The sequence below is a fragment of the Chrysemys picta genome, chromosome 2 (assembly GCF_011386835.1).
Source record: "Chrysemys picta bellii isolate R12L10 chromosome 2, ASM1138683v2, whole genome shotgun sequence".
Taxonomy (NCBI): domain Eukaryota; kingdom Metazoa; phylum Chordata; order Testudines; family Emydidae; genus Chrysemys; species Chrysemys picta.
This window is the reverse complement of record NC_088792.1, coordinates 150,854,287-151,085,581: the sequence shown is the minus strand read 5'-3', so window position 1 is coordinate 151,085,581 and position 231,295 is coordinate 150,854,287. Positions and strand designations below refer to the sequence as shown.

Genomic DNA, 231,295 nt, shown 5'->3' with positions numbered 1-231,295 from the left:
AGAGGGGGGAAATTATACAAAATAAAATTATCAGCATAAATTTACTGTACTAATAATATCTACAGTTTAATACACATTAATCCTATTGCCTTGAGACATTGTAAAATCTACCATTCGTCAATCAACCCCAGATAAAACTTCATTTCAAGTAGCCACAGTCACAAGTCAACAAAGAAATCTTCAAGTGTGATTCACAAGGATGCCTCCACTGGAGGCCTTGTCACCAAATATGAATTCAAAGAGACAAGAAATCAAATACATCGAGAAGTTACGGCTTTAAAATTAACTAAACTGAATTAGTCTGTCACAATCCAACCTGTTTCCTCATTTCTCTTAAATTAAAAATGCATTTTTTTGTTTAAAAAAAAAAAAAGACAGCATCACACCTATACTTAATCTGTTTTTGTTTTGTTACATACAAAAAAAAGTATTAAAAATAAAGACTTGGAGGTTGAAAACCAGCTAAACAGTAAAATGTTTTCAAAGTGTGACCAGCGGTGAGTAATCCCTGAAAAATGGATGCTAAAATGAGGAAAAGATGGGAATAAAAATCACTACAAAAAGGATCCCTGATATTGGAACAGAAGAAGAATTAGGCCAGTATGCTCTGCTATTCTTAGGCAAAAACAGCAACATAAAATCTAGGCCTTGAACCTGCACATCCTTTATAAAGGCAAAGCTCCCATGGGGCCTGGTTCTCATTGACATTAAAGCCCATTTTACCACTTTGGCTGAGTAAAGGGACCTTAATATAAATGAGCACTAGGCCCTGTTGAGTTTAATGGGATACTTGTCTTCGTTAAGAAAGCAGGGGCGGTCCCCATTGCTAACGGATATATGATTTAGCATTGGCACCTGGAAAGCAATCCAGGTGCGAGCTGAAGAGTACAGTTACAAAACATAATCCAGTGAGACCATTATTAGTCAAAGGACTAAACAGAACAGACTTTGTGATCGGTTTTGGGTGCTCAACACTGCCCACAATCAGATCCTCACGGCCAGATCCTCAGGTATATGTGCCATGAGTGATGCTGCTTAACACCAGCTGAGAATCTGGCACTAAATGTCACTGTCCAGTCTCACCAGATTATGTCTCGTGACTGTACTCTTCAGCTGGCACCCGGATTAACACGCCCAGCACCTTCAATCCTTGCTCAAGCAAAAATCCCATTGAAGCTCACGGAAGTTTTGCAGGAGAAATGGATTGGAAGCATCAAGCCCTAATATTTCCAGGAGTATTCTCCCCCAGAATATGTAGAAAGAAGCAAATATAGTTGTTTGTTATAATTTTGTTTAAAAGACTAGTAAGGTATGCGGGTTAAACTCTGCTCTGAAAGACACTGGTGTAAATCCAGAATAAACGCCACTGATTTCAACCAGTGCACAATACTTCAGATTTACCCCAGTGCGACCGAGGACCTGATTTTTGATACCATTAGTGGATAGCTCTTTATTTCACAAGCAATGTCACTGAGCCAGATCTTCAGCTAATGTAAATCAGTGCAGCTCCACTGAAGTCAGTGAAACTATGCCAATTTATACCAGCTGAGACTTCAATGAGATTCTACATGGAATTAGGTCCTATTCAAAATGAACAAGGGTATTGAGTAAGATGAATGAGAAATCACCTAAGAATAGAGCTAGAACAGGCCAAAAAGTTCTAAAATGTCAAGTACAGTGTAAAATTAACCAAATGCATACCCTAGTTTTTAATATTTTTATCTATCTTTATTCCATTATCTATAGTTGAATCATAAATTGCCACGACAGTCTATTTTTGAGGTATTTTTCTTATGTATCGTGACAACAGCAAGCTTACACAACAAAACTCAGGTATCTGTACAGTTTATAACATCAAATCACGTGAACCCAAAAGAAAAGAAAGAGTAGCACAAGTGGGGGGAAGGGAGAAGGAAATGTAAAAGTATTTGTATAAGTTTTAGGCATCTCTATGTTTCTAGCCACAAATAGTGATATACAAAGAAAAGTCAGACTAAGCTGTAGAAATGAAGCAGGTATTCCTAAAAGAAGCAGCTATATGGTCTATCCTGCAAAAAACAAAGAACTCTCACTGGGCTATATTCAGCTGTCATTTACATCAATGTCACCTGACTTTCAGTCATGTGATAGCAGTGTCAGCGCCTGGTCCAAAGACCACTGAAGTCAACGAAAAGCTTCCCATTGACTTCACTGGACTTTGGGTCAGGCCCTAACTGAATGCAAAAGGAAGAGTTTGCTCTCAGTTACACTGGTGAAAACATGGGACATCTGCATTGATTTCAATGGACTTTCTTCAGATTTACACCAGCAAACAGAATCTGGCCCAGGAGGAGATTTTCGTGAGTAAAGAGAGCAGGATCAGGGCCCCACAGGACTAAATCCTTACTTTTTGTTTTGAAACAAAGTGAGTTGAAGAAGTAGAATGTTACATTAACTTTTAGAATAACTGCTCTGGGTCCACAGAAACACGGTTCCTTTCTTTTCCTCCCTTCACATAGATGGAATTTGCCACCCACTCATGGGGAAAAAAAAAATTCCATTCTGTGCTCGGACGACTCTAAAACATCAATTCTGCACCAATTTTATTTTTGCATAATAACTATAAATTCAGGGCACCAGTTCTACCCTCGTTGCATTGTGCATCTTGGGTAAGATTTCACGAGAGTAACTAAGAGCACAGTTGGGACCATGAAGTGCATTTGTTTTCCCTGCAAGAAGAAAGCCAACGAAGAAAACCACTTTCATTTTTTACCCACGGTAATAAGATTTACAGTTATTTGCTTGGGTTCTGATTCTGCCACCCCTTCCAATTTATAGAACTTTTCCAGGAGCTGGCAGGAATTAACCCTTAATTAGCTGAGCAAATACCAACTATAGGGACCAGATTCTCAGCGGATCTAAACCATCACAGCTTCATGTAAGTCATATGGAGCTACATTCATTCACACTAGCTGAGGATCTGGCCCTAGGAGGCAAATTCAGATCTCACACCAGTCTAAACCCAGAGTAATCCCCGTAAAATTATGCTGGGTTTCCAGCAGCGTGAATTAGATCAGAATCTGGCTCTATATTTAGATCCAGAGCAGAGATGCTAAAAGCTATCACTGAAGAAAAATAAACTTTATTCTCAGCTAATTTTTTTTCTTGGTTCTCTGGTTTTACATATACATAAGTAGCACCTCAGCAAGATGGAATCAGGCAAAACATGATACAATTTGTTAAAACACCATAGCACCGTTTTATTAGAAGATTTCATTTCATAAAAATATGCCTTATATAGCCCACAAAGCATACTCCAATATTAAAAGGAAAAGTTGAGGCACCTCAGGAATTCTTTTTTCTCTCTCTTTACTATGCCTTATTACAGGACACAGCTACGGTTTTGGTACATGAGGAATGGTCCCATCTGGTTTCCCAATGAGACTTTAGGGCCATAGAATTTTGCCTTTGACCTCATCAGGAGCACGAAGAAGCTTCCTCCCCCAACCTGTCTGCTAATCACTCTGAGCGAAATTTGTCCCCGCAAAAGGCCTATGTGCCATGTCAGATCTATGGGATTTGAGTGGTGTGTACTCATGCTGGTCCTCTGTACAAGGGTGAATTTCACTCTGCATAAGTAATATTTAGCAGTACATCAAATGCAATCCTGGATTCCTTGCACAATCTGAATTCAGTGATAGGTGAGGGAGGCTGGGAATGCAGGATCAGGGCCAATATTTGGTTCCTGTACATTCCCTTCATTTCCCTTTTGCTGTGAGCCCTGGATTTTATCAGAAGCAAGAAATAAGTGCCAAAAGCGAGAGACTTCAGTCCACTCCGCTGTGTCTGGGTAACAAGGCAAAGCATTACAGATGACGAGACTGATGTCCTGAAAGAAAAACATTAAAACAACCTCTGGGCTCAAAACCTCTTCCCATGGAAGTCAATGGAAGCTTTGCTGATGACTTTAATGGGAGCAGGAGCAGGCCCTTTTGTCAAGATTTTCCCAGGGTTATAGACTTGTTTGTTGTCCTAGCACCGTTTGTTGGTTATACCTGCTGCAAATCATTACACCAAAAGTAAATAAAAATCCCTTAGCACTATTCTGAGCTTGTCATTTCACCTGTGTTATGACATTAAAGACAAATCAATGTGGTGGGACGCTGGGCTGGATTCTGCTCTGAGTGGGTAAAATTCACCCTTGCGCAGAACGCCTGTGCACCACTTATGTTCCCCTTAAAGCCAACATGAGCTGAAGTGGTGCGTCGGCCTTTAGCTGTTTCTCTGCACATGGCTGGCTGTCCCCCAGTGACAATGGTGGAGTCAACGGGTCTGGATTCTCACCTCACTGCTCAGTGGACATCAGAAGTAATTCCACTGAAGTCGCCTGGCCTGGTGTAAATCAGCGCAGCGCCATTGTCAGCAATGGAGCTACACTGAGTTACGCCAGCGGAGGATCAATGGAATTGCTCAGGCGAAATTAGAGCAAACATCAAGCCTGTTTCTTCAAGTGGCTTCAAATTTACTCTGGTGTAACGAGAGCAGAATCCAGTGTATCCTTCATAACAGACTCCTAGGGCCAGATCCTCAGCAGGTGTATATTGGCATGGCTCCACTGACTTAATCTTTTGCAGCCATCCTAAGACTACAGCTGTATATAGGGTCCATTTCTGCTTCATGCTATTGGATTCTTTTAATGCTTTGAATCACAATGGCTTTTTCATGGTTAAAAACAACTGTGATCGCCACGCCATTAGATACAAACGATAGTGCCAATAGAAAATAAAGAAAAATATTTTAAACAGATTTTCAGCAGCAAGGGGTTAATAGCTGTGCATAGTTTTATATTTTTAATAGACGTCTGAAGCATGCTAATTTTTAATGACTGAGATTTGAGGTAGGTTATATATGTAGTGTAAAACAATGTGAGACTGCAACAGTATTCCTCATCAATTAAAACACCATTTTAGCTGTGCTGGCTGGAATTGGGAGGTTTGCTTTTACTTGGAACAGCCTTATTTTTTTAACCAAAACTATCTATTTTAAAGCTGTTTGGGAAAATGATAGGCCAGATTCTGACCTCATTTACTCTGGTGTAATTCCACTCCAGATTTATACCAACATAGATAAAATCAGAATATGAGGTCATGACCCTGACTCTGCGCCCCGTTATGCTGGTGTAAAACTGGCATGATGGAGCAAGTGGAGAGTCAGGCTCTATATTCTTAGTTTAAAGGCCAAAACTACGGGCCAAGACTCTGATCTCAGTTACGCCAGTGTAATTCTACCAACTGCAGTGAAATGACTCTGGTTTTACAAGGGGGTCACAGAGATCAGAATCTGGCCCTCAAGGATTATTTGCGTGAGTGAGGCAAACAAGGTTTGGCCCTTCTGTCATTTTCTCCCCCTCCGTCTAATAATATCACCGCTATTACCAATAGGCTATGACCGGACATACATTGAACATGAGTATATTCACAAATGTTATAATATATCACAATCAGATCAGTCTAAAAATTCCTAAACAGAAACCTACAAAGAAGTGCGACTCTGACAGGTCAGATGGACTCCGTCACATTCTTAAAATGCATTCCCCTTCCCCCCCACCCCAAATATTACAATTTCTCGCTCTCCAAAGTCATCTAAAAGAAGCTTTCAAGGCACCCATGCAACAACCTAAAATATGGAAGTTGAATGAGACCTGGTGAAAAGTACGGATGCTGGAAAGAAATCAAAACCACAACAACAACAAAAAGAAGCCATTTTTAAGAAGTTCAGGTCCAACGTTTCCTCAAAGCTAGAAAATTAGCATGCTCACTAAGGGCCTAATCCTGCAACTATCGGGGTCAATGGCAAAACTCCCATTGCCTTCAATAGTGCACGACAGGACCATAAGGACTGAGGGCCAGAGACACAGCTGGCATAGTTCCACTGAAGACAATGGCCGCTCTACACCAGCTGAGGATCTACCCCCTTGAGTGCTTTAGTTTGTTATACTGTGAAGTTCAGAGGGTTTCCTATAAATCTGACTTGGAATAATTCTACAGCCTTGATATGATCTTGGGTATTTATAACAAAGCAATAATAGCTCATTGATTTTCCTTGTCAAATATATGCAACTATACAGAATACAGAAAAAAAAAATTATGAAGGACGGACAAAGCATGTTAAATATTTTGCCACTATTTACAGTTCTCCCACGATAATCTGTTTAAAACATACTGCTTTCAAGTTGTTGGGGTTGGGTTTTTTTTGTTTTGTTTTGTTTTTAAATCTAGGTGAAAGTGCTTTTAAAAAAATCTTTCCCTATTTACAGTTTAAAATCAGACCACACAAACGTTCAGGATGTTTTACAGCGATCCTGTGATTTTCTGTGCCAGTGCACGAGGAACAAGGTTTACAGTAAACAAAACGTTATGTACGGTTAAGTTCTCAGCTCTCTCTCTCTCTGACTCTCCAAAAGGCACCTGAAAGTGCAGAATTATGACTGAGTATTGTTATCCAGTTTTAAATGTCTACCAGGCCTGATCTTTCAGAATCTTATGCAGGGGAGCAGCCCCGCCATCCCCGAGAAGTAATGGGACTACTCAGCTGAAGAACCAGGCTTCTACGTTTGGAATTTCCCACAGAATGTCCTGTAGGAACAGCAGGCAATGGACTTACTCTGACTCCCGCTGAAGTCAGTGGGAATTTTGCCAGTGATTTCAACGGGAGCAGGATAGCACCTGTTATCCATTAAGTACTTTATCATTTATCTCAGGGCTCAGTTCCCATGAAGGAAGAAATTCACCTCTGTAGAGAACATGCTCAAGGGCCCAGGCATCACTTAAATACCATTTAAACCCTCAGGGCCAGATCCTCAGCTGGGGTAAATGATTGTAACTCTAGTGAAATCAATGGTCTTTTTACACCAGGCGAGACCTAAGCAGTGAGGACTCAGGGCTTAAGTTGGGCACAGAAATTGTGCAGGGCCTCTGCACATGGGTGAATTTCACCCTACATTTTTTTTTGGGATCGCTCCATATAATTTCTGCTAACATCACAGAAATCCAGCCCTCCCATGGAGAACGTCTCTCTAGCTTCAGAGAATTTCCTCCCACCCGTCACTCCTATTTAGCAAGTTATTTGAATCAATCGTTCCCAACAGCTTTGTAGAGGGGAAAAAGAAGTCATGATTCAGATTGTTAATAAGCACCACTTAGTTTTGCTGTAATCATCATCGTTGTTATAAAAAATGGCACCAGGAAAATAATTAGCTTGCAGAAAACGGTCGTCAATTTCATTTTTGTGTTTGAAAACGTCGACTTGTCATAGGGGAGTTTTTACAGTACGGAAGCATGCACCATTGGAAAATGTAGAAGGCGGCTTGCAAGTCATTTTCGGTATTCACTCCTCCCAGAGCTGATCAAACAGAGAACGTCCCCTTGAGACTGAAAGCACCAAACTTAGCAACAGTGAGTACACAGAGCAACACTAACTATTCACAGTTTTTGTTGGGTTCTTGAAGATACAGTAACCCCCTCTTTCCCCCTCCAGATTTTTTTTTTTTACTGCTATAAGGTGACAGAGTATGATCGGTACAAAAATAGCATGGAAAGTAGTCCAGATGTCCCAGGCTCCTGTCTCTTGTATAAGAAACCTACTTTCCTCTCTAATGTCACCTTGTAGCTGAATACATAACAATGTGAGTTTGGTGAGAATATCAAAATAGCTGATAAACTATTCAGCATGAAGACAAATCATCCTGGATAATTTGGTCTTGCTTTCAACCTGGTTTATAATGTATTCATCTAAAGTGTCTGGTGTTAGCTCACATTCTGAACTCACAGCACTTTAAAGCCATCAGACCTGACTGTCCTCCCACTTAGGAAATTACCCCTTTGCAGAGTGGCCAGGATGAGGCATAGCACCACTTAAGTCAGACTTAGAGACTTCTGCTGCCTGTTTACACAGGCTCTGGTTTTCCACTGGTGTAACTCCATCAATTTCAATGGATTTAATCCTGAGGTAAGTAGGAGGCAAATCAAACCCTTTACCTATAAACAGGAGCTGTTAGGAGAAAACACCTCCATTAAACAAACCATCTTCAAAACCCCAGCATCTGCCTAGAAGTGGGAATCCATTACTCTATCTGCAACTGATTTCCACATAATTCTCTGTATATTTCCCAGCCCCAGAGGGTTACTGTATCTATAAGAAACGATCAGTCAAGCTGCAAAATATGCACTTTAGTTCATTTGAAAAACCGGATGTTCAAACCATTTTCGATTGACTTTGAAGCACACGTTTCCAGATGGTTTCCAAGCTGAAATTCCCTACCAGCGTTAACACGAGTGAGCTGTACAGATTTTTTTTTTCAAGCTGGTTTGGTGTTTTTTTTTTTTTTTTTAAGATCTGCTTCATTGTTGTAATAATAAAAAAAAAATCCAATAAATACATATTTTAAATGGAATTAAAAACCTCTCCTTTGTGAAAGGACACTATAAATTTTTCTTTTCCATTCTTGTGATGTACAAGGATAGATTAAAAAAATGCGGAGATATAAATATTAGATTACTGAAAAATGTTAACAGCAATAAGTGTTCGTTTGTTTGTTTTTTTAACTCCTCTCAAAGTGCAGATTTTAGAAGGTTTGCACTTGAGTAGATTTTTTTCCCCTACATGCATTAGGAGAAAGCACCACAAAGCAACACTGTGGTCCAGTGTCGCAGACGTTGAGGTAAGATGGCCATATTAGCTGTATTAATCTCATATCCAGCGACTGTATGGTCCAGTTACCTTGGTATAGGCATATGAGGACACAGTGATAGCAGAGTTTGTTGGAATAGCCACTGCTTGCCGTGTTGGGACAGAATCTTTCTTTTCTTTGTGTTGGGGTTCGGGGGCCACGGCGCCTCCCCACTTGCGCTTTTTGCTGAATGGCTTGGTATCCTGCTGGAGCCCGAGCCTAGCTGCTTCTTCCTGCCTCGCTCTTGCCCTCTCCGCCAGCTGCTTCATCTTGGCTTCCCAAAGGGCAAGGCCGTGATTGGGCTGGTTCAAGTTCTTGTGTTGGTAAAACACCAGTGAGATGCGGGTGGGGTGGCACCGGTTGGGTTTCTTGAGCGGGGTGGTAGCGTGCAGCTCCCGCCTGGCGCATTCAATCAGGATGGAGCCATGGGCCGGGGCCACCGCCACCCCACCTATGTTTTCATCCAGAAAATTGTGTTCGCTGTCTGACCACTCCTCTTCCTCCTCATCATCTTCCTCCTCCTCCTTGAGGGTCTTATCGGGCAACTCTTCCATGCTGTCATCCAAGCTGAAGGGGTCCCACAGTTTCTCCTGATGACGGATACTGGGCAAGAACGCGTTACTGTCTGCTTTCAAGGTGCCGAATGGCTTCTCGCTACACACGCTTGACCCTATGGTGGCCGACGAGCCAAAGGAATCCCATGGCTTCTCAAGCAGCCCCGAGCTAGGTGTCGGAGTCCTCCTCTCGTCCACCTTGACCGAGTTCCACAGCTCATCTTGAAACCCAGGGTTCCCCTTGAGGGTGGAACTGAAGTTCAGCTGGCTGAGGTTCCAGGGTTTTTCCTGCAGGTTCGAATTTGCAGAACTAGGCAAGACTGAAGGGCTTTCGTTGAGTCTGCAAGGGCTCCATGATTTCCCAAGCAGGCTAGAACTATGTTGCGTTGCCTGCCCATCTCCAGAAAATACATTCCATTGTTTCTCCTGGAGGTGAGACTGGGGTAACTGGGTAGCGTTTGAGTGTCCATTGAATGAATTCAACTTATCCTGCATGCTCGTGTTGGGTAAGTTGGTATTGTCATTGGGCGTAAACATATTCCAAGAACGCTCTGCATTACTAGTCCTGTCAGAGGGAGACACATTCCTGTTGATTTTGTAGGGGCTCCACCGTTGTTCCTGATCGCCGTTCTGAGATGACACGGGCACAGCGGACAGGTTGAGACTCGAGTTTTGTACATTCATGGCAGCCCTTTGAATGGACTCGATGTGTGACAAGGCGTCTACGGGCTCTTGTTTGATTGCTCGGTTGCTGAAACAGTTTGTGTTTTGTGCAAACGATGGGGTTTCCATTGGGACCGAGTTAGTCCTATGGGACATGGCCATGGACTTCTGGCTGGCATACCTGTTGGCTCTCTCATAGGTCCGCTGGTGGTGGTTTTTGTTTCGTACAGAGTGTGGGAGTTGCTCTGAGAACTCTGAATTTCTGTAAGTGTGGTTAAGGTTATCTTGCAATGCTTGGAGGTCGGGTTTCTTCTCATAGCTGCTACTTACCCAATCCCCGCTCCTCGGCTCAGTGGCACCGTAATTCAGAAACTGCGAAGGGAACATGTGGTTGCTGGAGAATCCATAATATCCAAAGGAGGGAAAAGTGAACTTTGAATGAAACCCATTCATGGAAGGCAGATTAGGCTGTGCATAGTAGGAATGGTAAGAGTAAACGCTGTTCATGCTGTACGGGTCTGAGGGGCGGCAGCTCCCCAGCACGGAGTAGCTTTCCACCACTGCATTGCCGTTGTATTTGAAAGAGTTGTAATGGTTCTGAGGTTCAACTTTGATGGAAGGTTTGACTGAGTGCTGGGGGAGTCCATTTTTCAATGCCATACCTGTGGGCAAAACACAAAGCGCAACGGTGACTGGCCATACAGCCTCGGGGAATCTCCTTCGTAAGCCAAAGATTAAGTCATGGGCCAGTGCTTTGGCTGATGTAAATCAGCAGAGTCCCACTGGAGTCCATGGAACGCTGTTGATCTGCACCAGCCGAGGATCTTCTCCCCAGAACCAATCACTGCCAAAGCTTCACCAAGGGTCACACGCCGCTTATTATGTGATTGGAGATGTCAAGAGAATGCTGGTTCTAAACTAGTGGCCTGTACAACACGACTTACATAGAAGAGCTATGCCATCCAAATGCTGCTTAGAGGGCAGGCCGTAGCTGTGTTTGATTGTGGGTCATGTGCCTACAACATTCTGTAAGCTACATGCCTTGCAGCAAAGCGCAGCTGTCCTGGTACACAGAAGAGCCAAATAAAAAAGCCCCCACCGGCATAGCATTAAAAAGCCAGAAAGGGGCCTGAACAGTGCCTGAACTAGAGGCAGGATTTGTGGTCTGAATCTCACTGTGAGCACTAGTGCAACAGAACTATCTTACACAAAGGATCTGTGCTCTAAAGCATACCGGTGAGCTAATACAACAGGGTACCACAAAGCACCTGTGCCATGAAGCAAACTGGTGAGCTACTGGATTGGTGCAACACAAAACTTGCTACACAAAGGATCTGTGCTATCGAGCGAACTGGTGAGCGAATAAAATAGTGCACCACAAAGGATCCTTGCTATAAAGCATCCTGATGAATTCATATCCAAGGGCAACAAAACTGTGCAACACACCTGAGATACAGGCACTCGGCAAACCCAGAGCCCTGCCCCCGTTACCTGTATTTTGCTGGAGTGTCGGGATTTCTAGTGCTTCCTGCTTTATTTTCTCAGGGGTGATTAGCTTTTCTTTCTGCATTTTCTTCTTCTCGGCGGCTGCCTTTTTGGCTTCTAGTTGCCTTTGCCTGCAAGACTTGGCAGGCTCAGGCAGCTTCCTGACCTCCCTGGGGAAGGAGGTGAGCACCTGAATGGCCCCGCTGCCCATCTTTGCGTTCTGATTCTCCTCGCTGCCAAACTCATCTGTGGTGGACATTTTATACAGCGGAAGGACGTGCAGTTGCTCATCCTCAGGAATCTTCCCAATGCTCCGATTGTCCTCCTTCGTTAAGGTACACACCTGGGGTGGACAGGGGAGAAGCACCAATTAGCCAATGGCCAGGAAGCTGAAAGCCCCATTCAAACCGTTAATAACATATGCCCTGAAAGCATCTCCATTCAGGAAGGACACTTAAATACATGCAGAACCTGACGACTGTGGGACAGAAGTACACGGTTAAAATTAAGCACAGGCTTAAGTGCTTTCCTGAATTGGGGCTACCGTGGTGAGAATTCACACCCAGGATAAACGGCACCTCTCATCACAAAGTATCTGAGACACTTTACAATCCAAATGTAAAGAAGAGTCATTCTGCCCACCACTGAAATGCAGCCACCTCTAGGACGAAGCAAGGCCGCTGTTTAACAGCGCACAGCACCACGGCAACAACAGATATGCTGCGAAGAATACTACATACCCACTGAAATGGCGGGGAGGATTTATATGGATAATGTGGCAGATCTAGTATCCTCACCTGCTTTCACTTCACCTCAGTACCTTATTTGTGCAAACAATTTACTCCAGTCCAGGGAAATTATGTCCACTGCTTCCCCCACCTAGAGCCTTTTAATACTGAAATAAAAACACCTTGCACTCCGACAGGCCCCCCTCACTTTAGGTGTTTACACACATTATTGAAATTAGCCTCACATTCTTCCCCCCGGGAACTGGTAGGGACGAACTTATCACCCCCCAGCAAAATGTAGCACAGCGGCTTTCTGAGCTCATGCAGGATGAAAATGATCCTTATGCAGAGTGTCAACCCAAAGCCCTACTTCAACAGTGTGGGCCTTCTGTACAGGGACGACTATCACCCACAGTGAGTCAGAGCACCCAGGAACAGCACCCAGGAGTGAGCCTTCCCAGAAACCTCGCTCCAACCACTACACGACACTGCCTCCCAGAAAACTCTGCCGGATTTGTCAGGCGTGAGCTCAGGAGTATCCCACGTATTTTGGTGCTGCTGCTGGTGATGACGGCAAATTAATACCAGTAATTAGCACTTGTCCTTTATCTAGCCCTGGCATTTTCACAGCACTGTACAGAGATTAACTCATGAATCACAAGGCTTTGATGTCCCTTCTGCGTTCTCAGGCAATTACAGAGAGAGATTTGAGTGAAAGCTGATATTTTGGCTTGCAATAACTGGGTACTGTACTCAGTGTGTGTGTTGGGGTGCGGGGTGGGGGGAAGGGTGTCATAATTAAGTATGTAGCCTCTCAGATCTTTCAGCTGTGGAACACAGAACCCTTGATAGGCAGAGATAATTCCTTCCTCAGAAAGGGAATTTCTAATTAAATGAAAACTCAAAGGCGCCGCTATTGAAATCAGACTCTCTGAAAAAAGTGGAGGGGATACAAATATTGTCTGTTAGCAGATGGCAGCACTTTGCATTGCTGCCTAGCCATGTCCGAGCTGTGCAGGAAAAGTGAGTAATCTTTACCTCCTCCCCCACTGCAAGGAGCAGCTGGCACACGCAGACCTGCTTCAGAACACACCCTGAGTTTGAGACGTGGGGCCAGACCCTCAGCTGATGCAAATCAACACAGCTCTGTGGACTTCAGTGGAGCTACACCGATTTCTACCGGCTAAAGATCTAGCCTGTGGCCCCTTGCTAGGTGAGCGAAAACAGCCTTATTCACAGCTGCTGGATCCCAAACCAGCCCAGGATCAGAGGGACGGATAGGGGCTCTCAGTCCACCTGCATCTCTCACTCACACACACAACCAGCCTAGCGTAACTGGCCTTCACTAACACTACCTGTCTTACACAGCGCTTTTCATCAGCGGCTCTCAAAGCACTTTACAAAGGAGGTCAGCCCCACCATCTCCATCGGCACAGAGCGGGGAAGTGACTTGCCCAGTGGCAGGGCTGGGACTAGAATCCAAGTCTCCTGAGTGCCAGGCTAGTGCTCATTTCACTAGGCCATGCTGCCTCCCTTGATTATTCCTTAGCAGCCCCACTGGAAATGTCTGAGTGCACCATGGAGACCGACTGAACCCCCACTTCAAGGCGGTCCTTGCAGAGCAGAGGTGGGATGGTAGGGAGGGGTGTTGTCACGCTGCATTCATCCTGCAGACCAGGCACCTTTCACCCAATGCCGAGATGACCTTGCAAGAGAAGGGTGCTCTCCCCTTTCTCTTTCCCTAAGCCGAGAATGAAAATGCCTCCTTACCACCGTGCATCCGTTGTAGAGGTTATGCTGATCCTTGTGAGCGTGCGCACAGAAGTCCATACACGCGGTCACCCCAGAGAACGGCCTTCCTTCTTTCAGACCGAGCCGGCAGTCTATTGCGATATCCTCGTTTGTAACCTAGCCCAAGGGAAATGAGACGGCTCCTGTTACTCTGCTGCCACATGGAAGCCTGCCCATACTGGAGGTACCCGTTACTGAGCAAAGCCACCTCAGTAACGGGCTGGAGTCAGGGGCCTGGGAAGAGACTTGTGACACTCCAGACAACTGCTGGAGCCTCCACTGGCACTAGCAACCCACAGGCTGAGAGCTGCTGATGTAGGCCTCAGTCCAGCAAAACACTTAGGGGCCCAATTCGCAGCTAGACTGAAGCCCTTTCACACTGGTCTGGCTGTACTCGAACAGGATTAGCTGTCATCTAAACCCATTTTGGGTACATCTACGCTGCACACTGAGCCTAGGCGCTGATTCAGGTTTGAGCCCAAGCCCTCCTTCCGTCCACACACAAATCAGCCTGATTCAGCCAGCAGGCGCTCAGGACCCTGCCAGGGAGGTGGGACAGAGCCCGAATCCTGCCAAGACTCGGATCCAAGCCCTGTTGTTCTGTGGTGTGGACGCAGCTTCAGCCACAGCCGTGAGTCAGAAGGGCTGCATGGCCCAGTATGGACAGGCTAGCACAGCTGTGCACGGCAAACCCAGGGTTACAATGCAGTGTGGATGCTCCAGCGCAGGCGTGGAAACGCCAAGTCCCCAAGCGGGTCCCACAGACCTGGGTTTTCAATGCAGTGTAGACAGACCCTGTAAGGCCAGAGCGATGTGAAGAAGCTTTAGTGTGAATGAGAATTAGACTGTAAGCATGTGTGCATTTTTAAGTAGGTAAATGCTTAAGGGCTTTGCTGGATCAGGGCCTTCTATTATCACAGAAAAGCCCATTGAGAGAAATGTGGGACCCTGGTACATCAGGTTTGTTGGGGCCCCACCTCTGCCGATTTCAATTTCTTTACACAGACATTACAACTGTTTTGGGGGCTCCCTGAGCTTAGGGCTCTGGTACAATTGTCCCCCCCATTCCCCGGCTGTCTACAGCCTTGATTACAGATCCAAATCTTTCTGGGGAGCGATGCACTGAATTTTATTTGAAATAAAACACACAAAGGGCTCAATTGTGACTGACTCCAGATCGGCTGTGCGAGGGGCGGTGGAGAGTAGGCAGGGATCACATGGCTGGCCGTGTCCCAGATGCCAGACTCTGATCTCAGTGCCACCAGCGTAAATCCAAAGCCAGAGGGGTGATCCTGCTCCTGTCTGGACATAAGCCCTGCCATAGGCATCTCTCCAGTCATCACCCCCGAGCAACAACCCTCCTCTTCTCTGCCTAAGAGCCTCAGCAGAGCCCAGGCTATATATGCTTCCCCAGCCTTGTTGTGGACACCCACCCTGGGGTGCGTTTTTCTCCAAGCTGCTGCCAAACGTCCTCCTTGGAAACAGAACCTGTGTCACTCGTGATCCGAGCATCCTGCTTCCTGGCTTCTGACACTAAAAACCCTCAGCCTGCGCCAGTCCTGATGGGGCTGGGTGGTGGTGTCACGGGGGCAGAGCGCAATCTAAGCGCACCCTGAAGGCATTTAAAGCGCGAACATCTGACCAGATGCTGTCACTTTATACTCAGGGGGTGGCCTTTGGCCTGCCAGGTGCTGAGCTCCTTGAGTGCCCACTGATTTCAACGGAGGAGGGGGATGCACAGCACCTTGCAGGACTGACCCTTTCTTCCACGCTGGCATAATAAAACCCCACCACCCAGGGTGCCCTTTTTGGCAGCCTAAGGACTGAATGGACGACGGAGACTGCTAGAGATGAGGGGGTCTCCCCCAGGGGAAGCCCACCCTGTGGAAAAACAGAGGCGTTTGGGGCTGTCAGCCTAGCACCTTCTGCCAGCACTAGAGTCCCTTCAGCTAATCAAGGAAAGAAGCAAATATCAAGCAGCCCTGAAGGCTTCACTCTGCTGGCACATCACCCACTCAGCATTACAGGGCTGTGTCTGTGCAATATGTCACCGGGATGCCCCTCTGGGCTGTATCTCCAGGGACATGCGCCCACATTTCCAACCACAACCTCCATGGGTTTGCATCAGGCAAAATTAGCTCTGCGCTGCTAGAGAATTGCTGGGGGAAATTCAAATGCCCAGTGCTGTGTCAGTCAATGACAGGACAGCTGCTTGACCCCAACCCCCCCTGCCCACATCTCCTAGAGTTAGCTCCAGCTGGGACTGTGGCCATCTCAGGGCAGTTGTGCTGGTGGGATCGTCATCCAAGCAGACACTGAGTAGCCCTAAACTAAGGGTCTGTAATGCTAATACCAGAGGGGGGAGGAAGAACAGTTTTCTTTGGTACCTGATTTTGATACGCCTGCGGCGCAAGCCTCCTATAAAGTGGAGCGACTTCAGTAGCCAAGTCCTGGAAGCTGTTTCTGAGCACTTCTTCCTGCAAAAGGGAATAAAGAGAGAGCGTTTATTCTCCAGCGTCTCATCCAGATCACGGTCTGGGTGGGGCAAGGTGCGTTTGCCTCAGCCCAAGGGGGAGATGGCTCGCGAGAGGAAAATTCACGTGTGAGCTACACAGGCCGCAGGCCTTTAGGCTGGAAGGGACCATTGTGCTCACCTAGTCTGGTCTCCTGCCTAGCCCAGGGCAGAGAATCTCACCCAGGGATTCCCAGCACTTGTGGCTGAGCTAGAACGTCCCTTACAGAAAGTGACACCCAACAGACTCCACGTGACGGGGAATCCACCATGTCTCTTGGGGTCTGTCCCACTGGCCCATTCCCTTCACTGTCAAAAATACACATCTATATTTAGTTTGAATTTTGCTGACTTCAGCTTCCAGCTACTGGATCTTGTTCTGCCTTTGCTTCCTAGATTAAAGAGACTCTCGAGCCTCAGATAACTTCTCCCTGCGTCAGTAACTATATGGCCTGGTTTGGGTCATCCCAACTGAGTGGCTGTGGAAGCTTTATACCACGTTGCATCACCCCGTACTCTGGAGATCCCCAGGGTGAACTCCTGGCTCATGGACGACAATGAGAATTTTGCCATTGACTTCACTGGGGCCAGGATTTCACCCTATGTGTTTAACAGAAAGGCTATTTCAGAAATGCTTTACTGGGACGATTTTTTGTACCCTTTCACCTGTAAAGACAGGATCTACTGATAAAGAGCTTCCCCTCCAGCACCTTTCCCCAGCACTACCTTCCCTGCTTGAGTTAACGGAGGCAGGCAGAGGGGGATCACTGACCTCTTTGGGATTGTCCCCCACCAGTCGGAACTTCCGGGGAGTTTTGCTTCGGGCGTACTTGCATCCATTGAAATACATGCTCCAGGAGCAGCCGAAGGAAAAAGAAGCACCGCAGGTGTTGGGGTCCTTGCCCTGACATGCACAGGTCCGGCTGCAAGAGACAAGCAAGGAGGAATTTCACTCACCGGAGATGCCAGCTCTGTTCCAGCCAACGGAGCGTCCAGTGGACGCTGCAGTGGGAATTCCGGGAGGCAGAACGCACTGACCCCAGTTGGAATCTGGCTCTGGGCGAGGCAGCGCCCGGGTGAGTCTTTACGACATGCAACAAACAACAATCTGTGACAGGGCGAGCCCAAGAGCTGGGCGCCCCTCATTAGTTTCCCTTTGCACAGGGGGCTGATGCAGCCGTTTCCTTGCAGGAGTTTGCAGCTCCTAAATTCCAGCCTCAGAAAGCTCGAAGTCAAACGTAGCCTATGTCTCCGCTGCGGCGGGCTGGTGGGATTCCCAGCGGATGTACACGAGCCAGCATGCTAAAAAGCTAGCCACCTGAGCACACACCTAGGATCTCGGCCGGGCTTGTACTCAGGTGGCTAGTCCAAGCCTCTCTCTTTTTAGCACACTAGCTCCATCAAAGCTCGCGCGTGCATGTCTACCTGAGCTAGGAATGATATCTCCCAGCTGCAGGGCAGACATCGCCTCAGCCGAAACAGATTTGGGCTCAAAACTCCCCTTGGTTTCCATCCAAAAATCCATGGACCCAGCATTACATTATGGAACCTATGCAGGGTTGTCGCTAGCACTGGGACTCTGGCAGAAAGAAAGCGCCATGAGACCTGTAATGTCCACAAGCCACCAGGGCTTCGGTTTGATGTGCTGCCCAGAAAGACGGCCCCTCCGGCCCCAGCGGTCCACCAACAGCAGCGCCGTGCTGACTCTGAACGTCACCTACCCCAAAGAGCCCCGGGAAGACCTCCCATGCAAACATGGACCAAGGCCCCTGTTTAGCAGGGGAAATCACAGCGCCCGGGCTGCGGCGCAAACGGAACTTACTCGTCATTCAGGCCGCATCTGCGGCTGGTGGGGTTTCCGTATTTAGTGAGCGTGTCAGTGAGCTCCTGGTACAGCGTGTCACCCAGGGTGCGAGGGATGCCCTCCCAGGCCAGGATTAAAATGATGATGACAGCATTCTGGCAGTGGTGACCGGCTCGGTGCCGCACCAAACACAGCAGCTTCTCCTCTTGGTTGTGCCTCCTGATCACCTGGAAAGCAGCCGTGCACAGTTAGTGGCGAAAGGCAAGGGTGGAGACAGGAAGCTCTGTCCCCAGAAAATATCTGGAGCCATCCGCCCTCAGATGCATGTTTTCCTTCTCGCTTTCGCCAGGAATGGCTGTGAGGAGCTTGCAGGCCCTTCTAATCGGGGACCGGCAATGGGATATTCAACCCCTAGATCTGCTCGGTAGTGACCAATAGTCACTACTATTATTATGAACAGCTGTGCTACTCATGCCTGGAGATCCCACCAAGAGCAGGTCGCATCGCGCTAGGTGCTGTACAGACATCTAGTAAGAGACAGTCCCAGCTCCAAACAGCTTACAGTCTAAACAGACAAGACACAGGGTGGGAAGAGAAAGAAAAGCACAGGGAGGTGCAGTGACTAGCAATGGGCAATGCTGGGAATAGAACCTGTCCTACTGGGGCATGCTGCATCTCAGTGGTCAGACGTCTAGGCAAAATAAATTGGCAATCTCAGGACTAAATGTGCCATGCAACCTGAACCCCCCTCCCTCATGAGTCCCTTCAGTGCTGAGACACACCAAGGGGACTGTCACACGGTGGAGGTTGTACAGACACTGCTTGTGCTAGTAACACTTGGTGGGTAAATGGAACTAGATTCTCTGGGATTCTCAATCCAGCCCCTTCCACCAGAACATTATCCACTGGAAGGGAGAGATTTTCAAGCGCCCTGTGGGATTCAGGAGCACAAGTCCCACCACTGTTCTCCTAAATTCCTTACACATTTTTAAAATATTGCCCTATAAGCAGGTGCCCAGGGATTCTCAAAAGTCAACCTGGCCACCCACTTTAAAGGGGCCTGGTTTTCAGAGTGGGAGGTGTTCAACACTTTCTGAAAGTCACAGCCCGTTATGATGTCTCGAACCCATGAGTCACTTTTGGAAGCCCTGCATAGATCTCCGGAAATATTAAGGGGCCAGATCTTGAGGACTTTAGTTTTCACTCAGATTTTGGGCTGGGCAGGAAATGGTTTTCCCAACCCATGAGATGTTTCAACATTGCAAAATTTATTCCTGCCTCAAATCCAGAGAAAAATCAAAATGTCAAAAAAATTCTGCAAACCGAAAATCTGAAAAAAAAAAATGGTTTTGAGTCAATGGAAATGTTTGGTTTCCATTTCACCCTTTTTCCCTTAAAAAAACAACAACCTTTTTAGTGTAAATTTACTTGGAAATGAAAAGTCATTTAGGCTTGAAAAACTTAAATTTTCTGGTTTGACAACTTTGAAACTATTTTTTTAAACCACCAATTTTTCGCCCTGGGTGTTTCATTGAACCCAATGCTTAGAGGCCTGCAAATCTGCAGCTATCCACTTTATCCCCGTGGATATCTGCGGACCATGTTTGCGGATGGATGCGGATCCAAATTTTATATCTGGACCCCTGCAAATCTGCAGATATCCATGGACCATGTTGGCAGATTGGAGATGGATCCAAATTTTGTATCCGTGCAGGGCTCTACCAATACAAACAGTTCAGGTTTCAGCAAATTGGCTTTTTTTTGGTGAAAAACATTTTGTGGAAGAAATCCCAAGCAGCTCTACTCAGGCCACTACCTGGGCAAAGCTCCCACTGAGGAATTAATGGACTAACGGCTTCAGGATTTGGCCCCATACGCATGAGAAAAGTGTGTGTACATCCCTATTAATCAAATCCTGGAATCCCTTATTTGGGCAAAATCCCCACTGATTTCAATGAGTGCCACTGGAATCGCAGTGTCATGATTTGGCCAATCACAGCAGCTTCATACCAGATCTGTGAGCTAAAGCACTGGAGCCAGGCAGACATTCTAACATCAGCGTGGGTTGAAATGATCTCTCAGACGCCTGGGTCATGTGCCTATCACCTACCCCCACTCAGTGTGGTGCGGTGTCCTTCTCTAGTGGTGGCTGGGCCACATACAGAGGTTGCTGAGCCTGCTACACTATCAGCCAACAGATGTGGGTCATTTAGCTCAGACCCTAAAAGCACATGGTCCCAGGTTTGATGCCGATGGCCCTCCCTGGGGCTTGGGAATTAGACGCAGACTTTGCAAACTTTTCCCATGGCTACTAACACAGGTTTCATCTGCACCGATGCAAGCAGCCTTGATAACCCTAGCGTAGACAGGCCCCCAGCCTTTTGAGCCTTCAGAGTGAAATCTGGCCACAATGAAGTCGACGGCAAAGCTCCCACTGACCCCTGTGAGCCAGGATTTCACCCCATGTCTATGAGACCTGCTCTGAGCAGGGCGTTTACAGCTGCAGAGCTGAGCGGGGGTTTGCAACAGTGGGAAATTCTGCAAAATTTCCCTAACGTAGACAAGGTTCGACTGACCTACTCAGCCACGGTCTTTCACTTCCATATTGGCTAGTCCATTACACACGCTGCTACTCACATCCTGGCGCTCACTCGTTCATTCGCCTCCCGCTGCTGAGACACTGGGGAATTCCTCACACTGGCTGCTTTTCACACCCACCCGGCTGCTTCTCTAAACCACATCCCCCAGCGTCGCCACGAGCCACCAGGACTCCTGCACGTCTGACCTCCAAAGGCAACATCTACACCCTGCTGGGGGAACCGTCCAGCGCCGACTTAGATTACTTCCTACTGGTACACCGACACTGCTTCTTGGAGCAGCTAGGTTCTCCATGCAGATCTCTCAGCCAAGTACTGGCCCTGTTTAGCATGGGGGATCTGAGAGCATCACGGGAAAGGAAACACACTTGCCATTCAGCCTGTATCTGCATCTGGGGGGGGTTTCCATGTTTTATGAAAGCATCAGTGACGCCTCCCCCTCTCCCTCCAATGTCTGGGGATGTTTGAATCCATGTCATCTCAACCACACACACGCACACAAACACTCCGATGTTTCTGCACAGAAATACAAGAACCTCAGGATAGAAATTACCTTTTTCTGTCCCCTAGCACTGGCAAAAAATGGGTTTAAAAACGCATCTGACGTGCTCTAAAAGAAATCAACAAGCCGGCCACCAGGACTGGGTAACGTTCAAACTTGACTTCCTTTTCCCACCCCAGAAGAACATTAATTCCCACCCTGACATCAGGATGCAGATGCCCCCTGATAGATGCACAGCACCCCCACTCTGACATCGGGGTGCAGATGCCCCCTCACAGCTGGACAGCACCCCCACCCTGACATTGGGGTACATCCCTCTGACTGTGATAGAACTGCACCTTCCCTGCTTTAAAACACAATGGAAAGGGTTTCTGTCAGCCAGCAGCACTGCTCCAGCTCCCCTCCCTCTGTGAACCAGCAACAGAGTTGGCTCTAGCCTGGCCTGTAACGTAGGAGTCAGACTTTGTCCCTCGATCTCAAGTCCTTCATGTTTCCCCACAACGGCCAGCAGCACAGAGCAATGCTGAGAAACATAACTAGGCTGGCAGCTGGCTTCCACCCCCCAGGGCACTGCGCTGTTTGGTCCCTGTTGGGCCAGCGTTATCTCCTCCCATATGCTCCCCGGTGGCCACTCTTATCAGCCGCTCTCGAGCATCTCTGCCCAGCTCGGAGACAAACCCGGTCCCGGTGATCACACTCAGCCCTTCCAGCAACGCGACCTTCACTGGACACCTGTTCTCAGCTCAATCCCTCCTGATGCAGTGCGAGAGACAATCCCATGGTGGGCTCTTAGCAGGTCCTAGGCAGCTCGACTTCCTGGTAACCCAGAGATACCAGCTCCAAGCTTGAGCCATTAGAAACTTGATGAGCCGATTCTGGGCTCTCCAGTTGCTTTCGAGGGGGTTGCGCCTGATTTATGCTCATGTCATTGAGAAAAGAATCCAGAATTCCTCTACATATGAGGCAGATTCTGATCTCAGTTACAGCGATGTAACTCCATTGCCTTCAGCAAATTTACACCAGTGTCAATGAGATCTGAATCTGGCCCAGTGTTCTTTAAAATAACACACAATTAAAATGATTTCCATAACTTCTGCCACAGTCTGGGTCTTTTCTGCTCCCTCCTTCTACACATCGGGTCCCTCCCCCACTTCTGCACTCCCCTGGTCTTTCTTCAGTCCCCAGGGCTGAGCAGTGTTTAGGATTGAAATGCCCAAGACCCTGTTAAATGCAGCGGGAATCCCCAGAGAAGTCTGGGCCAGGTGGTGAATTCCACAGTCCAGGTTCACCTCCAGCTACAGGTCTCCTAGGGTGACCAGATAGCAAATGTGAAAAATTGGGACAGGGGGTAATAGGAGCCTATCTGAGAAAAAGACCCAAAAATCGGGACTGTCCCTATAAAATTGGGACATCTGGTCACCCTAAGGTCTCCATGTGCGATATTCAGTACAACACGGCACATGGACATTAACCAAATACAAGTTGGTGGTTTGGAACATACTGGTCAGGTTCTCCTCTCAGCTGACAGGGTTAAAGTCAATTCATTCATTTGATCCCCTCTCTGAAACCAACTGAGGGCAGGGCTACACAGCCAGAGAAGTGCACACGCTCCCCTACCTGAATCCAGCTAACGAAGGTAACTGCAGCAGTGTAAACAGGACAGCATGAACTTCAGAGCGTGCCAGCTTCTCTAGTCCAGACTGTGCTGTTTACACTACTGTTGAGACCCAAGCTAGCTGCATTCACGCTAGCCCAGGTAGGGTATCCCACCATGCGCAGCTTTTCCTGGGTTGCTACATTGTAAAATTGGCCCACTGGACTTTACGGTACCAGCCTTCCTCGCCCTGAGCACCCCAGGATCTGCTGCGGGAGCAGCCACCACTCAGCAGGACAGAACTAGGTCCCTCCACCACGGCTCAGTATCACCCAGCTAAAAACGTTGAGCACCAAAAACAGAGACCAAAAAAGGAAAGACAGGACTCGTCGCTCTCATGGAACAAAGAACTCTCCCCAGCCAAGTCCTCCTGCTGCTCAGAGCCTCTGTTAGCCTGCTGATGGCCCATCTGAGAGTGGAACAGTTCACTGACTAGCGAGACCAGGTGCTGGGGGTAGGGTTGGTTCCCCTCACCTCCCCATTTAGAGTTTTTACCATTTCAAAGTGGCCGCTGGAAAGCGCAGAAGGTCCAATCTGTAGCCAGCTGGCTGCCATGCTCCTTGCAGAGAGAGGGACCAGGTAGGGAAAGGAATGGGATAGTGATTAAAGGGAGAAATGGGGAGAGGAGAGACAGGGAGGGTCAGTGTAAAGAGAGGAAAGAGAAGAGATGCCCACATACCATGGTGATGAGCAGGGCACGAATAACTAGATAATCTATGGCAGATTAGATTATTACTTGTATCAGTCTCACCTGGAGGCTCCACCTAACCTGTACATATACATAGTGCGAGACAGTCGCTACGGCAAAGGATTTACAAGCTAAACAGACAAGACACACAAAAGGAGCATTGTCATCCCCACGTTAAAGACAGGGCCTGGAGGCACAGAGAGATAAGTGACTTTCATAGATTTTAAGGCCAGAATGGAACAATTTGCCCATCTAGTCTGACCTTCTCCATAACACCGGCCACAGGATTTCATCCAGCAGTTCTTGAATCAAGACTATTATTTGTGGTCTAAATGGAGGGTAGTTTTCCAAAAGACTTGCCCCAGGTCTCATAGCGAAGAAATTGAGCCTAGATTGGTTGAGTGCCAGTCCAGCGTTTTAATCATCCTCTTCCCCATAATTAGATTACGAAAGCAGATCAAACAGATTAGAGTAGATCCGACAGACTAGCTCAAATTAGAGAGCTGTTTTAGATCAAACAGATTAGATTGCACAGATTAGATGCAGATCAGATTAGCGCAAACAGCTTAGATCACCTCAGATAGATTAGATCCAATCGATTAGATTAGCTGGCTAGATTAAGCAATGAAATAAAATTAGATGGATTTGAGTTAAGAAAAGAGAGAGCTCTCTAACATTTCTGAACACAAGACCAATGAAAATATCTCACCTGGTGATGGAATGTGTGCATGTTCTATTCTCTGCATCTAGCCCTCCATCTATTCATTCTATGCCCATCCCTACAGCCTCCGAGCACCTGTACCATTACTGTAGATACCCCATTCTCTGATCACCCCATCTCCCCAAAGCGCAAGGTGACTTTGAGATCACACTCAGATGACAGAAGAATTGGGAAATCATTCTTGGTCTGAGTAAGTCATATTAAAAAAAATCTGAAAGCCCACCAAGCTGGCTGGCACTTACCCACTTCGCTATCGGGCAGCCCCGGGAGCTTTTGCCTTCCTTCCCTGTATAGATGACCTTTTCGATTCTGATGGCTTTCCCCTTCTCGCCATACCTGGTGGAAAAAGGCATCAAATGAGTGTAGGCAAGAGCAAGGACATGCAATGAAAGAATCAGCGCCCGCTGAGCTGCCAGAATGGATGTGATTTAAAAAACAGACTGTCCCTAAAGGAAATGAGAGAGAAGAACAGTAATTCCTAGCTCCTATATAGAGCTTTTTCAGTCATAGCTCTCAAAGTGTTTTGCAAAGGAGGTCAGTATCATCGTTGCCTTTTTACAGATGGGGAAACTGAGGCACAGAGGTGGGGAAAGTGTCTTGCTGGAGTTTACCCAGCAGGCCAGTGGCAGAGTCAGGAATCAAACCCAGGTCTCCTGAATCCCAAGCCCACTGCATCATGAACGCTTCTTTTCACTCGCACGGCCATTTGTGTTTCACACTTTCCTTCTCGCTTCCCTGTGCGGAAACCAGCCCTGCCCACACTGCGGTTCACATGGTGTGACATTCCCCCCCTCATGCAAGGTGCTCGCACAGAGGTCTGTGCACCATCTTCACCCTCCAAACAGTGGGAACCAGCTGGTGCAGGGGTCTGATACTAACCCCTGAATTTCACCCGATTCCACAAATGTGACAGCACAGCAGCCCCGCTATGAGCTACGATTCAGCTCTTCCATGCTGGCCATGCCAATGGGTGTGGGTGGATTTCCCTCAGACTTCTCAGGTGAGGAGGAGAGGGGATAGCTAGCCAGACTCCAAGAGCGGAATATCGCAGACCTCACGGCTATGTTAATTCCTGGGAGACTTGCTTATGCCAAAGGTATGTGAGGATGTTCTCCCCTCCCACACCCTGTATCCTTGTTTTCTTCTCCCCAGGCCTCTAACCCCGTCGGATGGCGTGACTCACCCCACGCATCCCTTCTGCTGTGCATCCAAGTGCCTTCCCCACTACAGCCCGTGCTGGGTCCCAATCGCCTCTCCCTAGCCATCCAGCTGGAAGTCAACCGAGGTCTCGTCTGCATTGGGATTTTGAGATAGAGCTGCAGCTGTGCAAATCGCGTCTGCACTTGTGCAAATCGTGTCTGCACTAGGGATCTGCAGCTGGGCAGCAAGACTAAGGCCTAAGGACACCTGAAATTCTGCCTAGCATTCACTCCCTCCCCTCCAACGCATACGTTAGTTTGGTAACAGAATCCTTTATCCCAGCAGAGCTGCGTCCCGCCCCTCTCATTCTCGGGAGCTACGCTTCCGGAATGTCTACACTCAGATCTCGGGGGAGGCTGGGAATCGCACGCCTCCCTCCAAGCGTGGACGTACCCTGAGACACACTGAGCACCTGGGGTATCTCAAGGAGTGGGTCCACTTTATCACAGCCAAGGAAAGGAAGTAATTTTGAGTCCCCCCACAACTCCTGCCCTTACACTCCTCTTGCAGGATCAGGCCCTAATTTCTGATCCTGCCTTCACATAGGTCCTACACCAGTGTTATCCCATTGGCCGCCAATCAGTGCGACTGAGCGCGGAATCACACCCAGCGAGTTCAACAGCGTTCCTTCCGATGTACACCAGGGGAGAGCCCCTTTGTCTCCCCACTCCTTCCCCTCTGGCAAGCAGACCAGAGTGCTCTGTCAGACACTCTCAGCCAACTGATCGCGGCAACCTGGGGTTTTCGCCGGAGCTAATCAGCACAGATTAATCTTCCCACTCGCCTCCTTCCTGGAAGCACTAATTAGCAACGCCAGCTCCCCCCTCCGCCCCCCGAAGCCAGCACTATCCATCACCCCCGGGGGAAGAGAGCCGGCCCACACGGCCCTGCCGAGTTTTGCTAGCAAGACACTTTTAAACAAGGATTCCCATGCCCCGGCTGATGTTCATGGGTGAACGCACCCACACAGCCATTGTGGCTGGGCCGCTTCACGCCGGCAGGACTGCCAGGCGCTTCAGAGACTTTGCAGATGTTGGGAACCGGCGGTAGGAGGGGAGCGGGACGGGGACACAAAAAGACAGGCTGGGTGCATTCTGATGCAAAAACCAGAGCCGAAGCGACTGCACTTTGGTCACACTTTACGTGGAGGGGATGGGGACATTTGTAAACAGTGAATACGGGGTTAAATTGTGTCCGATGGGGGTTTTAATACATGGGCGATCAATTGCAAAATTGTGGGACTATTTGCAAACCATCGCTCTAATTACTCCACCTGTATGCTAGACCCTTTCCCCTTAATCCTTTATCTGCCTTATCTCTTTAGATTGTAGGGTCTGTCTCTTATTATGTCTATGTGCAGCACCTAACACAACTGGGCCCCATTCTTGGTCGGTCTCTAGGCACTACAATAATGACATAAAATAGGTCAATAGATTGCTTTACAACCATAGCTTAGAACTATCAATAATACCTTCCGCTGATGTGCGCATAACAGTCTGCAACACACAGTGCTCCTGGGGAAGATTTTCAAATGGACAAATGGCAGTCCGGTGCCTAGATCCCACTGCACGTCATTAGCCTGTGGAACTCATTGCCATTAGAAGTCACTGAGGCCCAGCACTGAGCAAGAGTCAAAAAGGAATTGGGCGTTTATATGAATATTCAGAGTTATCATATTAATGCCAGCAAAAGTGTTGGAAGGGATATGAACCTTTATGCTTCAAGGCTTGAGCCAATCTAACTGTTCGGGGTCAGGATGAGACCAATTGTGAAGGGCGGATGATCCCATACCTGCTACTGCAGGGTTCTCACATCTTCTGAAGCATATGGTGCTGGCCACCATCTGAGACAGGACACTGGGATGGACTGAATTCGGGTCAGACGCAGCCTGGCAGTTCCTATGAATTCTCAGGCAATGCCAGCCAACTCCACTGAGAAGGGCTTTGCAGCTCCCACTGTAGACAAATGGGATTTCAGCTCAACGTAAAATTGCTACTCATCTAGATGAGATATTGCCGCGAAGTGGGCAGCGGGTATGCACACCACTGCCCTCTATGGGAAAGAATCAAAACTGCTTATCTGCATGGCTTAGACCCCATACTGCTTTAGACCAAGCAGCAGCGGTTCATCTTCTGGAACAGGAGGACCTGAGTTTTGTCCCTGTCGCATAGCAACAGCTGTGAAATCCTAGACACCCAAGTTTACAAGGACACTTCGCGCACAAAGCTCCATCTCATGCATGAGCATAACTGGAAAGCCAGAGCAAACTGCAGCACGTCTGCGCTGCACAGAAGCATATTATGATTTATAGTGTGGTGGTTGCCCCTAGAAGCCCCAGCCATGGCCCAGGCCCTCATTGTGCCAGGCGCTGTACAGACACAGAACAAAAGGACAGCCCCTGCCCCCAAAGAGCTGACAACCTGCCCTGCTCTTCATCTCATGATCTCAGAGTGTTGTATCAATGCCCCCTCCTGCCTGGAAAGCACTGCCCTCCCCGTGACAGTCTGCGGGCACTTCCACTAAGAGCCAACAAATAAGCTAATCTAATGGCAGGCCATTCCCTTGTTGCTGATTGACTCACCTAGCTATTCCGTTCTCAGCTGAAAGCCTCCAGAAGCGAACGGCACCAGCAAGAGAAGATGGAGCCGAAACACAGACGACATCTCATCGGCCCTGCAGAATTCTCCACTGCTCGGCACCCAAGCTCAGATGTTCCTGATCTACAGGGTGGATGGGAACTTCCTGGACTGGATTTCACTTCCCTCACCCACAAGGAACATGGATAGCGACGGGGAAGATTTGAGCAGCAGTGGCTAGTGCGTACGTCTCATTAACCTGCTCTACACCCATCCATTTACCTCTGACCGACCGGAGAGAGAAGCGATCCAGATAACACACTTCAAAAGGGACTAGGGGGACCATAAAGGCAAGTCTCAGCATCCCACTTTCCTAATAACTACCTGCTTCACCACCGCAAAGCGAATCCAGAGCTCGCCCTGGCATGTGGGGAATGGTGGCCAGGAGACTGATGAGAAAACTGAAGCTGCTGTTGTAGGAACTGCAGGTGAGACTAAGCAGGAGAACACATCATCACCACCACTTGTGGTAGGTCACTATCCAGGGCTTTAAACACAGGTGAGCACCCATGGGCTGGCAGCTCCTGGCCTGTGCAGTCACCCTCTCTGGCAGCCAGCTGAGAACGGGAGGCAATTTCCAGCATGAGCTTTCCATCCCCTTGACCCCCATCGACGCTCATGACTGTAACGGCCGGGGCGCAGGCAGTGATGTCCGCTGGGCCGGGGTCAAAGGCAGGAATCGGGACTAAAATGGGGTGAAGGATGAGGTCAGTAGCAGTAGCAAGCCAGAGCCTGCTTTGTTGCTCAGACGGCTCCCTAGGGCAGCTTCCTGCTTTAAATAATTGGTGCTGACCAATCAGGCGGCTGCAGGGTTCTGTCTCTCTAGCTTCTTTGGGCAGTACTTCCTGCAGTGCCTACCCCACCAGTAATCGTTGGCTGCTGTTTCACCTGGCTCCCCAGTGGTGAGGTGGAGGCATCGGTCACCTAGGACCCTGCAACCCTGGGTCCTAGACCTGCCTTACAATGACCTGCCTGCTCCAGCGATGGAAACCGGGGCATATGACAGCCCAAAACATGCTGCTGCACATCTTGGGAGGGATCTTCTGAAGCGCTCAGCGTTGTTCCCGCTGAAGTCAATGGGAGCTTTATTGTTGATTTCAGCGGAAGCAGAGTGAGGACCAACGCTGGGTGCTTTGGAGAAAACCTGTCCACTCCCGTCCTTGAATTAAATCCAGCCCATTTAGTGAAGGGAGCTTAGACACCCTTATGCACACTGGGATTCCTGGTGGGAGTTTTTCAAGGAATAGCTCCACCAAAGCTCTATGGTGCCCAATGGACAAGCTTGTGCTCAGCTGAACTGGCGAATAGCCACTGGTGCCAGTGCAGTGCTTCCAGATCTACCCCGACCGAGTGCACAGCCTGGCTCGGCACGTGCAGTTCTGATGCTGAAGTCATTCCCAAGCTGCAAATGCAGTATCCTCTCACCTAGAAGCACAGACAGGTGTAATAACACAATAAAACTCCACATTATTGCTGTGAAAAGACTATCTGCTGAAACGGTGCGGGTGAATTTCTATTGCCCTGAGCTGCAAAGCTTCCAGAATCCACAGGGGGTGCTCACTGCACAGGCTGATGGGCAGGAAATTTAATTCCCACAAGCCCAGACTGAGAACATGAAACAACAAAACCTGTTGATTTCACTTTTTAAAATCATTTGCACTTGCATCCCCCCCTTCTATTCAAGGACCTCAATTCACTTCACAAAGATTACCTAACTTCAGCCTCACAACCCCCTCTGGAAGGCGGGCAAGATGGGGAAACTGAGGCACAGAGCGATTTAATACGTGGCTTGCTTGAAGATGACACAGTTGGTGGCAGAGGCAAGACTCCAAGCCAATGAGGATTTATGCCTCATTAGGGGCCCGATCCTGCCAAGCACTACTGACTTGCATGGGAGTTGAGGTCAGTCAACACCTCTCAGGGGTGTTCGGTACCTTTCTGGACCAGGACCAGTCAACGTCTGTTGGCTCTGAGGGCATTCATGTGGTGTCAGTAATTACCCCCTGCCCCGGAGGGGGTTGTGGGTTCCTTTCAATGGCTCGCCTGTTCCCCCGTGACTCACCATGCCTCCAGGGTCGGTGACGTAATGCCATCAACCCTGGTGACGCTGTATTTCTAGCTGACTCAGCGCCATGACTCAATCCCTGGGGTGTAACCCAGTTAATCTGGGTCCCACCTGCCTGCGTGGTACTTTGCCGCTCCCCACCCCCCCCAGCAGGCATATTCCTGCGCGCTGCACAATGGAGAACAAGCAGATCTGACACCAGCCCATTCATCACATAGGGGAAAGGCCTGGAGCAGGATTCTGGGCTTTGCCACAGCCAGGCTGAGATGGGCCCTGTTTGTTTAGGCTGGGGGGAGGGGGGTATTTTGGCCCCTAGAATAGTCCAGAATCCAGGGGAAGCACAGCTGGTGCAAAGCCCATTCCCTCCCCCTGGCTAGTACCGTCCCCGTCTCCAACCCCAGGGTGAAGTCCTGGCCACGGTGATGTCCGTAGGAGTTTGGCCTGCAATGGGGCGAGGATTTTACTCGGCGTTCCCAGACCTGAAGGGCTGGAGGGCTCGATTAGATTAGCCTGGGATTAGCAAACCAACCCTTCCGTGCCAAGTCCAAACATCCCAGCCCCTCGGTGGGACCCGGGGCAGAGGGGCAAGGGAACGCACGTGCTCCCCAAGCAGCTGCCAGCAGCCCCTCCATGGCAGGTGTGTACAGTGGCTGAGGGTTTTCTCTAGTGTTTTTCGGTGCCCAACCTGAGGGCTTGTTGCTGAGCCTGTGGCTCCAAGTCACGGCAAGTTGGGCTCTCAGAAATCAAGGCAGCACCACCTGCTTTTGATTTTCCTGACCAGGGGGACAAGTAGGGGGATGAGCAGAATGATGCTCAGTGCAGGCAGGTGGAGAGCTGGACATCTTAGCCAGGGGACTAAACCCATAAAACCAGGATCCTGCTGCACAGCTGGGCAGAGATCAACGGGGTTTAGCCCCCATTGACTGTCCGGCTGCACAGCCGCCTTGCAATCTGCCAGCTGCTCCCTCCCAACTCCCCACATTCCTGCTGCTGAGACGCAACAACGCCCTGGAACCGCACCGGCTCAGGCAATATGCGTCCGTCCTCCTCAGTCCCTTCCGCTCCTTTTCAATCTGCCAAGGGGAGGACGTGGGCCTGGAGACAACTCAGCTGCACAAATATGTCCAGGGTGTCATAACCAAGGCAGGAGATGGTAGAACTGGGTGGCAGGACCCTGCACTATGGGATGAAATTGAGCAAAGGGAAAAATGTTTCCTAACAGCAAGATCTATTAACGGTAGGACCTAACATAGTCAGACTCAGACAAATTTACACCTAACTAGCAGCGAGCGGGCTCTGGCTACCAGTGAGATTGTACAGTCTCCCAAGAGAAAGGGGCGGGAGCCCTGTTGCTTGAGACAAAAAACAACCACCGCCAAAAATCCTGGACTACACTGGAGAGCGAGCTGTAGGAAAGAATCCTGCCCTGGCAGAGCGACAGGCTGGGTGACCCCACTGGTCTTTTCTATTGCCAATTTCACCGACTTGACCGCAGGCATAAGGAATAGTAACCGTGAAAGGTTTTGACTTGCCCTTGGCCGGTTGCTTAGTTTGGCAGCTGTTGAACTGTCTGTGGGAGGCAAATGATACGTCTCGTCATGCGATACTCATTGGCGTACCATGCAGATATGTACCCGGGCAGCGCACGACTCGCCAGCGGCCCTGCCAGCCCTGGCTGTAGGAAGCAAAGCAAATCGGTTGGCCAACCCAAGCCCGAAGTGACTCCCTGCAGCAAATTGGACTAACCAGTGTGGTTTCCCACAGGCATCTAGTTCCCACCATGGCTTTCCCTTGACCACCTTAGCCCATGTTTAAGGCAGGGTGCCGTGCCTTCCCTAGACCTTTCTGAAGTGTTAGGCAGAATATGTCAGCTAACACCCTCTACCAACTCTGAATCCTGGTCTAGCCAAGGCCACAGTGATTTAGGGTATGTGCAGTCAGAGGTGCGACCACTGTATGTGCTGTAGACTGATCTACACTAGAGTTAACGATAGCAGTGAAACCCCCCAGAAGCAGCATCCTTCCCTACCAGGGACCTTGGGTACATACGGGGGTACCCCCCACCCCCATAGAGCTGGATCAAAGATAGCTCAGGTGTATCCATCAGCGCTGCAACCACGCCTCCCGTTGGCAGTGCAGACAAACCCTTCAGGGACCCGTGAAAGTTGTTTTCACCAGCACCTCTCCCAGGCACTGCTGACAAACCCAGACAACTTTCACTGGAACTCAAGCCAGGAGAGCAAAAATCCCACACCCCGTCCTGCATCACCACCACGGGATAACGCAACCAGCAGGCGGGTGAATTCAAGCACAAGTAGAACATGTGCGGCGGGGGAAGCGCGGTGGCGGGAGGGTGGCTTTTCGGCTTCCCATTTACGCTGTCCACAAGCACCACGCCAGCTGGAGGGGAAGCGGTGGGCCTGGTGCAGAAGAAGAATCTAGCTGTGCCTGATAAATTGGAGGAATTGTTCGCCCCGGCACAGAAACGACTCTGCCCAGATCAGCCTTTAACTGGGGCAACAACACCAGCCTTCCTAGAAGACGCCCGTGGATTAGATTCCACCTGGGGTGATGTGGCTACAGCCCCTGGCACAGGGGCCTCGGCGGCAGCATGACCAGCAGAGGGCACTGGAAGCATCTGCAATCGCCCCCCTCTTCCCTGGGGGTCCTTTGCAAGGCAGAAAAGTGAGCAGTTCCAGCTGTGGAGGTGGGGCGGGGCAGTGAAGGAATGCACTGATTCAGCATAGCCCCTCCTCCACAGGGCCCTCTGCACAGGCGGGGGGGATTTTACTCCGCCTGTCTCTCTTGTTGCAAACCATCCAGGACGTACCTCTCTTCCATGAGATCCCTGATAGATGCCACTGTTGGTCCTGATCCCAGGTGGGTGTAGTATGGTCCCTCGTCTTTCTCCACTATTTGTTCTAGGAAAAACAAGGGGGAGGGGGGAAATTACTTCATTTGAACTGGTGCCAACACCCTCACCTCTCCCCAGAAGCATGCAGATGCTGCAGGCTAACGCAAGTCCTCAGTGAAATCAGGACGGCCCCACGTTCTTCACTGGACGCCCATCAGCGGCACCTGTGCAGCCTCAGTGTGATCGCAAAGTTTGCAGAGCTGCAGCCGACCAAACTTAGGGCGTGTTCACATGACAGGCGGCACAGTGGCACTGCTATGGAGTAATAGCTATGCCGCCGTTTTCTGTCGCTGCGGGAACTCCGCCTTCCTGAGCAGAAGCAGCGACGCTGAGGGACGCATCCTTCCGTCTCCCTAGCTGTGTCTACACTGCGGGTTATATTGGCATAGCCACGGCACTCAGGGGGGTGGATTCTGCACAGCCCCGAGTACCAAAGCTCAGTCGAAAGAAATTTTAAGCATAGACCAGGCCTAAGGCTTGTCCACACTTGAAAGTGAATTTGGATTAGGGCAAGATACGAATTTAAAATGCAACAGCTGGTCCTGATCTTAACTCCAGGTGTAGACAAGCCCTTAGCCAAGCGTTCGATTGAGGATGCACAATAAGAAATGTCCCTCAGCTCCCTCTCCCGGGACTGCAGGGCTAGCAAGAGTTAGAAAGAGCAACGCTTACTACTGCATCTCGGGTGAGCAGACAGAACTCTGGGCGTATGCACAGAGGAAGTTATTACTATTATTGCTTAGTTTACAGTAGCACCTACAAGTCCTCACCTAGCTCCAGGCCCCTTTAGGCTAGGCACTGTGCAGACACACAGTGGGACAGCCCTGGTCTCAAAGAGCTTACAATCTACGCACACAAAGGAGGGATTGTTACCCCCAGTTTACAGCTGGGGACTAAAGCACACGAATATTACATCACAGACGGCAGAGCCAGGAATGGAACATGGATCTGCAGAGCACCAGTCTAGTGTATTAACCACAAGGCCATGCTGATAAACAACCCAGTGCCTTAGCTGCATAGTCTTTTCCCACATCAGAGCTGTACTGTGAGGGCCAGATTCTGCCACCCTTACTCCTCATCAGTAGTGCCTTTCTCGCCTGTGACTTCAGTGGGCTCCTGGCTGAACAAGGTCATAGCTAACATGAGTAAGGGCAGCACAATCCAGCCTTTAGCAAACAGAGGTGTGCCGGCTTTTCACACACAGCCAACGCCTATCAAAACCACCCTCCCTTTTCACTCAGTGACAACAAACGGGTTCTCAGCCATTCCTGGCAGGATCGCCTGCAGCACACCTCACGCCCTTTAAATGCAGCCATGGAGAAAAGCTGCTTCGGCGTGTGTTCCGTTTGCTTGTATTTTGCAATCACCCGCGTGGGGAAGATACATGCAAATCCACCCCTCTTTCCTGAAACTGGACACAATGGGCCCGATCCCCAGCTGGGACAGATCAACAGAGCTCCACTGAAATTGGTACAGCTATGGTAATTCCCATCAGCGGCAAGTCCTGCCCAGTGAATCTCGTGGCGTGTAATGGAACAAGATAACACCCCCACCCCCCCAGACTCAGGTCCAGCAGAACAGCTTCAGGCATGGCCCAGCATCAAACAGGTACAGAGCCAGGCAGTCACTGCATCAGGCAAGCATGGCCTGGCACTCATCGCATTCTTAAACAGCCGACCTCTGTAGGGCAACGACCAACAGGGGTGAGCGATGTGAACACAGCTACGAGCCTTGCACAGGACGCATGAGCTCCTTGCCTGGAGACATCACAGTCAGGTTCCTCCAATCAGCTGGAACAAGACTGTCTGGTGAATGCTGAGAAGCCAGATTATATTGGGAGAAAAGCGACAGGTTTCTAAATCACAGATTAACCAGCTCCCTGGCAGGGGCAGATTTTGCTATTTTCTGGCCCACATGGAACATTTTCTCCCTCTCTCTTTTCGCGGCCTCCTGGGATCAAGGTGAAGCTGGAGAGAGACAGGAGCGAAGAACGCAGCTGTGACCCAAAGCCATCTACATTGCCCAGCTGGGTAAAATGCTGCTATTTCACCTCAAACCTAGGCACTGTGAGGCAAGGGAAAGACCCAATTTAGTTATGCTCTGGACCTGGGAGGTGATTGATTGCCTCTTGGGTCAGAGCACGTAGCTGAGAGAGCACAGGCGCGGCAGAGACGAACTAGGGAGAGTCCCTTCCTGTAGCTGGGCTTGGCCGTGGCCAGAAAGCAGAACGACAGGAGTAGGGTTAGCTGGAGAGTGGAGAGGAGTCCCAAGCCAGGGTCGATGAAGACCAGGGAATGAGATAGATGTGCAGGAGGGGTGGAAGGCTAGTTTAAATGGCACTTGGATTCCCAGCAGGGAGAAGTCAGGGGGTCAGTATCTTGACAAGGGGGAGGAGTTGAAGTTGAAGTTGAGCTGAGGAGGGGCAAAGGATCCTTTTTTTGTTTAGAGCTGAACCCAGAACGGGACTGAACTGAGCCATGCACGGAAGACCAAGCAAGGCACTCTGGAGGAGGGACTGGCTGGGGCTGACCATCCGGGCAGAGGAAGTGCCCACCAGAGGGCGTGCAAGAAGCAAAATGCTCTTCAATGCCACATCCAGGCATGAAGGGCGGCCTAGCAGTAAGGACGTGTGTTTATACCCTTCCTTTACTCCAGTGTAAGTACGATGTGCCAGAGCCTCAACCACTGCAGATCAGCTCCCCCCATTTACACCAACCTAGCATCTGACCCACTGGCTACAATGAAGTTACTCCTGACTTACACCACCGTGAGAGTCATTTATCTGAGTGCAGGCCAGATTCCTTTCTCAGGTACACCAGTGTTACACTTGGGACTCCGAGAGGTCACCAGCACATGGTCAAGAGTAGCAGCTGTGGTAACAGCGAGAGATGGGCAGAAATTGAAGACACTGGATGGGAAGAGGGGACCAAACTGAGCAAGAGCCCCAGTTACAGCGGGGAAAAAAGCCACAGATAACCCCTGGCTGGGCACCAGGGAGATGGGAAAGCGAGCAAGAAGGGCAATGGAGGAGAGGAATGAGGAGGAACAATCAGAAGTTCAGGGACATGGACCCCTGCCCCACGTGGAGCCGTCTACACCAGTGCAATGTGCCACCACAACCAAATGTGACACCCTCTTTGCACTGCTGTGAATGACTCCACCAGGTGCAGGGCACTGATGAATGGGGGCTCGGAGGTAGGGATGGGGAATCCAGCAGGAGTTCTGGAAGGAGAGGCCTAGCAGGCTCAGGACTCATTGGCGTGGCGGAGGTAACTGAAGCCGTGGGAGCAGGTGAAAGCACCAGAGGAGGTAGGCTGGGAATTTCTATCCCAAAGCTTCTTTGGAAATGCTGGCCGTGAGCCACAAGATCAAAGGCGGCACCCACTGTAACACTCACCACTCCAGCACCACGGGACACAGAACTCAAGCCCAACCGGCAGGGGGAGAAAGAGAGACTCATGCAGTCGCTGATACCAGACACCTGGGGGCTAGTAGCCACCATGGCCAGTCAGGAAGACACAGGAATGGCCAGAGTTATAGAGTCATGTCGGGGCCCGGCTGAGCCAAAAATTAGCTCCAACTTCTCCATGTTTCCTCCTCTGTTGTGCTTTTGTGAGGAGGTAGAATTGGTCTGGCATAGCTAGTGCCCAGATATGGCACGCTCTCTGGAGTTCAGGGGGCAGTGTCAAGATCCACGTTACCGCAAGCCCAAGGCATTATTGTTTAAGGGCACCTCTACACGGCAAACTATTGCCAACGCAACTGATGTTGGCATAAAGCCGCCGCAAACAGTATATCACTCATGCACGTACATATGTGGCTCCTTGCGTTGGCACTGCGGGAGCATTCGTGTCAATGCATGGTGCACCACGGAGGTATCCCAGTGTGCAACTCACCATCAGCCAGCGCACTCTTTCTTGGGAAGTTTTGACAATGTATGGTGAGGGCAGAAATGAGTCATGCAGGGGGTGACTTGGATTGTGGAACCAAGTTCCCATCATGCAACTTTCTCCATCCCATAATGCCATCTCTGTCCCATAACTGTCACGCCTATTTTGCAAATCCCATGAATCTGTGCAGGACTTGTTGCTGTCCGTCATCTCTGAATGAAGCATGGAGGCTGCACAGTTCTGCATTATTGTCACGAGCGCAGCAAGCACAGGATGAGTGATCCTCTGGTAGCTGCAGAGCCGCAAGAAGAGCAAAGGGGAAAAATGGTGATTTCCAGGAGGGCAGACGGCTGTGGAACGTAGCAAGAATCAATTCAATATCTCTGCTGGCATTCATGGAGCAGCTGCAAACGGTGGAGCGCCGCTTCTAGACCCAAGAAACAAGCACTTACTGGTGGAATCCCATTGTAATGGAGGCTTAGGATAACAAGCAGTGGCTGAAGAACTTTCAGATATGAAAGGCCATATTCCTGGATCGGAGTGCCGAGCTCACCACAGCCCCCTGGCACAGCGACACCAGACTGAGAGCTGCACTGACAGTGGAGAAGCGAGCGACGATGGCAACTTGCAACGTCGGATTGCTACAGGTCAGCAGGAAAATCATTCTGCAGTTGTAAAATACACAGAGGGGGTGTTGTCACGCAAGTATGCAGGGCCATTAACTGTCTCCTGCTTTGCAGGACCATGACTCTCAGCAACATGCAGGACATAGTGGATTTGCAGCAATGGGGTTCCCAAACTGTGGCAGAATGATAGCCGGCATGCATATCCCTATTTTAGCATCAGCCCACTTTGCCAGAGAGTACATCAACATAAAGGGCTATTTTTCTATGGTATTACAAGTGCTGGTTGATCACTGGAAACACTTCACCGACATCAGTGTTGGCTGGTCAGGGAAGGTGCATGACGCTTGCATCTTTAAGAACACAAAACTATTCAGAAAGCTAAAAGCAGGGATTTTCTTTCATGACCAGCGGATTACCATTGGCGATGTTGAAATGCCCATAGTGATCCTGGGGGACCCAGCCTACCCCATGCTCTTGAAGCCATACACTGGCCACCTTGGCAGCACCAAGGGAAGATTCAACTCCCAGCTCAGCTGGTGCAGAATGACAGCTGAGTGTGCTTTTGGTAGGTTGAAGGGACACTGGTGTTGTTTACTCACCAGATATTTTCGGTGAGGAAAAATATCCCAGTGGTTGGAGCTGCCTGCTGCGTCCTGCATAATATCTGTGACGCAAAGGGGGAAAAGTTCTTGCTGGGGCAGAGGGTGCAGGTGGAGCAGCTGTCTGAAGAGTTTGAACAGCCAGACATAAGGGCTATCAAAAGAGCTCAACGCGGAGCCACACAGCTCAGAGAGGCTTTGAAAGAGCATTTTATCAATGAGCCCAAGTAATGTGTCGTGGTGGACTGTGGTCTACTCAGCCCTGCAGTTTGGGGGCCTGTTAGGAATTGTGCGGTGCTTGGCACACATCTATGAACATAACACTTAATTTTGCGGTGCTTGCTGTATATGTATGATCATTACACTGTGTGTGTCATTGATCCGATGAGTTGTCACAGTGTATGATAACAAGAAAGCGGGTGCCCTCACTACCATCAGCCATTCTGCAGCATACATTGGGAATGAATAAAAATGAATTATTTTCCAAACAAGGGAGTTTAATTGACTCACAAAAACACTTCAGCAGAAATTCTGTGCACGTTAAAAGCAAATATATCAAAACCTTAATAAATTTATGGATCAGAGTTTTAAGAAGAGGAAAGAACATTCATGTTCATTTTAGCTACTCATACAACAACCACGGCTCTCACAGGTCAGTGTATGCGAAGCGGTGGTTGTCCTTGGTGTGGAGCAGTAGGAGAAGCCCCTCGTGCATCTCCCTCTCCTTTGCCTGCTGGGACTCCTGGATCTTTCTCCTGTCTGTTCTTTCCCTCTCCATCCAGTCTGCAATATTCACCCTCCAGGCCCTCTGCTCACAGTCTGATGCAGCTCTGGCTTCCGGATCTTGCTGAACATGTCATCCTGAGTCCTCTTCTTTCTCTGACTCAAGCGTTCCACGGGTGTAGAGGGGGAACCCCTGAAGGCCACAACAGCAGCAGCTGCAGGTAGAAGACACAGAGGGTACCACTGTCAGTATGTGAAACAGAAAGTGAAAGTTAAGTTTCTGAACTCCCTACCCCTGCTCCCCTGAAGCTTTAAGCGAGACCTGCTGATTGAGTCTGCTTCCAAGTGCACCATGCACAGCACTTGAGGGAAATGAGGAGGGTATTGCTTGGTTGCATGAAACTATGGGTACAGGGCAATGGTGCTGAATACCGGCACCATTTTTCACAGGCCATGGTGATCTGAGCTGATATCCCACTCCTGAGGGTGACAAAGGCACAGAGAGCTCAGCTGCAGCTTGCATTCCCAAGGCCCATGCGCTGAAAGCCTGCATACTGCAATGGTGCCTGCCGAAGTTATCACGGACTGGCGTAGGAAAGTGCCCTACCGCAGAGGGGGAAATAAGGCTGCCGGCCCTAGAAACTTTTCCTCAAGATCTCTCAGGAGGATTCTCTGTGTACAGACATAAACTGCTACGTGTGACAATCCCCCTCCAGCCACCCGCCTAACTCTAGAGGGGAATGAAAAACAGACAACTACTCTACCTCTTTGCTGTATCGCTACCTCGTCTAGTACAAGCACATTAAGGAAAAGTCAATAGCTTTGTCCTGCTAAGTTGGGGGCATCATCACTGTAACGGGAAATAAGCTTACACACTTACCTGAGGTTTCTTCCCTTGCATCAGGCTTGTCAGCTGGGACTGACTGGACTATGGTGGAGTCTCAAACAGATCCTGGCTCATGGCATAGCTGGGCCTCCCGGGCACATGTCCTTCGTCCTCGCTGGTCACGCCAGGGGCCTCTGTCTCAGGCTCCTTGGTGGTACCCATTGTGGCGAGTGGGGAGGTCTCCGCCAAATATGGCATGCAGCTCTTGGTAAAAGCAGAAGGTCTGCGGCTCGGCACTGGATTGACTGTCGGCCTCTCTGCCCTTCTGGTCTGCTTGCCGCAGTTCCTTCGCTTTCACACGGCACTGCTGCTGATCCCTGTTGTACCCCTTCTCCTGCATCCCCCATGCAATCTGCTCAGAGATCTCCCCATTTCTACGGCTGGTCCTTAGCCATGCTTACACAGCCTCTTCTTCCCACAGGCCCAAGAGATCCAATATCTCCTGTCTACTCCAGGTCGGAGCGCGTCTGGATTGCGTAGCCAGCATGGTCAGCTGGGTCCTTGTGCACAACACTGGAGACTTGCTAAGTGAGGCAATCAAGAAAAGGCATTTCAAAAATTCTTGGGGGTTTGGTGGGAGGAGGCTTCTGGTCTCTGTGACCCCCTGGGCAATGGAATTAACCATTGTGACCAGAGTGGTCAGTGTGTGGCATTGTGGGACAGCTGCTGGAGGTCTGCAAGGGTCAACATAGGTAACACAGTATCTGCAGCAGTGCTGTGTTGACCTCAGTACATTGATCATGATTCAATGCTGCTCGAGGAGGTGATGTTACTATGTCGGTGTAATGGAGAGTTTACATCAGTGGGAGACAAATTTAAATGTAGACACACGGCCAGCAGGTCAGTGCATGGCGACTTACATCAACCTAACTTTGTAGTGTAGACCAGGCCTAAGGGACAGCCTTTTAAAGGTATTTAGGTGCCTAGCTCCCATTGATTTTTTTTTTTTAATAGATGTTGGGTGCCCAATGCCTATAAAAATCAGGCCCTAAAAGCTTTTTGCCAGAAAGAGCCAAACAACTTGGTTTTGTCAAAACTTCAGTTTCTCCCTCAAGGTGACTACTTCAATTGGGGACAGTGATATAGTGTCTCTGCAGATCTGCAAGGGGAAAGGGGGGATAGCGTCTCTTACTATTAACTTCACTATTGTCTTTCTACCACCCGGTCCAAAAAAAAAAAAAGTATTTTCAATCCAGCATCCTTCTGATTTAAATTATTTGATTTCTTACTTCAAACTGGGAAACCCAACGTATATTGTAAATTCAAGTGACAATGTCAGGAGCCCAGCAACTAGCTAGCTACTGCAATGACTGATATTCTGGAAAAATGAGAGAGAAATCTCTTAAAACAGGAAGAACTAAAGATAGCGAGACAGGCAGATAAATAGAGGAGAAAAAATGATGGATGTATAGCTAGATTAGCAGATAGATATAAACAGATTAAGAGAGATGATGGCTACATGAGATTACACTCAAAATATCTAAAAATATAAATAATTTTAAAACTAATCTGAACGGAAATATGTTTATGATCGGTCTTCAGCTATTCCAAATCTGATGGTGCCCAAATGCAGGGGGCAAAAAACTATTTTAGCACTTAGAAATATTCAGGATGAAAATGTAACAGCAAAAATATATAAAGATACAACCCAAGAAAATGTTTAGCAATCACAATGACCTACCAAGCCATCTGGCAAGAGGAGAAAAATCTAACAACTCTAGGGGATTGTTCCCCGGTACGTGCCACTCTCAGAAATGCTGGATCTATCAGGTTCACTTGAATTCAAAAGAGATTTACCTGCCCCAATGCCAAAGACTAAGTACTTTCCATTTTCCAGATTTGCAAGGAATGTCTTAAGCATTTGGATTAGTAAGAGCAGGAAAGAACGTCCATAATTCTGTCTCTCGGCACGAAATCGGGACCACTCCAAATTCCATTTCCTGTTTCTAAACAAGAGGTTGCAAATTGCTTCCTTTTCCGGAGTACAATTACCCGCTGAGCACACGCAGAGTGGACTCAGCCGCAAATAACAGAGAGGCCAAACTGACGCAAGATTACACCTGGCATCACTGCCCAGCGGGAATATTGTTAGAGATGATCCAAATGAGAGGTGAACAGATTTGGGAAGCAACTTTTTCGCTCAGATGCAAACAAATGCTGCTATTTTGGAATGTCTACATGACAGCTGGCAATCCCTAAAGCATGCAAGAAAGAATCAAGCACCTGCACGGAAGAAGGCAGCATCTTCACCGATTCGGTCATTTCGGGGAGACTTATACAAATTCACCCTAAATAAAAATTCTGATTTCAAAGCTCTCCTTTTGCCTGCCTCACAGCAAAGCTTCATCTTAGATTCATAGATTCCAAGGCCAGAAGGGACCACTGTGATCAGCTAATCCGACCTCCTGTACACAGGCCAGAGAACTCCAGGAGCAGCTGGACTGTACATATTGTTCAGAATTCCCACCGATTTGCAAAGCATTAATACCTTTCAGTGCTGGTTTCCAGACTCGGTTTCAGCCCATCGTTTTGTTAACTAGCTACGGATGCTGTGTTGCTAATTTCCACAGCCTCTCGGAGAGAAAGATGAACCACAAGTTTAAGTAGGTTTCAGCCACAACTGGCTCAAACCTTTTCGGCTCAGAACATTACTAGAATGTCGGGTTCTAGGTGGTACGGGGAGTGATCTTCAAGGCTGAGATTTTCAAAAGTGACCACTGAGTTTGGATGCCTCAATTTTCGATTGCCCAGCTTGAGATCCCTTAAAGAGGCTGGACTTTCCCTGGGCTGGGTGCTCAGCACTTTCTGAAACTGCCCCTTTTTAAGGTGTCTTGAGTGGAGCACCCAAAAAAAATGAGGCACCCAGAATCACTAGTCAATTTTTAAAATATTGGCCTAACATTCTGCCTTGCTACTTTGTTTATAATAAGCTAAAGCCTGTTTCCTCACCAAACTAGTTCTCCTCCTGTCATGTGCATGTGACTTTGTTATTGTAGGGTTTAGCTTGTTTCTAAAAAGCTATGATTTTATTATTGATTAGTATTATTTGTACTACATTAGCGCTTAGTGAGATGAGAACCCCACTGGGCTAGGGGTTATACTAACAGCAAGAGAGAGCCGCTTTCCCCAAAGAGCTGGTAATCTAAATAGACATGATAGACAAAGGGAGTATTATTGTACAGATGGGAGGAACTGGGACAAAGATTTTTGTTCTCAGCATGTGCAGCACCTAACACAATGGGGACCGATCACTGATTGAGACCTCTCGGCACTACCGAAATACAAACGCTGCTAATTAAAATCATCATAATTCAGGAGGAGATTTTGCAAAGGCACCCACAAACCCTGATCCTGCTCTCAATGAAGTCAGTGGCAAAACTCCTGTTCACTCTAACGGTGCCGAGCCAGTCCTAATTCTCACTGAAACTCAATGGGAGTCAGGCATCAATGTGCCATTTGTGTCTTTGAAAACTTCCCTCTAAGTGACATGCCAAGGTCACACAGGGTACCTGTATCAGAGCCTGGCGTGGAACCCAGAACCCCTGAATCCCACTTACCAGCACCGTTCCTCCCACTGCATTGATGGTTTAGAACTTACTGCACCAACCCATCATGACCAAATAATCTTAAACTACCCAAGAACATAATTTGCACCCAAGAATCAAAATTGTGAAACAGAATGGTGTGTCAGTTCTGGGAGGGTTACAGCTGTTTGTTATTGTAGGGTTACACTAGCTTGTTATTGTAGGACCAGGCATTATTTGTAGTGATGGATTACAACCATTTTTGTTCACACGGGGTGCTCTTGTGCATTGTGCTCCGAGAACTGATTTGTTTGAACTTTTAAGTTGGTTCAATAAAAGATATTACCTCATGCACCCCTATGGATTTTTGCAGACAGAAGAGAAATGAAAGTAAAATACATTAGCCTTAAAGGTGTATGTTTAAAGAGCAACTGACAGGTGCACATTTTATTTGGAGACCATTTTGCAGATCCGGTCTGTTGTATAACATGAGAGCTGCCATACTGGGTCTGACCATTGGTCCAGCTAACTCATATATCCTGTCTCCAACAGTGACCAATACCAGAGCTTTAGAGGGAAAGTACAGACCAGGGGAAGTATGGAGTGATCAACTCCTGGTTTCTGCTATGGAGCATGGAGTTATGTCCCTGGCCATCTTGGGTAATAGCCATTGACAGACCTATCCTCCATGAACTAATCTAGTTCTTTTTTTAACCCAATTATACTTTTGGCTTTCATAACATCCCCTGGCAATGAGTTCCACAGGTTAGTTGTGTGTTGTGTGAAAAAGTATTTCCTCTTGTTTGTATTGAACCTGCTGCCTATTAATTTCACTAGGTGACTCCTAGTTCTTGTATTATGTGAAGCAGTAAATAACACTTCCCTGTTCACTTTCTCCACATCATCCATGATTTTATAGACCATCATATCTCTCTTCCCTTGTCTCTTTTCTAAGCTGAACAGCCCATATCTTTTAGTGTCTCCTAGTATGGAACCCATTTCCTACCCTTGATTAGCTGTGTTGCCCTTCCCTTAGCCTTTTCTAGTTCCACTATATCCTTTTAGAGATAGGACGACCAGAACTGGACGCAGTATTCAAGGTGTGGGTTCACCATGGATTTATAGTGACATTAAGATATTTTCAGTCTTATCTTCTATCCCTTTCCTAATAGTTCCTACCATACTGTTGGCCTTTTTGATCACTGCAGCAGTTTTCAGAGAACTATCCACGGTGATTCCAAGTTCCTTCGGGGGGGGGGGGGGGGGGGGGGCGCTAATTTAGAAGCCATTATTGTATATGGGTATATTTTCTTACTTCTCTTGCTAGTACCTTGTTAGTGAAAAAATTCTCATGGGAAAAGGGTCTTAGTACTTTGAAAGCTTCCGTGTGAGATTTCAGCACTGCTGGGCCATGAGCAGAAATTTGGGTATTGTATTTGTTTATGACCTTATAACTTCCATGATAACCAAATGTCCCAACCCCTCCAGGGCATTCTCTCTTGAGATGGTGGGAGCAGCAGCAGAAATGGGTATATGCTCCAGAGGGAGGGATTCCCTGCAAAAACCCTTAAGAATAAAACAGGTTAGACCTACAAAAAGTGAGCTACTGGGAGCTCAACTTGAGACCCCTGGATCTTAGTTGTCAGAGGGGCTGAGCACTTCCACTGCCTTAGCTGGAGTTGCATTTCCTCAGTAGCTGTAGATACCAAAGCTGGAGGAACCCTAAAACCAGCAACCATGGGGGAAAATCCTATGATCGTTTGGTCTTTGGCCTCTCTGCTGAGACAGCAACCAAGTAGGTCAGACCAGATGATCCTCCTGGTCTTTTCTGGCCTTAAAACTGCAGCAAAATCTAGAACGGAGTGAATGCATGTAATCACGGATGCACCCATTCCACTCCCAATGCTGCTGCTGAGTGGTGTATGGCTGCTGGATCAGAGTTTGATGGGCTGGAGCGCTCGTTCCACATGGGTTCCCTGGGCCAAACCTTCTGCTCCATTGAGCTCACGTTACACCAGCTGCGACTCTGGTCCCCCCATGTGAGAAAAGTACTCAAAGACCATCCCAACCAGGACTCCCATCCCCTACTGGAGCAAGCTCCGGAGCATGGGTCCAAAGAGCCCAGGAGGAGAAAGGGGATTGGCTTCTGTGGGTGTCCTATCAAATAATCAGATCTGGATGATTCATAAGCGAATTGGGCACATCAGTCAATTTTACCCATTAGTGTTGTTTAAAGCAATTAGGATTTGAGGGCACCTCGTCAGATCAGACCCTAACATCCCCAGATGCTTCATTCCCCTTGGTATGGTTTAGTTATTCCAGTCTTGAGCTCTCCAGGCAGTATTCAGCACTGAGCCAGGGACTTTGTCCTTCCACTCCGGAGGCCTGTAAACCACACCGCTCCCGCTCCCCAACCTCATTCCTGGAACAAACAGCAACTGGACTGTGATGGGGGCCAGAATCCTGGCTGGCTTTTTTTTAAGTTTGCAAGCTGCTGCTCATGTGATTTGCTCTTTTGGTTACTCTGTTGAGTGTAAATGCAGCTGGCCGTCTTTTCTCTGAAACTTGATTGTCCTGGCTCTGGCCGGGCTCAGAGGGAGTGCTGGGCTATTTGAATGATAAAGAACCAATACAGAGATAATTAAAAATAGATAGTTCAGCCTTGGCCAGCATGGTTACTAGGACATGGTGGGGAACAGGCAATCAGCCTGCATTTGTGGAAGAAGAGCTAGTTAGCAGATGCTTCAGTTGGGCTTGGTTTCTGTCCGGCGGTGCTGAGCAACTGACACAGATTTAGGGCTGGATTCTTTGTTCTGCACCTTCTGCAGTTGCGCCACATGGGGATCAGAAGGGAACTGTTTTACACCCTCCTTGCCCCGGTGTAAATGACTGTCCACAATGCAGGGCAATGGCAATTCAAGCCCTTTGCGTTATCTCCTGGGATGATCTCATGCCCTACGGTAACCGATAACAGGCAAGCGCTATGTACTATCAATATTTTGCTACCTCCTCCTCCCCCGTTAAACTAGGGCATCTCTTAATGCCAGGAGGGCAGCAGCTACCTGTCTGGGCGCCTGCTCGTCTTGCCATCCCACAGCTGCTCTCCAAAGAGACCCCTGGAGCAGGACGCCCACTTGGGTTAAGGAGGGGACCGGAGCTCACCTATGCTGGCCATTAATTACTTTCCAAGGCCTGTCTTCCCAGACCTTCTCCTGAGGGGAGGGAGAGCTTGTCCTCTGCGCGGTGGCTTGGGAAGGGCTTTGATGGAGGGTCTTGGTGCAGCGGGTAAGGTGGTGCATTTTGTTAATACATGGGGTACGCACACCTTCAACACTGGGAGAGGCTCCTTGGAAATACATTACATTCAGGTGGGTACAAATCGTGGCTCCGTCTACTGGAACTACAGTCAAGAGGGATAAACCCACCAAGGCCCCCATAGGGATGCATTCAAGCTTTCTTCGTGGCCACTGGAAGACTGCATGCTTGGCTCTCTCCTAAACAGGCAAGGGCAGGAACCGCTGACTGACACTCCTCCCCCTCCCCCGCCCCCACAAATACACTGGCCAGCCACACTATGCTGGCTTGGAGGGGAGTGCATCCCGTGAAGAGCTGCAGGAAGTCACGTCAGCAGGGAGGAAACTTAGAGCTTCATAGAGTTTAAGGCCAGAAGGGCCAACCAGGTCATCTAGTCTGACCACCTGTGTAGCACAGGCTTCTCTAAGTCCTGCTCCCTCCCCACGTCTCCCCCAGGGGTGGCCCCACACCATCCGCCTGTAACACAATGCGTTCAGCAACAGCTTGTTCTAGCCCTACGTCAATAATAACTCCCCAGTACTATCTTAGACAGCCCCGGCCTGCTGGTGTCAACTGCTAAAATATCGGAAAAGGAAAGCAAGTACCAACGGGGTTAGGAACAGATTCTCTTCAATGGCCCACCAATAAACAACCCAAGAGGCTCTTGCCCAGGTCTCCATCCTCTTAGGTGCCACTACTGTAATCTCCACTGTTCCACCTTTGATGCTAGCCACAGTGCCTCAAATCCATGCAAAATGTCACGGGCCAGGATAATCTTCCGGGCTCACTGCTCCAACCACATCATCCCCGTCTTGGCATCCCTCCACTGACTCCCTCTCTGCCACCCCACCCAACACAAATCTTGGCCTTTGCCTTTAAAGCCCTTTGCCATTCAGCCCTGCCCTGCCCATCAGATCTAGTAGCTTACAATACAGCTACCTAGTGCTCCTCATCGCTCGCTCTCAAAGTGCTTTATAATAGAGGTCAGTATGATTCTACAGAGGGAGAATCAGAGACACAGAGAGGGTCGCTCCAGGGCAGTGACAGAGCTGGGAACAGAATCCAGGTGTTCTGAGTTCCAGTCCAGCATGCTATCCACACTGCCTCCTCTGCATCAAAAATCACCACCACCAGAGCCTTTTTCAGCCAGAGCCCTTGGCATTCCGTGTGAAATGACACGATCAATTTCAGACCCACACATCTGTCTGAAAATGGTTCCCTAGTTACCCTAACACACACGGTCCCTGTTAACTGAACGAGATCGGAGTGCTAGGAAAAATATTTCTCGCTAATCTTTTCAGTCTGTTTCCTTTACGCACTGGACAGCACTAAGTGTGTAGGCAGTTTCACTGTTCTCCCTATATGATCACTTTCCTGTATCTTTCATACTGCAAAGGAGAAGAGAAAACCATTTTAGAAAATCCTCAGAAATTGAGAGGGGGACTCCAGGCCATGGCTAGAACCTGAAACTTTTAACTCATTTGTTTAATTCACAAATTACATGTGTATAGTGGCCCTATAATTTGACTCTTTTTTTTTTAAAACAAGCAATATGTGTATTTAAAATAAAATACCAAAACAAGACACTCGACATCAAACACTTCTCCCAGGAAGATGGTAAGAGCACAAACACCACATGATGGATGTGCAGTCACGCTGCTTAATGTACTACTGGAAGGAGTTCAGACACCACAGTGATTAAGAAGCTAGAAAGAACCAGTCCCATCCTTCCAGTATGGTTACTCCGCAGCCTGACTGCCTTTATGCCACAATTCCCATCAGTTCTCATGAGCTAAGGAGGGACGTGTTGCATGAGTACTTGGACGGGGGGATCGCCAAGGAAAGCGTTGCCGGTGAGTCGCTATCATTTTTTCCTCTTAGCTGGGGCTGAATCAATGTCCCAGTGTGGTGGTGAGATGGGGACGTACTGTAAAACCGAGAACCTGGTCATTAATGATCCCATGGTGCTGTTCTACAAGGGTAGGAGTCAGGAGTGCTGGCCAAAAGCCAGCTTTGGTCATTAGACTCTGCCTTGCTGAAAACTTCCCCTGCAATTTCAGTCATGGGAAAACAGATCTCCACCCACGTGGTGACAAAGTCCAGGTAAAAGGAGAGAGGCCAAAGACAGCAAAGCAGGAGGGATCCTGCTTTAACACAGATGTGCAGAGAGAAGAGCAGAGCTAGGATATAAACAGAGGAAACCAGAGGAAGGAAAGGGACAATGTCAAATTCTCCAGTCAGTCAAAGCTATCCGCACTGCACACAGCTCCCTGGCTCTCCAGAGCCTGCTGAGACACCAGGGCGGACGGGCTGAGTCACTGACCGGTTAGGGAGCAGGGGCTACAAGTCAGAACTATTGGTTAACTTCACATCTTCCCCACTAACTTGCTGGGTGACCTTGGGAAAGTCATGTCCCTGGCCCCATGCCTCAGTTTCCTCACCTGTAAAAAGGAAACAACAGTGCAAGCTGTGAGGCTCAACTCATTGATGTCTGTAAAGCGGATGGATGGTGTCCCGTCCCTGCTCCCGCCACTGCCCCGCACCTGGCCAAAAATCAACACAGCCATTGCGAAATCTTGCCCTGGGCTAACGAGCTGTGTTGTACCAATACTCCTTGGGATTTTCTAGCCATATCAATTCACAGCAGGAGTGGGTGGCTGTGAGCACTATCAAGGTACAACGAGGATCCTTCACCCCCTGCTGCTGCTGGGAATCCAGGCACGGCTGTCGTGATGTTGGAGAGGATTACATGCAATGAGTTGTGCCTCAGTTTCCCCTCCAATATTTTGCCTGTCTTGTCTAATTAGAATGCAAGCTCTCTGTGGCAAGTGCTGTCTCTTCCCATGCATAGGCACAGCACCCAGAGCAAGGGAGTCCTGATCTTGTGACCTCTAGGTGCTGCTGTCATACGAACTCTGAAAACCCCGTAAAGTCAGTATAATGGAGCAGCGAATCCGACGCTGCATCAGAAATCTCAGCAGAGAGACTACAGCAGGGGTTGGCAACCTTTCAGAAGTGCTGTGCCGAGTCTTTATTTATTCACTCTAATTTAAGGTTTCGTGTGCTAGTAATACATTTTAACGTTTTTAGAAGGTCTCTTTCTAAAAGTCTATAATATATAACTAAACTATTGTTGTATGTAAAGTAAATAAAGTTTTTAAAATGTTTAAGAAGCTTCATTTAAAATTAAATTAAAATGCAGAGCCCCCCGGACCGGTGGCCAGGACCCGGGCATTGTGAGTGCCACTGAAAATCAGCTCGCGTGTCGCCTTCGGCACCCGTGCCATAGGTTGCCTACCCCTGGATTACAGCGTGAAAAGGCCATGTATGTTTCACTGCAGCAACACAGGACTGAAAGGGAGCTCCTGGATCAGTGAGTCCAGTCCCGGCTATCATAAACTCTCCGCTCACTCCTAGCGGTTCCACCTCCAGTTTCGTGACAGTGGCTGGGGAAGTCTATGTTTTGCCACTGTCCCTGTGGACAGAGGACATCACTGCAGGGTAGACAATCCAGCACCGATTCCCCCTTAAAAGAATACAAAGAGCTCAGGTTTATCCTCCTCCATGAGGGCCTCGAGGCATTGAAAGCCACCTCTACCACTGCATCCCCCGGGGGAGTGCTCAGCAAAGCATTCCCCGAGCTCAATGCCAGCAGGACAGGAGTAATAAAACATGCAGGTGTTCTTAAGGCAGCATTTTAACCCTGAAAGATAAGACCCTGCTTTACAACCCCGCACCAGTCCCGAACTGGCCTGCAACAGTTATCACAAACTGAACAGCCCCGCGGCCCCCCGGATGCTATGGGATTTGCATAGGCTGGCTGAGTGCTGTGCATTTTTATGAGCTCTGTGGAGAGCCGATTAGCAGAAAGAGGCACCCTGGCCCACAAACCCCTCCCCGCCCGCCCCAGCCCTCCCTACCCCACCTGCTCCCCTTCAGCTCCCACGCTCGCTGCTATTCAGCCAGCTGGCCCGCCTTGCCCCCTTCATGCTGGCTGCACTTGTCTGCGATTGTCTTGGCCGGATGCTGCCAAGGGAGATGGGTTGCCTTGCGCTGTCGCTGAGCTGCTTAAACCACCCCGGAGTCTGAGCAGAGGTTGGCTCGGGGCTGAAGGGGCAGGATAGCGGCTCACTCAGGGCTGGATTCTGATCTCAGACTGGCGTAACTCAGGAGGAACGACACGGATTCCAACAGGGGTGGCGCTGGATTGATGATGGGGTAACTGAGACCCGAACCCAGCTCCGAGGGCATTTAAAACGCTCCCTATTCAGGCAACAGCTCAGTGCAATGGCAGGAGGACAAACCATAAACATTGGTCTTTTCCAGATTCTCAAACCCTCCAGCCTCTCTACACCTGAGGCTGCAGAAGGGTCAACAATGCGCTGGGGCAGAGGTGTCTGTTCACTGCTCTCCTCCCCTGGATGGAATGTTGGTCCTGCCCTCCAGTACACGCTACGCACGAGTGACCTGAAGGCCCACCAGTGGCTCACAAGTCTGTGTCAGCAACTCTTGTCAGGCCCCAACATACTCATTATACCTAACACACTGCTGTCATCCTGGTTATCCAGAAAATGTCCTGCAAGGTATCGAATGAAAGCCGGCAATGCACCAAGTCAACAGGGCTTTTGTAAAGGAGAAATCACACCTCACCAATCTATTGGAATTGTTTGAGGGTGTCAATAAGCATCTGGACACGGGTGAGCCAATGGATACAGCGGACTTGGACTTTCAGAAAGCCTTTGACAAGATCCCACGCCAAAGGCTCTTAAGCAAAGCAAAGCAAAGCAAATCTTTTCATGGTTCAGTAATGGGTTAAAACATAGGAAGCAAAGGGGTGGAATAAATGGTCAGTGTTCACAATGGAAATTGGTAAATGGCAGGATCTAGACTGGGACCTGCGCTGTTCAACATATTCAATAATGATCTGGAAAAGAGGATAAATAGTGAGATGGCAAAGTTTGCAGATGATACAAAATTACTCAAGATAGTTAAGTCCAAAGCAGATTGTGAAGAGTTACAAAGGGATCTCACAAAACTGGGTGACTGGGCAACAAAATGGCAGATGAAATTCACTGTTGATAAGTGCAAAGTAATGCACACTGGAAAAAAAATCCCAACCATACATACAAAATGATGGGGTCTAAATGAGCTGTTACCACTCAAGAAAGAGATCTTGGAGTCATTATGGAGAGTTCTCTGAAAACATCCACTCAATCTGCAGCCACAGTCAAAAAAGCGAACAGAAGGCTAGGAACCGTTAGGAAAGGGATAGATAATAAGACAGAAAATATCACAATGTCACTATATATATCAATGGTATACCCACATCTTGAATATCGTGACAAGTTCTGGTCGCCCTATTTCAAAGGGGATATATTAGGACTGGAAAAAGTACAGAGAAGGGAAAAATGGTTAGGAATATAGAACAGTTCCCATAGAAGAAGAGATTTAAAAGACTGGGATTGTTCATCTTAGAAAAGAGATGACTAAGGAGGGAAATTATAGAGATCCATAACACCATGAATGGTGTGAAGAAAGTAAATAGTCAAGTGTTATTTACCTCTTCACATACCACCAGAACTAGGGGTCACTTGATGAAATTAATAGACAGCAGATTTAGAACAAACATAAAGGAAGTAATTCTATACACAATACACAGTCAACCTGTGGAACTCGTTGCCAGGGGATGTCGTGAAGCCAAAAGTATAAATGGGTTAAAAAAAGAACTAGATTAGTTCATGAGAAGATAGGTCTGTCAATGGCTATTAGCATTAGGGATGCAACTCCATGCTCTGGATGTCCCTAAACCTCAGAAGCTGGGAGTGGACAAAGGAAATGGATCACTTGATAAACTGCCCTGTTCTGTTCATTCCCTCTGAAGCACCTGGCACTAGCCACTGTCAGAAGACAGGATACTGGGCTAGATGGACCATGAGTCTCACCCAGTAAAGCTGTTATGTTCTTACTGGGTCACTAGTATCAGTGTGAAATGTCTGTATTAACACTATATGAGGAATCATATATACTCACTGATATTATGCTTTAAAGTTTGTAACCTAACACAGGGAGAAACAGGTTTTCTTCCCAACAGGAGGGAAGGGAATTATCTCCCTTCCTCTAATGTAAATTAAGCATTGTGAAATCAACACAAAGGACGCCCAATTTGTATGCAAGTCAACAGGAAAAGCCAGGTCGTGAAGTCAGCCTAGGAAGACACCAGAGGCTAAAGCCACAGGACGTTGTCTTGGCTCTGGGGTCCAAACAGTGAGTTTGGGGGAAATATAAGGTGAAGCAAAACAACATTGTGCTAATCATCACTGAGGAGGTGACAAATTAGAGGATTGGGCAAAAAAAAACCCTCATGAGGTTCAACAAGGCAAAGTGCAGAGTCCTGCACTTAGGACGGAAGAATCCCATGCACTGCTACAGACTAGGGACCGAGTGGCTAGGCAGCAGTTCTGCAGAAAAGGACCCAGGGGTCACAGTGGACGAGAAGCTGGATATGAGTCAACAGTGTGCTCTTGTTGCCAAGAAGGCTAACGGCATTTTGGGCTGTATAAGTAGGGGCATTGCCAGCAGATCGAGGAACGTGATCGTTCCCCTTTATTCGACATTGGTGAGGCCTCATCTGGAGTACTGTGTCCAGTTTTGGGCCCCACACTACAAGAAGGATGTGGAAAAATTGGAAAGAGTCCAGCGGAGGGCAACAAAAATGATTAGGGGGCTGGAGCACATGACTTATGAGGAGAGGCTGAGGGAACTGGGATTGTTTAGTCTCCAGAAGAGAAGAGTGAAGGGGGATTTGATAGCTGCTTTCAACTACCTGAAGGGGGGTTCCAAAGAGGATGGAGCTTGGCTGTTCTCAGTGGTGGCAGACGACAGAACAAGAAGCAATGGTCTCAAGTTGCAGTGGGGGAGGTCTAGGTTGATATTAGGAAACACTATTTCACTAGGAGGGTGGTGAAGCACTGGAATGCGTTACCTAGGGAGGTGGTAGAATCTCCTTCCTTGGAGGTTTTTAAGGTCAGGTTTGACAAAGCCCTGGCTGGGATGATTTAGTTGGGGATTGGTCCTGCTTTGAGCAGGGGATTGGACTAGATGACCTCCTGAGGTCCCTTCCAACCCTGATATTCTATGATTCTATGAGGTGAAAGGAACAGTACTTATGCAGTCATGAAAGCTAGATCCTGGCTGAAAGATCACGTTAGGTAAGAAAACTGCTTTAGACAGAAGATCGTAACCTGATAAAGCTAAGTTTTAGTCACTGGACAGCATGTTATACTTTTGTTTTATTAGTAACCATTTTGGTTTGCGTCGTATCACTGACAAAATCTGGATCTACTAATAAACTTCTCTTTGTTTTGCCCTAAGCCAATCTCAGTGCTGTAATAGCAAAGGAAAGCGTGCCTCCTCAGCTGAGCCAACAGGCTAGTGTGCATCCTGTCTTTTTGGAGACAGCCGACTTGGTAACTTCTGGGGGTGTCCTGGGATAGGGGCAATGTGCTACAGGAAAACTAGAGGGGGTTCAGGAACTGAAGTGCATCAAGTGTTACCAGCAAGGCAAACTACAGGCTGGCAGGGTCCTGAGGCATTGGCTAACACAATGGAGTGTCAGGGAGCCGACACACAGTTTGGCATCAGCAAACGTCTCTCTCACTGAAGCAGAGGGGCAACAAGGTAACTTACAGTTCTGGAGCCTCCCAAAAAGCATCACAGCATGTTCCTCTGCTAGTAGCAGCCCACAGAAGAGCTACGCCCTGATTCTCCACTGCCCTGCACTTGGGGCGGTCGTTTATACCAGGGAAAAATGCTGCCAAGCCAGAACGCGCAATCAAACCAAAAGTTCTAACGCCACTAGGGAGGCAGTGTGGCCTAACAGATTCAGGAGACCCAGGTTCCTGTTCCTAGCTCTCTCACTGGAATGCAAGTCACTTCCACGCTACGTGCCTCAGTTTCCCCGTAACATGCTGTTGGAGACACCCAGAGCTGGGAGCCACTGTGTTTCTTTCCTCCCTGCCTCAGCGAAAGTGAGCTTTGCTGGAGATTGGACTGTGTCAGCTCCCAGCCTGTCTGCCTCGCCAGCAAACTCCTCAAGGCTCTCTCAGCCCAAACCTTGCCTAGCAGGTGACAATCAGCGAACTCCAGCCCCCCGGACCCCCGGACCCCTCAGAGAAGTTTCTCTGCAATGCACAGCCCCTACCACTGTACATTCACAGAAGATACAAATTAATGGAGATATCCTATCTCCTAGAACTGGAAGGGACCTCGAAAGGTCACGGAGTCCAGTCCCCTGCCTTCACTAGCAGGACCAAGTACTGATTTTTGCCCCAGATCCCTAAGTGGCCCCCTCAGGGATTGAACTCCCAACCCTGGGTTTAGCAGGCCAATGCTCAAACCACTGTTTGCTGCTCTTTACAGCTTATTACCTTAACTGCGGTAAACACACCCTTTCCTTCAAACACAGCCCTGAGCTGGTTTAGAGCCAAAATAAAGTAAGTGTATTACCAAAAGGGCATAGGTTAAGTGATACCGGGTAGAAAGGGTAACAAACAAACAAAAGTAAAAATAAATTTTCTAATGACTGAGAACTTAACAAGCTACAGCTTTTGCACAAGGTAGTTTCCTCACCAATTTTCCTAGCCCAGCAATGGCTGGCTCGCTTTCAGCCAGGATCCCTGCAGAGGCCAAGGAGTTGGTTTTCCTTGCCTCGTCAGGTGCAGGATAAAGCAAAGTCTTTCTGCGTGCCCTTATACCTCAAAGTCTGCCTTGGTTTCAAAGACTACATTGCTCCCCTGGGGTTCAGTCTCCTCCATGGGGTGACTCCAATTGATTACCGCTTTCCAATGCGATGCTTCCTGATACAACTGTACAGTGTAAAATGTTCTCTCCTGCAACCTCGGATACAAATGAATAGTCCATTGAATCTGGCCACACCTGGTTTGAGGTGTTGGCCTCTTTCCTTTGTCTTGAGAAAACCTGTTTATCAACTCCCCCTGACACGCCTGGTTTAAACACCTTTTAATCCTAGACCTCAAAGCATAACATCAGTGAGTATCCATAATTCCACACACAGCATTGTCACCTACATCTCACAATATTACGGACCAGTACATAAGAACGGCCAGACTGGGTCAGATCAAAGGTCCATCTAGCCCAATATCCTGTCTTCCGACAGTGGCCAATGCCAGGTGCCCCAGAGGGAATGAACAGAACAGGTAATCACTGAGCGATCCTTCCCCTGTCACCCATTCCCAGCTTCTGGCAAACAGAGGCTAGGAACACCATCCCTGCCAATGCCGCTGATGGACCTGTCCTCCGTGAACTTATCTAGTTCTTTTTTGAACCCTGTTATAGTCTTGGTGTCTACAACAGCATGCAGTTCGTTTTCAAATGATACCTTAAAAGCAGCGATACTCAGACTGAGGCTCGCAAGCTGCAAGTGGCTTTTTAATGTGTCTCTTGTGGCTCTTTGCAGAACACATTAAAACACGGTGTGACTTACTTATTAACCAATCTAAGTTATTAGCCAATCAGGATGCTTTTACTGTGTTATTAACCAATTGTAGTTGATAAAAGAATAATACCTGGTCAGACCTTTTGCTGTGAGAATATATAAAAATTGTAAATGAAACAATGAATTCATAGGACTGTGGCTCTTCCGGGAAATGCTGATTGCTAATTTGGCTCCTGAACCACTGAGGTCTGAGTATCACTGCTCAAAAGGCCTATTTTGTACAGGTGGTACGGTAGTGTGCAGCGTTTGAACATGGGGGCTATGGTCACATTCCCCCCATCTGTAAAATGGGGCAAACAATACTGACCCCCGCTGCAAAGCACTCTGAGATCTACTGTAAACTACAGAGCTGACAGATCCCCCTGTAGTTGCAGAGGTAGCAGGCTGTAGCTTTTAGCGCAGCAGATCTGGGGTTCTAGCCTGCAAGTAAACAGGGCAAAGGGCTGGAAGGAAAAGAGCTGGTAGAAGAACCCAAGGACTGGCTAGGATACATCAGCCACAGCTTTGGATCTTGGCAGCACCCATGAGCATAAGCCATGTGGTCAGGGTATGGGAGAGCAAGTAATTACATACGTTTATTATTGTTATTTCTCCAGCTAAGTCAATTTGTTAACCAGGGTGGGACTCTGTAGCTCAGAAGACCACAGTAACTTGTACACCTGCCACCTTTGACTGCATCTGCTCCTGCTTCACTGCTATGTGTAAAGTGCTGCTGGAACTGGCGGAGGCAGGGCTTGGTTAGAATGAACACTGGGGGCAGGACAGGTTGAATTGAGGCTGCTGGACACAGGCAGACCGTGTGGTTCTCTCTGCCTCTCTAGCTCTCCAGCCTGTGCTGCCTTGGGTCACCACGCAGGACCTCCCTAATTCATGGGAGGGATACTCCAGCAGTATGAGAATGGAGGCTGGTGTACTTTAAAGCAGTGCTTTTCAAACGTTTTTTCTGGTGGCTCAGTTGAAGAAAATTGTTAATGCCCGCGACCCAATGGAGCAGGGGATGAGGGGTTTGGGGTGCAGGAGGGGCTCAGGGCTGGGGCAGAGGGTTGGGGTGTAAGGGGTGAGGGCTGTGGGGTGGGGCCAGGAATGAGGGGTTCAGGGTGTGGGAGCAGGCTGAGGGCTGGGGTGCGGGAGGGGGTCAGGGCTCTGGGATGGGACCAGGGATGAGGGCTTTGGGGTGCAGGAGGGGTCTCCAGGTTTGGGGGGGGGATCAGGGCTGGGGCACGGGCCTACCTCGGGTGGCTTCAGGTCAGCGGCACAGCGGGGGTGCTAAGGCATGCTTCCTGCCTGTCCTGGCATCACAGACCGCGCTGGGCCCTGTAAGTGACCAGCAGCGGGTCTGGCTCCTAGGTGGAGGCGCACAAGCAGCTCTGCGCAGCTCTCGCCCGCAGGCACCGCCCCCCCCCCCCCCAGTGCGGAGCCAGTGCTCGGGGCGGGGGCAGTGCACAGAGCCCCGTGGCCCCCTTGCCTAGGAGTCGGACCTGCTGCTGGCTGCTTCTGGAGTGCAGCACGCTGTCAGAACAGATAGGGATTAGCCTGCCTTAGCCGGGCAGAACCACCAACGGGACTTTTAAAGGCCCAATCGGTGGTGCTGACAAGAGCCACCGTGACCTAGTGCCTTACATTCTGCGACCCAGTACTGGGTCACGACCCGCAGTTTGAAAACCACTGCTTTAAAGGGGACAATGGGGTTTCCAATGCTGGCTCTAGCACTGGGGGAATGGGGGACATCACCATGACCGGGAAGCAACTAGAGGATCAATTGATCTCAGAGGACTGCAGAGGCTTGGAAGATTTAGGGCCAGGGAAGACAATCGGCATCTTTTCTTGGACTTCCGTGGGCTTTGGATCAGCCCTTTAGAGAGCTGGTTATCCAAGGTGGAACAGCCGGTACCATTAAATGAACCCAGTTCAGACTGTGACCTCACAGAGAACTTGCTGGGCCGGGAGAATTAATGGAGCTCTTCTGGGGCTTCTAGAGAGATTGGAGGGCTTAGGAAGTTTGCTAATCAGGGAAGAAAGTGGGCCTGATCCAAACTCCATGGAAATCAGATTCCCATTAACTTCAATGGGCTTTGGATAAAACTCAGCGTGAGCTTGCCAACCTCAGAGGACCTAGAGAACTCACTCTCCTGGCAGGGAACCTGCAGTCAGATTAACAGCACTTTCCTTGGGGCTTTAGTGAGCACAGAAGGCTCCTTAGTTAGGCAGGAGTTTGCGGTTGGGTTGTTTTTTTTTCCCCCCACTCCTCCCCAGTCCTAATTTTTATTCCCGTCATGTCTAACTGGCCCCGTGCCAAGGAAAGGAGAAAGCAAATCTCAGCTGGGCTGCAGGCATCCAGACAGAGATCAATAAGTGACACGCAGAGGAGTCTGATTTTATTAGTCTAACAGCAGAGACACCTCATAAAGTACCAAGTCCGGCCTCCTACTTAATTGCTTTCTCTTGCAGCTTTTCTTTCTTTCTTTTCTTTCCTGCCCAAAATAACCCAAATCTTTCCTGGCAGTGGAGGCAAAACTCAAACACGATGAAAGTTTCAACTCCACAAACGCTGGGAGTTTCTCTGCATTTCTTTGGTGCCGTTTGGTACAATCACCACTTTAAATGTACAAGCCAATCAATAAATAATGACTGCTGATAAAAACTGAGCTTTTGTTTGGCCAGAAGACAGCTCCCAATCAAAGAAGGGGTCTTCTTTTTGTGGCCCTCTGTTGTTTCCAATAGACCCCAAATTCTTTCCTTAGCTTTTCTATGCGAGCACAATATTGGTGAAAACGCCCAGCCTATTTAAAGCCTCAGGGGGTAGGCGGAGCCTATCAGACCAGAAGGCCCACCCTCTCAGGTGAGGGAGGGGCCACAGGACTCCAATTTAACTGCGGACAGGGGACATAAAATAAAAAAACAAGGATGGGGGTTGAAGATGTATTAGTAGGAGTGTTGTAAGCAAGACACAAGAAGAAATTCTTCCGCTCTACTCCGCGCTGATTAGGCCTCAACTGGAGTAGCGTGTCCAGTTCTGGGCACCATATTTCAGGAAAGATGTGGACAAATTGGAGAGAGTCCAGAGAAGAGCAACAAAAATGATTAAAGGTCTAGAAAACATGACCTATGAGGGAAAATTGAAAAACTGGGTTTGTTTAGTCTGGAAAAGAGAAGACTGACAGGGAACATGATAACAATTTTCAACTACATAAAAGGTTGTTACAAGGAGGAGGGAGAAGAATTGTTCTTCTTAACCTCTGAGGATAGGACAAGAAGCAATGGGCTTAAATTGCAGCAAGGGAGGTTTAGATTGGACACTTGGAAAAACTTAATAGATTCATAGATTCTAGGGCTGGAAGGGACCTCGAGTGGTCATCGAGTCCAGTCCCCTGCCCTCATGGCAGGACCAAATACTGTCTAGACCATCCCTGATAGACGTGTATCTAATCTACTCTTAAATATCTCCAGAGATGGAGATTCCACAACCTCCCTAGGCAATTTATTCCAGTGTTTAACCACCCTGACAGTTAGAAACTTTTTCCTAATGTCCAACCTAAACCTCCCTTAACCACCCTGAGAAGGGTGGTTAAGCACTGGAATAAATTACCTAGGGAGGTTGTGGAATCTCCATCATTGGGGATTTTTAAGAGCAGGTTGGACAAAGACCTGTCAGGGATGGTCTAGATAATACTTAGTCTTGACTTGAGTGCAGGGGACTGGACTAGATGATCTCTCTAGGTCCCTTCCAGTCTTAGGATTCTATGATGATCCAGGGTCAAAGCAAGGGATCCAGAGAGGGACACCATGCAGAGAACCTCCAACATCACCCAAAGGAACTCTGCCTGGATTTGTGAATGGACAAGGGACCGGAAAAAGGCCCTGCAACTGCAGAGAACCCTTCTCTCCCTTGTCAACCTTCTTCCTCCTGGACTGACAGACAGGCTGGAGAATGAGCATTGCGGTTTGTCCGCAGAACAGGTACAACATAGGCTGCTTCCGGAAACGTGCTCCTGAGAGATCCCCCTTGAAGGGTGACGAGAGAGTTCAGCGAGCACTGTTGCGAAGGCCCATGTAGGGCCCAATCTGAAGGTCACAGGAGTCTTTCAATCGATTTCAATGAGATTTAACTGAAATCTTTACAGGGACATGTTCCAGTGATTTATACCCTAAAATGCAGCTTTCTCTGCTGAAGAAAAAGGGTCACAAAAATGCACAGCCCCAAAACTTTCAAAAAGATCCTCTAATTCTCGGGGCCTCCGTTTCTGGATGCTCCATTGGAGACACCTGAAGGGGCCTGATTTCAGAGTGACTGCGTACCCACACCGCTAAGTGACATCTGTCTATACTGCAGCCAGGTGTGAGGCCCCTCGCCAGGATAGACTGATTCGCGCTAGGTATGCTTGTAAGCTAAAAGCAGCAGTGTGGATACTGTGGCTTGGGCGGCAGCTCTACCACGCAATCCCCTGGATCTGAGCGAGGGGGCAAACGCCTGAGTCTCTACAGGAGCCCCAACAGCTAGTGCAAGTCTGTCTGCCCAGGCCTGGAGGCTTGATCCCAGCTGCAATGTAGACATACCCAACGGGAGCTGCAGAAGCTCGGCCCTTCTGAAAAATTAGCCCCTAAGGCCTGGTGGAAATTGGCATAGTTCCCTTGACTCCAGCGGTGTTGTTCCAATTTACAGCAGCTTAGAAGCTAACGTATATGTCCCTAAAATTTGACACTCAAAACAGGAGGGACCAAATATTAGAGGCTATTTTTGAAAACTCGTCCCCTCTCCGAATAGAATTGTTTTGTGATTTCTTTATTCTCAGTTTCCACAAGACCAGGCGTTTTCGTTAGGATGAAATTTAAACATTCCTGGCAGCGTTAGAAACCCAAACGCCGCAGCTTGACATCAGTGAAGGAGATCCATAAAGTAAAACTGCCCATCAACAGGGGCATGGAGATGGCTCAACTTCCGCCACCCCCGCAGCAGGAAAAACAAATGGGAGAAAAATTAAAGTTGAAATGTAAGCACATTGAGGCAGGGACTGGCAGTTGTTATAAGTTTGTACAGTACCGGGTACAGCAGGGCCTGACGGGGCATTACCACAATATACATGTTAGAATAGAATAATAAAATAATAATGAGTTGAAAAATTCTTTGTTTTCATAATCTAAGGTATCATAATTAACATAGGTAGAGATTTCCTTTTAAAGATATAATTTGATTTTAGTAGTATATCATTAGGAATATATGCTCGTAGAATCATAGGTTAGAAGGGACAGCAAGGGTCATCTAGTCTAACCCCCTGCCAAGATGCAGCATTTGTTGTATCGGTCAGTGGTTCTCAACCTATTTACCATTGTGGGCCGCATCCAATACTACCTATATGGCCCTGAGGATGTCACATGGGCTGCAGCTGTGTGCTGAATGGGTCACAAGCAGCCCACGGGCTGAGAACCACTGAACCATCCGAGACAGATGGCACATCTCTCTCTCATACCTATTCTGCTTCTGATGTGGAACCTTTAAGTGTGCTCACGCATGCACCTCTCCCCCTGCCCCCGCACCGCAGTTAAATGTCTTTGCAGTTCACCTTAAAATAATTGCAATGGATTCCAGCATATCCCACAAATCCTGATTGGGAAAACAATCCCTGTTCATCACTTTCCAGCTTTATTTTGTTCAGGATACTTACAAAGATGCTAGAATCCTTGTATATTTCCTCCTGTGTTGCAAACCTGTTCACTTATTTTTCCCATCAGAGTGAAATTCACCCCTTGTGCAGAGGATCAACACAAGACCCTACGTACCACTCCAGTCTGTGTCTCTCTCTCTCTCTCTCTCACACACACACACACACACACATCCCCACGCTCCTTCTGCAGTCTTTATTTAGCCCAAACTCCCCCCACAGCAGATCCAGATCAGGTCCTTGTAAGCCATGGAGAAGTGGTTTCACTTACCCACGCAGTCGCAAGTGGGGAATTCCGCCTGAGCCCGCTTGGCTGGGGTGTCCAATAAACTTTTTGTTGGCGTATCCAGGTATTTCAAAGGAGATTCCAAAAATCCACTGAGGGTTGGCGTAAACGGCACGTCGTTCTTGGTCGGGGTCCCATCTAGGTAAGCAGCATCCGTATTTTGGTTTTCCTCGGAGTAAAAGCAAGTGGTTGACACCACGGTGATAGCACCAGAAGATTCTATTTTAATCTGCTTGGGGGACCTAGCTGCAAAGGGGTTCTCAAAATGCTGACCCATCCCGGGCGACAGCGAAAAGCCTTTGGATCCCACTTCGGGAGCTTCGGCCAGGGGCGGCACTCCATCTTCGACAGCTGGCACTTGGAGGGTTGAGTCTGAGCCCCCTGGCAGTTCTGGAGAGTGGCTCAGAGAAGACGACTGGTGGGAGAGAGGCTGGGGGGGCAGCCCGTCAGTGAGCGGAGCCGGGAGGTCAGAATTCTGCAGGCTGAAATTTTCCCCAAACTCCGCCTCGAACTGCCGGATCAGCTCCTCCAGCTTGTCGTCCACCATGAGCGAGTTCTGGGCCGGCAGCGGGTCAGACGGGTTTAAAGGCTTGTGGGGAGCTTGGTCCTGCCCGTCGCCGGAGGGAACAGCAGAGCAGCAGGGCGCATAGCTGGAGACGGGAGTGCCGGGCGGAGCGGGGCGGCACGCATAGTTCTGGTGAAGGTGATGCTGGCGGTTTTCCTCTGGGCTCCCTTGGCTGAGAGCGCCCGTTTCCTGAGTGTTGGGAGCCTGGCTTCTGTCGTCCAGCTGCTTTTGCAGTGGAGACTGTGCAGCGGAGCTGGGTGTGAATAGTGCAAGAGGCGGGGGCTTGACAGGGGTGCCGGGGAAAGGCTGCTCAGTCTGCATCTCTTCCGTCGGGAGCTCAGGGGCGGTGGCTGAGTGAAATCCTTCCAAGCTAATTTGCCTCAGGGGCAAGAACAGTGGTTGCGAATCCTTCTGCTTGGACTTCTTGATCTGGACTTGCTTCCGGAGTGGCTTGACCTGGGGGGGTTTGTCGGGCTGAATTTTCTTCTTCTTCTCTTTGGCCTGCTTTTCAGATGGCTTCGGAAGCAGGGCCTGAGAGCCGGGAGCCCACCAGTTGGGCAGCTGGTCCTGTGGGCCCGGCTGGGCCAGGTTCTGGTCCAGGAAGAGATTGCGCTTATGATGGAGGTGCTGCTGCAGCACCATCTGGGTCTTCTTATGGAAGTCCGTTTCTTGCAGCAGCTGCGACAAGTGCTGGCTGGGGGCCAGCTTGGGATGGCCACCCCCGGCTTCCTTCTTCAGAGGCGGGACCAGCGGCTCTTGCTTCAGCTTGACGGCTTTGACCTTGTTGGGCATTGCTTCAGGCCTCTTAAACACCGACTTGATGTAATCGTTGGCGCTGCCAAGCAGCTGCTCCAGCTCAGCCATCGGGTCGCTCACCAAAGAGGCGGGCGGGTCGGAGTTGAGCATCCACAAGTTGTTTTTTGGCTTGGGTCCTTCATCCCACGGCTCGGGAAATTCCAGTTTCTGGGGGGTGGAGGTGAAATTGGGGAAGAGGCCCGCAGGCTCCCGGGGGGCGCTGGGTTCGAGGATATACTGGGGGTCTGCCGGCTGCCAAGAGGATTGCGTAAGGGCCCGAGACGTCTGGAGCACTTTGTGTCCGCCGTAGGGTTGTGCGTTCTGGCTCTGGTACTGCTCGTTGCTGGATGTGGGTAGCACCGGGGGTTCGTCTGGGCTGAAGGGGGACGAACAGACCAGCTGCTCCTTGGAGGCGAACGACACGGATGGCAAGGGGCTGCCGGGAGTGGCTGGAGTCACCCTGGCCGGCGGCGGGAGAGCAGACGACAGCTGGGTCAGGGCTTCTATGGCGATGGCTGTCTGGAGGCTAATGTTCTTCTCCTTGGCGATGTTCAGTGCACTTTGGGAAAAGGGGAGGCCATCTGAAGGGCATGGCTTAAGCGTCTCCACCACGGCAGGCACCTGATTGGGAGTAGCACCTTTGTCTAAGGGCTGGTGGTGGGCATCGCTGAGATGCTGGGATGGGCGGGTCTGCCCCTCCCCAAGGGCCGACTTGATCTTCTGCTCCAGCCACTCCAGGTAGTCGGGACACTCAGGGCCATCACAGTTGCAGTTGGGGGGCTTCATGCCGTGCTTGGCCAGGGTCAGGGCAGCCTTCAGGGCGTTCAGGTCCTCACCTCCAGGGACGCCGTCGGGCTGGGGGAGCCCTGGGTTGCCCGCCCCTCCCCGGCTCATCTCCAAGTTGAATTTCTCATACAGCTGCGTGCTCAGCAGCGACGGGGACCCGGTGGCTGGCATTCCGTAGGAAGACATGGCTTCGGCCACGGCGGAGAAGGCCACCAGGTTCCGAGCGTCCTCCAGGTTCGCATCGTTGGCGGCGTCCCCCCGGCCCGGGGCCGGAGCACTCTCCCACTTGGCTTTCTCACTCGAGTGCCGGGCGACAGGCTGGTTGGAGAGCCAGCCGTCCGTTTCCATTAGCAGGGCACTTCCCCCAGCCTGCTGGTTCCCCCCATTCACCAGGCTGGGCCCGCTTCCTTCCTTCAACCTTCTTTCTTCAACATAATTAATTGGCCCTTCTTCCATTTGGCCTGTTTTGGGTCCATCAACTGGGTTGCCCTCCGAACCTGTCTGAGAGGATGGAGAAAAGCAGAGGGTAAATACCCACATAGCCACCCTGGCACCCCCAGACCATCCCTCTTTTAGGGTGAAATCTGCCCCCCCCTCCCCGAGAGGGCCAGCAGGAGGCCTGAGTGGAACTAACGATGGGAGTGCCGGAGTAGAGCAGACGCCAGCTTTTTAACCATAGTGCCATCTGAGGCCTTGGCTGCCTGTAAACTTGCACTGGTTTTGTTAAACCCGTGCAAACCCCCGTGTGGATGCTCTTATTCCAGTTTATTTCACCTTATCTGACAATGATTTCCAATCGACTTAATCTAGACTGGAACAATCCTGGTTTGAATTGAAATCAGAGCATCCACATGGCATTTGGCACTGGCTTAACCACATCGGTTTAGGCTAAACAGGTGCAACTGCGTGTGGACAAGCCCTGACATGCTCACGGCAAGTCTATGGCAAAGGGGTTAAAACACGAGTCCCTTGTCTACATTAGTGCTCCCAGATGCACCGGCGGTAGCAACAATGGGAAATGTTAAAGATCTAATGAAGACTGGGCGTATGACTGGGATCTTCCCAGGAGCAAGGTGCATACCTCGCTAGGCCATCCCACTGAGCAAACCCTTTTAAAGGCACAAGCCTCACTCACCTTCCCCTGCTCCTTTTGTTCCTTTCCTCACTGATTCTAGCCTGAAAGATACCTGCTTGGATCTCTTTCTGCCTCTCTGTTTCCTTTTCCTCTGCTCCATCTGTTTCCCCCTCTCTGCCTGTGTCGCTCAGCTCTGGGAAACGTTATCACAGAATCGGAAAAGTTAGAGACAGGAAATAGCTATCAGTGCGGGTCAGCTAGTCCATCTCTCAGCGGCCAGGTGCAGCTCCCTCTGGACTCTTTTCGAGTCCTTTTCTACCTCTGGCTAAACAGTGGCTGGAGGGTGGCTTACAAATCTCCAATGTCTGCTCTTTACCTCCACTCTCCATGGGTTGGTGAGTGAAACCAACTGGATGGAAATGACTAGATTACATTCAGGGTGACGGTGGGTTGGGCTCACAATGAAGATTTACGACTTATGTGGAACAAATTTGGACGGTCTCTGTCCCAGTGCCTGATGGACAGGGGCCATGTCACAAAAATCGCCACCAGAACCAGTACCAATTGGCTCCTTCATTAGCAGCCTTGGCAGAAGAATCAAAAGGGCCATATAGAGCAAACTCACTTCTTAGCTTCAGGCTAAAGTCAGCAGCACAGGGCAGCTGGTGCTGCAGCTACCCACGTCTGCAGTTCTGATCAAAGCATGGACAGGGCCCAAAAGAGAGAGGTTTGAGAGTGTAGGTCAAGAGGCTGCTCTCTGTTTGACCCCAAGTCTAGACCTAGCTGGGAAATCTATTCCTGCTGCTGTAGTCAGCACCCTGTGCATTGCACGTGTGAAAGTCCAGACACAAGCCAGTGGGGTCTCCGGAGTGGGCCAGTTTATTGCAAGTGGAAGCAGAGTGACTAGCCGCATTAACAAGTGTCAGCTCACAAGCCCAGAGCGCCTGGCATGCGGCATTCCAGCATCGCAGACTTCCTAGCGATATCAATCACAGTGCCTGCACAGCTGGCCCTGGGGCAGGGACACAGAAAGCCCTAGGGTGATGCAATATATTGGGTAGGGGACATTTTAAGTCTGCTAACCAGTCCGTCTTGAGGAGAGGTGGTTGGAGTGGATCTCCGTAAAGGCAACGCAAGCAGCGTATAATACTCTGCACTTACACAGCACTTTTCGTCAGCAGACTTCAAACCATTTGTAAGCGTTCTTACTTCCAGTTTACAGATGGGGAACTGAGGCACTGAGAGATTAAGGGCTTGTCTATACTTACGCACTGGTTCGGCGGCAGGCAATCGAACTTCTGGGTTCGATTTATCGCGTCTTGTCTGGACGTGATAAATTGAACCCAGAAGTGCTCCCCGTCGACTCCGGTAATCCTGCTCGGCGCGAGGAGTACGCGGAGTCGACGGGGGAGCCTGCCTGCCGGGTGTGGACCGCGGTAAGTTCGAACTAAGGTACGTCGACTTCAGCTACGTTATTCACGTAGCTGAAGTTGCGTACCTTAGTTCGATTTGGTGGGTTAGTGTAGACCAGGCCTAAGTGAAGTCGGAATCAGGAATAGAAATAAGCTCTCCTCAGAGAAGGCAGCATGGTCTAGCAGATAGATCACTGGTGTGCGACTCAGAAGACCTGGGTTCTATTCCCACCATTGGCCTGCTGGGTGATCTTGCGCAAGTTACTTCACCGCTCTGTGCCTCACTTTCCCCAGCTAAACACAAGGATGATAATACTGAACTGCTCTGCAAAGGGGTTTGAGATCTACTGATGGAAAGCAATACATGCATTATTGTAATGCCCAGACGTGCTCTATCACGCCACACTGACTCTTAATCCTCATTATACCCTTAGGAGGTAAGTTTCATTGCCTCCACCTTACAGATGAGCAAACTGAGGCACAGCCCCAAAGCCTAAATTTCCACTCATTCTGGCTGCTTGATTTTTTGTAGGGGCCCAATCTGCAATACCTACAGCCTGATTTTCAGAGGTAATGAGCACCTGAAGCTCCCATTGACTTCAACTGGAGCACTGGGTGGTCGCACCTCTGAAAACCAGGCTGTAGGTATCTCATGTTGGGCACCTAAAAGTGGAAGCACTCAAAATTAGTGGCCCCTGCATAGTGACCTGGCCAAGGCCACACAGGAAGTCAGTGGCAGAGCTGGGAAATGAACTAGGGCAGTCCCTACCTACTGGACCACAGCTTCCATTGTGCAAGCACCAGGAACTCTTTCTAGATTGTGCATATACATACGGCTCACCCACTGTCTATAGACATGCAACTCTGGAATACAGCCACCTCTACCCAAGGGAGGCTAAAATGCACTGTTTCAGGAGGGGAAGTTGAGAATGAACTTTTGCTATTGAAACAACAAGGGGATTTTTCCAGAGGCTCAAAACAATCCCCCAGGAAATCACGGCTCACTGTAACAACCCCTCCTATTGCACAAAGCATCATGCAATCCCCACAGCAATTCCAAGAAGCAGAGCCTTTGGTTAGGGTGCCCGTTAACTGTAACTTACGAGCCCAATTTGCAGAACGAAATGCATGCTAATTCAAGGGGGTCTATTTCACCTGTTCGTGCAGATGTATAGCTTCCATTCTTTGCCTCTGGGCTGAGCCACGTCAGTTTAACCTGGCTTCTACCAATGTCACTTAGATCAATCAGGGATGGGTTTAAGCTAAACCAAATTAACAGCGTCTATACAGGGTTTTGCGCCAGTTTGAGTAAACCAGTTTAAACACCAATAAAAGTTAAATTGATACTACTTGTGTGTGTGTAGACAAGGCCTCACCTGGTGCAAATTTGCATACAGACAACCCCTAATTTTGGTGCCCCTCACTCTAGCATCTACCTGTCATGCGATAGGCACGGATTTCACACTCAGCCCTTACATCTCAGCATTAACGGTGGGGGAAGAATAGGCCCCTTAGGAGATCTGCAGACTGGAGAATGCTATTTTCATGACCCAACATTCTCTTGCCCCATGGTGCTATTTTTAATCCACTCTATCGCACATTTAACCAAGGCTGAAAGGAAGTGAGGGGCTGGAGAGGTGGGATGCGAATTGATATTTTTAGAAGTTTTGCTGATATCAGGAGAGCTTTCTGAATGCTAAAAATATAACAAGCCTTTTTGGAAAAAGAGCAGTGGGGGCTAGAGTGCCCCATCTCCTAAAGTGGTCTGTTTACCAGCACTTGGGGACAAGACTTTTTATATGGCCACTGTCAAGTGCAGTAGCTGGAACTCCAGATTAATGTACTGTAGGGATCAATACTGAATCAGCTGGGGGACAAACCAGAGAGGACCTATCTGCTCAAAGTACAATAGCTTCCTATGTGATCCTGCGAGGAGTTGAGGGCATCCTTGTCTCCTTTGAAAAAACTTTTCCAACACAGCAAGAATGACATTTGCAACACTGATGCCTCCATCCACCCAAACACCGCCCCCCAGTAAATAAAAAGTAGAAACCAATAACAAACAAGCAAATCAAATCCTCAAGCGGAACTTTTTACCCCAAAAGGGAAAAGTGCCCAATTTCACAAAGTCCATAAGTGCAGCAGTTTTCAATCTTTTTTCATTTGCGGACCCCTAGAAATTGTCAAATGGAGGTGTGGACCCCTTTGAAAATCTTAGACAGTCTGCGGATCCCCAGGGGGCCGCGGATCACAGGTTGAAAACCACTGCACTAGGGACAGCATTATAACTACTGCTATTGATTGTGTACGGAAGGTGCTCAAATACAACGGTGATAGGTGGTAGAATAAAACCAGCTGGAAGGATCCCTACTAAAAGGCAAACATATCCCTGTTAACAGACTGATTTTCCACAAAACATTTCAAAGGAAACTAAAAACATTTCACTCCATTCAAAATTTGCTGAGGGACTTTATTTGATTTTTCATGTCAATGAAATAAAAAGACCCCAATCATTTACATTCAAATTGAACATTTTCTTCTCCCTTTTTTCCACTGGAGTAAAAAGGGGGAGGGAAAACCACATTGAAAACATTTCGTTTTGAATTGAATCAAAATGAAATTTGTCCTTTCGACAAAATAACTTTTTTTTCCCCCTGCGGAAAATTCTGTCTCATTCAAAAAAGAATATTCCTGCCCCCGCCCCCAAAAGAAAAAACTTTCTGAACAAACAATACTGACTGCTCTAGTGAAAATCCAAACCGGTATCTCTATTGCTCTATTACCCCAGCACAGCAGTCACTGTTGCTGGGAGTTATCAGTGACCTACACGGATTTGGCATCAAAGGTCTCTAGGCTGTGCCCTCTGTTTGGCAAGTGCTCATGTTATGGGGAGCATACAAATCCCAGAAGTGACTCCTAGAAATTACTGTTAAAATGAGGGCGGTGTAATGCCATGGGCTGAATTAAGGCTAAACAAGGCCTATTCCCCCAGTGATTCAAACCACCCTCCCTTTTAGCTGGACAGATTTTTCCTACCCCTGGAGCAAATCTACCTCTGCCAGCACTCCTGGTGATGGAGCCGCACCTTGAACCTCCTCCTAAACAGGCGATCTCGGGTGCTGCACTGCTGACTGCCCCTCTGACTCACTGCCCCGGATGCCAGGATTCCCGAGTCTTCCCTAATCCAGCCCTGTGCCGTGTAGAGACGACGGTGGGGGCATACCATGCTGGATGCCAGCGCTGGACAGAAAAATTCTTGCAGAGGTTTCAAAGTACAGGGCATGTCTGTACATTTAATAACTGATCAGCATTCAGGCAGCGGACCCCTACAAAGCACCTTTAAGGCAGGAGGTCAGGGAGAGAATGCTAGTGTCCCCAGCCCACTAGCTACAGGCACAGGGCAAACATCCTAGAGCATGTGCATTTTTATGAAGCCTGAGTATTTCTAGGTGGAAACTGTTTGAAGGCTGATTGCAGTAGGCGGACACTCCACTTGAGTTCAGGCTTCTAAACTGCAGATAAGCATGTTGCTGACTACAGAAAAAAGCTGCATAATGAAATACGGGCCACTCCCAGCTAGTCAAGAGACTTTCCTGCCTGAGAAGTCGTTCAAGCTCAATCCTGCAGACAAAACGCCTGCTGAGTTCAGTGGGAGTTCTGTCCAAGTAGGTGCCACAAGTTTAGGCCATAAAGGTTTCAGGATATTCTGACATATGTAACAAGACCTTATAAGGTTAAACACACACAAACCTGGCATAGATCAGCAAATCTCCACTAACATTGGATCTCTGCTGATCTACGCTAGCTGAGGCTCTGATTTCAACTTGAATGGGGCTCAGATTTCAACTTTAAAGGAACAGAGATTGAGGGTTTGTCTCTCTCTCACGCTTTGGCAACGCACCTATAGCTTTCCAATACCAACAGCGCTTCAATGAACTGAACTAAAGTGAACTGCCTGGAAGCAGCGTACCTCTTCTTGGTACAAGCAACACCTAAGCTCTCTCTAACTAAAAGCTTAAATTCTTTTCTATTTTGTTTTTGCAATTTGCTGACTGTGCACAACAGCACTTTGCCTTGTCGATTTCACTATTTTTCCACCTGCAGTCAGTTAGCAAGGTACAAACCAACAAACTTCAAAGACCCTTATAAACATCCACCAGGGGAAGAGGAAACTACCCTTGTTAAAAATCCTTTGGCATGGAAATTTTAAAACAAGATTTTGGGACATTCAAATTTGAAAGGGGGAATAAATGGAAATTTTAAAAAATGAATTTTAAAAAAATGAAGCTGATCATTTCCCTTTAAACAATCATATTTATTGCCTCTCCTCCTGCAAACCCTTATTCTCCAGAGCAGACCCACCATGGACTGCAAGCTAAAAATGATCAAGAATGCAAAGAATCTCATCTATTATTATTTCTATCATCGTAGCATTTTAGGAGCACTGTACAAACACAGAACAAAGAGATGACCCCCACCCTGAACAGCTGATAATTTAAGTGCTGCTTCTTAGAAACACCAATATAAGCCCTGACTTGGCCATCCAGACCTGGTTAGTAAAATATCTAAGCCCATCCTTAAAGTGATGGAACCCTCCCACTACTATATTATTATCCCCACTTTACAGCTGGGGAAACCAAGGTAGAGGGCCTGATCCACCGCTAGCACAAACAGGCACAAGCCTAGTGAAATCAGTGTCCACAGGGGGGTTGAATCTGGTACAGGGAGATCAACGGCTTGGAATCTAGCAGAGTCTTTGATGCAAGCACTCTCTTTTCCAGGGCATTGTCTACTAGGGGAAACAGAAATCGCTCCTGCTCCCACATGGAATGACACTCCACAGCTACACAACAGAATCTGGAACACTGAGAGTAACTAGTTCTCTTCTCCGATGGACCCCCACTGACCTCAACCAGTCCCTTGAGTCTTACACTTTGTAGTTTATATTTGCAGGCCTTATAGTGAAGGGTTTGGGTAGCTGAAGCCCCCAGCCTACTGTAGGTTAGCTGCAGTGGAAACAACTGCTGGGCATGCTTCTAAAGCACTCCTGCTAAGATGATGTTTACACTACAAGCTAGGGTGTGTCTCCCCTGCTCGTGTACATATACTAGCACTTGCTCACATCCAGCTAGTGCAAGTATAAATAGCAGCGTCGCCGCAGTAGGTAGCATGAGTAGAAGCAGCTTAGCCATGCCACTGACAAAACTATCGGTTTCAGGTGGGTACGCGATCAGGGAATCACACCTCTAGTTCATAGTGTAGACATAGCCTAAGCGTAATCTACTCGATAGGGCACTGGAGTGGGAGTCAGGAGATTGGAGTTCTGCCACTGACCTGCTGTGTGACCCTAGGCAAATCATTTCACTTGATGCCTTTGTTTTCCCTCCCACCCTATGTCTGTAAATTGTTGGGAGCAGGGACTGTCCCCTGCTATGATTTACAGTGCCCAACACAACTGGGCCCTGATCTTGATTGTGCCTCTAGATGTTACTGTAAAGATGATCAAAATAAACCTGAAAAGGCCACGTTCTCCAGAGATACAGAGAAATTCTCTCCCCCCAGTATAGCTAAGTTCTAAGTAGCTCTGGAGCATGTAACGTAGTAACCCCCAACTCCGCTGCCAGGAAAGAAGAGGGGACCTCATGGGACCAGAATTCCAGTATGTGAGGGCATGTCACTCAGGTGGGACCCTAAGGGTATGTCTACACTGCAATAAACCCCTGTGACTAACCAGTGTCAGCTGATAGGCTTGCAGGGCTCAGACTGCAGGGCTATAAAACTGCAGTAAAAACGTTCAAGGTCAAGCTGGAGCCCGAGCTCTGGGACCCCGCAGGGTCTACCCAGCAATTTTATAGCCCCACAGCCCATGTCAGCTGACAAGGGCCAGGTGTGGGTGGTTTACTGCAGTCTAGTCATGGAACCAGAGAATCGTAGGGCTGGACGGGACCTCGAGAGGTCGTCTAGTCCAATCCCCGGCACTCATGGCAGGACTAAGTATTATCTAGGCCGGGGTGGCCAAACTTTTTGGCCCAAGGGCCACATCTGGATATGGAAATTTTATGGCAGGCCATGAATGCTCACGAAATTGGGGGTTGGAGGATGGGAGGGCTCTGGCTGGGGGTGTGGGCTCTGGGGTGGGGTTGGGAATGAGGGGTTGAGGGTGCAGGAAGGTGCTCCGGGCTGGGGCTGAGGGGTTCTGAGGGCAGGAGGGGGGATCAGGGCTGGGGCAGGAGGTTGGGGCACGGGAAGGGTGTCAGGGGTGCAGGCTCTGGGCGGCGCTTACCTCAAGCAGCTCCCGGAAACAGCGGCATGTCCCCTCTCCAGCTCCTATGTGTAAGTGCGGCCAGGCAGCTCTGTGTGTTGCCCGGTCCGCAGGCGCCGTCCCTGCAGCTCCCACTGGCTGCTGTTCCTGGCCAATGGGAGCTGCGGGGGCAGCGTGCGGAGCCCTCTCGCTACTCCTACGCATAGGAGCCAGAGGGGGGACATGCCGCTGCTTCCAGGAGCCGTGCTGAGTGGGGCAAGATTCTGACCCTCCTCCCCAGCTGGAGCACCAGAGCAGGGCAAGCCCCGGACCCCACTTCCTGGCAGGAGCTCGAGGGCTGGATTAAAACATCCGGAGGGGCAGATGTGGCCCCCAGGCCATAGTTTGCCCACTACTGATCTAGACCATCCGTGACAGGTGTTTGTCTAACCTGCTCTTAAAAAATCTCCAATGATGGAGATTCCACAACCTCCCTAGGCAATTTATTCCAGTGCTTAACCACCCTGACAATTAGGAAGTTCTTCCTAATGTCTAACCTAAACCGCTCTTCCTGCAATTTAAGCCCATTGCCTCTTGTCCTATTCTCAGAGGTTGAGAACAATTTTTCTCCCTCCTCCTTGTAACAACCTTTGTGCCCTCTCATGATCTACACTGCATTGTAAACCTGGACTTGGGTTGAGACCAACCCCTCCTACCATCTACACGCAAATCTGTCTGACTCTGGTCAGCAAGCACTCAGGACCCACGGGGGAGCGAGTGGGTCTGAGCCTGAGACCAGCTGAGACTCGTTTCCAAGCCCTGTAATTTTGCAGTGTGGACACAGATCAAGCTGCAGACCTGAGTCAGATGGTCTGCATGGCACAATATGGATGTGTTAGCACAGCTGTGAGACCCAGTCCAGCAATTGTAAGACCAAGTTTACGATACAGCGTGGGCTTGGAAACACTGAGTCCTCAAGCTTGGGTCCCACAGACCTCAGTTTACAATGTAGTGTAGACAGAACCTAATTGGCCTGCAACTCCCACGAACCTGACTTTGTTTCACTGTTTAGTCAAGGAGCCTAGATACTATGGTGATGGGCACAAGCTAAGGGATAAGACATGATGAGAGAGGAGATAACTAAAAGATAAGAGGATGGCTGGCTGCATAATCGGGATTTGATTTGATTGTAATTAGGTTGTAAGCTCCTGAGAGCATGGACAGCAGTGGACCATGCTGTCTGTCAGCAATTAACACATAATAGTAAATCACCATCACTTGTCTCTATGCGCACATACACACACGAATTCTCCATGGCGCTCTCTGGAGAATACACTGTAGGCAGCAATCCTGCCCTGGACTGAGGGCGTCTCACAGGGCTTTTCCACCTCTGCATGTGTCTGACTGCAGGGACATACGGTGCGGAGGGCACATCTGGAGTCAACCAAATACAGTCTGCAAAATAAACAAGAGGAGGCCTAGGCCCCCTGGCCTGAAGTCCTGCCCATCCAGTGCTGTAATCCCCACAGCTTCTCCGACAGTCAGACAGAAACAGACAGGGGGTTGCAGACAAGGGGTTTTTGTGACCTAACACAGTCTCTGAGGCAGTCGGTTTTCCTCTCCCTTAATCTCCAGATTGTGTTTCCCGCGGCCGCTCCGAGAGGACGACGAGAGCACAAATCCTGCCCAAAGGAAGCACTGCAAAGGCGCCTCCAACTTAGCATCCCTCCGAGGACTGGCCCATTTTCTCTTTCACTAGCAATGTTATTCCAGTGGGCTGAGCACATGGCTAGCTTCACTGGAGTGCCCTGTCCTCACCTTACAGGAAGAAACTGAGAATTGCCACCACAGGTAACGACAGGGGAACGCCGCTGGCATCAGGACTCGGGCACTGAGAACCGATGAGTCTAACACCAGCGCGGACGATGACTCCTCCTGTAACCTCTACCATCTAATATGTGAACCAGGAATAACAACGCTCAGGAGGAAGTTCCAAGGCTGAGGTCTCGTCTACACACACGTTGCTCTGGTCTAGTTGAACCATTGCAAAACCTCCGCATGGGACACTCTTACTTGATTTAGTTGGGGATTGGTCCTGCTTTGAGCAGGGGGTTGGACTAGATGACCTCCTGAGGTCCCTTCCAACCCTGATAGTCTATGATTCTATGATACTTGGATTTAGTTCCAACCTGTTTCTAAAATGAATCGAAATAAACTGGATTAACCTGAAATAAGAGTGTCCACATAGGTATTTGTACCGTTGACCTAGGGTGCCACTCAGCAGGTAGATTATCTCCGCGCGCGTTAGCTTGCGGCAATACTCTGTAACTGAAACACAGTCTCCACACACCGAGTGCTATCTGCAGGAAGGGCCAAGTCCTGAGGGTCTGAACACAGAGATTAACCCTGATCAGAGAAATAATGAAAAACCAGTTTCATTCCACGTGTGGATTTAGAGCCAGGCCGAGCGCCCTGAAAATTTATTGGCAGGGCACATTTCCCCCCGCACTGTCTCTTTGAGGGGGCGAAAGAACCATCTCACCTCATGGCTCATTCACCCTCAAGCCTCTCTGCCAAGGTGAGGGCCTATTAGAGCTGGAGCAAGTGAGACGCCTAAGCCCATTTCACCTACAGTGGAACCATCTTTCCCTCCATCTTGGTACGTCTATTGCCTGTGTGACCACCCCACTGAGTGCTTCCTGAACGCGATCCTCACGCCGCTCCCTGTGAGGTCAGGATTCTCAACCCCATTTCACATCGGCAATACTGAAGCCAGGAGCGGGGAAGAGACGGAGGCCATGTCCACACTTAGAGACACCACAGAAAGCAGAGTGTTTCAGTGTAGACACTACCTACGGCCTACGCCAACAGGAGAATCCCTCCCATCAGCATAGGTAATCCATCTCCCCAAGAGATGGTAGCTTGGCAGAATTATTCTGTTGACCTAGTACCAGTTATACAAGCAACTAGGTCGGCATAACTACATCGCTCAGGGGTGTGGGAAGTTTTCACATCCCTTGGCGACGTAGTTAGGCCAACCTAATTTTCTAGTGTAAATTTACACAAAGTCTGTGGCCGAGCGAAGCCTCGGCTTCCTGAGGCCTAGTTACGAGCCAGTCTTTGTATGCTCTGGCTAACAGTGTAGGGCTCAATTCGACCTGGGACTGAGCAGCAATTTCCCGCCTCACTAATTCCCACTACGCCCCAGTTCTTAGCCCCAGTCTACACCTAAATATTAGCACAACCTAGCTACACCACTCAGAGCTGTAAAAAATATCATGCCCTGTGTTATGCAGTTAGGTTGACCAACGCCCCCACCCCCTGGCGTAGACTCAGCTAGGTTGATGGAAGAGTTCTTCCGCCCACCTAGCTACAGCCTCTCAGAAAGATGGATTAACTAAATCAATAGAAAAACCCCTTCTGTCACTGAAGTAAGTGTCTACACTGCAGTGCTAGGTTGGTGTAACTGCAGCTATGCCAGTAATGCAGACTAAGGGCTGGTCTACACAAGGGGGGGGGGGGGAAATCTATCCAAGATACGCAACTTCAGCTACGCGAATAGTGTAGCTGAAGTTGAAGTACCTTGGATCGAATTACCTCGGGTCCACACGGCGCGGGATCGACGGCCGCGGCTCCCCCATCAACTGCGCTACCGCCGCTCGCTCTGGTGGAGTGCCGGAGTCGACGGTGAGCACGTTCAGGGATCAATATATCGTGTCTTAACGAGACGCAATATATCGATCCCGGATAAATCGATTGCTACCCACCAATATGGCGGGTAGTGAAGACGTACCCATAGCCTTCGTTTCGCGTCTGAGATGCCTTTCCAATTCACTTTCCCTGAGAACAAAAATGGCCCCACTTCAAAGTGAGACTGGAGCAGTCAGTCGCTGGCCAGTATAAACAATCCAAGACCTGCTGTGACCCCATAACAAGGAGAGGCCAAACGAGGTAACTTCCCACCCGAAAGAGACAGCCAGTCCCTTCGGAAATCTTCTAAATACAGCTCCAACCAAGAGGGCTTCTTCAAAGGCGGCCCTGTGTTTTGAGAGAGCCCTTAGGGGAAGGGTTCCGTCTCCCACGTTCCATACGGTACTCTAATGCAACACAAATGTCGGTAGCACAAGAAGTCTGTTCTCCCACACACACACACACACACACCCTCACGCACCAAGGAGACATCTGACAGCAATCTCCCAGGCTGCCGGAGGGACCAGTCTCTGAGGAGACCATGCCATTTTGCCTCCCCAGGCCAGGAGCGAGATAGCATCGCATTTAAGAAAAAAAACAACAAACCAAACAAGGTCTGTGTTCCCAGCAGCGAGGTTGCTGGACCCAGGATGCTCACAGAAAGCGGAGGGAGGGTTGTCCTCAGCAGAGGGTCCATATTCTAGTATTCTGACTTTGACAGGGGTGGGACGTGGGCTCAACATGCCAATCTGGGCGGAGTTAATAGGATGGCACCGGCGCCAGGTCTGCGCATCGAATCGTGGTAGGAGGGGAGTGAGGCGGAATTGCTGTAGGGGAGCTCTGTGAGCTTCACCCAAAGCTCTTCTCTCAGAGAGCACAAATAGCAGGGATCTCAGACCCCAGAGATCTGTTGGAGCACAAGTTTTCAACCACCCTCCCTTTCTTTGTGGCTAGACGGGAGGAGGAGCCTCAAACTCTTTTCTGATGTAACATGAGGGCATGGAATCAGCAGGATCATTATCCCCTAGGCTAGGGGCCTTGTGGGACTCCCCTTGCTCCCAAGTTCTAGGGCCCCCTTGCCCCTCTCCAGCCTCCATGGAGCCATGCTGCCAGGGGCCCCTCAGCTGCCCCCTCAAAGGGAGATCCCATGGTACAGAGTGGGAACCTGGAAAAGCTAATGCAGCCTCAAACTTCTGTGGATTCCCCACCACCAGCTGAGAAGGGACACATATATACCACCCACCCAGCCCCCACTTCCATGCATGGATCTCTCTCTCAGATGAATGGGGGGGAACCCTCTTCCTGCACCCACACATGCAACCCATTTCATTCTGTCCGTTCCCGGTGCAGGACAGTCCCTTGCTCTAGGTTGCTTCTCCAGGGCTGTGCTAGAGTAACCCAATAACAGGTGTCTCCTCACTTCCCGGGGCAGCCAGTTGCACAGCCGAACAGATATTCAGACTCAGTCTTCCTATTGTTCATCTCATCCTTCCTAGTTATGTCCATCACCAAGACAAGACCCTCTACCCTTGGTGTCCATGTCTGCTGAATGCCCATAAAGGGTTACCAACTTCCCTCACCCTGGCCCACTCTACACCTATTGAATTCTTGTCCCAAAAATCAGTCCCCTCCAGCCCGAGCATCACTTTCGTTGCTCTCCTTCAAATTCCCTCTAGCTCGCTAGCCCTGTGGGGCCTAGACCCGAACACAGAACTCCAGACCTCGGCTCTCAAGGAAAGAAGTCTGGCTTTGTGGTTAAGACGCTCCGACTGGCAGACAGCAGAGCAGACCTAGGTTCAATCCTCAGCCCTGCCACCAACTCCTTGGGCCACAACAGATGACTCTTGAAAATCTGGCCCTACGTGTCCCAATGGGAGCTGCTGACCATATTTGAAAATCTGGCCATCTCAAAGGGGTGACTGCAGCATGCGAGGATGTAGCCACGTTTGGTTTAATCCAGTAGCTCGAAAAGTCAATAGCGGTGAAGCCATGGCAGCATGGGATTGCCACTCGAGTAATATCCACTCGACTGCACCCTCAGCAAGTTTGCAGATGACACTAAACTGGGAGGAGAGGTAGATACGCTGGAAGGTAGGGATAGGATATAGAGGAACCTAGACAAATTAGAGAATTGGGCCAAAAAAAACCTGATGAGGTTCAACAAGGACAAGTGCAGAGTCCTGCACTTAGGACGGAAGAATCCCATGCACTGCTACAGACTAGGGACCGAGTGGCTAGGCAGCAGTTCTGCAGAAAAGGACCTAGGGGTTACAGTGGACGAGAAGCTGGATATGAGTCAACAGTGTGCCCTTGTCGCCAAGAAGGTTAACGGCATTTTGGGCTGTATAAGTAGGGGCACTGCCAGCAGATCGAGGGACATGATCGTTCCCCTCTATTCGACATTGGTGAGGCCTCATCTGGAGTACTGTGTCCAGTTTTGGGCCCCACACTACAAGAAGGATGTGGAAAAATTGGAAAAATCCAGCGGAGGGCAACAAAAATGATTAGGGGGCTGGAGCACATGACTTTTGAGGAGAGTGGGAGGGAACTGGGATTGTTTAGTCTGCAGAAGAGAAGAATAAAGGGGGATTTGATAGCTGCTTTCAACTACCTGAAAGGGGGTTCCAAAGAGGATGGATCTAGACTGTTCTCAGTGGTACCAGATGACAGAACAAGGAATAATGGTCTCAAGTTGTAGTGGGGGAGGTTTAGGTTGGATGTTAGGAAAAACTTTTTCACTAGGAGGGTGGTGAAGCACTGGAATGGGTTACCTAGGGAGGTGGTGGAATCTCCTTCCTTAGAGGTTTTTAAGGCCAGCTTGACAAAGCCTTGGCTGGGATGATTTAGTTGGGGATTGGTCCTGTTTTGAGCACAGGGGGTGGGACTAGATACCTCCTGAGGTCCCTTCCAACCCTGAGATTCTATGATTCTAAACACCCAGGGTCCCGGCTGGGCTTCTACAGCCTGAGCTTCACCGCTATTAGAGTGAGCTAACTCAGGTGTGTCTACACGTGCTGCATTGTCACACCTCTTACTGCAGCATAGACAGACCCGAAACCTGCGTTTCCCCATCTGTTCCAACGGGAATAGTAGCACCGTCCTACTTCACAGGCGTGAGGTGTGTTCATCTCTGGGGATGTGCCAATGTTATGGAGGAGAAGAGGGGATCCAAGAACCTAGGCAGACAGGAAAGGTCTGAAACTGAGCTGGGCCCCGGGAATTCCTCCTCGTTGCTCTGCTTCCCCTACCCTGAGATGTGTCTCGTCGGTGGGGAGGGGAGAACGCCGGTGTAACCGCAATTAGAAATTCAAGAGGAATGAAAAAGGAGATGACGTGGTGCTGAAACCATCAAGGGCCACACAATTATAGCCGTGTTCTCAGCAGCTCGGCTAACACACCAGTTTTGAAGTGCCTCGTTTAAGCCCGTTGAAAATATGCAGAAATATTATCGGGGTGGGGGTCCGAGTGCATTTGGGGACCACTGCGAAAACAGCGCTTGGCGTCTTAATGAATATTAACAAATTGCAGTTGAACCCTGGCATCCAGTGACCTCCCAGGGCTTTGCAAACACTAAGTCCCACGCAACCAGGACAGCAAGGGGATGCTGCTGCCGATCAGGGCTGAGTAGCATCAGCAGAGCTCTGTGCAGGGAAAGCCCAGGGCTGGGACAGCAGCGGCAGCTGGATGTCATGCAGGAGTCCATCAGCAGCCAGGCAAGTGCGAGCTTGGACAGCACCTGCTCTCACTACTAGTTGCTGTCGCTCCCAGACGCTGACCTCACCCACAAAACGTTGGCAAATCGAACCTCCAGTCCACAGAACCAAGCCGAGTAGCTCGACCTGAGGCTGTAAACTGGCTTAGCCCGTACAAGGGCCACGCCTGCACCTTAGATGCACATCAGACATTTGCTCAGGTGTGTCTTGCAGAGAGCAACACTCAGCACTTGGCAGGCTGTGGGCTTCAAGCTCACGGAACTCCAACGCAAGACTCTCCTTGACTTCAGTGGGAACATGACCATGCCTTCAACTAGCCAGCCTGGGATAGCTATGGGAGGGCACAGGGATATTAAATGGTAACTATGCACGCTGCACATTGGTCGTCTTTGCTCCCACTGTGTTTACCAACCACCTGGGGATTCCATTAAGGACCAGGATAAAAAAACCCAATCACATTAAAGTTCACATGAAGGCTGTCAGTAAAGGTGTGTGGGGGGTGTCTTTGGGTGATCTGGTCTAGTTAAGCAAGAGGGGGGCATGATGCAAGGATCGCCGGGCGATGAGCACAGTGACCCCTTCTGGCCTTAAAACTTCTGAATTGATGAAAAAGTTCCTCTACAAACCCCAGGCTTTGCTCAATTAAATGCCGAAGGAGGTAGGAGGGACAGAGGCAAAGTGCATCATCCGACCAAGCTACAGCTGAACTGGGAGCTGCAGTCTGGGGCAATAAGGTATTGAAGACTGCATCCCGGAGACCCAATTCCGCTGTGCTGGTGGGATCTCCAAAGGGTTAATTATAAATCTAGTATCTTTTACAGATCAGAGGCAGATTTTTCACACACGGAGCCAATCAAATCTACCCCTTATCTAACAAATCCTGCACATCACGGCTTTTCCGCCCGGCTCCCTTTGTTCCTTTGCAGCGCAGCTGGGGGTGGGGGAACTCTGAGGAGGAACCTCTACAATTCGTGCCTTTTCCCCTGCTTCTCTCCCCACACACACACACCCACGCATCCCAGCCATCAGCAGCATCACTGCCCCTGCCCCCTTGGCCCGGAGAAGGCTTTGGATCTGCCAATCTGTGCAAAGATCTTTGCAGGGTGTGCATTGTGAGGCCATTCTGCTTCCTTAGTGGGGATCAATTATTCAGACTCCTGCTCTCTCTTTTGCCTGAATGACGCTGAAGAAATCAACCTCCCACCGGACAAAGTCACCCCAGTTTTCATAACAAATATGCCACCCCCCCCACCTCAATTATCACCACCATTTTCCCTTGAAAATGCACCCCTGGGCTAACTCTCTTTTTATTTACCCAGGCAAATAATAAAAATCATTTTTTAAAATCCCCAGCTTCTTCCCCCCCAATGATCGTTTTTAAATTCCCCAGAAGTGAAGCAGACAATATTTTTAGAAGGGAAAAAAAAAATCCACCTTAAGGGAAAGTGAGTCTTTTTTTTTTTTTTTTAAATGCCTCGGCCAAAAAAAGAAAGAAAACCACACACACACACACACACACACACACTTTGGAAAGCTTCCAAATTCAGTAAGCTACTTAAGAAAATAAGTTAGTAGCCATTTATAATTTAAGATCATTACAGGAAAACCCTACCGCGGATCTCCAGGACCTTACAAATGACAGGGTAACCTTTGTGCAAAAGAAATGTGTTTCCTCTCTTGTCTTCCCCACCACCACCGCTCGCCTCCCCGTCTAGTTATTTTGGTGCCCCAGGGGGCAAATGCTGTCAAAGCAAACTATCTCTGAGCTCGCCCCCTGCCCAGATGGCTGCATGGACCCGGTGCAAGATTTTAGAAAATGTGGGGCGCAGCAGGGCTGGTTTTCCATAGCAACAGCTTACAAAGGTCGGTGCCCCCCCATCGTCGCCCTGAACTACAACTGTGTCTGCCAGTTCAGCTGCGGTTTGCAAATTCTGCTATTTAAACATGACATGTACTGCTGCTGCTGCCTTCCACCCGCTTTGTAATCTCTGCATGCAGTAGATCGATAGACAGACAGATACCAGAGATAGCTGCACCAGATTAACACACACACACACACACACCAGTGCCAAGGTTTAACCAAACACGCACACACACTGGGTAAACCTTGGCACTCTCTGTAACAAAGACAGAGACAGACAGACATCTCGGAAAATTGCACACAAGGGAAAGATAAAAAGAGCACACTTACATTTGCAGAATCCACTGGAAAAGAACCAAAAACAGAGAGGCGAAAGGAAAGGGAAGCATGGAAGGGTCCACAGGAAAACGTGACACACCACAACTAAGGACCACAGAGGAGGAAACACTGATCTAGTTATTCAGCCTACACACACTTCCCCCTCCCCCCGCCGAACAGCTGTAGGGGCCATTATCCTTCTTGCACAGTGCACGTACATAGCCGGAATGGCAGCAGTACTGCATGCGGGCGGAGAAAGCAGGGTCGGTGCGGGCGACGGAGGGACAGAATTAACTCCCCCACCCCTTTGAAAGAAAACACGGGCGGGCTCAGAGGGGGCAGCCCTCGGCCTCTTCGGGGAGGCTTTGAAAAAGCAAAAGAGAGAAATGGATAAATACATCATCAACCGGCACCAAATCCCCCGCCCCCGAAAAGCTGAGATTCAGCATTTTGCAAGCGCTGAGTTTTTCTGCCTCCAACTTCAATCGAAGAACCTTAAATGCCCCCTGACTGCTCTGTTAAAGGGACCGGTAGCTTACGCTGCTACTGCAGCACAGACGCAACTCCCATATCCCTTAATGCAGCAGGGCTGGGCGCTCCCGTTTGGGAACACGGCAGTGGTTGGTTGCCGTTTTCTTTAATGCACTAAGGCATTTCTGGTGGGAAAGCCTCAGTCCGATTGGCGTTCGCTGACCCCCCGCAGTCCCTCAACCTGGGGCGAACGCAGGTCTGGATCAAGGAGACCCTGCGTGGGAACGAAAGCAACCGGCCACCCTTCTCCCTGCTCTCACTCCCCCTCTGATGTAATCAGGGAAGCTCACAGAACCAAGGAGTTGTGGAGTCACTCCACCGTACATGCCTACGTAGAGTCACGCTGCCAATCACCTTCCGCGAGGCACGGATCCCGATCACGAGGGCCTATACTTGTAACCCGCTCACTGGCGGAAGAATCAAAATCATCTCGACAGCAATACTGGGAAGGGAATAGGTAACATTTTCCCGTCGTCTCTTATTACGACTGATCAGCTGAGAAAGAGCCACCACCTAGCAATCCAACAAGCTTTACACGCGTTATTCCTCCTGCTCCTGGCTCCCAAGGCATTTGGGAAGCTAAGCGCAGCTCCGTCAATACTAAATCCCAGGTGCCTGGAACAAGGCGGTGAGCTAGATGGCTCAGGAGGTTGGTGCGGGGAAGGAGGAGTCATCCGGTTCAAATCCTGGTACGCGGGTAGAGACTCCGAGATGCTGGCTCCTGGGTGAGAGTTTGGGGGCTCTGGTTTCCCCAAGGGGGTGTGCGTCCGCATGGCACAAACCACAACCCCCACTCTTTGTGATACAAGAAGACAGTCTCGATCCAGCTGCTAATGACACAAAACCCAGCATCTGGGCTGGCCACATGTTGGCAGTCTCCATGGGATGGATGAGGACTGAATGGACCCTGGAGGTCTCACTCCCCATCTCATTCGCTAGAAGGTCTCCAAGACAAGGGATCTGGGACACATCAACGCAGTGGGGGGATGGATGGGCTCTGTCCTGCAGGGGTTTTCCAATCCACAAGCACCACGTGAACTCAGAAAGAATCTAAAATAGGCCGGCTTGAATGGCAAAGAAACCACAAATGCCAGCAGCACTGCATCTTCTGGGTGCAGGAATGGAATAGGCTTGCCCAGTGGCTCCATAGGACAAGACATGAATGGGGAGAGATTGCAAGTGACCCTTCGCGTCTTCCAAGAGCTGGCAGTTGCCAGAACCCCCTGCAGAACAAATCCATTCATCTCCCCACGGAGCAGCCAGCAGCAGCGTATGGTTCCCCCATACCACGGTGTTGATGTGTCACAGCTCCCTTGTGTTGGAGACCTTCTGGTTGTTCCCAGGGGGCTGCCATGATCACTATTCCTGATGAGGTACAGATCTACTGCACATGCCCATTATGCTTTGAGTCCAAGCAGCCTCATGCTTATGGAGTTAATTCTCAGGCCCTCAAAGGTCTGTATGAACTGGCAGTGAAAGCAGAGAAATGTGGTCTGCAAACAGGACAGTTCTGGAGCTCCACAACTGTGATCTTCAAAAGGAGTTAGATGCCCAACTCCCAGCAGTTTTAATAGGCATTGAGCACACGATTCCCTTGGGCTCCCAGCCCACGTTGCCTCTGTAACATACCAGCTAAGTGTGCTGTGTCCCACTCAAATGTCTGGCCCAGGATAAGAACCTACTACCGCAACCAGCTAAAAAGGAGTGACAAACTCAAGCAATAGAAATGTGTGCTTTTAGCGCTGAAGATCCGGGGTTCAAACCATTGCTGATGCTTTGCGAAGGAATGAGTGTTCGTTTAAAACTTGGGAGCAGAATATTTTCCAGATTTTAAAATAATATTTAATGTCAATTTCCCCCTATCTTCCCCAAAGGCATAGGGAAGCCCAGGATGAAGGCATGCACTAAGTGGACATCTTTTAAGTTTTCTCATTCCCTGGGGAAGACAGGTCTAGACTTGATGCTAAAGGGGACACCTGCCCAGCCTTGTATTTGCTAACTTTCTAAAGTTCACAATACGCCCTCGAGAGTAGAATCCTGTTATGACTGGCCAGATGGGGAAGCTCTTACAGGGAACTGCAAGGGGTCTATGGAGAACTAAGTATAGCAAATGTAGTGACACCCCAACTCCTTCAGTGAGCAGGGCATGTGGTTAGGATGACGGAAGACAAACCAGCTCAGCTATCCATATGCTGGCTGACCTCCTGGCTGCCTCTTCTCAATCATCCTTGTTAGCCACATCACAAGCTGCTTGCTACGCTGGTGGACACATGAAGCCCCAGAGTCCCCAAGGACAAATGGCTGGGTAGAAGCTGCTACTGTCCTGAGAATAAGAGAATGCAATTCTCCGCTGTGCCACTCATAACGGTCTCGCTGCTGCCTTATGCCCTTCCTGTTTGTCTTATCCACTTTTCATCTGTTGTCTCTCATCCCATAGTTAGATCGCAAGCGGTTTCCTTTCCATTATATGAACACCCAGCACAACGGGGCCCTGATCCCCAATTTGGGGCACTAGGCACCGTCCAAATAAACATAAATAGAATACTAACCAGAGGGCTCAGAGAAGAGGAATCCCGAGGACGGTGGACAACCACATGCCCAAGAGCAGAGCTTCTTTGCACCGAATGCAGTCTTGTGGCTAGAGCAGGGAATCAGGAGTCCAGGTGTCCATTCCTAGTGTGGCTACTGATTCACTGGGAGGGGCACAAAGAGCCAGCCCAAGGGCCTGTCTAGGCCGCATGCAAGCCCAGAGGCTGAATTTCGCCCGCTGCATTTCGTTTGGGTTGCACTCCTGCGTTCCTGGAAACGCTGTGACAGACAACTCCCAAAACGTCTCTGCAGTGCCCCAGCAGGGACCTTGGTCCTTATAGAATCATAGAATATCAGGGTTGGAAGGGACCTCAGGAAGTCATCTAGTCCAAACCCCTGCTCACAGCAGGACCAATCCCTCTTATCTAGAAGGGCCACTCTGTCTAAAACAGAGAGGTGGTCGACTGTCTAGTCTAGCTAGCCCTTCTGCCTCTGCTTGGCAAAAGCCATCCGTCATGCCTGCAGAGGTCGAATTACTTTGTGGGGTTGTAACGCTGAGCACTCTCCTCTTGTGCAAGAGGCTGGGACTGGCTTCAAGGCAGTACTTGGTGATCCAAGACTCCCAGCATTGTCCTACCATGCCATGGAAAGGTAGTAGGAGAGAGGGAAGGTGAAGAACTGGGTCTTATCATGCCTGGGGCTTGTGGCCCATATAAAATATGCCATCGCAATTCACTGGGTTCAGTGCAGGAATCGCTGCATGAAATCATATGGCCAGTGCCAAGCAGGAGGTCAGATGATCATGACGGTCCCTTCTGGCCCGGACATCGATAGGCCAGACCCTCAGCAGGGGCAACTCAGCACACGGTCATTGACTTCATTGGCGCTACGCTGATTTATGCCAGCTGAGGATCTGGCCCCGGGATCAGTCACAAGCACACTGATATGTGCCAACACTCCATCCCCTCCCCAGCAAACTCCTGAATAATAGTCCCACATAGAACTCAAGATTGGGTATCCTGAAAATTTCTGAATGGCCCCAGACCATATAGTGTCTACAAAATCTGCTCGGCTTACCCCAGAGATACATTTAGTCCAGTGGCTTTACTAGGAAAACCTGCATGCTTTGAGAGTTTTATCCAGACTTTTTCTCCTGGGATGACTGATCATTTGCCCCTCAAGAGACCACAGACCTCAAAGCACTTTACAAGCATGATGCAATTAAGCCTGCACTCTTCCCATCCCCCATATTATTATCCCCATTTTTCAGATGGAGAAACTGAGGCACAAGAGAGGTTTACTTGTCCCTGAGCTCACAGAGTGAGCCAGTGGCAGATGCAGGAATAGTACCAGGTGTCCTGAGTGCCTGCTCTAACCTGCAGCAGAATTGCTGCCAAGTGGGATAACAGGTAGATTTAGCCTGTTAGCGGACCGCCCTCCTCTGGTAGGAGACCTCCTCGATTGGAACATACCCTGAATGTTACCAGTCCAACCAAGTCCACAGCTGCTTTATCAGACTAGCCTCCCTCTGGCTGCAGAAGGAGCAGCCATGCTGAGTTGGCACCTCACAGAAGGTGCATCCAACCTCTTGCAGGCACTATCCTTCAATTTCTGCCTATATAATCTGGTTGACAACCTTTCCATGAGACTAACCATAACAATATCCGTGAGGACATGGCAGCATGCTCATCTATTGGGATACCTTGAGGCAGAGAAGCACCTGCGGACATCAGCTGGCGCGGGCGGTGCTTGCCAAAGGTCATTAAGAAAACCTGTGGTTTAGGTTTGACTGGATCCCCAAGGAGAAAGCAAGATCCTGCCATCCCAGGAGGGAAGAAGCCTTTGAATCCCAAAGCAACCCTGTGTCAGCCCGTTAAGCATCAGAATGAGAGACGAGCCCAGATCTCTCTGTCCGGATTGGGACCGGTAGTCCCCTGGCTGTGCAGCCAGACCATGTAAAAACCAGAAATGGTTCAAAACTGGGGGCTATTTTTTTTTTAAATCTCCTGAACGAATAATCATAATACTAAATAACCCAGAACAAAACAGCCGAGCCTTTCTTCAATGTTCCTGCCCGCTGTAAATCAAGTGTCACTCCCGAAGCCAGCTCCAAACCGCACGCTCTCTCCGCAGGAAAAATCAACAGCTGGCAAAGCCAGGGAACAGGTTTTAAATCCCTCTTGCTCAGGAAGCACCAGCCCGGCTTGATCCTCGGGCCTGCAGGGATTTTTTGTCTGTTTGCTTGTTCTCCTCGTGTTTCAGGGGCCGCTCTCAAAAGCGCCAAGGGGCAGCTGGGGGCCTGGCTCTCCTCTACAAATGAATGTGAGTTGGGGTCCTGCCCTACTTCCCAGTGTGGTTAGCAGTGAGGCCGCCCTGGTGGGCGTCTGTTAATAACTCACTTATAATAAGGCAAATACAAACACCGGACCATTCAGCCAGCTGCCTCCACAGGTACCTGGCATTACCAAGCCCGGGAGTGCCCCGAAGAAGAACAAAGGGAAATTAAACATTAAAATGGGCTGGGACCGCACCAGCCAGTGTGGATATCATCTGACAGCACCAAGTGACAGGCCAGGGATGGGTCGGAGGGTGGAAGGTACCCAGGGGCAGCTGACCCAATGTAGGCAGGACAGTCCAATGGTTAGAGCAGACAAAACCAGAGTCAAGGTGCCTGGGATCTATTCCCAGCTCTGGATGTGAATTGGTGTGAATCAGTTCACTACCCTGTACCTCAGTTTCCGCAGCCATAAAATGGGGATAATGGTATTTTGCCACCTCTTTAAAGCAACCAAAGATGCACAGCTGTAGAAAGGTTTCAGAGTAGCAGCCGTGTTAGTCTGTATCCGCAAAAAGAAGAACAGGAGGACTTGTTGTTAGTCTCTAAGGTGCCACAAGTCCTCCTGTTCTTCTTCTTACAGCTGTAGAAGCGCATTGGGGCGGCGCGAGGGGAGTTCATTATTCTTTGCGCGGTGCTTAGGGGCCCACAAAGTGCAACGTATCATATTCACTTGGTTCTCATCTCATTATGCACAGCCCTGCTTTTTAAACTAGAGCAGGGTCCGGGTGACGGGCGACTGGCTGCCTGCGGAGCTTTCTGACAGTAGCTTCCCTCTGCCTTCCCAGCCCTTAAAGCAATTCCTAAGCAGCCCTGGCTCCTGACCTTCCAAACCCTGACCTGTGTTAGGATCTGCTCCTCTTCCCCAGACACATTCACACACACATGTAAACACACGTGTCCACACAAAACCCACATACAGCTTCATGCACAACTCCCCCCCACAGACACACACACGTTTGTGTGCTCATGTGCCTCGCCTGCATGTGTCTGCACACACGTTCCCATACTTCCAGACAGCTCCACACGCACGTATGGGCACTCGCACAAAACCCACGCACACAGACACACACACCACCCACCCGCACACACCACACCCACTTCGGCTGAGGACAGGAAGACCCAGAGCCTGAATGATGTCAGCTACCGAAGGGCGTGTGCAGTGTACACACAAGCTGAGCTCCATCCTGTTCTCACCCGCCCACTCCAGCTGCAGTGGCTTTGTCCTGTTCAGTGGCTTCCCCACCCTGGAGAGCTCCTGCCCCGTCCGGAGGCTGGGGAGAGGTATAAATAAAAAAGGCAAACCACCAAACCCTACCTAGCCCTGGTGGGCCAGCAGCAAAGCTGTCCCTTTCTCAACTAGACGCCTGCCCCTCTCTCTCCCAGGTTTGTACCTGCCAGGAGAATGTCGGTCAGCCTCCCCTCCCCCCGCCCACGCCGCACCTGCTGGTGCTGAAACGGGATCAGCTCCTCAGCCGTTGTCATTCAGCACAGCTCCCGCTGGAGTCAGTGGAGCAATGCCAATTGGTGCTGGCTGAGGATCCGGCCCCAGGGTTTAACAGGTACAGGACGGAGGAGAACTCACAGGCTGGGCTACAGCAGAGCGAAGAGGGCCATTCACTCCAGGTCACTGTTATTTAATGAAGGCGTGGCTATAGCGCCCCAGGGCTCAGTCCAGATTACGCTAAATAATGGAGAGCAAGGTCCCTGCGCTTACAGACGTCCCAATCTTAGGAGATGAGCAGAGTGACAGATCCAGTCAAATACATCCTGTACTTAGACACATGGGCTATTTGTTTGGGTTTTTTGCACACTTATTGTAAGTGCCGACTAGCTACATCTGTCCCTCAATCCAGCCCTCACAAATCGGCTGATTGTTTATCAGGTAGCACAAAAGGGGCGAGTTTAAAGGGGAGATTTGAAGGGCAGAACGGAGCCTTACAGAGCAGCCCAAGGGAGGCAACACATAGGGCACGGGGGCTGGCACTCAGAAGCCACCGGTTCTATTCCTAGCTCTGCCATAGACCAACTGTGGGAACTCAGGCAAATCCCGTTTCACACTCTGTGCCTCAGTTTCCCCTTCCACCCTGGGTCTGTCCTGTCTATTTTAACTGTAAGCTCCTCAGGGCAGGGACTGTCTCTTGCTATCTGTATGTAAAGCGCCTCACACAACGAGGCCCTGATCTCGATTGTGACCTCTAGTTTCTACCATAATATAAATAATAATCTTCTAAGTGTCGCAGCAGAGGTGGGTGCTAAGGAGCGGTTTGAAGTGGCAAAGAGCAGAGGCCCTGCCCATTATTCCAGGGAGGGTGGGCTACTTAAAAGGCAGGGTCGATTTAGCTTTGCCCCATTCAATTCTTTTTTCTATTATGTATTTTATACAGTCTACAAAGAGCAGTTGTTCCTACAGCTCCAGGGAAGTCAGAATGATATTTCTGCACTGCCCGCCCCCCTCCCACCTTTCTCTCTTCACCGAACTCCACCCCAGGCACAGCTAATTGTGCTGACACCGAGGTCAAAGGAATGAGGAGCATGCTGCTAGTACAAAAACTCTCCCCTCCCCGTCATCCCAAAGGCCTCAGAGTGAGACCCCTGCAGTCTGAATGGAGAAAGGGCAGAAGGGGAAACTGATGCACCCAGCAGGTCAGTGGCAGAGCTGGGAATGGAACCCAAGTCTCCTGACTCCCAGTCCAGTGTACTATGCATTAGGCCGCTGCCTCTCCAACTGATCTAGCACGTTGCTGAGACCATGGGTTTGCTGTAAGATCTCACCGAATCACAAGCGGGTCGGCAGACAATGCAACACACGTTCCCCCAGATCTTCATGGGGGTGTGGGAGAAAGGCCGGGGGATTTTCATTCCAGCCTGAGCCAAGTCCTTTTCTGGAGGGACAAAAAGGATCAGTTAAAGCCCCCTGCACCCCAGATGCCGATTGCAGCGATTAGAAAGACCCCCAAGGACTTCAAAGGGCTTTGGATCAGGCTGGGTTTCCTTGGGGGAGGGGGAAGAGCGTGGAATTCAAAGCAGCGCATTACTCCAGGGCTAGGCTACCAGGTGGCTCTGTCCCAGATTACTCGCAGGAACCTGGACAGCCAGGGTCACTGCAAAGCTGGGCAGATGCTTCACTTAAACCAGACAAGAGACAGACCCAAACTACCCTCGCTCCCCCCCACAGTCCTGCCCTTGAGAAAGCAGGGCGGTAGGGGCTGGCCAGGCTGCCTGTGTTTAGCTGTTTCTGCTCGCAGGGAACCAGAACGAAGCTGTACCAGCTCATGCTTTCAATTATGAGTTCCGGCAGCGAGAGGATGTGGGGGGCGGCTGCTCACCCCCCGCCCCCTCCCTGGGGAGAAAGGTCTTTGCCATCATCAGCTGCGGCTTTGGCTGATTCAGGGGAAGGAGCGGGGGGAGGAATGGAAGTCCCATTGCACGGCGCAGCTCTGTCATGCGGGGAGCGGTGTGTGTGTAGCAGAGTGTACTCAGAAGGTCAGCGAGGGAGACACAAACACCCCACTGACAACCAGAAACCTCAGACTTCCAAGAGACACGAGTCTCACTGGCTCCCTGCCTCGTACTTCAGCGCACGAATGGAGTTCATCCAGGCCAGAGACTCAGCTTGCGGTTTCCCTGCACTGGCAGCATCACTGCTGCTGCTCCACAAGCGCTGGCTGCAAGATCCCTGTGCTGGGAGAAGGAGCAACGCCCATTAGGGTCGGTCTGCACTGCCTGGTAAAGCCAGGCTCCGGTTTGAGCCCAAACCCCTCTACCCGTCTTCACACAAATGTGTCTGACATGGGCCACCAAGCACTCCCGCCCTGGGTCCCAGGACCCACCCGCAGGGGATGGATCTGAGTCCAAGATCTGCTGAGACTCGGGTCCAAACCCTGTCGTTCTGCCATGCGGACGCAGCTCAAGCCGCAGACCTGAGTCAGTAGGGCTGTGCCGTGCAGCATGGAACCGTTAACACGGCCGAGACCTGGGTCCAGCAATTGTAAACCCAGGTTTATAATGCAGTGTGGACGCACAAGTGCAGGCTTGGAAACTCTGAGGCTACAAGTCCAGGCCCCACAGACCCTGATTTACAGCACAATGTAGACAGACCCTTAGCTGCAATATAAGGATAATAAAAACACCACTACAGTATGTGTAGGGCCCTACCAAATTCACGGCCATGAAAAACGTGTCACGGACCATCAAATCTGGTCTTTTGTGTGCTTTTACCCTGTACTATACAGATGCCATAGACTGCTCTGAAGGCAGCACCCCACAGCAGCAGCAGAGAAGTTAGGGTGGCAATACCATACCAGGCCGTCCTTACTTCTGCGCTGCTGCTGCTGGCAGCGGCGCTGCCTTCAGAGCTGGGCACCTGGCCAGCAGCCGCCACTCTCCAGCTGCCCAGCTCTGAAGGCAGCACCACTGCCAGCAGCAGCGCAGGAGTAAGGGTAGCAATACTGCAACCCCCACTACAATAACTTTGTGACCCCCCCCACACACACACGCAACTCCTTTTTGGGTCAGGACCCCTTCAATTACAACACCGTAAAATTTCAGATTTAAATAGTTGAAATCGTGAAATTGACGATTTTTAAAATCGTATGACCGTGTAATTGACCAAAATGGACCATGAATTTGGTAGCGCCCTAAGTATGTGCCATGCAACTCTTAGGGTGAGCCCTGCACTACCAACTCCTACTGGGAAAAGTGCAGGATCACGCATGGACGATACAATAATCAGTTATTCAATTTAGAGTAGTAGTTCTCAACCCTGGGGGTATGCAGACGGTACATCAACTCATCTAGGAATTTGTCTAGTTTTACAACAGGCTACGTAAAATGCACTACCCAAGTCACTACCAACTAAAATGTCATACAATGGCATTTATACTGCTCTATATGCTATCCACTGAAACGTAAGTACGATATTTATATTCCAATTGATTTATTTTATAACTATATGGTAAAATGAGAACGTAAGCAATTTTTTAGTAATAGTGTGGCCAGGACACTATTGTATTTTTATGTCTGATTTTTTTAAGCAAGTCATTTTTAAGTGAGGTGAAATTTGGGGGCACGTGGGACAAATCAGACTCCTGAAAGGGGTACAGTCATCTGAAAAAAGGTGAGAGCCACTGATTTAGAGCAAAGAACATGCCTAGCTCAAGAGACCCTGGCTACACTTGTTCCTCGCACCATGCACGCCCCATCCTTCCCCAGCAGCCAGTAGTGAAAATAAACATATGTAGCCCAGCACCCACAAGCAGCCCTATAATAACAAACCAGCAGGATGAAAGAATTAAGCAAGAAAAGGACGATCTTTGCCTTTCATGTTCCTACATGCACTGTAAGAAAAAGCAAATGGAAGGAATGAGAAATTTTATTAAAGCTAATGTTAATAGTACACAGTTTTAAAAAGTGTCTGTACATCTGGGTATAGTGCTTAGATTATCCACAAATACAAAGTTTGTTTTTAAAGTCATAAGATACATATAGTGCATAATCAGCAATAACCCACATTTAGGTGAGTACACTTAAGAATACAGTTTAGATATTAGCATCCAAGTATTCGGGTACATCACTCATGAAAAGTTATATGGAGAGTTGGTTGTGGAAAGCACATATATCAATGAATGAAGATTGTCACTCAGTAATTGAGAATGTAGGGTAGGTTGTCCATTTGGAAAATACAATGCATGAGGAAAGTATTTCAGTTACATTCCCCACTGTGCTTTTCATCGGCACTCCAGCTCAGCCCTCCTGGTATTGCCAATGTCCGGTATGACAAGGGCCTTTCCAAGACTGCCAAGCTGACTGCATTGGGCACTTCACTAAAACAACACAAGCAGCGCTCCCCCCCCCCCCATCTTCTGCAAGCTACAGCTCCCTCAGGGGGGCTAGGGGAGACACCGGCCAGAAGAGCCGGCTACGGAGGCAACCACGCCGATTGTTCCACGGAGCCAGAAGGGAAGGCAGGATGCCAAGAGCGGGGGGCTGGCTCCAGGTCCGACACGCACCTCGCAGCGAGGGGTAGCCTGGAGAGCATCTCAGGGAGAGGGAGCTCTGGTAACCATCTGCTGCCAGATACGCTGGAGCTTACTGCCTCAGCAGTTCTTTGGGAAGAATTCCGCCTGACCTTGCATAAGCCACAAGGAAACAGGACATGAGGAAAAAGGCCGAGGGCTGGTTTGAGGCCGGGGAGGAGATCTGACACTGCCATGGGCTCTGCCCACCGACTCCACGCCAAAGAAAAAGCTGGAATCCCAGCCGTTTCCTAGCTATTATAGTACAGGTACATGGGATAATTCAAGGGCAGGTGAAAGATGCCAGCTTGACCCTCCAGGAGACCAAGGGATCAGATTCTCTGCCCCACTGAGCTCACCCTCTGCTGTGTTAAGCTGCCCCAGCTTTGCCTGGAACACACACTTTGTGGGCATCATTCTGACTTCAGCCACCCTGGTGCAAAGCCAGACTGGCCCCGGTAAAGTCAATGGAGCTCCTTTGGATTTCTGCCAACATGCGCACGACTAGGATCTTCCCCCTGCAACTTACACTCTTCGCCGGTGAGATGCTGGGCAGCTAGGCACAGCTGAGCATGGTCGGATGTCCTGGAGTAAGTCACTGGCAAGGAGGACAGAACCCAGGATCTCTCGACCCAAGAGCCTCTACCGCCTGCGTTCAAAGTCCGCTAGCTTCAGTGCTCTAGCGGACTCAACCTCACAGTGGTCCAGGCACTAGGTAGGGACAGAGAGCCCTACCACGTAAACTTGGTTTCCTTGAGAATCAGAGAGCTGTTCCCCTGCCCGGCCCCATGCAAAGCTCTGTGTCCTACGTCCAAGAATTCACGTACAGAAGCTGCTGCTCTATGGATGAGTGGGCCTGATTTTGCCTTTGCTCAGCGTAAATCTGGAATAAACCGCACTAAAGTCAATGGACTCACAGCAGGATATGTGGGAGGAGAATCAGAACTGTGGCCTTTCTAGTAACAGGTGATCTCGGGGCAATGGGTTGGGGCAGCGAACACCCCTTACTATCTGCTCCCATCTCATAGGGGGCTCTCCCGTAGAGACTGCCTTGGCCCCAGGGTTCGAATGGGTGTTCGGTCGTACAGAGGAACCACAGCCCAAGTGTCTGGAGAAATAGGGGGAGAAGAGACCCAACGTTCGTGCTCCTGGGGCTCCTGACCAAAGCCAAGCTCTGCAGCTCTTACTCCAGCAGGCGTCCTGGTGAATGTTAACACCTGGGCATCGCAGTCAGCCTGGTCCTGCCCAGCCATTCTCTGATCAGCTGTGTGGCAGGCAGGGTAGCTGGTGGAGGGGGCAGGGGCTGCTCCATCCACAGTCCCCAGGGCTTGTTCAGTGCTTCAGACCCACGACTTGATGGAACAGCCCTGGTCAGACCCTGCATGAGCCCAGCACAGAGCTGAGACAGCAAGTGGCTGTGTGTGTCACCAGGGCTGCCACAGAGGACAACTGGGGAACAGCACAGCTGGGCAACACGGGAGGGACAGTGAAAGGTCTCCAATGCCCTACATCAGTATCATTCATGGGGGGATTTGTCCAAACCCCGGGTGGGGTCTACTTTACCTTGTATCCTCCTCTTAGTTGTTCTTCCTGCTACTCTGTCCCCCTTCTGCCTCCTCGGTGTACAAGGTGCAACCCCGCTGGGGATCCGTGCAAGTTGCAAAGGCGTTTCCAGAGATGCTTAATGCCGGTGATTAAGCTCGGGGTCGAATTTGGGCTCCTCAAGCCTTCTCTCATATGCACCAGTGTAAACCCACATCAGTGGAGACCCTCCCGATTTACGCTGATCTAGCGGAGAGCACCAACTCAGTGGAGTCACTGGGGTGAGCCCAGAATTTGTCCATTGCCCAGTGTCTCACCGGTGAAGAGTGTAAGTCAAAGGGTTGCACTTACCTGGCACAAATCCAAAGGAGCTCCCTTGACGTCAGTGAAACCAATGTGGATTTGCACCAGGGTGGCTGAGATCAGAACGCTGCTCACAAAGTGTCATCTCCATTTTATGGATAGGGAACTGAGGCCCAGAGAGGCTAAGTGGCCTGGCTCCTACAGGGAGCTGCATTTTCCAAGTCCCATGCTAGCGCTCTAACCATTGGATCCTCCTTCCTCTCCCTGTCCCTCAACACGGTACCTAATAATTGGACTTCTGTACACATCTGGGGGAGCGTGAATTTCTAAGCTAAATAACCCTCTAAGGAGAACCCCATTAGGCACAGCTACGCCCCAAGGAACATAGGCAAGAGGTTGTGGTCTCCAGTGTGCGACAGCAACAGAACGGCTCAATCCAGACAGACAGAGCAAGGGGGAAATGACTCTGCAGAGCAGGAGGAAGCCGGCTAGCCAGCCAAAGAGAGGCTGCCACCCACCAGAAAAGGGCCATTTATAGCCACCGCAGGAAAAACAGCAATACACCAAGATGCCACAGATGGAAAGAAAAACTCCTGGATTTGGGGTCTGGGCCAGTTGCCAGGTATTCCATCTCCGGCCACAACTGTCACCTCTGGCAGCAGGGAACTAAGGGTATGTGGGCAAAAGGGCGAATAGGAGGAAGAATGCCTGCCTGGGGGGTGATGGAGAGAGGCCAAGAAATGGAGTAGGGATGAAGGGTCTTGCACCGGATGCTGCTTTCGGTTACTTTAGCGCTTTGTAAACCCAGAGACTCCACTGAAGTCAGGGGAGTTATTACAGATTTACAGCAGCGTAACTGAAATCCAGATATTTGCCTTCAAATCATTATTTCCAATAAATCAGTTTGCTTGTTTTAGCAACTACTGTTCCCAGCTTCGGTAAGACAGCGAAACAGAGAGAAGGATTCTGAAAAAAACTCTATGGAGAATTAATTTAATATTCCTACTGGGCCTGATGCTGATCTCGTTCACACCGGTTTTACTCTGGGGAGATCAGACTCAAGTGAGGAGAGAATCAGGCCTGTATGATTTATCCAGCTATCTAATAGAAACCTAATCACAGCTGGCTAAGGCGCTGTGGGCAAGAGATAAAACTCACCTGCGGTGCTGCGCTGTGCATTGAGAAGGGTCATGCAAAGGAACACGGTAGCCGTGCCCCTGAAACACACACATACGTTGCACTGCAAAGGAGAGGCTTGGAGCACAGGGACGGCTTCCGAAGTCCCTCAATGCAGTTTAGGCCTTTGGCGAGGAGGTGAGCTCCCCAAGGAGCGAGCAGACTGAAGCGTGGGACGTGCAGGCGGAACGCTAGCTGCAGACAAGTGACAGCGGCTGGAAGCGCAGCGTTTGCACGGAGCATTCCTCTCATTACCAAGGCATGGGGAAGGGTGCTTTAAAGCATCTGTTGTTAATCTGCCTTGGACCCCTTTCAAAGCAAGGTTGGAAAATTCATAACTGCACACGCAATTGGCAAATCAGTCTGGCCCCGCAACTCGCAGCAACTCGGACACTCCAGTCACACAGCCTGCTGCAACCTTCCTGTGCCGGCCGGGTCAGGAGGAAGGGTGAGGCACACGAAAGCCAGGGCCACTGGGATAAGAGTTTTCTGAGCCGGTGGGGCTTTTTAAGGTCGTGATGTGCTCCCTTGAGGAAAGGCTGGGGGAGGGGAGACAGATTTTCAATGTCAAAAAAGTCTAAAGGCTCAATTCTGGCTTTGTCACAAGCCCCGAGTAAGGAGCAGCACGTAGCCATGCTGCCCCAAAACCAGTGGCTCAGGGTAAGTCTTAGATGCTTCCCAGCTCAGCAGACAGACGTGCTAGTTCTGCTCAAGCTAGTGCACTAAAAATAGCAGCGTAGCCGGGGGTAGCACAGGCTGCCTGAATACATACGCTGGGCGAGTTTGTACTCAGACGAGCTGCTGCTATTTCGAATGGGCTACCCAAGTTGGCAAGCATGTTCCCAGCGTAGTGTAGATGGACCCTCAGACGGTCTGATTCATGGGTCTCCCCTGGCACCTAGAAGGAAGCAGCCAGACTTTCTTCAGGCGGTAAGGAATGAAATTCCAGAAGCCTGATTCTCCAAACTAATCAGCAGTAATCAGCATCTACTACCAATTATTTTTCTATAGAAATTTTGAAACATTTTGGTTGTGTTTTTTTTTTTTTTTTTTCAAAATTCCCTGTGAAATTTTTTTCAGGCTCTCCCCCCCCCGTTAAAAAAATATATATATCTGTTTAAAAAAAAATGAATGTTTTTACTGAAACTTTTTTGGATTTTGTTTTTACACTGAACATTTTTGACATAAATGAAGATTTTCTGCAGAAATAGTTTTGCCCCAAAAGCCATTTTGAAAAGACAAAGCGTTCAGACAAAACTATTTCGACCAGTTCCAGTCCTCCGCCTCTTTGTCTCTGCACCACAACCCTGGATTCTGCACACAGATATAGGAAGGTAGGTCACATTTCAGGCCTTCCTTTACAACTGATGTCATGTCTGTAGCTCTTCTGTACCAGTCACTCACTTATTCATTAAAAGGGCCATGTTGCATAGCAACACCTGCATCACTTGACGCATGGCGTTTCTGAAAGGCACGGCATCTAAGCGGAGAGGAGACCAGCCATTAGAGTAGAAGGTGAAATCTGACACCGACAGACCATTCGGAAGGCAAATGACCCAGGTTGTCTTATCTCTGTTTATACCACACTTATCCCCCCTGCATCTGATCATCACAAAGCTGCAATGGAAAACCACGCTGTTTCTTGCAATCGCAACTCCAGTGACCGGATCCTCAGAAGGCATCTCTCATTGACTTCATTTACACCTACTGAGGGTCTCATTCCAACTCCTCGACAATATAGACTATTAGCTAATCTTACATAACCTTTACTCATGCCAACAGTCCCGTTGACTTCTGTAGGACAATGTGGATAAAGATTATCCACATGGGTAAGGACTGCAGATCAGGTTCTGGCTCTAAGAATAGATGACTATACTATTATTATTTTATTATTTGCATTACAGAAGCCTCTGCTGAGACCAGGCCCCGCTGTGCTCGGCGCTGTACAAACACAGAGACTGTCTCTAATCCAAAGAGTTTACAACCTAAAAGAATAAGACACATGACGAGCAAGAGGGAAAAGAGAGGGATGAAATGATTTGCCCAAGGAGCTTGTACTACCCAGTGAACAAGACAGTATACTCCCAGCTAACCAAAAATAGGTACTACATGCGCCTTACTGAAGGGTCTTCACGTGGGCAGACCTACCCATGCAGCGTGAAATTCATCCACATGACCCATTGAAGCCATTCCTATCACTGGGAAGGGAAAGATCTCCTACTGCGGAACACAATTCATCCATGAAGGACGCAAGGTTCTGCGGAGAGGAATGTTCGTTCCCTAGCTCAGTTCAAAGGAGATTATTTTTTAACCACTTCTGCCTGCCTGTGCTTCCGACATGCCACAGGAATCTGGATCCTGTGTAATACAATGCAAAACGGGGTCACACAAGCCCAGGAAACGGCAGGCTTCCTGAATGGTGCCAGGACGTGCCCACTTTGGATAGCACATCTCCCATAAACAGGAGTTAAGGGATGCATGGCCTAGTGGCTAAGGCCCCGGGCCAGAAAGAAGAGGACCTGCGTTCAACTCCTGGCTCTGCCACTGAGTTTGTGGCCTTGGGCAAGTCACTTCCTCTCTCTGTGCCTCAGTTTCCAGTCTAAAAAGAGGATAATTGATACTGGCTTCTCTTTTGCAAAGACCTTTGGAGTCTGTGGATTATGAAAGAGAGAGGCGTTTCACATTTCACATCAACTGGCAAGAAACAGTAGGGGGAAAAGATCTTTTTCTGAGTGAAAAGGAGACCCGGGTAGAGGGACAGACACAGAATGTACACATTCCATTTAGACGAAGGCTGACGTCTGCGCTGATTCTTATGACAGTGAGATATTGTGCATATTTTGAGGCCAAAACAAAAAAATCTTTCACCAGCTAAATGAATAGACCACAAAAAAAAGTCCCAGAACAAAAGCCCATGAAATGCTCTGAGATCTTGTCATCTTCACACACCATTACTTGAGAGTTAGAAATAACTGTGACTCCAGAACTTCCTGTATCCCATCTACATACACTATATGGAGGGGCACATGTTAACTAATCGACCCCTTGCAAACCGCTGGGGTGTAGGTATCATCCCCATGCACACATTACAGATGTGGACACGGGGGCAGAGAAAGGGAACTTGAAGAGGCAGTGCGGTCTCGCAGACACAATGTTGGACTAGTAATCAGGAGACCTGGCTCCTGGCTTGAGGCAGTTAGCCTAGACAGGTCAGTACTACAGAGTCATAATTGCCCATGGTCACATGGCAAGTCAGTGATGGTGGGCATAAGACAGGAAGGATAATCCAGTAGTTAAGACACTAGCCTGGGACTTGGAAAACTTGCGATTAATTGCCTGCCTTGCCTCAAGCTTCCCCATATCACCTTGGGAAAGTCACGGAGGGTATGTCTACACTGCAATCAGGGGTAGACATTTAGCTAGCTCGGGTGCTGGGCAGCGTGGCCGTGATGACACGCTCTAGCCGCCTGAGTCATTAGCCAGGGTCCCGAGCAGGTTTGTACAGCCTGCCCTGATTTCGGTGCCCAAGCTAGCGAGGCTAAAGCTAGCTCTGGTACGTCGACATGTGCTGCATCGCACCTCCGATTGCAGCACTGCCATGCCCTGAGGAGAGGTCTCCACTTAAAACGTTGCCTTGGTGCAGCTGTGCCGCTGCAGCGCTTAAGTGAAGATGCTCCTACGCCAACGGGAGAGAGCTCTCCCATCAGCGTAGCTAATCCGCCTCCCCAAAAGGCGGAAGCTAGGTCGGCGGGAAGACACAGCGCTGTCTACAAGGGAGTTTAAGGTTGGTATAACTATGTCGCTCCCGCTCTGTGCTTTAACTACTACAACTTTCTTCCTCTGGCTCCCACTGAAGCCAAAAGAGCAAAAATTGGCCCCCCCGGTTGTGTGGAGCACGGCACTCCGCTGGCAGAGAGAGCACACGGATTCCTCCAAATTGCCTCTTGGCTAGCACTGCTCCGAACAGCGCAGCTGACTTTTTCATTCATGCGAACGTCCAGGTCGTAACTCCGATTCCTATCACATCATCGGCACAGCGTGAAGAGCAAGCCAGAGAGCTCAGGAGGAGCCAACTGGCAGCTGGGCCGTTCCAGAAGGAAACACTTTCCAGGCTTGGGAGCACAGCGGCTGTTTGAGTCAAGTCAATGGAGCAAGTTCCAAAGAGAAGGGGGAGGGGGCGGAGAAAAAACCCTTTTTTGTGCAACTAAAAAAACGTGTTCTATTTTTGTTCTGGGCTCCAAGTCTCTTCTTAGTCTCAAACTCAGCTGACTTCCCCCAGCACAAACACTGAGCCACCAGATCAGCTTTCCAGCTCAGTGCCGGGTGGGTGAATAGCACGGAGCAGAAGACGTACAGTGGGGTTTGTTGTAGGCTGCCTGCCCAGCGGAGTGGGTTGGCCAGATTTCCAGTCATTGGCAACCCGCTCCGTGGCAGCACGACAATATGTCCTAAACGCCAGCTGTCACACACACCCCACCTCTGCGATAGGCATTGCAATAACCGGATCCATGGGGGAAAGCTACTGGGAGGGGCTCTGGCTCCCCAAATACTTACCGCCTCCAGGAAAGGAGGAATCATTCTGCTCTCCCACACACCGGTGTAAATCAGGAGTCATTGCAATGCAGCCCAAACCAGAGCGACATCAGAATCAGGTCCCACTGTGCCAGACCAGCCTCTCACAAGCTGTAGCATAACTGAACAGAAATCAGGGATGCCACAGAAAGTGAGCTGGAGGCCATATTCTATCTGTCCCCCACCCCCCAGAGGCAGGTCTCCAAGCATGAGGCAGATACATGCTGAAAAGCAGTCATGCGTGGTGTACACTCACTCCAGTTACTGGTTACTAAAGGCTGCCCACCTGGCCATGGCGGCGTGGGAATGCAGAAAGGGCTGCGTTCAAGCGACTCCTGAGTCACTCAGTTACAAAGAGCTGACCTCTGCCCGCCTCCGGCGCCCACCCCGGCTTGCATCCACCACTCAGAACATCTCCAGGCTGTGCCTAGGGCTGCTTTGAAGGGAAGGCAGTTTGGGCCCTCAACCCAAAAGACAAAAAACCCCACCGGAGGGGCTATAGGAAGGAAGACAAGGAAGCCCTCAGAACAGAGACCGTCGGGTTCCAACCAAGGGAAAGGGGTTTGCAGCAAACCTCAGGGAAAAACTCAATTCCCCCACACCTTAAATCCCCAGGTAACACCCCATCCATCTAACAGATGCCAAGAGAATGCTCCCCTAGATGACAGAATAACCCCTCACTTCAAATTACCCCCTTCATACCAACCCCCTGCTCCGAATAAATGCAAAACCCATTCAAACCTTACCATTGTCTGATAAAGGAGGCCCTCACTCCAATCCCTTCATATACCGAACTCCTCCTCCATGGAGGTGCTGAGATAACCCTACAAATAACAGCTGCCCTGTTCACCCCAGCCATGGTACAACAGCTTCCACTGAAATCTATGAGAGCTACTTGTATCACATAGAGCTGGGGGGAGAATTAGGGCCCAGAAGAACAAATCTCACTATGGCTACAAAACACCAGCGTCTCCTCTTAGAACTGCTCAGATCAAAGCTCCCAAGCGCATGCCTCTGCCCCCATATGAAAGGCAGGGTAATTCCCACCCCTCCTATAAGTACTAGGGGCAAATTCCCTAACTGCACTTTACCCCCTATATAAATGCCAGGATAATGTCTAGCCCCCAAGTAAATACACCTAATCACACGTTCCCTCATCCCCTGTAATTATCACGATCAAATCACCAGGAAAAGCTGAGCTCTGCCCATCCAAGCAGATCACCTACATCGCAGAGTGCCCCCGACCCCGTCCCCATCCCGTCCCAACTGGTGGCTCATATGTATTCGGCATCTTAGCGTCTCTCTCTCTCCCGTGACCACATGGGGGAGACAGGTCAGAGGCTGGCAAGGCAGCATGAGGCATCCCACAGGCTGCCAGGTGGCCCCTTCTGCCTCGGGTGCGATTCCCTCTTTTGCACCCAACCTTTAAATTAAAAACAGGTGGAGATTCCAACATGCTCCAATCAAGGCAAGTGCTGGCAGGTCCCCTGTGCAACACACGGCTGCCTGAATCAAACACTGCTGGCAACCAATAGACAACTGTGAGCCCCGCCCCACACAGTCTGTCTGCTGGATCCGGAGTTATGAATCCTTGGTTCCTAAGCCCAGATCTGGGCATGAGTTTCTAACTACCCCTCCTGCAAGGAACAATCACCACAGTACCAAAGCACTAAAGCAAGGCCCTTCCCCGGCTCTGGGCCTCAGTTTCCCCATCTGTATGAAACAGACCAGCCTTTCTGAGTAGGTTTTGTAGATTACTTAATCGTACAGAAAGTGCTTTGAAAATAAAGTTCCTGCTGCTAAATAGACTGCCACCTACATACCATACAGCACTTTTCATCTGTCAGTCTCTAAGCACTTCAGAAAAGAGGTCACAGAATCATAGAATATCAGGGTTGGAAGGGACCTCAGGAGGTCATCTAGTCCAACCCCCTGCTCAAAGCAGGACCAATCCCCAACTAAATCAGGTCACAATCCACCTTTCACAGCTGGGGAAACTGAGGCAGAGTGAAAAAGTGACTTGCCCGAGGTCACCAAAGCAGGCTGGTGGCAGAACCAAGGTCTCCCAAATCTCGATCCAGCTCAAAATCTACTAGCCCACACTGCTTTCCATGGCATGGCATTTTCCCCTTGCTCTTAGATCTCAAACACTTTCCTCCCCAGGTAATTAACACTTCAAGCACACTCAGAAAGGACACACGTTTAAAGGGGTACAAAACATCTTGGGGTGGGCAGCACACGTACCTTCCACATCTGCTTTGGCAATTGACAGTCTGGGGCAAGCAGCTTCCTTCGTTTATATATAATTTTTTCCCCCTCTCTTCTCTGTTTACCCCCCCTTGTTTCGTGCCGCTAATGCCTTCAGCGATCGCTCATTTCCAACACACAGTCATGAAGAGAAAGGCCAATGATTCACTTTTCCAGAACCCCCGGCTGCTCTCCTCGTCAAGGCTAATTGTAATTGCTTCTTGGGGCATGTGCCATGTGCTCAGATGGAGGTGGTGACTCATTAGCAGTCCCCCATACACACCCCCACCCTGCTCCGCAGAGAAGTGACGAAAAGGAGAGAGGCAGGGTAACGGCTATTTTCCAGCGATTCAGCCGCCAAAAAGCCATCTCTCGCGGGCTGCAGTGAGTCGAAATCGCATGTGGTGATGCTGCCGGCTTAGGGCTCTGCTCTGCAGTCCCTCGCGTAGCTGCAAGAGCTCCCAGGACCTGTGTCAGAGCGAGTAAGACGGGTGAGCCGGGGATTCCCCGGTTCTGAACAGCTGCCCAAGCAAGCAGCAACTGCTGCATGCAGGGGAGAGCTGGGAAGAAATGCCTCATCGCCTCCAGGGCATCACGCAGGATGCTTTTTGAGTCATGCCTCAATCTTGTTTCTGGGCGAGAGGCAGGTAGCTGAAGCACAGGCCTGGGTCTCAGTTATTGATCTTCTGGGGTGGGCTTTGTCTTGGGCTCGTTTTAAACCAGGTGCAAAAATCAGTGGAGAAGCAGGCCCCATTGGGCAGCTTTGGGCAAGTCACTTCCCCTCTCTGGGACTCAATGAGTCTCCCCTGTAAAATGGGGGTGAGGAGACCCCCACCCCTTTATAAGATGCTTTGAGATCTTGCCATGAACAGCACCTGAGTCTGAGGTGCGAATGCACCTGGCCACCTAAAGGAAACATAAGATTGGCAGAGGAGAGGCACGGAGGGTACGTCTACACTGCAAAGAAGAACCCGAAGGACCGAGTCTCAGAGACTGGGTCATCAGCCTCTAAGAATAGCAGCGTAGACGGTCCCGCTCGGGCTGGAGCCTGGACTCTGAGATCCGGTGAGGTGGGGAGGGACTCGGAGCCCAAGTGAGAACATCGACATGGCTATTTTTTAGCCCTGGAGCCGGAGGATCCAGTGCCATTGGTTATTCTTTCAGTGCAGACATCCCCAGAGAGGGGGGACTCGTCCACGGTTGCCCAGCAGCTCTGTGGCAGAGGCGGCTATCGAGCCCAGGGTCCCTAACTCCTGACCCGGTAGAATACACTGCCTTCTCTAGGATGGTAAATCTTCTCTGCCTCAAAACATTCTGCAGATTCACTGTCCTGAGAAACCAGATCTAATGAATAAAAGCACCTCGAGGCTAAACAAATCCACAGTGCTGCTTCCCAAGCTACACGGCCCACAGCTTAAGAGAGGAACAGCAGTTGCATTGGGCGCACGCCAGTTCTCCGAATAAGTAACAACAGCTTCCATAGCACGGCTCGCGCCAGAGCGCTTCAGTGTTTATGGCCCTGATTGACCACTATGCTACTGAGGTGTTACCCCACTGAAATCCACACACGCAACTGCTAGCAGCACGGAGATACGCAAACAGCATGCTCAAACACGCGCCAGCCCGGGAGGCACACACCAACCCCATTCTCCTCCCCACACACGCACTCACAAACACTGCAGCACCCAGCTCCCGTCGTCTCTCGTCTCATACACAGATTGTAAACTCTTCGGGGCAGGGACTGTCTTGTTCTGTGTCTGTACAGCACCTTGCACAATGGGGTCCTAGACTAGGACTGGGGCTCCAAGGTGCTACCCAAATAAAGTAGAATAATACATCAACCTAGATGTATGCACACCAGTCCTATACATGGGCTGCGCACCCACCCCGTAACCTCTCACAAACTCAGGCTGGCCGCATCCTGCTCCACACACCAGCCCTGCACCACGTACACACGAGACACCAAGCTAAATTCGTCCCTGGCTAAACTCCTCCAATCACCTGGACTTTACACCAGCTGGGAAATTAACCTAGAGTTCTATTTCCTACTTCTATTCTCTGCTGCAGAGAGAGACTGGACCATCCAGATTTCCTAACCCAAACGTGTGTGTTTTTCCTTTGGTTACAACGGACAAAACACTTGACTCCAACAGCGCCTGTCCACCTTCAGGAGATGTGTCCGTGCAGAGATGGGGTGAAGAGACGCTGCAGAGATTGAACTTCCAGCCGGTTGTTAACCCCAAAGCTGTATAAACTCAATTAGGTTACACACAGTGCAGTGATGGGTTGGTGTTTTCCGGCTGTCCCTAAAGCACCCCTAACAAGCACTCGCCTCCTCCCTGACCAGGAAACCTGCCAAACTGGCAGCCGAGCGGCGCTTCCCCAGTTCCCGTCAGCGCCAAACTTCCTTCGAAACAAACAATCCAACCCAGCCACTTGTGCAGTGACCGCAGATTGAAGGCTGAAGACTGTGTGCGTGCTAGGGGTGGGGAAATCAGGGACCGAGTGGCCATGCAGTGCTCTGAGGAGGGGCTGCGGCTTCCCCAGCATGGATTCAGACACACCGCAGGCCCGCACACAACAACGGGCAGACGCACACGCGGACACGGACCCTCACACGAAAAATCAAAGGCACACAAGCAAAGAGCATGCACGTGTGCATACACACACACACAAAAAGACACAAATGCGGGCATAAGCATGGACACCTTGCCTCCCTAACCCCCCCTCCTCCCCCCCCCCCCACACACGTAAAACCATACCAGCATACACACGGGGTACGTCTCTGGTTGAGCTGGGTGGTGCGACCCCCAGCTTGCATGGACCCCTACCCACACTAGGTCTGCTCAAGCTAGTGTCTAAAAACAGCAGTATGTCTGCAGCAGCACAGGTGGCCACGAACTAGCCGCTCGGAGTACAACCACACCGACCCCGCTGGGTATGTACCCAGGCAGCTAGCTCAAGCCGCCGCCCGTGAGCACACTGCTATTGTTAGGCACTAGCTCAGATACGGGTCTACGTAAGCTGGGAATCACTCTCCTGGCTCAAATACAGACATACCCAGAGAGAAGCACACACAGATGTATGCACAACTGCTACACACACACACACACACAGCTGCAAGCCTGCACACACAGCTGGCACACGTGTCCCAACACAAAAAGACCCAAGACACCCACATATCTGCAGGGTTACGACGGTGCCTCAGCTCTGCCACCGACAGGTTGTGCGACCTTGGACAAGTCACCTCCTCACCCAGGGCCTCAATTTCCCCATCAGCAAAAGGGGGCTCATGATACTGATCGGTCTCCCTCAGAGGACTAATTAGTCATTCCTGTTTATTATTATGGACTCCAACCCGTCAGACTGCACTGGGACACTGAACAGAGTTGGCAGCATGCCAGCGTTGCTAGCGCCAGCGTAGGTGGGTGCACCATAAAACCAAGGTCCTGATCTCCTGTGGTTTTTAATGAGCTTGCAGAGAGAAAAATATTAACCCCAACGTGCTGGCCAGGCTCCAGAGCAGGTAAGAACACCCCGCCTCCCTTGATATCCCCATGGCGCTCACTGGATACATTTATACTCCATTTAAACCCCGGGAAAGGCATGCTGCCCCACAGCGCCCCCTCTAAGCAGGTAAGGAATGGCATCAGCAGGGTGTCCTGCCCAGTTCTCCCAGGCCAATGGCATGGCCACTGCAACAGGAGACGCTTTGGCATAACTGGGAGAAGGGATTTCCCAGCCAGTTTCCAAGAGGAGTCTGCTGCGTCATGGTGGGTAAATCACTCGTGGCAGTTCTATTAAATGCCTGCTGCTTTCCCAGACCTTTGCAAAGAGTGTTCAGTGTGTATCAATGCACCAAGTTGCACTGTTCCCTCCCTTCCAGAGGGCATGGTGGAAAGCAAACCCTTCCCCTTTCTATACTCCCATCCTTGGGCCAAAGTAATCCCTGGTGCAACTCCACTCACTTCAACAGAGATTCCCCCTTTCGGCTCCATCTTCAGAGGCACTGACCACCTGACCTCACCTGGGATTGTGGGTGCTCAACTCTTCTGAAAAAGCAGGCCCCAACTATCTACTCACACGTCAAGGGAGGACAAAAGCAACGACGGAGAGAAGATTGCGGAAGGTTCTATGAAACGTGGGTTGTGGCAAGCAAATGTGCCTGCTTTCCCCTCCCAGCTCCATAGGTAGCTCGCACTTGAGTAGGGAGAAGTTTCCTCTCATGCAGATCTGTTTTCCTCAACTGTGATGACGACGTTAACGAGGCCAAATGACAACTCTTTGACATCACCCACTATAAAGAACTCAAAGAAGACCCCACACCACAGTTTACCCAGGAATTTAAGGATATCATCAAATCCTTCCCCAATCAACTCCAAGAGAAACTCTACAAACTCATCCTCCATGAACCCACCCCAGGATCTTCTACATGATTCCCAAGATACACAAACAAGGGAACCCAGGCAGACCCATTATATCTGGCTGCGGGACTCCTACTGAAGGAATATCGGGACTCACAGAAACCATCCTCAAACCACTCACCACACAAAGGGCCAGCTTCCTCCAGGACACAACTGACTTCCTCCACAAACTCTGCCACACTAACAATCTCCCTCAGAACACCATCCTCGCCACCCTGGATATCACTTTCCTACGCACCAACATCCCTCACAATAACGGCATAGCTGCCTGCCTCAAACATTTACAAGGCAATGGACAGCCCTCAGAGATCCACCCCAAACATATTGCCAGACTTACCCATTTCATCCTAGCCCTTAACAATTTTACATTCAACAGCAAACACTTTGTCCAAGCCATGGGAACAGCCATGGGTACTAGGACAGTTCCCTAATATGCCAACCTCTTCGTAGGCCATCTTGAAGAAGAATTTGTGGACAAATGCACCGCGAAACCAACGATAAGCTTGAGATACAATCGATGATATTTTCATCCTCTGGAAAGACGACTTACGCTCCCTCATAGACTTCCACCACAACTTCAACAACTATCTCCCATCCATTAAATTCTCTCTGGAATATTCCCACACCAGCATCAACTTCCTGGACAACATGATCAACTTCAGCAATGGAACCCTACAGACAACTATATACAAGAAACCCACAGATCACCACACCTACCTACATGGAACCGGTAACCACCCCAAACACACCATCAAATCTGTTATCTACAGCCAGGCATTGAGATACTACAGAATATGCTCTGAGGAGAAAGCTCGGGATATACACCTTAACACACTCAAAACTGCCTTCACTAAACAAGGACACTCCACCAGAAAAGTAGAAAACATCATGGAACAGGCTACCCAAATACCTTGAGAGAACCTGCTTCAATACAGAAATAAAAAAACCCTCTGACCACACACCCCTAGTTGTCACCTACCACCCCACACTGGAACCCATCCGGGATATCATCAAGCAACTACAACTTATACTCAATGGGGATCTGTAGCGGGGTGGTTTAAAGACAGCCCTGGGGCAGAGGAAAAGCTACTAGGCTGATTGGGGAAGCAGCCGCAGCTGGGCCACATCCTAATCAGGCCTCAGCTGGCCCTATAAAGGCAGAGAAGCCAGGGGCAGACACAGTCTCTCTCTGTGCATTCAGAGAGAGAAGGGCCTGGCTGCAGGGAGCTAGAGGCAGGGTACCTGAGTGGAGCAGGGCTTGGGGAAAGGCAGAGGAGCTGGGGAGCTCCAGCCCAGAAAGCCCCAGATTGCGGCCTAGCATTAGGCCAACAGGTACTGGGGGTGCAGAGGGCAGCCCAGGGTTAGGCAAAGGCAGCAGGTCCAAACGCAACCTTGCCAGTGATGAGTAGGCTGATACTGCAGTCTGCCCCAAGGAGCGGGGGCTAGCTGGTGACTGGCAGTAGCCTTATACTGAGGTGAGGTGGGGATAGTGGGTGGGGGTTTCCTGGGGAGGGGAGACCCTGAGAGAAAGGGGGTACTGCCAGGGGGCAGCACCCCGAGAAAGGGGCACCGGGGTCCTGGGAGGGACACGGGGCCAGCAGCAAGGCGGATCACCGGCCTGCAGAGGGTGCTCTTGGGTGGATGAGCTAATTCCCAGAAGAGACCAGCAGGAGGTGCCGCAGGGGTGAGTCCGCACCTGCTACAGGACCCCAGCCTGAAAGAAATCTTTCCAGAACCCTCTCTTCTAGCCTTCAAACAACCCCCCAACATCATCAGAAGCAAGCTCCCCACAGACCACGACCCACCAACTCAAAGCAGCACCAGACCCTGCCATAGCAACAGATCCAAAACCTACAGCCATATCTCCACTGCTACAATGATCAACACCACCCACAACACACCTTTCAAGATCATGGGTCCTACACACACGAATCACAACATGTGGTGTATCTCATCCAGTGCACTAAATGCCCCAATAACATTTATGTGAGTGAAACCAGACAGTCACTACGCTCTCGAATGAACTCACTGAGGAAAATGACAAAAGGCAAAAACACCCTGTCATCTGTGGGTGAACTCTTTTCACAAAGAGGTCACTCGGCATCTGACCTATTAGTCCTCATCCTCAAAGAAAACCTGCAAATGCTTTCAAAAGACAAACCTGAAAGCTTAAATAAATAACTTTGCTATACATTATAAATTATGGTCTTAATGAAGATGCTGGATTTATGGCCTATCACAACAACCTGTAACCACAAACCCCACTTTTTGTTATATGGCTACAGGGGTGTTAACAGGCCACTTCACCTTGAATGGTCCCTGAGAATAGGTGCTAACTACTTATGTCTAAGGGCTTGTCTACACCGCAGCTTTTAGTGACAAAGCTGTGTCGACACAGCCTTGTCACTAAAAGTCAGCCTGTGAACGCCCTTTTGCGGTATTTTGTCAGCACTTTTGCCAACAAAATACTTCCAGCCCTGTGAGCGGCATAAGTTTTCTCAGCAGGAAAGCGTTCCTGCTGACAAAGCCGAGTTCACACTGTCACTTGCGTCGGCAAAACTTGTCTTTTGCGGGGAGGGGGGGGCTTTTTTAAGTACCCGCAAAAGACAAACGTTTTGGTGACAACTGTGCAGTGTAGACAAACCCAAAAACTCTCTCTTCAATCTCGTATTTAGCTGTAACACTTTTAGGACAGGTCTACACCACAAACTTGCAACAGTGCAGTTGCACTGCTGTAGCACGTCTGATGAAGACGTTCTAAGCCGACAGGAGAGAGTTCTCCTGTCGACTTAACAACTCCACCTCTGCGAAAGGCAGAAGTTATGCTGGCAGGAGAAGCTGCTGTCTACACAGGGGGGTATGGTTTGGTATAACGATGTCGCTCAGGTGTGTGGATTTTTCACACCCCTCAGGGACATAGTTATACCGAAGTAAGTGTGTAGGGTTGACCTGGCCTCAGTACTCTTCCCAGGAGAAGAGCTTTGTGTAGCTTGAAAGCTTGTCTCTCTCACCAACAGAAGTTAAGAACATAAGACCGGTCATACCGGGGTCAGACCAAAGGTCCATCTAGTCCAGTGTCCGACAGTGGCCAATGCCAGGTGTCCCAGAGGGAATGAACAGAACAGGTAATCATCAGTTGGTCCAACAAAAGATATTACCTCACCGACCTTGTTTTTCTTTTCACCAGCTAGGCAGAGCAATCGTGTGTTACCATTTCAGGTTCCCAGTGACTGCCTCGGATGTGGCTGTCACTCATTGGTGTAGCCACATTGGAGTTACTCCTGAGTTAACATCAGTCCGAGAACACAGGGAGGAAAGGTGGCCTAATTGAAAAGGCACTAGAAATCTAGGGACCTAGGTGTAATTCCCAGCTCTGTCACACACTTCCTGCATGACTTTGATAAAGTCACTCCAACTCTCTGTGATTTCATTTTCTCCCAACCTCTCTGCAAAGTAGACACACTTGTCGGGTGGGCGGCAATGGTTAATGGCCGAACTCAGCAGAGGAAAAGTTGTACTAGCCACATTTTCAAAGGGACCTTTAGTTTGAGTGCCTAAGCTTTTGGGTGCCCAACTTCACGCACGGTGGGCCTGGCTTCCAGAAGTGTTGGGCACCAGCTGCAGACAATGGGAGCTGCAAATGCTCAGCACCTGTGAAAAGCAGGCCAATGGTGTCCTGTGACGGACTGAGGCAACCAAAAGTCAGTAACCCATGTAAACTCAAACGACTAATTCTGCCATAGCCGAACAAGGCTTCATCTAGTACAACACCTTGGCTCTCATGCCAGAGTGCTGCAGAGGAAGGCATAAAATCCCCCATAATACACCTAACTGGGCAATATGTCATAGTGGACCAGTTTCTTCCATACCCTCATGGCTGATCAGCTAAAGTACAAGGCTTGGATTGCCCCCTTATTTATCTGTAACTGTGGCCATGAGGCAGGAAAGCTCTTGAGCACGTGCTTAACTTTAAACATGTGCTCAAAGTTAGACAGACACCAAAGTGCCTTGCTGAACCACGGCCCACGTCAGGCCTAACAAAAATTGGGTGAATAAAGAGCTGTTTGAATCCAAGGTTTTGATTTTGGGCCATCTGTACAGAATAAAAAATAAGGGAGAAGGGAGAGACGATAAAACCCAAATAAGAAGAAGTACTCACGTCGAGGGATAGGGCAAGGATTAATTTGTTAATGTTCATGAAGTGATTTCAGGCTGAGAAGTATAAAGTCTAAGCATGGATTTTAGCTGCCATCTCTGGATTCACCCGGATAATACAGTTCAGAGTACACACTGCACTGGACCCTGACTGCCACAGCAAGGGGATTTGGGTAACCGTCTTATACTCGGCCCATACAGGGTGTAAGGCTGTAACCCAGATGGAGGATTCTACCTGATTTCACTGGGGACATGACAGGCGCATCCCTGACGCAGTAAGGAGAAAACCATGTTTGCTTCAGTTCTTTCACCTTTATTCTAAATCTCTCTCTCGCTGGCCCAGTTCAGATCTGGGGAATGCTAGAGTTGGATTCCCCCAGTGCCAGAAGAGGTTTAGCTAATGGCTCATCTCCGATTATTACTGTTCACGAGGGTGATCCCACTCATGCCATGGGCGTTTCACCACAGAACGGGCTAGGCAGACCATACAACTGGTGCTCAGAATTCCCCGGCAGAAACGCAACCCTTCGAACAAAGATTTCTTACGGGTGACCCCGACCGTCCCAACTGTCTACCAAACCCTCCTAAAAAACCCATTGCAGCCCCGGATGTGTCATCTAACTCAGCCATAACTGTACCCGTCCAACAGCCAATCTACAGAGCTACGTCAGCTCCAAAACATACACGCTTCAATCCTCTCCCTGCGGCTTTCCCCGCTGCTGCTGGGAATCCCGTTACCGTGGGACCATTGACCTAGTAACTAGCCGTCAATAACAGGGACTGATGTCCTTTGCTCCCCTAGCATACGAAGGGTGAAGCAGGTCACTGTGAGAAAGGTACTATACGCTAACATGATGCAATAGACACAAACCCTCTGCTGCTAGTATAGCTATGTCAAGAATTAGCCCCCTTGTAACAGGTGGTAATAGCCAGGAAGTGACCAAAACAAAGACATCACAGGAGTCTACATTTCCCTGGCTGTGGTTTCTCAGAACATGGCTAGCAATTCCTCTGGCAGTGGCCCTTAGTTACAAGTCAAGAGAGGATTTTTCCGATTGCCCGGCACCACCACCTTTGGCCCGACTGCTGAGTTTCCCAGAAACGTGCTAGTTGGGATGGTGAGAATCCTTCAACTGCCTAAATCAGAAAAGAGCCCCCAGATGGGAACAGATTTTTGTTACAACTGATCTGAGCTGGGTCCGAACCAGCGCCATTGAGGGCGAAGTTCTTCATTACAAGGCCTGAGCCACCCAGTTCTGGGAAAGAGAAGTAGCTTTCAAGTGAGGCACAGTGGCAAACGGATGATCAGCCACCTCTGGGATGAATGGAAGCAGCCTTTAAACAGCATACAGCAACACGATCAAGGACGAGTGGCTTATTCAACTGAAAACTTAAATACCTCTCTTCTAAAAGACACCGCGGCCTGCCGCACAGCATTCAGCTGGGGACATCGGCTGACTCAGAGCAAAGGCTGACATCTGCTGAGTCAACAGCACCACCGCAGCTTTCCAGTGACCGTCCAAGCGCCCAAGCCAGCTCTTGCTTAGCTTGAGATCAGATCATGTCACCATCGGAGGTGATGGCAGCAGGAGTCAGACACTTCAGATGTACAGCAACAGAGCTACTCAAAGGGACACCCACTCAGGTACACACTATAGGCTAATGCAGTTCAACTTATTGATTTCTACCCGCAGCAGAAGCACAGCATGGAAACAGGGGGTCTCTGCCATTCAGATGGATTAAAATACGACCACATAGATAAGCTTGGGTTGCTAACGGTTTTCCCTCACAGACAAAAACAAGGACCCATTCAAATATCACTGACCTCCTCTTCCCCCTGTCCGCTAACCCATTAACACTCAAACAGTGATCCAGGACACCTGACTTGCCCTTTCATACCACACTCCGCTCCAGTCCCGACCTCTGGGACAACTGGAGAAAGGCTGTGCCATAATCTCCGATACTGCACGGTCAGGATTGCTCAGCCCTTAAAACAGACCCCGGCCTCAAGTTCATGGTGTGTTTAGCCCATGTTAGCTGTCCAAGCCACTGGAGTATTTTTAATTGAGTGTGAACTATCAGTGCCCTCCAGAAAGTTCCCATTCTGTCTCCGTTCTCCCTGCAGACCGTGAAGGACTGGCCACCAAACTGCCATAGAATTCGGGCAGGACGTGCAGATCAGCTCCTGAAATACCTAGGTATCAGCAGACATGAGGCTCAGGTAGAGGAGGGAGTGCGTACCATTTCAGAGCTAGTTCCCCCATAATGCTCTGGGGCAGGCGGAAGTTCTGCTTCCTCCCACCTTTGCTCTTCAAACTAGGTCCAGGATGCCTCCTTGGGTCGCTGCTTGATGAGCTGTTCCGATAGTAACCTGGTTCCTCGGGAGAGGCTTAAAGCACGCTTTGAAGGAGCAACCACCTAAGCATGAGATAGAGCAAGCACGTGACAGCTGGCGTATGTCGCACACAGGCAAGGGGGCAGAAAGATGAAACTTCTCGCCCATGGCTTGCTGCCAGGGGAGTCCCTGTTGCCACTGGCTCAGTTCTTCCCACTAGGGTGGCCTTTCCATCCCCCGGGACACCAGGACTTCCTCCAGCAACTGCACGGTCAGGTGTCATTCTGCAACCAAGAGAACGAGCACAGAGGGGTGAAATGCACTGCACACCTGGAAGCTCCTCTTGTCTCCAGAGCTGCGTACTCATCCCCTTGCATCTCCTTGAGTCCCTGGCCGCTGCTCAATTGGACCTTAACTCTGGTCTTGGGATCTTCTCTCTAACGAGGTCTGGTTCTGTCCACGTCAAAACTCCACTGGGGACCTGGTTAGAAAATCAACTTGTCCCCAGATGTCCTTAAAAGCCAACTTGGTCTTTGCAGGAGACGCGGGACTGAACGGGTTTCAATCACATTTCCAAACTGTTCTTCAGCCTTGGGGCCAAGCCCTTGAGCCTAACTCCGCTGATGTCAGTAGAGGTGCTTCGCCCATTTATGCCAGCCGGGGATCTGCCCCTGTTGACTCCAGGGCAGAGACACCCATTTACACTAGTGGGGATCTGACCCTACTGACTTCAACGGAGCAGTGCCCAGGGACACCAGATGGGGACCCGTTCCATACACACTGCGAAATCGACCCAGGTTTGGTCCTGGCCATGGACCTGCTGCACGGCACCCACGTCCCCCAGCACGGCAGGTTCTTTCACCCTTCCACCTCAGGTGTTGACTGCAGAAAGGCGGTAGTTAACTGTGCTCAGGGTCCCTTTGACTGGGCAGAGTGTTGATCTCAGGGCGTTGGCTGAAATGAGGGAGGAGAATGGCCAGCGATTAAGAGCTGTTGTGATCTCATTACTATGCATGGCCCATGTCACCTTTGATGCTCAGTCAGGGAAATGATGCCCTCCTCCACTGAGAGTAGCACCTCCGGGAATCCACACCGGGTATCTACATAATGAATGACCATTAACCCAGGCCACAAGGTCCAAAGCAGAAGGTCCTTCCCACACCTCCCAGTGCGGCTTCCCCACAGTATCCCTCCCCTCTTAGCCATATGGCACTGAGATCTCGCCACCTGGATCTGAGGTTCTTAATTAAAGGACTTCAGGGGCCCATTCCAGGCTGGATGGAGACAGGTACATGCCATGTAGACAACAGCACACAACCAATAACTCTTGGGAGAGTCCATTTCTTATTGTGTCCGGCAGTTTCTCCAGTGGGTTGTTAATTCATACTCTGCTAGATCTCTCTATCTACCTCTTCGTGACCACACTGCGTGCAGCGGTACACTTGCCCACGAAAACACGGAACGACCCTGGGTTCCATTCCCACCTCTTTTACCGGGGCTCTTCTGTAAAAGATGTGAGGCTAATGAGCACGTGTTTAGGGAGGTGGTGCAATCAGGAAAACTGGGTTCTATATCTAGCTCTGGCTGGGCACCGTGGTCTAGTGATTAGGGCAGTGGGGAGCTGGGAGCCAGGACTCTTGGGTGTGCACTCTGGTGACTAGAGCAGCAGGCGGACAGCCAGGACTCCTGGGTTCTCCTCCCAGCTCTCAGAGGGACCATGGTCCAGCATCAATCTGCAAAGAGTTCAAGATGTTCCTTACATTACACTTACCTACATCAACCCTATCCGGCTGCCCAGTGATTCAGAAGTAATTGCCCATGCAAGATGTTAGCCAACTAAAGTCATTTTACTCATCCTTTCTCCTCAACATTTCCCACCAGTGGTAGTACTAGTGGCCACCAGCTTTCTAACCACCGTGTCTCCTGGCCCTGCCTAGCAGACACAGGGGTTAGAACACCAGCTACCACCTGAGCTCTGTCTACACTACAGCACCCCCCACCCCATCCTGCCTGCAGCGTTGTCCCAGTGGTAAACTCAAATTCTCCACTGCAGCTACCCCCAAGGGGGATGGTGGCTTCTGGGATGCAGAGCTGGAGCGGGGAAACCTGATCTCATACAGAGCTGCCATCGGATGTTAAATGCTTTCAATCACTGCCAGCCAAGTTCACAGCTGACCTAGAGGTGAAACGCGGCAGATCTTGTTACCGAGCCCTACAGTTCCTCCCGTGGATTGATGTATGTGCGCTAGAAAGCTTTGATAACCGAGGGCCGGTGCTGTGGCCCGGGGCAGCTCTGCAGTTAGGAGAGCAACCAGGAGGATTTCTAATCCCCCTCCACCCACACCTCCAGCCCTTCTCCAATAAATCTGAGCTCTGCCTGGCCTCCGCAGCCATTTTCCGCCTGGTCATAGGATCCGGGACGCTGCAAGCGCATCAATAATTCAAGCATGCTGTCAAAGCGACCTGCATCCCATCTGATTTAGGGGCCTAGTCAAGTTAAAAGGAGTTAATGCAGCTAAAAGGCCTTAATCAAGGCGCATGGAGCAGAAGGAACTAATCAGAGCTCTGCATTCCTCCATGGCTAACATATTTCCATTAAGGCTGCCAGGACATTCTGCAGGCGGAGCAGGGGCTGCAAAAAAGAGAGAGGACGGGGCAATCCCAGAGAAGGCAGAACCTGGTTTGTTTCAACCAGCCTGCTAACCCCTGGGTCTGTCCCGCCTTCCACCCCCCCCCCCCCCGCCGCAGATTCCCCAAGCCGCGAGGGAAAGCTTTGCATGTGGATGAAGACAGATCCGACGGCTGCTTCTCCCTGACGCCCGGAGACAAGCAGCTAAAAATAGCACACGCAGCACAAGGCGCGCTCCTAAGGCTGCAGTTGGGGAGGAGGGACTGTTGCTCTTCTCAAAGCAGCAGCTAAAGGGGGACGGTAAACGAAGCCAGGCCATGGCGTTGGGCCACTGAACGTCCCACCAACAAGGCAGCCCCAGTCCTTCAGAGTCCTGCTTTGCCGCCCCCTTTGTAACTGGGCTTGGTGCAAAGGAACAGATCTGGGGGGCCAGGGGGAGACACCTTCCCTCCCTCCCCCTCTCCCCTACTTCTGCAACAGCAGCAAAACTGAAGGCCATTCGGGCTGCAAGAGTTTTAATCCACTCTGTTGCCAGATCCTCTTCCCCCCAACAATGTCCCTTTAAATGTTTTTTAAAAGAAAAAACCCAGGCGCTGGATAGAAATAAAGAGGGTTTGGATCCTTCAGCTGCCATGCAGATCACGTTAATAATCCAGCCATTGTTGATTGCCCTTGACCCTCCCCTGCTCCGAGCATGCCTATGTTTCCCCCCCCCAAAAAAGGAGCAGGGATCCAAGCAAAGGGGGATTCCTGGGTCGGGTTGGACTGACTGGCCATAGCAATGGGTGGCGCATCCGGAAGTTACAAACCCCGCTGCTGTTCGCCGATCAGAAGTGCCGTCACCTCTCCGGGTTCCTTATTAACACGTCCCCTCTCCGTTCTGACTGTACCCGACTCTCTCCTGCGGCCAGCCGACTTCTCATTCGGGTCATCATCACTTTCTCACCTTCCACCCCCCCCACCCCCACCCCCCACAAACGAAGGCACACACACCGCCTCCTCCCTCCCCCGGCGCCTCGTTCTGCAAGCCCTGCAATCGTGACGGGGCTGATGACTCACGGGGTGATGCACGCACGAGGCTGTAATGTTTGTAAACCTAAAAAAGCCATGTGCAGGCAGGCAGCGTGATTCGGCCGGGAGCACCGGCTGCCAACTGCACGAAGAGACAGCATCTCCAGACAGGGAATGAAGGGGCCCTCCAAATGGGCTAAAAATAGGCACAAACCACCACTGTGTCTCCCAGCGTTTGCTCAGAGTCACGGGCTTGGGAAACCAGCGCAGAAGGAGCCAAGACGGGAGCAGAGAACTACCTCTCGGCAAATTTCAACTCTCCTCGCTGGGGAAGGCATTTAAAGGGAAAAAGTCAGAGTCTACCCTCGATAGATTAATAAAGACTTAGAAGTTGTGACATCAGCTACAGGCAGCGATCAGGGGTTGGGTTGGGTTGATCTAAAGACCTGCTGTGCTTATGACGATTTATGCTGCAGTTGCACCACAGACCAGGCTCCCATTGTGCGAGGTGTTGTACAAACAGAGAGCTTGACAAACAACAACCAGTCACAATTGTTGGCCGTGGTACCTTTCAGCCCCCACTCACTCTCGCAAGCACAGATGCACTTTGCTCCTAATTTTTAAGCACATGTGTAAAGAGTCCCTGCCTGGCCCATTTCAAACCAAACTGAAACAGCCCGTCTGTCTGTCTCCACCTGTTGTCTCTTGTCTTCCGTTTAGACTGCCAGCTCTCTGGGCAGGGACTGTCAGCTCTTTGTTCTGTGTTTGTACCGCACCTAGTGTTACGGGCTCATTGTCCATAACTCCGGTTCCTAGGCTCTATGGAGTACGAGCAATAAACAATAATATCTAGCTAGGTAAGTATGTATACGATTGATTGACTTGAAAACCAGAAGGGAGCACTAGTTTTATTTATTGGCACTGCAGGAGCACCTGAGGGCCTGAGTCCTGGACGATGCCACCATGATGATGTCGTTTGACCTTTTCTATAATCCAAGCCGGAAAATTCCGCGTAGCAAATCCTGCGTGTGGACCTGGTGCTGTAGCAGCCGAGTGCCTAATAAATACACACCTCTTGCCCACCCACCCAAAATGCTGCTATTTAGGACATGGCCGATTGAAAGACCTCTGCATGTGATGAACTGCGTAGAGCGAGGTTAAATGAAGGGCCAAGTGCAAATACATCCCCGCCAGACTGGATATGCAGGCGATGCTGCCATCCCCCTCAAGGGGACCAGAACTCTGCACCTCTCAGACCTGGGACAACAAAAAGCCACTGCACACAAATCATCAGATCCAGTGAGTGGGGGCTCTGTCTCTTAGCTGCCCATCTAAAGAGTCGGCATCAACCTTCCTGAATGGCCCTGCAAACTCCACCAGATACAGCTAGCTTGTACCACGTTAATGCAGAGATGTACGGCTCCATGATCTGGCTGGATGTCTTGCTACAAGAGGGTTCTGGACTGACCCTGAGGGACCAATCTTGCTCCTAAAAAAGTCAACTGCAAAATCCTCTGATGGGAGCAAGTCCTTGCAGCAATCTGGATCACTTGATTCACAGTCTCCCGCCTCCCCGCAACATCTGTCCCTGAAGAAGAAACCCACAACTGTTTCTTTTCATGATTATTTATTTGAAGCAGCACCCGCAATCTCCTGGCTGCTTTCCAGACATACAAGAAAGGGTGCCCTGAGTAGATCATAGTCTACATGGACAACTGCATGTAACAAACAGATGCTCTTGCAGAGCACCCGAAATCCAACCGAAAAAGAAATGTAGCAATTTACCAGAAGTGATGGGACCCATGATCCCACTCTTTATGACATCAGCAGTACATAATTGTGCTTGGTCCCTGGGGAAAAGCCATCCAGACATTATTTCATACCTTGCATGCTGCACTGATTGGAGGCACAAGAATGCAGCAGGCAATTAGAACTATTACGATAAACCCGTCTTTTTTTGTTTGTTTGTTTTTCTTCATGTGGCTGCTTTGGAAATTGAGATCTCAGTGGTGAACATTTCCCAGCTTGTTGATTTCGTTTTAAAAAGGAAATACTACTACTAAAGGGATGCAGCTGAATGGATCTGCAGAAGGTACACTTTACAAAAACAGAACTGTCATTTTAGATTAAACAAACAAAAATGCAGTATTGTCTCTGCTCAAGGTCTCATTCTGAATACCTTTCAGAAAACAATGCTGACAGCACACTGGGAATCAATGCAGCCAATCTTCTTCCATGCAGAACTGGCATCTGCTAAGCATCCTTCTTGGGTTCCCAACAATGTTGGGGATGGGCGAAATGGCCATTTTGGAAAGATCCCTTCCTGGTTACAGCATTTCAGGTGCAGCCAGCTGATCTGATCTGCAGCAATGGCTGAACTTTGGCAGGGAGGGCTCTGTTCCACCATTCGTACAAGCATCGATCGGTAGGGAATATAGACGAGCTGATTAGACCCAGACTTTCCCATCTCCAGCCTCTTCACATTTGATTTCAACTGCACTTGGATCAGAGCACAGTGAAAAAGCAAGGCTCTTTTCCAATAACACGGCATCGGTCAAGTGTCTTCCAGCGAACTCAAAGCACAAATAAGATGAATGTCACAGAGAGGGGTATAAATATGTTTTTAAGATTTGGGAGTGAACTTAGGTCGTGCAGAAGCAAGGGACTGGCAGGGCGCTGGTCTACGTCAGAGCGGGCAAGTACCGTGCAAACCATCTCCACCTCTCCTGAGGCACCTCTGGCCTGATAGAAGGTCCCTCTGCTGTGCCAGACACAGCCCGATCCTGACCCGCAGTCCTGCGTATATATAGCTCTGCCCATGTCCTTCAATCCCCTCCCTTCTCAACTATTCCAGTTCCCGGCCACCCTATGCAATTCTGCTAACGTTAATGCCCCTTTCTAACCATCAGCTCCCCCGCCCCATTCCAGCTCCAGGCCTTCCATCCCAACCCTGTCAATGAACCTCAGTCCTCACCCACCCAGAACCCCATTAGTCCAGGCATGGAACTCTCCTGAGCAAAGACGTACGGTGGCACTGAACCGTGCCAAACCGTCCAGGTAGGTGGTTACCCGGGCTGAGACCTAAAGTCATTTCCGCTCATGAATCTGGGTTTGAGGGCATGCCTCCAATGGGGAGCGGGGCAATGCACAAACCCACTGGTGCCACCGCACCCTGGAAATCCCAACCACCGAGAGATCAATGGAAATGGATGCAGGGAATAACTGGGTGCAGGGTATCCAGCTACCATGCATCCGGGCAAAGAGTGGAGAATATCAGAGGAGAAAAATGGCGGTCACAGGCTCCTTTTGGTTGGCTTTGGATTCAAAATACTGTCACCCCCCCCCGCCTCGAAATGGCAGGTGTCACCTCGGTGCATGGAACCCACCCCGTTGAGGACCCCAGTGCGGTGGGGCCGGGGCGCTTCCGTTGCCCAAGGGCTGGTGATTCAGAAGGGAGGCCGTGCCCTGTTGCAGAAGGGGGCTTCGTTAGAGCTCTGGAGAGTATAGCACAGGGGAGGGAGAGGTGGAAGGGATGTGGCTGCCATGGCTGGAACTGTCCATTCATCACTGCACCCCTCACAGGAGCTGGAACGGGAATGGTCTGGCCGATGTGCCCACCAGCTGGGATGGATTCCATTCTGCACCCCCCAAAACTCCATCAATGCCGACTTGGCGGGGGAGGGGTGAATTTCATCTGGTTAATGCAAGTTAAGGGGTTGAATTTGGGGAGGGAGAAATCTCATTTGCCTGCTTTCCCACCCTTTGCAACCTTGCTGCTACAATATCTGCCCCTTGTATCTGCGCTGGCGTGGCATTTCACACCAAAAACAAAAGAAAGGAAGAGGTCAGGCAGCAGGCCAGGGTCTTTTTTGTTCCCCATCCTCCCCACTCTAAATGCAAATTGCCCCCTCTGGCCTGACCTTTCCCTAATTACCTGTGATAAAGGATCCACATTGGTAAAGCAAACAAACATCATCAGTGCTAATTAGGTGCCACCAAAGACTTAGCACTCCAGTCAGGACTTGTTTGTTTACCAAGCTAGCATGACAACAGCTGCTCAGTTTGGTACCTTCCCTGGCAAGGGCCCTGATGCAACCTCCAGCTCACCTGGTTGGCAGGAGGCTGAACCTGCAAAATGTGCATGCATCCAATGGGCCAGACCCTCAGCCAGCATAAACTGGCACAGCTCCATTGACGTCGACACGCACTCACACCACTGGATGGGATTTTCAAAAGCAGCCAAAGTGAGTTAGGAGCATAGGAGCACAAGACCCACTAAATGTCAATGGGATGTGGGCTCCTAACTCACTTAGGTGCTTTTGAATTACAAAAAAATCTCACCCTCTGATGTCAATGGCGCAACGCCTGCACAGTCACTGATGTAAGATCCGAATCAGGCCCAGTGGGAATCAAGCAGGAGGACCTGACACATGGTTTGCTAGGTCGCAGCGAACTGCAGCAAGCAGGTTACGGATCATGGATCCCCTCCATCGGGACCCCGGGAACAACCTTACTTAAAATTGCAAAGCACCACTCCAGTCACACGACTGGGAGCGGTAGCGTTTCCAAGCATTACATCTCCTCTCGGCACAGGACCCCCCAAACTCAGAGACTGTTGTCATTTACAAATGGGTATAAGGGAAGCTACCGTAACCAACTGCCTGATTTCCAAAGGCACTGGGCACCTGCAGCAACCACGGAATTGTAGGTGCTCAGCACTTCGCCTCAAGGAGCCTGAGGGCCGGACTTGGATCTTGCGCTGAGGTAAACCATGGGCAGATTCCCCATTGCTAGGCACCGTGGGCACTCCGAATGGCAATATTTTATATTGTGAGAACACAAGACATAGGGCACGCTAGGAACACGCCCAGCGCTGCTGGAAGCTCCAACTTTAATCAAGATCCCCTTTCCCCCTCTTTTGAGCTGCTTTGCCCTTAGACACCATAGTGAAAGTGGCCCTAGAAATAGCCAGGATATACATATCCAGCTCCTCTCCCTTGGCTCCTGGGTGCAACACAGCTGAGGAACGGGAAATGCAATCAGAGAACAAAATAAGCAACGACTGGCCCTTAGCTAGTGTCAAAAATGTAGTTTCGTCGATGCCAATGCAGCTAAAATGGTTCACACCAGCAGAGGAGCTTGCCCGTTATTTCTAAAGCACAGACTGAATATCAGGAAATCTTCCTATCAGCAAGATCTGTGGAATGGTCTCCCCAGAGGAATGATGGAAACCCCATTGCATGGGACACTTTAAAAAAAAATAATCAGAGACTGGCAAATACACAGTAACGGAACCACATTAACTGAAGCGTTACAGCAGCTCAACCAAACACTATACATGCCAACAGCAAGGGTTCTCCCGTTGGTGTAAGTAACCCACCTCCCCGAGAGGCGGTAGGTAGGTCGATGGAAGAATTCTTCTATCAAATCTCGCACGGTCTACAGGGGGCCGCAGGTCAGCTTAACATCACCACTCAGGGGTGTGGATTTTTCACCCCCTGACCGATGGAGTTAAACCAACCTAATTTTCTAGAGTAGACCCGGCCTCAGTCCCTGCAAGGTAACGCTCCTGATACCGCTAATGAAATCAGCTCGCTCACCTTCCCTCTTCCCCCATCTCATATTCCCAGAGCATTAGCATCGAGGCAAGCTGCAGTGTCACACTCCAAACTTTGTCCCCATAGCAACCCCATGGTGAGCCACTCCTGGGTATTTTCCCAAGGCACAGGCATCAGATCTGCAGCGGAGTACAGGACCAGGTCTAACTCTGGAGTAACCCCATTGATTTCAGCTGGGTTGACATCAGCATAACACGGAGTGGAAACCGGCCTTAAACCTCAAGTGACAAAACCTAAGAAACCTTGCCTGTCCCCTCCACTTCGCAATGATGTTTTTCCCCAGAAGTAGAGAAACCGAGTTGCGGTTTTGGGTCATGGCAGCTCAGGCAGACTCTCCAGGTCCACCCTAGTGAGGTATGACAGCTGCCGTCATCATGGTTACATCAGGGTGATGTCATGCCTGCTTCAAAGTGGGGGAGTCTAGTCTCTCTTGTTAATTGCACCGGACTCAGCAGATCTAGGGGAGAGAGGCTGCTGCTCCCCTGTAAAGACAAGGGGAAGAGAGGATTGTGGCAATATTTATTTATTTTTGTTTCTGCACCACAAGAGGAGAGGAGCTGCTGAAAAGCAGTGATTCCTTCCCCCCTTGCAAAAACATCACAGCTTAAAATAATAGCAGCAAATGCCTGGATGAAGAAGCATCTGCAATTCAGCAGGGGTAAAGCTGGAGATGCCTGGGGTTTTTAAATACCGCAACACATGCTTCGCTATCGCTAGTGGTTGGCCAATTCCACCCCCCGCCGCAGATTCCCTTCCAGGCTTTGTCCTCGGTCTTTAAACAAGAAAAGAAAGGTACCTTTGTCGCCAGCACTTGCTCCTGCGTTCCACCTTCTTTATTGTCCCTTATTTCCACCTGCAAGGGGAATTAAAAAAAAAAGTCAGAATAAAATGCAGTTCAGGCCAAGCCGGTCCTGGCAACACCAGCTACCACAGTCCTCCTGCTACCAGGGAATTGCATGCAGAAAGGGGGGGGCATGTTGTGTGTTATTTAAACACACACTGTCTATTAGAAAATCCCTATCGAATTCCCTTGGACTGAGGAGGGCAACTCTCGCATTTAAAGGGCATTGAAACGAAACACAAGGCAGAGCCTATATTTACCTTGTTCTGCTTTTAATTCTCTTTCCTCTCTCAGCTTGCCAGCGATCGCCCACCCCCGCACAAAAATCCCCCCCCCAGCCCTCGTCAGTTCCAGCGAGAATCCACCACTACCAGGCAGCCATCTTGCTTCATTCTCCTTTAAGCTCGGTTACAGACACCCTGGTGCATTCAGGGGCTTTTTTTCTTTCTGCCAGACGCTAGAGTCATTATCATACCGCTGAGCTCCGGCTCGCTTTCCCCCCCCCCCACCCCGATGAAACAAACACTGTGGACGTGATATGCATGCCCACTCCCCTGCCCGCCTCAGCGAGGGGGCGGACGAGCCAATCCTCGCAGGCTTCGCCGTGTGTGTGTGTGTGTGTGTGTGTGTACGCGCACGCGTGCGTGTGGAGAGGAGGAGGAAGAGAGGGATGTGGTTTTTCTGCTAGTGATTCGACCGTATCGACTTCTTTCAGGTCACACGAAGCACCAGGCAGTTCTCTCGCTCCCTCCCCGCCCGAGCCAGCTATAAAAGACAGTCGGGCAGCTGTCGCAGATTTCTAAAGAGCTTGCCTTCATCTGAACCAGCTGAGGATCTGGCTCGGCGAGGGTGGGCACCTGCTTAAATCAGTTTTACACCTGGCTAACTCCACTGGCGTAACTCCGGATTTACACCGCTGCAGAGAAGCAGCAGGAAAGCATAGCTCCTTCTGTGTTCATCCCAACAGCCAGAGGTAGTTTAAAGAGCCCCAGAAAAGCAATGAACTAAATTCTGACGCCAGTTACATCAGTGTCAGAGACCTTGTTTATAAGATCTGATTCTGTCCTCGCTAATATTGGTGTAACGTTGTTCACTTCACTGGAGTCACTCCAGATTTACAACAGCGGAATAATCATCATCCCCAGCTCTTCTATAGCACATTCCATCAGTAGATCTCAAAGCACTTTACAAAGGAGGTCAGTATCATGGTCTCCATTTTACAGATGGGGAAAATGAGGCATGGGGCAGTGCATGTCCAAGGTCACAAGCAGGCCAGGGTAAAGCTGTGATTAAAACCAAGGTTGCTCGAGTCCCAGTCCAGTGTTCTAACCACTAGGCAACATAGCACCCCTCCATCCAACTCTAGGTAACCAAGAGCAAAATTTAGAAGGCCTGATCCTAACCTCATTCCTGTTTGATAACGTCCAGTCCAGCGGAGTCACTTTGGATTTACCCTTCTGCAACCTACAGCAGACTTTATAACAACAGTTATCTAGCCATTCACACCCAACTCATCAGTGTGGTATATAAATGCCCATCATATTTGGCCCTTCTGTCTAGCACTTTTTTAATCTATAGATCTCCCTAATTAATTTTTTAATTAAAAGGTTTTAATATATGGTTTAGAGAGTGCTGGGAATTTACACATGAAAATGACAGGTTCCCATGCCCGAAAAGAGCTTGAAATGCAACTCACTAAGGGGGGGGGTGTGGCCCAGTAGACTGATCACATGTCTGGGAGCCAGGAGCTTCGGTGTTATACACCCTGTTTTGAACCAGCCACACTTTATTATTATTTATTTGTATCACCGTGGCATCTAGGGGCCCCAGTACCGGACTCGGACCCCACTGCGCTAGGTGCTGTACAAAGTGGCTTGCACTTTGGACAATTTTGCTTCATTTCTCTGCCTCCTCCTCCTCACACACAGTTAGGCTTGGAAGGACTCTATTATTATCAATAAATGTTGGTAAACATCTATTTCCCCGTGCACACATATACCCACGACAAAATATTCCTATCGATAACAATCAAAATGTGCAAAACAGGCAAAAGAAGGCGAGGACTCCATTTGATTTCAGACTATTTGCTTTGTACATTCTGACATGGGATGTTGACAGTTTGTGTTTCAACAATTATAAAGCTTTAACTTTTTGAATCTCAACCTCAACCTGTCATTAAATAATTCATGTCTGACCCCCCTCCGTCCCGTAATTTCCCACAACCGTGAACATTTAAATAGATAAAAATAAAATATTTAAAATCCATAACTTTGAGCAACTGGGAAAATATGACATAATAATAGAAAAAAATGCTTTAAAATACACCTTGATATTATCCATCAAAATGATTAAAAACAATAAAAATGGAGTATCTATGTCGTCCTTCCACAAGGCTTTTCATCCACAGACCTCGAAGGCGGGTCAGTATCATTACCCCCAATGTAAAGATAGGGGAAACTGAGGCACAGATGAGGGAAGCGACTTGCCCAAGGTCATACAATAAATCAGCGACTGAGCCAGAATTAGAACCTCGACTCTCAGCCCAGTGCCCTACCCACTAGGATACGCTGCCTCTCACCTGGGCAGCTGTGGATACCAATGACTGCAGATTCCATCCAGACCCCCGGATTACAGGGAAGCAGAATAAAAGCTGCCCAAGTCCTGTACAAACCCGTTGCATCACGCAGACTGCACTGGGACTGAGGGGGGAATCGCCTCTGCACCCAATGACTTCATCCCCAGAGCGTCTCCATATACACTGCCTGGTAGCCCACATGTGCCCCGGTCTGTGGCTATGGAAAGTTCATCCTCTGCTAGGTTACAGAAACAATATTTGCCGGGTTTAAATACTGTTAGGCCCTGATCAGACACATTAGCACCTTCAAATCTACAGCCCGGCTAGGCACACTTGCTAAGTGTCACAGCTGCTAATGACCCGACGCCACTAATGCTTCGGAGCTGACACCAGGGTACCTGAAGACCCTGGTAAATGCAAAGCAATGGGTGGCTAAGCCTCTGGTATCCCTCATTCCTTGTAATGACCCTCCCTGCCTTGGGCTGCCAGGACTTTCAGAGCAGGTCCCCTTGGTTCAAGGAAGTGAATTTACCCTTCCCTGACCCACAGAGGCCTGGGGACGAGGGGGGAATTCGCTCCTAGGGTGGTAATGTCAACTGCACTTTAATTCCCACTCTGGGCTCCACAGAAACTTTGCAAGCTGAGGGGATGTGCATCCTCCAGCTGGCCGGGCCATTTCCCTCTTTCAGCCGCTGTCAGCCGCTTTCTGGACGATGCTAAATCCCTCGCACCCCATGTCCTGGCAGAAAACAGTCTCACCCTCCCATCTGCCATCTTGGAAAATGGCATCCCTCTGCCCCCACCACCACTGAGGCAACAACAAAGGCCTATGGAAACTTCATAAAAGCTCTTGATCGCTGCCCGCTTTGTGGACACCAACACAATTCTGGGGGAACCCCTGCTGTGTCTCCGCAAGCTCGACTCCAACCATGGCCACTTTGGAGGGTGTTGGAGGCTCTGCTTAACGCTACATGGGGCCAAAAGCACCCCAGAATCGTGAGGATGTTTGGGCCCAGAAACCGGAGCTCCAACTAAAGTTACTGGAGTGACCAACCGGAGGTGAATTTGGCCCAGTGTATCCTTCTCGCCGCAGCCCCAGTGCTGGCAACTGGGGAGCAGCTGGTGGAAACTGACACACCGAAGGGTTAATGCAGTGTAGACGATTAGGCTCCGGATGCCTGGCTCTAGGACCCTGCAAGATGGGAGGGTTCGCCCCAGTCCCAAATGACTACAGGGCAATTAAACAGCCCCTTAGCCGAGCCAGCTGACCTGGGCCAGTCATGGGCGTCTAATTGCAGTGTAGACATAACCTAAGGGGCCAATTCCAGAAACTGTCCCTGGGGCCCCTTGCTGACAGCTCTGGCTGATACCTACGATAGCGGGGCATTGAGTGTTTATAGCACATTTCCGGAGCTGGCAGGTTCCTGGAATGGCGCTAATGGGTGCATGAGAAGGGAAGAGGATTTAAAAAACAAAAACAAATGTAACTGGATGGGAATTTTGTGATCATGAAATTTACAAGATCGACAGTCCTGGAAACTCAGTCCTCCCTGTATATCAACAGAACTGGTACCACCCAGGCAGTCGTGTGTAAGATTCTCACAGCCTGGCCAGCCAACAAGCCTCACCCCTGACCCCGAGCTCACAAAAGAAGTTTAGCATCCACGGCTCTCACTCGATCCTTGGACTCTTAGTGAAACTTGACTCACCAAATTCATTTCACACAGGCCTCTGATGGGACCGTATTCCTCTCGCCAGCTACCCTGGCTGGCTCCAAACCATTGAGCAAAACTGGCAAACTGTGACAAGTTCTAGTGGCCACATTTTCAAAGGAAGTTGGAAAACTCCAGAGGGTGCAGAGAAGAGCCACAAAAATGATCTGATGGCCCTACAGTGGGAGACTCAGAGAGCCCCAATCTGTTTAGTTAATAAAGAAGAAGATCAAGCGGTGAATGGTGGTGTATAAGTACCTCAGTGGGCAAAAAAATACCAGGTGTTAAAGGGCTCTTTGATGTAGAAGAGAAAGGCAGAACAAGCAGCATTGGCTGGAAGTTGAAGCCAGCCAAATTAGAAATAAGACACAATTTCTAACAGTGGAACACGCTACCAAGAGAAGTGGTGGATTCTACATCTTAAGCTTGGGTGCCTTATTGGAGGGTTTGCTTTACCCAAACACAAGTTACTGGGCTCAGTACAGCGATAACCAGGTGAAATTCTATGGCCTGCGTTATCTAGACTGCCAGACAAGATACTCTAATGGTCCGTTGCAGGCTTAATCTACAAATGTCTGACGAGCGCTGGAAGGCTCTGTAAGCCATTCACTGATTACCCTGGGCTTGTATTTTCTCCATTAGACAGTACGCCAGCAACATCTGTGAACATCAGTTTGTGGAAATCCTGCTCCGCCTTCGCTGCTACCATTAGAAACGATAGGTTTCTGGAACATCATTTTACAGTGAGCCGAACAGAGGAAGAAGCAGAGGCACTGAAGTTCTGAGCCTGGAGAGAACATGCAGCTGTTTCTGGAACAGAGGGGATTTTTCCTGGGTGAGCTGGAAAGTTGAAAACGGATGAAGTAGAGACTTTAGTCTTCACTTCTGTCCCATAGCCAATATGATAACAGGCAACGAACCAGGAGAATAAGTCCACCAAACAGTCTCAAAGCACTTGATAAACACCTCACTTTACAACAGACCTAACAGGGTAGGTATTCCGCCCATTTTGCAGATGAGGAAAACTGACGCACAGAGAAGTGACTTTGCCTGAGTAGGAAGGTGAGTGGCACAGTTAGGAATAGAAACCAGGAGACCTGACTCCCAGTCCCCCTCACTCTAATCACTAGATACCACTCCAGAGTCAGGAGTAGAATCCAGGAGTCCTGAACCAGGCATCTGCTCTAAGCACTAGATCCCGCTGCCCCAGTAAGTGGGTGGCTACATTTTGCTGGTAACTGACACGATCCCTGTAGCCTTGTGAAGTTTGTTTGCAAGCTGAGAGTTTAGGATGAAGGGCCCTTTACATTAGAAATGTCAGCCTTCAACAGGGTATTATCTGTTCCCTGCACTCCAGAGAGCTGGTTATCAAGAGCGTTTTCTGGGGTTTAGCATAGGGCAGCTGAGAGTCAGGACTCCTGAGTACTATTCTCAGCTCTGGGATGGGAGGGGTTCCAGTGGTTAGAGCAGGGGGGACAAAACCCCGAAGTCCTGACTCTATCTCCCCTCCCCCACTATAACCCCCTAGTACCTCTTCCCTCCCAGGAGTAGAATCCAGGACTCCTGCATCCAAGGTCCCTGCTCTAACGGTAGACACACTTCCCTCCCCGAGCTGCGGATACAACCCAGGAGTCTGAGAGGGAAGTGGGTCTAGTACTAACCCCTCCTCCTTCAGAGTCGCTCCCTGTCTACCATGCCTCGAGCAAAGGGGGAGGCAGCACTCACCGCCGACTATTTACTACTACGGACGGCAACCCCGGGCTCAGATTTAAGCTGTAGATGTCTTTGAACAGACTAAGGTCGTCCCAAGACTCACGCAAAGGGAGGTCAGAGATACTCATCGTGGGCCTGGTAAAGGGCTTTGAGAAGCCAAGGATAAAAGACCCCGTGTAAGTGCGACACCGCTGCAGCACGAAGCCATCAGAGCGGTGGGCGAGAGATCGGCTAGCCTGGGCACCAGACAGTTCCGGCTCACGCCCGGCCACACGAAGAACAGAAAAGGGTACTGAGCTAGTGCGGGTGTTTTTTCTTCCACTGAACTTTGCGGCGACTGGGGCTCTGCTTCACCGGCCCCTCAAGACGCTCTGCATCCTCACATGCGTAGGGCCCTGGGGAAAAGGAGTTCCCCGAACCACCCTCTCCCACAGGGAGCGTTTTAGTCGGCCACCAGCTCCTATCACCAGCGTCACTCCCCACAGTGCACGCAACCCGCCAGCCAACGCCTGCAGAACAGATTCCTATAAGTAAGGGCACCCAGAGCAGGCTTTTAAATCGCCCTTCCCAGAGAGGAAGGCCAGCTTGGCAACCAAGACACTGGCCTGGGAGTCAGGACACCAGAGGCTCAGACTCCTTGGGCAAGTCGCTTAGGCTTGGTCTGCACCACCAGCTTCTGTTGGAATAACGCCGTCGCTGAGCGACCGTTATACACACCTGACCCCAGTGCTATGAGCGCTGCCTCTCGGGGAGGTGGTGTACCTACAGCAACGGGAAAAGCTCTCCCATCGGTAAAGGTAACGTCCTCACTAAGCACTACAGTGGCACAGCTGCACTGCTGCAGCTCTGTAAGTGTCGACAAGCCCTTCATCTCTCTGGATTTCAGGTCCCCGCCTGTAAAATGTGGACAAGGACACTTCCTTTTCCCCACCCTTTGTCTGTTTTGTATTTTAGAGGGCAACCTCTTCCAGGCAGAACTGTCTCCTACCCAGGGTCTCTGCAGTGTCCAGCGCAACAGGGCCCTGATTTTGGTTAGGGAACGACCATAATACAAATCAGCTTGAAACTGAGCAGATCTGGTAACATGATGGAAGAGCCACTCATCTCCAGAAGGATCATGTTAAGATACATGTCACCCTGCACGGAGCACTGTTCGCTGCCCCAGCATGCGAGTCCTAGGATCTGAGTTCCTCCCCCAGCTTGGCCATTGATTTGCTGCACAAGTCATCTCCTCTCCCTGTGCCTCAGTCTCCTCATCTGTAATATTGACTCACCTTTGTAAAGTTCTTGGTGCGGCTCAGATCAAAAGAGGCCATCAGTGCTGAGCGTTATTAGTCTCACACCTCCGGACACGCACAAGGATTGAATTCAGGCGAGGGCTCGGTGAAAGTTTCATCACTCAAACCCTCAAAAGCCACACAAAACTTTTAGGTGTCACTACTGACGCAGATCTCAGCCCAGGGCTGGCCAGGAACCTGGGGAGGGTTCATGCTTGGAGATCAAAACCACATGGGAAGTCAAAGGGTTTTCATGAAAAGCTGACATTTCTGCAGCATTCGGCTCAGAGCTTTGGCGGGCGGAGCAGAAGCTGACAAGCTGAGTCAAGCATGCTGGGGGCACAGACCCAACCACCATGCTACCCACAGCAGATCTCCAAACAAGAGAGGACATTGAGCCTGCAAGGGTGACTGCAGATCTTCCCCAAAGCTCTGGGAAGTCCAGATCCTGGGTACTGGTTCAACCTGCTATAGGTCAACTATTAACAGCTCAGATCTAGATGCAAGGTTTGTGGGTGTTTGGGGTCAGGGGATCAGTTCTGGGCCCACATCCAGGCAGAAGGCTGCAGCGGGAACTTCCTAGGAGCACCCAGACAGCACCTATTTTGTGTGCATTTGCATGCATCAACATAATGCCCAATTCAGAGAATGACGTATTGTTCCTACCCACTGTGCATAAGTAATTCTGTGCACTGGTCGTTCTGTATAAAACAACAGATGTTAAATACATTGCATTGTATTAAAAAAATGCATAAGCAAAAACAACATGCCCAGACTCATAATATTTGCCCAGGCTTGTATCATCCTCGATAGAGCTGAAGGAATTGTTTGCAGGTTGAACTCGGCAGCAATACCATCCGCAGTCAACAGAACACAGGCTTATATGTATCTTTTGCACATGCAGGTGCAACTCCAATTGAAGCAAATGGGAGGCAAATCTATTGTAGTTAAAGAGGGTGTGTTTGTACAGCACCTGGAACACCGGGGTTCTGGTCCAATACTGGGACTCCTAAGTACTATGGTAATTTAAATAATATCACATATCTGCTAGCGGCCCCTTTGCTCTGCATGACACAGTGCACCTGAGAGCCCCTACTACATAAGAGGACCTCGAAGACATAGAGCAAAATCTGGATTGCAAGTGCCCCTACATTTGATGGCATGAGAATCTAGGAGGTTCAGAACAGTCTATTACAGGGTAAGGAGCATGCTGTGAAATTCAGATCTGGAATCTGTCATACCGCTGCTTTGCCAAAGTTTCGGGGGTGTTGGTACCGAGGGTTTGTCTCTAACCACTGCTGATTTGGTCTCATCCCAAGGTTAGCCTTTGCCCTAGTTACAGGGGAAGGTCATGCATGTTTCAAGACTGTCCAAGCTGCATTTCCCCCTCTACTTGCACTCCGAGTGCCCGAATGTATGCCAAGAGCAAAGATCTCTGCCCCTCCCAGGTCAGAATTGATCAGACTAAAGGACAAGCAGTTCTTACAGGGATGGAAAATCTGCCCCTCCATTGAGCCACGTGCACTGAAAACCCATTCATTTTAAAAGGAAATGCAAACATTGCCTAGTAAGCCGGTGGAACTCACTGCCACATGAGCTTACGGAGGGCAAGAGCTTAACAGGGTCCTTAAAAGGATTGGGCATTTATATGGATGACAAGAGCAACCACAGTTACAACAGCATGGATTAAACAGAACCAACTAATCTGGAAGGGCTATAAACCCCAATACATCTGGGCATAAGCCAAGCTCTAACTACTGGGGTCAGGAAGAATCCTTCCCTGCAACAGATTACCCCTTCACTGCCTGGTGCAGGGTCTCTTGCACCTTTCTCTGAAGCAGCTGGTGCTGGCCCCTGTCAGAGACAAGATACCAGATAACAGGTGAACACAGGTCTGAGCCAGCATGGCAATCTTTAGGCTCCTCCTTGGCTAGCTGCATGGCCCTCTGCGTACCCAAGGCATCTGAGTGCTGACCAGCAAGTTTACCATTAACCAGCCAGGCGGCTCTCATTAGAATGAGAAAGGCTGTAGGGCAATAACAGTGAAAATGGATGGCGGCGAATGGGTCAGTAGGTGCTGTGTCTCTTTAGGCGTTTCTTTGGGGGCAGGCCAGAAATACTCCTGCTGTGATCCCAAAAGCAGCAGAGCTTCACCTTTCCCCCCCCAATCAATAACGACCTCCCAAACAGAAAGCTATTCCCTTTCTCTAGCAGCGGTTCGCAATACGCCCGCAGATGAAAAGCCCTCTCCCCCTTTGGAACGAGAGGCAAAGAAAAAGCATGCGTTGACCAATGTCTCCTCTTCAGCTCCTAAAGCTCCATTACAGCTGGCACATGCTTTACCCTCTCCGAAAGGACACAGGGCTTCTGCAAAGCAGGCAAATGTTTCAGCCTATTGTACCTGGGCAGGGCTGCAGGTACCACTCGCCCAGTTGTGCCCAACTCCGGCAAGCTTGCCCTCTGTGGCATGCAAGGCTGGTTGCTCCTTGGAGGTCCAGGGTCATTGGCACGAGAAGGGACAGAGGGACATATATGGCGCTTGAGTGGCTGCACTCATGTACATAGCGTGGAACCTGAGTTCTGGGCAGGCCGGATCCAAGGGACCGGCTCGTCCCATCATAGGCAAGGGGGCTAGCTACAAACATTTAGACCCCTTTGCCCCATATGCTCAAGTGGCAATTCAGCGTTTTCTCCCATAGCACCCAGCTTCTCACATGGCCATATCCCTCCTCTGGCTGGGCTCAATTACGTCCAATAGGATCAGCGCTTAGATGGGGACACTTTCCTGGGAGTAGCCAGGTGCAGCAGGAGGGAGGGTGGGATTCAGCAGGAGGCATTCTTCCCTCTGTATCACAGCCTGATGCTGGCTGCAGGAGGGGCTGTGCTCGTGGAGAGCCCTGTGACGGCCACAGGCTAACATGGGGATGCCCCGGCAGGTTCGTTACGGACCCCATGGCAACTTTCTCAAGCCCTCCACTCTGATCACGCTTGTCACAGAGCCACAGACAGAGGAAGTGACTTGCCCTCGGTTGGTGGCAGAACCGGGGCTATAACCCAGGTCTTCCAAGTGACAGCCTGGAACCCTAACCACACACAGACTTCCTATACCAGCAAGATTTCCCACAGCATAGCGTCCAGCTGGGGCCACCGCACTCAGCTCCCTGAAACTCCCTGATAGTTGCCCTTGCCTGCAGTGTTCCTGTCCCCTGTAGCACTGTTGGGGCAGAGAATTGTTGCATCTCATCCCTGAGAGGGTAAAGGAAGCGAGGCAGAGGTGCTAGCTCATTACTGGTTCTTCAAGCAGCGGGCCGGCCACTGACCGCATTCCCCTGCAGCAGACAGCATCTCACGGATGGACCAAGGACAGCAGCAGGTCCGTGTTTTGGAAGCAGAGGGAATTCCTCCATAGCGCTGCAGTCAGCTCAACCTCAATCCCAGAATCCAAGGGTGTGTCCTCCACAGTGGAATCCTGAATGCAGTTCACCAAAAGGCAGCGTGTGACAGCGGGTAGAGCAGGAGGAAGGGAGCCAGGATTCCTGGGCATATTCCCAGCTCTGCCACTGACTTGGTGGGTGACCCTTGGTCCAATCACTCCCCCCCACCCCCAATCTGTGCCTATACTGACACAGGGCTGCAAGGCCTCTGTGGTGAACACCCATAAAGCACTTGGGATATCTGTGGGCGAAAGCTGTCTATGGCTATTATTATTTTGGGTGTTGTAACATTGCACAACGCTGGTTGTGCAAACTTGCCGTGGGGGTTGCATCAATTCACAATGACATGGCATAACAATGCAGCACCAAGCCCAGGCAGAGAGGCTCCTGACAGCACAACCCAGCCCCACAGGACAAACGCCTGGTGGGGGCAGCACTCCTCCACCCTGCCATATTAGTATCGGGGCACGAGACCATGCTCTCCATCTTTGCCTCCATCTCAGCCAAGGCAAATGGCTCTCTGTAGGCAGAGGTCTGAACAGCTTAATCAAGCTTAATCTATACAGTGGTTAGTGATACCAATTAACTGTCCTGCCACAGCTGAAGAAATGGCCCATCTAGGCTGGGACCCCATCTTTGAAGGCAGCCAGCCTGGGACACTGCACAGAAAGGCACCAACTTGCCACAGAGGACAGTGCATCTGACCGTGTGTGACCCCCATCACGGCAGTTGCAGCAGGGCAGGTGGGTGGGTCAGGAGCCAATCTCCAGCAGCGCAAGTTGTTTCTGCTGTGCTCGTTGTTTTACACGCAGAGCTATAAGCCACCGCTGATTAAACCGTCCATCCACCCCATCTGCAAGCAACACAAGAGTCGGCTGGCCAGGTTCAGACCCCAAACAGCTAGGTGGTGTCAATCCAGAGTAGGAATGCATGGGCCAGATTCAGAGCTCAAGCAGGTTAACATAAATCCTAAGTAGCACTGTCTAAATCAGTGGAGTTGCATCAATTAACCGGGCTCAGAATTGGCTGCCCATCCCTCGCCAGCAGTGTTGCTACATTCCAGCCGCCAGCCACCCGGGGTAGCATCAGTCAGCACTAGTAGCACATTGTCCAGCCACTGGGTTCCCATCCCTCATCCCAGCTTTGTGTACAAGCTACCTCTGTGCTATCAGCCCCCCACCATCCCTCTTGGGACCAGTCTTGAGCCAACTGTGAAACTCACATCCAGCCAGAGGATCCTAGGAAAACTCTCATAGGAAGAGAGAATGAAACGACTGGGATGGTTTGCAGGAGACAAATAAGAGGAGACATGATCATCATCAAGGAAAATCCCAAGGGACATAGTCTCTTTGCAGTTCAAGCAGCGCCCAGATCACCACCAGCCAGAGGGGACATGATAAAAGTACATAAAAGAACAAGGCGATTTATTCAACGAAATTGAAAAGGTGGCCGGTTCATACCGGAAAAAAACAGAAAAATTCGTTTTCACTCTGTGCAATTAGCCTGTGGAACTCACTGCCACAGGACACCACGAAGGCCAAGAATTTAGCAAAATTCAAAGAGGGACTGGATGTTTGTGTGGATAACGAGAATATCCGCAGTTAGAATGGTTAGTGCTAACAGAGTCAAACCGCACGCTTCAGGTTTGGGGACTGGGAGGAGCCTCAGGGAAGGCAGGTTACCCGTCTGCCTACTGGGAGAGGAGGGGGTCTCTTGCACCTTCCTATGAAGCATCTGGTGCTGGCCAACATCAGAGACAGGATACTGGACTAGCTGGACCATGGGTCTGATCCAAAATGGCAATCCCTGTGTCCTATGCAATCAAGAGAGTCACAGTATTCACCCTATATATGCCGCCCAGCTCCTCCAAGCAAAGATCTTTGCTAGCCACTTGGCTCCGGGAATCTCTCCCAATGAGATGCATTAGCACAAAAGCTCAAACCACAGAAAGCATTCAGATGCTTTCGTTCATTCCACTGACCTGGGCTGCTAATATCCAGAGAGATTTAATTAAGCAAATATAGTTTAAAAAAGAAAAGAAAAGGAGGAAGATACCACTGCATTTTATTCTGGAGCGGCACATACACACACTTTGCTGCAAAGTAATTTTTAGCTGATAACATCACAGCCTAGATTTGAAAGATCTTAAGTATAGGCATGGTAACAGCCCTTGCGTTTGTGGGCTGCGCAGCATTCTAAATTAGCCAGGGACGTCAGCAGCTCAAAGGAGGGAGGGATTCAGCAGGCAGAAGAGTGAGAGGATGGGTCCCCTCTGCAGGGGGTGCACGCAGGCAAAGGACAGCTGCAGGAGATGTTAGAGGGGAGGCAGAGAGGCTGATCCTGCCTGGAGCTGCTAAGGAGGCCGATCTTGTGCAGGCCTGCGGGGACACCAAGGGAGGCGCAAGCAGACCAAACCCCCAGTAGGTTGCGAGTTGGGGGGAGCGACTCGGTGGGGGTAGGAACAGATCCTCCACTAAGGAAGAGTCCAATGCAGCACTCCAGGGGGCGAGGCGCCATCTAAGCAATGAGATGGGGGTACCCAGAGTCTGCACAGCTGAGGACTGCAGCAGCATCTGGCTCAGGCGCCCATTCTGTCAAAACAGAGCAGACAGCAGCTGCCTCTTCCTTAACGCGGCAGTTCAAGAAACCAAGACTACGAGGCTCATCGGGTCCTGCTCCAGTTCAGCAGACAGGTAAGGATCTAGCTAACTACGATCCTGACCTGGCCCCCCATTACCACAGTAGCTCAGCACCTCACAGTCTTTAATGTATTTACCCCCTAGGAGAGAGGGCAAAGCTATTATCCCATTTTACAGATGGGCAACAGAGGAACTAAGTGACTTGGACAAGGTCATACAAAGAGTCTGTGGCAGAGCACGGAATTAACCCTGCATCTTCTGAGGCTAGTGCCCCAATGGCTAAACTAATGCTCTCACCACTGACCCATCCTCCTTCGCCCCATACACCAACGTCCCCCTGCAGCGATCCCTCTAAACTCACTCCCTAGAGTTCCAAGCAGACACCAAGAGCCGGGCCAGGAGGAAAACGAGAGCAAAGTGCTGCTCCTTAGCAGCTGTGCAGGCAGAGGCCAGCGGAGATCCTTCCGATACATCAGCCTCAGCCAATGAGATTTCAGAGCTAGCTTCACATTGGCAACTCAAACTGCTCCCGCAAGCTGGTAAGCAGCAGATTCAGGGCTGCCCTGGCAAGGGCATTCAAGTCCCCCTTCTGCTCCGGCGCCTGCAAACGGACCCAAGCCTAAAGAAATAGCATCCAGCTGGCTCCCGGGAGGGCTGACAAATTAGTAACTTTTTTTTTTTATCATTAGTGCTTTAAACGAGATTCTCTCTAATCCCGACAGCATTTGGTACAGAGACAGATTCACACCGGAGTTTGCATCTCCCGACAGGGGGACAGAATCCTTCCGTCGACCCAGTTCCCATCTCTCGGAGAGGTGGATTTGCTACAGCGATGGAAGAACGCCTGCTGTCAGCTGCAGCGTTGTGAGCACAGATGTAGCCTTAATCCGACACCCCTGGTAGCATTTTACACCCAGTTTGCTGTGGGGGAAGTGGCAGCAGGCAGCGCAGGAGATGGGGAAGTTTAGGCCCACAAAGCGCAGAGCTACTCTGAAAAGCGATTCAGTGGCAGTGGCAAGGTGGGTTCCTGGAGTCTCCTATGTAGGTCAATTTGCAAGTAAAAAGGATCTGGAGGGGCATCTCCCCTCCAAGCTGCCAGCTCTGCAAACTCATAGTGGCTCTTGGACTCTGGGGGGGTGGGGGGCGTGGGAGTGAACTTTTCAAAAATACTTAAGCAATTGAAGTGCCTAAGTCATAGAATATCAGGGTTGGAAGGGACCTCAGGAGGTATCTAGTCCAACCCCCTGCTCAAAGCAGGACTAATCCCCAGACAGATTTTTGCCCCAGATCCCTAAATGGCCCCCTCAAGGATTGAGCTCACAACCCTGAGTTTAGCAGGCCAATGCTCAAACCACTGAGCTACCCCTCCCCACAACGATGTGGGTGCTTTTGAAGATTCTCCCAGGTGTCTTTCCTGCTTGCACGTTGTCACTAGCGATATGGGTTCCGTGGGCCTGAGGCACAGCTCTACTGCTGCGCTGCCGTAAGTGGAATGACTGCACTCGGCAAACTGCTGCTGATGCACCAGGAGGAGAACCCAGCCCCCAGAGCTAGGTTGGCTCACTGAGCTAGCAGGCAGGCAGGACACTCACAATGAAAAGCCACCTGTTCCTGGCACTCGGGCGAGCAGATCTCATGCCAACACACCCAGGGGAGGGGGAGATCAGATGCTGTTTGTGCACCACTTGGCCAAACAGATTTGCACTTTAAACAAATTGGCCGAGATTGGGGAAGGGAGGGGAGTGAGTGACTAGCAATTTTAAGCAGCCAACATCAGATACCTTTAAAGGGATCCCAATGTGCAGAACCTACTGGGCACCTCAGAAAAATTCAGACCTCTTTAAAGGCATCTCAAGTTGAGTGCAAAACAAAACAAGAAACACCAAGGCACTCAATCACTAGTTGTCTGGCAATTATTTCTACCTTGACAGCATCCCTTTAAAGGATTGTGTGTGTTAGTTATAGATATCAAATAATGAACCTTCATCCCCTCCACTCTAAAGTCTTTGATACTCTCAAAGCCCTTTCTTCCTGAAAGGGGAAATCTTTTCCCACACAAGCTAGCCCAAGGAAGAGATTAGGTGCTCAGAGCAGCAGAGAGAGAAATACAGTAGAGGGCTTCAAGCCTGCAATCGCCTCTCGTTAATAGGAAAGAATATATTTCTCTCACGGACAGTCTAGCCAAAGGAGCAATCTGGCATTCTAAGGCAAGGCTTTACGAGGGAGGAGAGACAAAACTGGTAAAACGCTTGTGTGGCAATGAAGAAAGGAGAACAAGTAAGATTCAGGGATGAAATTAAATCCTGCAAAAGGGAGATTTCATCAGAGGCTGGGGGGGGGGGGGGAATTAACCTCTTGATTGCTTTATCTGCAGGTCTAAAAATGGGTGATCAGCACAGGGTGGGTTTCCAAGGCAGTTGTTTTTCGAGCTGTAATTTTAAACCTGGTCTGTTTCTCCCTTCACCATCAGTATAAATTTGCCTGTAAAAAATTCCCCAATGTTGAATGGAAGTTTTTACCACATGTTTTTCAGTGTCAGTAATGAGCTGTTAACAAGACATCGATTACTTATGCAAATTAATGGAAGTGGGCAGCATGGGGGGTTTCAGAGGAGGCGGCTTCTTGCCCCGTTCACGCGTCCACGTTAAATCACTGAGCTTGTAACGCCAGTTCTGAACCGCTTGGACACGTGCCCTCTCTGGCAGCGGAGAACTGTCTAGGGCTGAAAACGCTTACTCCTGCGAGGAACGCAGCTGAGTTCAACAGGATTACATGCCAGAAACGGGCAGCTGAGATCCCAGACTTGGTACATGTCGGTAACGCCAGGCCAAAGGGAGTGCAAAGGGCTACCACCTCTGATTAGGCAGCGTTTCACTCCTGAATTGTCTGGTGTAAACCCTGGGAGAAGAGCAACACAAAACCAGGCCCTGGGCATTTGCAGAACATAAGAACGGCATTACTGGGTCAGACCAAAGGTCCATCTAGCCCAGTATCTTGTCTTCTGACAGTGACCAATGCCAGGTGCCCCAAAAGGAATGAACAAAACAGGCAATCATCCAGGCTTTTTGGAGCCCAATTGGCAAATGCCACACACTTCCTGGGTGAGCCTGGACAACTGCCTCTGAGCTGCAGGTCTGACTCAGTGGAAATAAGACTTCCTTTCTCCCACTCTTGGTCTGTCTTTTCTTTTTAGACTGCGCAGCGCCTAACAGAGCAGGGCCCCAAAATTGATCGGGCCCACTAGACATTACCGTACTTCACGTAATAAGTTAGCGGTGATAGGCTCAGAGTCACTGACAGCGTTCAAGGGTCCGAGTCAGTTGCAAGTGCAAGACCAGTCCAGACCCAAAGCAAAGCAAGTCTTCGGGGCGATTGCTCTTGGCTGCACGCCGCAGCAGGACTCGAAGGGTTACAGATGCATTTGCAGCCTCATCTGCATGTCTATACAGATCAGCGAGAGAGGGCTGGCAAGGGGATAATTAGCCCAACCAGATTCAAGCCGCCTTGAGTCACGGACAGGGACAGACAGATGCCAGGCAAAAAACTGGGATGAGTGCCTCCAACTTTCAGAGGTCTGGTAACAAGCTGACAGAACTTGCGACTAGAAAGGATTTGCAGGTCTCCACCTGCAGCATGGAAAAATTAACCCTTGAAAAGAATGAAGAACCCCAACGCTACTGAAATCTTAAATATCAGCTCCAAAGCCCTTCTCCCTTCACTCAGCCAGAAGCTCAGTTATTCTTGGCAGGTCGAATCCTTTCCCAACCCTTTACCTCTTTCAGGGGAGCTATAGAACTCCTGCGGTCATGAGCAGTTTCTGCCTTGCGGTCATTAGAGATCATTATAATTAATGAATCAGCTGTATATCATAGGAGCCCTAGTCATGAACCAGGACCCCACTGCGCTAGGTGCGGCACGCACAAAGAACATAAAGACAATCCCCGCCCCAAGGAGATCAGGGATGACTCACATTTCAGAATCCTCAGCCAATCACCCCATCCCACTGGGAACGAGAGGGTTAAAAGGAAAAGCGCTTCTGCTGCTGCTGGTCACTGTGGAGCAGGGTTATGGATCACCCCCATACGAAACCTTCCGACCTGTAGCTTCCTTGGGTAGCTCATTCTCTCCTCCCTGCCATGCCCAGAGAAGGATGGTGGGAGGGATACACAAGCATTGATTGGCACAGTATTGTTGTAACTGACCAAAGGTTCCTCGCGGCTCTGTAACTCATGCCCGTGACTCAGGAGAGGAAGCAAAATGCTGTTCTTGAGGAGAGCACAAGGACCTAACCAGGCAACTAGATTCCGGCACACCTACTGGAATCCACACCGCCGCTTCAATTCTGAGCAGCTCAGAACTCATCGGGTCACGTAAGCCATTAAACAGCTCAAACTTCACGGCTCCAGCTGTGGTGCGCAGCCATTCCCCCTCCGGCGGCTGGAGCTCACAGGCTAAGCAAAGACAGGCCTGGCTGGTTCAAGAACTGGGCCAGATGCCCCAAGTTGCAGGAGGTGCCACTTTTCAGAAGTGCCCCAAGCCCCAAGCCATGACCACCTGTGTGCTTTAAAGGTCTGGTGGCACTTGTCACAAGGGTGCGGGGAAGTTTAGTGGCAGCATGGTTTAGTGGATGGAGCACAAGACGGGGAGCAGGGAACCCTGGCTTGCAGTCCTAGCTCTTGGGCCAATCATTTCACCATCTGTAAAATGGAGATTTGTTATCCCTCATTGCAAGGATTAGGTTTGTAAAGGGCTTTGAGAATACAAAATGCTAGAAAGTCCTAGCTACCACTCTCATCATTAACTGATGTCCTTGGTAGAGTCCACACTCCCGCCCGCAGTTTCAAATAGCTACAGCATTCTTCCTCACTCCCTCTCCCGGTGCCTTGCTGTGTGCTGTTCTAATCAGCGGCTGCGTCCCAGCTTGGAAACAGCTGCATTTTAGCAGGGCGTGATGCGATTCCGGAAAAGCCCTTCGGGATCTTTAAGGATGACGGGGGGGATCAAGAAAGATAAAACATGGTGAACTTTAGTGACAGCGGGATTCTCACACCCTATTTAAGGGAAAAACACCCTGGGCCCAGAGCCACAAAGGTATTTAGGCACCTAACTTCCATTGATGCCAGTAGGATTTAGGAACCTAAATGCTGAGGCTGTGGGCCCATCTACCAGCTGAATAACTCTCTTGCAGCACAGGGGCAGGGGTTACCTTTGATGGCAAGAAGCTTACCCTTGCCACCCTTTGTGACTCAGAGCTATCCACATCACTGGGGCTCTCCCACCAGCGGCACTCCGCCTCCGAGCTTCACCACAGCTGCTGATGAAAGGACTGACTCAAAGATTTACTGGTGACCTCGACGGCCCCCCGAGAGACTCCTTCCTCAGCCTCCATGCTCGGCAGCCAGGTTCGTGCTGCTCACGCACCTCTCCCATACAGTAAAGCAGACAGGGGGCGGGTGTAGGCAGAACACATTCTACAGTTAAATCCCCTCTGCTGGGGATTTCGGGCACAGGCCGCCAGCAGCAGGAGAGGTTGTGGTTTCTCAGTGGAGCGGCCAGATGAGTTTGGGGAGCAGCCAGGTGGCCTTGTGCATCAGTTCCCGCGCCTTGGGAAATGGAAAGTTGCAAAGCAACATCTCCCTATTCCCCCCGGTTCCTGCAACTGCCAGAAGCAGAACTAGAGGGGAAACAATACAGTGGAAGTCAGGCTATCCCCTTTGCACTGGGCTCAGTACTGATCTTCCAAGCGCTCCCCACCCTGGGCCCAGGCTGTGAACAGACCAGTTAGCACTGCAGGCCCGTGGCTGACAACTCCGCTCCTCTGGTGCAATGGAATTCTTGACAATAAGAATCAAGCACGTCCGTGAAGGAGACGGAATCTTCTCCGGGGCGGTCCGAGACTGTGGAGTGAACTGCCCCAGTAACTGATGCCTGGTCTATACTGGAGCAACCACGCTATCCCCAGCATAGGCACCGACTCCATGTGCTCCAGCCCCAGAGCACCCACGGAGAAAAATTAGTGGGTGCTCTGCACCCACCAGCAGCCAAGCTCCCTGCCCCGCCTCACCTCCTCCCCTGCCTCCTCCCTTGAGCGCACCGCGTCCCCGCTCCTCCGCCTACCTCCCAGCGCTTGCTGCCACCAAACAGCTGTAGCAAGCTCTGGGAGGGAGGGGGGGCCGGGGCGGGGATTTGGGGAAGGGGTTGGAATGGGGGCGAGGCAAGGGTGGAGTCGGGGCAGGGCCGGGGGTAGAGGTGGGTCAAGCACCCACCGGCGCCAGTAGAAGTCGGCGCCTATGACCCCCAGTGTAAACACAGCCAGATTGACAGAAGTATTCTTCCAACCACCTAGCTACCACCTCTCGCGGAGGTGGTTTAACGGCAGTGATGGCTAACCCTTTCCATCCATATAGGAGGCGTGTATATGACAACGCTACAACAGCCCATTAGCAGAGACATGGCCTAAAGACCATCCCAAACCTCAGCACTTTCCGCTCGAAGCGCCAAGTGCGTTTTTTTGACCTTGCCCTCGCTAACAGAAACACAGAGCAACAGGTATGTTTATTTAACAAATACAAAATAAAAAAACACCACCAAAACTTGGCACTCTGCTTCCCACACTCCTCCCTCTGGAGGAAGGATGAGAACAAACAACATGTGACAGCTGTTTACCATGTTGCTAAAGGTACTGTTGGAAGGCACTCAGATCCTACGGTGAGGAGCTTGGTATGAAAACCGAGGTACAGACTTGGAGGGGGTTGATTTTTATTGGTAAAGGTCTACGTCACTGTACACGCACACAAATTAACAAAAAATTATTTCCATCGATAATAATTACTGACCTATCTGTAAAATTCTATATGGTCTCAAGCAGCATTTTTCTGAGAGTTTGATTTAAGGATATTTACTTTGTACATCTGGACACGTGATATTGACAAGTTGTGATTTAACGGTTATAAAGCTTTAACTTTTTGAACCTCAATCTCTACCCTTCTTAAATAATTATTGTTCTACCCTCCCCTTACTGTCTAACCCCCCCCCCATAACACCCTGCAACTGGGAACATTTAAATGGATAGAAAAAAAATTAAAAATGCAGCATCGCATGCAACTGTGAACAAAACTGCTAAAAATAAACGCCGATCTCATCCATCAAAGTTAGAGAAAAATAAAAATCAAATTCTGCCAAGCTTGCCTATATAGAATACAATCAAATCAGTAAAAAGAATGAGGAGTCCTTGTGGCATTTTAGAGACTAACTCTAAGGTGCCTCAAGGACTCCTCCTTGTTTTTGCTGATACGGACTAACACGGCTATCACCCTGAAACCAATGAAATCAGTGTAGGTGGAACAGAGATCGACCCGGTACAGACCATCTAGAGAGTTCCACTTTCCCGCACGCTGAAACAGAGTCTCACTCACTCCGGGTTCATTCTGAGCAGAAGCCTGGACACACACAGCTCGCACCCCCCAGCAGAGGGAAACCCCTAAATGCAGTTGGGTTGCATTCACTCCAGGTTTGAGGAGGGGCCCGTTCCCTGCCCTCCCCAACTTAAGTCGACCAGGAGGTTCAAGGAAGGAAGAAGCCACAGAGCTGCTCTGCCACTGAGCTGCAGCAGGGCACATGGTTAGCAGATCCAGCTAGCAGCCCCATTCCCACTTTCCCCCCAGTCTGCTCCAAGCTGGGAGGAGGGACCCACAGGCTGAACCAGCCTCATGGAACCTAACAACCCACAAACTCAGCTACTAAAAGAAAAAGGGTTTAAAAAAAATAAAAAGGCTGCTCACGGATGGACTAAAACGGCTAAATTCGTGGAACGAGCTGTGGCTCACCCAGGACTCCTCGGGAATCAGAGATCCTCCCAGGGCTGTGTTTGTCCTTGGAAGTTGGAAGAGCAACTCCACCCTTCCCATCCTGCATCTACGTACTACATGAGGCTACTTGTGGTTATGAGGAGTTACACTTAGCATCCCTAGAGCACCTCCCATCTGAGGATCTCAACAAGCGTCATGAAGCACCATTTCCACCTCCCGCTGCCCCCCCTCAGCCGCAGGGCAAGGAGAGAAATGGAGGCCCAGAGAGGACGGCACTTGCCCAAGGGCGCACAGACAGTCAGTAGCAGAGCTTGGAATAGAAGAATCCAGGTCTCCCGACTCTCAGTCCCGTCCCCTCTCCACCGCATAAGCGCTGGGCAGTTCTACGCTGTCAAAGGACGTCCCAATGTCTGAGTGCCCCCCGCTCCAAGGGGAACCAAAGGGGGCTGAGGGTGCCCAGCAGCACTGGACACCAGGTCCAAGCGCCCTTCAGCAGACCCAAACTCAGCTCAGTGGCCAGCATCATCCGTCAGCCAATCGACTAATCACAAATACACACACACCTCACCAACGCGAGACTCCTTGGGGCAGAAAAGAAGAGACAGCGGGCACGGACCTAGGCATCTCCTGACCCAGCTCCACAGCTAACCCCTTCCTAGATACCTGGATGATTAAACCCAGAGCACTGAAGCAAACCCGGCAGCACGCTCAGAGGTCTGCAAGTGGAGCCGGGAGGAGGAGCCTGTGAGAGGCTCTTTCAATTGCAAAATTCACTCTGCTGTAAGCGCCACTAATGATTTGTGAAATCCCACACCTGTCCCCCTGGGCCAGGTGATTACACAAGGCCTGGAATATACACAGCAGGAGCTGGCCTGCTGGGTTCCTAAGTGAGAGGGAGGAGAAAAGGAGTCACAAGTGTTACTCACCTACAGAAATCCACCCTCTTGCTTTAGCCTGGAGCTCGTAAGCCAACACCTGACATCAGGGGCCTCACACACACGGGTGTTTTCTGCAGTCCAAGAGAATCAACCATGCCCAAGGACGAAGCTAATTCTGCTCCTCAGAAGAGCCAAGTCACCCCTGACAATGCCAGAAACAAGTCTGGCCTTGGAGCTAGAGGTCAGATTCCGCTCTCAGGCCTGGTCTACACTTCGCCTGGTGGAGTTCCTACAGCAACTGTCCCATTGCTGTAGGAAACATCTACACTACGGCACTACAGTCACAGTTCTGGTGCTGTAGCACCCGTAGTGTAGACAAGGCCTCACTCACTCTGGCTTTAATCCAGAGTCACTCCACTTACGTCAACGGAGCAACTCTGGAGTTATAGCAGTGCAAATGGGAGATCAGAATCTCAGAGTCAAATCAGTAACAGGCAGATGAAGAGGGGTCAAGTTTTGTGGACTAATCCCCAGAGCCTAGCCCAAAAATAGACCAGCTCCACGTTGCTTCAACTCTCTTCTCCTCCAAGCCCCCGTTCTTCCAGGAGGCCAATAAACCCTAGTCCAAGGGTAACAAAACAAAGAACACAGAACTAACAAGACCCTGTGCTAAACATAACCCGCTTTTTGTCTGGCCTTGTTAGCTGTATTATGGTAGCACCAAGAGGCCCTCGAAACCTAGAGCAGGGCCCCGCTGTTCTGGGCACCGTACATATAGAGGGAGAGTCCCTGCCCCATAGAGCTTACAAACGAAACAGCCAAGACACACACCGGATGGGTGGGAAGGGAAACAAGTAGTGACTCGCCTTCGATCCCCCAGCAGGTCAGTGGCAGAGCTGGGACTAGAACGCAGGGCTGCTGACTCCCAGTCCTGCGGCCTAGCCACTGTCTCACCTTCCATCCTTCAGTTAGACATTGCCTGCTTCTCAGGGTGGGGAGCCAGTTTCCTACTACGCTGGTGCGAGGCACTTTGCAGACACGTATTTGACCATCTCTTCCCAAAGAGTTCTTTACAAAGGTGGGTAAACATCATCACTACCCACCCCCCGCACCTTTTGAAACAGGGGAAACTGGGGCATAGGGAATTGCTATGACTTGCTGTGTCAACGGCAGAGTTGGGAATGGACCCCAAGTAGACTCCCATGAAGCTCAAAGCCACGTCTGCCAAGCCATGAGATGGCGCACACCTCCTGGATCAGAGTCCATCTCCTGCCAGGATCTAGGCCCTGATACAGGGCTAGAGGTCACACCGGCAGATCTTATTGCAATAGTAAATGTATAAGGTCGGGGGAAGCCCCGATGCTGGACGTTCTCTGGAGCACAAGCTCAGGAGGGGAGCCCAGCCAAGCAGCACCACAGCCAGAGAAGTTTAAATCCCTCCATCTGCATTCTGCTTCATGAGCACCTCTGCCCTTCCCCCACCTACTCCAGGAGCTGGAGTAAGTGGTGGGGAGTGGGGGGACTGACAGGAAGAGAATTCCTCTTCCAATAGCCCAGCAATCGCCTCCAGGCTAAGTGATATATACCCTCGGAAGGCAATAAGCAAAGCTCTGTTCCACCCCTCATTCTGAGAAGTTTGTGCACTGGAGAATCAGGGAAGCTGCCCATCAGCTTGTAGCAGGGATGAGCTAGGCGCTACAGCCGGGCAGTTCCTGGACATCCCCCCCAGTGCCCTTGTATGTTTACACTGCATTTTGGAGGAAGACTCCCAGCCCGAGTCAACAGACTCGGGCTCGCGGGGTTCACGCTAGCACCCTAAAGATAGCTGTGTAAGCAGCCCTTGAGCTTATGAGGAGAGATTAAAAAGACTGGGACTGTTCAGCTTGGACAGGAGATGACTGTGGGAGAGAATATGACAGAGGTCTACAAAATCATGAGTGGTGCGGGGAAAGTAAGTGTAATTTACCTGTTTACGTAACACAAGAATAAGGGGTCGCCTGATGGAAGTAATAGGCAGCAGGTTTAAAACAAACAAAAGGAAGTACTTCTTCACACAGCGCACAGTCAACCGGTGGAACTCATTGCTGAGGGAATGTCGTGAAAGCCAAAAGTATAACTGGGTTCAAAAAAGAACTAGATGAGTTCATGGAGGACAGGTCCATCCATGGCTATTAGCCAAGATGGTCAGGGATGCAAACACATGCTCCGGGTGTCTCTAAACCTCTGACTGCCAGATGTTGGGACTGGATGCCAGGAGATGGATCACTCAATGACTGCCCTGTTCGATTCATTCCCTCTGAAGCACCTGGCACTGGCCACTGTCAGCAGATAGGATACCCGGCTAGATGGACCATTGGTCTGACCCAACATGGCTGTTCTTAGGTTCAGAGCCTGGTGGTAATTCAAGCCACAACTTCACAGGGCTCTAGCGTGAGCCCTACTACCCGAGTGTCTTGACTCGGGCTGGTAGGCTTGCTCCCACGGTCCCCAAAACCCAGTGTTGACATTGCCTTCTGAAGCACATCAGGGTGTGATTCCAGATGTTCCCATGGGAGCCACAACTGCAGTTCTGCCCTCCTAGGAAGAGTGGGGCTGTTTAGACTGGAAGAACATGGGGAATTTACCTGAGACTGTTTGGAAGCCTTTTCATGGCTTAAATACAGAAAATACTGTAGATGCTATTCCTTAAGAAGGCCCATAGCTCCTCCTCATCTTGCACTTGTGTAAAGGTTGGGATCACGTCTATATTACCACCACTGAGGGATTTTATATGTGTTTCAATGTTCCTCTCACTCTAGGGTTGCACAACCCAATGCATCTAGCACTAGACCGGGAATCAGGAGCCCTGGTTTTATCCCCAGCTCTCCCACCCACCTCAGGCAAATCACATCCCCTCTCAGGACCAAACCACATTGAGCGCTGATTATTGAACTGGCTTCTCCTTCCAAATCCCTAACGTAACAGGTGATGAGCACGGCCCGCCCCCACCAACGTTCAGCCCCGGCTCCAAACCTGAGCGATGAAATAATGCCATGACAGCCCCAAAGAAATAAGCGTCTTGTTATGAGTTGATCTGCCAGCTCTTCCACGAATGCTGACTCTCTTCACCCAGCCGAGCAACTCGATAGAAACTGGAAAATTAGTCATTAACTGACAGGAAGTTGCCCGCCAGTCAACAGGGGCAGCGTGTACTGGGTTATATAGCTAGAGAACACTAGCCTGGCAGCGTCTGCCTGAGAGATGCAGTGCTCCCACACAATTCCGCACTAGGAGAGGTTTCTGAGATGCTGGCAGGCACAGAAAGGGTGGAACGAGAGGCAGCCGCCCCCTCCTTCCACATAACTAAACCACTGGTAACCGCGCCGGTGGATCAGCTTTTCCCATGGCCACATCACGTCGCTGCTGCGGGACAGCTTGCGAATCCCCTGCTCTCCCAACTCCGGTTTACAGCCTGCGGCAGCCAAAGTGCACTAAAGCCAGAGGGAGGGGGAAAAACTCAAAATTTGGGGTACAAGCAGGGCTATTCCACACTGGCCCGGGGCAGGAGACATTTGGGGTCCAGCGAGGGTCTTAACTCAGGCGTTCTGTCTACGGAGGAATTGCCAACAATAGCTGTAGTGGAATAACTATGCTGCTATCGCTATTCAAGTGTGGGACATTCTATTCTGGAATTCCAGGATAGCTGGTCCATTTCCAAAGCAGAGTAACTAATCCAGACTAAACAGTCAACTTATTTTGGAAGAGAACATCCACATGGGGGAGTTATTCCAGAACAGCTATGGCAGAATCACTATGCCGTCAATTTCCCAAGGCCCAGAGAAACTTTCATTAGTGAAACTTACATGACATGTCTAAGCCCTGCATTCCCCGAGCAGAGATTGCACGTCAGAGCACCACAGCAGACCATCACTGCAGACAGGGTTTGGGTCAAACAGCTGTTCAGAGCCGTGGAATGGGTTAAAGGGTGCAGCCTTTATTTTAAATAACATGCCTGGCTGCAGGTAAATTTGGTGTTTGCCAGGGTTTTATTTATTTATTTTAAACCCGCCACAGCCAGATTCTAATCTTCCATGGATTAACTGGCCAAGATTTGCAAGAGTGGCTTTAGGGGCGTCAATAGAACACATTAAAGAGGCCTGGGATGCAGAGGGCAGGAGCCCAGCAGTTCATGGGAAATAAGATTCCTCTAGGGAGTCTGAAGTTCGGCACCTTAAAAATTCACTAACCCCTTTTGAAAATTTAGCCCACCTATTTCAAAGCCAGAAAAGGCCACAATCTAATCTGACCTCCTGCCCAACGGGCCCTGGAATGAGCAAAGAGTTTATAATGCCCAGAGGTGGCTATTTTTCCACACAGCTGCCCCCATTCTAAATCATCTGAGTTTCTCTCTCATTGATCATTCAAGATCAATCCATCCCTAAGAATATCCAACCTGCATAAAGACCCAGAAATTAAGACTGGTGCAGAATAGCGAGATTCCGACCTCCGCCAATACAGCAGCTCCTCTTTCCTCCCAGCCCCTCTAGCAGCAGACTCCCATCTTCCTCCAGCATAACCCCACCTGAGCCCTCACCCAGCAGGGGTGCTAGGACATGAACCGCGAACGCGATTGCTCTTCGTCAGTTTCACGCTGCTACCAGCATGGTGCGGAAAACCCGGCTGTGCAGGAGTTACAAGTGCCACTGTGCCGTTGGAAAGCGCTTGTCTTCCGCTGGAGACACTTGAGAGAGAGAGCGGGGGGGGGGGGGGGGACATGAAATGAGAGGGAGAGCAGGTGAATAATTCACACGGAGAAAGAAGAGACCAAGAGACAGTATCCGGGTGCTTATGCAGAATGGATATTCTTTGAACAATCAAGAAGTCTAAAACCTCACCCCTGAGATATTCTATTCCTCCTCCCCAGTTGTCTAAGGTAGGGCAAGATTCCCCACCCGGCAGCCAACAATGAAATAACAACCTCAACATTTAGGCAGGAGTCGTAACTGCACATGTTTTCGTTTTAAAACCGCATGACACACAGGGACGTCCTGGGTCACTGAGTCCAGTCCCTGGCTATCACAGGCAACGCTGTCACTAGGTCCCATTCATAAACTTAGCAGGTTCCATCTTCAAGCTAGTTAGGTAGTTTGCCCCCACTCCTGCTATTGGTAGCTGGGCCAGAACCTCACTCCTCCAATGGTTAGAAACCGCCTAACTTTCAACCTATGTTTGTTCATGAGCCACCATTGTCCTCTAGTTTGAAGAGCTCTCTCTCTTCCCTGGTGTTTACCCTCCTGATGTATTTATAGAGGGCAATCATATCCTCTGGCAGTCATTGCTTTACTAGGCTAAACAAGCCAAGCTCTTTCAGTCTCCTCTCGGGGCTCTCCATTCAACTGACCATCCCAGCACCCTTCTCTACACCTCTCGCAGTCTGAATTAGTCTTTTTTTCAACACGGGTGAGCAGAATTGCACACAGTATTCCAGAGGAGATCTTGTCCAACAGCACTAATACATCCCTATTTGATCCGGTCAGAAAGCAACTTTCCACACCCATATCCCAAGGGGCCTTATTATTGCACTGACACAGACAGCTGGGCCAGGAGGTGCAGCCATTTAAAAGCCAAGCAAGTCTGTTTCCAGGCTAAAGACAGAGAGATCCCTTGAAATCCAGCCAGGAGACGGTTCAGTCCCTGACAGATCGGACTCTGCTCTCCAGAACCAGAAGACAATGAGTTGTGTTGAGACCTGTGCTGAGAAAAAGGAGCCCAAGTCTTCCACTCTCAGTCATGTTGAGTAGTCCCTACCTTGGACAAGTTGCCCGAGTGACCTCTCAATGCAACAGCTTGCATGAGTGAAGATTGCAGAATTTAGGCCTATAGTAAGAGCATCATAGGAAGTGACATACCTGGATCAGAGCAGCGGTCAAGCTAGTGCAATACCCCAACACAGATGATGGCCAGCACCGAACGATTCAGAACAAGGTGCATGAAACCCTGCAGGAGGCAGGTCTGGGATAACCTGTCCCCAGGGAAAGTTGTCTCCTGACCCCCAATAGCTAGAGGTTAGCAGATGCCCTGAAGCATGAGGAATCTGACAAGCAGGACATCCAGAGGAGCAACATTGTTTAGCAAACAAGCTGGTTAACAGGACAGCAGCGATATCTAAGCTTCCCCCTGGAAACCTAAAGAGTTGTAGACCCATCACACTCCATTCCCGGAAAGATTAATTTAAAGATGATGGGAAAGCAAACATCTAACCAAAAATAACCAACAGTCTGTTACATTTTCACGTTTCCTCCACTTTTAGGAGATATGCCAAGATCATTTATTTGATGGCATCTTTCCATACCCTTTTCCAGTAATTTCAAGTGAAAGCCCAGGAATGTGATCCAAACAAACAAACAAAAAACCTCACAAGCTATGTCTTTAGTTTCATGCCATATAACACTAAGTTGCCATGTCATCTTGGATCAACAGTTCTGGGTCTCCCCAAACACTACCCCAACATTTCTTAAGTGACTAGTGATTTTGCGGGTGTCCAACTTGAGACAACACCTTATAGGGGTCTGATTTTCAGAGTGTGAGTGCATGGCACATTCTGAAAAATCAGGCTATTAAGTACCCCTCAATCTGGACACCCCACCAAAATCATTAGTCACTCTTGAAGATCTAGACTGAGCTCTCTCCATCTTGTGCTTCTTTAAAATAAGCACAGGCTGTCATATTTTCAAATGTAATACATTTCTTTTTAAAAAAATAAACCTATTTAATTTAAATTTTAAATAAATCCTTTTAAAAAAAATCATTGATTTTTATCCAGCATGAGTATAAGGCACCTTGATACTGGTGTAACGGTATCCACACGAAGGGTTGAACCAGAATAAATATATTGGTTTAAAAACAAACAGAAAAATCACACCCCTGACATGGTTTTACCAGGGATGAAACTGTGCCTAGATCAAGTCTTCGTACAAACAGCTAAAACGCAGCCAGCATAGGGCAAAGTAGCCTGTTGCGTGGCAGACAGCAGCGTGCAAAGAGAAGTATTTCAACTTGGTATGCTCCAAAGGGGAAAGGAATTTGCTGCTACTTCCCGATCTCTCTGTCTCTTTAAGAATTACATGTGCAACATTTTTAACCAGAATGTAGCAACCACCCCAGCCGGTAAAACCAGAAATTTGTAATCTTTGTCCTATATAATGCTGCAAGTCTTGTTTTATAGCTCTCACTCAGAGATGCTTTATTGATAGGATCTTGCTCTACAGAATGAAGCAGGTTTCCTTGGTTTTCCTAGGTGGAGTTATACGGAGGATCAGAGCTGCAGGAAGAGGGACATACAATGTCCATCTCAGCTCTCCCCCGCTCCCCCCCATGGAAGGTCTCCTTATCTGGGATTGTTTCAACCTATTTAGCTTAACAAAGAGAAGGTTAAAGGTTGACTTGATTACACTCTAAAGTATCTACAGGGGAACAAACATTTCATAATGGGCTCTTCAATCTAGCAGAGGAAGGTCTAACATGATCCAAAGGCTGGAAGTTGAAGCTAGACAAATTCAGACTGGAAGTAAGGCAAAAAAATTTGACAGTGAGGGTAATTAACCATTGGAACAATTTGCCAAGGGTCATGGTGGATTCTCCATCATGGGCAATTTTAAAATCAAGATTGGATGTTCTCCTAAACAATCAGCTCTAGGAATTATTTGGGGAAGTTCTGTGGCTTGTGTCATCCAGGAGAGCAGACTAGATGGTGGGCCCGTCTGGCCTCAGAATCTATGAGCTCTTCTTCCAGCTGGGGTAGTTTGGATTTCAAACAATCCGAAGCTGCAGTAAGAAGAATGCTAAGGTTGCCAGATGGTGGTCTGGAAAGCTGTGCTGCCTCTCCACTTTTGTTCCAGCTGCTAAACTACATTCGAAGAAGCGGCTGCGGTGATGAATGCTACCACCCTACTGACACTTTCCCACGTAAGCAACTGCTGCGGACCGGGATGTTTCGTGATCACAAGCGGGAAGGGAGGTGGGGCTTGGGGACCGGCAAACAGGAGGGGAGGGATCCTCGAGCCATGTTCAACATGAAGAGATGGTCCACACTGTGACAAAATTTGAGAACCCCATGCAAAGAGAGAGGTGGCTGGTACTTGACACCTTATTAAAAGAATAGGCAGGCAGACCAGGGTAACTTTTCCCCAGGAACGGGAGGGGATGCTAATTTGACCGGGAATTCTTGTGAGTTGCAAGCATCAAGTTGCACACTTCTAGCCTCTCCGTTCCTTTTCCCGTCCCACTCGCTCCTCCGCCCCTTTGTGAGACTCACCTGTTGCATCTTGACTTTCTTTGGGGCCTGAACCATGTCTGCCTATGGGTCTGTGCAGCCCCTAGCACAACAGGCGTGCCAATCCGGACCACGATTTAAATAAATAATAAAAGTAGGGTACACAGGGGCACGTTTCTCCTAAGAAAACCTTGCTCTGCAGATTCAAACAACTTCCCCTAGCTGTGTACATCACTACAATACGGTGCTCAGAAGAAGACTCTTCTCTTAGCCAGCTCCAGCCGCGATGCACAACAATTGACTCATGCCACTTCCATGCCCCGCTCCCCCCGCAGCTCTCCGAGCTGGACAAATATTTTCTTTGCTGTCGCAAGCCAGTTTGGCTTAAGAGCAGCACGAGATAATGTGCACACTGAGAGACAGGAGGGCCACCACCAAATGTCAGCCCAAACGCGTCCAAGTTATCTTCCCATCCAACCTCTTCCTAGAAGAGCAAACTCCCTTTGTGAGCATCGGCACAGACTGATCATTTCTGCGTCGTTTCTTACCCAGCCAGGGCTTGGACACAGGATCTTTGTTTAAAGGTGCATTTGCCTTCGCTATAGCTGGCCCCCCTGAGATCATAAGCTCTGCACATGACACCCCAATCAATTCCACAGCAATCAAAGAGGAGCTGGCGGCCACAGCTGTGGTTTCCCAGGTAGCGACAGGAAGCGGGGTCAGCTTTTAAAGAAATAAAGATCCCATTTTTCATGCAACTACCCTGAGAACTCCGCCCCACCCCCCCAATATCCCAATGGTCCATCTCATCCAGTATCCTGTCCCCAGTGCCAGAGGCTCCTGGTCTTAATCCAATTTTCAAGTACTAGGAATTAGGTTTCCTGCAACTTCCCTGATGCTTCTGGCGCCAGCCACTGTCAGACAGGTTACTGAACTAGAAAGACCTTGGGTCTGATCCAGTCTCACAAGTCCTGTGAATCCTAGATGCTCCGTAATGGCACCAAATAATGCAATGCTCTGCCATTGAAGGAAGAAGAGAATTTCTTCCTGACCCTTCTCAGGGATCAGCTAGAGCCCTGAAGCATAAGGATTGATAGTACCTCTCTCATTTGTATCCAAGCTAGCCTCCCTGCAGGTGGCACTGTTCACACAAGGAAGAAATTCACCCAGTGACAGAGGAGTCAGCATAAGGCCCTCCACACCACTGATGCCCTGCACAGGGGTTGCACAGGAGGGGTGAGACGGAAGCAGGGGCCAGTGCCTTCACACCCTCAGTATGCCATGGAATTGCCCTCTAGGATGTCTTCACATAGGCTAAGGCCGAGGGGACTGCTTGGGATTGGGGGGGAGAAGATGAGGCCAAAGTAGGAGCCAACAGGATCTGCATTTATAGGAGCCCAAAGCATCCCCAAAGTGATGTGGAAGGAGCCTTAAACCCCAGATTGGGGAGCTCAATTTCACCCCACAGCCAGCCAACCCACCTGCACTTCTCCCCCCACAGACCACGATTACTCGCACTTTTCACACACAAGGACCAAATTCCACTTTCACTGAAATCCCTGTGACCCCACTACAGTCAATAAGCCAAATTCCCCCCTCTGTAGTCATTGTCACCAGGGCTGCACGAGCACCGAGGACAACACCAGGTGCCAGAGCCGTAGGGAAAACATACCCAGGAGGTCAGAGGGCAGAACTCACCCATAACTGTTGGGCCCTATTTTAATAGGTTTCCTGAGTTGCATCTTTGCTACCTGCCTCCATATTATCCTGCACCGGGGAGTTCCACCAGTTATCCCCCCACTTATGCAAACCAGGAAGATGCAGGAAGTGTAGTATTTCTAAGCTTTCAGAGCTCCCCGTGGAGTGGGAGTGGAAAGCACGGACTTCACGCACCGTTACCAGCCACGCAAACTCATTCAACAGCCCAATCGGGCACTCACCTCTCTGAGGAGCACCGATTTTTTCTTCTTCAGCGCCTCGCACTTCCTCATTTTGCAGATCTGGTGGCTGGTCCTTCGGTTCACGCAGTGGGTGCAGGCACCGCAATTCCCCTTCCTCAAGCAGGGGACACAGAGCCCACAGCGCTTCCGTTTCTTTGGCGCCTGGCCGGTGGCGTCCACACCAAGACAGACGTCACTCTTCTCCAGGATCAGAAAGCCGCCTTCGCAGGCACTCAACATCTCGCCGCCTTCAGGGAAGCTGTAGGCACCTGCCGATTCATTCCTAAGCTGCAGCAACGACTGGAATTTCTTCATGGCTCCTTGTTGGATCAAGGCAGGGGAGCACTTTTTTTTTTTTGCTGGACCTAAATACTGAAGGATGCCAAAGAACTGGTAAAGGTGGGGGGCGTCTCCCCCTTACTAAAAATGGGGAATACAAATCTATAGCTAAAAAAATGCGATCACTCCACTAGTTCAGTCTCTTCGCTCTGCCAAACCTTCCAGCTCCGTTCCACCCTCTTTGCAGTTCATCTGGTTTTACACCCGAGTGATTTCTCTCTTCTTGGGGTGCTTCCTTCCCACACTCTAAGTTCTGTTTTCTTAGAGACCCTCTGCGAGGGGATCATCCTGGATGCCACCACACTTTTTGGGGGGAGGGTAGGCAGGGGGGTGGGCAGGGGAGTGGTGACTTGGAAACTTGCAGAGTTTAGTTGTAATCTCCTAGGTTGCTGAAGTCTCCAGGACAAAATAATAGTAAAGCTTCTCTCTCTAGCTAAGACTGGGGGATCTCGAAGAGATAGGAGCCAAGAAGGTGTCTTCTGGTGGAGGAAGCAAAAAAAAAAAAAAACACGACAGACTGTAACCGTAGTAATTTTGTAGCTCTAAATCATTTTCACTCCCACTCACACCACCAGATCAAGTGCCAAAACAAGGTAACTTACATGGTAAGGCTAAGAACTCAAAATTAAAATGACTGTGTGCCGTTCCCCAACACTAAGTCATTTCCAAAAACAAGCACTTAAACATTGAAGTTGCAATTAAAGCAAGTATTACAAATCCCAAAATAAAAAAAAAAACGTCCTCCAGGAAAAGGTACATTTAAAACACTGTTCTAAGATACTGATAGCTTAAACCAGAACCCCTTTAAATTCCCACCACTCGTGGAGAAGATCCACTCCCCAACTTTTGCGCTGTCGATTTTTACTTGGCAAATCGGGACTCCTTAAACCCCAACCATGACAGATACAAGCTGCTGTTACGAGCGAGAGCAGAAGTTTAATAACCCCTTCACTTTCAGTCTCTTTTGCAAACTGCTTTCCCTCTTAACAGCTTCGCTGCTAACTTCGGATCTTTGTTTGCCTGCAGCCGTGTGTGTGTGTGAGAGAGAGAGAGTTTATTAGCCACAGATCTGTTTATCTACCCCGCTTTGGAAGGTGGGGTTGTTGTTTTTTTAAACACATAGCACCCCACTGCCCTCCAGCCCCCAATACACAAAGAGCCATTACCAGCAACAAGAGGTGCAGCAAATAGCCCTGCAAACGTGTGAATCGGCACGGAGATAAAGAAGAGAGAGAGAAGTGCATGCGGGAGAAGTGGGGGGAAGGGAGGAGAAGTGGGGGGGAAGGGGGGAGGGGAAACGAACAAGCAGAAGTGTGGATGCAAATTGCAAAGGCAGCTGCTGCTGCTGCAGCACGTTGCTTGCTGCTGCTTCTGCTTCTTTGTTCTGGAGATTCCTGCAACACCAGCCCTGCAGCCAGCTCCTTCCCCCTCTGCTACAGGAGGGGGCCTCTTTCCAAACACCATGAGCCCAGCGGGCTCCGGCGCCTCGCAGAGCAGGGGAAACCCCCCCCCACACACACACCCAGCCCCAGAGAGCGAGCTCACCCCCAGCCCCGTGTAGGGGACGGACAATGGGGAAAGTTTCCAGGCAGCTGCGGGGAGCGGAGAGGAAGGGCGTGGGGAACCACTTTGCTTCCTCTCCGAGCAGCGCCCCCACAATGCGGGGGGAGGGGAGCGGAGAGGGTACGGCCAGACCCCCCTGCTAGGAGCACAAATTCCCGGAACCCCCCTGGTCCTGGAGCGGAGCCAGGGGACCCCCAGCGGGACCAGCAGTTCTTCTTCCCGGGACCAGCGAGCTAGCGGGATCCCGGGTAACCTCCTCCTTCCCGGGGGCATCGGGTGAACCCGATACCCCCCGGCCCCGCCTGGAGTGCGGCTACCGCAGCCTGCCCCCGGGGTGCTACGGGAAGTTGGGGGGCTACTGCGCCCCAAGACTTCCTCCCTGGGGTCCCCCCTCCAGGGGTCCCCCCATTCCCGCGGGGCTGCACCCCCGAGGGCTACCGCCCAACCGCACTCACCTGCCCGGCTAACGGGGCGCCCAGCCCCCGGAGGCGCTTGGCTGGAGACACATGGCTCCGGGGCTTTACCATGCGCACGATCCGCCCAGCCAGGCTCTGCCTCTGTCCCCCCGGAGAGGGGAGGGGGGGCTGCCGCTCCCCTGCGGGGAGAGCTGTGGCTGCTTCCCCGGCCGGCTGGGGGGGGGGACGGGACCCCGGCAGGACCCTGCCCTGAGGCTGCCCGCACCTCCGGTGGCTGGCTGGCAGGCGGCTCCCCCACTACCGGGGGCTTTGGAGGGTTTCCACATGCTGGCCCGGAACGTGCACACGCCAGGGGGAGCAGCTGGGGGGGGGGGGGGTAGGAGTGATTATCCATCAGCTGTGAAATATGGCTGGGCTGGGCTGCTCCCAGGGCAATACACTGCTAGGTGCTTCCCAGGGCGCAGCAAGGGACTTGGGAAAGGGTAGGGGGCAAGGTGGCGATCATGTCACACGCACACTCCTTTGTGCTAAGAGCTGCTGGGATCCCCACAAGTTGGGGGGTTATTGTGGAGTAGTCCTGAGAGCTGGGGAGCAGGCACACGCCTTGGTTGTTGTAGGATGCTTCCAGGGGGCTGGGCCATGCATTCCCTGGTTTGTTATTGGAGGGTCACTCCAAGGGGCTGGGCTATGTGTTCACTGGTTTGTTATTGTAGGGTCACACCAAGGGGCTGGGCCATGCACTCACTGGTTTGTTGTTATAGGGTTGCTTCAGTGGGCTGGGCACTTTCTAGTTTGTTATTGTAGGGTTGCTCCTTAGGGTATTATTGTAGCATCCCTCCTTGGGCTGAGCTACACAACACTGCTTTGTTATTGTAGGGTCACTCCAGGAGATGGGGCTCGTCTAGGGCACACGAGGCTGTTATCGTAGGTGTGGCCACAGGACAGTGGTTGGCAGTAACTGTGCCCCAGAAGTTGAGGGAGGAGGCACAAGAAGCTGGCTGTACCCCAGAGCTCAGTTTCCCCACTCTCCCCTCCCAGTAGCACCATGTCCTTCGTTTATACCCCAGAACCGGGACTGTGCCAGCGTGGGGGTGAGCGCATGACTCTGTGTTCTCGGTCCCACGTACCCAGTTCTCTTCCAGCCCTCCACCCCATACTCTGCAGCCCCTGAGCGCCTACCAAACCCCACAGTACTCTGGGTACCCCATAGGAACCCCCACACTTGTCCCCCAATGCTTCCATGTCCCCCAACATTGTCACCTCACATTCTCCCATGCCCCATCTCCCCTGCACTCTATGCCCACATTCCTCCCCTCAGTAGTGCCCCCACTGCTCTGGGCCCCCTATACATAGCCCCCCCAGCACTGTGTCCCCGAGTTCTGTGCCTCACACATTCCCTATGCCCACCCCCAGCGCTCTGTGCCCCCCCACCTCCTGTACCCCCCCAGCACTATGTGTTCCCCCTCCCCAGTCTTCTGTCCCCATGTCATCAGTAGGGGGTGCCTGCATCCTTCCCAGCAGAACCCCTCCTCCCAGTTTGGAGGGGGCCTGACAGGTGTCCTCTGTGCCCTCTACATTCCCCTATGCCCCAAACCCTCATGTGCTCTAGGCCTTTCTCCCCCTCACTCCCTGCCTGGGCAGTCCTTGGCAGTGGTGCTGGCCTCTTCCCTCTGGCTCCCCCTGCTGGCTGAGTCTGGCACCACCCCAGTCTGTCAGCCAAACCACAGATGAGGGAGATTGTTATTGTAGGGTCACTCTTGGGGGCTGGGTTTATGCACACACTGGTTTGTTACTGTAGGGGCACCTTAGGAGCTGGGTTTATGCACACACCGGTTTGTTATTGTAGGGTACTCTGGGGATGACTTGGTCATACATACTCTGGTTTTGCTATTGTAGGGCCACTCTCAGGGCCTGGACAATGCACACACTTGATTTGTTATTGTGAGCCTGGCTTTTATTTTGAAGGGGCCCTTAACAAGATAACCCTTCTTTGTTTTCAGTCTAGGAATCAGTTTTCCCAGTTTGATATAGACTGTGCCATAGAGAAAGCAGGATGAGCTCAGCTTTCCAGGGCAGGGACAGTTTCTCACTATGTCTTTGTACAGCGCCTAGCACACCAGGCCTTCAATCAGCACCAGAGCCTCCAGGTACTACCCTAATGCAAGTAACAATCATGATAATTTAAGGATTTATATTTAAGCAATTAGAGATTTGTAGCATCTAGGCACCGTGATTAGTTGTTGATGGGGGACAGAGACTTTGTTATCAAGCTCAGTCCTCTTTGAATTTATGTTTGTCTAATGCCAGGGATCGGCACCTTTAATAAGTCAAAGACTGAACAACGTTCAGGTAATTTGCATGCTGCAGCTGTTGCTTGCTACATGACACGATCATCTCACTGTTACCTTGTGCTACCCCCGTCTATCTGTTGTATACACCTGTCATCCCTCTTAGGCTGCAAGCTGTTTGGGGCTTTTTTGTTAGGGGTACATCCAGCACCTAACACAATGGGGCCCAGATCCTTGACTGGTGCCTCTAAAGGGCTTCTGCAGTACTAACCATAAAAGGATAGTCTTACATTCATCCTACCCAATGTTTCTTCAGTGTAAGGTCAGACAAGAAGTAATGGGTTTAACCGGCAGCAAGGGAGATTTAGGTTAGATATCAGGAGAAAACTTTCTAACTCTAAGGGTAGGGTAGTTAAATTCTGGAACAGGCTTCCAAGGGAGGTTGTAGAATCCCTGTCACTGGAGGTTTGTAAGAACAGGCTAGACAAACACCTGTCGGGGTAGACAACCTGTAGCACGCATGCCAAAGGCGGCACACAAGCTGATTTTCAATGGCACTCACACTGCCCGGGTCCTGGCCACTGGTCCAGGGGGCTCGGCCTTTTAATTTAATTTTAAATGAAGCTTCTTAAACATTTTTAAAACCTTATTTACTTTACATACAACAATAGTTTAGTTATATATTATAGACTTATAGAAAGAGACCTTCTAAAAATGTTCAAATGTATTACTGGCACGCGAAACCTTAAATTAGAGTGAATAAATGAAGACTCGGCACACCACTTCTGAAAAGTTGCCGACCCCTGGTCTAGGTTGACTTGATCCTGCCTCACCGCTGGGCTCGATCACCTCCGCGGTCCCTTCCAGCCCAACATTTCTCTGAGTCTAAGTGCAGAAGCAGCGCCACTTTTCCCTGCATTTTCTACCAGCTTTTCCAAACTCAATGCAATGCACCAGTGCCAGCAAAGACAAGTGCAGCAGAGCTCCTGCTGGCTTGGCTGCAGGCAAGCTCCCTTTTCTCACAGCCGCGAAAGCGGCTGTCTACAAAGCCACAAGTGTCCGCGGTTTGTGCCTTCTCTGGCATGTGGGCAACGTATGCACCGAGCCCGTCCAGCTAACAGATGGGGGGACTTTGCTAATTGATTAATTTGGCACTAGAGCAAGACAACCAGGGAAGACACAACAATCAAAGAGGCCTTTACATTTCAGAGCAACTTGAATGCAGATTATGGGGAGTGAACTAATAGAATGGGAGACATTCAAGATGGAAGAGGCAGCAGGATTAAGTACAGGACTAGCAGTCAGGAGCAGCTGTGCTTTATCCTGCTCTGGCCCTGACTTGTTATACGATCTTGAGCAAGGCTCTTAATCAGCCAAGGGCAGAAGTGATGTGTGAAGAAGGCTTGAAAGGATGGAGAGGAGTATTATTATTATTGTTCTTTAAAGTTTATTTTTCTGTGGCTGTTTGTTTTCTATATTTAAAAAAATTAGCTTTTCTCTATTCTGTTGTTCCTGGAAGTCTGTATGGATGACTGGAGAACTGGAAATCTGATTAATGAAGACTGGAAGTGATTTAATATTCAGAGCATTTAAAATCTTTGTTTAGTCTTTGCTTTAAGGCCTGAGAAACCTTGGGAGAAAATAGATCTTGTAATAAAGACTCACCACTATTATTATTTGTATTTCATTCATGCTTAGGGGGCCACCTGACAATGAAGTCGCATTGTGCTAGGTGCTGTACAGAGTAAGAGATTTGCTATGAGATTCAGGCCCAGATCCTGAAAGCTATTTATGTGCCTAATTCCCCTTGAAATCAATAGAGGGGAGTTAGGTACTTAATACCTTGAGGATCTGGGCCTAAGAGTTTATAATCTAACTAGACAAGGCAAACACAGAGTGGGGCTGGAGGTGAACAGGCACAGAGTGGGGAAATGGCTTGCCCAGGCCACCCAGAAGGTCTGTAGTAGAGCTGGGAACAGAACACAGCTCTCTTGACTTCTAGCCCGGTGCTTTAGCTACTGGACCAGGCTGCCTCTCAAGTCAATCAAGGGGTGATGATGTTCACCCCATCCTTAAGACCAACAACAGTACTCCAGGAGAACGAGGAAAATCCGGACTAACAATCCTGACATGTCTACAGTTAAACACACACAACCATTCAGGCCAGCTTTAGCCAATATAAAGAAGTAACACAGGACACAAACTCAATTCCCTACCTCAAATCTCTCTGTACCTCTGTTTCACCAGGTGCTAATACCTACCCAATAAGAGATCATAAAGATTAATTAGTTAATGTTTGTAAATCACTATATAAATATTATTGTTAAAAATTCTATTGACTCATTAATTCTTCCCACAGGGTCTAATGCAAGATTGTTACAAGGTTTAGAGCCCTGATTGAGCAAAGCCTTTAAGCACATGCCTGACTTTAAGTGCATGAGTAATTCCTTTCCCATTCAGCAAAGCATTTAGGCCCAGGTCCTTAAAGATATTCAGGCTCCTAATGTCCACTGATTTCAATGGATCCGGCCTCTGGCATGTGCTTACATCTCATTGTCTTTAATAGAAGGTGAGCACATGCTTAGAGTTCAGCCCATGCTCCAAAAAAACGTTCCTGAATTAGGGCCCAGGCCTTTAGTAAACTAGGGGGAAATTTTCCAGCTCTTTACAATAAGGTGTGTCAAGTCGGTACCAATGATTGGGAAATCTCCTATCAGCTGACTGGTCTGATTTCTGGACTCAGATGAGGCTCATTGCTTGTTTGCTGTGAATTACATATAGCTGATTTTTGCAGCAGTGTTCAGGGGGGCTTCTTAAATTAAAGGTTTTTATTGCAAAAGGCAAGTTGCTCCAATGATTGTAACATGCCTTTCCAGGGTTCCGTACTGGCAAACCCTCTGGTTTTTACATCAACATGTGTTGGTTTCAGGTGCTCTAGGAAGAATGAGGAGTCTCTTTCATTTCCACACCAGGTTTTGAACGTCCTGATCACTATTCAAACTGCATTTGAATATGTTCCCAATGAGAGCCTAATTCCATTCCTTTTAACCTGTCACCACACGTTCAAAGTTTCCAGTCCTTTATGCTGCAATGCAGTAGCCTGTGTTCCATGACTGCAAATTAGTTCACTGAAGAGTATGCTTTCCACTTAAGGTCATGATTCTTCAAATTCCTCTGACCCCTGAGTCTGCACACAGTCCCACTGAAGTGCCTAATTCTCTATATACATTGGTCTTCTTATTTCCCTCAGTCAAAGAGTACCAGGCCCTACACTCATTGAAATAGAGGTCAGAGCCTCCATTGACTTCAGCAGGAGCAGGATTGACCCTAGAATTATAGCTATGAGTGACTGGAGAGAACTGATGTGCCCTATAATCCATCCCATGTAGGATCAAATAAAGGATTTGTTCCTACATTGGACAAAGTACTTTGTCCAGAGTCGTTTAAAATGACTCAAGCAATGAAGTTCTCACACTTGCCTGAGAAGACTGTTCTGTGATCTAATAGCTCTCAGCCTCTTCCATGCAAACTATCCCCAAACACTGCAGAGTTAAAACAATAAGGTTACAATGTGAAATAACAGCAGCGGGGGAGACGCACTGAGAAGTATAAGGTAAGGCAAAGAAGTGCTTTCAGTTGAGAGATGCAGGAGAGATGAAATACGATATTTCCTGTACTGTCTGGTTAAATCTCTATGCATTTCTCTCCTTGCTTCAGCCATCAGGGACCAAACATTTTTAAAAAAAAATTCTAAGCCCAGGGTTGGTCTATGCTAATAATTTCTCACATCCATATTCATCTGAGCATCTGCTTGAGTGAAATGCACACATGATGCTGGAACCAAGATCAGTCATTTAAAAGATTGTATCCATGCATGCCGTTCTAGGGAACACCTGGATGCTGCTGGCACATCGGGAGATGCGTAAGGACACAAACCAGTTTAGTTTGATCCCTAGTCATTTGCAGCTTTAACTCCAAGAACTTGCTAGATCACAGCTGGCTGACAGAATCGAGAGAGGAAACTAAGTTCCTTGGGGCAGGCACTTGTCTATTTCTTTGCAAAGTGGCAGGTCCACTTTGGCACCAGGGCTGGACTGTTCAGAGGCACCTCAAGGAATTAGGACCATGGACTACCATAAACATCAGCATTACAAAACCCACTCACAAGTGGCACCTTTAGCAGGCAGTCCCAACAACCACTAATGAATGAATGGGCCACTGAGGTTCCACTGAATTATGGGCCCTCCAGGACAGAGGTTACAGACAGTGGCTGAGATTTTAAAAAATGACTAATGATTTTGGATGCCCAGCTTGAAATGCCTCCAAGGTGCCTGATTTTCAGAAAGTGCTCAGCATCCAGGCCTCTTTATGGTGGTTGCAGTTGGGCACCCAAAATTACCAGTCCCTCCTTGAAAATCTTGGCCAGTGGCTTGGTTTGCATTACATTTGCTAGTCCTGTTTTAACACATAGTATCTAAACCTGATTTGCCAATTGTACTGTAAACAGGGCCCACGTTTGTCCCCCCAGCCCATGTTTAACCCTAGGGTAAAACAGGATTAGCAATAGCAGTGTAAACATGCCAAGTGGTGGGGGCAGTGTGGGGTACGTGAGCTTGCAGTGATGTTCTTGGATCAACAGGTTATTTTAGTCCTGAATTCCCAATTACAGTAGGTCCCTTTATACCATCCTGGCTCCGTACAGGGGCTTTAAAGTGGAAGGTAGCTATCTGACCATTTCACATGGCTAGAGCAGGACAAAAAGGCCTTCGTGTCAATGAGAATTAGGCCAGTTTTCTAGCTGGGCTCTCAAGACTGCACCTTTCAGCAACACCAAATTCATTCACTTATTTATTTTTAAATAAGCCAAATGGAGTCAGCTTTAAAAAAAATCTGGACTCCTTTAATAAACCAAACCGCAGATACCTTGTCCTTTATCTCTCTGCTATGTCTAGCAAGAGTCCACTCCGGCACTGATAAGGGCCCAAACCCAGCCCTCCCTGTCCCGTCTGGTATTTTCGTGTGTTCATCGTCTGGATATTCCACATAGTTCTCTAGCTGATGTGTTTGTGTAAATTCACACAGCAGGGGAAGGAGGCATTTGCCTCTGAATGTATCTGGGGATAGGTTTGTAAAGCTGCGGTGATGAAGAGATTCCTGAGCACTCCAAAGGCAGAGAATTAACAACCCCATAACCCTATTCTCCATCTTCCTTCTCTCCAACCTCTCTGGTGAACTGAAATATCCCTCCTCTCCAGCAGCTTGTCATGATCAATTTAGATTGCAAACCTTTTAGGCACAGGGCCTGTGGCCTTGATTCTGATCTTGCTGGCACCAGCGTAAATCAGCAGTAACTCTGTTGAAATCAATCAAGTTGGAGACATATAAAACCAGCGTGAAAGGAGAATACAGCCCTATAACTTTAGTCACTATGGAAAGCACAATGCATTCCTGCGTTGCTATGTACAAATGAGAACAAACAATGCATCTGCTGTAGAGACTTGAAAAAAGGGTATACTGTCTCTTACTACTATAAGCTGATCAAGATAGGGTCATTTAGGGATTCTGTCCTTCACCTAACCACAGCACTTGATAATTGGGTTAGGTGTATTAGGTGGGGGTGGAAGTGGAGTTCCACATAATTGCTGGGCCAGTGGTCTTGCAAACCCTAGCCTTCCACTCTGAAGAACAGCATGATGTTGTTTGTTTAAACAAATGCAGACAGAAGCACAATGATAACTCCCTGTAAAACTGGATCCACTAGTACTTAGAATAGGGGGGTGGGGACAACAGCTTATTGCTATGGGCCAAATTCTGTCTTCATTTACCCAAGGGAAGACAGTGGACCTGGACCAGAATAAATGGAGACAGAATCTGGACATGTGTGTAACCTATGTCTCAAAAGGAGACACCATGGCGTTAGTTGCACTGGTGATAGTAGTTGCCACTCCAGAATAGAAGAGAGCCCTTAGTGAGAAACCCAGGAGTACCAGTACTGTAAAATCATTGGGTCTGCTTCTCCTCTTACACTGGTGTACCTGCTTCAAATGGATTTACACTGGGGTAAGGGAGAGGAGAATCAGACCTTTTGTTTTATAAAAGTGCCCAACCATGAGAATTTTACACAGCTTGTGGAGATTTATGATGCAAAAAATCAAGTTACCTTAACTTCTATGTCTTTGCACTTGCCAGCTTTTTTCCATCAGAGTGTAAATAATGTCTGACAAGTGATCATTAAAGTCACCTCACATCAGACACCAAATAGTACTCATGGGGCAAAAGTCACTACTGACCAGGGCTGGATTCACACACCAGTAGCATAGCAGCAAAAAACTCTATCCCATTGCTTCGAGGGACTTGTAATAAACAACCCAGTGAAAACATAACATGGTAAGAAAGAGACACTACGTATGCACTGGGGCAACTCACACGGTCACGGGATTTTCAAAAGGAGACTAATGGAGTTTGGCTTCCGACAACCCAGTTAAGTCAGTGTAATGGAGTGGACAATCAGGCTGAGAGAGTAGCTAGCAGGAATCAGACCTAGCTAATAGCTCCTCCATGACTCAAGTTACTCTGGTATAACTCCACTGGAATCAACCAGCATAGAGAGCCTGGCTCAGCATAGCCAGCATACCAGGTTCTGAGCACTGTTTGACCAGACACCAGCTGCAACTGGACTCCCATACAAGTTCTGTTTACAGGCCCCACTACTTCAGCTCCACACATGACAGACCTTAGGAAACCACCTGTCCTTTATTATTAATATATGAACTAAAGCATAAAAGTGTTTGGCATAATTTGAAGCCTCATCCCTCCAGTTCCCTAAAAGTGGTTTGGGATAGGGAAAAAAAAAAAATAAATAAATAAAAAAAAAAACACAACACGTCAGGCTTTTTAAATACAGGATTAAGGGGATTAGACAGTCACCTACTGCACATTTACAATGTAACTTTCTAAGTGTTGCCTGATAAAGCAAACTTAATGGTGATGCTCAACCATAAACAACAGTCAAGGCTTCTGAATGTGGTGAGACAAAAGGTCTTTCTACATCATCTATATCACTTGAGGTCATCCCAGTGCAAACACACAGCTGAAGGATTATTCTGTGCTGGGCACAAGTCAATGAGGGTAGGTCAGTTTTCCAAACAATAAATCTAGATCACCTTTGCAAGCAGCCACAGCAAGGAATGAGTGACCCTGGAGGCTAAAGACCCCACCTCTAGGCAGTGCTAAAGAGGCATTCTGGTGGGCAATGGTGTAGAGGTAGCTTGGCCCACTACAGCAAAACAAGCAGTGAGATGTGTATCTTAGTCAACCTGGAGGCTTTGCAGAGACAATGTGTCTCTGGAAAAAAAAACTCTCCTCCTACTCAGAAGAGAATTTCACTTTCTGTTCCTTGCATGGTTTGTGTCATCCATTTGGTGTAGAAGCAGCAAATTTCAGTGCAGACCAGGACAACGGGGGTTCTTATATCTTCCTCTGAAGCATCTCGTATTGGCAGCTAGCAAAGACAGGATTCTGGATTGGCTGGACCTCGGGTCTGATCCAATCAGGCAATCCTTATTCTCCAAACAATACGCAGGCCAAAATTCTCTGCTAGTATAAATTGGCACAGTTCTACTGAAGTCAGTGGAGGTGCACTAGTTTACACCAATAAAAAATTGACCCAATATCTTTTATATTTCTATAGCATTTTTTATTCTGAAGTATCCTAAAGTGGTTTAGATCTATAGCTACACAACCACTGAAATGCAGCCAACGCTGGGGAGAAGGTGGTAGCTGATGCACACAGCATGCGGTGCAAATGTTGGGGGTAGGACATATGTTAGTAACAGGCCAACTCGTATGAAAAGTGTAATGGGCTCGGTCAGAGCAGAACCACAGTTTTCAAAGGTTTCCTTTAAACACAGCAAGTTGCACAGATCTCAGTTCATCTTCCTCTGAAAGGCGGAGTTGATTCTGTTTAGATTCCAACCTGCAATTCCAGAGAGTGTAAGTATTTGATACCTGTAACATCCCCTGACAGAGCGGTTACCAGAATTACCCCGATCAGAGGGTGAAGTAAGTTAGATATAAATACCAAGCAGTCTGTTCACAAAGTGGTTAGAGGATAGAATCAGGATAGCAAGGTTCCTATATGCCACTCTGCCATTGACTCACTGGGGTATCTTCAGCTAGTCATTTCACCTCCCCATACCTCAGTTTCCTCATCTGTAATATGGGGAGGAGGAGGAGGATGATACCAACTCACAATTGTAGACCACTTTGAGATCCAGGGCTGAAGAGTGCTATGAAAATGCGAAGTATGAGAAGAAAGGTTGCTTTCAGGGATTAAGAAATACAGCAAAATGTATGCCCATCTTTCCCTAGGAAAGTGCACTTAATCAATCATATTCTATAGAAAGAAGGTGACTGTGTAACTAGGGAAGAGAAGAAAATCTGTTAGAACAAAATAATTATTTTGTGTTGAAATTACAAAATGCAAACTTATAACAGAAGCGGCATAGCGGATATCTAAAACCACATGGGAGACAAAAGACAGCTTTCTTGGCAGGTGATTTTTGATCCAGAATTCCTATTACTAAGTAACTGATTAAGAATACACATTAAGGGTAATACTCAACTATGGTTATTTAAAAACAAGTCTGAAAATTGCCCACCCTGGGAACATTGGCTTCTTTGTTTCCCTATTTGCTGCGACCTCGCCATGCATAAAAAAACCCACCTTATTTTTTTTCAGCCCTTGCAACTACCTCTGAGCATCCACGCTTTTTATTATTCCTAGCAAATAAGCAATTTAGAGCACAGTTTAAAATAAATAAATCGAATCAGGAGCTTGGAGATCAAGCGCCATCTAGTGTCCCACTTGAGACTGTAACGGGCACTGATGGGAAGCCAACTGGGAACTGCAAAGGCCAGCGCCCACTACAGAAGCAAAGGTAAAGAAAATGGATGACTTGTTTAATGAACTTCAGCACCCAGTGTGCTGGGCACTTCTGAATATCTAACTCTAAGTGACTTCCGCCACAAAAAAAACCACAGTGGGTCTGACCCAGGCCTCCCAGTCCATCTCTTTAGCCACAAGACAATCCTACCAATAGTCACTAGTCATCCCCAACACTGATTTGCATGACTGATGCAATTCACCACCACACAGCTCCTTTCACTGCAGGACAGCCAAAACATGGACAAGACAGCTGAAAAGGAATATACTTTTTAATTTAACACAAGCTAAATAAATACACAGAATTTTCCTTCAGAATTTAACCTGTCCACCAAATTTACATTATGAAGTGGCTGTCCCTCAAATATTCACCCTGCAGACATCTATAGACATGTATTTATGTTCCCCTTGGAGCACAAGGTGATATCGAGATAAGTTTGTACAGTTTACTATTTACCTTTAGACTAAACAGGTCTAAAACTAAACTACGTATACAGATTTGCTTGATTTTAGTCCTTCTTGGTCATAGGAACTGCTAAGTGTTGCAATGTAACCTAACAACAGTAACATGTAGGTCTACAACTTAAAAGTGACCAGACAATCATTTCACAAAATTCCCTCTGATTCACCAACAGGTAAACTACTGACCCTACTGAAGTCCGCAGGAGTCTTACCACGGACTTCAACGGGGCCAGGATTTCATGCAATACACAATGGCCCCACAAGAGCTGGATTATGAAGGGCATCTCAGCACACACACAGTTGGAAAGATCTTTGCTACTGTCTTAACAAGGCCATATTTCTCTCTGGTATTTCAAAACTGCCTGTCTTAAGACCATTCCTGCTTCTCCTTTGTTTCTTCATGTTTATTGAAGACTTATTGGTCTTATGAGGCTTTATGGTCTTAGAGGGACATGCTGACCTTCTAACAAATCCATTCAGGTATGTTTCAGCAAGGAAAGGTTTTGCTCAGAGGAAAGTGGGAGCTAGACGGACAAAGAAATTTGTGCACCGCTGAACTCGTTGCATTTCAGATCAGATTTTCAAAAGGAACTTAAGGGAGGCAGGCAGCCAACTTCCACTGAAATTCATGTCTTACTTTCTTTCTTCTCCCCTTCTTAGCTTCTGCAATGTCCAGATTACACCTCAGGGTGGACTGCACTAGTGTTGGCCCATCCAAGGTACCAGGTTGAGAGGTAAGATAAGAACAGTTTGTCAAACAACTATCATTTTGCAAGGTATTTTAAGAACAGGATCTGTTTTGCATATTATATGTATAAATGTCTTTCATCTGAGGATTTCATAAATGCTGAAGAGGCTAAATGACTTGCATGAAGTAACAGACCAAGTCAAGTGGTGGGGGTGGTAACAGAACCCAAGTAGTCCTGACTTCCAGTCCCCTATTCTAAATCATTAGACTTACTTTAAAATGTGAAAATATTAAAGCTTTTCAGACAATATATGGTATGCCATTTCTCTTTTCCTTCCGCCAGGGCTCCAGCAGCTATCTGGCTGATGAGATGATACTAGATAGGGTTACCATTCGTCCGGATTCCCCCGGACATGTCCGGATTTTTGAGCTAAAAATAGCATCCGGGGGGAATTTGTAAATGTCCAGACTCCCCCCCCCATGCAGAGCGCGCGCGGCTAACAGGGCAGCTGGATGGTGCCATTTACATGGGGCTCCAACAGCCAGAGAGAGTCCCCTCCTCTGCTTCCCCCTCCTCCCCCCTGCAGCAGAGCTCACTCCCTCCCTCTCTGCATTCGCAGATCGCCTCCAGCAGTCTGGAGCTCCTCCCCTGCTCCCCAGCATGCGGGGAGGAACGGCTCAGGCAGTTCCTGAGCAAGCTCACAGAGACCTTAGGCGAACCGAAGGCCAACAACAAGGGGGCCAGGGGGTCGGAGAAAGGGCAGGGAGGTTCTGGAGGGGGCAGTCAAGAGACGGGGTGGGGGGGTGTCATAAGTTCGGGGGGGGCTTTCTGGGTGTGTGTGTGGATAAGGTTTTGGGCAGTCAGGGTACAGGTAGGGGGTGGGGTTCTGGAGGGCAGTTAGGAGCAGGGGTCCCAGGAGGGGGCAGTCAGGGGACAAGGAGCAAGGGGGGGGTTGGGAGTTCTGAGGGGGGCGGGAAGTAGGTGGGGCAGGGGCAGGGCGGGGCTCCTCCCGTCCTCTTTTTTGCTTGCTGAAATATGGTAACCCTAATACTAGGGTAATTCATCATTAGGCTCAAGATGTGGAAAACAAACACACCAAGTAAGTTGCAAACTTAATAAGAGAAGCTGGCTTATTTAATATTAAGTAAGTCTTTGCCTTCTACTGCAATGAGTGGATTAGAAGTGCCAAAAATGGCTATGTTGGGTCTTATTCTCCACTGACTTGAACGTACCACTTGCACTTGTGCTAAATGAGTGTGAAATGCTGACACTGATTTGGCAGCAGATTACATTCACTTTGCACAGGTGCAGAGCAGTGGTGAATCAGGACCATTGGTTCCTATAATTCTTTACAACAGCCTCATTGGGTACATTCAGCATGGAATGGAATAGAAGGTTTCTGAAGATCACCTTCAGCAATGAAAGGAAATCAAGTTTGAAATACTTAAGCTGTGGCATAAGTAGAAGGGATTCTTCATAACGTCTAAAATCACTTCTTTCTCCCACTGATCATAACACCCTTTGGAAGATCAGAAAATTAATTTTCTGTGATTCTTAATCTTCTTCTTTCCATTAGACCCACATGGGTTTGTTACTATAGGGTTGCTCATGGGTGACTGTACATCTTTTCTCCCTCCCTGGAAAAGTAACATTTGGTTTGGAAGAAAAACACAGAATTCAAGTGTAATTCACTAAAATACCTCAGTTACATTTTTGGCCTTCCAAGTTTGACACACAGATTTGCTGATTATTTTGTTTGACCTTTTAATGGCAAGCAGCATTATCAGGTTCAACTGGTCGCAAATAAATAAGAAATTCTGGATTGGTAGTGGAGGGAGATGGCAAAGCTTCAGATCACAGAGTCTTTATAAAAGCCTTTACCTGTGGGGGAAAGAGAGCACCTTTTATAAAAGTGAAATTTATCAGACTGCACGAAAAGCATGCAACAAAAACTTAAGTAGTTCTACATTTCATTCAAAACAATCTATTTGCTAAGGAGTCATCACAAGGACTTCAAAGTTAGACTATTTTCTTAGGAATACTGATAGAGCAACAAGCTTTAGCAGGTCTTAAAATTTTTGACCTGGAGGGGGTCAATGAAGAAGATATCACTATTTTCATTGCAGTAGTGCTCAAAGTTCACCATCAAGGTCAAGGCCCCCCATTGTGGCAGGCGCTATACAAACACACATGAAGATTACAATCAAGCATACAATTTTTCATATACATTTTAGAGGACAGGCAGTAACACTGCAATGTACTCATATTTAACAAATCTGTGAAACATAACTCGTTTATTAGACTCATACATACATGAATGCATTACATACACAATATTGGTAGAATACAATCCCACCAATGTATTCCCTGGGAAAATACCAGCATTTCCCCTCTAGCAAGCCAGCCACCACATCAATACAACCCCACAAAAGGAAGAATACTACTATCTTCTGTGTTTGCACAGTGCCTCACGCAATGGATTCCTGGTCCAGGACTGTGGCTCCTAGGTACTTATCATAATACAAGTAGTAATAATAAAAATGGACAAACATTATCCTGCTCTTAAACAAACGAAGCTCCACTATGAACTTCCTGGCAGAATTCACGGTATATTTTCACTGATCAGAGAAGTAATATTGTCATCTTCTATTTATTCAGGCTCCTCAAGGATGAGAGGAGCTATAGTTTTAAAATCTATTCAGAAGGATCGTTTTTCTCCAGTACTGAAATACAGTGCCTCTGAGGTGAAACCCGTCAGCTGTTTAATAGCTTACAAAAATGCTATGGTTTAGGGTAGGAAACTGGAAAATCGTATCCAACAGCAACTTCAGTGGTAATTTACACAGATAGCATGTTATTACTTGATATGGCATTTGGCCAAGAGGGGAAAACTATGCCTTTCAAGAAGTGTGACTCTAAAGATCTCACAGCAATCAGGCCTTTAGTTTTATGTCTTATCTATAAGTCATCACCTCTAGCAGCACAGCATCTCTTAATACCAACCCTGGATGCTGGAGACAGTAACTAGCATACATACACAGCACCTGGAGCTCTCTTGTCCAATTGCTGACCCCACCTGACTGATTAGCTTGTGGGATGAAATGGGATCAGAGTATAAGGTGATATTGCTGCAGGGACAGTCCAAGCTGATAGGACAGTACATAACAGATGGCTATTAGAAGGAGAAAGACATGCAAAGGAGAAAGAAAATATTCCTCATTCTCACACAACATGTCTAATTATGCGTTTTACATGAATAGCAAAAATGAGCTGGTATCATCACTGCTTACCTTCCTCATGAGGTCCTCTTGTTCAGCTGGGTCATCCTCAAAATCATTATTGACATCAAGCACAAAGACTGGAGCATTCCTTAGGTTTTCAAAGTGGACCCTGAAGAAAACAACAAGAGAACTGAACAATAGGCTTATTAAGTGTACCTCTGGGGAGAGGTAAGAGACAATATGCCCAGACACAGAACAGATGTGTCACACCACTGCTTCAACATACGTTTATTTTATCATAAGGAGGATGTCTGCTGCATAAGAATTTCACCATCATTAAAAGAAGACTCCTCCAGCTGCAGAGAACAAGTCCCTTCCCTCCTGCCCCATCGAAAGAGAAGATTTCCAAGCAAAGGGCTTGATGCTGAGAGATGCCTGGAACCCTCCACTCCCATTGGCATCAGCACCTAAGACAGTAGAGCTCTCTACTTGCTTCCGAGCAAGATACCTATACCCTGTTTGGACTCCAAGATTCAGTAAACTACCAGCACATTATACAAGCAAAACCCAAGGTAAGAGTATGGAAGGGAAGGGGTCACCTTAGATTTTCATGAGGTAGATGAGCTTTCTCCCTCTTCTGAGGCCCATCATGAATTTTGTTATACCCTGTTGGTATCTGGGAAGGGAACATGCCTAATAGAGCAGAGGACTGGAACCCCAAACCCTTGGGTTCTATCACTGATTGGCTGGGATACCTTGGGCAAGTGACTTTATTTCTGTGACCCTGCTGTGTGGTACGAAAAGTGATAGAATGAGTAGTCAGTGGAGAAGCCCCAGAAGCAGCAGCCCCTTGACTATCTGACTGTAGTTGGGTTAGAGTGGTCTCTGGGAAGGAACTACAGGATTTGGTGTGATGGAAAGAAGCACAAGTAACAAAGGGGAAGCCTACTGCTGAAAGGGATGAGCCTGCTGAAATGTCCTTAGAAGACTGTGTTCGGTGTCATTAAGATAGATGGCAGAAAGCTGGCTGGGTAATGGGAGGACTAAGTGAGGGATGAAGAAGGGTGGTGGACAGCTGGAGGCATCAGGGAGGGAATCTCTAGGGTTGGGAAAGGGTACCAGATTATACAGGCAGGATGGTGGTAGGGAGCTAGGCCACAAACTAAAACAGGCACCTCTGCACAGCAGAAGACATATTATTCACCCATTTGAAGTGCCAGGCTTGCTTCGCTGAGAATCTGGAAGCCATTTCTATTGTCACTTACTCCGTGGTTTTCTTTACTAGCCAGTTTTCATGCTGAGTGTGAAGCTGCTCCAGATATTCCAACTGGATCGCCTTCTCCTCAGGCCTCCCCCTTCGGTGCAACCGCTCCAGACATTTCTGAAGGGAGGAAATGACAGCTCCTCCATTAGCATGACCCACTCATTTACCCCTCAGGACTCAATGAGGTCTGCTTTGCAAACCCAACCACATTTGCATGGGGCCAATGGGTATGGGGCACTTCAGACAAAAGCAGTAGTTCAAATTCAGCATTAGGCAGCTGGAAAGGGATGCAGCCACACAAAGTAGGGATGGCTTCACACAACAGACAAGTTAGAATTCACAATGCCTGTCTAGGGCCAGACGTTTAGTGGGTATGTAAGGACTTGACCTTTCATCCACTGGAGTTAGGGGCAAAACTCCATTAACTTCACTACAAGCACAACTGGGCCCCATACTTGGTATGTTTACATACACACCCGCCCAGTGCTAGAAGGGCAGCAACTTGTGTCAGTGTTGACAGATACAGCTCTGGAAGAAGCTGAATCCAGCCATCATCAGGTAGAGGAAGAGCCAACATGATGCACAAAGAGGAAGCCCCGAGAGAAGCCATCCATACATAAAAGCAGTCTATATTCCCCCAACCCTCAAAGTAGTTTCCCATATACTGAGGCTAAGCCTTTAAAAAACCATGAGCAAAGAGTAGCTGTTTGGAACAAAGACTGCATAGTCAGCACTACATAACAGAGGGAACTGATTTTCCCTCTGGGTTACAGAATAAGTTCTTAGAAGAAAATTGCCTCTCCAGTGAGGGCTATGTGGTCCAGTTCACAGAGCCCTGGATTAGCACTTGAGATTTGGGTTCTATTCCCGATTCTGCTACTGATCTGCTGTGTAAGCTTAGCCAAGTAACTGGATTCTTTGTGCCTCAGTTTCCCCTCTCACCCTTTGTTTTGTCTGCTTAGGGCAAGTTCTTCAGAAAAGGGACTGTCTCTCACTATGTATACATATAGTGCCTTGAACACTGGGGCCTCAGTCTTGGTCCGGGCTTCCAGGAGCTACCATAATACAACTAGTGACTGACCTCAACTACTCGCTGCTTTCCTGCCTTGAGCAGTTGCAAACTGTGTCAAGACCTTTACAGTGAGAGCCCAGCGCAGTTAGAAGGTTCTTTATAGAAGGATGTGCCAGAATTATACTAGGATGGGTAAATAAGTTGGCAATCACAGGAATTTCTAGTGCAGACAAGTCCTTCGGTGTATTGGTTTTTACCCTCTCACATTTCTGGAACCTTTCAGAGACACCCACCCCGCATTAATTGCTGGGCTATTATCATCATACAGATTGGGAACTGAGGCATAGGGATTAACTGACTTGACCCAAATTACACAGCAAGGCTGGGAGTTGAACCCAGGCCTCTTGAGTCCCAGTCTGTTTCTGAGATGATATGGTCCAGAGTTCCTTTGCCTCTCAAGGAAAGCAAGGCCAGCCTTCAATGCAGCCACTAGAGATGATTTTAGTTAGTTTCCAGTCATGCTCTCAGTTACCTCTGGAGTTGCCTGGAGATACAGAAAGCCATGCAGAGCAATTCGATCCCCAAACTCTTGTAGGAGGAAGGTGTGCAAATCCTGGTAAATGGTCCATTCAATCTCAGCGAGGTGGCCAAGCTCAAAGAGATTCTTAGCAAAGATGTACCTAGGAAAGGAAGGACAAAAAGAGAACAGCAAGTAAATTAAACCTGCCTAAACAAACTCCCTGCAGTTCTAGAATGACAAAGTATATTTTAACTGTGGTAAGATCCATAATGCACCAGGCACTGCACAGACACACAGGAAGACACAGCCCCTGTTCCAAGAGGCCATGTCGACAGCATAGACTTAACACAGACATTTCAGTACCCAGAGAAGAGAGACAAGTTGGGCTGTTCAAACAGCGTCACACTGGATAGCAGAACAGTTACTCGAGGGTTTTTCTATTGCTAATTGTCTTAGTTCTGGACTAGGTAGTGCAGTTGTAGCGGTGTTGATTGGGCTGTCAGCCCTGGAGGATGAGGGCATGTTTACCTACAGAACAGGGATGGAGTTGACAGTGGCTGAGGGAGCTTCCCTCTTATACCACCCTACCAATGTACCTCAAACCTGACTTGTAGGGGCCCATTGTGATAAGAGGGCCTATAAAATATATCCTTAGTCATGAGTTTAATTGTAAGAAGTGAGTGAAAGTTCATGTGATGTCACAATAACCTATAATAACAAATATTGATGGGAAAAGGCACAAAAAGGAGACAGAAAAACTGAAACAGTCTAAACAAAAATGGCCTACTGATACAGTTCTCAAGGATTGTTGAAATCATGCTTGTGAAAAATAGATTATGTGGAGCTGGATGTTCGTGAACCAAAATTGGTGTGTCAGCTATTAGGCCTAATTGGTGGACAAAATAATGAGGAAATGAGCTATTCCACACATCACTCCCTTGTTGGGTCCTTACAAAAAGAGAATTTTGAGGGTTGGGTGGGGACACTCAAAGAAACAACGGAGGCTACTGAAACAAGACTTGCCCTCAGGGCTGCCACCACTATCACTTCCTGCAACCTGGGGCCTTTGGGACCGTGACAGACGTTCTGACCAAACCAGGCCACAGGGAGGGACCCAGATGACATCACCATTTCTGTCAGCTCCAGCTGAATTCGAAACACAATCTGGGATGAGTTATAACCACGTAAGAGACTCTGAAAACAAGAGAGCTTTTCCTTCTAAAACTGATTTCAACAAACAGCAGCTTTAGCCCATAACAACCAGCTTTTCCGTCCCCCCAAAAAGAAGAGTTATTGCCGTTTTTGGATACCATCTAAGGCTTTGTCTACACTAGCAAGTTTGTCAGTCTGCAGTGTGGGGAAGAAAAAAACCCACCCCTAACTCACAGGGTTTTCCCACAGGGAGGGATAGCTCAGTGGTTTGAGCATTGTCCTACTAAACCCAGGGTTGTGAGCTCAGTCCTTGAGGGGCCACTTAGGGATCTGGGGCAAAAATTGGGGATTGGTCCTGCTTTGAGCAGCGGGTTGGACTAGATGACCTCCTGAGGTCCCTTCTAACCCTGATATTCTATGATTCTAAGTGCCGGTGTGGACAGCACTATATCAGCGAGAGATGCTCTCCCACCGCTCATTTGGAGTGGTTTAATTACGCCGGCAGGAGAACTCTCTCCTCCTGGCACAGAGCAGCTACATAGGAAACTGCAGCGGTACAGCTGTGCCACCGTAAGGTCTGTAGTGTAGACATAGCCTAAGAGACTATCAAACAAAGGGCTTTTCCTTTTAAACCTCTCTCTAGCAAAAGGGAAAGGAAACAAGAAATGTTGTTAAATTAAAGCCTTATTTAATGCTTTACATTTCAAATGCTTTAACTGTTTTTCCTTCTCTTCATAGAATATCAGGGCTGGAAGGGACCTCAGGAGGTCATCTAGTCCAACCCGCTGCTCAAAGCAGGACTAATCCCCAATTTTTGCCCCAGATCCCTAAGTGGCCCCCTCAAGGATTGAGCTCACAACCCTGGGTTTAGTAGGACAATGCTCAAACCACTGAGCTATCCCTCCCCCGGGGGAAAAAAAACCAACAACCTTTTCTGGATTTTTAATGGTGTTTGCACCATGGTGCTAAGCAGGCTGAAGTCTCTGTATACCAAACCTCACACCTTGTTTAAGACTGTTTAGTGTTGGATGGTGACTGGGTTATGTTAACATCTTTGGCCCATATGTACTCCACCTAAATTAATACAACAGACCTTCTCTAGGGTTGGGAAGGGAGTTGTGTCTCATTGGAGCATTCAGTCTTTTACCCGTCTGCTGAGACCACCAGCAATGCTGAGGTCAGATAGTACCGATCCTGTTGGCTGTGTGGTGTGATGTGAGGCTCTCCATCCCCACCCCAGCTGCAGCAAGGCAGAGACTCACCAACTCATTTCACACAGACCACCAACTGGGCATGACATAGGGCAGTAACAATTTTTGGTCACTACTGACCTAAGCACGATTTGAAACAGCGCCCTAAAGTTGTAAGGCTCAATTAACTCATTACCAATTCCCTCAGACATTTAATTCTAACACATTTAAGTGAAAATAGGTTTCCCAGACTGCGATGTGGGATTGGTATCATACATTAACTTTCCCCTTCTAGAAGAGCTTAATCCCCAGAACCAAAAAGGTGTTAATGCCCTCCCGCACTGCTTGCAGGCAAAAACTGTGGAAATGGGTCTTGGAGCATGGCCTCAAGATTAACAAATTTTGGTTGAGTCTTTGGAGTGGTCCCACTGAAAACCCTCTACTGCAGGACCCTTTGATGAAATGCTGCCCTTGAATTACAGAGATGCTACTAAAACAGCCAGCCAGCTACTATTTTTTTTTTAAAATAGTGAATTATAGTCAGGGGTTATATTTTTCCCCACACACCATGAATTACTTCCCTCTTTCACAAGTCTCAACCCAAAGTGTTTGCTTCGAACACACTGTTTATGCTTCTCTTATGTAATGTTCACACTTCCCTCACTTTCAGCAAATGCATAAATATAGTTTATTACCTCACCTCCAATCCACTTCACCAAGGCATCTGGAAAAAGTGACCCTTTAGCCAGATCTAGTGCCAACATATTCCAAATAGCCTAGAAGGCATTACATCATAGGAGACACCTCTTTGGAAAACAAACACTTTCAGTATACCTCATGCTCCACTTCATACAACTGGACACACAGAAAACCTTGTAATTCCCATTTTTCAAGTCAACATCTGTTTAAACACTGCAAGTCCCATTATCTGACAGGAACTACAAAATATATCACACTCCTTCCAGTACACACATGAAACTTTAATTAAATGAGTGAGGATGGTTCTTTTTGGTCTGCAACATAAGTGGCAATTAGCAACTCAAAATACATGTTCAACTAGGTTCTAAAGATTATTTCAAAGAAACAATACAAATGGAAACATTTAAATGAATATATAAACCTTTAAATTAACTGCTTTAATTAACATTCTTCTGCTGTGCTGGAAAACCAACCACAACAGCATCAAGGTAATGCAAGAGAATCAGGAAATGAAACGGACTACAGCACAACAAACACCACAGATCAGCTTTAACTAGTCCTTGGAACTTAAGGACATTTAGCTTACTAGCTAAGGTTTTCGTTTGTCCTTTAGAAATGGACTGCTGAGAATGGTGGCATTCGGTGTGCTTTCTTCATGCAAGACAAAGTCTGCTTAGTCACACTGGTAACTACAATGGAGTTATTTCCAATTTACACCAGAGTAAATGAAAGCAGTGGGAACATGTATGAACTGCTCCAATTAAAATCATGTGAAACATTCATAAATATCATGTGCATATTACATGAACCTATGACCCTTGAGGTATCAGCAAGATAATTTTGTTTGACCTTTTTAACCAAAATGAATCAGGCAACCATCAGGCAGAGTTCCATGTATACCAAAGAGTGAAATTGACCAGGCTACTTTCATTCCCTGAGTCGAGTGCGTTGTAAATTGGAAGCAAGAAAAATAACGAAAAACAAATTTGAATCTGAAAATCCAACTACCTCTTGTGTTCCCTCTCTTAGGGGTTTTTACAGGACACCAATCACCTCTGGATCTATTATTAACATATGTGATTTTCTTTTTTAAATATCAGTTTCAAGTTTATGTTGACAGTAGGACTTTAGCCCATTCAAGTGCCAGATAGATTGCATTATCATCTCATCATTAGTCCAGAATATACTCTGAATGTGTTTGATTTCAGAGATGCTTGAACACATGCAGATTTGTGCATCACAGAGACCTAGAATTCAATCATTAATCCACCATTTCTGCTGCTCTTGTAGGTGCCAAAAGACAAAATCTGGGGCAGTTTATGGAAGGATGATCTTTTGTTAAGGCACTTGACTGGGACTCAGGAGACCGGATTCAATTTCCGTCTCTGCCACACACTTCCTGTACAACCTTGGGTTCAGTTCACCAACACCCTGCACTTTGTGTAGTCATTTACACTGGTGCACAGCAAGTATGAAATTCTACTCTTCTGTTCTGATGGCATTTTACATTTATTTTACATTGGTGTAAGTGACAACACAAGGTGCAGAACAGCAATGAATTTGGCTCTTAGGCTCCGTGCCTCAGTTTCCCCATCTGTAAAACAGAGGTAATACTCTCTACATCAGAAGTACTATGATAAGAAATGTTTGTGATATTATGGTGAAAGGGGTCAGAAAAGTGCCTATTTACATAGTTGTAAGGATTTCCTGATCAGTTTGATGATGTTAAAGGGGTTTGTGTCAGGAACCCACTTCTAGAAAACAAACGGTATTTATTGTGTAGGCACCAAACATGGCCTATTTTTTATAAAAGAGACATGGTATCTTAAATGGCATTGCCATGTTTCTCCGCACATACTGACTAACAAAGCACCGTAGTTTAGCTGGAGCAGTCAGGGGTTTGGAGATTTTTAGCATTGTACCTATCACTGTATACAGATCTCTCAAAAATCTGCACTGGATCCCAGGTCTTCAACAGCTTCTCTGAAAGGGGCTCCAGCTGGGCCTTAAGTCGACTCATGCAGGAGTATGTCTGGAACGTATAGGACCACCGAGAAGGCTCCTGATAGACCATTTGAAGCAGGTTGCCAAAGTTCTGAGAAGACGAGGTCTGCTAGGGAATGGCAAAAAGGCACATTTAAGAAGAAAGTCTCACTGAAAGAGGTTCTCAGGCTACCATCCCTATGACTGGACGCAGGGTATTCTCAGTGTAGAACAGGTGCAAGACTCAGATTTGCACATCAGAAGGAATAACTATGATCATCTAGTCTGATTTCTTGCATTACATAGGCCAGGGAATTTCACCCAGGGATTCCTGCAGTGGAGGAGGTTATTCTCTGCTATGTATGTGACGCTATTTGAGCCCAATAGCTTGAGTTGAACTAGAGCAATGGTTCTCGACCAGGGGTACCCATACCCCTGGGGGTATGCAGAGCTCTTTCAGGGGGTACATCAACTCAGCCTAGTTTTACAACAGGCTACATAGCGAAGTCAGTACAAACTAAAATTTCATACAGACAATGACTTGTTTTATACTGCTCTATATGTATTACTGGAATGTAATACAATAGTTATATTCCTATTGAGTTATTTTATAACTATATGTAAAAATGAGAAGGTAAGCAATTTTTCAGTAATAGTGTGCTGTGTGACACTTTTGTATTTTTAGGTCTGATTTTGTAAGCAAGTAGTTTAAGTGTGGCGAAACTTGGGGGTACGCAAGACAAATCAGACTCCTGAAAGGGGTACAGTTGTTTGGAAAAGTTGAGGGCCATTGAACTAGAGCATTTTAGAGATATCCAACCTCAATTTAAAGACTCCAAGTGATGAGGAATTTACCTTAAATTATTCCAATGATTAGCTACCCTCACTGTTAAGGTACAACTTTTTATTTCCAGTTTTAATTTTTCTACTACAAACCACTGGATTTTATTCTGCCTTTGATAGCTAGAGTCACTGTAAAGGGATTTCTAGACCATGATCAAGTCACCTCTTAACCTCTTCCTTGATGAACTAAATAGATTAAGCTCCTTAAATCTCTTACTGCATGTTTTCCAGACCTCAGATTATTCCTGTAGCTCTTCTCTGAATCCTCTCCAGTTTAAAAGAAGTGTTGACACCAGAACTGGACACAGAAAACTCAGCAATAATCTTTTTTCTCTAACGCACATAGAATCATAGAAGATTAGAGTTGGAAGAGACCTCTGGAGGTCATCTAGTCCAACCCCCTGCTCAAAGCAGGACCAACACCAACTAAATCATCCCAGCCAGGGCTTTGTCAAACCGGGCCTTAAAAACCTCTAAGAATGGAGATTCCACCACCTCCCTAGGTAACCCATTCCAGTGCTTCACCACCCTCCTAATATCCAACCTAGACCTCTCCCACTGCAACTTGAGACCACTGCTTCTTGTTTGGTCATCTGCCTCCACTTTGAACAGACTAGCTCCATCCTCTTTGGAACCCCCCTCCAGGTAGTTGAAGGCTGCTACCAAATCCCCCCTCACTCTTCTCTTCTGCAGACTAAACCTCAGTTCCCTCAGCGTCTCCTCGTAGTCATGGGCCCCAGTCCCCTAATCGTTTTTGTTGCCCTCTGCTGGACTCTCTCCAATTTGTCCACATCTTTCTGTAGTGGGGGGCCCAAAACTGCACACAATACTCCAGATGTGGCCTCACTAGTGCCGAATAGAGGGGAATAATCACTTCCCTTGATCTGTTGGCAATGCTGCTACTAATGCAGCCCAATATGCTGTTAGCCTTCTTAGCAACAAGGCACATGTTTGACCTTGATCCCAGATGGCTGCTTGTCAACCATTTGGGGACAAAAATTATGCTTGCCTTACCCGCCTACCCCAGTTACTCCATGGAGTTTATCATGAAGGAGGAGAGCAGGTGTTGTCCCCTCCTGGGTTGTGGTACTTCATAGAAAATTGCTACTATTGCTGGTCAGGAGCGGTTGATACATGTACATCATTTAAAAAAAAAAAAAAAATCACAACAACGAGCTCATGATAAATTAAAGATGCAAGTCCTGTACAAGAAATATCAGGGAGACTACAGAGATACAAAGCATTAGCAGATCCCATCTAGGTCTTTAATAAGAATCCGGTTGTTCTGCTCAACATTTCTTTTGCCATTAGAGAGCTGAACTCAATGCAAGTAAAAAAATATTTGTCCTCTGGAAACAGGGATTTATTTTTTAAAGCTCTTAAGAATTTAAAGTTAATGCAATCGTAGTCTAGATCACAGGAGTTGGCATGATAAATATTTATCTCCCCTTTAAAAACATGTATCTATTCAAGTATCAAGTTATGGAAGAGATTTATGGATGAGGAAAACCATCTTGAATAGAGACCAGTTAAACCTGATGATGTTGTCACTGAACTCCCTTCTTAATCTTGTCTTACAGGGAAAGGTTGAGGCACAATAGTAGAACAATGAGCAAAGCATGTCCTGACACTGCCCGTGACGTACCTACGCTGCGGATAAAGAGAGGATTTAGGTCCCCGAGGTTCATAAGCACCACTAAAAAAAAAAAATAATAATAATTAAAAAAAAAAAAAAAAAAAAAAAAAAAATCACACAACAAATTTTGAAAAGCCTAAAGCCAGGTGATGGAAACTCTTGTCACAGCGCCCACGAACCCCCACTCTGGTTATTCACTTTCACACTTACCTCTCTGCTACTGGAAGCTTGAACCTTTTGCCATTTTGCCACTGGTTCTGTAGCCATTTGCCATTCTGGAAAGGTTTTCCCCAGCAGCCTTACGAAAGTGGACTTGCCCACAGCTGCAAATTAAAATACAAAAGCAGTTGTCAAAGTCTGGTTAGGAAAGCATTATCAGATCCTGCAGGTAAGCTCAATTAAAAAAAAATGACTTTCTTAAGTAAAAATAGAGACAATGATACATGCAGGATTTGCCATGCCTGATCAGACCTTTAGTCATCTAGCCCAGTATCCTGCCTCCAATAGCAGTAAAGTTGCCATTGTTTTGACATGTATTTAGTACATATTTTGTTTTAAAAAATACACTAAAAATACCTTTTGGTAACCCCCCCTCTCCATACAGAAGAAACTCTCTCAAATCAGCACACAATTAACATCTTCTCCCACTTCTCAAAGATTGAATAGAGACTCAGTATGAGACCCTAACTTTTTTTTTTTAAAGCCAAATATATAACAATACATTTACTCGACACAGACAACATATAAGAGGCACCTAAAGAACACCTAAGATGTAGACTTACTAGGACTTTATGAAGTACTAGTACTAACAAAATAAACTGGTTGTCTATTCCTATTTGTCTGCCTTAACTTTTAAGGCCACAGTTCTAAAAACACTCATCTCTATGCATAATGAGTATTTGAAGATTGGGGCCTTAGATCATAAACTCTGAGTCTGGGACTGTATTGTATTCTATGTTTATACTGTGCCTAGCCCAGTACATCCCTGATCTCAGCTGGGGCATCTACCATGATAGAAATTTTAATACAATCTACTGTTTGCCCTAAGATTCATTACCCTTGCTTTTTATTGGTTCCACACTAGTTTCCAAAGTTTGGTCACTTGCAACGAATCTTCCATCCATTAGTATGAATTAGCAAAGTGCTAGAGTGTTAAATTTAACACTATGAAGCAAAATCATAATCTCATTATTTAAGGAGAGCACTGGTGGATCTTTTCTTTCAGAATCCAAAACTATGGGCTCTTGCTTTCTGTTCTGTACAGTACTGAGCATGCTGTCCAAGCTTCCAAGATAATATTTTGGATCCCAATCTCTGCAAACCCCTTCCACAGATCCTTAACTATAAATCCCACTGAAGTCAATGTGATTACTCATGTGTTTAAGAGCTTGCAATATAAGGGGCATAGAAGGGTCTTATGTTACTAACAAGATAGAGCCAACACAGAGCTTTAAAGCAAATCTTTTTAGATATCTAATCTGTTTGCACTCCACACCGACACCACCATAGCCAGTGACACAGGCTAGGGCACTGTCACTGCCCGTTTGCCTTTCTCTCTCACACTCTAGCCCAAAGCTCTGATGTACAGACCCCTCTGATGTTCCTTCAGCGCGCCCTCTCCTCACAGCCCCCACCCCCTCCCTCTCCTCACAGCACCCCCAGCTCCCCTCCACCCAGCACCCCCCTCCATCTCCTCACAGCACCCCCAGCTCCCCTCACAGCCCCACCACCCAGCCCCCCTCCTCACAGAACTCCCATCTCCTAACAGCACCCCCCACCTCACAGCCCCCATCCCCGCCCAGCACCCCTCCTCCTCACAGCCCCCCCACCCAGCACCCCCTCTCCTTACAGCCCCCAGCTCCCCTCCACCCAGCACCCCCCTCCATCTCCTCACAGCACCCCCAGCTCCCCTCACAGCCCCACCACCCAGCCCCCCTCCTCACAGAACTCCCATCTCCTAACAGCACCCCCCACCTCACAGCCCCCATCCCCGCCCAGCACCCCTCCTCCTCACAGCCCCCTCACCCAGCTTCCCGCTCTCTCTTCACAGCCCCCCTCACGGCGCCCCTCTTAACGCGGCGCCCCCCGCCCGTACCGATGTTGCCCTCGATGGAGAGCCGCCAGGCGGGACCCCCGCGCCGGGCCATGCCGAAGCAGCGCGGGAGCCCCCCGGCCGCCGCCGCCCGCCGGAGCCTCAGGGGCAACAGCGGCCTCATCCCGCGCCAGCCAGGCCCGGGCCCTGAACGAGATGCAAATCATATGCTAATTTATGTGCCTCTCCGGCGGCGGCGCCGCGCGGGTTGGACGTGCGCGGATCGCCGCGTTCACATGCTGACGTAGTCGCGTTTCTGGCGGTATGCTGATTTATGCAGATGACTATTATAATATGCTGACGTATGCAGCTTGCCGTTGTAGTCATATGCAGACGTAGATCAATGTATGATAACGATATGCGGCCGTATGCCGATTGCCAGTATAATAATATGCTGATTTATGCAGATTTTCATGGTACTGATATACTGACATCGATTTGATTATGGTATGCATATTGATGCTGGTTGCTATTATAATGATAGGCTGATTTATGCACATCTACGATAGTGATCTAGGGAGCATTTATTATAATAATATGCTAAGTTTGCAGATTCTAGCCGATTTAGGCAGATGAACCTGTCTGAAAACTATGCCGATTTATGCACATTTCAGTTATAATGATATGTTGATACAGCTAGATTTCATTATAATGATATGCTGATTTGTGCACTGTTCCAATACAATTTTACCAACATAATTATCTGAATGTAACTCTCCATGTGGACACTCTTATTCCAGTTTAGATTATACATCTTCCCTATAATTCCAAAAAGAACGAGGAGTACTTGTTGCACCTTAGATACTAACAAATTTATTTGGGCATAAACTTTCGTGAGCTAAAACCCACTTCATCAGATGCATGCAGTGGAAAATACAGTAGGAAGATATATATACACAGAGGACATGAAAAAATGAGTGTTGCCATACCAGCTATAACGAGAGTAATCAGTTAAGGTGGGCTATTATCAGCAGGAGAAAAAAAACTTTTGTAGTGATAATCAGGATGGCCCATTTCCAACAGTTGACAAGAAGGTGTGAGTAACAGTAGGGGGGAAAATTAGCATGGGGAAATAGGTTTTACTTTGTGTAATGACCCATCCACTCCCAGTCTTTATTCAAGCCTAATTTAATGGTGTCAAGTTTGCAAATTAATTCCAATTTGCAGTTTCTTGTTTTTGAAGTTTTTTTGTTGGAGTATTGCGATTTTGAGGTCTGTAATCGAGTGACCAGGGAGATTGAAGTGTTCTCCGACTGGTTTTTGAATGTTATAATTCTTGATGTCTAATTTGTGTCCATTTATTCTTTTGCGTAGAGACTGTCCGATTTGGCCAATGTACGTGGCAGAGGGGCAATTGCTGGCACATGATGGCATATATCACACTGGTAGATGTGCAGATGAACGAGCCTCTGATGGTGTGGCTCATATGATTAGGTCCTATGATAGTGTCCCCTGAATAGATCTGTGGACAGCGTTGGCAACAGGCTTTGTTGCAAGGATAGGTTCCTGGGTTAGTGTTTTTGTTGTGTGTTCTCTTTGCTGATACAAACTAACACAGCTACCACTCTGAAACCTATAATTCCAGTATACTGGTATAATTCTGCCATCATAAATATAATTTCCTGTGTAGACAAGCCCTTGACACCTTTTCTTAGTCAAGAACTAGACAAATTTTGAAGGATTGGTCCAAAAGAAATCTGATGAGGTTCAACAACGACAAGTGCAGAGTCCAGCACTTAGGAAGGAAGAATCCCGTGCACTGCTACAGGCTGGAGACCGACTGGCTAAGCAGCAGTTCTGCAGAAAAGGACCTGGGGATTACGGTGGACGAGAAGCTGGATATGAGTCAGCAGTGTGCCTTCATTGCCAAGAAGGCTAACGGTGTATTGGGCTGCATTAGTAGGAGCATTGCCAGCAGATCGAGGGAAGTTATTATTCTCCTCTATTCGGAGAGGCTGAGGGAACTGGGCTTGTTTAGTCTGCAGAAGAGAAGAATGAGGGGGGATTTGATAGCAGCCTTCAACTACCTAAAGGGGGTTCCAAAGAGGATGGAGCTCGGCTGTTCTCAGTGGTACCAGATCACAGAACAAGAAGCAATGGTCTCAAGCTACAGTGCAGGAGGTTTAGGTTGGATATTAGGAAACACTATTTCACTAGGAGGTTGGTGAAGGAGGTCCGACGAGAGGGGAGGGAAGCCGGTACAAATTACCGGGGCACGGTGTTCCGAAAGGGGGCCCAGGGCCCGGCTTCGTCGGCCCTGTTTAGCCGGTCCGCCCTTGCTGGGGGGCCTGAAAAAAAATTTTCACCGGGATTTGAACCCGCTCTCAGCAGCCCTGTGGTGAAGCACTGGAATGCCTCACCTACCTAGGGAGGTGGTGGACAGGGCCGGCTCCAGGCACCAGCTTACCAAGCAGGTGCTTGGGGCGGCCGCTCCGGAGAGGGGCGGCAGGGCCAGTGATTCGGCGGCAGTTCGGCGGACGGTCCCTCACTCCTGTTCGGCGCGAAGGACCTCCCGCCGAATTGCTGCCACAGATAGCGATCACGGCTTTTTTTGTTTTGGTTTGGTTTTGTTTGGCTGCTTGGGACGGCCAAAACCCTGAAGCTGGCCCTGGTGGTGGAATCTCCATCCTTAGAGGTTTTTAAGGCCCGGCTTGACAAAGGCCTGGCTGGGATGATTTAGTAGGGGTTGGCCCTGCTTTGAGCAGGGGGTTGGACTAGATGACCTCCTGAGGTCTCTTCCAACCCTAAGCTTCTATGATTCTCTGAAGACAAGGCCTAAATGTAGGTGGGGTTTAGCTTGCATGTGCTACCTAAACACCACCTAAACTCATACTTTTTCCTAATAAGACAAAGTGTTAAAATCAATTTAAACCTGGGCTGTATTTATATCATGAAGTTTAAATCAACTCCTTAACAATGTAAATTAAATCCATTTCATGGTGCCCATACCTTAATTCTAGGATTATTGTATCTGAGATCAGATGCTACCTCTCCGCTCCAGAAAAGAAATCTGGCATGACTCACATGGGAGTATTTGTTACCCACTTGATCCCAACTGGGTAGCGAAATATTAACAAGAACAAAGGTATTGCCATCTGTAACAAAGCCAGTCACCACCTGATCACCCCCTCATGGCCAGAGGTCACTCTGCAGTACCCTGCCTCTCTTTCCCCCTCTTCAGGACCCCTTACTCAGGTCCTCCTTGGGGTTTGGGATTATTCACAGAAAATTACTTCAAAATCTCCAATTAAAATCCAACAAACAAACATCTCTCTTCCTACTCCCAGGCCTGTCTGCCTGGAATACTTTGCAGTCTTTCCCTGGCTTGTTCAGGGTTCTCCCAGGACGGCCTGCAAAGATTTGCAGTCCCTTTTTTTTGTCCCCCTGCTTGCATCTCTCCCAGGCCTTCCTATAGGTTTGCCAACTTTCTAATCACACAAAACTGAACACCCCTGCCCTGAAGCCCCGCCCCATCCCTTCTCTGAGGCCCCGCCCCCATTCATTCCATTCCCCCTCCCTCCCTCCCTAGCTCACTTTCCCACACCCTCACTCACTTTCACTGGGGGGGTGCAGGCTCTGGGGTGGGGCCAGGGATGAGAGGTTTGGGGTGCAGGAGGAGGCTCAGGGCTTGGGAAAGGGGTTGGGGTGTTAGGGGGTATGGGCTCTGGGCTAGGGGTGTGGGCTCCGGGTGGGGGCAGAAATGAGGGGTTCAGGGTGAGGAGAGGGCTCTGGGCTGGACCAGGTGGTTGGGGTGTGTGTGGGGGGTGAGGACTCTGGCTGGGGATGTGGGATCTGGGAGGGGCCAGGGATGAGGGGTCTGGGGTGCAGGAGCGGGCTCAGGGCTGGGGCAGGGGCTTGGGTTGTTGGGGGGGTGTAAGGTCCAGAAGTTGGGGTGCAGGAGAGGACTCCGGATTAGGGTAGGGGATTGTGGTGTGAGAGGTGGTTCTGGGTCGGAGTGGCAGAAGCTCCCAGGAAGCAGCCACCAGGTCCCTGCAGCCCCTAGACCAGGGGTGGGCAAACTTTTTGGCCCGAGGGCCACATCTGGGTAAGGAAATTGTATGGCAGGCTCTGAATGCCCGGTGATGGAGGGGAACTCTATAGGGTGTAGTATGGGGGAGTTGTATAAGGGATGTTACTGAAGTGGGAAGAAGGAAGACTCATGGGGTGTGGCGCAGGGGAGGGGGGGTTCTATGGGGTGGTACTGGGGACTCCTAGGGGCCCTGCCAGCAGTGACACCAGGCACCACAACGGGCGGAGTCACCCTAGCTGGGACAGGAGCGGCCCCTGGGCGATTTCGAGGCTCTCAAGGGTGGGGCCATAGGAGACAGCGAGGGGATTGGGCGTGCTGCCGCGTAGTGGGGGGGAGGGGGTCTGCCGCGTAGGGGCAGGGTTCCAATCCCAGAAACAGCGCGGTGATGTCACAGTTTGCACAGTTTGGCTCTGCGTACCAGAAGATGGAGCTCATAAAGGGAATTGTGAGTCGGGGCTGGGGAGCGCCGGGCGGAGCAGGGCAAACCCCTGACCCTGCTCCTTGGCGGGAGCTTGAGGGCAGGATAAAAACATCTGACGGGCCGGAAGCGTAGTTTGCCCACCCCTGCCCTAGGCACATGGGCAGTCAGGGTGGCTCTGCGCACTGCCCTCGAGCCCGCAGGCGCTGCCCCTGCAGCTCCCATTGGTCGCAGTTTCCATCCAATGGGAGCTGCGGAGCCAGCACTTGGGGTGGAGGCAGCACGCAGAGCCTCTCTGGCTGCCCATGCACTTAGGGGCTGCAAGGACCTGTTGGCTGCTTCCAGGATCCGTGCGGACCTAGGGCAGGCACGGAGTCTGCCTTAGCCCCAGACCCCCGCTGCGCGGCCGACCGGACTTTTGATGGCCCGGTCGGCAGTGCTGACCAGAGCCTCCAGGGTCCCTTTTCAACCGGGCGTTCCGGTTGAAAACCGGACACCTGGCAACCCTACCTTCCTACCTGAAGAGCTTTTGCACTCTGTTTGGTCAGTGTAATGGAGCAGTGTCCATTTACACTAGCCCAAGCGCTGCCCTAGGAAGTTCAGACAGCACCTGCTTCAAATATTGCTCCCTAGAGCGGAGGTTCCCAGCTCTTTCTTTGGTTGGGCCCCTTCTAGGTGCTAGAGCTGATTGGAACATGGGAGTGGGGAGGGAGAAGGTGTTTCAGTGGAAAATTTCAACAACAAAAAATTGCTGAACTCCAAAATGTTTTCAGCTGAAGATTTTCAGCCGTTTGGTTTCTCCAAAGAAAAATAAGGACCGTAGACACCATCCACAAAAAGTTTTGTTTTGCCAAAAACTAAGTTTCCCCATCAAAAAGTTTTGAGGGAAGATTTTCTACCAGCCCTGTTAGGTGTCTCTTCTGTGCTCTGGGCTATGGACCCTCAACATAAGGGCATGGCACATAGGTAGGGCTCTTCGTTTTCAGTTTTTATTTTATTTAATTTTTCCCAGGAATTTATCAGTGTTTATTACAACAACAACAAAAACAGGTGAAAATCGGTGGAAAAAAACTATTCATTTTTCTGGGTAAATATCAGGGTTTATTTTGGTGGATGGAAGGACAGGGGGAAAAGTATTCAGTGAATTAATGCTTTGATGAATGGAATTTAATGTGGTTTGCTGCAGAACTAAAACAGAACTCAAAACACAATGCCACCTCCAAATTTAAGAAAACAGTATCTCTCTAATCCCCAAATAAGCCTTTTCATTTGAATAAACAGTTTACTGCTGTAGACTTAGCCTATAAATATTTACATTTAATAACTGGGCCACAACATTTGCCGCGCATACACTCAACTTAATCTTTGTCTCCTGTTTTTGTTTTTTAAAAACTTTCAAATACTTCCTTGTGTGCTGAAACGCATTCTGATACAGATTTTCGTTTTCTTCCCATTTTAGTGGGTCAGATCTTTAAACCGTTCCCTGCTAACAACTTGAAATGTGTCCGTGGTGGGCGTGAGATTCATCAGTACGTTCAGATGTGCAGGCACTTCAGGGCTTGCATGGGTTCCTGTTTGTTTATTGTGTGCTTCTTCTAGCTTTACTTCCACAGGCTGCTTTGCATATACACACAGACTAACGTATTATCATAATACATATGTCACATGCATTGCATTGTATTTTCCTAATAAAACAAGTTTTTTTATATATTTGCATGATACAAAAGTAGGGTGAAAATCAGGGGGGGAAAAGAATAATCCTTTTTGTAAAACCCGGGATTTTTTCGGTAAAAATCGGTTTAAAATGAAAATGAAGGAGCTTACACATAGAACTCGCTTGCTCTCCTGTCCTTTCTCGCCCTCCCCCATCATCTCCTTTTGTCCCTGTTTTTTCTGCTCTGCAGGGGTGCAGGAACAATTTGTATAGTGGGATTGCTAAGAGTCATTGAACCAAACTGTAAATCCTGTATAAAATGGAAACCACTTCAAGCCAGGGGGTGCGGTAGCACCCCCAACTCCCCCATTTCTAGCAGCTATGCTGCTCTGTATAGCTAATATATTTTAAATTCCCTTTTATTCTCATTTCTTTCTTGTTCCCCTTCCCTTGGTCCCTCTCCCCACCCTCCCAGTCCCATCCACTTTTCCTGGTGTCAACCCCCCCCCCCCCCCCCCCGCACCTTCCTGCCATCCCCTTCCCTGGTAGCTCTTCTACATCCTCCCAAGGAAGTTTGTTTTACTTGCTGCTGCAGCAGTAAGTGTGCTGAGGGAGGGAAAGTTAGGGGTACCATCACTCATTCAGTTTTCCCTCCTCCCACTTCCTTTGGCCCATGACCTCCCAAATTGGTCTCTGTCCTCCTTCCTAGGTGGGCCTACCCCCCTAGTTGAGGAACACTGCCCTAGAAGGACCCTTATGAATCCCCGCCCCCACCGCCACCCATGCAAACTTTGATATGGAAATTACACCCTCATCAGCAAGAGGCTGAATGGGAGACATGGGCCAATTTTGAAAGGAGTATTGTCATGATAAACAGGTAATTCTTCAAAGGGGTAGACAAACAAACAATGCTACAAGGCAATTGTGCGCAGCTGAACTGGGGCTCTGGCCTGCACCAAGGATGCTAGATCCTGCAGCTGTTCACCCATTCTTATTCTCTGATCGCAGCTTTAAACCCCCCGCCCCCACCCCCATCCTACAAAGAAGATCACCCATTGAAGTGCAGCCCCACAGCCTGCCGGGAAGGCAGGGAACAAAGCACCACATGCAGGGAAGGCGTGAAAAAAAAGTTTTAATGCTTTTTAAATGGTTAGAAATAATTGCAAAGGGAGAGAAGGAACCGGGAAGCACCCGAGGTCCTGAAGAACGGGAGCTCTGTCCTTAGAAGCACTTCCTGTGGACAATGGAAGGGCCAGCCTCATCATATTCCGGTTTGCTGATCCACATCTGCTGGAAGGTGGAGAGAGAGGCCAGGATGGAGCCTCCGATCCAGACGGAGTATTTACGTTCAGGGGGGGCGATAATCTGTCAAAACAATTGCAGACAGGATCCAGTTACAAGGTGAAACAAGGCTGCGCACTTCCAGAAGCCACAGTTATGGTACGGACACCTAGACATACAGACTAAGAGCTGGTCTACGCTTAAAAATTAGATTGGCTTAGCTACGTCGCTCAGGGCTGTGAAAAATTTCACACCCTGAGCCCCATAGTTAGGTTGAACTAACCCCCAGTGTAGACTTGGCTAGGGTGCTGGAAGAACTCTTCCATCGACCTACCCACAGCCTCTCGGAGAGATGGATTAACTGCAGTGACAGAAAAACCCGTTCCGGCGTGTAGGAAGCATCTACACTGCAGCAGCACAGCGACAACTGGAGTTGTAGTGTGGACATGGCCTTAGACAGACAGGTTTGACCCTGCAAAGTGCTGAGCGCCCTCCATTCTCATTGGGCTGAATGCAAGGGGAGGGCCTGATGCAAAGGTCATTGAAATCAATGGGAGTTTTTTCACCGACTCCACCTGACTTTGGATCAGGCCCTAAGGGCATGCCCCACCTCACAGGATTGGACCCATAAAAAGCAAACCAGTTTCTGTTACTGCCTGTGCAGACTTGGACTCAGTGGTAGGTAATTACTTCTCCATATAAGCTACAGGAGAAATTTGTTTACAGTTCCTAATGGCTTTAGGACCACAGGCTCTTTGGGACAGGGACTGTCTTTTTGTCTGTGTTTATACAGCCCCAAGCAAAATGGTTCCTGGTCCAGAGAGTTTAAGGCCGAACAGGACCACCTGTCTGTCTGGGGGGGAAGGATAGCTCAGTGGTTTGAGCATTGGCCTGCTAAACCCAGGCTTATGAGTTCAATCCTTGAGGGGGACCATTTAGGAATCTGGGGTAAAAATCTGTCTGGGGATTAGTCCTGCTTTGAGCAGGGGGTTGGGACTAGATGACCTCTTGAGATCCCTTCCAACCCTAATATTCTATGATCATCTAGTCAGACCCTCTGTATGTTACAGGCTACCACACACCAAACCCAATAACCAAGATTGGGCCACATGACTAGGGCTTCTAGAGGCTCTGGTGAGACAATTCACAAATAATAATAAGTCCCTTATTTGCTTCATATTAAATCTTCCCCTGTAGTATTAACAAGCAGCTTTCTGGAGTTAGAAACTTTTGGGCCAAGCTATGCACTGCATGGCTCTGCAATACTGAATACAGTGGAAAGTTTGTATGAGAAAGAGTCACAGAACGGTCCTACTTTGTTAATAAAAGGTGACTTCTGCCTAGGTAGCAGAGGGTCATGCTCAGTTGTGTGAGTTAATGGAACAAAGGGGATCAAACTATGGATGTGAAATGCTGGTCATCCGGACAACCTTCAAAATGTGGGAAAACAAAGGATCTACATGGATATTTTGATTTAGTCTCAATGGGAAAAGTTTTACTGCCCAACTTTTTCTGAAGTAACTCTGCATGATCAAGTTGTAGGTGGTGCGTGTAGGGCAGGGGATCTCAAACTTCATTGCACCCGAACCCACTTCTGACAACAAACATTACTACGCGACCCCAGAAGGGGGGACCGAAGCCTGAGCCTGCCCAAGCCCCGCCGCCTCTGGCAGGGCGGGTGGGGGACAAAGCCAAAGCAGAGAGCCTGTAACCTGAGCCACACCATCCAGGCCTGAAACCCTCCAGCTTCGGCTTTTACGCCAGGCGGTGGGGCCCAGCAAGTCTAACGCCAGCTCTCTAATGGAGTCGCAACCCACTTTGGGGTCCTGAGAACCGCTGGTGTAGAGAGAGAGACGCCCAACCCGCTGCCTAGCAGCCAATAACTAAGACGTACTTTAATCTTCATTGTGCTTGGAGCCAAGGCTGTGATTTCCTTTTGCATCCTGTCCGCGATCCCAGGGTACATGGTGGTGCCCCCGGAAAGGACGTTGTTGGCGTACAGGTCCTTACGGATGTCGATGTCGCACTTCATGATGGAGTTGTAGGTGGTCTCATGAATTCCAGCAGACTCCATGCCTGGGGGAAGCAGCACATGATCAGTGTTGTGTTACGTAGACAGAGACTGCTCACCAGCACCTTTCTTCCTTCAAAGCCTGACCCGTCTCCCTCTGGAGTCTGTGGGATTTGCTCCATTGATTGCAATGGGAGGTGAATCAGGACATCAATGCATACATAACCTTCTTCCCTTATAACCTGAATCTTCGTGTGCACCTAGCTAGTGGGGTGGTTGCTTTACACAGGCCTATGAATAGTTACTACAGTGATCAGTGATTTATATAAGTGACAGACCGGCCTAGGGTCAAGCAGCAAATCCAGCCTCTGTACTTAGATTGTGAACTCTTTAGGGACTGTTTTTTGGTTTTGCATTTGTACAGCACCTAGGCACCACAGCAATACAAATAATATCTATGCACTCTCTATTGTGTAGCAATGGCTGCATCTTCTATCTCCAGGCTGAGAGGTTCTAATTAAACCCAAAGGCCAAGCTCTGCTCTCATGTACACCAGTGACACTTTCATTGACATTTGCCTTGAAGCCACATAAGGAGCAGAGTCTGGCCCTCCTCCTTTTCTCCGATTCATGGCAATTAGAAGAGAAAACAAACCACAATCACCTGAGGAATTGCACCCTCTTAAATTTGCCTCAAGCTTTTACAAGAGAGAGTCCCACAGTGGAAAATATGGACTGTAGAAGGGTGGGGGAAGATGTTACTAGTATATTCCCATCCCATCTGTCCCAGTATTTAAACGGATGGAAAAAATAAATAACCCAACCAACCTACCCGCCCTTTGCCCCTCTCCCGCCGTATCAGTGAATATATTTAGAAATGGGCTCTACCCAACCCCTCAGATCCAAACAGCCTCACACTCTGGATCCAGATCTGAAAGTTGCAGAATCTTTAAATGAATGGAATGAGTGGGATGGAATGGACCCTCACCAATGAAGGACGGTTGGAAGAGGGTTTCTGGGCAACGGAAACGCTCGTTGCCAATGGTGATGACCTGACCGTCAGGCAGCTCGTAGCTCTTCTCTAGGGAGGAGGAAGAGGCAGCTGTGGCCATCTCATTTTCGAAGTCCAGGGCCACGTAGCACAGCTTCTCCTTGATGTCACGCACGATTTCTCGTTCGGCTGTGGAAGACAGGAGCAAGCGCTGTTAGCTACGCAGCTGGGACACGGTCTCCATTCCACTGGGGCAAGGGTGGGGAGCACCAAGCAGTGGTGGATCAGAGCTGTCAGAACTACGGGGCCCATTTTCATTTAACAGTGAAAGTTGATTAACCAGGGGAACAAGCTACCCAGGGAAGTGGTGGATTCTCCGTCTCTTGGGGTCTGCAAATCAAGTCTAGTTGCCTTTCTGGAAGATGCTTTAGCCAAACACAAGTTATTGGGCTCAATACAGGGATAACTGGAGACAACTGAATGGTCTGTGATATACAGAAGGTCAGACTAGATGATCCCTTCTGGTCTTAAACTTTTAAATTTAGTCTGGCCTGATGTCATGAGATGTAACCTCTTCCAGCAGAGAACTGTGTCGTCATTAAATATTGTCCCACATCTATGACCTCCTTTTGCCCCCCGACTCACAAGTCTCATGTCACCCGCTAGTGTCTCATTAAATGCCACCCCTGTTGTCTCATGAGACAACGGAGGTGATCAGACAACAGAGGTGGCTATAATGCGATCAGAATCTTCCCCACTCCCTCTAGATACCGAGGGCACCTTCTCTCCGATCACTGTGCCGAACCCACAGAGACCAGACCAAACGCTCCCCTTCGTACCAGTGGTGACGAAAGAGTAGCCTCTCTCCGTGAGGATCTTCATGAGGTAGTCCGTAAGATCGCGACCAGCCAGGTCAAGACGCATGATCGCGTGGGGCAGAGCGTATCCTTCATAGATAGGGACGTTGTGAGTGACACCATCCCCGGAGTCCAGAACGATACCTGGAGACAATGGAAAGAGCGGAGTTAAAAGATGGTCCGTGGATCTGCTGGCCCTGCATCTCTCTTACGTGCAGCGAGCAAAGAGAAATGCGTGCCTGTTATTAACATCATAATTCACTCCTCACAACAAGCCAAGCTTTTCAGAGAGGAAATAGGGTCCAGTGGTTGAACGCAGGTTCAAATCCCTGTTCCACCCCAGCCTTCCTGTGTGACCTTGAACAAATCATTCTGTGCCTCAATTCCCTGTCTGTACAATGGGGATAACAGCACTGCCCTGCCTCACAGGGGCATCTGAGGATAAATATGTTAAAGTGTGTGAGGCCCTCAGATCTCAACCTATCTAAATACCTTAGATTGGCAAAGAGGGGCATTTGATTGAAAATACTTGTGCCCCAAGCAGGGCTAAATCCTCTGCTCCGGTATGTAAAAGAGGGGGATGGTAGCAGGAAGTTAGAATAACTGCGTGATGCATGGATAGATATCCCTGGCAAGCGTGCCAGCCTGTACACCAAGGGGATGTGATCAAATGGAAGGGTTTGCCTGCCTTTGCCCTCCCAGCTGGCTAACACAGACTCTGACATCACTAACAAGTTCTAGCCAGCAGCAGCTTAGGTCATGCTGTGATATTGCGTGGAGGAGCAGCAATATATGCTGCACCAAGCCCCCCTGGCCTACTATAAGAAAGCTTACTCTGTGCCATCAGGAGATCTATTATAGGGGACGCAGCTGCCAGCATCCCTGCTCCGTCTCAGAGTTGCTCCCCAAAAGATCAGGATTTAGGCGGACCAATAGTTTGGGTGTCTACCCAGTAGTGGATTTAAACGGTCCTGAGAAAATGCAGCTCCCACTGAATTCAGTGAGAATTGTGGGTGCCCGGCACGTCTGCAAAATCAAGCCGACAGCACATACGCGTCATCAGTGGAAGAGGAGGGAAGAGAACTACTCACCAGTAGTACGGCCAGACGCATAGAGGGACAACACAGCTTGGATTGCAACGTACATGGCGGGGACGTTAAAGGTTTCAAACATGATCTGAAAAGAATTCCAATTCAAATGTTCAAGGTCAGTGCATCGCCGGATGTGGAATGCACGCAGCACATTTACATGCAGTGCAGCCCGAAGTGCATTGCTGACTCTGCGTGCCGTCCAATGCGTGCGTGCGTACACACACCAATCTAGAGATAGGAGGGTGCTGAAATGCAAGACGTGCTGCTGTCATCACAGAAACACCTGGGGCGGTTGGGTCCCACAATTCACCCAATAGCCCAGTGAATGCAGGTTGAGTTTTCGGTATCCAAACTCTTCAACCGCCATCTGGGGTGGGGCTTGGCTGGGTAAATAGAGAATTACATCATCCACTGCAACAGCAGAACCTCTGGGTTCCGGATCTGCTTCCACAAGTGTGCTAGTTATGGATATTCTCCGCATGGTGTGGCTAGGGGACCTCACCCATAGCTAAGAGTAAGATCTAAGGGCATCCCATTCTACAGATGGACCAGCACCTCCCACAGCTCAGCTGTATTTCTCCACATAACTTCCGAGAAGGGATCGAGTTGGTGTTTGCCATCTAACCAGTTGTGGACCATTTTTCTCCACCAATGATATCAGCAAAGGCTGGACATCAGGCAGCTAAAGCAAAGCTCTTCAACTACGGATCTAGCTTCTCAGATCCCAACACACTAAAGATTTTTCAGGGACTCCAGAAGAGCAAGAGTCCTTCCCCCCCTCCACCAGTATACAGTCTGGTTGGATTTTCCCCCAGATGGGATAGTGCCTACCATGAGACTAGTGGAGGGAACATTCCAGGAAGTTGATGTTTTACCTGGGTCATCTTCTCACGGTTCGCCTTGGGGTTCAGGGGCGCTTCTGTGAGAAGGGTGGGGTGTTCTTCTGGAGCCACTCGTAATTCATTGTAGAAAGAGTGGTGCCAGATCTAGGCCGGAGGAGACAAAACGACAATGGTAGCTCAGACTCCGTGCTGAAGGATCAGTTCTTCTAACTGGCTCCATGGAGGGAATGGATATGGGTCTGTCTGCACTGGGGATTCGCACCAGTTTCAGCCATCAGTGCAGCTGCACCGGGGCAAACTGCTCGTGTACAGTGGCTAAACTGAAACTTGCACTGGCGCAGCTTACCCCGGTTTAAAGCAGATGTAAATGCAACTGGTGCATGTGGTGGCTTTGCCCTGTCCACACCAGGGATAGGCAGCAGTGTAGCTATGCTGGTGACTGGAAGCTGGGTAAAGCCACTGCATGGACCAGACTTCGGTCTAGAAATGGGCCTGAGCTGGAAAATCCAGACTCATCCACATTAATCCTTTCAGCCCAGAATTAAACTGCAGCTAGAATGCAGACACGAGACTGCAGCTCAGGAGTGAAGCAAAGAGTCAACAGGGCTCAGATTTTGGGACCCAGTCCTACCTCCATCCACCCACCCAGGTCTAAAATTAAAACTGAGGGTTTGATTTGTAATAAAATGGAAATGAATTGGTACAGCTGGGCTAAAATACAAGCTGGGGTCTACAGTGGGGGGGGGGGGCATGACCATCCAACAGGTGTGTAAGCCACATGGAATGAGGGGGATTGATTAGGATGGTTCAGGGGGGAACACCTAGGAGAGATAAGAGAACATTAAGCAAAGGGGAATACTGGCTATATGTCAGGAAACACTTCCCGAGTCTGTGAAGTCATCTCCCCAATGAATGGGGCAGCAGATTGGATAAAGCCCTGAAAATCAGAGAGGTTTCTGTAGCTGCCATCATTATAGCATCTGTGTAATACACCCATGAAGTGTGCCATGTCCCCCTCTAATGGCTGGCCCCCATGGCGGATAACAGCCTATTACTGGCAGCAATTGATGGAGTCATTCCTTTAGCTCAAGCAGTAGAGGCCTGTGGTTTGGAGATAAAGGGTAAAGGATTCAACCCTTGCTGATGACCCACAGAGGAGGCTGTTATGTAAATGCTGTAGAAAACAGTCTTGCATTGGCCACAGCTGATGTACAATGGAAGGACTTCGGTGTTGGACCCAACAATAAAAAATTCATGCAAGTGTCACCGCCACAGTCATTGGCTGACACGCTGGGGACCGCCAGATCGAATAGTGCGAGCTGCTACTGCTTGAGCCAAAGAGCCAGCCTCTCTCGCGGGGGATGTTAAACTCATCCTCCGAGATCAGGCGCAGACGGGGGACTTGCAACACCATCTCCAGCGAGTGACGCGAGTACGTTTTGAAATTAGGAAAGGAAAATTAAAATAACCCTTGACTGGCTCACTGGTTTTTCTATTTGACTCCGCAGAAGAGTGGGATTCTTAAAGGCAAATGATCAAAACCATTTGAAAAATAACAGTGGAGAAAGTTTGGTGGTTTTTTTGGCCGATTGAGTCCAAAGGAGAAAAAGAGCTCCCCGCCCTACCTTCTCCATGTCGTCCCAGTTGGTGATGATGCCATGTTCGATGGGGTACTTGAGAGTAAGGATTCCTCTTTTGCTTTGAGCCTCGTCCCCTACGTAGCTGTCTTTCTGGCCCATCCCCACCATCACACCCTGGAAAACAACAAGGGAGATGTTAACTGCCAAGCTCGCCTCCATGGGACAGAAGAAAACTGTCCGGTAGCTCAGATACACACACTGATCCATACGCCTATTTATTGTACCATTGTCGGCAGCAGAAATATTGGGCAAACCCTGAGGTTCTTGCTCAGTTTTCATTCAGTCCGACCTTAGGGCCAAACTAATGGGCTCTATGAGACTATTCCCAGATGAAGGCATTATTCAACCACTATTTGCACCTGTGGAGTTTATTCCTGCTTGAAACTTAGGTGAGCTGTGCCAGTCCAAATTGCAGCGCAGCCTGTCTACACTGATGTTGCTGTACCAGTGGGTGAAACTGGGGCAAATTCACAGTGTAGGCAGGCGTCCCTCCATGGAGTAGCAACAGTATCAGAATCAGGTCCTTAGAAATGGTTTAAGGCCAGATCCTGATCGCCGGTTAGTCCGGAATCCATAGAGCTGCTTTGGAGTTACTCCAGATTCACACCAGCACAGCCCAGCGGAGAATGAGACCCAATCAATAATCGTTTTTATGGCCAAATTCATCTGTTACCTACCATGGATTTACATCAGGGATGATTTAGTTGGGGATTGGTCCGGCTTTGAGCAGGGGGTTGGACTAGATACCTCCTGAGGTCCCTTCCAACCCTGATATTCTATGATTCTATGATACATTTGGCCCTTAGAACACCCCTCTTTTGCAGCAACCCTGATGCTTTTACACATGGGAATGAAACAACATTAAAAACCTTCCATGGCGTTGGCAGAATGATACAGCAGCAGCAAGGTCCAGCGGATTGAACATGGGGCCGGGCACCAGGAACTCCTGAGTCCCAACTCCAGCACTGACACTGGAGTCAAGCCTGCTCCCAATGGGGGTCAATTGGAGTTTTGCTGTCTGTCTTCTATAAGAACAGAGTCAGGGTTTACCACTGGCTATGGAGCCTTGGCATTGTCATTTAATCTGTATGGATCTGTCTACACTGCATTGTAATAGGGTGATCAGATGTCACAATTTTATAGGGACAGTCCCAATTTTTGGGGCTTTTTCTTATATAGGTTCCTATTACCCCTCACTCACTGTCCCTATTTTTCACACTTGCTGTCTAGTCACTCTAGGTCATTGAGTGACCTACATTGTAAACTCAGCTCTGCAGACCCGGGCTTGCGGACTCAGTGTTTCAAAGCCTGCGCTTGAGTGTCCACACTGCATTATAAACCTGGGTTTACAATTGTTGGCCCTGGGTCTCACAGCTGTGCTGAAGCGTCCGTACTGTGCCAGGCCTCGGGTCTGCGGCTTGAGCTGCGTCCACACTGCAAAGTGACAGGGTTGGACCCAAGTCATAGTGGGACTCAGGCTCTAACCCCCCGTAGCAGAGTCCTCTGCTGACCCGAGCCAGTCACAAGACTAAGGTGTCCAATATCAGGGTGATCCAGACTGGAGCTGGACATTGGACTATAACCTATGGAACTAATTCTGAAAGAACTCTTTGTAACTCCAAAGTTCACCATCTCTACTATGAAACTGACCTAAGAATTTTATTCAAGCCTGTATGTATCATGATCTTTTTACCTATACTCTCTCTTTTCTTTTTAAATAAATTTTAGTTTAGTTAATAAGAATTGGCTATAAGCGTGTATTTGGGTAAGATCTGAAATATTTATTGACCTGGGGGGTAATGTGTCCGGTCCTTTGGGATTGGTAGAACTTTTTATATAATGAACAAGATTTTCAGTAATGCTCATCATATTTGACTTAGCTGTCTGGGTGGGAGCCCAAGACTGGATTGTTTTAAGGGAACTGTATTTTTGGCTTCTAGGTAACTAGTCAGGCATTGTAGGAGCTGTTTGGTTGCTGGCTTGGTGAATCTAATTATTAGAATAACCACCAGTTTGGGGGATTGTCTGCTCCATTCTTTGCAGTTTGCCCTGAGTGACCAATCTCAGTGTGGGCCCCCTGGGCCCAGGATCACGTGTGTGGATGGAAGAGGGGCTTGGGTTCAAACCTGTGTCAGAGCCAGGGTTAGTGTGCAATTTGTCTCCTCTTCTTTGCTCCCATCTGTAAAGTGGAGATAATAAAGATAATGCCCCGGGGAAGCAGGTGTGAGGGGTGGTTAGTTAAATGCCTGTCCAGCATTTTGAGGCCAGTGGGAGCTAAGGGCTTGTCTATACTTACGCGCTGGTTCGGCGGCAGGCAATCGAACTTCTGGGTTCAATTTATCGCGTCCAGACAAGACGCGATAAATCGAACCCAGAAGTGCTCGCCGTCGACTCCGGTAATCCTGCTCGGTGCGAGGAGTACGCGGAGTCGACGGGGGAGCCTGCCTGCCGCGTCTGGACCGCGGTAAGTTCGAACTAAGGTACGTCGACTTCAGCTACATTATTCACATAGCTGAAGTTGTGTACCTTAGTTCAAATTGGGGGGTTAGTGTAGACCAGGCCTAAGTAACAATAAGTAGATTAAACAATCAGAGGCAGCTGCCTTGGCTCTGCAAACGTTGGGTGTAAAAGCCCTCTTCCCTCAGATCCCAGGGCAAGATGCAACACAGGGCACCAGCAGCTCTACAGATACTCCCATCTCAGAGCTGTAAAACCCTGACTCAATCTATGTGCCAAGCCAGCCAGCAGGAGCAGCAGGCTGACAGCAGCTGGCATTCTGCCCAGCGCTTGGGCTGCAGCTTTCTGCGTTAGCTGCAGGCTGGCCAGTGTCATAGATAGAATGCCGAACGCGGCAAGCAATGTTACAAAGACACACTGAGGCTACCACCACCACCGACTGGGTTACCAGGGCCAACCCAGCCCCTAGGATGTGACTCTGCCTGGAGACCGTACCGTGCTTATCCTAGAAAACTGCCCTCCCATTAAAAAGAAAAATCAGAACATTCCCCCCTCATACCCATCCCCCCATCTTTAAATTCACAGTAACTCCACTGGCATCAGCAGAGACCTGGAGTGGCTTTCAGATCAGAACCTAGTCCATGATCTTAGTTTCAGGCCATTGAGGATTCACCCAGTTTCACTACCACCAGGATGGTTTTATCAGCTAGGACTAAAGCCTGCCCTGAAGGTGGTAAAGCAAAATCCAGCGATCAGCTATATTGAATGCTTCAGAAAGATTGAACATCCTGTGTATCATGAGAAACAGATCCTGGAGCACTCTGACAACGGCAGTCTCAAGTCGGCTTCTGGCTCCAGACAGGAGGAGATCATATACCCAGTGTCTGTCCAGACTCTCCTGTTATCATCTTGCCCCGGACTTTACCCAAGTACGCCAATAATGCCGAGAAAGACAGGCTAGCAGGACACAGCCCAGGAGTCTCATCTGAGCATGGGGTGAATTCCGCAGCAGGTTCTGTAGCTGTAGAATGGGGCCATACTTCTATGGTGCCAGACAGGTGCACAGTACTTTATTAACAAACAAGAACAGGCTGACTCCCTGCCTTAAAGATTTTATGATCTAAGCCAAAACAAGAGCAGCAGGGGGAGATCACGAAGGAAGGATTGAGGATGGGAAAGGCTATGTGACCTGTGTTCAATTGGAAGAGGCTGATGTGCACATCTTGAGAGTTAGTTGTATCACATAGAAAGTAATTTACAACAATAAGATTCCTTAAAGGGCTTCCACTGGGCAGACCTTTCCTTCTGGATCCTCCTTGCTTTCATGAACACACGGGCCAAAGGCTCACAGTCCTTAATCTTCCTCCCCAAGGACTGTGCTCTCTTCCCCCAAATCAGCTCTCGCAGCAACCCCAGCGCTCCTCCCCCTTTTACATTCTGGGTCTGGACGCTGAATTACTATCAACCCCAGTGGGATCAGACAACCAGTGTACTGTTATCGGGCCCCGCCTTGGTAATCCATGCCAGACACTATCCGAGATTCAACCTTTGAAAGGAACAGAGTCAGTGTGGAGCTGGCATTTAAATCTAACACCATCAAATCCCCCAATCGCAGCATTGCTTACAAAACAATTCACTTCCAGAGAACCACTTCTTTTTCCTGGTCCCACCATGGTTGGCCTAAGCTTCTGACAGCCCTAGCCGCACCCCAGGTCCCTTCCCTGTTCCTCAACTGCATCCCCTGGAATATCCAACCCTTTTGAAGCATCTAGAAGCATACTTGACAGGTGACATTTCTATCTTAGTTAAGCCCTGGAACAGGTTCTCTAGGGAGGTTGTGGAATCCCCGTTACTAGAGGTTTTTAAGAACAGGTTGGACAAACACCTGCCAGGGATAGTCTAGGTTGACTTCATCCTGTCTCAGCGAGAGGGGCTGGACTAGCTGTATATATTTGGGTTTAACATTAATTAAGCCTCACAATGCTCCTTAGGAGGCGGGAGGGGTAAATTGAGGCACGGAGCAGTTACGGACATTCTCAGAAGCATCCCACTCATTTTGGAGGCCCAACTCAAAGCCCTTTAAGCCCAATTTTTCCCAAACTGCTGACCATCCACCACTGCAGCCGAAGCCAATGGAAGTGGCGGGTGCCCAGCACCTCTTTGGCTCGCCCCCGGGACGTGTCAAATTCAGCACTCAAGAACTGGGGCACACAAAAATCAGAGATCGCTTATGAAAAATGTTGGCTTCAGCCTCTTGCCCGAAGTCTGCCACAGTGCTTGGAACCCCGGGGTCCTGACTCCCAGGCCTGTCCTTTGTTAGTCGTATTACCATAGGAGTCTTAGTCATGAACCCACCCCCATGGTGCGAATTGCTGTACAAACACAGAACCAAAAGACAGTCCCTGCCCATAGATGTTACAACCACATTCTAGGCATGAGCTAGCGATGGTTATCAGCACATCAGCAGAACATGTTTTAGATAACTATAAGCAACCCACTAACCTCTTGGACTCTATAACAAATTCATCACCCACTTATCAAAACACTTATTAATCCTGTGTTAACCCTTGACACATGGAACTGTAATATAAAAGTGGACCAACAATTAATCAGATTTTAGGGCCTGATTAGGATGGACTGGCTGGGTCACCAACCAGGCTGGTGTTGTCCAAGCCCAACATGCAATGAACATGAAAGAGTTCAGTCCACCCCAGCCCAGATTGTGCAAGTGTTTTCCATGCAGCATTCCCCTGGATTCAAATGGGACTTCCTCATGCCTCTTGGCTCAGGCCTACAGCATTTTCTTACCGGGGGAAGGGGGGAGTTGACTGACATTGAGGTACTGCACAAACCTGGTGACGAGGGCGACCCACTATGGATGGGAAGACAGCGCGTGGGGCGTCATCGCCAGCAAAGCCAGCCTTGCACAGCCCGGAGCCATTGTCACAGACCAAGGCGGTGGTCTCCTCTTCACACATGGCGGAGCTGAGAGATGCTGGAATTCAGAGGCACCTGTAAGAGGCAGAGATGAAGGGGAATGTTAAAAATTACATGCAGCTCTGAATGGCTATTCAAGGATTGGCTGAATGCCACGCTCAGCTACACCCATCTGACTGCAGAGGAGTCAACAGAGTGATTTAGTTGGGGATTGGTCCTGCTTTGAGCAGGGGATTGGGCTAGATGACCTCCTGAGGTCCCTTCCAACCCTGATATTCTATGATTCTATGCTACAGGGGAGAGCAGAATCCAACCCCACATTTTCAAGGAGTTCAACTGAGAAAGCAAGTTCATAAAAGCTACATAAGAAGCAAGAAGACGGAGCCTCAGCTGGTGCGAATCCATGTAGCTCTACTGAGGTCAATGAAGTTACAGCAATTTTCCTCCGTTATGGGTCTGGCCTACTGAATGCAAAGACCCTACGGACTATATATTTGGTCACATACAGAGGCAGGTGAGATGGAGATAAGAGATTCAGATCACTGGGTCTATATTCACTCAGCTTTATCTGTGTCGGTCACTTCAGGGCCCCCTTGGCGTATAAAACAAATTATTTTTCATCAATCAGAAAATTCAGTCACGAAAAGGCTACACCAGTGGTTAGAACCCCCTGGCAAAGGCTCAGCCAAATGAAATGAGCCTTATGCCACACCCAAAAAACTGCATTTTCAAGCCAGAAGGGACCATTACGACCACCTAGCCTGGCTTCCTGCAGAACACAGGTCAGAAAGCCTCACCCAGGGAGTCCTTCATCTAGTCCATAACTCCGGTTTGACCTAGAGCCGATCTCCTAGAAAGAGACCCAGTCTTGACTTAAAGAATCCAGCTGATGGAGACTTCACCATGCCCAGTGATCAATTACTCTCACGTGTAATGTTCTTAACCTTATTTCCACTCTGGCTCTGATGACCAACCAGAGGGGGAGCATTCTACCGCCTTCCATTGCGGTCACCCTGCCTCCAGCTCTCAGCAGCTCATGCCTAAGAGCTGTTAGGAGAAGCACCTCAGTTAGACTCAGCTGCTGAGGTGAAGCATGGGGAGAGAGGCCTCCTCTAAAGTAGCCAGCTCCGAAACCTTGCAGCCAATGCCTTGGGTTGCACTTGGAAGCAGAGAGGATGCCTGGGCCTTGCCCAGAGCACAGGTGTCACAGGCCTGCACTAAACAGGCACCCCCAAAAGTCACCTTTTAGGGGCTGCTTTGGAAGCCAAGTCAAGAGACCTAGGTTTGATTTGCCGTCCTGGTCCTTCCTGCAGAGACCGGGAGCGAATCACAGAAACTAGCTGTGGAGGAGATACGGTAAACTGGGGCACTGTGCGCATGTTGTTAAAGGTGCTCCAACGGATCCTCTTTGGAGACTAGCCTCAATTCTTCTTTCAGCTGCAGCAGCAAGTCCCATTGAATCCCAGGGACTTCAATGGGGTTGCAGTGGAGGGAGAGTAAGATTCAGCCCATTCCCTTTAAGGAAGTTCCTTTTGAGCATCTCCCTACGCTGATCGGGCCTGCACTACAGAAGTCAATGGGAGTTTTGCCACTGACTTATGTGAGCATAGGTTGAGGCTCTTCAAGAGGTGTGGTCCATGACATAATAGATGGACCCAGCTCAATGAGGAGGTGCAAACTCTGCAGCTGACGGCAGCTATGTAGTGAATGGAATGTCAAGGGGGTCCCGGCTCTCACGGTTGGAAGCTTGGATGAGAGAACGTCCTTGGTCTGACAGACAAGGCCCACAAGAAGACTGGGAATCAGAGAGATGTTAGAAATGAACCTGCTAAAGGGGGAGTTTTAACATCATGTACTTAGCTGGCAATAGGAAAAAATAAATCAAGGGTTCAGAGGGGGATAATCCACTGTGGAGCTGGATATAGGTTTTAAACATCCGCCCAGCTTCGGAGGAGCTTCTTTTGATACAAGACCAGGCAGAAATATAAAAAGTCTCCAAGCCCAATTGGCTTTTTACTACAGCCCATTGGTAAATGTTAAACACAGACATAATAACATCACTATTGGCATCAATGTAACCAGAGATGGGCCCACGGCCCTGTCTGTCCATCACTCAGTGTGTGGTCCAGTGATTTGTATTTTGTTTTAAACTGCATTGCATGCGCATTAGTTTGTACAACTGACACCTCGCCAGATGTGCAGTGTTGTACACCTGGAGGAGAAAAGTCTCCAGCCACAAAGTGCAGGGAGACTCTGGGCTCGTGCTATGAACCAGATAACTCAGTTTAAGTCAGAGGAGTTGCTCTGAAATTACACAGCAGAATCCGGCCCCTTGTATATAAATAACAAAGCCAGCCATACAACAGCTCATTGTCTTTTAATGAGTTAGTTTCCTCATTTGCCCTGGACTTGATAATGCTGACCCCTTGATGGGCAGCCAAAGGGGGGAGATTGGAGATGCCTGGTTTAAATGTACTGCTGTTATGGTCAAGAACCTGTTAGCAGGAAGCAGCTGCACATTAGAAATACAGGGCTTGAGTCTTCTCTCATGGCACTCACTTCAGTGCAGTTACCTGTGATGGATGCCAGGCCTACCGCATAGCTCACATCACAAAGGGATCCTACAGAAGGGGATTCCTGACCAGCTGGTAGCATTGCAGAGTAGCCCACAACGGAAGAGATGGGGGAAGGAGATGACTTGCAGCCTAGCAGCATTTCTGGACAGCCTGGGGGAATCGTGCTAATGTACATTTCACTGCTTCCCTCAGGCCTTTTTAAGATCTCTGGGCCAGATCCGCAGCGCCAATGGAGCAATGTCCATTTACATCAGCTGAGGATTTGCCCACCCACGACCATTCTTCCACTGCTGGAAAACAGTCGTTCAAGGAATTACTCAGGCCCAGTGGCAGGCTAATTATCCCTCCTGTTTAAGCATTTGGAGAGGATTTTCTACAAACTGTATGAAGTCCTCTGGCCTGCCAGCCTAGATGAAGGAATGGTTCCTCCTGGCCTTAGAATCTATGAATCAAACCAGTCTGAATTCCAGCCAGAGTCCTAGCTCTTTTACTGTCAAACCTACCGATTCCAAATGGCTCATCCTTCCCTAAAGCAGAAAGCTAATCCATCATCTAGATACACTAAATTAATGCATCGTGGGTATCTAATTTGGGGGCCTGCTTGGTTTTAAAAGAAAAGTTAATAGCAATAATAATGCTGTGCTCCGTCTTATGTAGCGTTTTTCATCCCTCCATCCCAAAGCAATTTACAAAGAATCATTTCACAGATGGGGAAACAGAGGCAATCCTGAGTCCCAAACCAGTGCTCTGTCCATGAGGCCTTATTCATAGCCAAGGGTGGCAAAGCTAATAGGCTCCCCAAGGCAGGGGCTGCATCTTTCTCCAAGTGTGGCCAATGCCAGGTGGATGCTACAGGACTAGAAATAATAATCAATCTTACAGTCCTTACTCATGCAACTCTCCCACTAAAGTCAGTGAGAGTTTGCTTTGAGTGTGACCCCTGATGGAAAAGACCTGCCCATGAAATAAGCATAATATTTTACACCCCAGCATCCAATGGAAAATCCACTGTAAAAAGAGAAGCATGAGGAAGTTAACATGATTGGTCAAAAATAATGCATGCGAGCCCAGATTCTGATCTACCTGTGCCAGTCACAGATGAGTTACTCCTGAGTCATGCTAGCGTAAGTGTAATCAGAATTAGGCCCCCCGTGTCCAGTCAATGCAATGTATACACTCCAGTGCATCTGGTAGTGTATGATATGTCTCTGTAGACATTCATGCATGTTGTGAGGTCTGGAATCACACTACATGTGTGAAATATTTCTGTAGTCAGTCAGATTCTCTTCAGTTCCACCCCTTCAATAGGAATGATGCTAGATTTATGCTGATGGAATTGAGATCAGAATCTGGTCCAATCCGACTTCAAATGGCTGTAAATCAGGGCAGAATCTGACCCTTTGTCTTTCGTTTAACCTTACATCTCTCTAGAAAAGCCCCTTGGGATCAAAGCAGAAATAAAAGTATTGGCAATTCTGTTGCGAGGGAAGAAGGGAGAGGAATACCTCAGCTTCCTGGCAGCATCAGTGGGGTAAACATGCCCCCCCCCTTAACTGCAGCAGTAACACTGATCTATTCCTCCAGAACACTGAAAGACAGAGGACTAGATGCGGATTTCATTTACACTGGTGCCAGTCTAGAGTAAGCCTAATAGCTTCCGTGGAAACCAGCACCAGCCTCTAGCCTACATTCCTGAGGTTAACTTCTCCACTTTGAACAGCCCTATCAACTACGGTTTCTCCCCGGAGAATATTGCTATTCCCCTTCAAGACCAATTCCCTGTTATAAGAGACCGCAGAGGCATGAAGGCAGGTATCAGCTCTCTGAAAAACACAGGCAGTTTTCCTTTTATCCAGTTTGCAACGGTCCCTGATGTCCATAATTCTTTATCAGCATGAATCAGAGCCTGAGCTAAACCACACTGGGGCTCGAGGAAACACAAACAGGCTCCATCACAGGCTTTCCCAAAAATGGAAATAGTTTTCCCAACTCCTGGTTTGCAGAAGGCCACTCCCAACATTTCACTTCCTGTCTGGAGACAACGTGGAGCAGCGCCTACAGTAAGATGCAGCCCAGAGGCGGGGGAGACAAAGCTGTCAGCATTTACCGCTGAGCCATGTCAATTTCAGTTCCCACTGAAGACAATAGAGCAATGTTAAGAACAAGTGGCCAATAAGAAACAGGCGAAACTGATCAACTCAAATGATCTGTTCTATGTATAAGATTAATAACCCTTCTTCCCCACAACTGAGAGTGCCCCGCTCTTCCCCACCCACCAAGTTCTGATTTGTGTGTGTTGCCCTCCGGCCCACACCTGTGTCACACAAGCCTGTGTCATCCAGGGGGCTCAGCACCTTGCAGGACAGGGCTCTGCAGCCTGTCTTTTCATCTGTTTGTAAGCGCCATGCACACACGCTGTAAACAATGCGCCCTAACAGCAGCCCACTTTGCTGCTGTGTTAGCTTTCCTATTGCAAAACCAGAGCTGTCACAACATGAGCGTTCAAATCACAGCAGCCCAAAACGTAGATGCAGCCTGGCTTCTCCAGGCATTCTAGGAAAATGGCAACAGTCAAAGTCTTTTCTGCTTGAAAGCTACAGACACTAAGATTATGCTGCGTCCCAGAGTTTCTCTCTCTACATGATGCCATATTTAAAAGGATCAAAGAAAGAGACCATGCAGCTGCTTCCCCTTTTGCTGATACAGCCTCCTCACTAGTCCCCCCAAACGGCACATGCTGGGAGTAGTTTGCAGGTGCAGTTGGAGCCTGTGACTTAACAGCAACACGATTAAAACAACGTTATTCTTGTAGGATTCCCATCTCGCCCCTAGATGGACCTTCTGAACCTTAGCAAGGCTTGTGATAGCAAAGAGAGAATAGATCTTTTGCAGTACTCACCAAGTACACAAGAGTTCCTTTCCTCTGGGACTGCGTTCTGATGTGCCTTTGGTATAAATACCAGCCAGACTATGAAACCTCAGAGGCGGATCCTCCTTAAACAGAGCCCCTAAAAAGGCTAACTGATGGTGTGTTAGCCATATGGCCATATAAGGTGTTTTATTTCATTATACTGACCTCGGACTCATGGTAGAACCAAGCACAGTTAATTATTATAAGAAAAATGTATGCAAGAGTATTTGGGAGGCAACACCCCCTTAGTGAATCTGTTCCTTTTATGCTACACTTTGATAAACAAGTTCCACACAAGTCCTTATAAGCTACATTCAAAAAGGAAGTGGAGTCACCTACAATTCCTGGAGAGAGAAAGATACCAAGAATGGCATTGGGGCCTCGGCTGTCTGGCCTGTGGGACTCACTCTCTCTTCAAAATTCAGAGTAAAGGAGGAATGCTGGAGAAGTGGAAGTATTTCATTGAAAGCAATGATTGGAATTTGGTGATGTCTGCAGCTCTTGGACAGGTCTGGCTATTTATTTGGTTATTTAAACTAGGGGTGTGAGCCGGCAGTTAAAAACCAATGTGAATCCGGAGTCACTCCAGATTTACAAAGGTGGACAGTGATTTAGGGCCTAATGCTGGAATAAGATCGCAGTACGTGCATAAAGCTCCATTGATGTCACCGAGGTTCTGCCGGCCCTGAGCCTATTGCAGATTGAGTCTTTATCAGGGTGTAAGTGAACAGAATTTGGCCCACCTATGTGGTGCAAATCCAGAGCACCTCCACGGACTTCAGAATCACGCCTCTGGATTTACACTGGTAGAAAAGAGCTGAATGTGGCTCAGAGTCTGAATTACATACCAGCATGTCAGCACCATTATCACATTATTCTCCCTTCTATTAGAGCTGTCAACTTAATTCCAGCATTCTGCTATCGCAGCCCACCCATCCTAGAGTTACTGCACTAAAGTCACTGGAGTGCCTCCAGGTTTACACCAGCTGCACATGAGAGCAGATCGTGGTCCGCCATCCCGCCGACAGACCTGCCAATCCCACCCAATGGCCCCAATCCCGCTGCCGTTGACATTGGCAGTAAAAAACCCCGTGACGTCAGCAGAAGCATGTCCAGTATGGTGGTTGTAGTGGGACAGGTGCTCAATTGGTGTAAGCCAGCAGCATAACTCCAGTGAAGTCATGGGGCTTGGCAGACATGCACCACCTGGGATCTGGCCTGAGATTTAGCAGGATGTTAAAGAACAAAACACTCCCCCTGCCAGTCAAACAGGACTGATCCTACGAACTCTTGCTCGCGCCACGCTCAGCACTCGCAAGTTCCCTGGGCCTACTTGTGTACTTGCCTAATCCACACGTACACAAGAGTAGAGCATCTAGACAAAGAACAAGAGAACGTGCAATTACAGGGGGGGGTTGAACATGCATGTGCAATGAACAGGCATCAGATTTCAGACCCAAGTCCAGTATATGGGGGTCCCATGGACTTTAATGGCAATTCTGCATCCAAGAGGCTGGAAAAATCCAACCCTTTGCAAGGTGGCGTTAAATGTAACTTCACCTTTAAAACAAAGTGTAGCGTAATGTTCGGGGCGTGGAGCTGGTTCCTCCCCAAAGCTCCTCCTTTTCAGCATGATCGTTATCTATATTAGACCCATCAAAACTATGGTAAAAGAACATTAAAGCTGTAAAGTCAAGCACTCAAAAAAGCTAGGAAATGCCAGAATTAAGGTTCCCTGCGTAATCTTGATTCAGCCCAGTTCTCTATATGTGTAACCCACACACCTCCTGGGGGTGGTGTTCTGTCCCATCTAGTGGCACCCAGACCACTTAGAGAGAAAGATGAATGAGTCTGCTCTACAGCCTTCGCTAAGAGCCAGTTGGCTTTTAGCTCATGCAGTAGAGGCTCATGCACTAAGCTCCAGGAGTCCCCAGGTTCGATCTCACCTGCTGACAACCGGGCTCTGTGGGTGTTACACATGCATTACGACACAATCTTCAATTAAATGATCACACACTGGTTTTTCCACTCCACCCAGGAGCAGCACCAGGGTTTTTGGCGCCCTAGGCGGGGGTCCTTCCGCGCTCCCAGTCATAGTCGGAAATTCTGTGGTGGGGGTCCTTCCTTGCTCCCGGTCTTCGGGGCACTTCGGCGGCGGGTCCCGGAGCGAGTGAAGGACCAGCCACAGAATTGTCGCCGAAGACCCGGAGCGTGGAAGGACCCCCGCCGCTGAATTGCCGCCAAGGGCAGCAAAATGCTGCCCCCCAAATCCTGGTGCCCTAAGCGACCACGTAGGTCGCCTAAATGGAAGCGCTGGCCCTGACCCCACCTGTGCCTCATGCAGCACTCAGGATGGGAACCAATCAGTCATATTACAGAACGATGTATTTTTCTCTAATCTCACCCTTGGAAATGGCTGAAGTGCTTTGGCTGAAATTTTCCAAAAGAAAATGCAGCCAGAGGCAGACTCCCCAGCCTGGAGAATTTCAGCCCAAATGATTAAAGTCTGGTAACGTTATAACCAGCTAATAACAGGGTCTGATCATGGGAAATGTTGCACAACCTTAAGGGCAGGAGGTGGTACCAGTCCCACCTGTAATACCTTGGCTGAGCCCTTTGGAAGCTTGTTGGTCTATTGACATGTGCTCCTAAATCACTTAGATAATAAAGAGTGGGATTTCCCTCCATGCCTATCTGTATCACAATAGCACCCAGCTGAGGATCAGGGTCCATTGTGCTCGATGCTGTACAAATGTAGTAAAAAGACAGTCCCTGCTTGGAGAGGTCTTGCAACCTAGGGTTACGGCAGGACACAGCCAGTGGATGAAATAGACAAACATGGGTGCTGATAGTGAATTGGGATTATTAATCAGTATTAGTAACAGATTTAATTTACTGAAACCAGATTCCAGTGATGGGTCTCCAGGGCAGACACACAAATGTACATCAATATCAGAGTCTCCCTGGCTGGAAAATTCAGCTTCCCCATCACTCAGATGACAACAGCCCATTAACTGGTATGCTGAACAATGTGCTCTGCTTCTATTTATTTATAAAGCACACACGAGTATGTCCCTTTCTAGGATTATAAAGTGCTCTCATATAGCCTGTGGGCGACACTGCCTACTCTGAGCCACAGCTGGGCAACACTTACACGGGACTCCAAAACAAATGAGAGTCGTTTATAATATGAAGGGATCTCACCTCTGTCTCTTTGTAATAGTGGATTGCAGTGAACTGGCTAATACATACCATTGTCTGCTGCTGGACTGATTCAGAATGGCTCAGTTGTGTGTCCCTGGCCCCATACTGCTAAAAGCTAAGTGGAGAGTCTCCTTTAGCTCACAGTGGTAGGAGCCAGTGCTCTTAGAGGAGAGAAGATCTGAGGTCCATAGCAAGAGCTCCAAATAGACACGAGAGGCAGCAGAGTCACAACGATGAAGGTCCCATGCTCTTAAACACTAACTCAAGAGTTCTTGGAAGTGGATTTATTGTAGTGGCCAGGCAAGGAAATTTGCTATTTCAACCCCCTTGCTGCAACTTCTGCTGCACTGGAATGTCTGTTGTCCCACGGGCTGCTTCTCTGAATAAAAAAATACTACGGCCCGAGGCACCACCTCTGATCTGACCATTGCCTAGCATGTGTGGCCCATTCAGTAGAAGAACAGAGTAGTTCTAAAGACCTCAGAGGACTTCCTGCCATGGCTTGGGCAAAAGGCAGGGTCACCTTGCAGTCTTCTGATTTTTCAACTCCCTGAACCAAGCCTCCTTGAATCCTGCAACTGCTGGATGCTTTAAACTGTTGGGGTGAGCATGGAGCTATACTTCAAGGGCATTCTGATGTGTAGCTCCCCACCAGACAGACATACAGCTCCAGTGGGGGAGGGAATATATTTTATTGGATCAACTTCTGTGGGTGAGAGACACACTTTCGAGCCATCCAGAGCTCTTCTTCAGAGCTGGAAAAGGTGCTCTGAGCATCACTGCACAATGCAGGGTGGAGCGCTCACCCACAGAAGCTGGTCCAAGAAAAGAGATTACCTCCCCCACCTTGTCTCGCTAATATCTTGGGACTCACATGGCCACAGCTACACTGCATGAAGCTCCAGTGGTGGTTAGGTAAATATCAGGAGCTTCCACCGAGTGTTTGTCCACCCCACCCTTCTACAGCCATCTTCACTTCCGAACAGACTGCTAGTCCATGGTATCTGATGTCCACCTTCAGACAACGGCCAATGCTGGATTCTTCAGATGACAGTATCAACCTCCCTTAAATAGAGTTCACTTTGCCGATACCATGGGAGTCATTTCTCCATGAGCCCAGCTGCTGATCATTAGCATCTGCTGGAGCAGCTGGACTGATAAAGCCCTTGGCATTTCCTTGTAGCTGGTGTCATTGAAGATGTGTTTCTTGTTTGCACAGGCCCAAGCTGTGAGAGCCTTTTAAACTGAGTGTTTCCCAGGCAAAATCCTATTGAACTCAATGGGAATTTGCCAGAGTAAACACCAGAGGCCTGATTCCGAACTCACTTATACCGGGTTACTCCACTGATGCCAGGGGAGTTCCGCTGCTGCAAAACCAGCTCAAAGGAGGGAAGAATCAGGCCTCCAGCCAAAAGCGAATGAGGACCACAACAACCAGTGTTGTCATCTCCTCCTGGACTGCAAAGACTGAAACCCCCAGGGGGATTCCCATCTTACCTGCGCTAAGTTTTAGTTTGTGGCCGCAAAAGAGCCAACATTGTGATTTAACAAGACCTGGCTCTCACATTGTCCTCTTCATCAAAGGGCTTTATAAAGGGGCTCATTATCATTCCCCCTATTTTACAGAGAGGGGAAACCAATGCACAGGGCAGTGAAGTGACTTGTCCACGGTCAGCTACAGCCAAGCCGGGAACAGAACCCAGGTGTCCAGAGACCCAGCCCAGTGCTCTGTCCACTAGGGAAGACTGCAGCTTACAGCAAACAGGAGGGACAGTGCTCACAGAGCAGCTAGTAGAGATGCCCAGTAAGGAGTCCTGACTGGTAAGTCAGTGAACGTGTTTAATCAACCCCCCCATTACCTGGGAAGGAAGGGGGGACATCTCACGGGGAAGAACTGAGGGTGGGGCCATCTTGAAAATGACTTTGAATAGTTTTGTCCTGGATGCAGATGATCCCACTTGTAGGTCTGACATGGCACCAGCTTCCAGGCCTAGATGCAAACACTGAATCACCCACTGGAGAGCCCGGAATCTCCCCTTTCCAATCGTATAACGCTCCCATTTTTAATCCCTGTCGTTGTGAAATAAATCAGATTTAAAGCCCTCATGGGCCCGGGATCAAACATGGCCCTGGCTTGGGCCAGCCAGCAGTGGAACGGTTTCGGTGCCAGGCGGGAGGGAGGGAATGGCCATATTTTGGGGGAAAGAAGAAAGCATTCTGGATTCTTCGGAGCTGCTCAGAGATCTGGCATGTCAGATGGAGTTCTAGAGGAAGCGGCTTACTCGGTTGAATGTAGAGGAGACAGTGCTTTGAGATCGTTGGAAGAAAGGCACCTGTGGAAGGAAAATGTTATTTTCTATTATAAATAGCTCCTTGTCCAGGAAGTGGTGATGGTGGCCATGTAAAGGCTGACACTAATTCTCTGCCAGAACAGGATTCAAGTTAATTGCCACAGTCAAAATATTTTCATGCCCAAAGAGCTTGCTTTTAAATCACAGGAGCTGCAGCATATGGCCAGTGACGCTAGTTCAGAGGAGCTGAAACTAATCGGAAAACAGGGCAGCTGGTGTAATAAATAACACAGCACACCGACCGTCGGGCAAAGTAGGGGAACATGCTGCCTTTGTGAAGTACTTAATAAGCCGGCAGCTAGATTCTACGCTATTCACAAAAGTGAAAGGGGAGGCAGTGTTACCTAGTGGATAATGTTATGGGTCAGGAGACCTGGATTCAATTCCTGGCCTACTCGGTGACCTAGGCAAGTCACAGCCCCTCTTTGTGCCTCAGTTTCCCCATCTGTAAATTGGGGGTTATACAAGAGCTAGGTTATTAATAGGACATAAAAAAAGCCAGTCTCAGGGGGCGGCTGGCTCAGGGGATTGGCCTCAGAGCGTGTCATCTCTAGGTTAGTGCTTCAACTCCATCCAAACTGCTGGGTGTTCAGTGTCCTGTGTGAAACAAAGGGTGGGGCTTTTTTTTTGCAAGAGGGAGAGGGGAAGAGTCTCAATCCAGATCACAGCAGACAAGTGACCCATCACCAAACACCAGCAGAGCTATTATTTGTACGTTGGTACAAGTCACGGACCAGGCCGTCAGCGTGCTAGGTGCTGTACAACCACAGAATCAGCCCCGCCCCCAAGAGCTCACAGCCTAGGAGATGCCCCCTTCTTCTGCCAGTCTCAGGAGAAATCCCACAGCCTGAACTCCCCGCTCCTCCCCAGAACGGATCCCTCCAAGGTGGACAGAGGTATGTGAGCAGAACCGTGTTATGGGGATGCATAAGGAGTTCGGTCTCTGGCACTGCCCAGGTGACACCTTTCCTGAGCACTAAAGGCTCCTACCCACAAGGTGTCAGGTGCCCCCTAAAGATCCTGGGAATCTAGGGGCTGCCACAGTGAGGATTGAATCAGGGATCTCCCGAGCCAGAAGCACACGCTAGGCAACACCTATCCTCTAGGGAATCAGTAACACAGGCTCCTCAGTGAGCTACACAGCCGCTTCTCCTCACTGGCGCCTGGCAGGATCAGACCCTGGGAGCACATGAACTAAGAAAATCCCCTGAGCAGGAACAAATCCTAGACTTGTAAAACTGGAAGGGACTATGTCACAGCAGACACCTCACCAGCCCTGTGCCCCCCTGTACAGCACAAAGGAAGTCCTTGAAAGCAGCCAGCTCCCTGCCGCAGCTAGTCAGCAAAGGGGACCTGCAAGCCAGTAGATCCGCCAGCTCAAACCGGACTTGGCACCTTCCCGTCCATGCAGGCGTGTGGCCTGCCAGGCCAGCCGAGGTCACAGTTGTGACACCTCTCTCCTGATCTCCTTCCTCCCCTTTGCCTTGCAGGGCACCGCATACTCCAGCTGCTGGAGCAGCTCTTGGCAAGCTAATAATGAAGCCCCACGGCCTTAACAGAGCCAGCACGAGATCCAACCAGATGCGGAGAATTTCCCTGCTGCCTTTTTAAGGGAAACGTGCCTGTTGCACAGGAGAGAGGAGGGACCCTCGTAGTGAGTGCAGCAGGGCAAGAGAGAAAGAAATATCTCCAGGAAGGCAGGGTGCAGCACATCCCTGGAGAAAGCAGGAGCTCCCAGCGAGGAGAGGCAGCTGCTGACACTCAGGAAAACAACATTTGTCTTCGATTAACCAACAGTCCAAACAGTTTTCGAATACCGACAGCCAGGGAAAGGCAGGTGTGAGCCCTGGTTTACAGATTGGGAAACTGAGGCACAAGAAGGGCAGGGCCCAACTTTTCCCCCTCCCTAAAAGCAACCACTGATGTCCGATGCCTGGATTTTGGGGAGCCCGGCCTGAGACCTGATTCTCAAGTGCTGAGCACCAGAGACTCCAATCAGTGTCGAGGGGAGTGGCAGGTGCTCAGCACCACTGAACATCAGGCCCCTGCGCCTCGTGTGGGGCACCTCACACCAATTGCGGGGTCCAAAAAAATCAGTGGTCTCTTCTGAAAGTTTGGCTCTAAGTGACCTCCCCATTGCAGGAGCAGCACAGCTGGCTGGAGCGAGGGTGGAACAGAACAGAGCAGGGTCTGGGGCTGGCTGTACCGACCATGACTGGAATGCTACAGCCCGAAGGATCACAAACGTTCCAGCCAACGCTCATTAGAGCCTCACCCACTGCCTGGGAGAGCAGTGCTAATTATATCCAGTTCGCCAAGCAGGGAGGGGGTCAGCAACCGGCCGCTATTTACTCAATGAGTCAACAGCAGAACAGGTTTCAGAGTAACAACCCAGGAGCCCTCGGTTCCCGTCTGCCCACTGCTAACCACAAGAGCCACACGCCCCTCCCGGCCTCAGGAACCCAGAGACCTGAGTCTTAAGCTCCTTCCCCAGAGCTGGAAATAGAACCCAGGCGTCCTGGCTCCCAGCTCTCCGCTGCCCCTACAGAAGCGTTCATGACGCTTGTAATTCTCTAGCCTGGTTAACATGTCAAAATATGCCCTGGCTAGCACCAAATGTCTCCCCTGCTCCCTTACTGCTTCGGACGCCACGCCGTGCCTGCGTGCCCAGAGCAAGTCCCAGAAGGAGGAAGAATTCAGTGCAGTCGATCTGCTCCACAGGAGTTAGACTAAACAGAGAGACGCGCGACTGAGCCCGTCTCCCCCCGTGAATCCCGGCAGCCCATGAGGTCTCCCTGAAAACCGAAGGCTTCCCCCTACCCCAGCTCGGCCCTGCGGGAGACAGACACTGCAAGAGAGTCCTGTCCTGTGATTAAAGGCTGCTCTGAGAAACTGCCGCCCAATCACCGATGCCGCGTTTACATTGAACAGCATCCAAAGATGAGGTCACGGAGGCAGAGGGTTGCCATATATGACATTACCGGGGGTGGGGGAAGAGCTTTTAACAGGAGGCTGCTCTACACCAGAGGTGGGGGGTTTATGCTAGTGGAACGGCTTCCCCACAAAGCTGATTCACAGAGGGCGAGATCTATTCCAGGCCCAGCGAGGGGGCATTAGCAGCTCATGCGTGTAGCTTTGGAGGGCCCCGGTTTGATCCCCGTATGGCAGCCAGCGCCCACTCTTTCGGGAAAGCCTGGCATAAAGAGACGCATTGCAGAGAAAGGGCTAGGGTGAGGCCCAGAAGGGGAGCTGGGTTCAGAGATCAGCAGCCAGGTCCGTTCTTCCCAAAGAGCTCGGCACTCTGGGTGCACTCGGGAGCGCTAAGGCATTCGGAGAGCGGCCCATCAGCCTCACCGCGGGGGCTGCTCGCTTTGGTCAAAAAGAAACGTGGCCCTTACTAAATGGGAGCTGGGCCCTTTCGCTTGATTGGGGCTGCCGAGACCTTGAAAACCTGCCCCACGGAGGCTCTTGCTAGGAGAGAATCCAAAACCACCAGAGCCAGTTGTGGAGCTTGCGGGTTTCTCACAGGGTTAGGCAAGGCTTGATGCTCAGCAGTGCTGAGCGACCAGAGCCGCTCTCGGATTCAACGGGGGTTGCAGATGCTCAGTACCCCTGAAGAAGTTCGGTCACTAGTGACCACACCAGCGTCTATACTATCCTGAGGCTGCAACACTGGGGGAAGTTGAAAGGCAGCCCATGGATCTCTGCTAGGGTCACTCGCTCCCCTCCCAATTCATTCTCTCGTGTGCAAAGAAGATCTTAGGGAGAATCTGTGGAAGAGGGGCGTGGCCTTTACCTCTGCAACCCTCCCCTTCCCCGAGGAGATCAGGGGGAGGGAAGGCAGGAGTTCATGACATAGAATATCAGGGTTGGAAGGGACCTCAGGAGGTCATAGGGTGACCAGACAGCAAGTGTGAAAAATCGGGACAGAGGGTGGGGGTTAATAGGAGCCTATATAAGAAAAAGCCCCAAATATCAGGACTGTCCCTATAAAATCGGGACATCTGGTCACCCTAGGAGGTCATCTAGTCCAACCCCCTGCTCAAAGCAGGATCAATCCCCCACTAAATCATCCCAGCCAGGGCTTTGTCAAGCTGGGCCTTAAAAACAGTTCAGTTTGATTCATTCACACACCTCAAGATAGGAAATCCCTGAAGGGTTTCTTGCATCCCTCCTCTAAAATGAAACAGCTGCTAGACTCTCTCCAGGTATGTCTATAATCCCTGATACCAATGTACCACACCACCTAACGTATTCACCCTCACAACACCCCTTTATTTAGACTCCTTAGGACAAGTATCAGGGGATAGCCGTGTTAATCTGTATCCACAAAAACAACAAGGAGTCCGGTAGCACCTTAAAAACTAACAGATTTATTTGGGCATAAGCTTTCATGGGTAAAAAACCTCACTTCTTCAGATGCAACTCCTTGGGACAGTGACTGTCTTTTTGTTCTGCATTTGTACAGCCCCTAGCACAACAGAGTGCTGGGCCAAGCCTCAGGCTCCTAAGTGCATCAGTAATACAAATATTACCCCTACTTCACAGAGGGGGGGACTAAGATGCAGATACTTGTTCAAAGTCAGGGAGGAAAGCTGTCAGAGCAGGGATTCAACCCAGATCTCCTGAGTGCGCTAATCCCTAGACCATCCGCAGGGAAGACTTAGGGCTTGGAAGCAGTCTGGTAAGTCCTATGACGCTCCCAGGTAGAATGGGTGCAGAGCTGCACATTTCAGGCTGTGACACACAAAACATGGGTCATTTAAAAAAAAATATCAAGGAAAAGCCCCAACCGTAAGTGTTGTGAGGCGGCACGGGTAGGACTGACAACACGGCCTCAGCTGGTTTTGAGATTCTAAAAAACAATGCAAGTAAACATCAAAGCCATTAGCCACCTCCTCAGCTGGGGCTTAGGCACGGCTTCCACTCGATGCCAAATATGGCCCAAACCCTCTTGCTTTCCAGTGTTAGCCGTTCCGACAGCGGCCACCTTGCCCCAGCAGCGGGATGGTAGCAAAGATCTGACAGCACTTCAAAAAGGCTTGTGGGAAAGTCAAAAGGAATGGAATAAAAGAATGCGAACACTTGCAATGCATATCTATGCCTACAGCCACCCCCGTCTGAGTGATGTTGGGCTAACTTAGTTAAATTAGTGCAAGTTTGTGTGCAGTCACTGCTGATGGAAAGCTTGCAAGCTAAAGCGATGCAAGCCTGATGGAAATGGCTGTAGAGCATCCACATTCAAACGTGCACCTGGTTACTAAATTAGTGAAATGTTGCACCCCCAGTTAGACTGGGGCAACTTGACCTCCTCTGTAAAATGCTTTGATATCTACTAATGAAAAGTGCTATAGCAGAGCTAGGTGGTGATATCATCATGTGTGTAGACACAATAAAAGAGCTGGAACTCAGAGGCTGTAGGAGATAGTGTCCCAAAGTCACACGGTAAACTCTCTGTGAGGGTTTAGAGCAGCGGTGGGCAAACTTTTTGGCCCGAGGGTCACATTGGGGTTGCAAAATGGTATGGCGGGCTGGGTGGGGAAGGCTGTGCCCTCCCCAAACAGCTGGCCCCCGCCCCTTATCAGCCCCCTCCCACTTCCCGCCCCCTGACTGCTCCCCTCACAACCCCTGACCCATCCAACCCCCCCTGCTCCTTGTCCCCTGACCGCCCCCTCTTGGGGTCCCCTGACTCTAACCGCTCCCCCACTCCCTATCCAAGCCCCCCTTCTCCCTGTCCCTGACTGCCCCGACCCCTATCCACACCCCCACCCACTGACAGGCCCCCCGGTACTCTGCCTATCCAATCCCCCCTGCTCACTGTCCCCTGACTGCCCCCCCAGAACCTCTGCCCCATCCAAACCCCCCTCTCCCTGTCCCCTGACTGCCCCCCGGGACCCCCTGCCCTTTATCCAACCCCCCCGGCCCCCTTACCATGCTGCTCAGAGCAGCATGTCGGCCGGAGCCGGACACGCTGCCCTGCAGGAGCGCACTGCCCGCACAGCGGCAAAAAACGGGGGACAGCAGGGAAGGGGCTGGGGGCTAGGCTCCCTAGCCGGGAGCTCAAGGGCCGGGTCAGATGTGGCCCATGGGCCGTAGTTTGTCCACCTCTGGTTTAGAGCATGCACTAACAACAGTCTCTGAAGAGACATTATGGATGACAATTTCCTAACTCAAAAAAGTGTCGAAGCCAACATGGGGGAATCCTTTAGATCATAGATCATAGGACTGGAAGGGACCTCGAGAGGTCATCGAGTCCAGTCCCCTGCCCGCATGGCAGGACCAAATACTGTCTAGACCGTCCCTGATAGACATTTATCTAACCTACTCTTAAATATCTCCAGAGACGGAGATTCCACAACCTCCCTAGGCAATTTGTTCCAGTGTTTAACCACCCTGACAGTTAGGAACTTTTTCCTAATGTCCAACCTAGACCTCCCTTGCTGCAGTTTAAACCCATTGTTTCTGGTTCTATCCTTAGAGGCTAAGGTGAACAAGTTCTCTCCCTCCTCCTCATGACACCCTTTTAGATACCTGAAAACTGCTATCATGTCCCCTCTCAGTCTTCTCTTCTCCAAACTAAACAAACCCAGTTCTTTCAGCCTTCCTTCATAGGTCATGTTCTCAAGACCTTTAATCATTCTTGTTGCTCTTCTTTGGACCCTTTCCAATTTCTCCACATCTTTTTTAAAATGCGGCGCCCAGAACTGGACACAATACTCCAGCTGAGGCCTAACCAGAGCAGAGTAGAGCGGAAGAATGACTTCTCGTGTCTTGCTCACAACACACCTGTTAATGCATCCCAGAATCATGTTTGCTTTTTTTGCAACAGCATCACACTGTTGACTCATATTTAGCTTGTGGTCCACTATAACCCCTAGATCCCTTTCTGCCGTACTCCTTCCTAGACAGTCTTTTCCCATTCTGTAGGTGTGAAATTGATTTTTCCTTCCTAAGTGGAGCACTTTGCATTTGTCTTTGTTAAACTTCATCCTGTTTAACTCAGACCATTTCTCCAATTTGTCCAGATCATTTTGAATTATGACCCTGTCCTCCAAAGTAGTTGCAATCCCTCCCAGTTTGGTATCATCCGCAAACTTAATAAGCGTACTTTCTATGCCAATATCTAAGTCGTTGATGAAGATATTGAACAGAGCCGGTCCCAAAACAGACCCCTGCGGAACCCCACTCGTTACGCCTTTCCAGCAGGATTGGGAACCATTAATAACAACTCTCTGAGTACGGTTATCCAGCCAGTTATGCACCCACCTTATAGTAGCCCCATCTAATTTGTATTTGCCTAGTTTATCGATAAGAATATCATGCGAGACCGTATCAAATGCCTTACTAAAGTCTAGGTATACCACATCCACCGCTTCACCCTTATCCACAAGGCTCGTTATTCTATCAAAGAAAGCTATCAGATTGGTTTGACATGATTTGTTCTTCACAAATCCATGCTGGCTGTTCCCTATCACCTTACTACCTTCCAAGTGTTTGCAGATGATTTCCTTAATTACTTGCTACATTATCTTCCCTGGCACAGAAGTTAAACTAACTGGTCTGTAGTTACCTGGGTTGTTTTTGTTTTGTTTTGATTTCCCTTTTTATAGATGGGCACTATATTTGCCCTTTTCCAGTCTTCTGGAATCTCTCCCGTCTCCCATGACTTTCCAAAGATAATAGCTAGAGGCTCAGATACCTCCTCTATTAGCTCCTTGAGTATTCTAGGATGCATTTCATCAGGCCCGGGTGACTTGCAGGCATCTAACTTTTCTAAGTGATTTTTAACTTGTTCTTTTTTTATTTTATCCGTTAAACCTACCCCCTTCCCATTAGCATTCACTATGTTAGGCATTGCTTCAGACTTCTCGGTGAAGACCGAAACAAAGAAGTCATTAAGCATCTCTGCCATTTCCAAGTTTCCTGTTACTGTTTCTCCCTCTTCACTAAGCAGTGGGCCTACCCTGTCTTTGGTCTTCCTCTTGCTTCTAATGTATTGATAAAAAGTCTTCTTGTTTCCTTTTATTCCCGTAGCTAGTTTGAGCTCATTTTGTGCCTTTGCCTTTCTAATCTTGCCCCTGCATTCCTGTGTTGTTTGCCTATATTCATCCTTTGTAATCTGTCCTAGCTTCCATTTTTTATATGACTCCTTTTTATTTTTTAGATCGTGCAAGATCTCGTGGTTAAGCCAAGGTGGTCTTTTGCCACATTTTCTATCTTTCCTAACCAGCGGAATAGCTTGCTTTTGGGCCCTTAATAGTGTCCCTTTGAAAAACTGCCAACTCTCCTCAGTTGTTTTTCCCCTCAGTCTTGATTCCCATGGGACCTTACCTATCAGCTCTCTGAGCTTCCCCAAATCTGCCTTCCTGAAATCCATTGTCTCTATTTTGCTGTTCTCCCTTCTACCCTTCATTAGAATTGCAAACTCTATGATTTCATGATCACTTTCACCCAGGCTGCCTTCTACTTTCACATTCTCAACGAGTTCCTCCCTATTTGTTAAAATCAAGTCTAGAACAGCTTCCCCCCTAGTAGCTTTTTCAACCTTCTGAAATAAAAAGTTGTCTCCAATGCAGTCCAAGAATTTGTTGGATAGTCTGTGCCCCGCTGTGTTATTTTCCCAACATATATCCGGATAGTTGAAGTCCCCCATCACCACCAAATCTTGGGCTTTGGATGATTTTGTTAGTTGCTTGAAAAAAGCCTCATCCACCTCTTCCACCTGGTTAGGCGGCCTGTAGTAGACTCCTAGCATGATATCTCCCTTGTTTTTTGCCCCTTTAAGCCTAACCCAGAGACTCTCAACACTTCCGTCTCCTATGTCCATCTCTACCTCAGTCCAAGTGTGTACAGATCTTTAACAGATCTTGTCTTAACAGATAAAGTGCAAATGATTACAGAACTAACAATTAACGGTACTTAGGTACAAGTAATAGTAACTTGATCACATTTATTATGTGCAAGCATAGTAATAAGTAATTAAGACCAGTAATATGTATTTTTGGTGCTTTAACAGGGCCAATTTCACAAAGCTGAAAACAATTATGAGCCAAATCAGCTGGGAGGAAGAATTTAATCAGAAAAAATGAACGATAATTGGGAAGCATTTAAAAAGAACTTATCAGATGCCCCAAAAGCCACAAACCCACAGCTAAAGAAGAAGGCTGTACTGGATAAAAAACCGACCCGGTTTAGAGGGGAAGTGAAGGCAGCTATACAAAAATTTAAAAAGTATACAAGCAAACAGAAGAAAGAGTAAGTTGATGATAATGAATATAAATAAAAAGTTAGGAATTGTAGAAAGTTGATAATGGAAGCAAAGACTGTGAGAAGGAGTTTTTAAAATATATTAGGAACAAAAAGAATCCTGACAATGCACCAGTATTGGTCCACTACTGGACCAACATTGGTGGAAATGTTACAATCATCAATAATAATGCAGAAAAGGCAGAAGTGTTCAATAAATATTTCTGTTCTGTATTTTAGGGGGGGGGGGAACAAATGACAATCTCATTATATGACAACACTCTTTCCATTCCTCTAGTATCTCAGGAGGATGTTAAAGTTAGATATTTTTAAATCAGCTGGTCCAGATAACTTGCATCAAAGAGTTTTAAAAGAGCTGGCTAAGGAGCTTGCTAGACTGTTAACGTTGATTTTCAATAAAAATTGGAGCACAGGGGAAGTTCCAGAAGACTAATGAAAGCTAATGTTGTGCCAATTTTTAAAAAGAGTAAATGGGATGACCCAGATAATCATAGAGATATGTCAGCCTGATATCAATCCCAGGCAAGATAATGGAGCACTGATATGGGATTTGATGAATAAAGAATTAAAGGAGGATAATGTAATTAATGCCAATCAACATGGGTTTATGGAAAATAGATCCTGTCAAACTACCTCAATTTTTTTTTTAAATAAGATTACAAGTTTGGTGGATAACATACTTAGACTTCTGTAAGGCATTTGAATTAGTACAGCATGACATTTTGATTAAAAAACTAGAATTATATAAAATTAACATGGCACACATTAAGTGGATTAAAAACTGGCTAACTGATAGGTCTCAAAATGTTATTGTAAACGAGGAATTGTCATCGAGTGGTGTTTCCCCTGTGGGGTCCATCAGCGATTGTTTCTTGGCCAGCCGCTATTTAACATTTTAATCAATAACCTGGAAGAAAACATTAAATTACCACCAATAAAGTTTGGAGATGACACAAAATTTGGGGGAGTGGTAAATAATTAAAAGGACTGGTCACTGACACAGAGCCATCTGGATCACTCGGTAAACTGGACATAAGCAAACAATGTAGGTCATACTTACAGGATGAGTGACTTTATCCTGGGAAACAGTGACTCTGAAAAAGATTTGGGGGTTGTGGTAGATAATCAGCTGAACATGAGCTCCCAGTGTGTCGCTGTAGCCAAATGAGCTAATGTGATCCTGGGATGCAAAAACAGAGGAACCTCAATTAGGAGCAGAGAGGTTATTTCACATCTATATTTGGCACTGGTGCAACTACTACTGGAATAGTGTCTCCAGTTCTGGTGCCCACAATTCAAGAAGGATGTGGATAAATTGGAGAGAGTTTCATGAGAATGATTAAAAGGGTTAGAAAACCCGCCGTATAGTGATAAACTAAATAGATTGAACTATTTGAGTGTAACAAAGAGAAGGTTAAGGGGTGACAATTACACTCTCTAAGTATCGACATGGCGAGCAAATATTTCACAATGGGCTCTTCAATCTAGCCAAGAAAAGTATAACACGAGCCAATGGCTGGCAGCTGAAGCTAGACAAATTCAGACTGGCAATGAGATGTACATTTGAAATGGTGAGAGTAATTAACCATCAGAACAATTTACCAAGGCTTGGGGTGGATTCTGTATCACCCACAATTTGTACATTAAGATGGGATGTTTTTCTAAAAGCTCTGCACTAGGAATTATTGTGGGGATGTTCTCTGGCCGGTGCTACACAGGAGATCAGACCAGATGATCACAACGGTCCTTCTGACCTTGGAATCTACAAATCCCTGCCCTGAGAAGCTTCCCATCTACAAAGAGACAGGAATTGTTCTTTTCAGATGGGGTACTAAGCCGGAGAGAGTAAGTGACTTGCCCAGGATCAAGGCCCCGAGATCAGGGCCCCATTGTGCCAGGTGCTGTACAGAGATAGTCCCTGCTCTACAGAGCTGGCCTAGGGGCAGAGCAGGGGGAAGAGCTGAGCTGTGACTGGAGCCGGAGCTGGGCTGAGGGCAAAGCAGGGCTGGGTGCCGTTCCCTCCCTACCCCCACCCCCCCGCAGAGCCTGGTCTGGCCCCTGGCATGTGTGTGTCCCCCCCAAACATTCTTCTGCATCCCCCTTGAGGGGCATGGCCCACAGTTTGGGGACAACTGATCTAGAGAGACAAGAACAAGAAAAGGCAGGAGGGGAATAAGCATAGAAAATGAAGCAACCTGCCCAAGGTGACACAATCCATCAGTGGCAGAGCCAGGAATAGAACTTAAGTGTCCTGAGTCCCAGTCTCCGGCCTTCGCCACAAGACCACATTACCAACTAGACAAGCTTTTTTCTTAAAAAAAAAATAAATAAATAAAAAAAAAAATTATCCTTTCTGAAAGAGCTTCCCGTCTGTTGAAGGTTGTTTTTGTTTTTTTTTTAAGCCCACTTAAATCATAACCTTAAATAGCCCTGCCACTGACTCAGGTCAGGTAGCTTAGACTTCAGCCCACTGTGTCGTCAACCACTGGAGTTTTAGCAGAGACAAAGCTGGGAGAGCTGAAGGCACAGGGCAGACTGCGTCCATCCCAGAGCAGTTCAGCATCTGAGAATTTCTCAGACGAACTGGGGGAATTGTATTCCAGAACCTCGAGCTAGCAGGCAGGGAATGTGTTATGTAGGAAGCGGGGATTTTGGTGCATACGAGCAAGGAGGACCACAATTTAGGAGCATCCTTGCTTATTGAGAGCAACCTTATAACTCCCTAACAGGAAACAGACTAGTCACTGTGTGGGCCCAGGGTAGTGAAGACGTCTACTCTACCAAATGTCATTTAATCCTTAACAGGAGCTTTAACGCCTCCAAGACAGCGTCTCTTGTTCAAAAATCCAGCTCTGTACACTAAAGCACACGGCTCCGGAGCAGGGCTGTCCTAATAAGGAAACGGTCCGCCAGTGCAGCCAATCAAGCTCCCAGACTCGCCCGCCCTTGGCATCCTGCAGCCGCTGGAATGGAATCCAGGCGACTGACACACAGCAGGCCTCCGCCAGGAGGATGCTACGAGGAATCCCAAATATCTCACTGCACGGGAGGCTCCCGAAGCCCATAACCCGTCATTTTCTAGCTTCTCATCTTGGATGACAGAGCAATAAAGACACTGCCTAGTATCGGGCTTAGCTGCAATCAGAAGCGTTGATGGTGACTGCTACAGTGTTTCAGTAGAGGCAATTGGACAGTGATCAGCTGGGAAGATGAGCAGATGAAACACGGAGAAAGAAGAATGCTTTTTGATTTCAAAAACTACTTGCCCCATGCTAGGATATGAGGCAGCACCTCAAC

The 231,295-nt window shown here is 49.1% G+C and overlaps 3 protein-coding genes across 21 annotated transcripts; all 3 read right to left on the bottom strand.

Moving 5' to 3' along the window:
* Positions 1–362: 362 nt before the first annotated feature.
* TET3 (tet methylcytosine dioxygenase 3) lies at positions 363–159,829 on the bottom strand. Of its 9 annotated transcripts, none has more exons than XM_042859282.2 (12): positions 159,526–159,828; positions 157,169–157,986; positions 124,897–124,953; positions 62,206–64,867; positions 33,138–33,228; positions 24,649–24,742; positions 18,263–18,471; positions 17,213–17,363; positions 16,316–16,405; positions 13,908–14,045; positions 11,416–11,752; positions 363–10,586 (listed from the first exon to the last, which is right to left on the bottom strand). In XM_042859282.2, the coding sequence occupies exons 2-12, from the start codon at positions 157,481–157,483 to the stop codon at positions 8,728–8,730; spliced, it is 6,003 nt and encodes a 2,000-aa protein (XP_042715216.2). In that variant the 5' UTR covers positions 157,484–157,986; positions 159,526–159,828; the 3' UTR covers positions 363–8,727. The 9 variants fall into 9 exon arrangements, with proteins under 9 accessions (XP_042715216.2, XP_005286563.3, XP_042715217.2 ...); XM_005286506.4 differs by having other exon boundaries at positions 157,169–157,983; XM_042859283.2 differs by lacking the exon at positions 159,526–159,828 and adding an exon at positions 158,674–158,799.
* An 8,813-nt stretch (positions 159,830–168,642) lies between these two features.
* On the bottom strand, positions 168,643–187,679 carry DGUOK (deoxyguanosine kinase). 11 transcript variants are annotated; one of them, XR_010598595.1, is made up of 8 exons: positions 187,485–187,658; positions 185,600–185,712; positions 182,850–183,040; positions 177,899–178,046; positions 176,356–176,471; positions 175,160–175,259; positions 173,570–173,750; positions 168,655–170,062 (listed from the first exon to the last, which is right to left on the bottom strand). XR_010598595.1 is itself a non-coding variant. In XM_065584395.1 (8 exons), exons 4-8 carry the CDS (start codon positions 182,999–183,001, stop codon positions 173,724–173,726), a joined length of 543 nt encoding a protein of 180 aa, XP_065440467.1. In that variant the 5' UTR covers positions 183,002–183,037; positions 185,399–185,449; positions 185,600–185,712; positions 187,485–187,567; the 3' UTR covers positions 170,973–173,723. The 11 variants fall into 11 exon arrangements, 7 of the variants coding, with proteins under 7 accessions (XP_042703549.2, XP_005314162.3, XP_005314161.3 ...); XR_010598596.1 differs by lacking the exon at positions 168,655–170,062 and adding an exon at positions 170,973–171,879; XM_065584395.1 differs by lacking the exon at positions 168,655–170,062 and adding an exon at positions 185,399–185,449 and having other exon boundaries at positions 170,973–173,750; positions 182,850–183,037; positions 187,485–187,567.
* A 7,019-nt stretch (positions 187,680–194,698) lies between these two features.
* Positions 194,699–213,321, bottom strand: ACTG2 (actin gamma 2, smooth muscle). Its single transcript, XM_005314107.4, has 9 exons — positions 213,165–213,321; positions 207,605–207,764; positions 202,281–202,409; positions 200,689–200,799; positions 199,814–199,898; positions 198,705–198,866; positions 197,863–198,054; positions 196,759–196,940; positions 194,699–194,948 (listed from the first exon to the last, which is right to left on the bottom strand). Exons 2-9 carry the CDS (start codon positions 207,728–207,730, stop codon positions 194,805–194,807), a joined length of 1,131 nt encoding a protein of 376 aa, XP_005314164.1. The 5' UTR covers positions 207,731–207,764; positions 213,165–213,321; the 3' UTR covers positions 194,699–194,804.
* Between the last annotated feature and the right edge of the window lie 17,974 nt (positions 213,322–231,295).

Coding starts and splice junctions, on each gene's coding strand:
- TET3 (XM_042859282.2), bottom strand. CDS start 157,483: ATGAAGAAATTCCAGTCGTTGCTGCAGCTTAGGAATGAATCGGCAGGT. Junction 124,954..157,168: donor AATCGGTGCTCCTCAGAGAG/GTGAGTGCCCGA, acceptor TTCCCCTTGCAG/GTGGAAATAAGGGACAATAA. Junction 64,868..124,896: donor AGCAAGTGCTGGCGACAAAG/GTACCTTTCTTT, acceptor CCATCCTCTCAG/ACAGGTTCGGAGGGCAACCC.
- DGUOK (XM_005314104.4), bottom strand. CDS start 187,605: ATGAGGCCGCTGTTGCCCCTGAGGCTCCGGCGGGCGGCGGCGGCCGGG. Junction 176,472..177,898: donor ATCTCCAGGCAACTCCAGAG/GTAACTGAGAGC, acceptor TCCTCCCTTCAG/AAATGTCTGGAGCGGTTGCA. Junction 170,063..175,159: donor AAGAGGACCTCATGAGGAAG/GTAAGCAGTGAT, acceptor GCATTTTCATAG/CACTCTTCAGCCCTGGATCT.
- ACTG2 (XM_005314107.4), bottom strand. CDS start 207,730: ATGTGTGAAGAGGAGACCACCGCCTTGGTCTGTGACAATGGCTCCGGG. Junction 200,800..202,280: donor ACTGGGACGACATGGAGAAG/GTAGGGCGGGGA, acceptor CCTCCGGCCTAG/ATCTGGCACCACTCTTTCTA. Junction 194,949..196,758: donor CAAGCACAATGAAGATTAAA/GTACGTCTTAGT, acceptor TTGTTTTGACAG/ATTATCGCCCCCCCTGAACG.